This window comes from Melozone crissalis, unplaced genomic scaffold (assembly GCF_028551555.1).
Source record: "Melozone crissalis strain CALT ecotype California unplaced genomic scaffold, PUWL_Pcris_2 ptg000049l_1, whole genome shotgun sequence".
NCBI classification, from domain to species: Eukaryota; Metazoa; Chordata; class Aves; order Passeriformes; family Passerellidae; genus Melozone; species Melozone crissalis.
In genome coordinates, this window is record NW_026535827.1 from 424,370 (window position 1) to 712,727 (window position 288,358).

The 288,358-nt window shown below is 44.8% G+C and overlaps 1 protein-coding gene across 1 annotated transcript; it reads right to left on the reverse strand.

Annotated features, from left to right (window-relative positions):
* Positions 1–63,803: 63,803 nt before the first annotated feature.
* LOC128943617 (microtubule-associated protein 1B-like) lies at positions 63,804–224,530 on the reverse strand. The gene is made up of 7 exons (XM_054286512.1): positions 224,350–224,530; positions 207,199–207,300; positions 87,525–87,607; positions 81,237–81,377; positions 70,885–77,074; positions 65,042–65,280; positions 63,804–63,968 (listed from the first exon to the last, which is right to left on the reverse strand). The coding sequence occupies exons 1-7, from the start codon at positions 224,528–224,530 to the stop codon at positions 63,813–63,815; spliced, it is 7,092 nt and encodes a 2,363-aa protein (XP_054142487.1). The 3' UTR covers positions 63,804–63,812.
* Positions 224,531–288,358: the final 63,828 nt, after the last annotated feature.

Genomic DNA, 288,358 nt, shown 5'->3' on the forward strand with positions numbered 1-288,358 from the left:
ATTGGCAAGAGTTTATCCTGTGTTTGGGTTGCAATCAAAATGTCATCCATGTACTGGATGCCCTTGGAAACTGCTCTCTCACTGATGAGAGTGCTTGTGCAATGTACGACTGACAAATTGTTGGACCGTTTCACATTCCTTGTGGAAGAACACGCCATTGATAACCTTGCACTGGTGCAGTGTTATTAATGGAAGGCACTGTAAAAGCAAACTTTGGGGTATCATCTGGGTGCAGTAGAATAATGAAAAAACAATCTTTCAGGCCCCCAATCAGGATTTCCCAGGAGGCAGGTATCATTGTAGGAGAAGGCATACCAGCTTGCAAAGCCCCCATGCCCTCCAGTACCAAATTGATTCTTCTCAGGTCATAGAGCAATCTCCATTTACCCAATTTCTTTTTTTACCACAAATAAAAGAATGTTCTAAGGGCTCAGAGATGGTTCTATGTGTCCTTTTGCTAGTTGTTCTTGTACAAGTGTTTTTAGGGCATTTAATTTTTCTTCCTTGACGGGCCACTGTGGTATCCACACAGGCTGAGTTGTAAGCCATTTTAGAGTTGGTGTGGGAAACCTTATGCCCTTCAACACAGTGGGTCCTGTTAAATATCAGTCCCCACCCAGATTCTCCATGCAGACAGAACATCCTTCCCCCACAGGTTCAAAATGGTACAGTAGTGATGTATGGCCGGACTGTAGCTGTTTGGCCCTCAGTATTCTTTATCAACACAGGATTGCTGCTCAAGCAGCTCTGTGTGATCCCTCCAAGGCCAGCAATAGCAGATCCCATAGGTGTAGTGGGCCAAGATGGAAGCCACATGTTGGCAGAGATGATGGTGATGTCTGCCCCTGTGTCAATCATCCCACTGACCTTTATCTGTGAGGGCTTTGCTTTAGGCATCGTGACAGTACAGACCATGTTGGGTCTTTGATCACCCCCGACCTGAGTCCAGTTCACCTGGCTGTCCTGTTGATCTGAAGCCTTGGTCTCCTTACTTCCTAGAGTCTGTTTTGGGGACATAAGACTTAAAAAGTACAAGTTGAGCAATTCTGGTTTTTTTGGGAATGGTTACAGGTAGAGTAGGGGTAGAGACCATTGCATGTATTTGTCCAGTAAAACTTGTGTCAATAAAACCAGGGTACACAATTATGCCTTGCATTGTGGTACTGGACTTTCCAATTAACAATGCACTCAATCCTTCCCCAATAGACCCCCAAGCCTTGAGAGGGACCTTATGTACCTTTGAGGTGCACATAGTTACTGTGACAGAAGTGGACACATCCATTCCAGCTGCTCCTTGAGTCCCTCTTGTGAGCTGATCACATAGGCTTGTGCCAGAGGGTGGGAAGTTACTTGTGTCGTCGCTTGATTCCCATCCATGCTCAGTATCCTTTTTCCCTGGTTCTTAAGAGATTGACCATTAGCATGAAATCTTGCATACCTTAGCCACATGTCTGGTCCTTCCACATTGGCTGCAGCTGCTATATGCTCCATTCTATCCTTGAAACGTCCCCTGTGGAAAGGGCTTCTGGGGACAGTTCGCCTTCAAGTGACCTACTTGACCACACTGGAAGCACTGAGGTGCTACCCTTGCAGCTGTTGTTATAGAATCTGCTAACATAGTCATGTTATGAAAATTAGATCCAACCTTAGCACAAGCATTTATCAAGTCATTTAGTGATGGATTCTCATTAGGTAGCAGTTCTATCACCCTCCAGCAATCCTCGTTGGTGTTGTCATTTGCCAGCTGTAAAATCAGATAATTTCTGCATTAACAATTTGTTTATCCATAGCATCTTGTAGTCTCTCTATGAATTGTAAGTATGGTTCTTTGAGTACTTGTCTTATCTTTGAATATGTTTAGGTTGGGTTTGTCATGTTAGTTACTTTAAACAGTGCTTGCAGACCCAATTCCTTTACTTGTGCCAGTATTAATGGGTGTAGCCTGGCCTGGAGCCTTGTGTCTTCCGCTGGTGTGAGACCTAGAAGTTGAGACACCCCTGCCCCATAACGCGGGTCCTCTCTTGGGAGCTTTAGATTTTTTAACCCCTGTTCTTCAGCACTGCTTTTCCATGCTGATTTTAAAACCATATATTGGATGGTTGAAAACATCAGTTTTGCTAGTTGCTTTATATCAAAGGGAGTTACCTCCTCGGTGGTTAAGAATCATAGCATATTAGCAACTTCAGTAGAACCCAAACCATGCTTGGCCACAAGCTGGCGTAGTTCAGATAAAGCTGGCCATTGAAAAGGGGTATATTTGTCAGAACTAGTCCCATTGCCCCTTACTACAGTATAAGCTCCCGGTGTCTCTTCCTCAGGCTCCCAGCCCCCCAACATAGGAACTTGAATGAGTTCTGCTCCCTCATAATCTCCACTTGTGATAGCAGCAAGCTTTACCTTTTCCCAGACACTTGAAGGATCTGGCAGGGCTGTCAGCAACAAGACGACTGTGGTATTGTCGCTGTGTTCTGCAGGGGGATGATGATCCCTTCTGTCCCTTGCCAGCGTGTAAGGCTGTAATTCTGGTAGAGGTGGGGCTGAGGGGACGGCTGCTTCAGTTCCAGGTTTCACATCTGCAGGAGCTCCTGGTGGTGACATTCCCAGATCCACCCATAGGGGCAGGGTCGGGGGTGTGGTCACAGTTGCTGGAGGCACGGCCAGGTTCCACGGAGGTGGGGCTGGGGGTGGGGCCAGGCCCCATGAGGTAGGCTAGATCAGGGGTGCGATTGGGCTGGCCAAGGAGGGTGAGGGGGCAGCCCCTTCGACCATGTGGCATGGAATGGATGTGGGGTTTTCCCTGGTTCCAGGAAGGGTCAGAGTGGCCACCACGGAGTCTGGTCTCTCATAGCAGGGCAACATGGTGAGCCCACCCAGATGGGCAATATACTGGCCCGAGGTGGCCGCATAGTGATTACAGTGATTACAGCAGCCTGGGGAGGTCACAGGGCATCTCGGAGCTGCCGGGGATGTGCAGCCGGCCAGGGTTATGTGTCCATGTGGCAGGATTGCGCAATCAGTCACGCCGCCTCCCTGGACAATGCCAGCGTCCACAGCATGGGGAGCCCTTGGAATACCTCTGTTCATCGGGATTTCCCCACTCCCTCAGGTTGTCCCACTCCCCAGGATTGCTCTGCAACTGTCAGCCACGATGCCACTGCAGCAGGGCATGTTCTCGCAGCGTCTGGGGTCTGCCGGCTCCCATGCAGGGGTGCATGAAGAAATGGTTGTGCTACTGCCCTTCACCCTTTGCCTCTCATATTCCAACTGTTTTAGCAAGTCTGTAAGGACTATGGCTTTATGACACCGATGGCTGTGTCCTTGCCATCGGAGGCTGCAGCAAGTATATATTGTCCAACTTCCTCCCAAAAGGTTACATTTAAAGCAGTCTCTTCAGATATATCCAGCTCACGGCTTTCACACCACATGAGCAGGGCTTGCAGAGCCCTTTCATCATAATCAATCCCTCTTTTTTAAAGATAAGATCTGTGCCTTTGAGACGGAGTTTTCTGGTGCTGAGAGCCAGGCTCCCATGGTCTCCTAGGCGATTTCAGTCCACAAAAACAAGCTTTTAAAACCTCGCAGCACTTTTTGCTGTCTGCTGAGAGGGTTTTTTGCCACTGTCTACCCGTGAGTCACGGTTTTTCACCGTGCTGGCTCTGTTGCCGTTCCCAGCTCCCAGGCTGTATGTATTCCATTTCTAAACACAGATCCCAGCTCCCACGCTGTATTTTTCTGGTTCCAAACACTGATCCAGCTCTGATGCCCTTGTATTCCAGTTCCAAACACCAATTTCCAGCTCTACGCTGATTGCTCCAGTTCTACACCGATTTCCAGTTCTGACGCCATGTGTCTCCTTTGCTCTGTGCTGCTGAGTTCTGATCACTTCGGGGTTCACCACATGTTGGATCGCATGAGGAGGAGAGTGGGCAAGGAGACCAAGACCACTCACCCCTGATGTTCATGTGGCACAGAGAGCGTTTATTTTCCAGGCTACCCCTTATATAGAGCATTTGAAAGACCCGGCCTGGATATTCTCATTGGTGTGAACTCCACGCCCCCTCAGGATCTCAACAGCAAAATGCTTGCAGCTCCATGAGAGATCTAATTGGGAGAAGTCCCTGTAAGTCAACCCCGGGGCTTGGAGATACGGTGACATGGGAAAATATTGACTGGGGACCACATAATATCCTTGGAGAAAATGGGATAAATAAAACCATCCTTCTGTTCCAAAAGGGAAACCACAGCATTGTTTGGCATGATGGTGGAATGGTCAGACCATTGATTCAATATTATCTAGGTAGTAATCAATCACGTGTTCACAAGCATCTGTAAAAAATGCTGTTACCTGCCTTCATGAATACCATATGCCAGGTGAACTTGAACAAGAATGCTACGCTTGCAAATTTGACAGTACTAAATAATCACTAATGACTTGTACTTCACACCCATATGTTTTTGCTTTAGCTAATGATTTTTCCATTAATTATAGGAACGGCTTGTATTTTCTGTCTGCTAATTCTTTTGTTTTCAAATCATGTGTAACCGATGAAGATATGAATAGCTTTTCTGTTCTTCTTCCATTTAAGAGAAGATCAGAAATTTGTATACCTGTAAATCTGACTCAGACTTATCCTTCCCAAGTCCCTTGGACCCTGAAACAAGAACCAACCCAAAACTGAGGCTGCCAAGATACCGGGGAAATGGACGGACAACCAGAGAGCTTTGCACAAGGATTGATAAGGACTAATTTTAATGCGAAGCGGGGCTAGTAAAGGAATATGCATGGACCTATTGTGAAACTTGAGGCATATGCAGCAGGTTAGGGGATAAAGGGGGGTCTGGACTCTCAGGCGGTGTGCATGTTCTTTGAGAAGCAATCCTGTATGCACCCAGCGCTGAATAAAGATACATACCCACTTAACGACTTTTATGAGTTGTGGAGGTTTTTTTTACGCAAACCATTTTTCTGGAGAGCCAGGCAGGAGATCGTCTCTGTCTCCCACAGAGGCAGAGCGGGGAGGTGGACTTCCTTGGCCCACTCCAGGGAAATTTTCTTGGAGGGGCTCCGAGTCCCGGCTCACCCCCCCTTCAGAGACAGACAACAGCCTGCTGGTATGTGGTGATAAACGGTATGTATCAAGCTTAAAATGGGCCTTGGCCAAAAGGGCTGCTGGTAAGCCACTCAGAGACATCTGGCGCACAGTTCCATCCCTATGTGAGTAAAAGTTTGGGGCTTGCAAGCAGCCACTGGCCAAGCGTGGCCAGTGGGAGGGGGAAGGGTCTGCTTGCCAATAGAATGGCTAATGAAGGGATTCATTGCTCGATTGTGCGACCACTAGCAACTCTGGGGGTGGGTTGAGTGAATTTGGACCTTAGTGTTGCTATTCTACTTATTGCTATTGTGTGCTTGTGGTGTCCAGACATTGTGGTTTTTTTGATTGTGTGAGTGAGTGGCTTTGTGGGCTCGGTTATATGAAAGAGGGGATGAGTGAGTGAGTGTACTCATGGTGCGGGAGGAGGTTCTACCCACCACTGAGGCAGCTGAGTGAGGCCCAGGGCGGCAGATGGGGTGTGCCAGCTGGGAGGCTGTGGGGGCTGATAGTGTTCTGCAGGGAGGCAGCTGAGGAGAAGCAGAGTGAGACAAGTGTGGGTGAGGGCACGTATTGTGTTTAAATGTATTTGTGTAGATCGTGCATGTTTTAATGGTGGCTAGACAAACTGAAGGGATTCCACTGCCTCAGTGGTTCAGGCTTGACCCCTGGGAGTTTTTGAATCCAGTAAATCCCTGGATAGAGGGGATGTACAGGTTTATTTAGAGAGGATTTACCAGACTTCAGTTGGTAATCTAGTTTCTTTGGATTGGGAACAACCCACTGTAGAGAATTTATAAATTCACGAAGGAGTAAACACAATAGCCTGCCTCTGCAGGCAATTCTTAGGAGCCTTGGGCACATCAAGAGGCTGGCACCCTGCATGGGTACTACTGCAGTGCGGAGTTTGTGAGAGGAGTTTGTATTGCTGTTCCAGTAGGTGGCGGGGCACATTTCCAGAGTGTGGACTGAGGTTTCCTGACTGAGCTGATTTTGAACCTCAGATTTTAAAGCTTGTGTGTGGAAAATCACATCTGGTACCCATAACCTGGGATTGCATATTGGAGGAAGATTGGGGAAGGACTCTGAGGCATTGTGAAGACAGGTTTGGGTGGAAGCGAGATAGGAGAAGGAGAAGGAGATAATGGGAACTAACCAGAGCAAAGAAGTTCCCCGAACTAGACCTTTGGGGTGTATCTTAACCCACTGGAAAGTAGTTGCCAGTAGGGGTGGATCGGAGAAAAAGAAAGGTTTCATCCAATACTGCATGCGGTGGTGGCCATTATACAGGCTGGAAGATGGAGTAAAGTGGCCACCTGCCAGAACTTTAGATTATACCACCTCGTTGCAGTTAATGCTGTTTTTAAGACGGAAAGGGAAGTGGGATGAGGTCTCTTACACCGATTTGTTTTTCACCTTACTAAATCATCTGGAATAGCAGAGGAATTGTGGGCCCAGAGATCCCTCAGATTCACTGGTGTTAGTCCTTGAGAAGGAAAACAAAGCAAAGAAAGGTCAAATTAAGCAACATTGTTCAGCATGAAGTATAGGACAGCAATGCACATAATCAGAAAAGGTTTACCATGATGAGACTCAAGAACAAGAAACAATAGATTTGCTGAAAGCTCCTCCCAGGAGACGGGAGAATGAGGATGAGGTGGACTTTCCTAAAAAAGAGGAGGACAGGCTCAGAAGGCACATCTACTCAAACCTACTCACCTCCTGGCAGTCTGGTTTCATCCAGAACCAGGAGGCAAGCAGTGTTACAGGCCCCTCTGTGAGAGGCAGTGGGACTGGAAGGAGGGAGACTAATGATTAAAGTACTATTCTCCACCCTTGATCTAGAGGCATGAAAAAGGATTGCTAAAAATTATCACAGTGATCCGATACTTACTGTGAAGTGTTTACGATATGTTATCAAACAACACAACCCAGATTGGGGGGACATCCAGTTACTACTGGATGCTTTCAGTGAAACAGAAAAGCAGCTGATCTTGAAAACAGCAGGGACATTGGCAGAAAATCACTGTAAAAGCCGGAGATTGGGTGTAAGATAATTTTTCTCTCTCCAAAACCCAAAATAGGATTCAAATACATCAGCAGAATTAAAGAAATGAGCAGATTATCATGAGTGGATAGCAACGGGAGTGGAGAGAGCTATCCCAAAGACGATAAATTGCTCTGCCCTATATTCTATTAAGCAGGGGCCTTCTGAGACTCTGTCCGAGTTTCTAGAGTGTCTGAGGGATTCTATGTGTCACCATACATCATTAGACTCGGGGTCTGAGATAAGAATGAATCAGCTAGCAAATTCATTTTTGAGACAGTTTATTGGAGATATTAGGCATAAATTTCAGAAAATTTGAGGGCCAGAAGGGAGAAATCTTGAGGCCTTGCTAGAAGAGGCATGGAGAGTATTTAGTAACCGGAAGGAGGGATGCAAAGGGGGAATGAAAAAGCTAGTGGCAGTGGTACAGGATGAAAAGCAAGAGAAACACGAGCAGGGACCACCCAGACAAGGTCCACCTCAGTTGGACAGAGTCCAGTGTGCAATTTTCAGGAGGACTGGTCACTGGAAAAAGCAATGCTCAGAGTGGAGATGAGGTGACCATCAGGAGAAAGGGGTGGTGGTTGCTCATGTGCAGGATGACTGAGGAGGACCAGAGGACTCCACCTCAGCGGATCCACTGGTGATAACAATGAGGCTGGGGGAAGAGGGAAGAAGGTGAAATTTTTGGCTGACACAGGAGCAACATATTGAGTTTTAAATAAAGCTTTAGTGCCTGTGGGGAATGATTATGTTGTGGTCCAGGGGGCAACAGGCCAATCTGAAAAGGCATATTTTTGCAAACCTCTAAAATATAGACTGGGGAAACAGTGGGGCATCCACAAGTTTTTATACCTGCCCAATTCGCCAAAGGCGCTTTTAGGGAGAGACTTATTGAAACAATTACAAGCAACCATCACATTCAAGAACGGGGAGGTTACTCTGGAGGTAAATGATCAAAAGTACATAGAGGTGTTAAGTTTAATACTGACAACTATTGAACCTGAAGAGGAAATTATTGAAGAGATATTGAGCCAAGTGTCTCCTGGAGTAAGGGCCTGTAATGTACCAGGGAGGGCAAAAAATGCCCCTCCCATAGTGGTCAAACTTAAAGAAGGGAAACCACCTGTTAGGATCAAACAGTACCCCCTGAAAAAGGAAGACAGGGAAGGCATCAGCCCAATAATTGCAAACTTTTTACAGTTAGGATTGATAAAGGAATGCCAATCTAATTTCAATACTCCCATTTTACCTGTTCGAATGTCTGATGGGTCATATGGAATAGTACAGGATTTAAGGGCTGTCAACAAGATAACAGAGGATTTATATCCTGTGGTGACAAATCCATATACTTTGATAACCTGCTTAACACCTGAGCTAACCTGGTTTACTGTTTTAGATCTGAAAGATGCCTTCTTTTGCCTCCCCATCCACAAAGCCAGCCAGAAAATCTTTGCATTCGAAATGGGAAAGCCCTAAAAGTGGGCGTAAAACTCAGCTCACATGGACTGTATTGCCCCAATGTTTTAAAAACTCTCCCATTCTGTTTCAAGAACAACTTGCAAAAGACCTTGAGTCCTGGGAAGCTTCACTGGAAGAAGGAAGGCTATTGCAGTATGTGGATGATCTTTTAATAGCCACTCAGACAAGGGAGGAGCGTGTGGCTTGGATGGTGAGCCTTTTAAATTTCCTAGGACTCCAAGGATACAGAGTATCAAAGAAAAAGGCACAGATAGTGAATGAGAAGGTAATCTACCTGGGACATGAGGTTTTTGCTGGACAACGGACTTTCAGGCAAGCTTGCAAGGAAGCAATATGCCAAACCCAGAAACCTCAGACAATAAAGGAACTCGAAGTCTTTCTAGGAATGACAGGGTGGTGCCAGCTATGGATTTATAACTATGAGCTGCTTGTAAAACCCCTGTATGCACTTATTGCTAATGGAAATTGATATCTCCAGTGGACAAAGGAAGCCATGCGGGCCTTTCATTAGTTAAAGAGTACCTTCATGTCAGCTCCGTCTTTGGGACTTCCAGACGTGAATAAACCATTCTTTCTATTTTCTCATGAGAAACAGGGGATTGCCTTGGGAATACTTGCCCAAGATTTGAGTCCATATCAGAGGGCAGTTGCTTACTTTTCCAAGCAACTAGATGCAACAGCCAAAGGATGGACGGGTTGCTTCAGAGCTGTGGCAGCAGCTGTGCTAAATATCCAAGAAGCACGCAAATTTACCCTGGCACAGAAAATTACTGTGCTAGTGTCCTATACAGTGTCCACAGTACTGGAAGTAAAGGGCGGCCACTGGCTTTCACCACAAAGATTTTTGAAATACCAGCCCATCATGGTAGAAACAAGATGATGTCGAGATAGTGGTAGCTAATATTATCAATCCAGCTTCTTTTCGCAGTGGAAACTAGGGAGAAGCAGTACACCATGGCTGCCTGGAGACTATTGAAGCGACTTACTCCGGCCTCCCAGACTTAAAGGACACTCCTTTGGACAATGCAGAGACCTGGTTTACTGATGGCAGAAGCTACATCAGTGGAAAACTACATGCTGGGTATGCGGTCACTACCTGCAGAGAGGTAATAGAATCTGGACCCTTGCCAACAGGGACCTCTGCACAGAAGGCCGAGATAATTGCCCTGACTTGTGCCTTAGAAATGGCAGAAGGGAAGAAAATAAACATATCCAAAGACTTGAGATATGCATTTGGGGTTGTGCACGCACATGGAGCCATTTGGAGAGGGGGAGGACTGCTGACCTCACAAGGGGAAAACATTAAACATGCACAGGAGATAATCCAACTATTGGAAGCAGTTCAGCTGCCTGAGAAGGTAGCAATTATGGACATTAGGGCTGCTGCCTGAATTGGAGGAAGGAAATGAGCTGGCAGACAGAGAGGCAAAAGAAGCAGCAAAAGGTGAGATTCCCACTGAGGTAGCCCAAATTCCAGATGGACAAATTTCCCTTGAAGGTAAGCCAGAATATAATAAGAAAACAGAAAGTTAATCCAAGATCAGGAAGGTATATATGACAAAGAGGGGGGGCTACAATTAACAAGAAGCTAGATATTCCTTCTCATTTGTTGTGGCCATTGGTGAGGAAGGAACACCAGAAAAACACTGGGGAGTTGATGCTCTGAACACCTATTTAACCGAAAGAATTGTTGCCAGGAATTTATATGCCACCATCACCCAGGTGACCCGGCAGTGTGACTTTTGCCTCAAGACCAACCCTAAGAATATCCCCAAACAAAAACTGGGCCAAATTGGGAGGGGCCATGGACCTGGGCAGCAGTGGCAAATTGGTTTTACAGAACTCCCAAGAAAAGGGGGCTATCGCTATTTATTGGTATTGACAGATACATTTTCAGGGTGGCCAGAAGCCTTTCCCACTAGGACTGCCAAAGCTTGGGAACTAACCAGAGTATTTTTAAAAGAAATAATACCAAGCTTTGGAGTTCCAGCTGCAATATCTTCAGGCAGAGGATCACATTTAATTTCAAAAATAGTGCAGCAGATTAGCAGCCACCTAGGCATAGATTGGGAACTTCATATCCCATACCACCCTCAATTGAGTAGCCAGGTGGAGAAAATGAATCATTTGATTAAGCAGCAAATTGTAAGGCTGGGGCAGGAAGCAAATTTACCCTGGCCTCATGCTCTTCCACTGGCATTGTTGCAGATTCCAACTAAACTTGGAGCCAAAGAGAGGTTGAGTCCCTTTGAAATGCTTTATGGGAGGCCATATGGAGTGCAAAAGGGAATGTCAATGTCTACCCACATTGGAGAGGTGACATTGGCCACATACATGGCCAATACAGCTCAGGGAAATTGAAAAACATGTGGCTGGAACTCAGAGCATGGGGCTAGATGGATCAGTACATAACATACAGCCTGGAGATTATGTATATGTTAAGTCTATTACAGAAAAGACTTTGGAACCACAGTGGGAAGGGCCATTCCAGGTGCTTCTTACTACTTTCACTGTGATTAAGATCAAGGAACAGGATGCCTGGATCCACCACTCTCGAGTGAAGAAAGCCCCAGAAACAGAAGCCCCTTGGAGAGTGATACCAGGAGACAATGAAATGAAACTAAAACTTACTCAAGCAAATTGAGTATATTGCGGCCAGGAATAGTTTATAATTTTATTTCCAGGAGTTTCTACTTTGTTTCTACTTTGACACCAATCAAGTATCACCTTAGCTAGTCACATTATAAAAAGACCTGCTACCTTCATTAAATGCTTTTGCCTTCTGATCCACCTGAAGACTGGAGTCTTCTTTCTGTCCCTGACTCAACAGCGTCAGGACTACTCATAAGAAACCAAATCAAATTAGTGTTTCAGTCTTTCCTACATAGAAGCACTGGGAGGTTTGTGATAGCCCAAGTGAATCAGGCTGTTGTATAATTTCACATTAGTACAGCCGGTAGAGGTGACTTGTCTTTGGGCTCATGGTACTATCAGGTTCTCATTTAAATTTAAAATAGATGCTTCACCTCTTACAACAACAAAGCCTCAGACAACTCACGCCAGTACTCAAGCAGCCCAAACCCAAACTAAACTTGAACCTAAAGTCTATGAAGTAGGCCTATACACAGTAAGGAATACGGGCCATCAACAACTGTTGTTTAATCCAGAGTAGTCTCTCAAATGTGTTGAATTGCTAATGCAAATCAACATATCAGAAATCCAACCAGCCTGCTCTTCTTTCCTAAGGACATCATTCGAGGGCTGGACAATGTAGTTACAAAGACAAGTACGCCTCAGTGGCAGAATGAGAGGAGATTTAGCTGGGATATTAGGGACAGGATTGGGAGTTTTAAATGGAATTGATTCAGAAATATTAATGAACAAGCTGGCCACTGCAACAAGTGATTTATCAAAACTAAAACGGCTCCTACAGTCATCTTTATTGGCATTAGGAAGTAGTCAGTGGCAGGTTTCAAAAGTGTTACCAAAATGGGAAAAGGCCAGGGACCAAGACCACAAGTCAATAGTAGAGGCACTTCGTATGGTTCAAGATAATGTGTCTTTAGCTTTCAGTTGTATATAAGAACAGTTATAGATGCAGGCAACAGCATCCTTGATCATACGGGAAGGGGATGAAGGTGAATTTCTGGTTAAAATTTAAAGGTTGTTTGGGACAATGCAATTGATTCTGAAAGAAAATTTCAGTCTTGGTGGACTATGGTAAATTTTACCTATGATCCAGTTTCTAATGTGGCCACTGCCTTTGTGTCTACTATACGTAATGCTGCTGTTTATGTTATCCACCCCATCATTGCACTAGGACCAAACTACGAGAGGACAGTGGTCTACCCCTCAGATCATAGAGCATGGGTACGAATGGTGAATGAGAAGTGGCTAACCTTAAACTTAGAATCTTGTGTTACCTGAGAACAGCTAGGGTTTGTGGGAACTCAGCACATCACTCCTGATGTCCAGAGTTGCCGAGACAACCCTTGGGGGACTCAGAAGTCCTGGAACATTGCCAGAAGTGCTTGGTGGCTAGACTTTGATCCTGCACGGGACGCAACACCTGTATGAGGATGGGAGGATCACACGGGGATAAGTGGTGAAGGGATAGATTAATTATAGAGTGAAAACACAAGTTTTAGAATCTCGGTACAGGGGGGTTCTAGGGGACAAGATGGAGGAATTAGGGCGTGTCCTGTCCTTCTTCTTCTTGTCATCCATGTTCGATGGTGATGGTGGCACTTTGAGATTGGTTCTTACTGAATGTGCACTTGTCAATAAGGGTGAAAGGTATTGGGAGGAAAAGGTAAATATCTTACACGTAGTTTTTGGTATAAAAATAAGTGGCCGCCCCGAGGGAGGTCAGTGTGCTCATGGCTGGCTTGCTGTGCGGACCTCTGTCGGGCCGGGAGAAAATATTGTAGATAAGAATTAATAAACAACACTGAAGAACTGAGAAACCTGAAGACTCCTTTCGTCCTTTGGAGCGCGAGCTGCCTCAAGGCCATCCAGAGCCTTACCAGGCCATTTCAACAGCCGAGACGGGACAGGGTTCATTTGTGAAAGTAATACTATTGATTCTCAAGATGTGTATCTTGATACTGAGCAAGGTATTTGCCACTTTGAGATTCATCCAGTCACTAATCAGAAAATTGTGCTTGTGTATACTGGCCAAGGTTGTGTATGCTTAAGAACTGCTTGTGCTTTTGTAAAAATAGATTACGAAGATGTAGCTTTGCCTAGTAGAAATCATTCTAATTTTTGTATTTGTAATTTTGTTAAGATCATATGGTGACATTTTTCGTATCTGGCACTGTGGAAGGGGCTAGCAGCAGGCCTGTTAGCTAAAGAAGTAAGAAGAAGCTGATAAGGAGCTCTCTTCAAGGCTGTAACCAAGGAGACCGAGAGAAGAAAGATAAGAACACCTTGCAGCTGGATGAAGTATTTTTAGAAAGTTAGCTGAAGTCACTACAACTTTTTACCAATAGCATTATGTTGACTTATTGTGGCCAATAGCTAAGGTAGAAGAAGCATAAACAATTGGAAAGTGTATAAAAGTTAGCCATGTTCAAGAATAGACAGTTGCCAACTGAGACTGCTTGTGGTCTCTGCTTTGTGTCGTGACCGCCTCGACAGCGACATGACGCCAGTGACATCTGACCAGCGGATCAAAACCGCACAATTTATGACAGGTTATCACCTACTCCTATATGAATGGACCTTACTTTGGTAAGACAATTAATTAAACACCAAGACCTAATTGAAATTTTGAAGAAAATCCAGGAAAATGGAAAGAAAACTCTAATTATTGTCCATCATGATACAGAGGAGATAAGCAGAGTTCTGCAAAGAATAAAACAAGATGCAGATCATCAGTGGTGGGATCTAATCTTTGGATGGTCGCCAACTGCAACTGGGATTTTTAATATGTTGTGTCACCCCATTGTAGTTTTACTGATATTAGTTAGGATAAGTTTAGAGTTATCTTTTCTAATACTTATTTGGAATTGGAGAATACTACAGCGAGTGGCAGTGCTAACCTCCTTGTCAAATGTACATGGTAAAGAATTGAGGGATACATATTATCATAGATATTTGCATTAGTAAAAGAATTTGCTCATTTTCTAGAAAAGGGGAGAATTAGACATGGGGTTAGAAATGAACTTGGGGTAGAAATCAATTTCACATTGATGAAGTGTGTGGTTTTAACTTGTTTAGTCTGTTAACTTGCTGTGCTCGCAAGTGCCCGTAGACAAGAGAATGCAAAACTGCCCGAAACAAGGTGAAAGAAATGTGTGCTTCCAAACTGGGGGGAGATAAGAGGGGCCCCTTGGACCTTGAAACGAGAAGCAAAACAAAACTGAGGCTGCCAAGATACTGGGGAAACAGCCGGACGAAAACATTTCTCTCAGTGGAAATTATATCCTCAGTAGTCTTGCACTTACCCAAGAAGCTCTCTACCACATCTTCTCTTGCTGACCCCTTGCTATAATGTGATATGTATCCACACTCACTGAAACAAATTGTGCCCCTTTTGACCTAACAGAAGGGGAATCAGAGCTAGTTTGTGGATTCAATGTAGAGTACACAGCAGGACCCTTTGCCTTCTTTTTCCTAGCCGAATATGCCAACATTATACCTATAAACATACTAACCACTATTCTATTCTTTAACCCAGGCCTCTTTAATCTCCCTCAAGAACTATTCCCTGTAGTACTAGCCACAAAAGTCTTACTTCTATCATCAGGATTCTTATGAATCTGTGCCTCCTACCCATGATTCCGTTATGCCAAACTAATGCATCTACTATGAAAAAACTTCCTCCCACTTACACTAGCCCTCTGCCTGTGACACACCAGAATACCAATTTGCTACACATGCCTACTCCCCTATCTAAGACCCCAAGGAAATGTGCCTGAACACTAAGGGTCACTATGATAAAGTGAACATGCAGTTATACCAGCCCTCTCATTTCCTAACTGTTGAGAAGGATGAAAGTTTGACAAGAAAGTCTCACAGATATATATGCCTAGCAGAAAGATTTTTGAATGTAAAGTCTGATGAAGAAATAGAGATGGAAGCAAGTTTTGATATAGAAGAAAAGAATTGCTGAGCCAGTCTTACTGGATAACCAAGAAGGCAAAGGGTATGTTAGTTAGAAGGGGTTTTTATGACTTGGAGCAAAGGATAAACCCACCTCAAACAAGAAGATGTTTTTACCAAGCAGGAAGAGAGCACAGGCAAACAAGCCTGCCGATGTTGCAAGTAGAAAAAAGGTCTCAGAATTTTCCACTGCAAGAAAACTGAAAAACAACTTCTAGTTTAAACTGTAATGTACTAACTTTTAGTGATTGGAGAACAGTAACATGAATATGGTAATTTTAGTAGTTATGATAGGCTATAGGTAAAAGTTAAGGTATAGATTGGTTCTACTGTATTAAGATGCTCAGCAAAGTATATAATGCATTGTAACCAAAATCAAAGGGTCTCCAGGCCTGCCTGCAGCTGGAGCTGACAGCTGTAAGCACAGGCTCTGTTGCCCACGACCCTGGACTGCTGTAATGTCTTGGATGTAATAAACTGCATTTTGAAGAGCCGCCTGGAGTCCTGCATCTCTCATTTAGGCTCTTACACCTAACACTTAGAAAAGCAGGAATTGAACTTCCACTAGAGGGATCAAAACCCTCCATACTTCCCTTATATTATTTTCTAGTAGGGTCAATTAAACAAGCTACCGGGTCCGTACCCTGAAAATGATGGTTCAACTCCTTCCCCTGCTAATGAACCCCCAGGCAAAACTAGTCTTTACTACCAGTCTCCTCTTAAGAACCACCATTACAACAGAGAGGGGACCAGAGAGCTCTCTGTGCAAAGACTGATAAGGACTACTTGTAATGTGAAGTGAGGCTAGTAAATGAATATGCATGGACCTATTTCAAAACTTAATGCATATGCAGCAGGTTAGGGGACAAAGGGGGAGTGCACATGTTCTTTGAGGAGTGATCCTGCATGCTTGGTGCTGAATAAAGACACATACCTACTTAAAACTTTTCCGAGTTGTAGAGTTTTTTTTCCTGAAAATCAGAATGAAAGGGAACAAAATTGGGAAACATTTAAAAACCACCTCCAAGGAGCCTTTGATAAAACCCTAAGACAAGATATCCACACACTTCACACTCAATTAAAAGATCAACTCAGAGATGTGCAAACTCTGGAGCAACAAAAGGTGCTGACAGACTTTAAAAATTATCTTGACTAAATAAAAAAAACTGGTTTTCACAAATAAATTTATGAGTCTGGGTTTTAACTGGATTAGGCTGTTTGGTAGTGATATCTTTTTTAATTTTCTGTCTTGTCCTTTTCAACATAATCAGAGTTGTTAAAGGCACACAAAACCAAGCTGCGGTTGCACTTGCTTTGTCCATGACCCCAAAACACAGAAAAGGGAGAAATGTTTGGGTAACAGGTGGTGGTGTAAGGAAAGAGTTAAACAAAGACCAGCATTGGCAGCAGCAGCGTCCCTCTGGGCAGCATGTATCTGAGACAGAACTGGACAAATGAGTTTCTAGTTCAACATAGAACAGTACACTCTTCATGCTCTATTGGCCATGGCTTTGGAGAAAATAGAAGATGTCAAGAGGACAGATATATTGTAGAACTGTGATTAGGCCTGTAAGCTGTAACAAAAAAAAAAAAAAGTCCTTTAGGTTTAGAGATCTATATACATAGCGCTTCCGAATGAATCCCACATTTCTGCTGGTGTTTCTCATTCCTTCATGCATCACATTTAGGTGCATCAGCATCCATCCCTGCTGCATTCCCTGTCACCACAGAATTCAATCAGATGCAGCCAGTGACTTCCTACAGTTCATGGTAGGTCAAGTCCCTTACAAATAGGGAGACACTAGAAGCAGCCTTGCTGTATTGCAGCTTGTTATGGCAGTGACAGTGTTGTCTTATTGTGCTTTACCAGAGGGTCTGATAACTGTTTCCATTTTTAACATGCATCTGTCTAGTCTTATAGCTATAAAACTCATGTCACAAACTCACTGTAAAAAGAAAGGAGGAGGGCATTGGCTATCACAATGTTTGCCTTTTGCAGCAACCAATACACTTTCTGAAGCCCTACTTCCTGGGAAGTGGCTGGACATTGCCTGGTGATAAGCAGTAGAGAATAAATCCTTTATTTTCCATTGTTTCCCTCACATTTCATCTGCAGGATGGCATGTATTTTAAGAAGAGGAGTCAAAGGCAGAACCAAGCAAAAGAATTCCTGGAACGTGTAAACTCACAGGAATGTTTGAATATGTATAATCCTCATGAATATGCATTTAACCAATGTAATGAAAAAGCATATAAGAAAATTGTTCTAAGCTAACTGGCATGCCCCTGGCATTTTGCCAAGCACCTAGTGCTGTGTACTGTGCCTTTTATCCCTTATTAAACTTTTAAAACTTTTAAAGACTGAGCCTTGTTTCTCACATGGACCAATTCCCATATACATCAATGTTGAATAAAGTGATGCTGACTTTCTAACCTAACAAACTAGTCAATCCACCAAAAACACTGCAGTGGGTTGACACTGGTGTGGTAGACAGGGAAAGGCGCTGCGGAAGATCTCGCGATGTCACGGAAAGCCAGGACCCTCTGATCCCCTCAGATAAGACCATCTGCTTCCCATAGATAAGAAACTAACATAGGAATGTAGCCTCCCTTAACCAAATTCCAGTAACTTTCCATCCCCTACCCAGTAACAGTCCACCTCTTACTAACCATAGATGGTAAAGACAGACCCATGCTGACGTAGAGACCCCTTAGACTATAAAAACCCAAGAGACGAGATAATAAACGCCTTTTGACCGTCCATCACATTGATGTCTGCGTGTGTCATTGGCCCGAGTGGCCCTGGTGAGTGGGCCACCGTGCTGTTCGTCTGAACCAGGTCGCCTGCCTTGCTTCAGAAGGCAACAAACTGGTGCCGAACCCGGGACTGCTGCAGCCCCCGGGGTTCGGGAACTCTCCTGGCCAGATATCAGCAGCTGCTGGCAGCAGGTCTGACCACAGCAGGAGGGACGCCTCCGGACCAGCGTGGACCATGGAAGCCATTGCGAAGGTTGTAACAGAGATGCATGCACAATGGGGTATAGAATGTAAACTTAGGGATTTATCTCTCGCATTGCCGAGACTGATTAAGCTTGGGGCTATTGAAAGCCCCGTGGACGTCCTACATTCGGACGTGTGGGATAATTGTACAAAAGCCCTGGCGGAGGACACCATGTCCTCGGGCTCAGGGAAAGCCCTAAAATCGTGGGGCAGGGTTGTCCAGGCTCTGCAAAAGGCTCGACAAGAGCAAGAAACCTGGATAGCCACGCGAACTTGTTTATTAGCCGTGCCGCAGTTGGGGGTGGGCGCGGCGACACAAACGGCGGAGGGGCCTGACCCGGGCGGGCGCGCGGAGGCGTGAACGCCAAACCCCCCTCAGCGAGCGGATTCACCATCGGAGGGGGGGGAACACCCGGGGACGTTCTGGCAGGGGCTCGCAGAGGAGGCGCGGAACGCGGCCGAATCGGCGGACCCCGTAGGGACCGATAAAAACGCCCCCCCACCATATGCGTTTGAAAATGGCGCCGAACCGCGTGGTCCGGGCGCAAAGGAGGAGGCGGGGGGCGGAAGCGCGGTCAGCCCACTCAACAACGCATGCGCGGGCGAGCGGGGAGACGGGGCGGCCCCCGCGGAGGCGCGTAAGATCAACCAGAGCCCTCAGTTCAAATTAGGTCCTTATAGGGCAAGGACCTCCCCCAGCAGGAGGCGGGGAGACCCCAGGGAGAGGGAACGGCCCGACCCCCGCAGGAGGGGGCGGGGTCAGAGTCCGGGGAAAAGGCAGAGCAGCCCAGAAGCGTCTCCTTATTCAACTTCCGGCTCGGACTCGGGCTCGAGCTCCGAGCCCGAGATAGGATCGGAGGATTCCGATCTGGATTACGGCTTTAACAGAGAGAGAGAAGCGGCATGTAAGGTCACTAGCCACAGTGCTCCCGCTTGGGTGAAGGGGTTACCAGAGAAAAACCAAACCCCGCTCACAAACTGGCGGAAAATAAAAATGGCTTGCGCGGAATGGGCTCCGTCTGCCACTTTAGTGTTCCCGGTCCGTGTGGGGGGGGCAGGCGGAAACCAAAGGACTTATTCACCAGTCAATCCGAAAGATGTGCAGGCAATTGTTAAAGCGATTGCGGATAAGGGAATTAATTCTGCCATGGTTTGCACACTTATTGACGGCCTTTTTGGTGGGGACGACATGCTTCCCTTCGATATTAAGCAGACGTGTAGAATGATATTCGATGGTGCAGGGATGATCGTTTTCAAACAAGAATGGGAGGATAATTGCATGAAACAGCTAGCCTTGGTAACAGGGGCAGACCATCCACTGCACGGCTCCAGCATACAGAGGCTTATGGGCACAGACCCCACTATGATCACCCCCCAGCAACAGGCTGAGGGCCTGCGAGCCCATGAGGTCATGACAACGACCCGAGCTGCCCGAGAAGCCATCCGTGACGCTTCTAAAGTGGTAGCCAAACCCTCTCCATGGTCTTCCATAAAACAGGGTGAGAGTGAGAGCTTCACTCAATTCGTGGATAAGCTCCAGGCTGCATTAGACTCCTCCACGTTACCTTCAGAGGCAAAGGGTCCCGTGCTGGCAGAGTGCTTACGCCAGCAATGCAATTCAGCCACTAAGGACATTTTAAGATCACTGCCACAGGGGTCTAATATAGCTGCCATGATCAGAGACGTTGCAAAGGAGGAACATCTAGCTCCCATCCAAGCAGCAGTTCAAACTGCAATAACCAGCGTGATGGCATGCCTTAAGTGTGGCCAGGCAGGCCACTTGGCAGCAAACTGCCCCCAGCCAAGGCGCCTATCAGCAGCTGCTCCACCACGCCAAGCGGGAGGCAGGGGACCGTGCTGGGGGTGTGCAAGGAAGGGGCACTTAGATAAGGAATGCAGATCCAGGCCCCAGGGAAACGGGAGAGGGAGGGGGTGGCCGGGCCGTGTTCAGCCCCCTCCCACCTGGAATGTGCAGCGGCCCAGCTACAGCAACCCCCAGTGGGGCAGGGGACTCTCATACCCTATGCCCCCACAGGGACCAGTCACCTTTGCATCCCCCCCAGCAATACAATGGCAGAGTTGCGCAGCACCCTCAATACCTTCGCACCCCCCACCACCACAACCCGCGCCGGAGTCACAGGACCAGCAGGGGACACCCCAGAGCGGGATCCCTGGGTGGCCTTGGTCATGAAAATAGGGAAGGAACCCTTGATGGTGTGGGGGACATGCCGCCTTTACGGCAGCCAAGATCCTCACGTCATAGGGCTTCAGTTTTGGGCGGACACGGGATCAGACTGCACGATTATTCCCCAAACGCATTGGCCCGGACATTGGCAGTTCAAAGAAGTCCCCCCAGTGAACGGAGTGGGGGGGCAGTCCCGGGCATGGAAAAGCACCCAGCTGGTGGCTATAACACTTCACACGAAAAAGGAACCAGAACAGACAGTAGCAATCTACCCCTACATTTTGCAGAATTCTCCACCCCTGTTAGGAAGGGATGTTCTCTCCTTGCTAGGATTCCGGATCACAAATTTATCCTGAGGGCCACTGCCGTACACCCTCTGCTGCCAATCAAATTGACTTGGAAATCATCAGACCCTGTATGGGTTGAGCAGTGGCCCCTGACAGAGCCTCGAATGGCAGCCTTGCTGGAACTGGTCGATCGAGAACTGCAAAAGGGTCACATAGAACCCTCCACCAGCCCTTGGAACACCCCGGTATTCGTGGTCCCCAAAAGGTCCGGACAAGGCTATCGTCTCGTCCACGACCTGAGAGAAGTGAACAAGACGATCAGACCAATGGGTCCAGTCCAGACACTGCTTCCCGCGAACTCAGCCATCCCCACAGGGCAGCCGTGTGCAGTACTGGACATCAAGGACTGCTTCTTTTCAATACCCCTGCACCCTGAGGACAGAGAACGATTCGCCTTTTCCGTGGCATTTCGGAACGGCGAGCGGCCCAACCTTCGCTTCCAATGGAGAGTACTTCCACAAGGCCTGGTCGACAGTCCCACCATATGCCAAATCACCGTGGACAAAGCACTGACGCCAGTCCGACACTCCTACCCCACCGCAACCATCATCCAGTACATGGATGACATCCTGGTCGCAGCACCATCGACAAGCCAAGTGGATCACCTGATAACCACAGTCACGGAAACCCTTCAAGCCAACGGCTTCGAGATCGCGAGCGCAAAGATCAAGAGAGGACCCTGCGTGACCTTCCTGGGAGTAGGCATCACGAGCTCCTACGTGACACCCCCCGAGATGAAGATCAACCGAGACATCGAGACGCTCCACGACGTGCAACGCCTGGTAGGATCGCTGCAGTGGCTTCGCAACATCGTCCTGATTCCTCCCGAGGTCATGGACCCTCTGTACGACCTCCTGAAAGGAAAGCACCCCTGGGAACCCAAGGAGCTGACACCGCAAGCAACGAGCTCCCTCGACTTCATAGAAAACCAGATGGCCACTGGCACGCTTGCCAGGTGGAACCCAGCCATGCCACTGGACCTGTACGTCCACTTTACACCGAAGGGGGGAGTGGGAGCACTGGCCCAAGGACTTGCAGAAAAGGCCCGACCAATCCAATGGGTGGTCCTCGGAAGACCCGCTCGTGCATTTTCCCCAGGAATCGAGTGCATCGCCAACCTCATCATGAAAGGCAGGAGACTCGCCTTGAAACACCTAGGGACAGAGCCGACAAGCATCCACCTTCCGTTTCGCAAGCAACCAACCACAGAGTCAGCCGCAATATCGGAGTACCTGGCCCTTGCTCTTTCCGCCTTCGGAGGAGAAATCTCCTACTCCTCCAAGCCACCCTGGACCAAGCTGCTGACCGTAGTCGACATGGACATGCCACCGAAGGTCAAGGACAGACCGCAGCCAGGACCAACGGTCTTCACAGACGCTTCCTCCACGACTTCAACCGCAGCAGCAGTGTGGCAGGCAGGAGAGCAATGGCACTGCGTCAAAGCGAGGGACCCCACACTGTCAGTGCAACAACTGGAAGCAGCAGCAGTGGTTTTGGCGTGCGGACTCTTCCAAGAAGAACACCTCAACATCGTAACGGACTCCATATTCGTGGCAAGGCTCAGCCTAGCCATGGCAGGACCAGGAGTGTCAACATCAGCAGCAGCCCTAATGCTGGAAGAAGCACTCTCCTCGCGACAGGGCACCGTATCAGTCATCCACATCAACAGCCATGACCCAGTCAAAGGTTACTTTCAGATCGGCAATGACAAAGCGGACGCCGCAGCGAAAGGCGTTTGGGCCTTGCAAAGAGCCCGTCAACTGCACGAGTCGCTCCACATCGGAGTCAAAGCACTGGCGAAGAGATGCGGAATCTCGACGGCGGACACCAAACATGTGGTAGCCACTTGCCCTCATTGCCAGAAGTCACCCCTTTGGTCCTACGGAGTCAACCCGAGAGGTCTCAAGCCCTCAGAAATCTGGCAGTCGGACTTCACCTGGTGCGAAATACTGAGGCCCCGAGCATGGCTTGCAGTGACAGTAGACACTTATAGCGGAGCGATCGTAGCTACACAGCACCCCAAAACCAACTCCAAAGCCACAATTCAGCACTGGCTGACAGCCATGGGTTGGCTAGGTATCCCCAAGCAGATCAAAACGGACAACGGCTCCAACTTCAAATCCAAACAAGTACAGGAATTCGCCTCGAAATGGGGTATCACGCTAGTGCACGGCATCCCACATAACAGTACCGGACAGGCCATAGTAGAGAGAGCAAACCAGACCCTGAAAACCAAGATAGAAGTGTTGGCAAAAGCAGAAGGCTTTGCCAATGCCATTCCCCCAGGAGATCAGGCACGTATGCTGGCAACCGCCTTGCTGGCACTGAATCAATTCCCGAGGGGAGATGAAACAAACAGTCCCGTTCAAAAACACTGGGTCACTCGAACGCTAGAAGAGGGCCCGCAGGTGGTAATCAGAAATGAGCTAGGCGAGTGGGAACGGGGTTGGAGGCTGATGCTCACAGGGCGAGGGTACGCAGCGGTCAAAAAGGACGGCAAAATCAGGTGGTGTCCACTTAAGTTGATTAAACCGGACCTTCAGGGCGAGCAGAATGAGACTGACGAGAATTGCGAGTATTTGTTTACAGGACCTGCTCGTGGGACGCCCTCGTGATGCGTACTTCCCAGTTCCGGACGAAAGCGACAGACCACCAAGCCGCCAAGCAGCACCCGAGAGACCCGCACGGGTGAGACCCAAGCACCAAGGGTGTTTCTGTGTGATTTTGCTGTTGGGGCTTGTTGCCAGGGGGCAAGCCGGGGGGCTTGTTGCCAGGGGGCAAGCCAGCCCAGACCACTACCCCCATCAGCCCTTCAGGTGGGTCATGTGACACCTTAGTAGGGGCAAAGCGCTCAGACAAATCACCACACCGAACACCCCATCCTTCGTGCTCCGCATCACCGACCTGTTTCCAGGACAGCCAAAGGTACACCCCTATTCCCCACACGTCAAACACTCGTACCTATCCTACTGATGCCCAGCTTCAAACCCTGGGAAAAGCTACTGCAATCACCCAGGGTGGGGATACTGTGGGCACTGGGGCTGCGAAACCATAGTTACAGATGCCAGGCCATCGGGGCCTGGGTGGGATCCACAAGAGCCAGACAAATTCTTACAATTCACCTGGGCACCCATCGGTTGCAAAATACCCCTCTTCTTTCACGGGAACTTCCATCGAAACCAACATAAAGTCCCTAGATTTCGGGCATGCACTGAGTACAACATGACGGTCTTGCAGCCAGATCACCCTAGCTGGGCCACAGGCAGAACGTGGACAGTAGTCCTTCAAGGGTCAAAAGAGAGGGCGAACGTGCAAATTATCAGGCTTCAACCGTCAGCACCCCGAGCAGTCGGACCCAACAAAGCGATTAAAAGCATGCCGAAAGGGAGAAACGTAACCTACCCCAAAACCTTACCCACAGGGGTCAGCAAAGTCCCGACCGGTCAAGCGGAGACCTTTCAGATGAGCCGCTTAACCGAGTCAGACTCAGACCCAATCCTTCGCATGTTAAAAGCTACCTTTGTATCCCTGAACGAATCCAACCCTAACCTAACCGAATCCTGCTGGCTTTGTTACGATGTCAAACCTCCCTTTTTCGAAGGAGTCGCCTTAAACACTCCCTTCAGTTATTCCTCAGCCGACGCCCCTCACCAGTGCAGATGGGACACCCCTCGCAAAGGAATCACCCTGAGTCAAGTCACAGGCTGAGGCAGATGCTTTGGCAATGCGACCCTAGCTAGGCGGAAAGGCAACGTCTGCACCAAAATCGTCAAGCCTAACAGGAAAAACAATAAATGGGCAGTCCCAGCCGCATCTGGGATGTGGGTTTGCCAGCGATCCGGAGTGAGTCCTTGTGCGTTCCTTCCCAAATTCAATGACTCTAACGACTTCTGTGTCCAAGTTCTGATTGTTCCTAGGATCCTGTACCACTCAGACGAAGAAATGTACCATCTTCTTGAGGGACCCAGCCGGATCCACAAAAGAGAAATATAGACAGGTTTCTAACAGTCACCTTCGGACCATGCCTGCTGAACAAGCTGGTCTCGTTCGTTCAGACCCGCCTGGAACGGACCAACATCCTGTTCTTAGGCCGACGACAATTGTTGTGAATTCAACCGGAGAATTCAACCAGAGAATTCAACCAGGGAACACCGTCAGTAACAAGATCCTCCGAACTTGTCTGACAAAAGCTTGCTCAGGACTCCCAAGACCCTTTTCCCTTGTCAAGTTACAACCTTATACCTCATTTAAGTACCTATGAGCATGACTACCTCATTCATTTGTGAAAAGGGGGGGGGAGATGTGGTAGACAGGGAAAGGCGCTGCGGAAGATCTCGCGATGTCACGGAAAGCCAGGACCCTCTGATCCCCTCAGATAAGACCATCTGCTTCCCATAGATAAGAAACTAACATAGGAATGTAGCCTCCCTTAACCAAATTCCAGTAACTTTCCATCCTCTACCCAGTAACAGTCCACCTCTTACTAACCATAGATGGTAAAGACAGACCCATGCTGACGTAGAGACCCCTTAGACTATAAAAACCCAAGAGACGAGATAATAAACGCCTTTTGACCATCCATCACATTGATGTCTGCGTGTGTCATTGGCCCGAGTGGCCCTGGTGAGTGGGCCACCGTGCTGTTCGTCTGAACCAGGTCGCCTGCCTTGCTTCAGAAGGCAACACACTGGCTGAATGCTAGGTACCCAGCAAAGCCTCTCTATCACTCCTCTCTTCAGCTGGACAGGGGAGAGAAAATATAACAAAGTATTCATGAGTTAAGGACCAGGAGAGATCACTCACCAAATAGCGTCACAGGCAAAACAGGCTCAACTGAGGAGAGCTTTGCTCAAGCATGGCTTATAGAAAGAGGCCATGAACATATACAGCTGGTTAAAAAATAAAAGGCAGTTGTAAGCAGCAAGTTCTCAGGCTTTTCCCTTAACAACAGTAAACACCTTGTCCTTGAGGAGACGGTGAGAAAGGCATGATGAAAAACATGGAGGCCTTGAATGATAAATCACAAGTCAATAACAGGATGAGAAAAACAAGTATTAGTCTCAACAAGAAAACCACAGGTTTCGGCAGCAAAGTAGGGGTTGGTGTGTAATCTGTGGCCAATGATGAACTCGGGTTTTGTAATATGCATGAGCTTGATTAACACCATTATAAAAGTGTGTAAGCGGGATCAATAAATCGGAGTTCGATGCTCATCAATCGGATGGTCGTCTCCCTTCACTTCGTCACTCAACTTAGAGATATGCATTGAATTTATTACTGAAAAAATCAGAGCAGGATAATGAGAAGTAAAATAAACCCTTACAAACACCCTCCCCCCACCCCTCCCTCCTTCTCAGCTCTACTTCCTTCCCCAGTGGCATGAGGAGACAGGGAATGGGGGTTATGATCCATTCATCACCTGTGGTTTTTCCTGCTGCTCAGGGAAAGGAGTCCTTTCCTTGTTCCAGCGTAGAGTCCCTCCCACAGGAGACAGTTCTACATCAACTTCTCTAATGTGAGTCCATCCCACAGGCAGCAGTCCTCCCCAAACTGCTTCAACGTGGGTCACTCTTCCACAGGGTGCAGTCCTTCAAGGACAGGCTGCTCCAGCGTGGGCTCCTCTCTCTACGGACCTCCCACGGGATCACAATCTCCTCCAGGCATCTACCTACTCCAGCTTGTGTCTCCTACACAGGCTGCAGGTAGATCTCTGCATCCCTGTGGACCTCCATCAGTTGCAGGGGAACAGCTGCCTCACTATGATCTTCACCACGAGCTGCAGAGTTAGCTCAACTCCAGCGCCTGGAGCACCTCCTCCCCTTCCTTCTCCACTGACCTTTGTGTCTGCATAGTTGTTCCTCTTACATGTTCTCACCTCACTCTTCTCTGGCCCACAATTACAACTGAGCAACTTTTTCTCCTTCTGAAATCTGTTATCACAGAAGCGTTACCACCATTTCTAATTGTCCAGTCTTGACCATTGGCACATCCATCTTTAGAGCTGTCAGGGATTGGCTCTGCTGGATATGGAGGAAGCTTCTTGCAGCTTCTCACAGAAGCCACCTCTGTAGCCCCCTCCACAATTAAAACTTGGCCATGCAAACCCAATACAGCTTATTTCCCGGTTTTCAGTGACGCCTGTTGCACTGCATGGGGTTGCTGCAACCCAAATGCAGGACCTGGCACTTGGCCTTATTGAATTTCATGCAGTTGTCCTCAGCCCATTGATTGAGTCTGTCAAGGTCTCTCTGTAGGGCTTTCTTACCCTCAAGCAGATCAACACTCCCACCAAACTTATTGTCTGTAAGAATATGTGTCTGGGCGGGCTGTTCAGGTCCAATCCGGCTAGCTATGGACCCCAGCCCACACGATCTTACATGGACAAAAGGCAAAAGACCAGAAGTGCTCTTCTCCACGTGGGAATGAATGTCAAATGTCATCTGTTTATTCCCAGGAGAACCACCAGATGGAAAGACCCACGTGGAAAAAAGAGGACGGCCAGCTGCCTCTAGGGGGTTTTTATACCCAGGGGAATGAGAGGCGGAGGAAGAGGACCACAGTCAATGGGATACAAGTGAGGAGGGGCAAGGGGAGGGGTAACTGTTGCCTTCTGGAGCAAGGCAGGCGACCTGGTTCAGAGGAACAGCACGGCGGCCCAAACTCTCCAGGGCTGCTCGGGCCAATGACACACGCAGACATCAATATGATGGACGGTCAAAAGGCCTTTATTATCTCATCTCTTGGGTTTTTATAGTCTAAGGGGGCTCTACGTCAGCGTGGGTCTGTCTTTACCATCTATGTTTAGTAAGGGGTGGACTGTTACTGGGTAGGGGATGGAAAGTTACTGGTGTTCGGTTGAGGGGGGCTACATTCCTAAGTTAGTTTCTTATCTACGGGAAGCAGATGGTCTTATCTAAGGGGAACAGAGGGTCCTGGCTTTCCGTGACATTGCGAGATCTTCCGCAGCGCCTTTCCCTATCTACCACAGGTAACCCAGGAAGAGACCACCAACGCTGACACTTGGGGGGGGGGAAAGGAGAAGACCATGTGGTCATAGGATACAAATAATGTGAACAGTGCAAATTACCAAACACCCAGTGCAAACAACTAAATAATTAGTGCAATACAACAATTTTCTGCAATTTTACTGAGGGTGTACTTGATCCCCACATCCAGATCATCAATGAAGATGTTAAACAGGACCAGCCCCAATACAGAGCCATGGGGAACACAGCTAGTTACTGGCTGCCAAATGGATTTAGTCTAGGAGGATGCTGTGGGAAACGGTGTCAAATGCTTTACTGAAGTGTAGATAGACCACATCTACAGCCTTTTCCTCATCAACTAAGCAGGTCACTGCTGTAGAAGATCAGGTTGGTCAAGCAGGTCCTGCCTTTCCTAAACCCATATTGGATGGGCCTGATCCCCTGCATGTGCTGCATAATGGCGCTCAGGATGATCTCTTCCAAAACTTTGCCCAGAATCGAAGAAAGGCCGACAAACCTGTAGTTCCCCAGATCATCCTTCTGACCCTTCTTGTAGATGGGCATTACATTTGCTAATTTCCAGTCAGCTGGAACTCCTTCAGTAAACCAGGACTGATGGTATTTGATTGAGAGTGGTTTGGAAAGTTCTTTCACCAGTTCGCTCATGTGAGACACTGGAAGGATTGCTGATTTGAAACATTTTGGGTGTATGTGGGGAAAGGGGCAGGTTGAACCCTACCCTGGTGAGGCAATGCCCTGCTTCGCACACCCCACCCACCTGGGGCCTGTATCCCAGCCTCTCAGTGGCCACCAATCAGTGGCACACCAGAGGCAAAACTCCACACTCCACCCCTGGACCCCCAATCTAGCCCCAGAGTGGTCAGATGAATGGAAGTCCCATCTGGGGAGCAAGGGCCCAAGAATGCCAAAGGGTACATAAGCCAGAAAACGAGGCAAGCACATATTGATCCTACATTTCCTTGGATTTTATATCAGCTGAGTCATCACTGGAACCCAAGAATGCTAGCTATATTTGTTCTTTTCGATATTGCTTCTGTCTTTCTCTTTCTTGCCCCTCTAATTACCTCTTCTTGGAGTTTTGAGTAACTTAAAATTAGATGGGATTGGAGTTTGCTAAATTGGATGGGCAAAGTTAATGCTTTGTGAAATGTCTTATGGTGATTGACTGCTGCTCGAAACCTTTACCAAAATTTTCTGATTTTCTGAAGTTTGCCAGTAAAGTTTTTTGTTGTTTTGACCTCCTGAGAATATCTTGTTGGTATTTGATGTTGTAGTGTGTTCTGTTAGCTTGTTTAATCCCTCCCCCATTTTCTGTATTGCTCCCCCATTTTCTGTAATGGTTCTGCCCTCCCAGTTTTTCCCGCCTTAGCTTTGTCAGTTATTATGTTCCTATGGCAACTCCCGCCATGGTATTGTCTGCCATTTGGTTACCTTGGTTACTCCCGCCACAGTTTATGTCAATCCTCTCTGTTATATGATTTCCCCTCCCCTCTGTTTCCTTATATGTGAATTTGTTTTCCTCCCTGGGCCAAGTCAATCACTCCCCACTCCTCCTAGTTTGCCAGAATCTTCTGTGCTTAGGGAGACTTGATTGGCTGTGGCTCCAGGGCCCCTCCTTTACATTGTTTCTATTGGGTGTTTCCTCATGTCAGTTATCCTAAGTTCACTCCCCTACCTTCCCCTATTGGTCCTTTGTAAACCCCTCCCTGAGATCCCTCCTCCCCTTTATAACCCTGTTGCACCTTTTGTTCTGGGTCACACGCTGGTAGACACGTTAGATTCAACACCTGGGTGTCTGTCACTCCCGGGTTCTACAATAAATCTGACAAGTCTCCAGTGAGTGTCCGGACTCTTTACTCTCGTTGGCCAGCAGCAAATCCGTCCGCTGTGAGCACAGCCTGAAGCCTTCTGACGCCGAGGGGTGCTCACACATTTGCAGCTGGGTGTTTGGCCGCCCTCCCGCTAGCCAGACACCTGACTTTAAGGCCACACCTCGCTGCAGTATTTCTCCCATGCGTCTAACTCAGAGTACATAAAAACCATAAGCCCTTTTAAGAGGTTTCTCGAGCGCATTCTTGGGGCCTTACACCTTGTTACTCTGGGGTCGATCCTATCAGGGCTCATAGACTTACGCATGTCTAATTAGCCTACCAGGTCACTAACCATCTCCTCCTGCATTATAGGGGCTTCACTCAGCTTCCCAGCACAAATGTCCAGCTCTGGGGGCTGGATATCCTAAGTACAACTGGTCTTGATATTAAAGACCGAGGCACAGAAGTCATTAAGTATCTCTGCCTTTTCCTCATCCTCTGACACTACACAACCCTCTGCGTTCAACAAATGATGGAGACGCTCCTTTATCCTCCTTTTGCTGCCAATGGAATTATAAAAACATTTTTGTTGTCTTTAATTTCAATGGCCAAATCAAGTTCTAGTTGGGCTTTGGCCTTTCTAATCTTCTTCCCTATATAGCCTCATGACATCCTTGTAGTCCTCCCAAGTTACCTGATATGACAGCATGGAACGGATTGTGTGCCTCATAGGAGAAGGAGGGGGTTGGTTACAAAGAGCCAGTCCCTGGTGTGAGCACAAGCAGGTGGCTATTGGTCAGTGAGCTAGGTTGTGACCAATCAGAGTCGATTGTGGAGTCTTTTGAATAGCCTCTAAAAAGAGCTGGGTACATGGATAAAGTCTCTCTGCTGCATGAAACCTTGATGTCGTGTCATCTCTCCGTCCCCACGCACCACGACAGATGGTGACCCCATGTGAAGAAAATAACTAAGCCGTGAGAAAATGAACAACATGAAACAGCAGAGAGCCACAGCCCACAGCTGTGAAAAAATACAGCCAGAGCTACAAACATAGCCAGAGCTGGAAATGTAAACAGAGCTCTGAGAAAAGGACAGCCAAACAGCTGTGTGAAACAAAGGCAGAAAAGCCGGTAAAGCTATGTTTTAAATGATCAGCCAGAAATCAAAATTAATAAATACGAAAGAATTTATTTTCACGACCAAAATACGGTCCTCAAAAACCCACAGCCAAAGAGACAGCGTTGAGCCCGGGATCGGCGCTGGGTGAACGTAGATCCGACCTCTATTGCACCGGATATCCCTCTGTTCACGAATGCTGTTTCCAGCTAGGCTCTTTTATACAGTGTTTTATGCCTGAGGCAGAGGTGCCCCGATTTCTTTTGTAACCCCTCATATGTATGAAAGTTTCTTTCACAGTGCAGGGTTGGACAATTGCTGTTTCCTGAGTAGTAGCGAGCGCTGATCATGTCAGGGGAAGTCACATATTCAGATGTATCTTTCTTGGCGACTTCGATTATCTTGGTTGATGGTATCTATCAAGCGATGATCACCCTTGGGTGTCTCCTGATGGTCCTGGATGAAGGCCATAATCCCACTGGCCACATCTATTCATGGGCTAATGGGGCATTGTTCTCCTGCTGCCTTCAGGAATTTCGAAATTCCAAAGTAGTTATCTGTCCTTGGGCCGCTTGTGGTCAGAGACTCCTTGGATTTTACAATTTTATAATATACATTTTCTCTTTCAGCATGAATTACTTTATAAGATATATTACAATCCATCCCCTTCTATATAAACACAGTAACTCATGCTCCCACTACAACCCTGATATCTATTATCTATAGTTTATCTATATCTACCCTTCACCTTTAAGGATCTCCTACAAGGAAAGAGGGACTTATTCAAACTCTTTCCATGCCCTGCTCTCCTTGTGGCACTCCCTGGTATAAACTGTAACCGTTCCCGTCACTTCTTATTTGGTTTTCAAATTTTGCCAAGACTTCTGCTGCTTTGCTCTCGTGTCCACCTTCCCCCAGGCTCATGATTTTGGATATTTTGTTTCCGGAAGCCAGCTCCGGGTCCACGGGTACAACCGTTATTTGCATACCCTGTACCATGGAGTGTATCAGCCTAATAAGGCAAGGTATTAGGCATGGCAGGAATTTGACCCCGGCTACTGAACACATTACAAAAATATCACTTTTTTCCACCAGGCTCCATCGAATAGTCTGTCCCACCAAGTCGCCTGTAAGATGGAATTCCATTTCTGGACTGGGACATGAGCCACCTTTTTGATTTCTGCTGCCAATCCCCTGATGGTTTTTCCGTAATCATCAATCTCAATGCAGCATTCTGACTCAGCACACTCCCCCTTCTTCGGCCAACAAATAGTCTAATGCTATTCGATTCTGATACACAAAAGCCCGCACTTGAGTGTGCTGCCAGCTTAACAAGTCAAGGGCCTCCGAGGTGTGATTCAAGACTATTTCTACCACTGCCTGTACCCTAATCAATCGGTTCAGTAGATAAATCGGGGTTCTATATCCCCAGCTTCTGTCTTGAGCCCAAGTGGCCGGCCCATAATAGTCAATTATTCTTTCTGCCGGCCATTCTGCCTCTCCCCATGTCTGCCTGCCGCCTATGACAGGGAGTATCTTTTTCAGACTCCTCTTTTCCTTGTTCAGGGTCTCATACAAAGGAGCCCCTAACAGGTTACTTTTTGTTCGGGGGAGAGTGAAGAATACAGGTCGGATCATGCCTAGAGTGCATGACCCTTTCCACTTTGGGGGTAATTCGCTGTATGCTTTCTTCCCACAAATCCAGTAAATTCCATCTGGGGCTTTCCACCTTATATTTGTTTTTCCCGGTTCTCTCCAGTATTCTCTCAATTCCCCCAAGGATTGGTAGGGGTTAACTTTGGAGCCCTTGACCCAACGAAGTCCAATTTGGTCATTCCATTCACTATTTGTTTCATTTTTCTGACTCCAATATCCCGTAGTAGGCTCTGGTTGCCAGACCTTGCTCCTACTACTTGGATTTACTGCCAATGTGGATATACACAGGGTATATCCCACCACCTCAGTATATTCCCTTCCCTCTCTGCTGATGCAAATGGTTCCAATCACTCGCTGATCCAACACCCACCCCTCAGGTCTCTGTGCCAATTTGGAGACCCGTGTGTGGTCCCATTTCAGAAGTTGCTCCGGAGTTAAACTCTCACCTTTCCAAGGCCATTTCTTGGTGGATTTCAGCCCCCCACAAATCCAACAATTTGACAATCCCAGCTCTGTCGCGATCTCCTGGACAAGATCAATGAATAAGTTCCAATTAGGGGCAGGTAGCCCCCAGTCGGCATATTGTTTCTCCAGTTGTTCATATTGTTCGCTCAACGTTCTTAGACGTTTTTGCTCCACCCTCTTTTTCCTCAATTCTGACTCCTGTCTTTTCAATTCCTGAGTTATCTGTTTCATTTTTCCATTAGGATCTACCCCTTCCTTATTCTTTGAAAAAACAGAAAGTCTTATCATACTGCAAACAAGCCCTGTCATCATTTGCCTGGACGAGGTCCAAAATGATAGGTTCCTTGTTCAGGGTGAGCTTATTCTCATATTTCAAATTTCTCCCGACCCAGTATGTTTTTCCATTCATTATACACATTCCCAACTTAGAGTTATCATAACACAATTGGCTAACCTGATAGTACACTACTAAAACCGATTCAGTCTTTCCCCTGACCCACACAGTCCGATTACATTGGTTACAAATGGGGATTGACATTTGTCCCGCATCCCTTTTCTGTGTTTTGTGGTTGAACTCGTCTGACCGCCCATCCTTAACTCTCGGTTTTTGGATCGAAACACAACATTTCTTTGCCCAATCTGCATAATTTCAATCGAGTGTCATTTATCGTGCAATACCTGCCTTGCTCCAGGCTGCCATCCTCCATGGCTTGGTATGCTGAGACTCCCTCTCCTCCTTGTCCCTCCAGGACAACCTGAGTGCACCTGCTGCACTCATCCATGGGGCTCCGTTTCCCTGTGTGAGGTGGGACCTCAGTGTGCAGACTAGATGTCCCACACACGACTAGGCTCAGACCCATCAGGATTCCCCATAGGCGTACTTCTCTGCCTTTGCCTGCACCCCCTGGGGTGCCACCAGCGGCGAGGAAGACCATCTTCTTGGCAGCAGGAGTATTCTTCTGGGAATACATTCTTGGACCAAGCCGCATACCTCCTCTTAAAGGCGCCCCACCTGGATATCTTGATCGCATCTGAGCTGCAAGGTACTCTGATCGACTTTCCACACTCAACATCTAAGACCTCTGCCTTAGAATTTAGTTTTCCCCTTACACGGTTGTGGAATATATGAAACCACTCTTGAGAATCCTGTTCGATGATTCCTAAATTTGTGGCAAGAGTTAAGATTTGGTCAGTCAGCTCGAGTTCTTCCTCTAAACACTGAGTACACAACCCCTTTGGCCGCTGTCCCCTTCTACAATGTATAACAAAAACTTCCAGACAGTACCTGCACTTGAAGTGCATGAACGGATAGCATACACAACTCGACAATATACAACCTATCTGCTCTCCGTCGATCATTTACTTGGACGGCGTAGCTTTATCTTTAAATCTCTAGGGGAAGAGGTGATCCTCCACTCGGGAGCCTCTTCTTGATGCTCGACCTTTTTCATCCGCGATGCGTGTGTCCAGCCTTTCTCCGCCATCCGAATGGCTGTGTCTGTTGTCAGAAGAACAAGAAAAGGACCTTCCCAGTGAGGGGAGAGGGGAACATCATTCCACACTTTCACAAGTACTTTGTCTCCCGGTCGAATTTTGTGGATAGCTAACCCCAGAGGAGCGCTCTGAGATGCTATCCCATGTTTCCTTAATTCCTGTAAATTCTTGTTTACCGCAATCAAGTAAGGTTGACTCTGACTATCCTCCAACCTGGGGTATCCCATTGGCATTCCATATTTATATGGCATTCCATATAACATTTCAAACGGTGAGAGCCCCATCTCGGAGTGAGGCATAGTCCTGATATTAAGCAAGGCAAGGGGGAGGCACTTCAACCAGGACATCTGGGTTTCCAATATTAATTTTGACAATTGTGCCTTCAAAGTCTGATTCATTCTTTTGACCTGTCCTGAACTCTAGGGATGCCACAGAGTGTGGTATTCCCACCGGATGCCTAGAGACTCTGCCAACTGCTTAATAATCTTTGAGGTAAAATGAGTTCCCTGGTCTGAATCTATGTAATTCACCACCCCATATCGGGGCGCAATTTCCTCCAAAAGTTTTTTGGACACTGTTTGAGCTGTCGCTCTTAAGCTTCCACCCAATGGGTCAATTTGTCTACTATCACCAGCAGGAATTTGTACCTTCCCACCTTGGGCAGCCTGGTAAAATCAACTTGAACCCTTTCGAAAGGTTGGTACGCGATGGGGCGACTCCCCAGGACTGCCTGTCATGCCTTAGATCTGTTAACTTTCTGGCAGATCAGGCATCCTTGTACCTCCTGCTTGGCCAATTCATAAATCCCTCTGCACTCAAAGAATTTTAGAAATTGTTCTGCCAGGGCCTGAGGCCCCCCAATGCGTTTGTTGGTGCAGTCTCCTCAAAATTCTCCTAGTATAACCTTTTGATACCGACTCTCTCCTGTCCGGTAATTTCCACTTACCTCCCTCCAATTTTCCCCCAATTTTCTCGTACCCTTCAATTTCTTTTTGGGAGGGCTGTGGAGGATATTCTGGAGCCTCGGTTCCTTCAACCTCTGAGGTACTTACCGTCATCAATGCCGCATTCTTGGTTTCTTTGTCTGCCAGGTTGTTTCCCCGGATTTGAAACTGCATTCCCACCTGATGCCCCTTTACATGTACTACTGACATTTCCTCTGGCTCCCTTATCGCTTCCAAAATTTGCTTGATCAGTTCTCCATGCATCAGTCCCCGTCCTCGAGTGTTGATCAGCCCTCTCTCTTCCCAAATCTTCCCAAATGTGTGGACCACCCCAAAAGCATATTTAGAGTCTGTAAAAATTGTCTCCTTCTTCCCTTTCAGCCTTTCCAAAGCTCTCAAGACTGCGTACAGTTCGCATGCCCGAGCTGACCATCCCGCGTTCAGTGGACCTGCTTCTATCACTTCTCCTGTCCTCCCATCCACAACTGCGTATCCTGATTTCCTTTTCCCTTCAATCACTCTACTTGATCCATCCACAAACCATTTTTCTCCCTCTTCCAATTCCTTCTCCTCTAAATCTGGTCTTATCTTGGTCTGCAGCTCCACCACTTCCATGCAGTTATGTATGAACTTCTCTGAGACCTCCTCGATTGAAAATTGGGCTGGATTTTTTGCTGTTGTTGTTCGCAGTTCCAAATCAGGTGAGTGGATCAAAATGGCTTCATATTTCCGCAACCTAGCGTCTGTGACCCATTTATCTGCCTTTTGCTGTAGTACACTCCGCACATTATGTGGTGTAAATACTACCAACGGGGCCCCGAAAGTTACTTTCTTGGCTTCTTCCACCAAGAATGACACTGCTACGATCGCTTGCAAGCATGTGGGCCAGCCCCTGCTTACAGGCTCCAGAAGCCTAGACAAGTAACCTACCAGTTTCCTGGCCCCCACCCAATCCTGCGTTAGCACGCCGTGGGCGGTGTGACTGCTGACATCCACAAACAACTGGAATGGCCTTTTCACATCAAGGAGGCTCAGCACTGGAGCTGCCACGAGTGCTTCCTTTACTTCCTTAAATTCACCCTCGTCTTTCTCCGTCCAATTTTTCTTGTCAGTTGTGAGTTTCTCATATAAAAATTTCACCTTCTCACTATATCCTTCAATCCGTTGCCAGCAATATCCCAAAAGCCCCAATAACTGTCTCACCTCCCTTTTTGTCCGTGGAGGAGGCAGGGCAATAATCCCAGCCACCCTCTCAGGGTCTAATTTCTTCTTTCCCTTGGTTAACCAATGTCCCAAATACCTGACCTCGGGCTCTGTGATCTGAAGCTTTGACTCAGACACTTTCAATCCTTTGTCCCCCAAAAAATTCAAGAGCGCTATAGTGCTCATCCTTACATCCTCCTCCCTTGGATCAGCAATCAACAAATCATCCACATATTGTAACAATTTTGTTCCTTCCACCGGTACAAAGTGACTCAGCACTTGCTCAAGTGCTTGACCAAATAGGTTTGGGGAATCCACGAACCCCTGAGGCAAGGATGTCCACCTGAATTGTTGCTTTCTGTTGGTTTCTGAGTCTTCCCATTGAAATGCGAAATAATCTCTGCTGTCCTTCGCTAAAGGGCAAGTCCAGAAAGCGTCTTTCAAATTGATCACACTGTACCACGTGTCCTCGGGAGAGACATTATTTAACAAAGTGTAAAGATTTGAAACCGTGTGGAACAGTGTCTCAGTCCTTTGATTCACAGCCCTCAAGTCTTGTACCAACCTATAATTCCCATCTGTTTTTTGCACTGCCAAAATTGGGGTATTATGTCTGGACATGCACGGCTCCAACATTCCTTTCTTCACTAATTCCTCTATCACTGGTTTCAGCCCCCTCCTCCCTTCCATGGGAATGGGGTATTGTTTTACCCTAATAGGGTCTTCAGGTCTGTCAATTTCAATGTGAATTGGCTCTATGTCCAATCTCCCAGCCTCCCCTTGGGTGTACCACACCTTAGGGTCTATTTTCTCCTCATCCTTGGCAGTGATTTGATACAACTTCACCATGAGCTGAGAATTCTGCACCACTAGGCTAATTTCTAGTGTCACCATCAAATCCCTTCCCAGCAGATTGTATTCTGCTTCCTCGACCAACAACATATTTCCAATACAATGCTTGTTTTCTGATTCTATTTCAACACCTTTTATGATTGGGACCCTAAAAGTTTCCCCCTTTGCCCCGATTACCATCATAGTATCATCCCTTATAGAACATCCTCATGGTAATCGCTGCACTGTGGTTCGTTCAGTTCCAGAGTCTACTAAAAATAATACTTCCTGCTTATGGGGTCCTAGTCTCAATTTTATCAAGGGCTCCTTAGATGTCCTGGACCCCAAACTGAAAAGCCCCTGACACCTCTAATCTTCCTGAAACATTTTCTTGTCTTTGTCTTTCTTCGGGCAATTCCTCCAAATGTGTCCCTTTTGCTTGCAGTAATAGCACTCAATGTCCTTTTTCTGATTGTTTGAGCCCTTACCTTGGGATGGGTTCTGTTTCTTCGGCAGCGCTGGCTTTGATGAGTCTCGGACTTGCTCCTGCTTCTGTGCTTCCCTTACTGCAGCTACTAATACTTTTGCCTGGATTTTCTGCCTTTCCTCATCTCTCCTCATGTAGACCTTCTGAGCGTCCCAAAGCAAATCCTGTAGCTCTCTGTCTTGCCATCCCTCTATCTTTTCCAATTTCTTTCTTATGTCTTCCCATGATTTCGCCACGAACTGGGTTTTCAACAGGACCGCCCCAATTGGGGACTCAGGGTTCGTCCTGGAATACCTTCTGAGGCTCTTCCTCAGCCTTTCCAACAACTCTAATAATGATAGCAATAGGATTAAAAAAGGACAATATTTCCAGCGCTGGGGTGCTCCTGGCAAACAGCCAAAGAACACATGGGGGGGGGGGTATACAGACAATGTTATCTTTATACTGTTACATCCCTGAGATACATGCATATTCATGTGTTTCATGCATTTTTCAAACATTCTTGTGACCTTTCTGATGTTTTGGGAACTCCTTTGTCTGACTTCTGCACACTCCAGCTTATCTGCAGGACATCCTGGGTGTCAGGTTATATTATATATTTATATTACATATTTTATTTCTTCTTGTGTCACCATCCTGCTGTTTCACATCCTCTGATAAGATTTTAGTATGTCCTCCTTAATTTTAACATGGTATTTTCTAATTGTCCTCCTGTGGATGTGACAGCCTGGTCAGAGAGCGAGAAAACCAGATAAGGTTTCTCACGGCTGACTTGTGAGACTTTTAGGAAGTTGTAGAGAAACAATGATAGCTTGTTATTATGAACAACTTCCAGGTGGTGTTTTCCTACTCTCTGTTTTCCTGTTTTTCTCAGAGATTGTTTGTAAGGAAGGTGGTTTTGTTAATTAGCCGATCAGGTGAAATGTATCGGAACAGTCTATAAAAAGAGAGTTTTTCAGTATTAAAGCGGCTGCTGTGCAAATCAGCCTTCTTGTGAGTTTGTGCTGTTTCTTACTCAATAGCGACATCCTCCGGTGCTCTGGTTTGTGTCACGGTTATCACTTGGACAGGTTGGACAGTGGATGGCCTTACACTGTTTTTAGTTACACAAAAGCCTTTTTCACGTCTTATGTTTTGCTAAGGTCTATAACACAGTACATTCATCACACTATTATTTCCATAAGTGATACATAGATATTATATTAATTACACTACTATTTCTATGAGCAATACAGTGCATACTTAAGCTGATAGATTATATTATACTAACATGCAGCTAAAAAGAGTTATAAGTGATAGTATTTCTAAATACTTATAATCACTAACAAAATGCATAGGCTAATACATAAATGCGAAAGCCAATAATATCTGGTCATTTTTCACAATATCAACTCCTGTTTAAATTAATAGCAAGTTTACCAACTCACCACAACCAAACATAATAACACAGGTATATTTCCACAAATGGCAGTATGCAGTGGACAACAACCCTCTGCACCAGCTAGAAACCTTTGGAATAACAACTCACCTGTGATTTCACCTAGACCTCAAAAATCAGACAATTTAAAAACAATGAATACTACTCCTAACAGCTTTTAATGTTACCTCTGATAGTTTTTAAGTTAATTTGCTTGTAATGTTCAAGTTATTAGTTGTACGTTTCAAGTAATTAACCTGCAGTGTGCACCTGGTAACATTGTACTTTAATAGCTCCTAGACATGATAGTAAACTGATAGAACACACCAATAGCTAGAAAGATTGGGTTTTAAAAGTTTTATATTTTAAAACAGAAAGATGGACTTATCACGGCATGGAATGGATTGTGTGCCTCCTAGGAGAAGGAGGAGGTTGGTTACAAAGAGCCAGTCCCTGGTGTGAGCACAAGCAGGTGGCTGTTGGTCAGTGAGCTAGGTTGTGACTGATTAGAGTCAAATGCAGAGTCTTTTGAATAGCCTCTAAAAAGAGCTGGGTACATGGATAAAGTCTCTCTGCTGCATGAAACCATGATGTCGTGTTGCACACACCGCGACAACCTGACCCTCCTTCCAGAGATGATAGATTCTTGTTTTTTCCCTAAGTTCCAGCGTAAGTTCTGTTTAACCAGTCCACTCCTTTCCCCCGACAACTTGTCTTTCTACACATGATGGCAGCTTGCTTCTGAATATTTAACAATTCCTTTTTAAAGCACATCCAGAGTTCCTCGACTCCTTTGCCCTTCATGACTGACTCCCAAGGGGCCCTGTCAATCAATGTCCTAAACATGTCAAAGTCTGCCCACTGAAAGTCCAAGGTGGAAGGTCTGCTGGCGCTCTTCCTTACTTCACCCAGTATTGAAAATGCTAACACTTTGTGGTCACCATGCCCAAGATGGCCACCAACTAGTCCTTCTCTGTTTACAAACAACAGGTCTAGCAGAGGACCTCCTCTGGTAGGTTCATTTGCCGGTTATACTAGGAAGTTTTCTTCCACACACTCCAGGAACCTCCTAGACTGCTTCCTCTCTGATGTGTTGAATTTCCAGCAGACATTTGGCAAGTTGAAGTTGCCCACTAGTACAAGGGCCAGCGACATTGAGATTTCTGTCAGCTGCTTGTAGAATGCCTCATCAGCCTGTTTGTCCTGGTTGGGTGGTCTATAAAGGACTCCCACCATATCTGCCCTGCTGACCTTCCCCCAATCTTTACCCATAGGCATGCAACCTTGCCATCTTCATCATCATCATCAATTTCAATATAATCAAAACACTCCCTAACGTACAGTGCTACCCTACCACCTCTCAGCTGTCTCATCTAAAGAGCTTAATACCCTTCCATTGCAGCACTCCAGTCATGAGAGTCATTCCACCACATTTCCATGATAGCAACTGCATCATAACTTTCCTGCTGAACAATGGCTTCCAACTCCTCTTGCTTGCTGCTCATACTGTGTGCATTGGTGTAGATGCACTTCAGCTAGGCTAATGGCTTTGTCCCCATCATAGGCCTGCCACTCTATGGCTCATCTCTAGTGAGCCTGGTCTTGCTCCCTTCCCCCTTAGAACCTAGTTTAAAGACCTCTCAATCAACCTTCCTAATTCTTGGGTCATAATGCCTGTTTCCCCTCTTAGTCCAGTGTACCCCATCCAACATGAGCAGGCCTCACGGCTTACTGTGTAAGCCACCCCATTGTTGAAAAACCCAAAATTCCACCTACGGCACTAGCCTCTTAGCCATGTAATAATCAGCTGAGTTTTCCTATTCCTTTCAGTATTTTCCCCTAATACTGAAGGAATCAAGGAGAAAACTAGCTGCACACCGACTCCTTTAGCCAAGTGCCCCAGTTCCTTGAAGTCCCTTTTCATTACCCTGGGAATTCTTCCTTCAGTCTCATCCCTACCCACCTGGAATACTAATAGAGGGTAGTAGTCTATCATGGTTTGAAAGAAAGGTGTCCACCAAGGAAGGCAGAAACCTCCCTTGGAATGGAGAATATGACCCCTTTCCCTCTGAATTATTATAATTTTGGAAATAAGGGTCTTTCAGGCAAAGATATGAGGAAAGGAATACCAGTTACTTAACAAGGCAATAAACAACAACAAACAAAGAACAGAAAACCCAATAAACAATCTCATCCTACTCTTCAAGCAATTTCCCCTTTTGTGTAGTTGCGGTCGCAGCAGGCAGGGGCACTGTCAGGCTTCCAGCTGGGCAGGGCAGGTGTGATGACTTTCCCTCGGCTATAGGGGGTGCTGTCTCGTGAGTCTGGCCATCTTTCTCCATGTGGACAATGACGGATGCAGCCGGCAGGAAGGGATGGAGGAGGGCTTCCTTTACCAACCGCCAGGGGCAGGTGATCCCGGTGCCCCCTCTGGATAGCTGAAATAAACAGGGCCAGGAGACTTCTTCTCCTTTTTGATGCCTTTATTAAAAGTGATCAGCTCAGGATTGGGCAGCTCGGCGGGGCTGCAGTCCCCCGTCGTCTCTCCCAGGGCAACTCAGAGGAGGAGGATATGCGCAGCTTTGTCCACTAGGGGCAGAGCTGGGGATCAGGTCCTCATGGGAGCCTTTAGGGCGTGGTGATCCCTTCCGTTGTTATTTTTGCTGGCTGTCTTAGCAGGCCCTCATCTCCGGGGACGACTCCTATGGTCAGGGCGAGAGGGACTCCGAAGGTGTTCCGCATCTCTGCAGGCTCAGCACTCGGCTCCTCACGTCCAGACATCACTCCAGTCTCTCAACTCTTATTTGGCTCGTTGTTTTTGGGGTTTTCTCAGTACATTCGGAGCGGGGGACCCACACAGCATGCTGGTCCTGGAGTCACTTTGCATAACCCCCCCCCCTCCAGGTCTCTTCTCCTCACTGTTTGGGAAGGTCTCCACCCGTTACTGTCTCGGAGAAGGGCCATTACCTCGCCCTAGCCAGGGCTTTTACTAATACAAAAACAACCATTAATAACAACGACCCGTAATTACCATAATACAGGCAGCAGCCCAGCAGTAGTGGTAACTTTTTTTCTCACAGAAAAAAATCAACTGAATTTTTGTTCATTACAGTAGCAAAAGGAGCTGTAGCAGGAAACTTTGGAGCAAAAGTCCCGGAGTGGGAGATGAGATGTATAAGAAACCCTGCAGCTGGAACCACGGGGCACGCAGGCAGGAGCCACGGGGTGTCTCAGCAAGGCAGGAGGTGCAGAGCTACAATCTAGAGAAACAAAAGGAACGGCGGGGGAAGGGAAGGGGCAGGCCAGCTCCTCCGCAGCAGCTGCGGCGCACAGATGGGGATACGTACCCTCTGGGAGGAGGGAAGGGCCCCGGTATTTTCCCCTGAGGCACCCGAACAGATGGCAAGGGTCCTTTTTTTACTGAGGTAGGATGTTTATAAGGTCCCAGTTCAGTGGTGGCTCTCACAAGCAGAGGCTCACCCCATGGCAGAAGAAGCAGGACTGGGCTGGGCTTCGGCAGTGAATTCCCTCCCCCAAGAAGCAGCTCCAACTGTCCTCCTCCTCCGAAGCTGAGAGAGACAGCTAACAGATGCCCTAGCCCCTTCTTTTACCAGCCCAAATCTCTGGTATCTCTGCCCCTCCGAAAAATACCTCAGATAAGAGAAGTGCAGCCAGATGCCTTCCTCCCCTGAGCTTGACCACTTCTTTTGTCTCTCTTAAATACCCGGCCGTTATTGCTTCCTATCAAACAAAATTAAAGATTCTAACCTCCAACATATTCAGAGGGCTGATACCAATCAGGCAGCTTCCTGACTACATCCCTTACCCGGGTGTCCTGGGGTGACTTTATGATGCTGAATTGTATCCCAATTCATCTGTTTAGCCCAGAAATAGGTTTTGCACCTTTAAGACTGGTTCTGAGAGTGAAGGTGGGGAGGGAAGAAGCGCAGAATTTGTTATTAGAAACTGCACTCGCTCCCCCACATCCTTCTCCTGGACTGTGTTGCCTGCAGCATGGACAGACAGCGAGAGAAAGCTCTCCTTTGCTTTTTAGTTAGTTTTTAGCTAGCTGAGGCAGAGAAGTTCCCTGGACTGTGGTTATTCTTTTTCATGGAACTATTTCAACCTGCTCTGGACTGAAAATCCAGAAGAGCACTGGGAGCTCACACCTGTGGCTCACCGGGGCCTGGCCTGGGCCGTGGCATTTTCCAGCACCAGAGGGACTGATAAGACTGATAACAGACTGAGTGAGCTGAGCTACAGCCCTCAAAGGGGACTTTCTGAGTTTGTCATCTCTTTGGAGTGGCAAGAGGTTTTATTGTTTAATATTGCTCATTTTTTTGGATGGTGAATGCTTTGCCCGTTAAATAAACATTTTTTTTCCACTTTTCTCCAAGGAAATCTTTTCCCAAACCAGGTGGGGGAGGGGCCGCTAGAATCTGCTTTCTAGAGGAACCCCAATTCAGAGCTTTCCTCCATAATTTGCCCTAAACCAGGACAGTATGTTATCACAGACGTGTTACTAGCATCACTGATTGGCCCAGCCTTGGCCTGCAGCACATCTGTCTTGGAGCCATCTGGTGTTATGAACAAAAATTCTGCTAATGTTTTTTGTGAGAAAAGGTTACAAAAAACAGCCAGATCACAGTTGCTGCTGAAGTTCTGTTTGTTTTGTTATTGTAATCACGGGTCCTTGTGGCTAATTGCTCCTTTTGTATTAACAGAGCCTTGCCCGAGGCTAAGTTGTACTTTTCCCCAAAATAGTGAAGAGACCTGGGGGGGGGGGGGGGGGGGGGCGGGGCTATGCAAAGTGACTCCAGGACCAGCATGCTGTGGGGGACTACTGCTCCAAACGTACTGAGAAGACCCTAAAACAACTAACTAACTAAGAGTTGAGAGATTGGAGTGATGTCCAGACGTCAGGAACAGAGTGCAGAGCCTGCAGAGATGCTGAACACCTTCGTAGTCCCTCTCACCCTGAGCACGGGAGTCGTCCCGACGCTGGGAGCGGACGGGGGAAGGAACGGGAAAAGTAACATCCGAAGGGGTCACCACGCCCTTAAGGCTCCCACGAGGACCGGACCCCCAGCTCTACCCCTAGTGGACAAAGCTGTTCATATCCTCCTCCTCCTTGTCGTTGCCCTGGGAGAGACGACGGGAGACTGCAGACCCGTCCGAGCTGCCCAATCCTGTGCTGATCACTTGTAATAAAGGCATTAAAAGGAGAAAAAGTCTCCTGCCCTGTTTAGTTCAGCTGACATTGGCTCTGTTAGGCATGGGAGAAGCTTCTTGCAGCTTCTTGCAGAAGTCACCCCTGTAGCTTGCTGATTCCTCTTGATTTTTCCCTTTTTTCTTTTATATATTCTCTGTATTATTTACACATACATTTGTAGACCTGTAGCTTATTATTGCATTTGTAGCTAGTTTTACCAGCAATTTTCCATGCCCTTTCCCTAGGCAGAAAGACAAAACATATTACAAAGCTCCTATCCCATCTTGGTTCTCCTTGGCTACCAAGGTTGAAAACAGCTTTTCAAGACACATTTTCATAAACAAAGTACTGATAGTACCAAGGGGGGAGGGGGGCTCCAGAAAAGGGTTGAACCAGAAGGGGGAATTGCCTCAACACCTGTGCTTCTCATTGGGAATTCTTGTCAAATATGCTAATTTGCTAAACTTATAAAAACTGTATTCACCCTGTGTGGGTGGGCTTCTGTGGACATTTTTCCATAACTGCCCCTGGAGGCCCCCAATAAAGATCTACCTTTATATTACCTCCTACAGTAATATTATCTCGAAAGTGTGCGTTGTTTCATTTCTAGGTTGAAAAAGGTATCACTCCCTGTTACCAAAACCTTGCCATGCAAACACAACACAGCTATAACTCTATGAACAAGCTGGATCTATGAGGTATCACTATGGCTATTATTCAAGAGATCCATGGACTCCTCTTTCAATCTCATCCTAGGAACCAGGAAAAGATCCAATTTCCTCCCAAACATAAAATATTAGAAACCAATATTAAACAGCCTTTAGGTGTTTGATGCCACAAATTCAATCCCTCATTTTAAGTAGACCAAAGAGGGTAATTTCCCCATGCAATCTGAAATGCTACACAAGGAAATAGAATTTATTAATTAACAACACTAGCAGAAATAAAATTTCTCCTCTTCAGCAGCTGTGTTGAGGAAAGAAACTTTTATTTGACCTCTGGAAGCAGCAAGAAAAGTCATAGAATCATAAAATCATTAAGGTTGGAAAAGAAAGACCTCTAAGATCATCAAGTCCCACCATTAACCCAGCACTGCCAAGTTCGCCACTAAACCATGTCTTTAAGAACCACATCTATATGTTCTTTGAACATTTCCAGGGACAATGGCTTCACCATTTCCCTGGGCAGCTTGTTTCAATGTTTTAAAACTCTTTCTGTGAAGAAACCTTTCCTAATATCCAATCTAAACCTCCCCTGGTGCAACTTGAGGCCATTTCTTCTTGTCCTATAACTCACTACAGCCTCCTTTCAGGTAGTTTTAAAGAGCAAGAAAGTCTCTCCTTAGCTTCCTTTTCTCCAGGAAAAACAACCTGCCTTTCCTAAACCCATGTTGACTGGGCCTAATCCCCAGGTTGTCCTGTACATGCTGTGTGATGGCACTCAAGATGATCTCTTTCATAACCTTCCCTGGCATCAAGGTCACGCTGACAGGCCTTGACAGGCCTGTAGTTCCCTGGATCTTCCTTCTGGCAATTGGAGATGGGTGTCACATTTCCTCATCTCCAGTCAACTGTGACCTCCCTGGTTATCCAGGACTGCTGATAAATGAAAGTGGCTTGATGAGTGCTTCCTCCAGCGCCTTCAGTACCCTTGAGTGAGCCCCATCAGATTCCACAGACTTGTGTGCATCCAAATGGTACAGCAGATCGCTTACCATTTCCCCTTGGGTTATAGGGGCTTCATTCTGCTCCCCATCTCTGTCTTCCAGCTCAGGGGGCTGGGTACCCTGAGAACAACTGACCTTACTATTAATGACTGAGGTAACAAACAGATTAAGTACCTCAGCCTTTTCTTCATTGTTGAAGACTGTCCTGGTTTAGGGCAAATTTGGGAGAAAACCTCCAAAAGGGGGTCTTTTCAGAAAGCAAACCTACACGGCTCCTCTCCCCAACCTGTTCAGGAAGGATTCTTTGGAGAGAAGTGGAAAGAACCTGTTTATTTAAGAGGCAAAACACCCCCCAGCACACAAAATGAACAATACCAGACGACAACACTCTTTTATCGCTCTGAAAAAGATGACAGATTCAGAAAGTCTCTCTTGGGAGTGGTCGCTCTCTTATCAGTCCCTCTGGCACTGGGGATAGCTGCTGCAGGTCACAAGGTGTAAACTTTTGGTGTTTCTCAGGTCCCAGTTCGGAGCAGGCTCGAGTGGTTCCAAAAAAGGGAAAGGAAAAACAGTCCAGGGAAAAATTCAGACTTCTTAGCTAAACTAACTAATGAGCAGAAGCAAAAAGCAGGAGCAAAGCAGAAGCAAGAGCAAAGCAAAAAGCCAAGCAAAAAGCAAAAGCTGCACTATGTACTGCTCTGTCTCTGTGCCCCGCCAACCACGGGGGAGCAGGCTGATAACAAAACCAAAACAAAACATTCACTCTTCAAAGCCAGTCTTGAAGGCACAGTGTTGCCCAATTGATAAATGACACAAAACTCGGATAAGTTTTGTGGGTGCTTTATTACGGGCCCGGGGAGCTGGGGGGACTCACGTCCCAAAAACCCAAGCCCCCGATTTCACATATGGGTGCTTCCCTCTTATACATGCGATTCATAACAAAGTCTCCAAGAAACAGTTCCCTTGTGATACATTCCTTAGTTCACAGGCAAGATCATAAATCTTCTGCTTATCTTATTCTAAGAGCATTGTATGCTGCCTCCAGACAGGTTAGCATTCTTACTTTCCTGCACTAGTTTAATTATTTACTAAATTCCTAAGACTACCTGCTAGGTTACACACAAACCCAACACACACACTATCAACGGCTACAAAACTGCAAAACTGCTTTTAACAAACCAATTCACACACAACTCATAACTAAACTATAATTACATATTTTGCTAAATTTCATTTCTTTTCCAACATTTCCCCCCTTTTGAGCATCCTTCAGTCCTGCTGCAAGGATGCTCAATCAACAGTATTGACAGTAACATCTTCATAACAAGGTGGGGAGTGTTCTTCATTCTGCCGCCCGCGGGTCATCGCCTTCAGTAACCGGAGAGATCGCTTCTTTTCCTTTTCGATCACTCCTAAGAGGCATCTATATACAATCCATATAGTCACTAAAAATACTAAAAACATTAGTGCATACTGTATAGCAGATGTAATCCAGCCAGACAGGTGAAGCCCCAAAGAATCAAATACTGCTCCTATCCAGTTATGCTGTGCTTCCTTTTCAATTTCCTTGGTTTTTGTTTCCACTTCTGCCAGTTGAGAAATATCTTTCTCAACTTCAAGTGTAACATTTGGAATGTGTACACAGCAATGATCTATTCTCCTACTCAGGTAACCACAAACAATATGTTCTTTTAACAGTAGCAAATCCAATGCCATTCTGTTTTGTAGGGTCATTCTTGATGTAGCTTGCAAGTGCAAATTTAGATCTTTAAATCCCTTCTTAGTAGCTGCTGCCAACCTTTCTGTCTGTCCTAAAAAATTGTTGAGCATCTCCCTATTTCGATATGTCGCTACCGGAGGGAATAATGATTCTAATATCCATCCAAAGTGTACTCCTGAGCCAGGTTCATGCCACTGCTCCTCTAGGGATTCTTCCCTCTTTCTGAGTCCTTTCCTTTGGATCAATCTATTCTGTTTCCAGTATGGACACAATGTGGGAACCCCTAGGGTGATTTGTGTTACTGATCCATCTAGAGGTAAATGTGTGGTCCACTGTCCGTGTCCCAACACCCAGACTAGATTTCCAGGGCTATGCACAGTAGTATATCTGCAATCTATAGGTCCCTCCATGGACTCTCTGCTAACCGTGTGATCATACCCCCTACACTCACATCCCCACTTAAATGCCATTTTCACCGGTACCAATCCAATTCGGTCTTCCGGTGTATCACATGTAAAAACCTCAGTACAATTCCAATCCTCTTTCTGCGGTCTGAACTCTCGGGAAGATGTAGACGTGATGAGGGCCCTATAATGTGATTGATTCTTTACTCCTGACCATTGGATGCACCATTGTACTTCCCCAAGGTAATTATAGTGTTCCAAAACACTAGGTCCCCATAATGTCTTCCAACTATTCCAGGTGTCAAAATTCTGTGTGACATTCTGACAACTCATCTCATTTCGGTGGGATTTCGTTCTTATTCGTACTGTATTGCATGGCTCATCTATTGGGGTTGCAATTAAACACCTCCTGGTATTTTGAATCCAACCATAATGATTGGGTTTCTTTTCACATTCCTCTCTAGTCATAGCCCGAATGGTCATACACAAATCCCTCCATACATCCACTGGTTTGGGAACTGACTGGCAGGACCATGAAACATTCTTAAATGTTTCAGGCATTTTGGTTACCGGTATTATTCCCCAGGGAATTGGTTCACCTGCAGCCTGTGGTAATGGTAGGCAAGCTGTTATTTTAGTCACGTTCTGCATGATCCCAAAATCTCTAATTAATCCTACCACTAAGTTTTCCTGCTCAGTATTCCGTTCTATTGTATCATTAGCCTCCCGTCTACTCCTTCTACCGTGACTCTGTAAGGATAACATCATTCTGTCATGCCTCCACCATGCATTTCCTATTCTAGGATTAGTGACATTCGACCACCCACAACCTTTGCCTTCCTTCTCCCACCAACTGGTCCCATCCTCTATTCTGTCCCAGGTCAGTTCCCTATTTTGCCTCCACCTTTTGACCCGTAGGTTCCTTTGATATCTTGATCTTACTAGGAAGGAACAATTTATTCTAAGGGGTGGCCAATCCCACATGTCCGCTGCCATTGATACTGGATCAACCTTTATGTTTTCAGCACAATCCCCTGTCCCGGGCAAAACCCTCATACTCACTCTTTTGTAATCAAAACTATCCCGTATCTTGACCAAACATGTATATTCTCCCGTATCGTTTGTGGTTACCTTAGTAAGATTCAGTACCGTGTTTCCTTGTTGTTTATCCTGATCCCAACCGACTCCGATCTTGCCTCGGCTTCTTTCAGCCCCCCCGTTGCCATATTGCAATAACTTCACCAGCCTCAACTCTCTGGCTGTCAAATATAACAAAAGTTAATTGAACATCCATCCCTTCCATGACTGTAACCTTTGTTTCTTCAACCTGTACTAGAGTAGACCCTTGAATGGGTAATAGTCTCATGATCACTAGCAGTAATATAATTAAGAAGGCGGCTTTGCGCGGAAGATCATCCGGGTTGGAGACACTATCTGGGTTTCCCATTGGAACGGTGCCTTCTTTACCCTGGTGTAATGGATCCAAGCATCCATCCCCTGGACCTTCACCGCCGTGTAGGTCGTCATCATCACCTGGTGGGGTCCGCTCCATGACTCTCGTAGCGGATCCGTGATCCACTTCTTGACGTACACCTGGTCCCCAGGCTGGATGTCGTGGACCGAATTCTCCAACGTAAGTGGTCTATTCCACTGTAAGGTATTTCGGTACCAATGCCATTTGAGTCCATATTTCCCGTGCCACTTGCCGTGCTGTAACATCAGCAAATCGATTTCCTCTGTAAACGTCTCCTTCCGCAGTCTGATGTCCTCTAACATGCATTACTGCAACTGCTTTGGGACTATGTACTGCATCCAGTAGCTGTAGCACTTCTTCCCGGTGCTTGATGTTGGTTCCCTGTGAATTGAAAAGCCCCCTTTCCTTCCATAACGCCCCATGTACATGAACCACACCAAAGGCATATTTAGAATCTGTCCAGATATTAACCCTTTTGTCCTTGCTCAAATACAGGGCTCTGGTGAATCCAATCACCTCTGCCTTCTGGGCCGAAGTTCCAGGTAACAAAGCCTTTGCCTCTATTACCTGATCCAATGTTACCACTGCATACCCGGCATAGCGAGTCCCATTCTCGACAAAACTGGATCCATCAGTGTATAGTTCCCATTCAGGGTCTTCCAATGGTTCATCCTTTAGGTCGGGTCTGCTGGCATATACTTGTTCAATTACCTCTACACAATCGTGCACCAGTCCCCCAGCCTCCTGGTCACTGCGTAAAAACTCTGCTGGATTAACATGATTAGTAGTCTTTATTTCAATATCATCCTGTTCTCTCAGGATAGCCTGGTATTGCAACATTCGACTGGATGATAGCCAGTGACCCCCCTTTTGCTCCAAAACGGCCATGACCATATGGGGAACAAACACTTTCATTTTTGCCCCCAAAGTCAATTTCCGGGCTTCTTGAATAAGAATTATTGTTGCTGCCACGGCTCGTAAACACGAGGGCCACCCGGAACTTACCGAATCCAGTTGTTTAGAGAAGTATCCCACTGGCCTCTTCCAGGATCCCACCTTTTGGGTGAGGACCCCCAATGCCAGTTTTTGCCTCTCATTCACGTACAACTGGAATTCCTTGGTCAGGTCCGGGAGTCCTAGGGCTGGGGCCTCCTTTAGTGCCTGCTTCAATTCCTGGAAGGCCTTCTTTTGCTGTGTCGTCCACTCCAGCCGATGCTGCTTCAAGGCCTCATACAGTGGCTTGGCTAGGAGACCAAAATTCATGATCCACAGTCGACACCATCCCACCATTCCTAGAAAAGATCTCAATTCCTGATGGTTACGAGGCAAAGGAATAGCACATATTGCCTCTATTTGGTTTACTCCCAAACGTCTCTGCCCTTGCGTGATCTCACAACCGAGATAAATAACGCTATTTTTGACCAATTGAGCTTTTTCCTTAGAAACCCGATACCCTGTTTGGCCCAGCATGTTGAGTAATTTAATTGTTAATTCCACGCACATTTCCCTTTCCTTAGTAGCCAGAAAAATGTCGTCCACGTACTGCAGGACTACATACAAGGATGGGGATATTGTTACCTGGGTTATCTTCCATTCCTCCAGCTCCTTGGCCAGTTGGTTTCCAAAAATAGTAGGGGAGCATTTAAATCCTTGTGGGAGTCTCGTCCACGTAAGCTGCTTCTTTCTCCCAAAATCAGGACTCTCCCACTCGAAGGCAAAATATTTCCTACTCTCTACTGCCAGTGGGATGCAGAAGAAGGCATCTTTAAGGTCAATCACTGGGAACCATTTAAATTCCTCCGATACAGATGTTAACAAGGTGTAAGGATTAGCAACAACTGGATGTATGTCTTTCACTATTTCATTAATAGCCCTTAAGCCCTGTACCAAACGGTACTTACCATTAGGTTTCTTTACTGGAAAAATTGGAGTATTATACTCCGATTCACATTCCTGTAATATTCCTTGAGCCAAAAATTGTTTAATTAACGGGGCTACTCCCCTCCTTGCCTCAAGCTTCAAGGGGTATTGCTTTACCCTCACTGGTCGGGCCCCTTCCTTTAGTTCCACCTTTACTGGCTGTGCAGCTTTAGATTTTCCGGGGACCCCTGACTCCCATACCCAGGGTACTACAGCCTGCTCAATTTCTTCTGGAATAGGAGAGGCATCCACTTCCTTGATCACAAAAATGCCTGCTATTTGTTCCTCAGGTATTTCCAATTTCACCCTTCCCCCCTCAAATATTATTTTCACATTAAGTCGGGACAACAGGTCTCTGCCAAGAAGGGGTGTGGGGCAATTTGGCATATACAAAAATTGGTGATCTAATTCCTTCCCCCCAAACCTAAGATTTAAAGGTTGTAAAAATGGTTGTTCCTCTAGCTTCCCTGTTGCCCCCACCACCTGTACTGTTGTGTCACTCAAAGGTCCCAATCGTCTATTAAGTACAGAATAGGTTGCTCCAGTGTCTACCATAAATTCTTGATCCTTTCCATCTATTTCCAGAACTACCCTAAGATCCTTTTCTAGTCAGCTTTGATTCTGATAGTTTCCCAAAACTAGTGCTTGAGCGACTTCTGCTGGTCCTCCCGTGAATCCTCCCACAGGAGCATTCCCCATTGGGCCTGCCCTTAATCCTATGTTTCCCATGCCCATACCTCCTCTAACCGGGCATTCATTTTTCCAGTGTCCCAATTGTCGGCAAAACGCACACTGGTTTGGATCCAACCTCCCCATGTTAGGTGCAAGCCCAAATCCTCCCCGACCTCTTGCCAGCCCCCTCTGTCCGTGATTATCTCCTCCCCGACCTCGACCCCTAATGGGTCTTCCTCCTGCCCCTGTCTGTTGCATTACAGCCAGAATACTAGCTTGTTGTCTTTTTGCAGTTTCTTTTTCCCTGTTGTTATATACCTTCCACGCTACCTCCAACATTTTATCCAAACTTCGAGTGTCCTCTCCTTCCAACTTTTGTAACTTTTTCCTAATATCCTCTTGTGATTGCCCCATAAACAACAATGCCAATTGAAGTTTTCCTGATTGATCCTCTACATCTAAATTAGTAAACTTCCGAGCCATGTCTTTTAATCGTTCTAAAAAGGCAGACGGTGACTCATTCTTGTCCTGCTTGACCGAATACAGCTTAGACCAGTTCATAGTCTTAGGTATTCCTGTCCTAATTCCTTCCACCAACAATTCCTGATATCGTTTTACAGCCCTTATTCCTCCTGTAGAGTTTGGGTCCCACCTTGGTTCCTCACTAGGTACCAATTCATCAACTGTTTCATTTAGTTGTCTCAACCGAATCTCCTCACGAGCCTTTTCTCTAGTGGCTTTAATAACCATTTCCTTTTCCGTAGAATCCATTATAGTATCTAATAATACCTGTAAGTCATTCCAGTCCGGATTCTGAGTCTTTATTACCATTTTAACCACCCTTGCCACCCTTTCAGGATCCTCCCGATAACTCCCCGCTGATTGCTTCCATATTACCAAATCCCCGGGGGAGAAAGGCACCTTTATAAGTATCCTTTCTCCCTGTGGTCCCACAGCTTCCCTTAATGGCGCAATTAACTGTGGCCCCTTCTGCCCCTTCCTCCCCTTGCGAGTCCGCCCTGCTAACGGAGTTCTTTTAACACTCTCATTCTTTTCACCATCATCACCATCACTATCACTCTCACTAGATCCCGTTTTTATAGCTATATCCGCAGGGGGAGCAGGGGGCACATTAGGAGCAACCGAAGCACTCGGGCGTGCTATACAATAAGACAAATCTTCCTCAACTGAAGGATACAAATTACGCTCCTTTCTTTCTTTACATCCCACACACTCCATTTCATCATTCACTTCTAAAACCAAAATACCACACTCCTTTTGCCATTCATCTTTCCGGTACAAAACGAAAAACAAATCCAAATATGGTATTTCATCCCATTTCTCATTTCTCCTTAAAAATTGCATCAAAGATTCCATTATCCCCAATTCCAGTGTACCATTCACCGGCCATCCCGCTTCCCCAATCTCATATTCAGGCCACCAATGATTACAATAATCTATCATTTTACTTTTATCCAATTCTTGATAATACCCCTCACTTTTCCACCGTTTCAATATACAACCTAATGGCGTATTTCCAGGTATTTTACCATTGGCTTGCACTAAGGTTTTAAAAGTTTTAAAAGACATCATATTACAGTCTTTAATTCCACCTTTAGTTCCAGTAAACCAATACACCTTAAACCAATATACCTTCTTGCCGTCCTTCCCCAAAAAAAACCCAGGAGGCGAGTTCCGGTCCTGCGTCCTTAGACGTCTTATGGCCGGAGCCTAGGCTTTTTACCAACCACCAAATCCAAATCCAATTATCACCTTTTTCCAATATAAAGCACCTTCGGGCTTACCTTAATGCAGTTTGTCCGACAGGCGCGGGGGTCGGGCACGACCGATGACTCCCCGAGAAATGCTCGGTGCCGGCTTGGAGTGGATGGGGATGCGAACCGTCCCAGCTGCCCCCAGAGTCCTGCCGTGGTCGCCAGAAAAACTGTTGCCCGATTGATAAATGACATAAAACTCAGATAAGTTTTGTGGGTGCTTTATTACGGGCCCGGGGAGCTGGGGGGACTCACGTCCCAAAAACCCAAGCCCCCGATGTCACATATGGGTGCTTCCCTCTTATACATGCGATTCACAACAAAGTCTCCAAGAAACAGTTCCCTTGTGATACATTCCTTAGTTCACAGGCAAGATCATAAATCTTCTGCTTATCTTATTCTAAGAGCATTGTATGCTGCCTCCAGACAGGTTAGCATTCTTACTTTCCTGCACTAGTTTAATTATTTACTAAATTCCTAAGACTACCTGCTAGGTTACACACAAACCCAACACACACACTATCAACGGCTACAAAACTGCAAAACTGCTTTTAATAAACCAATTCACACACAACTCATAACTAAACTATAATTACACATTTTGCTAAATTTCATTTCTTTTCCAACAACAGGACATAATATCCAGCATAAAGAGAACACACAAATGAGGATACAAGCATCATAACGTCACCCTAGGACAAGGACAAAGACATTTTTGACACTAAACTCTCATCTCTATTAGATAGATTTATTGGCACAGATCAATCCTGAAATCTGGTAGCTCAAGCTGGGTGCCTCAAAAGAGGGACCCAGAATAAAGAAACCCCTAAGCATTTATACCCTTACAGTCTATGCACCTGTTCTTTTCACATTCTTTATGCACCTAGCACACGCCTCTTAGTCCAATGGTGATTTTTGGTCTGGGGTCTTCTAACACCTTATTGAATCCTTTCTCTGTTTCCTCTGTGTCCGTGCAAGCAGGCTGTTAACAGTTCTTATCACATTACAGCTTCTGGTGATGACCGTAACCTCTATCTTCTGGTTTGTACTTCTTGTCTATTAGCTCAGTTGGCAGAGCATGGGAAAATAAGAAGTCTTTGATTTTGAGTGAGCACTATTTAGAAACAATTACAACATCAGTGTGTTATCAACATTATTCTCATTCTAAATCCAAACCACAGCACAGTAGAGCTACTAGGAAAATTACTTAGAAAATTAACTCTATTCCAGCTGAAAGCCTATCTAGGTGAAAGTTCACAGCTTGGGGCCCAAGGCTTCAGCAAATCCAGAGACTCATGCCAAGCAAGTAAAGCTAAGCAAACAGCATACTAAATCACACAGTATTATAACTTCATGTGACTTATTTAAATTTTACCTGTTAAGCCAAACAACTAATATCTCACAATATTCATCCTTTGTCACTATGCTTCCTCATGCCTACAATAAATCATGGCGATTCTCCTTAGCCCTCCATTTGTTGTGAATGTATTTATATGAACTTTTTAAATTGTCTTTTACAGCAGTAGATAATTAAGTTCTAGCTGAGCTTTGACCTTTCTAATTTTTTCCTTGCATAACCTCATGACATCCTTGAAAGTCCTCCCGAGTTGCCTTCCCCTTCTTCCAAAGGTCATAATCTCTCTTTTTCTTGCATTCCATCCAAAGCTGTCTGTTCAGCCAGGCCGGTCTTCTTTACCATCAGCTCGTATTTCACCACTTGGGGATTCCTGCACCTTTAAGATTTCCTTCTTGCAGACTGTCCAGCATACCTGGACTCCTTTGTCCTTCAGAACAGTCTCCCAAGGGACTCTGTTGACCAGGCCCCTAAACAAGCCAAAGTCTGCCCTTCAGAAGTCCAAAGTAGCAATTCTACTAACCATCCTCTAATTCTTTGACAATTTAAAACTTATAATTTCATAATTGCTGTGCCAAAGACAGCTTCTGACAACCATATCACCCATAAGTCCTTCTCTGTTCACAAACAGCAGGTCCAGGGAGGCACCTTCCCTAGCTGGCTCACTCCCCAGCTGTGTCAGGAATCTCCTAGGCAGTTTTCTTTCTGCTGCATTGTGTTTCCAGCAGTCTTCTGGTAAGTTGAAGTCCCCCAGGAGAACAAGGGCCAGTGATCACGAGACTACCCCCAGCTGCTTATAGAATATTTCATCTGAGTCTTCATCCTGCTTGGGTGGATGCAGTGATTGAAAGAAACAGACCATGCAGTGCAAGCAAAGCAAAGCAAATTTTATTACACTGATTAGCAGAATTTATAATTCTCTAACTTTCGCACAAAATTTTTCACTCAGATCCCTTTGCCCCTGTTCCCTTAGTAATACAATCTTTTTGGTTATCAAGTCCCTGTTGCATTTTCTTGCACCAATGATGTCCTTGTCAACATCCCCTCTCATCAAAGCAGTCAGACGTGGTGTCTTCACTTCTTGTTCTTGCCTTGAGTTTGTCTCTCCCATGGCTTCCACTATACTAGGGCCAGGAGGTCTGCGGTGTTACCCAGCTCAGCTTCTGTAGTGGTCTGATCTTCCACGTCCCCCTTTCTGCTTTTTTAGCCTTCGCCCTGATTCTTACCCATAAACACTTTACATCGCCATCAGTAAGCTCTAGACAATCAAAACACTCCCTAACATACAGGCTACCTCACTGCCTCTCCTTCCTTGCTTGTCCCTTCTGAAGAGTTTATAGCCATCTATTGCTACACTCCAGTTGTGTGAGTCATCCCAACATGTCTCCATGATTGTAACTTTATCATAGTTTTCCAGAAGCACAACAGCTTCCAGCTTTTCCTGTTTGTTCCCCATTGCTGAATGCACTGGTGCATTGCCATATGGATCTCCATCCCCTACTTCCACTGAACTGGCAGACCAAAGGACCTCACTGGCACAATGTCCCTCAAACATTGGTGTGCTGTCCCCAGTGTTATTTTTAGAAAGCCTGGTTTTATCCCTGTCCCTTGTTTTGCGGAGAAAAGAAGAAACCCCAAAACTTTGTAAAAGTTGTAAAGCTTGGTATGATTATTACAGCACTGGATGCATGGGGAGATTGCTCTCCTCAAAAAAGACATGTGCACCTCTGAGAACTTCAGATCTCCTTTTATCTCCCCTTCCAAATGCATATGCATACAGTTTCACAATAGGTTCATACATATTCATTCCGCGTGACATTTATCACCAGTTCCTCTTTATCAAAAGAATTCCTAGGTCAGGGCAGATGACCTTGTGGCTATTTCTGGTTTTTTTCTCTGTCTCCTCACTATTTCTGTCCTGCAGTTTTTCCCTTCCGCTTTGGCCTTACAGACTTTTTGCCTGTCCTGGTTAAGGGCAAATTTGTTAAAGAATCTGCAAAGGAGGGCCCCTCCAGAAAGCAAAACCCACACGGCCCCTCCCCCCAACTGGTTCGGGAAGATTCCTTGGAGACAGGTGGAAAGAACCTGTTTATTTGACAGACACAGCACCCCCCAGCACACAAAATGAACAATACCAGATGACACCGCTCTGAGAAAGATGACAAAATCAGAAAGTCTCTTTCGGGGATGGTTGCTCTGTTCTCAGTCCCTCTGGCGCTGGGGCAGCTGCTGCAGCCAAACGGTGCAAACCCTCGGTGTTCCCAGGTCCCAGTCCAGAGCAGGTTCGAGATGGTCACAGAAACAGGAGAGGAGAAACAGTCCAGGAAGGAATTTGGACTGTTTAGCTAAACTAGCTAATAAGCAGAGGCCAAAGCAGAGCAGAAGCAAGAGCAGAAAAGAGAGCAAGCAAAGCAGCAAGCTGAAAGCAAGAAGCGAAAACAGCCCTATGTACTGCCCGTCTCTGTGTCCCTGATAAGAGAAACCCAAACAAAACTTCCACTCTTCAGAGCCGGTCTTAAAGGCACAGAACATATGAATGGGGATACAAGCATCATAACGTCACCCCAGGACGTTACCTCTCCTAGACACTTCACCTAATTCAAAATGGATTTTTACTCTCTCACCCTCTTCAAATCTAGTTTGAAGCTTTTTCAGTGACCCTTACCAACTCCTGTACAAAGATACTTTTCTCCTTTTGAGATAGGTGTATCCAGCAGACTCAGTGTTGTGCAGACTGACCATGATGAAAAAACCCAAAATTCTGGCAGTGACACCAGGCTTGGAGCCAGCTATTGATCTTCTGGCCCTTCCTGTTTCTTACCTCATCATTCCTTGAAATTGGAAGGATAGAGGAGAACATTTCTTGTGCTCCTGATCCCTTAACCAGTAGTCCCAAGGCCTGAGGTCTCTCTTGGTTGCCCTTAGACTTCTTGTTGCAACTTCATCGCTGCCTACCTGAAAAGTCAATAATGGAAAATAATATAACGGCTGAACCAGGGTAGGAAGATTTCTCTTCACATAGAATCATAGGCTGGTTTGGGTTGGAAGAAACCCTAAAGATCACTTAGTGACAATCCCCTGGGACTGGGACACCTTCCACTAAACCAGGTTGCTCAAAGCCCCATTCAGCCTACCTTTGAACACTTCCAGGGATGTGGTGATGTTTAGAGAAGAGATAGCCTTCTGCCAGCTGGATATCACTGCTCCCTGATCAATCCAGCAGAACTAGAGCATCCTTCCTGACAGCCATGCTCTCTAGGGGCTTCTTTCATATAGGGGGCAGGGTGGGGGAGTGGGACTATGGTTGTTCCGGGCTGTGCCCAGGTCCCATCAGCTGCTATCTCAGCCTCCTGGTGGGTGTCTCGGCTCCCCCAAGTTTCCCTGATTCAGGAAATTCCCCTGTGGACTGCATTAGAGCAGTCTGTTGTGGATCATGCCAGCACGGGAGCTGCTTGCCTCAGCGATGTGGTTTTATATGGTATCATCTCTGATAGAGCCCCTTGAATGTGCACTGTGTGAATCGACACATACAGGTAACTAAGGCAACCACCAAACCACAGCTGAAATGCAAAGAGTAGATTTATTTCATTACCTTGCTAACAATGCCTGGCAGCAGACACATGGGGACACAGGCTCAGTTCATCCTAGTGAAGGGCAGGCAGGGGCAGGGGGGCCTGCTGCCTGCCTCAATATATCAAAAGGCTTTGCCCACCCACAGATTATTACAAGGCTGCGCTTTTATGATATCTCTGTCTCTCCCAGCAGGAGGCTCAAAGCATGTCTGTGAGAGTGTGTTGACTTTCCACAGGAATTCTATTCTCAAAACAGGCAAAGGATGAACAACACTAGGCATAATAAATTGAGTTTGGCAATGTTAAAATGGTAATGTTTTTCATCACAAGAGATAAAACTAATTTTTATAATTTATTTTTCAGTTTCCAAATAAAGATTAGTGCTTATCTAGCATTTAAATAGTCATTGAACTCTTGAGAAAAAGCCCAAATAGTAGGTAATCATGACTGAAGGAAAGGGAAAACTTATAAGTACTTACATACACAACAATCAGAAAGGTCAATACTGCTTTACTACTTTTGTATTTTATTGTGGAACTGTATTTTTTCTTTTACATCAAATATGCTCAATGGAAGAGGGGACATTGCACACAAATATAATAAAAGCATTGCGTATTACTTTCACTGAAAGCTAATTTTCTACATTAGATATTACTGGATAGAAGTGATGCAGAATTATAAGACATAATATCATACATAGCTGCAGACTGACACAAACACCATTCAGAACAAGAGAGGAGGTATGTGAGGTGCTTCTCAGCCAGCAAGAAGACTATTTCTTTCCATGGTTTGGAAGATGATGACTGCATGCAAATGCGTGAAAGCATATTTCAGATTTCCTCTTTTACAGTTGTGATTTCAGCCCAGTCCTGCAGAGTTAGCTCTGCCATCTGGACCTCCTAGATAGTCTAGAGCAGATCTGGGTTTTTTCTCATTTTTTTTTGTTTCAGAATTTTTATGCCATTGTTTTATCTAGTTACTTTTTTTTAGATTTTTTTTGTAAATTCACAACAGACTTTTTTTTATTTGAAATGAACTTACTATTTCTCTCAAAACATCATAGCAAGAACCTTTTGCAACAGATGAACAAAGAGAAGTATATGACAGAAATATCCTATATGCACAGTAAGTGTTCTTTGGAGATGATTTTCTTGTGGTAGGATGGATTGAAAATTCAAATTAAAAAATTGATTCAATCTTAGTAAATGAGTACCAGAACTCTCCTAAAATGCATAAGCTATTGTAGACAATTAAAAAAACCAATTCATATATATAGTTAGCTCCCCTCACCAGAGCATGCAAGATCATAAGAAAAAATCAAAAATTAATTTTATGAAAGATGGCATGAAAATTAGACATCAACGAAGACAGGCCCACCACAGGACTTTGAAAAGGCATGAAAGAGAGGCCCTGTCTAAGTTCAGGAGTGGGGTGTAACCTCTAAAATAATTCTTCATTGAATTTTATGAAGCAGTATAGTAATAGCACGAAGATCATGACTGGGGATTCTGTTATGAGTAATACCATCATTTAAAAGGTGTGTCCTATTGAATCTTTATAATTAATCAATAAGAAACCATGCTTGTAGAAATCTATGCTGATCAACAGTACTCATCATTAATGTACATGCAACATTTTTCTGTTTCTAAACTAATTGTGTAGTCATTAGTACAGTTAAATTAATTCCACAGGCAGGAAAGACATAAAGGCAAGAGCAGCTCATGGAAGAGTTCATTGCTGTGTTACACCCAGGCATGATTAACATTTAAAAGGGAATGGATGGAACAGGCATTACAATACCTCAGAATAGTAAGACAGGGTTTTTATTATTATTGTAAAAGCAAAACATAAATAAATATTTTAAGAACAGCTGTAACTGCCTAATTATTATTTTTAAAGTGAAATAAATGCTTGACCCATCACAAACTTGCTTGGAGAGATTTAAGGCTTGATTCTTATTTTATTTACAGTAGGACCTAATGACTGTAACTTCCCTGATTGTAGTGAAATTGCTCTTGATTCACAAGAATAAGTGGCATAAGTGAGATTAGATTCAGGACTATTGCTGTACTTATATTTTCTACCAAAACAGAGGTACAAACCATTTCAGATATTATCAGAAAAACAGTTCCCACCCACTTAAAAAGTTTGAAATCTGACCTGTATAAGAATGTAGACAAAGCAGAATTGTTAAAATTGTACAATTATGTGGATGCGACAGTTTAGAGAGAGAAACAGATAGCTTTCCCAGGCAGCATCCTGGGGAAAGCTGTGAGAACACCCAGAAAAAAAACTTAAAACAATTTTTATCTTAGTCTCTGCACCTGGTGTTTGTGAACATGTGGAATACTTGTACGTGATGTTTATGGAAAGAAGATGTTGTTCCTAATTAACCAATGGTGTGAGGAGTGTTGTTAAGAACCAATCAGGTTCTGGGTGAACAATCCTGCCTACAAAATATGTGAAGTTCCTAATAAAGCTCACTTTATGCCTCCTGAGCATGGAGTCAATGTTGCTTTCCTTCAGCCGTTCCTAACTCAATGGCAACACAATTATTCTTCCAAACATCTTGCCTATAACTTGGAAGACTATGTATTACAAAAGCCATTTTAAGTGAATGACCCCAGCAAACATGCTTGTTTTCACAACACATTTTCATCTGCTTTTTCTGCCATAGTCATTCTGAGTGAAGTTCTTCATAACTTAAAAGGTATAGCAATAAATAAAACAACATTGTTAGAGATACCTAAAATAAAGAAGCCATTAAAAATAAATCAAAAACCTCAACAATGGACAAACAGTAATTCACAGCTTTAAATAGGCCTCAGGAACCCACATATAAAGGGCCCTAAAGCAATACTAAAAAAACCCTCATAAAAATTAGGAGTGTAAACACATACCTATTAAACAAAAATATCCTAACAATGTAAAATTAAAACAAATTTTAAGTAAAGAAAATAAAATGAGGTCATAGTTCACTACATTGTGAAGCTTAATACCAGCCATAATGGTGAATCATACAGATCAGCACACATTTTCATTTTGGAGGCCTTTACACCTTCTATAAATTCAGATTTGCAAACATTCTACAGTGTAACAAGACTTTTTAATTGGGATAACTTCTGAGACTAAAAAGTTCAAACTGTCTTAAATTACGTAACTGTTCTACATGCTGTTCTGCTGCAAGCAGTCTAAAGAAGGAAGGGAAGGGAGAAAGGAAGAGACAGAAGGAGGAAAGGGACTTAGCTTACCATTTATTCTATCTTTTTTCAAGATCTTGAGGGCATTGAACATATAGATTACACTCTTGTAAATATTAGGCAATCAGCATTTCAAATCCCATTTTCTGTCATCATCAATAGGTTAATTTTTCCACTAGGGACCTCTTTCCCCCCTGCTTCCAAAAAGGCAGTTGACTATTTTCAACAAATCTTACCTCAATATCCATTCTCACTAGAACTTTAAATAACATTAATTTATCTTGCAAGACTGCTAAAAAAATTGCCTTGGCCTGAAAAAAATTTTCTTTGAATTTTCCTTTAAATGAAAACTTTTGTTAAAAACCTATTAAAAGTTCATGCAGCACTTCAAAAAAGTTTTCTGTATGTTTGTACCCATATATACTTTTAAATTAAACAAATAAGGCAAGACAGAGGAAGATTGAATACTGTACAGACTCACAGATAATCTTCATAATCCTGAATATTTTACCAAGTTTTGCAACTCTGATAGTGAAGACCACTTCAATCTTGCTTCCACAGTACAAAAGAACCTTTCAAAAAAAAATGCTCATCTTGCCTTGTTGAGCTGTCCTGGTGCATCAATGACTTGTTCACAGAACTAACATATGAACTTCATAGCACCAAGCTGTTTGATCAGTCAGATAGGTTTCTAGTATATACTTCATGCACACTCACACTTCTTTACTGGTTCAACTATGATCCTACACATGTGTTTTACAAATTTGCTGTGTCAACATTAAAAAATAAGTGCATCAAGTTTCTTTGTACATTCAAGTCACTTTCTAAGACAAATTGTCTACTGTATGTACTCCCAACTGCTTTGGTATTTTGTTTTAGTTAATTGACAGTGGACATGGGTGTTTAGGCATGTGTACTAGCCAGTTCTGACTGGAGTGAGTGGATTTTTGCTGGGAGCATGCCTTAGATCAGCAATTTTGTATGTTGAAGTAAATGTTTTAGAATTCACAATGAGGTTCAGACTACATGCATATTTGGCCTATGATTGTTATGGAATGTCAGTATGCAGGGTTCAAATTAAAGTGGAAAGCTGCTAATGAGCATTTAGGTTATACGTCACTTCCTAGCCACATTCTGCTTATTTTGCAGCTAACTTAATTCTGTAAAGTAAGGACCTCCTTTGCAATAGCTCAGATTTATACACATTTCAAACCTCCTTTTCATGTGAGTGCATAAACTACATTAAGCGATACAGCTGTTGCCATGAGATTACTGGAGATTAATTATTTATTACTTTCTCCTCCTACCCGTTTCTCTCTTTTTCTCTCTTTTTAATTCTTTAGAGGGCAAATGCCTGTACCTGGCATAAGTCACTTGGAGTTGCTAGTACATGGTTTTCAAACATTCAGTGAAGATGAAACTGGATCTGTATTTTCACAGTAAGTTTGACCCTATTATGGGAATGCTGTTATTTCCCTTAGCAATCAGCAAAGACTAAAAAATCTTTGTGACTTGCATCACTGTGATAGGATATAGCATTTTGCAGGTATACAGTTCAGCAGCTGAAATAGATGGGTTAAATTTTTAGAAAAGGTTTTTCAAACTGAAGAATTTCTGGACAAAAATTATTCTTGCAGTGCATGGTTTGGTTCTTACAGTTCAATCTTGCATGCGGGAAAAGATTCATCTTGCATAACAACAGTGCTGCTGCTTTCCAAAACCATAATGTTGAGGTCCTGCTGTTTCTCATGGGTGTCTTGGTACCATTCTCTCATCACTTCCGAGTCATGGGTTGGGATTAAGGTCACCTGCAACACAAAAGAGAATTCCTGAGGAATGGACAACAGAAGCAACTGATAAGAAAAATGTCTTTTTAAGAAGTTCTAGCCAACAATTATGATTCCCTTTTGGAAAATAAATAAATATGTAGATAACATAAAATGACTGAGAAGAAGCAGTTTATCAAAACAAAACCTTGGTTCTCTAAGGTACTTGTCACAGACATCTTTTGTGAAAAATCCTTTCTTTAGGATTTTTCCCTCTTCTGGAAGGCTGAGGCCCCAGAAAGAGACTGTAAACAATGGTTGTCTGCTGCTGTGGAATGCAACAGGTGCACCTGTGATTGGCCCATGTTCCATGTTTACAATTAAGGGCCAATCAAAGACAAGCTCTCTCTGGGACAGAATCAGAGAGAGCTCCGTTGTTGATTCATTCCTATTCTATTCTTAGCTTAGCAGCTTCTGAACTTTTCTCTCTATTCCTTTTAGTATAGTCTTAATGTAACTCATATCATAAAATAATAAATCCAGCCTTCTGATCATGGAGTCAAGATTCTCATCTCTCTCTGCACCCCTGAAAGACTCATGCAAACCCGGTAACAGGTACTGAAGTGCAACTTTCCAGAGAAGCAGCAGTCTATAGTCTGCAGTCTGCACTGATAGCTCTTCAGATTATGGCCAAATATTTTGTTTACTTATTTTTCATGTTGGAAAGGCACATGAAGTTTACATGTGTACATGTTGATGGCATAAACCATGAAACATTCACTTTTCTTTCCTACTTAAAACCTTCAAGGTTTCAAACTTGGATCATATATGGTATAGCAACAAGATCAAAAAGACAAATGGCCCTTTAAACCAGTTCCCAACTGTTTTATTCTCCAGAGACACGTCAGAAGGGTCAGAAATGGAGAAGCATTTGAGCATGGTGCACCTCTGTTCCTCACTTGGGTGTCCTCTCACATCACTTGTGAAACAAGGCGTCCAAGCTGGGAACTCCTGTCTCCAGCAGCTGCTGCCCACTCCAGAGGCACTCTGGCTTCCTGGAGTTGCTTTCCAGAGAAAATTACATTTCCAAGTAGAAATACTAGTGAAGAGCCTACCTGCATATTACTGTCCCACTGGGCCTTGCCCTCCAGCAGGGAGTCCAGAACAGCCCTGCTTGGCTCCTCAGCTGCAGAATCATTCCCGCTCACCACATAGTAGGAGGACCGCACCCTCTTGAAAAACTCAACATCAACATTCTTTCTATTGCTATGGTTGGGAATGTACACCAGATCCAAATACATTGGAGGTCCTGGAGGCACTGCTGTAGATTTTGATGACTTACTATTCCCAGCTCCTTTGGAAATCAAACAACAAAAGAACATATCACAGGCTTGTTAAAACATGCATTTGTTAATTACCACTATAACTGCTGAGATTATATTCTTAAAATTGCTTGTCTTAGTTAAACATTACATAGCTACAATTGTACTTCTATGTCCCCTGAAACACTTCTGCCATTATCCTCCTACATCTAACACGCTCCAACTTTGTTGTATGCCAATTGCAATTGGACTGGGAGGAAAAAAAATTGAATAAAAAAACCTAACTATATAATACAATAAAACCTCACTACCATATAATCAACATTTGACCAAACCTTTCCCAGTAATATCCTATTATCCAACAATTACTATGCAGGGCTGTGATTACTGAATTACCATTCAATAAATGGCAGTTTTATTTTCTGATTTAAGAAGTACAACTTATTGAAAGTTTCAGGTATGCATGATTATAAAAGCTAGGGTCACACAGGGAGCAATGCAGAAGTGGTCCTGAGATTTGGGGTACCAGCATATACCAAGACATAGTAGCTGTTGATATGTTCAAACTGTCTTACAGGTGCATCAGGGAGATACTACATGTGAGGAGAAAGAGGGGCCAAGTGGAATGTGGAAGAAAAGAGAAACTTCTTAAAGCAATTACTGCAGGAAGCTGAGAACAAATGTTTGTTTGCCTGGTGGTTCCTTATTTGCATATACAAAATAGCCACTTATCACAAAAAGTAGAGGGAAGCATGTTTTTCTGCTATACATAGCATAGTATCTGTTCTAAGAAGTCAAAAATAGCTGCTTTTGCTGCACACCGGATCATGGTGTGAAATGACAATCAGGATTCAACCAGTAATTTCATCTAGATGATCACCATTTATGTTTTATTGATCTCTTCATGATGTTACAGAGGATAAAGTTTGGTGTGCTGGTTTTGCATTAATTGATTTGTGGTGAAGAGGGAAAAAAGTCAGCCATAGAAGTGATTTTTTTGTGAGGAGCTGTGTGGTGGTTTGAGAGGAAGTAGGTTTTCTGGGATGCTGTGGTCAAATCAATGGGTGCACAGATTTTAATATTGGCACCTGATTTGGCCACTGGGATTTGGATACGCCTCTGAGAACACAGGGGTTAAAAAGCAGAGCACTCGCGAGGGAAGTCCTCTTGGGGTTTCTGGCGAGGGAAGCAGGTCAGACCTCCCCTGCCCAGCTGTCTGCTGCTGGGTGGGGGAGGGGAAAAGCCATGCGGCCTGGGAGAGGTAGGCCTGTGGCCCCGAGGGTGGAAGGGTGGAAGAGAGAGAGATCGGGAGCCATCGGGCAGCCCCCCCCCCCTTCCTCCCTGGGAGACAGAGAGAGAAGGCAGCCTGTGCTTGTGACTGTGTTACCTTGAAACTTGATAAACGTGCTAGTAGCACGGCTGAGAAGGAGAAGAAGGGGGGGGTGCAGCAAGAAGGTGTCTGGCTGTTTGTGGGAGCTTTTAACCCCTTTTTGGACAATGAAAACTTTACAGAACATTAACCTTTCCTAGGAGATAGAGTGGAAGATGAAGAAGGAAATGGGCAAGTGTGCTGAAGGTCTGAGCCAGTGAGAGATGTTGGAAGAATAGAGAAGAATTTTAGTGGGAAGAGATGATGGAGTGGCTTTTGCTGGACTCTTTTTGTATAGCCATGGACAGAACCATGTTTCCTTGTGATACAGAGACTGCATCTAGGGGTGGCAATGCCTCAGAACCAGGAGGGTTCAGTGTTGGTACCCCTCGGCCCCAGGGGGTGGAAAATTTGGGGGGGACAGCAGGTGTCCCAAAGTTGAGACTGCACTCTTTTTAGAATGGGACAAAGCATCCTTAAAAGATGACCCTAGGAGCAGCTCTGGTCCGTGTTCAGTGGTGAGAGCACTGGACATGAAAGGAAGAGGTCACTATGGCACAAGAAAGACTCCTCTCCTCTTGATGAATTGAGAATTGATTATCTACAGGATGGTGATGGACCGAGAGTCGGTGATTTGGGAGATGTATTGTATTGGGAATTTGGTGGGGGGAGGAGGAAATGTATTTGTAAGGTTTTCATTTTCCCTGTGTGTGTGTTTCTTTTTACTTATAGTTGTAGTGTAGTTAATAAAGTTTTCTTTATTTCTAAGTGGAGGCCTGCTTTGCTTATTCCTAGTCACATCTCACAGCAGAAACCAGGGAGAGTGTATTTTCATGGGGGCACTGGCATTGCGCCAGCATCAAACCATGACAAGCTGCTATCAGCTTCCTCTGTGCCTGGCAAAACCAATCGCTGGCTAGCTCTGAGAATTAGCACAGTGCTAAGCCAATTAGAAAAAAGCTGATAATGCCTGCATGATAACATATTTAAGAATGAAAACTTGCTGGAAGCTGTCTTGCTCCCTGCTCTCAAAAGAGGGGTGGGGGGGCAGGCTGAGGCCCCTTCCTAGAGGGGGCCGCTGGACATCATCCCAGTGTGGTTGTTGGGCCATGTTGCTGGGGGCCATCCCGGTGCTGCGAGCAACCATGCAGCTGGGGCGGTGCCGCACAGCTGTGGTTGCCTCAGCATGGCTCACAGTGGACTTTATTTACTTAGCTGATTTTAACCAGTCATGCTGAGGACAGAAAGACAAAAGCGGTTGCAGCAGTTTTTCTTTTTTTTGCGTCCCTCATGAAGAAAAGGTGCCGAGTGGAGCCAGCAGCTGGCACGGCTTGCACAGTGCCAGCAGAGACCACATGACCAATAGAGAGAGAAGCACGGCTAGCAATTCCCCAATTGCAGAGCCTGGACAAGGTTAGCCTTTCAGCACTGCAGAACTCTACAAAAATGGCTTCAATTGATAGAACTTGAGAACAAATGAACCTACTAACACTCATACTCTCCCGAGACTGAGAAAAGGAAAAAGTGAAGACACATGAAGAGAACAATATGGCGACACTAAGGTCAGTGCAAAAGAGGGGGGGAGGAGGAAGTGCTCTGAGCATTGGAGCTGAGATTCTTCTGTAAGCTGTGGTGAGGATTACAATACAACAAACTGTTTATCTGTAATTCATGAAGTGCATGGGGAGGATGCATCATTCACCTGCAGCCCATGAGAAAAAGGCACTGGTGCTGGAGCATGTGGATACTGAAAAGCTGTGATCAGGTGAGAGGCTTGAACAGAGAGAAAGAAAACCCTTGCTCTCAGAAATAGAAGAAGACCCTTGTTTTTATACTAGAACAACTCATCCTTAAAAACTGCACCTCATAAGCTAAACAGCCCACGAAAAGCAGTTATGGGAAGACTGCAAGCTGTGGGAGGGACTTCACATTGCAAGCAGGTTCTGGGCGGACTCTTAGCCTTGAAAATTAAAACCACGTTGGAAAAGTTCACAGAGAATTGTTTCCTGTAGGAAAGACCCCATGGCATAACAAAAGACACTCCTCTCCCTAAGTAAACCGACGAAAAATTTTTAGAAGTGACAAACTAACTGAAAACTCCATGTTTTGTCTCCCTGCACTGTGGGTGAGAAAGAAAGAAGGGCTAGGGGGAGGAAAAAGATGTTCTAAGAGTTTATTTTTAATTTTCATTATTCTCTTTTAATTCTCTTAATAAAATTTTCTTTATACCTTTTAAAGTTTTAAGCTTGTTTTGCCCTTAAAGTGTTTTTCTCCTAATCCTTATCTCACCCCATGAATTTTCTTTTCCCCTCCTCTGCTTAACTATAGCAGAAGAAAATGAATAAATAATTTTTTTAGGTGCACTGACATTTAGCCAGCATCAACCCATCGCATTTGGTAAACTAAATTATCTGAACAATGTACTCTATTTAGGATTAATTGTTGAAAATACACGAAAATCCAATACAATTGTCTAGAAGGACATTCATCACAGGGTAATATGTCAAATAAGCATGATAACATGATAAAATTTTCTGAATTAGAGAGGTTTTAACTATTGGGTATATTAAAAAAAACTATTATCATCTTTTATCATAAAAATTCTGTGATACATCTTTCTGAATTGTATATGCTAACATTGCATAATTTATTAGACATTACACTTAAATGTCATTATCAAATAGACCCTTGTATTCAGTGCTAGAATATACCTTAGAAGCATGTCTCAAGGAAGAAGAATCTAATATAAAACTGAAGTGCTGGAGAAATGTACAGCATGAGGAACTGCACTGCTGCTTTGAAAAGCATCTACTAGGAGCGACATGCAAATAATTGTGTAAGAAAGGAATAGTGGACCACTTAAAATGATGAAGCTACAGAGACCTGAATGCTGGTTTGCTTGTACTGAATCCTATACTTGCTCCTTGTAAAAAGTTTTAAATAAAACATCAGTCCTGAAATCAGAAAAATCCAAGTATCCCCAAAACACTCTAAGATGTGCCAGAAACAAAAAACTAGCATGTCTCCTTTGGTAATCTAATTCATATTTTATTACTACTTGGAATACACAACAGTAATTCAAAATTGCATTAGTTTTCTGGATATTTAGTCATCATTGATGGCGTAAAACTTTAACTGTGTATTGGTTCTGGCTGAGCTGTAATTAATTTTTCCATAGCAGCCCACACAGTGTTGTGCTTTGCATTTGCAGCTAGAAAGATGTTGACAACATACCAGTGTTTTGGCTACTGCTGAGCAGCACTGGCACAAGGTCAGCGCTAACATTCCATCCCCCCCATCAAGGAGCTGGAAGTGGGCAAGATCCTGGGAGGGGACACAACTAGGATAGCTGACTCAAACTGACCAAAGGGATATTCCATACCATCTGACAACAGCTCAGATAAAAAAGCTAAGGGAGAGAGGAGGAACAGGGGGCCATTGGTTATTCTACAATATTTGCCTTCCAGAGCAACTGCTGCATGAGCTGAAGCCCTGCTTCCTGGAAAGTGACTGAACATCATTTGCTGATGGGAAGTAGAAAATAAACTCTTTTTTTCTCTTTGCTTGTGTGTGTGTAAGCTTTCGCTTTCACTTTAGTAAACTGCCTTATCTAAACATACGAGTAGTTTTCCATCTGTTTTTCTCTCCCCTGTCCAGCTGGGAAGAGGAGTGGCAGAGCAGCTTGGTGGGCACCTGGTGTCCAGTCAAGGTCAACTGATCACAACTGGATTATGTGATGTACATGCTCAGCTCATTAAAAATGCTCTTACTGCTATTATAATTTTTTTAAATTACTATTTTTAAAATTATTCAAGCAAAGTAATAAAAGCATCCAATGTCTGATTGTACCTATGCCTCTCACAATATTGAATTGCATTACTTTATGTTAAGAATATTATGCCTATCTGATTCTTACTACAAATAAAGTAATTTAGTTCACTACTGATTTCATTTCACCTACAGAAGTGGTACTTTTAATTCTAATAGTTGGTTAACAATTTAGACAGTATTAAGTTTTTTATATTTGATGTACCCTCTCTAATTCTTTTCATCTTAGCAAACTGACACATCAGATTTATCAGACTGCAAAATTTATTTTAGTGAATTTCATTCATTTAAATGTAGCTATAATATGCCAAATTTATATTTAAAACATGAACTTTCCTTGGGGGTTTGCTACCAACCACATTATCAGCTGATGTAAAGGCAACCTAACTTCACTGCAACAACAAAGAAAATCTTAACATTAGGGAACTCCTGTCTTTACCTGTGGTTGCAGTCATTGCTGACTTGTATGTTGTTGTAGTTACTGCATTCTTGGTGTCCTTATCTTTCTCTTCCACTTGAGACTTTACTTCTGGGTTAGAGATATTTTTGAATGCTTTCTCCACAGACTCCTTTTTTTGAAAAACTACTCTGGAATTTTTGTCCAAAGATTCCTTTACAGCTGGTTTTGGCAAAGCCACTTGTTTTGATTTACCACCACTTCTTTTAAAAGCAGAAGACAACTTGGTCTTAGTACCCTGCTTTTTTGTCTTTGTCTTTTCTTTGAGGTCCTTATTCAAAGGTTTACCCAAATTCTGATCAGTGGGCAAAATCTCTGGATCAACCATGGAGATGTCAGGGTGCCTAGGGGAAGGACTGTGATCCTGCATTGGGGCAGGTGGTGGGTCAATTTGTTTGTATGTAATTGTCTTGTCTGTCAGAATGGTTTCTGACTCATCTTCAGAATCAATGTTAGCATCTGCAGTGATGGAAGGGCATTCCTCAGTCTCAGGGGGAACATCTGAGTCAGTCTGATATGGGGCAGACTCACTCATGGATGTGAGAGGGGTTTCATCACACTGCCACCCTTGCTGCTTTCCCCCAGAAGGTGGCTGAGCTCTCATAGATTGAGTTAATGGTTTCTTTTTATATTGAGACTGTTCCTCACTTGCAAACCACTCAAGGGGATTTGGGTTGATAAACGACGGTGAAAGTTCAGTTTTAGGATGTTTATATTCACAGGAGGACACAAGGCATAAGTCAACATCTTGACAGGATTCTGCTAAAGATTTTTCTGGAGTAAAATGTGCACTTGCTTCATAGGAATAGCTAGTAGCTTTGGATGACCTGGTGGTTTTCCCAGTTGTCTCAAATGAGAAATCTGTGGCTTCAGGTGAGTTGGAGGCTTTCCCTGTTGTCTCATAGGAGTAATCCATAGCATCAGGTGATCTGGTAGCTTTCCCAATTATCTCATAGGAATAATCTGTGACTCCTGGTGACCACACGATTTTCTCTGTCATCTCATAGGAATAATCTGTGAACTGAGGTGATCTAGATGTTGAAAGTGCCTCATAGGAGTAGCTAATATCCTCTGGTAACCCAACAGTTTTCTCTGAGACCTTGTAAGAATAACTAGGTTCTTCTGGTGACCTGCTGCTTTTCTCTAAATCTTTTTTTTCTGGGCTGATTAAAGGTTCTGGACTGTGTTTCGTTAGGGGTTCTTGGTAACTAAATGCTTTGACAGAGGACACTTGCAAAGATAATGAAGATGTGTGAGTAGCTGACACAGCTTCTGTGATTGCAGGAGGTGAATCTGGAAAACTAGGAGAGTACCGAGAAGATTCCCTTGGAGTTAATGGAGACAGGTCAGACTTTGGTGAAAGCTTTTCTCCTAGGCTCTGCATCTTTTGTGAAGTGAAAGAAGAATGTAGTGACATATGTCTGGGTGGAACAACACCTGAAAAGGTTTCTTCTGGCAGTGGTGAAGTTAACTGGGAATGTGTATGAGCTGATGAAGTTGAGGATGAAGCTTCAATTTGAGAAACTGAAATAATTTCTGAAATATCCTTCTCCTGAGAGTAAGATGATTGCTCCACAGGAGAAGTCTTCCATGCAAAAATAGGCTCCTGTATATCTGAAGGGCTATAATCTACTTCTGTCAGTCCATTTTCAGACATATGGCATATACTAGTGCCTACAGTAGGATAGTCTGGAGATTGCCTACTAAAGTCCATTGTTAAAGACTGCTCAGAGGACTCATGACCAAATTCTACTGACATAGTTGACTGCTCAGGAGATCTGTGACTGTGCACTGGGCTTCTTGATTTTGTAGTTTTAGGTGAGAAATCTGGTGGAGAAATTGACATGGGTCTTGGGCATTCTTCTTTAGATGGAGACATGTCTGTTTCCTGAAACAGTGTTGGTGTTTGTACAACTGACACTGAAAGGGAATCATCAACTTCAGTGGAGTGGGGGGATCCAACCTCAGCATGCAAAGAAGGAGATACATCATCAGTAGTTGGTTCTGGAAATGAACTAGTAGCAACAGATGCTGTAGAGACAGAAGCTACTCCTCCTATATGAGAATAGGTATCTTCTGCTACAACTTCATCAACTGGAGTTGCAGATGTGTCAGAAACAGTGCCTTCTGAAATTGACATTTTGGTGTCTTCCTTTAAGGAACCAAACTGACCGATATCTATTTGAGTTGGTGAGAGATCACCTGCTAACTTCCGCTGATCCAAGACCAGTGAATACTGAGAGCTGCTGGGTATTGTATCATCCAATTTCCTTTCTAGGCTGAAACTTTCCTTAATTACCATAAACTCCATATTTTTTTCACCTTGTTTTTCTTGGAAAAGGCTCACAGAGCTGGCTTCAGAAGCTGGGTTCATCTGAACAGGTGATTTTTTTTTTTCAGGTTTCCCCTCAGAAGGATTTCCATAATCTTTGGTGGGAGACTTTACATAAACACTCAAAAATGCATCATAAGTGGCCTCGGAACCTATCAGTGGTGGACTCCGTAGACACGAGAGAACCTTTTCAATAGGAGATTCTGAATCTGGCACAGGCTTATCCATAGGGCTAATTCTGGGTTTGGCAGACTCATCTTTGTCTTCACTGAGTTCAAAGATAACAGGAACTTCTGTTGACTTTTCACTGGTTTCAGAGGGAAGCTGACTGGATTTTTCATCAGTGGGAGATTGATAATAAGGCGTGTGGCCAGCGCTACCAGCAGCAGACTGTGAGGGAGATGCTACTCCTAATGTTTTATCTTCAGGGCTTGCACAGTGCTCTTTGGCAACTTCTTGATGTACATCAGACAATGTAGCCATGGGGACAGGCTCAGCCAAGACTTTGATCTCATTGGGAGCAAGTGAAAAGTTCACACTGTGTTCACTCAGTAGTGTTTTGGCAACAGGTGATAAAGGGGATAAACTCATAGCTGGGCTCTTGGCTGGACTGTGTTTTCCACCATCTTCTGGATAGGGTTCTTTGATTTCTAATTTGTCAGTGCCTTGTATTTCATTTCCTTTTTCACAATATACATCTTGAAATGCAGATTTACAGAATTTGTCTTCCTCTAATGAAGGTGGTGAGATGGTAGAAGCTGAGGCATTATAATCTTTACCTTCTGTGGCCTCTGTTTTGGATCCCTCTGATAATCCATTAAAAGCATCTGGAAGTGGAGAAAGTTTAGGTCTAGCAAATTCTTGAGAGTACAATGAAGTCTCATACTTGGTAATGTACCTATACTCTTGAGAAGGTGACTCACTTTCCTCGTTGATAGTTTCATCACTCATGACATCCTGGGGCATAGACATTTCATCCATTGGAGTTGGTTCACTGGCTATTTTGATGGTAGACTGTGTATAACCTGAAGTAGCAGTGAATTCCTCAGGTGGATTTTCTCTGTCTTCTTCATCAGAAACAGCAGCTTCATTTTCTGAGCCACCAGGTAATGTTTCTTCATGGACAGAAGAAGCCAGTTCAACTGCTGGAGACTGAGGCTCTGAGTGTTTTGTTGGTATAAGTAAGCCATATTTATCTTCAACTTCACCAGCTTCTGCAGCTTTGTCTACTACAGCCATCATACAATCTTCTTCAGCTTCTATTTTTCTAGTCTCCTCTTCATCTTTAATGTCTTTTGCTTTGTCTTCCTTGTCTTCTTCAGTCTCTTCAGTTTCTGCCTTTTCCACTGCTTCTTCCCCATCTTCCTCAGCCTGTTCATCTGATGCCTCATCATCTGCCTTTTCAACATATTTTTCAGCTTTAATATCAGCCATTATTTCTTCTGAACTCTCTTGCATTTTTCTTGCTTTCTTCATATATGGCTTTGTAGTGACCAGTTGTGTCTTTACCTCCTCATCTTCACCTCGCTCTTCAGCTTCCTCTGTCTCTGCCTTTTCCTCATAATTTCCTCCTTCATATGATTCTTCCAAGACAGTTCCCTCATCTTCAAACTTTGCATGGTCATCAACCCTGTGCTTTTCTACTGGTTCCAATTCCTCGGGTGTTTGTTCACACTCACCCTCTGCCTCTGTGGTAGTTATGCCTTCATCAGAGGACTCAGCAGGTCCTTCATGATCTAATTTTTCTTTTTGGACTTCAAAGGTCTCTTTTTGTTCTATGCCAGTGAGTCTTAGTTCATCCTCTATAAGTGCAACTTGAAGTTTCGTTTCTTTTATTGTTTCATCTTCTTCAGCTTTTAATTCCTCAAAATCCTTTGTTAAATCCTCTGGTGAAGACATAAGGGATCTCTCAACTTGAAGTTCTTTTCCACTAGCTGCAATTTCTGCAGCTGCTACAGTTGTGGTAGTGGCTCCAACTGTTGCAAGGGCAGTTTGAACTCCACTGACTTTAATCTCTTTCTTGACAGTCTTAATTTTGACTTTTTCCTTTGGCTTTTCAGCAGATATGGCTTCTTTTTTAGTAGGTTCCTCCTTCTTTTGTGGTTTAGTCTTTGCTGCTGGCTTTTTTACTTCAGTTGAAGCAGCAGATGTCTTTGTTTCTTTAGGAACCTTCTTGAGGTCTTTTCTGATTCCTTTTTTTTCCTTCTTAATTTCCTTCTCTTCTTTTTTACCTTCTTTTTTAACTTCCTTTGGTGGAGCTTCTTTCTTGACTTCCTTCTTAGTTTCCTTCTCTTCCTTTTTCACCTCTTTTTTAACTTCTTGCTTGATCTCTTCTTTTATGTGTTTTTCTTCTTTTTTGATGGATGTTTTCTCCTCCTTTTTAGAAACCTTTTCCTTTGGTTTTTCTTTTTTCTTTTCTTCAGGTTTTGCTTTGACTTCCTTTTTCACTGGCTTGTTCTTTGCCACTTTTGCTTTTATATCTGTAGCTTGTTTTTCAGGAGTTTCAGATTTTTGCTCTTCTTTACTTTTAACATCTTTTTCTGCCACTATGGGTTTGGTCTCCCCTTTTGCTGGTTTCTCTTTTTCAACTGAAACTTTTTCTTTGCTTTCCAATTTCTGAAGCTTTTCCGGTGCTGGACTAGGTTTTGCAGGCTCCAGTGTTTCTTCTTTAGATTCCTTTCTGACAGGCTTGCTTGGTGTCTTCTCAGCAGACTTCAGACTCTCCTTGCTGTCTGTTCGCTGTTTCAACTTTGCTTGTTTCACAGCTGGACTAGCAATGTTTCCAGTTAGGTCTTTTTGTGTAACCACTGGTTGTTTAAGAAAGTCTAAGTGTTTGAGCTTTTCTAGCCCTTCTAGAATATTATATTGTGTGCTGTTTCCAGGAAACAGAACTCGAATTATTTTTTCTATGGGATTAGCTGGATGCCACACAATGAGGGATGAGACAGAGGTGAAACAGGATAATGGAATGTCTAGTTCTTGGCCATTTGGTAGCAGGAATTCAGCTTTATCTTTGCTAGTACCACTCCACTGCTGCATAAAATATTGCATCTCTTTGCTGTTTTTGATAGGATTAAGCACATACATCTCAAGTTTGCCAACTCCCATTTTCTGAAATAAAATTACAGGGTCAGTGGTATTTCCTCTGTTTCTGAAAAGAGGTTCTGGTTTCATAGACAATTTATTTAAATACTGGAGAGTAAACCAAGCTTCTTCTACACTCCTATTTACTCTAAAGTTAGGATCCAGGTTCTTCAGGTTGTCAGGTACATTAAAGAATACAACACCTAAATCAGGTGAGATCAGATTTTTCATCCAATCACTGTTGGTAGTAGACCCTTGGGACTGTTCCTCTTCTAATTCAGCTATCTTTCGCTGAAGCATGCTATTGATTCCTGGCAGGTTATCATCTCCAATGTGAGTGAGTAGAATGGAATCTAACCTGTCCAAGTGCCGGATAAGTTTCCAAAAGCAAGATTTTCTTTCAGATCCTCCATTGATAAGCATGTTGAATCCGTTCACTGCAAACAAGGCAGAGTCACCTCTTCCACCTGGGAAAATATAACAGCAGGGTTTGGAGAGTTTCAAGAAGCCTCCTGAAGTTGGAGGTTCCAAAATGTCAAAGGGTGATGGCACTTCTACTGATTCTGACAGATACTCAGTGAATTCAGAGAGTCCTTCCATTTTGGGCAATATGGAAGCTGAGTTGAGCTTAATGTTAATAAAGTCTTGAAGATTGTGTCTGTCAAGGTTAGAATTTTTCCATTCTCCTTCCTCAGGGCAGAAAAGAGTTAAGCTGGCTTTGTTGGCAGGGTGTGTGGTGCTCAATAATTCACCAATCTAAGGTTGTAAAACAAAACCACAAGATGCATGTAAATTCCTTTTTTAATTACAATTAATATCAGAACATAATAGTTCCTGAACAGATAAAACCTTTTTCATTTTCTTCTGCACTGTTGAGTACCTATCCTAGAAGTTAAAGGAACCAGCTATCACAATTAGTTTTCTACTGTATTTTTTAAAATACAAAGGATCAACTTATGAGGAAATGTCCCTTCCTCGCTATCTAAAGGGGGAAAGTACCCCAATGTTCTCCCCTGCCTCCTCTACCCTTTATAGGAGAACAGTACAAGTTTTAATTTAGGGGGATGAGGACTATGAAGCTAATGTTGCCAGAGCTGCCACTATCTCTGCCATTGGCTCACAAGTCTCCCTGCTGCCCCTGTCCATTCAGAAGAGCCAGAAAAATATCTAAGGGAAACAGCACATCCTCTTAACAGGCAGAAAGAATAACTGCAGCCCAGAGGAGACTAGCATCCTCCTGGAGCAGCTGCCTTTTGCATCCCCTCCTTACACAGCATGTATTTCACAACATCACAGTTCTTTCTGCAGATTGGCTCCTGACTCCCAGACTGCAGGGCAGTTTTCCAGAACACTAAGAAATTATTTATTCCATCAAAAATGCAAAAAGTTGCAAGTTTTGTATTTGTGAGATTGTGAGGCAAATATATTTATATATGTTCTATTTTTCTGGTTTTGGCTGGGATAGAGTTAATTTTTTTCATATTAGCCAATATAGAGCTGTGTTTTGGATTTGTGCTAAAAAAAAGTGTTGATAACACAGGGATGTTTTAGCTGTTGCTGAGCCGGGCTTATATAGAATCAAGGCCTTTTCTGCTTCTCATATCACACCATCAATGAGTAGTCTGTGGGTGCACAAGAAGTTGGGAGGAGACACAGCTGGGGCAGCTGACTCCAAGTGACCAAAGGGACATTCCATATCATATGTCATGCTCAGCATATAAAGCTAGGGAAGGAAAGAGAAATGGGAGGATGTTTGGAGTGATGGCATTTGTCTTTCCAAGTCACCATTACTCATGATAGATCCCTGCTTTCTTGGAAATGGCTGAACACCTGCCTGCCCATGGGAAGCAGTGAACTAATTCTTTATTTTGCTTTGCCTATTAAATTGTCTTCATCTCAACCCACGAGTTCTCGCATTTTCCCCCTCTGTCTCACCAATCCTACTGTGAGGGAAATGAGCAAGCCGCTATGTGGGGCTTAGTTGCCAGCTGGGGTTAAGCTATGACAAATATATATCAAAATGCATATATAATATTATGCAATATATATTTATAATGCTTTATATATATAGTTTTATAAATAAAAAAATATAAATTCAATGATAAAGAAAGAGCCAGAAAAAAAGTGTTATGGTTAAAAACAATCTTGTCATTATTTTTATTTTCAACTCATGGATCACAAAAGTGAAATTCTAGAATAACTCCATTAATTTTGACAGTGTTTGAAAATATGTTTTCTAGCTTAGGCCAGGACAGGGCTAATTTTTTACAGTAGTCAGGAGAGGGAAAGGCCAGATCCCAGTGTTATTCAATACCACCTCATGTCATTGCTAGGGATAGGGGAAAGGGACTGTCTCTGGCTTCAGAGGAGGAGGGTGACCTTTTCTCAGTCAGGAGAAAAATGTGGTCAGGAAGAGTCAGTTAGTATTTGTCAAAGTTTTCTATGTAAATAGTTTCTTTGTCTTACAGCTTTTATTATTAATATTCTTGCTGTTACTATTAGTTTTCTTATCTTATTGCTGTTTCCAGTATATTGTTCTTTTCTCAACCCATGATCTTTGCCTTTTGTGCTTTCAGTGGGGGTGGAGGGGGAGAGGGTGGCATCTGGTTTGGGAGAGTCTTGGTGGGGGCACTAAATTGGGGAGTACCATTCCTAAACCACAACATGCTAGTACTAACATGATTTACTGAAATAAAGGCATAGAAAACAAAACGTTCTATGCCATAGTATGAAGAGCTATTGCTCTATTCCAGTCTGAACTAAAAACCAATATTTGGTGTTTCCATATTAGTACACAAACATGAAAAGGTATGATATACTTTTTATGTTCTTCCAGTTCCACAGACACATTTGACTTTTTTTTTAACAGGAAAATAGGTAAAATATAGCTCATTTCTGTTTTATTTGCACTTAACAAATAGACCACTAAATTATATAAACTATAGAATTAATTCAGCCATAAAATTCAATGCAAAATATAGCCACATGGTATCATGCAAAATACCCCAACCTTCTTTGCAGACACTCAATTACTAGTTCAAGCTATAGGAGTAGCTTTCATAAAGATAATATCAATTAGAATGCAGCTGAATAATTTGAAAGTCTTGGACTACAAACTGAATCAGAAGAAATGGATATATAAAAAAAGATGCTTGATTACAGCAGATCTCTGTGGCCCTCTGTGTGTCTTGCTTCCTTTCTTTGTGTTACATAATTTATTTTCAGCACTTACCAATAATAAAATGCAACAAAGATAATGGCTGTAATTGAAAGAAAAATTATCATACCGATAACTAAATAAAGCAGAAAATACATGTTTTCTATCTTTGTTGCATTGAAACCATTTGATTTGAGTATAAATCTCACTCCTATGTCACACATGGCTCTTCTGTGAAAAAGCAAAGCAGAAAAAAAACGAAGTGAAACTTGTCTCAACCAGCATGCCCAGATCCCTTTCTGCAGGGCTGCTCTCCAGCCACTCATCTCACAATCTATACTCATGTCTGGCATTACTCCATCCCAGGTGCAAAATCCAGCAATTGGACTTGTTAAATTTCATTGCCCAATGTTCTGATCTATGTAGATTCCTCTGCAAGGCCTCTTGTTCCTCAAGAGAGTCAACAGCACCTCCCAGTTTGGTATCATCAGCAAATTTGCTAATGGTGCATTTAACTCCTCCATTGAGATAATTGATAAATATATTGAACAGAATTGGCCCTAGAACTGAGCCCTAAGGAACACCATTAGAGACTGGTCACGAGTCAGATATAGCCCCATTCACTAATATCCTTTGAGCCATGCCCTTCAGCCAGTTCTTCACCCAGTTCACCATAAGCCCACTCATCCCATAGCTGGGCAACTTTTCCAGAAGGATGCTGTAAGGGACAGCATCAAAAGTCTTACTAAAATCCAGGAAAACTGCATCCATCACCTTCCCATCATCCACTAGGTGGGTGACCTTATTGTAGAAGGTCTACAACCTCTCTGGGCAACGTGTTTCAGTGTTTCAACATCCTCATTGTAAAAAAATTTATTTCTTATATCTAATCTAAATCAACCCTCTTTTAGTTTAAAAACATTACTTCTTGTCCTATTTCAACAGGCCCTGCTAAAAAGTCTGTTCCCAAATGGATAGAACAAGGTCACATTCGAACTCATGCAAACGTTTGCCAGTGCTGAACTTTCAAAATCCACTCCACTGAAATGCTCCTATTTAATTTTGGGAACTAAATACCTAGGGACAAAGCCATACAGATTATTTAAATATATACTTTACACAGCAGCCAAATTAAGTGTGACAGCTTGTTTATTACAGGTTCCTGCCCTACAGGGACATTTAGACAATACATTAAGAAAAACAGCAAAATAACAAGTCATGAAAGAAACAGCATTAAATATTGGTATATTTCATTATTATTTTTTTCTTCTGTAAATCCCACAAGATTTAGATTTCACTATCAAAATGTTAAGCACTACAGTAAAGAAGTCAAACAGGTAGGCGGTGCAAAAAAACTAGAGCCATTCCAACAGATAGTCTGTCTTATTTCATGTTATTTATTACTAACTTTCATCAGGCAAGGACCTGCTGTCAAATTCAACTGCTTTGTATGTGCACCTTAGATAAACAAGCTCTATATTTTAAACACAACACTGTCTCCTTCCATTGTCAAAATGTTCCTTGGTTTTCTCTTTCTTGAAATTACAATTTAATTCCCCCAATTAAAATGCAATTCCTTTATAAAGCAATTTATGTCAAAACTGAAGTAAATTGAATGTCTTTAAAGAAAGCCCATAATGAAGAGTAAAAAGTATCAGCATTATTTAGTTAATGCTAATTCTAACAAGAGGCCAAATTTTATTCTCTTAAAAACCTGTGCCATCACATGACAATATATGGAAAACACTTTTCTGAACACACCTCTTGATCTGTGAAGATCTCAATAAAATTATTGAAGGAGAAGGTCCCTGACTGAAGAATGAGTTCTCCTGTGTTTTCAAAGCACTGTCCAGTTAGTACAAGGAGCTTGTGTCTTGCAGCATCTGTGATCATTAAGTACACCTAAAGAGGAGAGAAACACATCAGTAATGGGAGTTATCATGTGTTTGTACATTCCTCTGAGAACATAAGGTTTACCTCATTTAATTTAAAGCATATTTTGCACCAAAGCCTCCATGAGACTGTCAAAACATTTTCAAGTTATGAAGTTTTTTTTATTGTCTGGAGCTTGATGATGGCACAAATAGAGTTGAGTGTTTATGGGTAAGAACCAGGAGAAAGGCAATCAAGGCAGATATCCTGGTGGGGGTCTGTTATAGACCACCCAACTGGGATGAAGAGGTAGATGAAATATTCTATAAGCAACTGGGAGAAGTCTCCCAAATGCTAGCCTTCATTCTCCTGGGGGACTTCAATTTACCAGATATCCGCTGGAAATACAATGCAGCAGAGACAAAACAGCCTAGGAGATTCTTGGAGTGTGTGGAAGAAAACTTGCTGACACAGCTGGTGAGGGAGCCAACTAGGGAAATCACCTCCCTGGACTTGCTGTTTGTGAACAGAGAAGGACTGGTGGGTGATGTGATGGTTGGAGGCTGTCTTGGGTATAGTGATCATTGAGTTTTCAATTCTTAGAGAAATAAGGAGGGGTGTCAGCAGAACTGCCACCTGGGACTTCTGGAGGGCAGACTTTGGCCTGTTAAGGAGACTGGTTGAGAGAGTTCCTTGGGAGGCAGTCCTGAAGAGCAAAAGAGACCAAGAAGGCTGGAAGTCTCTCTCACCTTTTTGCTGCCATTATTATTATTATATTATATTTTATTTGTTTCAATTATTAAATTGTTTTTATCTGAACCCATTATTATTTTTCTTTTCCTGATTGTCCTCCCCATACCACCAGGGTGGGGGGAGACTTATGAGTGGCTGCATGGTACTTAGTGACCAGTTGGGGTAAAACCATGGCAAGCAAAAAAGAGAAAGGAAATAAAAGTAAAGACACAAGGGAAAATAGAGTAAGGAGCAGAAGAAAACAAAACTTGAATGAAAAAGTATCTATTCCTTCCATAACTCTTGTTGAATTTTAATAACACTGTATCAGGACACCCTTGGGCGACTGTATCCCACATGCTAATATGTCAGACTGTTTTTGGAAGGCCAAATTTCTTTTCCTAATGTACAGCATTGCTTGTCATTCTGTTACAAAAATGTCACTAAAAAGCAACAGCCTTAAATCACACAAAGAAGTTGCATATTTACTGTCATTCTGTTAAATTCCCTACAAAGTTAAAGGATGTTTCTGTTTCACCATAATTATAATCAAGCACTCAGATACAGTCACATGTACTATTTACATCTCATGATACCACTAACTATGGACACAATAACTTTTTTAAGTGTACCATCCCAAGACGTTTTTCAAAACAGTAATAAATTATGTAAATGCCTGATGGCTCAAAGGAACATGCAATGGAGAAATAAACTTCTGCATTTTGAAACAACTGTTAAATATTTTAAACTAGAGCTTTGTTATTTTATTTTACCCTCACTATAGCTATTAATAATCCCTATTTCCCTCCAGAGGGAGATTTACTTGCATGCTAAGAAAAATCTATATATTCAGTATACTTCTGTACTGTTCAGTAAACTTTTTGCAAATGTGATGGGTTGACCTTTAGTGGCCTCACCAAGCCTTTTTATGACATATTGTATGTGGTGTCCTATGACTTCATACTCTTGTAAAAAGTCACTCTCCAGTTTTCTTGTAGGTTCCCTTTAGATACCAAAAGGCTACTATAAGGAGCCTTCTCTTCTCCATGCTGAGCAGTCCCAATTATCTCAGCCCATCTTCATTGGTGAGGTGCTCCAGTCCTCTCATCTTCATGGTCCTCCTCTGGACTCTCTCCAACAGGCGGATGCCCTTACTGTGCTGAGGACTCCAGAGCTGAATGCAGTACTCTAGGTTAGGTAGGGTCTCTCGAGAACAGAGCAGAAGGGGAGAATCACCTCCTTGAATCTGCTGGTAATGCTTTTTTTCATGCAGCCCAGGATATAGGTGGCTTTCTGAGCTGCAAGTGCACATTCTCAGGTCACATCAAGCTTCTTGTCAATCAACAACCCCAAGTCCACATCAGCTCAGCCTATATTATGCTTGGGATTGCCCTGACCCGGGTCCAGGACCTTGCTCTTGGTGTCATTGAACTTCATAAGGTTTGCACGTACCCACCTCTCAGGCCTGTCAAGGTCCCTTTGGGTGGCATTCCATCCTACTGGCATTTCTGGATGGCCCTTCTCTGGACTCACTCCAGCAGGTCTACATCTATTTTATGTTGGGAGCTCCAGAACTGGATGCAGTACTCCAGGTGGGATCTCACGAGAGTGGAGCAGAGGGACAGGATCACCTCCTTTGACCTTCTGGTCATGCTTCTTTTCATACAGCCCAGAACATGGTTGGCTTTCTGGGCTGCAAGTGCACATTGCCTGTTCATTTCCAGCCTCTCATCTACCAGCATCCCCAAATCCTTCTTGGCGGGGCTGCTCTCAATCCATTCATCCCTTAGCTTGTATTGATACCAGGGGTTGCCCCTACCCAGGTACAGCACCTTGCACTTGGCCTTATTAAACCGCATAAGATTCCCATGGGCCCACATCTCAATCCTACCCAGGTCCCTCTGAATGGCATCCTGTCCTTCAGGTTTGGCAACCACATGACTCAGCTTGGTGTCATCTGCAAACTTGCTGAGGGGACACTTAATCCCACTGTCTATGTCATTGATGAAGATATTAAATAGCACTGGTCCCAATACAGATCCCTGAGGAACACCACTTGTCACCAGTATCCATCGGGACATTAAGCTGTTGACCACTACCCTCTGGATGTGACCATTCAACCAACTCCTCATCCACTGAACAGCCCACCCATCAAATCCATATCTCCAATTCAGAGAGAAAGATGTTGTGAGGGATTGTATCAAAAGCTTTACAGAAGTCCAGATGGATGGCGTCTGTAGCCCTTTCTGTTGTCCACTGATGTAGTCACTCCATTATAGAAGGCCACAAGATTGGTCAGGCAGGACTTGCTCTTGGTGAAGCTGTGCTGGCTGTCTCAAATCACGTCCCTGTCCTCCATGTGTCTTAGCATAGCTTCTAGGAGGATCTGTTCCATAATCTTCTCAGGCACAAAGACGAGGTTTGTAGTCCCTGGGGTCTTCCTTTCTAGTCTTTTTAAGATGGGTGCAATTTTTCTGTTATCTTGTTCACCTGACTGCCATGACTTTTCAAATATCATGGAGAGTGGTCTGGTCACTACATCAGTCAATTCCCTCAGGACTCTGGAATGCATCTCATCAGATCCCATAGACTCATATGTGTTCAAGTTCCTTAGGCTATCACAGACCTGATGTTCTCTTACAGTGGGAGGGACTTTGCTCCTTCAGTCCCCATATTGTAGTCCATCCACTTGAGACGTGTAGGAATAAAGACTGCAGTTTGGGGCAGCTGACCTGAACTGGCCAAATGAATATTTCATACCACAGAACGTCATGCTCAGTATATAAACTGGGGGGAGTTGGCCAGGAGGGGACTAACTGGGCATTGGTCAGAAGATTATGAGCTACTGTATTGTGCATAACTTCTTTCTCTTGGGTTTTATTATTCTCTCTCTATCCTTTTCATTACTCTTATTATTGTTACTATTATTTTATTATTTTATTGTATTTTATTATGTTTTGATTATTAAACTGTCCTTATAGACTTACTTTTTTTTTTTTTTTGATTCTCTTTTTCCTCCCCAGTGTGGAGTGAGTGAGTGGCTGCATGTGTCAAGACTTAAAGAATGCAGTGAAATGTCTCAAAACACTGTCAAAGAAGGAAATTCTCAAAAGGTAAGCCACCAAAACAGGCACATCTGGCAAACAGGAAGGTGTTAATTTCAGGCCTAAATGGAGGAGAATGTTTGGGATTAGGACATTAAACAAAATTGTAGTGTAGAAATTTGTGATAAGCGCAGATGTCAAGAAAAGGAAGATGCCAGGCCTGGCGAGGCAGATGTGGGTAACCTATTTAGACAAAAATTCCTACCATGGCAAACTGTGAGAAAGGAAGTCCTTGTACTCATGCCAGCCCAGGTTGTGGGAACACCATCTATGCTCTGTGGATTCCTGGGACTTGGACGGTATAAGTGGTACGTCCAGAAGAAAACCAGTGGACCCCCACCACTGAGAAGACCAGAAGAAGAAAAGCCAGCAGGATGATGCAGGGACCCACATGGTGGTGGCTATCTCTCTACTTAATCTGTCTCTTTCTCTCTTCCTTCCCCTGTCCCCCCCCCTCATTTATTGTTAAATAAAATCCATACTATTTACTTTGGCATATGGTCACATTTGTACCTTAATTTGGGTGGAGGCATCTTTTAATAATTGGATCCTAACAACCTGGTACTTAATTGCTGCTGGGGTCAAACCATGAAAGTTTCTTCCTGTTTGTGTTTGATATCACTTCATGTTGGTAAATAAGTAGAATTTTTGACAAAGTACTGCAAGCAGAGTGTGTTGGTTTTGCATGGCCTGGTTCTTGGTATTGGGGGGCAGCCACAGAGGTGGCTTCTGTGAGAAGATACTAGAAGCTTCCACCAAGTCTGGCAGAGCCAATCCCTGATGTCTCTGAGGGTGGACATGCCACTGGCCAAGGATGGGCCAATTAGCGATAGTGGTAACGCCTCTGTGATAACATATTTAAGAAGAAAGAAAAACAAAAAAATTGGGCAGTTTTAATTCCAGCCAGAGAAGAGCAGAGTGAGAACACATGAGAAGAACAACTATGTAGACACCAAGGTCAGTGAAAATGGAAGAGGAGGAGGTGCTCCAGGCACTGGAGCCGGGATTCCTCTGCAGCCTGTGGTGAAGACCATGGTGAAGCAGACTGTCCTCCTGCAGTCCATGAAGGAGGTGCCCATGCTGGAGCAGCTGGATGCCTGGAGGATACTGTAATCCTGTGGGAGATCCATGGAGAGAGGGGCCCTGCACTTAGGCTGGAATAGCCTGTCCTTGAAGGACTGCACCCCGTGGAAGAGTGACCCATGCTACAGAAGCTTTCTGAGGACTGTTGCTCATTAGATGAAACCACATCAGAGAAGTTTTCAGAGAACTGTCTCCCATGGTAGGGACCCCATGGTGAAGCAGAGGAACGACTTGTCTCCCTGAGCAGCAAGAGAAACTACCGGTAATAAATTACCAAAACTCCCACTCCGTGTGTCCCTGCACTGTCAGTGGGAAGGAGGGACAAGCTGGGGAGGGGGGGGGGGGGTGTAAAGGTGTTTTTAAGGGTTTATTTTACTTCTCATTATCCTGCTCTGACTTTTTTAGTAATAAATTCACTTTAAATCTCTCAGTTGAGCCTGTTTTGCCCTTGGAGTGTTTTCTCCCCATCCCTATCGCAACTCATGAAGCCTTTGTTAAATTTTCTCTCCTCTGTCCAGCTGTAGCAGAGGAGGGTGAGTGAATGGATTTTGTGGGTGTCTGGCATCTGGCAACTCTCAAATCACCACACAGAGTAATTTCATTCCACAAAAGAAATTGTACTATGTCAGTGCTTCTCAGCACTGGCTAGCAATGTAATTATCACTAATTTTTACAACCTTCAATATCACTAGCTAAATTTGTCAATTTTTTCTTTGAACTACATCCTCAGTTATTTGGCTCTACTCTGCAAGTTCATGAGGAATTGACAGAACTCTTCTGGTGCACTCTTCAGAGTCCATTGATCATGCCATACAGTTTTTGAAGGACAGATCACATAGATCAATCTAGCATCACCACCACGTAGATGGTCATTCTTCTTGAGGACCTAAATTTATCACAAGGAACTAGATTTCATTTCAGGCACTTTTTCATATGCAAAAAAGGCAGCCAAAGCTACCAAACAATGGAGGAACAGAAGAAAACCAGCTGTAGCTTCACCACAGCTGTCTTCACTTCATCTAGAAAAGAATTTGGTGTGTTATGAGGAAATGAGTGCTGGCTAAGTGGTATGTTTCTGTCCTATGCCTTTGAAGCTTTATCAGAAGTCCAGGAAAACAGGAAAAAATCAAGGGCTTTTTTGATGTTTTTGATTATATTTGCTCCTACCTTGTCCTCTTGTCTGCAGTTAGGAGCTTCTCTCAACCTGTCCACTTAACAAAGCTTTTATGACACATCCAGTGAAATATTTCTGACTTACCTCAGTGCTAACTGCTTCATCTGAGGGATTGATTAGGACTACAGTTTCTAAGACATCACTTCTGTGGTGAAGAATCTTCTGACCTGCAAGCACGGAGAGGAAAAAGAAGACATTAAATTCAACCAGCGTGGCTTAAACCAGTGCTTTCCCAGAGCTACTTATATGTTCCATTGTGGCACAGCCCTAAGGTTACCCAGGACAGTGCACACCGGCCACAGCAACTACTGTGTGCTGGCTCATGTCTTCAAGAATACCCATGGCATGTGGTCTTATGGGCCAGAAACACCACTCTCAAAAATTCATAGAATTATAGAATGGTTTAGGTTGGAAGGGACCTTAAAGATGATCTCATTCCAACTCCCCGACATCGACAGGGACACCTTCCACTAGACCAGTTGGCTCAGGGCCCCATCCAACCTGACCTTGAACAATTCCAGGAATGGGGCATCCACAGCTTCTCTGGGCAACCTGTTCCGGTGCCTCACCACCCTCACAGTAATGAAAGTCTTCCTAATATCTAATCTAATCCTATTCTCTTTCAGTTTGAAACCACTCCCACCTCATCCTATCACTATTGATGCCATGATGATTTTTTGCCTTTTCTTTTAATATACCTTTTATGTATTCTCAGTATTCTTAGCATACGTACTTGTAATTTGTGAGGTGAGGGTCTGTAGTGATGTAGAGTCCCCAGGCAGGTGCAAAGGAGAGCTGCTTTGTTTCAAAAACCCGGCCTTTTAAAGCAATTAGCTGGTTATCAGCTACACAGTTTTAAATCATAACAAATATAATTCTACCAACCACCATACAACACGATGTGAACACACAATGGTTACATAACTTGTTTTTCTACCTCTAATTCAGCTGAGTCACTTTCCCGTAGTCCTTTTCTGCTTAGCTGAAGTAGCAGGCCTGATCCATGATTTTACAAGGCCTCTCCTTTCTAAGGTTTTACCTATATGCAACAGCTATTCTTTAGCTTGATATCTCAGCCTCAGCTTAGTCCTGGTATTCTACTAGGCAAGAAGACCAAACATCCTAAAGGCCTCAAAGTTGGAGGCTGGAACGCCTTACACTGTCTTGAGAAATCAAGACTCTCTCTGGAACATATTTTGTAAACTAGGTTCAAGCCCCATCTGGAGGAAATACTTTAGAATACGAAGATGTCATTCATTTAAACTTCGCATTTGGGAATCTTTGTCAGATATGCTAATTTGCAAGGTCTATAAAACTGTATAGGTGTGTCTTGGTTTAAAAAGATGGATGTCTGCTAAGGAAGGCAGAAGCCTCCCCTGAAATGGAAAATGTAAACTCCCTCCCTCCAAATTAATATAATTTTGAAATTAAAAGGCTCTCACGCAAAGATATGGGAACAGGAATAACAGTTCTTTACTAGAAAAACTAAAAAATACAAATGTAATAGTATAAACATCAACAAAAAAAACCACTGACAGAGTAAGAATCCGACCTGACATCCTTTGGGTCAGGATGTTCGTAGCAGTCCAATTGGATGGTGGCTGCAGTCCTCCTGCAGTGACAGGTGTCGTTCTGTTGGAGCAGTGATCCTGTAGAAGGGTGGAGTTTTCCTCTGAAGGTTCGGTTGTGGTGTAGATGGGCCTGGTCTTCCTCTGGGAATCCAGTGGAGAAGACAGCTACCCCTCTGGGAATCCAGTGGGACAAAGGCCGCCCTGGTGTCCCAAAATCTCAGATTATATCCACGATGGAATGCTTGGCTCTTTCCCCTGGACAGAGCATCTCACAATGGGATGATGTAATTTTATCAGTCATGCAGTGACACTCAATGACTCATTAACAGAAGATATCTCCCCAGAGGGAGAATTGGTTTGTGGAAGAGCTAAAGAAAACCGCCCAATTAACAGAAGATAACTGCTCCACCTCTAACAGATAGCAAATAGAATACACACATTATCTTGCAATCTAAGGCAATGTGGCATACCAGATGTGCGCATTTCGGTGTATTCCACTTTGACGAATTGTTGCACCATAAGGATCCTTATTAAATATCAAGGTAAAAACCCTTTTATCCCTTAACCGTATCTGGCTCATAATTCTAGGATCAGAGAAAAAGGCAACACTACATGCCCTTGTAAAAAGTCCTTCTCCACTCCTCTAGTAGGCTCCCTTCAGGTACTGAAAGGCCACATGAAGGTTACCCCAGAACCTTCTCTTCTCCGGACTGAACAGTACCAAGTCTCTCAGCCTTTCATCAAAGGAGAGGTGCTTCATCCTTCTAATCATCTTTGTGGCCCTCCACTGGACTTGCTCCAACAGGTCAATGTCCTTACTGTGCTGGGGACCCCACAGCTGGATGCAGTACTCCAGGTGGGGTGTCTCAAGAGCAGAGTAGAACGGCAAAATCACCTCCTTTAACCTGCTGATCACATTTCTTTTGATGCACCCCAGAACATAGTTGGCTTTCTGGGCTGCAAGCACACACTGATGGGTCATGTCAAGCTTCTCATCCACCAACATCCCCAGAAGTCCTTGTCCTCAGAGCTGCTCTCAATCCATTCTCTGCCCAGACTGTATTTCTGCTTGAAATTGACCTGACATAGGTGCAGGACCTTGCTCTTGGCCTTGTTGAATTTCATGAGGTTTGCAGATGCCCATGTCTCAAGCCTGTTAAGGTCCCTCTGGATGGCACCCCTTCCCTCTAGCATGTTCACTGCACCACAGAAATTGGTGCCATCAGCAAACTTGCTGAGGGTGCATTCATTTCCACTGTTCATGTTACTGACAAAGATGTTAAATAGCACCAGTTCCCATACCAACCCCTGAGGAATGCCACTTGTCATTGATTTGCACTTGGATATCAAACCGTTGGCTACAACTCTTTGAGACTGACCATCCTATCAATTCCTTATCCACGACAAGTGTTCTGTCTGTCAAATGCATGTCTCTCCAGTTTAGAGACAAGGATGTCATGAGTGACATTGTCAAATGCTTTGCACAATTTCAGAGGCAAGTATAGAGGTCTTGACCATGTAAATGGGCCTATTTAGAGCTTTCTATGTGACTGCCTCCCTCTTCTACTCCTTGGCATATTTAACTTATTATCTTACAGGGTGGGATGCTGTTAGTTGATTTTTGTAAGAGTAACTCAAGCTTACTGCTCAGGCTGATACTCAGATGCTCAGCTGGAATGAAGGAAAGTCTCCCTCAGAAAGAATTTTATCAAACAGAAATGAAATATAGTGTGGGAGTAGAAAGCAGCAACAGCCTTTTACAAGCTGGCAAGAGACCGAGACTTATTAAACTACAGATGAAGTGGGAGAATCTGAGACATGCACAGAAGGTCTGGGGTTGTTTTAAAGTAACTCTACCAAGTTTTTGCAGTTTATCTCTACACATTAGAAAAAATATATTTTTGTGACACGTCAAAGGAAGAAAGGAAGACATTTCCAGGTTGCACAGAAGTGATTGACTAGCTAGATTGTATCTACCTCTAGTTTCTGTAAGTATGTTAAAATCCTATCTAAAGACTTCTGGGAAAAAAATATTTATCTGTTTGTAGGTATTTCCTCATCCTTGATTTTATTAGGTAAAGCTTCAAATTAAAATCAGATATGAATAAGGAGACTTGGCTGCTGCTTGATTCAGAATCAGTCCAATACAAAGAAGAAGTAAATACCATGTCACAGTTTCTTAAAGGGTGATTTCCATGTGCATCATCCTAGTTCCCACAGCCATGAAATCCTATTGCTCACCTACTCAGCCAAATATTGATGACATTTATGGTAGAATTATTGAGATCAGGATGGTGTCTGTAACATTTTTTAGAGAAGTGACTGAAAAGCTTCCTTACTTAAACATTTGATCTTTTCAGGCTGATCATGGGGCCCACTTTTTATGGTGATTATGTTGCAGACAATTTTGTGCAATACCAAAATGTAAATGAATAGCAAGGGAAAGAAAGCAAGTCCTACTTCAAGTCTTGTTTAACCAAGGATCACTACTGACAAGCGTCTTACTGGCTATGCTGTTGCAACAGCAGCCCATGGGGATGTATGCTGTAGGCAACAAGCTACTCAACAGAGGGCTTCCCATCAGTCCTTCCTGCCATTCCAGATGGACACCAGTGCTAACTTGCTCCCCGTCAATGCCATTCCCACACAAATTAAATTCAGAATAACCTATATGCAGCAGCAAATGATGTGGTGTGATGTAATGATTCTGGCAGAAAGGGCAAAGGGACAATATGTTCTCTCTGAAGACTGAAAGGGAAATTAAAGCAACCTGCACGGTTTTCTAATGGAAGACTAGCATTTACCCTATGAACACAGCTGAGCTCTGGTGATAAATTTTCCACGTAAACACGCAGTTTACACATTTCAGAAATCCTATCTGCTTCTGAGATCTCAATCCTTATTTGCCAATGGGTCAGTCTAGGTGACTTGTCTAGGTCTCTACCAGACTGCCTTTCTTCTTCTAGGCTGCATCTCAGGATGTGAGAGGGAAAAATACATGTCCCTTTAAGGCAGATTAGATCATAATTGTCTATTGTGAAGCACTTTTTTGGTGGTGTTTGTTTTAGATCAGACCATTGTCTGAGGTAACCTGCTGAGGCAAATGAGAACTCAGATAAACAGCAGAGGGCTCCATACATTTTTTAGTTCAATTCTTGTGTTGCAACATGATGCCATATTGAAGCCATAAAAATAAATAACAGAATCACAGATGCTTACAAATTACTGGTTGCCTACAATCCCACTCAGACCACAAAAGGATAGCATGCATGAGTTCAATTCATTATTTATTACATTGTAAACTTTTGACTGTTCTCATATGTGTTGTCATTGATGTGTCAATACTGGGCTCTGATGGTGGGTCTGACCTGAATGAGATCAACAAATTGAAAGCAGTAGTCCTGTGGAAGTTCTGATCCTCCTCTGGATATGTCCAGCGGTGGTGGTGGTGTGTTCCAAGTCCCCAGACCTCGAGATTATATATGCTCAGATTCAGGCAGGCAGGCTCAGTACCTCCTCCAGGGCAGGGAGTTTCACAATGGAAGGATGTAATACTGTCATAGGATATTTTTTGAGTCTTTGGTGGTCATTGCAGCTGCCTATTATATGCTGGTGCTGTTGAGCCATTGTGGCCCATCAGCAGAGTTGACCCCCTCAGGATGGGTGTGACTGTTGGTGCTTCCCCAGAGTGAGTTATCATATATATCATATAGCTGAGTCATTTGCGAAGACAAAGAGACACTACCCTGACTTACAGGGTTTGCCTCTTCTTATTTAACACTCAGCTTGTAGCCTGAGGGGTCTGGTGGGCACTGGGCAGCTACTACGAAATGACCCATCATTAACAGTTTATCACAAATGATGTAGAGGGGAGTAGAATACACAGTTTGGTTACACCCATATTGGCACTCTTCTCTTGTAACCATGACACATGCTTACCATGCAGAAATCCCTGACACTTCCCAACTGCTCCATTCCCCATGCTGCAAGACCCAAGGAGGGATCCCTTCATCCATACCTGGAAAATGACGTGAGATGGTATAGAATAACACGAGTCCCAGCCATGCCCCTTCTGGCAACTGCAAAAATTAACCTTCTTCTGGCCTGAACCAGGACAACCTTTCAGCAAATTTCTTGATTTGATGTGCTTTGAAGTGATTTGGCCATGTGACACAGATTTCCAATTCATTACACTTGTTAATAGGCTCACACCAGGGAGTAAAAATTTCTAGAAAGCAAATCCAGATAATTTATTTTCCACCAAGTCACTCTGTGCATTTTCTCTTGATTCCGCAGACATCAGCAAGGTGGGAAGAGAAAAGCAAATGGAGAGTTTGTTCAAGGAAATGATATTTAGTACCATGTAGCTGTCACATTCACTGTGTCCTCTTGCAGGCCATGAAAAAAAGATACAAAGCAAGCAAGCAAGTGTTGGGATACTCAGGGCCCTGGAGGCACTGCCTGGGGTTGCTGGGGATACCTTTTTATGGACAGACTTCCCCACTCTGACACAGGTTTGTCGCTTTGTCTGCAAATTAGTTCTCATGAGCAGTCTGTTCTTTCAGACCTTTCTGAAAGTGGGTCCAAGGCTTTGGGGGTCTTGGGTGATCTCTATCCACTTACCAGATCACCCTTAGGTCAACAGTTCCTACCCACTTCTGTGCTGATGCTGTCTTTTGTTTATTGTGTCTCCAGGAAATGGAAGAAGGATGTTTGTGCTAGAAAAGTGCTGCCCCTTCCCTACATGGACCCTTCTCCAGTAACATCTTGTTCTTGCCTTTTAACCAACAGTCCTTGGTGGGCTCCAGAGCCATCTTACTCTTGGTGTTTGAGATTTACCCAGCAGCCCCTTCTCTTATGGGCTTCTCCACACACCAACCAGAACTTGCTCCTAAGTGATCTTGGTGTCATTTAATAAACAGATCTTTGAAAAGGTTACTAATTTAGAAAGTAAACCCTGACACCTTTGTCTTCAGCAAAGATCTGAGGGAAAGGACAGTGCTGGTGTAAAGCAGTGTAGGGCTTAACATTGGATAACTTCACAAGTTCCTCTGCATCATCTCTGACACCCTGGGATCTGTTGAAAAGTATTTCTCGCTAAAAATGTAGCACAACATTAGTCTATATGACATCCTGCCCTCAAATGCATAACTGCAGATATTAATAATAAAAATGCCCCCGCTCCAACATTAAATAAAAGCTTATACCTATTAACTAAAAGCTTACATGGATCATGTCACTCAATTTTTTATCTGACAAAGGTTTGGAGGAGATTGTGCTTGCTTTGCAAAGGGAACCCCTGGGGACTCATTCCAGACCAGATTGATGGGGTTGCACTTCGTGTGTGTCAGGGCTTTGGTTGCCTGAGGGCACAATGAGTCATTGAGCTGGGGTGAAGATGATGGGTGAGGCTGGCTGTGATGAAGGAAAGGAAAGGAAAGGAAAGGAAAGGAAAGGAAAGGAAAGGAAAGGAAAGGAAAGGAAAGGAAAGGAAAGGAAAGGAGGGGGAGGGAGGGAGGGAGGGAGGGAGGGAGGGAGGAAGGAAGGAAGGGAGGAAGGAAGGAAGGGAGGAAGGGAGGAAGGGAGGAAGGGAGGAAGGAAGGAAGGAAGGAAGGAAGGAAGGAAGGAAGGAAGGAAGGAAGGGGAAATGTAGAAATACAGCTAGAAAGCCAAGGTGGGAGCACTCTTCAACTCATAACAGAGGTAGATATATTAGCATTAGGATGCCGCAAGTCTTGGCAACAGAAAGCAGAACCCTGAAGAAGGAATGCAGAATTTAACTGTGTGCTTGGTACAATGTGCTTGCAGAAATTGTGAAAGACCATCCATACCTGGGCTACTTTGTATGAGGCTTTGAATTAAGCAATGTTATCTAGTTACATAAATGTTATAGTTGTGCTATTTTTAGCTACGGCTGAAAAGGTATATAAACTCAGCTTTGTGTATCAATAAACAGCTTCATGTGTGCAAACCATGGAGACCCTGTCTCTTTATCAATAGCTGTGTCTTGGTTTGAAAAGTAAGGTGTCAGCTAAGGAAGGCAGGAGCCTTCCTTGAAATGGGAAATGTAAACTCCCTCCCTCCAAATTATTATAATTTTGAAATAAAGAGGCTCTCAGGGAAAGATATGGGAATAGGGAAAACAGTTCTTTACTAGGAAAATTAAAAATACAAATGCAATTGTACAAACAGCAACGACAAAAAAACCCACTGACAGAGTCAGAATACGACCTGGCGCCTTGTGGGTCAGGGTATGGTAGCGGTCCAATTGAATGGTGGCTGCAGTCCTCCTGGAGTGACAGGTGTTGTTCTGTTGAAACAGTGGTCCTGTAGAAGGATGTTGTCTTCCTCTTGGAATCCAGTGGGCAAAGGCTCCTGTGGTGTTCCAATTCTCAGATTATATCCAGGTAGGAATGCTTGGCTCCTCCCCCTGGGTGGAGCATCTCACAATGGGATAATGTAATTTTTATCAGTCATGCAGTGACACTCACTGGCCCATTAACAGAAGATATCTCCCCGGAGGGAGTATTGGCTGTGGAAGAGTTAAAGAAAGCTGCCCAATTAACAGAAGATAACCACCCCACCTCTAGGAAATGGCAAATAGAATACACACACCCATTTCCAACCTAAGACATGATTCACTCCTTATTCTATTGCCATATGCATCATACCCAAATCAATAAACTCTACACAATGAAATTTATACACAGTTCTCACTTAAAACTAGGATTTCCTTTGGTACACAACGGGCTTCTCCACCTTTCTGCATTACCCACCAAGTGTAACCAGGTCCTTGAGCAAAAACAATCCCATGGATGGGTTTGTCTTTGTCTGAGGTGGGACTAATCCAAACAATCTTTCCTAAAACACCTTTCATGTGTACCACAGGGATTTTATCTCCATTCACTATGTGCAAGGGTTCAGACTGGGAAGGACGAGCTCGATTGATGGACCCTCGGGTGTTGACCATCCAGGTGGCTTTTGCTAAGTAATTTCCCAATTTCTAAAAGTTCCCCCACCAAGTGCCTTCAGGGTAGTCTTAAGTAGCCCGGCAGCTGGTGCATGATAAGGTGTGGAGAGTTTTGTCAAAGAGTGGCTTGAGGAGAGAGGACACAGCCAAATTAATTTGGTAAAGATGTCCTAACTAGGGCAGAGGCCTTTTTGCAGGCAGGGTGTCTGTTGAGAAAGTAGCAGGCTAAAGAATGGAAAAGTACAAGACCGTGGTTAATTCCAAATCTTGCACCTGCAAAGATAACGTGTCCTTGGGCCTAGCGGAGTATGATAAAGAAATGGACAGCAAGGTGTGAGAAGTAGAGAACGTAGGCCCAAAGGAATGTGGATGAGTTAATGGTATAGTTTAACCAATAGATTGCTTGGCTTACAGAATATTCATGAGCTTATTATTTGCTGTATAAGTGTTTGATGCTTTCTTTAATAAACTGGACCTGTGATGAACCATCTGGTGTCCTGGTCTCCTTCCTACGACACATGGTGACCCCGAATGCTGACCCCTCGTCTCAACTAAAAGAAAAAGGGGGAGAGAACGTCCCACGGTCGAGGAAGTTGGAGCAGCTGGGTCCTGTTCGCAGCTGGGACGGTGCCGGAATTTTGAAGCACCCTTGGGGTTCACATCGGTGACTCAAGCCATTTACGTGCTGCGGGAGCCTGGAAAGCTGCAAGAGCACTCACGAAAAAAGACGGTATGGATAGGCAAGCAGCATACAAACTCTTCGCCGCGTGTTTAGAAAGGCGTGGGGTAAAGGGGATAGATATAAAAAAGGAACTCCCAGGGTTTCTAGCCTACGGTTATGCTAAGGGGGTTTTCCTTAATCCACATACAGTTCATGAACTCGCTGAATGGAGAAAGTTTAGGGATATATTGTGGGAGGCGGTGCTAGAAGATGATAAAACAGCAAAGAAATTGGGCAAGCTATGGCGCGTGGTACACAACGCACTACTTCAACATGTCTCTGAGCGTAAGGTGGCAGAAAGGGCGACAGAAGCTCATAAGAAAAATATAGGGTATGGTCGTGAGGATGATCCTCTCGCGCCTTCGGTAAACAAGGTGTTAATACCGATGGGTTCACAACAGTGTGGTATGGAGGATCCTGTTACAGGCGCCGGGGGGCCGTCTGCACCTCCTCTGTCGGAGGAGGAGGAGTTGGAGGATAGAGGAGAGCGCAGACAAAGCCCGCCGCCCCCCCGCAGAGAGAGCGAGCTAAACCCGCTGCCCCCCCGCAGGGAACGCGGGCTAAGCCTGCCGCCCCCCCGCAGAGAGCGCGAGCCGAGCCTGCCACCTCCCCCACCCGAATGGCCTGTGCAGAGGCGGCAACAGCGCAAAACTCTCCCAGAGTCAGATCCAATCCCAGGGGCACTCAGTGACCCATGGTGGGAGATGGCTAAACAAAGGAGAGAGGCTTGGGCTGCTCTGGCAAAAGAGGCAATGCAAATGAGGGATAATGAGGCAATGGAGGCCGCTTCTGCTCTTGCCTGTCCGGTTACATACACGCCACAGTATGATGATCAGGGGAACCACACACAGAATCTGGCGGAGTACACTCCTTTAGACTGGAAGTTGTTATCCCAGTTGCGGTCCACGGTTAGTCAGTTCGGGGTGAAAAGTGAACCTATTAGGCAGATGCTAGATTACCTCTTTAATGCGCAAATTTTGTGCCCGAATGATTTGAGGGGAATAGTGCGGCTAATATTTACTCAGCATCAACATTTGTTGTTTAATGCGCATTGGCAAGCTTTGGTTAATGAGTCGGTTGCGACGCAGTGAGCTCAGGGGGACCTGTTGCATGGAGTGACAATGGATGAGCTCATGGGCTTAGGGGCATACTTGCGCACGGAGGCACAGTTGATATCAGGGGCAGATAAGCTTAGAGAAGCCATGCGGTTGGTACGTGCGGCCATAGAAAGGGTTAAAGAGCCAGGAGGGCTGCCGGCGTACATGGGCATAAAACAAGGTAGGGAGGAATAATTTGGGAGTTTTATTGACAAAGCAGCTGTGGCTATAGACCGGGCTGGCGTTGCAGAATATATGAAGGGGGCGCTATTGAAGCAGTGTGCCTTCCAGAATAGCAATCCGGCCACGCAAAGGGTGCTAGCCACTGTGGGAGCAAATTGGACCATTGAGGAAGCGCTAGAGCGAATGGCATTACAGCCAGCAGCCTCACAAGCATTCTTGGTAGATGCAATAAAGGAATTAGGAGTAGGGCTGCAAAAACAAGCAGAATCCACTCAAAATCAGGTGTTAGCCGCTCTTGCTCCTCTCCGAAACGGCTCAATGGCAGTCACGCAGGGAGGCTCGAGAACATACCCCAAATGTTACCGATGCGGCAATGGGGGACACATGCGCCGAGAATGCAGAGCGACTGGCTTGTGGTGCCAAAGCTGCCAATCCAGCTCCCACAACACTACGGCTTGCTGGCGCCAATCGGGAAACTGTCGGCGGAGCGCGATCGCTGGCTGCGCCCAGACACAAGTTGCCGCCGTGACATCAGCGCCACCTCCTGTCTGCAACCAGCAACAGCAGGGAGCCTCGGCTTGGACATATCAGCAGCAGTAGATGTCACATTAATGACAAACCGGCCTGAAAGGATACCAACTGGAGTAAACGGTCCTCTCTTGCTACAAGGGCAAGAATGTGGAGCTTTATTGCTGGGACGCTCCTCAACATCCATGCTGGGACTAATTATATTACCTGGGGTCATAGATGCGGACTATACCGGAGAAATACAAATCATGGCTTACACCCCTTATCCCCCGATAAAGATAACCAAAGGACAACGCATCGCACAATTGGTACCACTACCACAGATGACATCGGGTATTCCATCGTTTACTGGACAGAAGCAGGATGGAAAGGGTTTTGGCTCTACCGGTGTTACACTCCTGACTGTAGATCTTCAAGAAAGGCCAAAACAAAGAGTTGAAATTACCCATGGACATCAGAGCATAACCCTTTATGGATTATTGGATACGGGAGCAGACACCAGCATTATATCGCCAGAAGCATGGCCACAGCATTGGCCCCTGCTCCCATCAACAAACATGCTCACGGGAGTAGGAGGACTTACTTTGGCAAGCAAAACACCACCTCTGTCGGTGCGCATTGATGGGCAACAAGTGTCTGTTGTGTTTTCAGTCGTTCAGTTGCCCCCTACAGTCTCTTGCCTGATAGGCAGGGATGTTTTAACACAGCTGGGGGTGGTGTTGACCAATCACCACCCTTTGGGGTAATTGCCATTGCTTGGACTTTCCCCATTCCACTCACCTGGAAAACAGATACACCGGTGATGGTTAAGCAATGGCCCATGAAAGGGGAGAGTCTTATGCATGCCCATGAATTGGTGAAGGAACAATACGAGCAAGGACATTTATGACTCTCAACGAGTCCGTGGAACATGCCCATCTTTGTGATCAAGAAGAAGTCAGGGAAATACCGCCTGGTACACGATCTACGAGCTGTGAATGACCAGATGGAACCGATGGGGACCTTGCAACCTGGTCTTCCGAATCCAGCCCTGATCCCTCAAGATTGGTCACTTTTAATCATCCATTTAAAGGATTGTTTTTTCACTATTGGACTACATCCCGATGACATGAAGAGGTTTGCCTTTACCCTACCAGCAATAAACCGTGGGGAACCAGACAAAAGATTTGAGTGGACGACACTTCCACAGGGGATGCGGAACTCCCCCACATTGTGTCAGCTTTATGTTGACGCTGCATTACAGCCATTACGTCAGCAGTGGCCAGCTACCATAATATATCATTACATGGATGATATTTTGTTTGCGCAGCAACAGCCATTTTCCCCTTTACAGGTTGACAGCATCAGAGACACTCTTGCAGCATCTTCACTTGTTATTGCCACAGAGAAAATTCAGACCATGAAACCATGGAAGTATTTGGGATGGACTCTAATGGACCAAACAGTGGTACCCCAAAAATTAGAACTGCACTTGGACATTAAGACTTTACATGATGCTCAAAAGTTGTTAGGAGACTTACAGTGGCTAAAACCCATTGTGGGAGTACCAAATCACTTGTTGGAGACCCTACGACCCTTGTTAAAGGGCACTGACCCCACTACCCCCGTATGCCTCACGAAGGAACAGCATACCGCCCTACAGCAAATCAGTAATTGTGTACAACAAGGATATGTGTCCCGTCGACAGCTAGATTGCCCTATTGACCTCACCATTTGGAATAGTCCTTGTCACCTGCTTGGCGCTCTCTCCCAATATGAGAACAAAACGGGGGAGATACGGGTATTGGAATGGCTGTCACCACCATTACAACATAAAAGAACAATGTTTTCAAAAATTGAACAATTGGCTGCATTGATTAAAAAAGGCCGTCTCAGAATTACTGAAGTGGACGTTCGAGAACCTGCCACCATTAGGCTACCCATGGAAAAAGAGACGCTGGACTGGTACCTGGTTAATTCAGTGGACTTACAGGAAGCATTATTGACATCATCTGCAAAGGTGGAGACAAGCAAGTTAGTGCCCAGGGTCCTGCAATGGATGACAGAATGGGACTGGATCACTCGGCCGCTGAGAAGAGAGCGACCCATAGAAGGAGTCACCACAGCCTTCACAGACGCAGGGAAGAAATCGAGGCGTGCTGCTGTCACTTGGCAAGAAAAAGGACAATGGAAGCATCAACTTCTTACAGCAGACCCTGCAGACAGCCTACAAACCTTAGAATTGTTAGCAGTAGTATGGGCAATGTCCAACCTGCATGAGCCCTTGAATGTGGTCACAGACTCTATGTATGTCGCTGGAGTAGCCAGATGTATAGAAGGAGCAGCAATTAAGGAAGTGAATAACAAACGGCTGTATGAGTTACTGGTTCAATTAAGGAAAGCTCTCCGGGATAGAAGTGCGGTGTACTCTGTAATCCATATCAGGAGCCATAAGTGGTCCGAGGGCCTAGGAGAAGGGAATGAGCGTGTAGATAAATTGGTTACCTTACCCATTGATAACTCTTGTCCTGTTGATAAGCATACCTTGGCAAGAGAAGCCCATAGTAGATATCATCAAAATGCAAAAGGGTTGGCGAGGAACTTTGATTTGGGCTTATCAGAAGCCAAGGCCATTGTCAGGGCTTGTCCAATATGCAGCTATCATAATGGGGGAATAGGTCTGGGCTGCGGAGTTAATCCTCGAGGTTTAGAAATGAATGAGAAACGGCAAATGGATGTCACGCATGTAGCTAGGTTTGGTAGGCTCAAATATGTGCATGTTACTATAGATACATATAGCCACTACATATGGGCTACAGCTCAGGGAGGAGAGAAAGCGATACATGTGATCAGGCACTTATTGAGCTGCTTTGCTGTCATGGGGGTCCCAAAAGGTATCAAAACGGATAATGGTCCGGCTTACACAAGTGCTAGGGTCCAAAAGTTTTTGGACCAATGGTCTGTCAAGCATGTGACAGGTATTCCACATTCCCCCACAGGACAGGCGATAGTAGAAAGAGCAAATGGTACCCTCAAACAATATATTAACAAACACCAGGATTTAAAGGACCCACAAGCATGCCTGACAGAGGTTTTGTATGTGATCAATCATTTATGTGTTTTTGGGGAGGACGATGTTCCCCCTGCAGTTAAACATCACCCGAGATCAAGTCAGGAAACTATTAAGGAAACGGAGGTCTGGGTGAAGTATAAGAACCCAAGCACAGGGATATGGGAAAAACCCACAAAAGTGTTATATTGGGGCCGGGGATATCTTTGTGTTTCCTCACCAACAGGGTCTTTGTGGGTGCCTGCCAAGTGGACTAAACCTGTCTTTAATGCAGCATCTGGTGAACAACCTTACGGAGGGGGACAAGGAGCGCCTGAAGAAGAAGCTGCCGCTGATCTTACAACCCTTATTGCTGCAACTGAGGGGACACTCGAAAGCAGTGGACAGAGCAGTGACACGCCGCTACCGGACGGCCAGAGAGCTGATTGACATGGTTGAAGCACTATCAACCTTCTACATAAAAGGACCAGCGAGGGAACGCTGCCTTGAGTGTCGCAGCCCCTGTTGTGCTGCGTGGGTAGCTTTATATTGTGGGGGTTGTCGTAAAACCTTTTGGTTAGAACAGTCCGGGATCTGGGGTTTATGGTGTAATACCTGCAAGCATGACTATACATGGGGGGAAGACTGGCAAAGGGAAATAAGGAGACAGATGGGGCTAGATACGGCTCTAGCTTTAAATCTTTACGAGTCTCCTGAGCAGAAAATCTTGGCCTACTACCGGTGGGAGGTACAGTGTATTGTGAAAAGAGTTAAGGCTCAAAGTAAGTCATACATAGCTTCTGCTAGGTGTAGAAAATTGGTGCCTTTAACACAGCATTCTGTAATAGGACCCATTAAAGGAGATCCCGATGAGGCATTGGACTCCTGCATTGAGAGTCTTCAGGGATTTAGATTACAAGAGTTAGGATCGGTGAGGTTAAAGACAGATAAGAAAAAGAGAGCGAGAAAGAAACCAGAAAAATGAGGCTTATTTTTGTTATACTGCTCAGTGCTGTGGCGGATGGGGCAGTAGAAGTAACACGCTTTAATCAGCCAAGAGATAACATATGGATAACGCTTGCTAATCAAACTAACCAATCTTCGCTTTGTCTTAGCCTTGGGGGGGTTACTAATCCATTTCGAACATGCTTGGTGGGTCTTCCAGTGTGGTCTCCTCTGGAATTTTGCAGTCTGATCAATAATCAAACTCTATGCATGCGCAATATGACAAACATTAAACCATCCACGCCAGGTTACACCGCAGGTCAAAGTGATGGTTACCGCCAATGCTTAATAATCTTATCACTTAATACTACCCTGCGTTCTCCTCCAGAGGAGCTAGATCTCTTTGGAAGTGCAAACACCAGTATAACTAACACCTCAAATGGTGGATGGTTCAGTTTTGAGCCCTTAGATCCACAGAATTTATATCAGCCTAGAGACGTATGGGCTACCCTGGATTCATCCCTCAGTTTGGATACAGTATCCAAACAGGTTTATAGCCAATGTAAAGGCACTAACATTAGGGCACCGAGGAAATTACCCGCAGGGATATTTCTAATCTGTGGAGACAGAGCTTGGAATGGTATACCAGTCAGGCCACAGGGTGGACCTTGCTATTTGGGGAAATTGTCATTGTTTCACCCCAGTGTGTCTTCATTAATGCAACTCAGTCAAAATTCAAGCAGGAGGAGACGCAGCCTGCATAACTTAGACTGCAGTCGGATAGGAGGCCCACGGTTTTGGAGTGAGTTTAAACAAGTGGTAGTCTCAACTATCTTGCCAGGAGGAGCTGCAAATAAAGCTATGAACTTAGCAAAGCAGTTGGGATGCTGGGTCAAGGATGAGCTAGACAAGACATCACAAATTTTAGATATGCTAACCCAGATGTGCAAAGTGTTAATCATGCTGTTTTGCAAAATAGAGCTGCTATAGATTTTTTGCTTTTAGCACAAGGTCATGGATGTGAAGAGTTTGAGGGAATGTGTTGCATGAATTTGTCTGATCACTCTGTGTCTATTCATGCGAAGATAAAAGAATTACAGCAGGGACTTTACAATCTCAAAAAAGAAGAGGGTTTAGGAATTGACGAATGGCTTAAAAGCTTAGGACTTGGACCGTGGCTGAGAAACCTTGTGATATATGCTATAGGGTTACTGGGTGTGATTTTGCTGCTTTTGCTTATTTTGCCTTGTATTTTTAATTGTATTCAAAATATGGTTAGTCGAATGATAGAAAGAACCTGGCAGACTAGCCTCCTTGCCCAAGAACAAAACGGGGGAAGTGTGGAGAGTTTTGTCAAAGAGTGGCTTGAGGAGAGAGGACACAGCCAAATTAATTTGGTAAAGATGTCCTAACTAGGGCAGAGGCCTTTTTGCAGGCAGGGTGTCTGTTGAGAAAGTAGCAGGCTAAAGAATGGAAAAGTACAAGACTGTGGTTAATTCCAAATCTTGCACCTGCAAAGATAACGTGTCCTTGGGCCTAGCGGAGTATGATAAAGAAATGGACAGCAAGGTGTGAGAAGTAGAGAACGTAGGCCCAAAGGAATGTGGATGAGTTAATGGTATAGTTTAACCAATAGATTGCTTGGCTTACAGAATATTCATGAGCTTATTATTTGCTGTATAAGTGTTTGATGCTTTCTTTAATAAACTGGACCTGTGATGAACCATCTGGTGTCCTGGTCTCCTTCCTACGACAATAAGGGATATGATAAATTCATTCAATACCATGTTCCGTGGCCTAGGTGTTAATAAGATCGTTTTTGAAATGGCTCCCATTGTCCAACTCAATTCTCACAGGGATGCCATGTCTCCACTGGACTTGCTTTTTCAGGCACAAGATGGTGTTCTGGGCAGCAGCGTGGGACACAGGGTAGGTCTCTAATGATCCAGTGGTGGCTTCCAACATGGTCAGCACATAGCACTTGCCTTGGTGTGTCTGGGGCAGTGCGATGTAGTCAATCTGCCAGGCTTCCCCATACTTCTATTTGGACCATTGCCCATCATACCACTGGGGCTTCACTCACGTGGCCTGCTTGATCTCGGCACATCTCACAATCATGGATAACCTGTGAAATACTGTCCATGGTTGAATCCACCCCTTGGTCTCATGCCCACTTATAGGTAGCATCTCTGCCCTGATGACCTGTGGCATTATGAGCCCATTGAGCTAGGAACAACTCACCCTTATGTTCCAAATCTAAGTCTATCATTGAAACCTCTGCTGGCTGATCTAGCTGCTCATTGTTTTGGTGGTCCTCATTAGCTCAACTCTTGGGGACATGGGCATCTACATGACAGACTTTCACAGGTAGCTTCTCTACCCCAGTGGCAATATCTTTCCACTCATCAGCAGCTCAGATTGGCTTTCCTCTATGCTCTCGAGGCCTTTCTGGATCACTGCAACCCCGAGATTGTTAAAAGTCTCTTTTACCAGCCCAGACGCTTGAAGAATGAGTCGGAGATCTTCAGTTCTTGGTCTCAAGGCTGTTTATTGCATCTTATCTATAAAAAATTTTCTCCTGCTCTGCCGAGGTCCATCCAGCAGGACAGTTCCAGGCACACTGCCTGCCCCCGGGGTGATGTTATGTCTTTATACTAAAAACTACATATACAATGTTTACAATTACTTTCCAATACCTATCACCTATGTTAGACAGTGAGCTTCTACTCTAGACAAATCTGTAAGTGCCAGCATCACAGCAGAAGACAGAGGCCAAGAAGAAGAAGGAGAAAGGCTGGACACACCCAGTTTCCTCCATCTTGCCTCCTGAACCCCCATACCAAAAACCCTAAAATCTACTTTTCTACCCTGTGATAACTTCACTAATATTCTACTTAAACTGTTTTGGCTTGCTGATCTTCATACAAGGTTGGTAATTTGCTCCACGGGTCATAATCAAAACCACAGGTGTTTTGGGCTCCGTGCCAGGGCTTTTGAGCCCCCTGGCAGGGGTCCTGGCCATCCTGGACAGCCAGAGGGATGTTCTGGGTTCCCACACTACCCTGCCAGTTGGCCTTTTTCCACCTTTCCAGCCAGCCACACAGACTATTGGCTACCATCCACGAATCAGTATAAAGGTATAGCTTTGGCCACTTCTCTCTTTCAGCAATATCCAGGGCCAGTTGAACGGCCTTGAGTTCAGCAAGTTGACTTGATCCACCTCCTCCTTCGGTAGCTTGTGCAACCTGTTGTGTGGGGCTCCATACGGCTGCTTTTCCCTTTCAGTTAATCCCTTTGATGTGACAGGAACCATCAGTGAAGAGTGTAGCATGTTTCCTCTGCTGGTAGTCGGTTATATGGTGGAGCTTCTTCAGCCCTTGTCACTTGTTCACGCTCCTCTTCATCACTTAGATCAAATTTTTCACCTTCCAGCCAGTTTGTAGTTATGTCCAAAATCCCTGGGCGATTCGGGTTTCCAATACGGGTGCGCTGTGTGATGAGGGCAATCCATTTGCTCCATGTGGTGTCGGTGGCATGGTGAGTAGAGGGAACCTTTCCTTTAAGAATCCACCCCCAGCACCGGTAGTCGGGGTGCCAGAAGGAGTTGTGCTTCCATGCCAATGACCTCCAAGGCGTCTTGAACTCCTTTATAGGCGGCCAAGATTTGTGTTGTAGCAACAGGCCCCTGGCTGGGTAATAATTAGCATAGACTCCATGATTCACAGAAGGCTGATCAATCTCTTTATTAAGAAACCCATTGGTCTTTTATACTGTTACTATACAGCTAGACTTGACTGGTCCTTCCACCAAAACCCATCACCACTGGCTAATTTAAAAACAACCCTTTGGTAAACAAATCTCTATGACACAGTCTACATTTTCACAACAACAGGTACAGCATGTTAAGATAAGAATTGTTTCTCATTCTTTTCTCTGACCTTTCCACATCCTTTCCCAGGATGATGCCTGGGAAAGCTGTGTTTCTCTCAGTGGCCAGAGAGCTGCTGCCACAGATTTCCTTCTCTGTGGGAGTGTAGTCGGCTTTGGACCCTCTGTAACTTCAGCTCCAGAATCCCAGTGGTCAGCCTTGAGTCTCCCCAAGCACCTTCTGCCAAAGGCTCCAGGACAAGCCATTGTTCTCGGCTGCAGAATCGAGCACATTCTTCACTTCTGGTCCCATCCTGACTGGGCCAAGTGCTACGGCATGAGTGATTTCCTGCTTGATCTGGGCAAAAGCTTGTTGCTGCACAGGGCCTCAGTGGAAATCATTCTTTTTGCAGGTGACCAGGTAGAGAGGGCTCACAATCTGGCTGTACTCAAGAATGTGCATTCTCCAAAAACCTATGGCGCCTAGGAAAGATTGTGTTTCCTTCTTGCTGGTCAGTGGAGACATTGCTGTGATCTTGTTGATGACCTCAGTGAGAATCTTGCCACTGTACTCCCAGGAACTGGATCTCTTGGGTACGTCCCATGACTTTGCTCTTCTTCTTGATGGCAAAGCTGGCTTCTAGCAGAATCAGGATGATCGTCTCTCCTTTTTCAAATACTTCCATTGCCGTGTTCCCCCACACAATGATGTCACCAATATACTGCAGGTGTTCTGGAGCTTCACCCTTTTCCAGTGCAGTCTGGATCAGTCCATGGCAGATGGTGGGGCTGTGCTTCCACCTCTGGGGCAGTCGGTTCCAGGTGTACTGCACGCCCCTCCAGGTGAAAGCAAACTGAGGCTTGCATTCTGTTGCCAGAGGAATGGAGAAAAATGTGTTAGCAATGTAAACAGTGGCGTACCACTTTGCTGCCTTGAACTCCAGCTTGTAGTGGAGTTCCAGCATATCCAGCAGCCCTCAGCAATGGAGTCACTTCATTCAAGCCACAATAATCCACAGTCAATCTCCATTCTCTGTCAGACTTGCACACAGGCCAAATGGGACTGTTGAAGGGTGAATGGGTTTTGCTGACCACCCCTTGGCTCTCCAGCTCACAGATCATCTTGCGGATGGGGATTCCAACATCTCGATTTGTCTGATACTGCCAGCGGTGCACTGTCAAGGTGGTAATTGGTACTTGTTGCTCTTCCACCCTAAGGAGTCCTACTGCAGATGGGTTTTTTGATAGTCCAGACAAGGTGTTCAACTGCTTCATGTTCTCTGCCTCTACCATAGCTGTTCCAAAAGCCCACCTGAGTCCCTTTGGGTCTTTGTAATAGCCATTCTGGAGGAAGTCTATGCCCAAAATGCATGGGGCCTCGCCTCTGCGCTGGTCCCAATAGGATGTTTCTGCCACTCCTTCCCAGTCAGGCTCACCTCAGCTTCCAACAGGGTCAATTGCTGCGATCCCCCCATCACCCTAGCAATGGAAACAGGTTCTGCCCCCACATGTCCCGATGGCATTAGGGTACACTGTGCACCAGTATCTACTAAGGCATCATATTTTTGTGGCTCTGATGTGCCAGGCCATTGGTTTCACACCATCCAAAGATCCAGTTTTCCCATGCCTCTTCCTGGCTAGAGGCAGGGCCCCTCTAACCCTGGTTATTATTTCTTTCCTGGGCATACATACTAGATGTTCCTTCAAGGGGATCTGACACATCATACGTGGAAGCTCAGTCATGGGAGATTGAGGCTACCTTCGCTTTAGTGGAACTTCCTCAATTAGTGTTTCCCTCCTTGAGATGACGCACCCATGCTGCCATGAAAGAAGTAGGTCTCCCATCCCACCTTCCCCATGGTCACACATGAAGAACCATAGGTCATCTTGTGAGGTGTACCCTCTCTCTCTAGCTGGGGGACGTTGGGCTCTGACTTTGGGGCCTGTGACTTAAAAGTGCTGCATCGATCTTCCTTACCTCGTCCCTCATCTCCCTCATCTCCTCTTTGAACTCCTCTTTGAGTTCTTTTACCATGGCAGAGACATGAGCCTGCATCAGGCCATTGATCATACTCTCGTAATTCCTAAGCTTGTTGGCAACAGAACCCAGTCTCTCGGTTGATGTCGGCATTAATCGTTGCAATGAAGGTGATGTATTGAGATGGCCCTAGATTTGCCAGACTTCACAAAATTTTCCCTGTGCACCTGACCTTGTCGGGGTCATTATCATGCCATCCATGCCTCTCAAAGAGTACCTCTAATACTGCCACTTCTCTCAGTTGCTGGATCCCTTCCTCAAGTGTCTTCCAGCGCATTTTATGATGGTGGTCCTGCATTCTCTCTCTGTGGACAAACCTCTCTCTTACACTCATTAAAAGCTGCTCCCAGGGGGAAAGGGATCCTGGCTCCCTGACAAATACCTGATCCACACCTGTGTCCTGGGTCAAGGGTCCCAAATTCCTTGCCTCACCACCATCCAGTTGCATGCCTGTACCCATAAGGTCCCAGACCCGGAGTAACCAGGTTGTATAAGCCTCACGTCCCCATCATACAATGTCTTTGTGCAGATTACAGACACTTTCATATGTCAGGGACTGTGTGATGATCTCAACCGTTGGCTCCCCTGCAGGTTGTGAGGGCCCTCCTTTCTTATCTTTATTATCTGGGTGCTCTGATTTCATCTTAGACCTCCTTTTTCCACAGGGGGGACTGCTGCTGGCTGTGACTGCCTTTGCAGTTCAGCTAGAACCTGGATGGTTGTAACATCTGTGGGTTCTACTGTTGCACTATTAGACTCTCCCTCTTTGAGGCAGTGGGAGGGTTTCTCACCAGCTGGGGAAATGTGCTCCTTCAGCATCTGGCTCATTTCGCAAGTCTCTTTCTACTGAACCCCCACCCAATCTGGGTAGTCCATTTCTGATGTGGGCTGTGGGGCAGGGTCAGGCTCTGGGGCAGCAGCATCACTAGTTTCTGGGGTTGTCTCAGGTTCTGGGGCAGCATCCCTGTTCTCTGGGGTAGGTATCAGGGTGGTTATCCAAGTCAATCTTCCCTAATCTCTGAATGCTAAATAGAACGGGCATATCAGCAACACCAGCCACTATATGATATCATTAGCACTTAAAGAAGATTTTAACCCTTCGAAAACTGGTGGGGCAGACCCAATGAGCTGGTTGAAGGGTTGGGAGAAAATTTCCCCCAGTGTCCTTTCCTCACAGTAAGTACCATTATTAAAGTAACCCCAAAAACATACAGTTAGTGTGTGATAGCTCTGAATCCATGTGCCTGCCTTCCAGAGGAAGGTAAAGATCCATGAATTCCTCACCTTATTAACCCATAAAGCAAACTGGATAACATCTACAGTAGTCTTAGTTATAGGACCCATGTTTAGATAAGGGCCTGCAAATGGGAGAAATATAGCCATGACCACGTGCCATTCAAACCAAGGTAAGCTAGACCACATGGTGACACCTAGCGAGGTTTCTATGTCCAGTACACAAAAAATTAGGGATTTTAACAACTGTGTTTCCTTTTTTTCCACCCTTTTTTCTCTCAATGCCCTCGGGCCTCACATTGGGCGCCAAAATCTGTCTTGGTTTAAAAAGAAAGGTATCCACTAAGGAAAGCAGGAGCCTTTCTTGAAATGGAAAATGTAAACCCCCTCCCTCCAAATTATTATGATTTTGAAATTAAAAGGCTGACAGGAAGAGATATGGGAATAGGAATAACAGTTCTTTACTAGAAAAACTAAAAAATACAAATGCAATTGTACAAACAACAACAAAAAACCCCCTGGTTACAGAGTCAGAATATGACCTGACACCCTGTGGGTCAGGATGTTCGTAGCAGTCCAATTGGATGGTGGCTGCAGTCCTCCTGCAGTGACAGGTGTGGTTCTGTTGGAGCAGTAATCCTGTAGAAGGGTGGAGTTTTCCTCTGAAGGTTCGGTTGTGGTGTAGATGGGCCTGGTCTTCCTCTGGGAATCCAGTGGAGAAGACAGCTACCCCTCTGGGAATCCAGTGGGACAAAGGCCGCCCTGGTGTCCCAAAATCTCAGATTATATCCACGATGGAATGCTTGGCTCTTTCCCCTGGACAGAACATCTCACAATGGGATGATGTAATTTTATCAGTCATGCAGTGACACTCAATGACTCATTAACAGAAGATATCTCCCCAGAGGGAGAATTGGTTTGGTTTGTGGAAGAGCTAAAGAAAACTGCCCAATTAACAGAAGATAACTGCTCCACCTCTAACAGATAGCAAATAGAATACACACCATTTCCAACCTAAGACATGCCATCAAATGGTGCCCCATGTGAGGAAGCGATGATCACCTAGCTGAGCAACTGACAACAAGCCCTACAGAACGAAGTGCTGATGTCAGGAAGCAGGAAAGCCAGCTGGCAATGACCCCCTCCGGGATAAAGGAGGTTAGCTGCTGCAGGGGACAATCAGTCAGGGGATGTCTGCCCAGGAAAGAGACCTTTTTGAACTTATATTTTATCTGTTGTGACAGCATGGCAAAACTTTGCCCTCACATGACTTAAAAGTCCTATTTTGATGGGCAGCAGCTGAGATACCAGGAGTCACTTGAGTGCATGGTCTTTACGACAGATTTGTGGGACAAAGCAGGAATTAGGCTATGGGATTCTGCAACTAAGGGAAATAAAGTGGCTGCAGAAATGCTACCCTCCTGGTGGGTTTTTGAGGTCTTAAAGGCTCAAGAAAAATGCCCTCCCCCTACTGCAGAGGCTCAATGCTCTTTAAAATCTGAAGAGACTGCTGCTAAATTTAAACAGATTGCCGTTTGCCCCCCCTTTATGGCAGTCTCAGAATTCCTTACATTCAAAAGAGACTGCATGTCTCCTGCTACAGCAAACATGGCCCAAAACACCTGTACCCCCTCTTATGTGTGAAAGGGAGAAGGGCCGCGTGTGATCTGTAGGGGCTTTTGCTGCTGGCTACTGCCCATAGAACAGTGAGGAAAATGAAGAGGAGGATCCCTTTGATCCCGGACTCATCGATCTTGACAAAGAGCCTAATTTATATCCCCCCTACCCTCATGACAACTGGGTACATTTAAAAAAAGCAAGCATTAAGGGAGGAAGAATTTGACATTGCTGAAAGAATTGTGGCACTGGTCATACATGTGGGACCCTGAAAGCGAACTGCCACTGGGAACAGATGTTTTTCTCAGAAATTAAAGAGCTCCAACAGGCAGCTACAGAGCACAGTATCAGTGTACCACATTTTGCTAGCATGCTAGATTCTGTGTTTGCTGGACACATAATGACCCCCCACAATGTAAAACTCCAGCTCGGTTATTGCTATCCCCCACTCAGTATTCCTTATGGGAAAAGGAGTGGGAGAGGGGTCTGCAAGACCTTCTTATAACTTATGTAGGTCATGCTAATCAAACCCTGGTGGGCCTCACAATCAGTCAGCTTATGGGAACAGGACCGTACACAGATCCTGCCACCCAGGCACGAGACTGCCTGATGGAAGCCCTTGATGGAGTACTGGATGCAGCTCATCAAGCCTTTCTTAAGGTCCCTGATGCAAAAACTTCAGGAAGCGTTCACAACCATTGCCCAGGGGCCTCAAGAGCCCTACGTGCAGCCAATTGACCACCTTAAGCAAGCACTTGAATGCCAAATTGATAATTCAGATGTCCATGAAGTTTTTCTTTCAAAACTTGCTGTTGAAAATGCAAACACAGACTGTAGAAAACTCCTTGCGTCTTTGCCTAACCAAGACCCAACTCTTATTGAAATGCTTGAAGCATGCAATTGTATTAGGGCAATAGAACATCAATATATGAAGCCATGGCTGCAGCTTTTGTAGCCATCAAAGGTCCCTCTGGAACTCCGAGAGTCTGTTTTGGCTGTGGCAAATCTGGCCACCTAAAAAAGTAATGCTTTGCTCAGAAAGAAGCCAAGTCTAAAACCCCTAAAATATGTCCACAGTGTCATAAAGGTTGCCATTTCACTAACGAGTGTTGCTCCAAGTATGATTCTGAAGGTCGCCCGATCCAGGGAAACTGGAACTGCAGCATTGGCCATCGCCACACTCTGACACAAATACCTCAGCCACCAATGCAGATGATGCCTCCGCAGATGCTGCCTCTGCAAGCACAGCCACCAAGGATACCCAGCGAAGGGTTGCCTCAAGTCTTCACCCAGCAACGGCAGGCAGTGCCGGACTGTCACAGACATCTTTTCATAAAAATCCTTTCTTTAGGATTTTTCTCCCTTCTGAGAAGCTGTGGCCTCAGCAACAAAATGTAAATAATGGTTATCTGCTGCTGTGGAATGCAACAGGTGGATCCATGATTGGTCTCGGGTGGATGTTTGGATTTACTGACCACTCACGGCAGAGCTGGGTCTCGCTCTCTGCTGAGACACAGACCTTTGTTATTGATTTCTTTTCTATTCTTAGCTTAGCTAGCCTTCTGAGAACTTTCCTTCTATTCTTTTAGTATAGTCATAATGTAATATATATCACAAAATAATAAATCAAGCCTTCTGAACATGAGGTCAACATTCTCGCCTCTCTCTCACCCTGAAGACCCTTGTGACCACTGTGACACCGGACTGGACCTGGCAACATCAATCACAGTAATGTTGCTCAATTCTTCTGTTCATTTACTCCCTACAGGAATTTTTGACCCACCAGGGCCCCAGAAAAGTGCTTTGCTAGTGGGGAGATCCTCAACTACCCTTTTAGGACTTCTTGTCCTCCCAGGAGTTATTGACTCAGACTCTGATGGGGAAATTAAAATCATGGCTTGGACCCCCTTTCCACCCTGCACTGTCCATCAAGGAACCTGTATAGCATAACTGATTCCTTTTTCACACAATTTGTCATCCTCTGTAAAAGAATGAAAAACAAGGGTGGGAGAATTTGCCTCTAAAGGGACCCCACAAATACTATGGCACAGACAATTTCTGATGAACGTCCCACTTGCAAATGCACCTTTATTATGTTTAAATCCACATGTTTTGTGGGGTCAGTGGTCGGAGACAGGGATGACACACACACACGCCTCAAAGCTCCATGTGACAAACCACATTTTAATGTTGAGAGCTTTCTTATACAGGGAGTTCAAAACTCCTGGGTGTCAACTGCTGATTGGTCTGATCCCCACACAGCCCAACTCCTGACCAGTGAGATGTCTACAGCCCAGGACGGAATGTGATTGGGTGAAGTCCCTTTGTAAATTGGAATCTAACCTATCCCTGCCTCATCTGAGGACCTGTTTTACCTCTAGGCTGGAAAAGGTTGAAGGTCTGATTCATTTGGCAACTACAAGCTAGCTGCAAACCGTGACATACCCTGTCATTACACGGGGAACAGATAACACTCACTGGTATTTTAGATACCAGAGCTGATGTCACTGTTATCTCTCAAGCCAAGTGGCCCACTACTTGGCCCCTCACTGAGGTACTCCAAGCCTTCACTGGGACTGGGGGAAGTAGTTGCAGGTATCAAAGTCACCATTTAATCCAGGTGATGGGACCTGAAGGTCACATAGCCTCTGTAAAGCCGTTTGTTCTGCCTTTGCCCCTGGTTTTCTGGGGACAAGATGTACTTTCTTAATAAGGGCTCAAAATTCAGTCTGATTTTTAATAGGGGCCATTGTGGCACACAACACCCTGAAATTAACCTGGAAAACTGATACACTTCTCTGGGTGGACCAATGGCCCCTCCCACTACCTAAATTGCATGCACTCACTGATCTTATCCAAGGACAACTTCAGAAGGGGCATATAGTCCCCTCTACCAGTCCCGGGAATTTACCTGTGCTTGTAATTAAAAAACAAACTGGCAAGTGGCGCTTGCTCCAAGACCTCCGCAAAATCAATGTTGCTATGGAGGACATGGGAGCACTCCAGCCTGGTATCCTATGTCCCACCATGATCCCTCAAGATTGGCACTTGACCGTCACTAACTTTAAAGACTTTTTTTTTTTTTTTACACTCTTGCATCCTGATGATGCTCCTAAATTTGCCTTTTCTGTCCCAAGCACTAACATGCAAGCACCCCTGTAAAGGTATCACTGGGTGATCCTTCCCCAGGGCATGTAAAATAGCCCTTCTATTTGCCAGTGGTTTGTTGTGAGGGTCCTCAGCCCCATTTGACAAAAGGTGACTGCTGCTTTACTGTATATTTACAGGGATGACATTCTTATTGTGGCAGAAAAACGGGAAGTCATGGAAGAAGCCTTAGCCCTTGTCATTGCTGCTGTAACCCAAGCAGGGCTTTGTGTTGCTTCTGAAAAAATCCAACGTCAACCCCCTTGGAAATACCTCAGCTGGCACATTACGATTCAGAGTATTTCTCCTTAGCCTTTACCGATTCCAACAAACATTTGCACTTTGCATGATGCACAAAAGCTTTTGGGTTCAATTAATTGGGTTCATTCCTTATTAGGAATTTCAAATGCAGACCTGAGCCCTTAATTTGATCTGTTGAAAAGTGAACCAGATCTCCTGTCACCTCGGCAGCTCACATCGGTAACCTGCTAAGCACTGCAACTGGTAGCTGATGCTATTTCAAATCGGCAAGTGGCCCAATGGGCCCCTGAGTTGCCTTTTTCTTAAATAATTCTAAATCCGGATAGGCAACCCCATGCTTTAATATTTCAGTGGGATCCTAAAGCATCTAACCCCTTGCTGATCATAGAGTAGATTTTCCTGCTGTTATAGATGAATAATGCGATAGCTGGCTTTCACAATTAAGAGATAAATATTATGCATATGTTACTTTTTGTAGGTATATAGTAATGTTATTGTAATATGTCCTCCCATAGTCTTCTTTCCCCTCTCCCTTGTAATAGCCTTGGTAGTCAAGGTATTTGGGGAGGGCCAGCTTATTACTAGGAAGCACAACATGACAACACCTGACCTCCAATCAAGATGTTAAAAAGTGATCTCCACCAATGAACAGCAGAGAAGAAGTTGACTGGCAAAACTTTGGGAGGGACTAAGGGTATAAAAGGCAGAGCATTCATTTTGTAAACGAGCATGTGGCTGCTAGTTGTGGAGACTCCCAGTGCTGTAATTTTTCCTTATTGAGTCCTTTGTTGTATTTTTTGTTAAGGTTTCATAAACCTTTGAAATTTTAAAAGTGAACATCGTTTCTCACAAATGGGGGCTTGCCTGGGATAAAAACTTTGTCTTCGTGGCCCTGGGAGATTTAGAGAAGGAGGTGCGCCCCGCCAAGTTTGGCAGCTCAGTCAACTTCTCTTTGGGTCACCGGGGATTAGCAGGTAAACACCCCAAAGACAGCAAAAGACTGCATAATGAAAAAGAAAAGGGGGAAGGTGAGTACCATCCTGATGACTGTTTTGGCCAGATTGTCCACAATCTGAGTGTACAAACGTCAGCTCCAGGCAAGTAGTACATGGAATCCGTTCTGGGAGTCCGTTGGAGCTTAAGGACAATTGGGCGGTTGGACATATAAGGCAGGATGCACAGAGGAGGAAAGCCAAGACCCCGTGGTCGGTGGGACATGTGTAGAGGAGGGGCAGAGAAGCTGCAGGCTGGACGTGTAGAAGAGAAAAGCAGGAACCCTGTGGCCAGGGGGGCTCATGTGGTAGACAGATATTAGATTTAAGAAAATCCAAGGAGATGGCAGAGCCGTGGCTGGCAGAATGCAAGTAAGAAAAAGCCACGGGCAGGGTGTCCACCAAACTGCTGCTTGGAGGGTGCCACATGTTCAGGGTTTTCCCGGTTGTGTAAGATTGGTGCTGGCAGTGGGAAAGGCCCTCAGAGAGAACCACATGCGTGGGGTTTTCCAAGTGGAGATCACGAGCAGAGAGGTTGTGCGTGAGTTTCCCGAGAGGGAGCTGCAGCTGGAGGCTGGTCTGTGTAAGTGACAGCCAGCAGAGACCTGGTGTGGTTGCTCCCAGTGCTTGCCTCCCCAGCAGAGGTGGTGGTGATGCCAGGTGCGGTTTGTGCATGGTGCCGCTGAGAGTCAGGGGTGGGCTTGGTTGTGAAACTGCAGGGATCGCTATCTCGGAAGCAACGGCGTGGCCGCTAGGGATAAGAGCTGGCTTAGTTGTACCAGGGTCTCAGAAACCATAAAAGTCACTAGCCCGGTGGCGGCATGAGAAACAGTCTACATAAAAATCCGCTGAGGGTCAAAGCCTCCTAGTTGTGCAGGGATTTCTCCGTGACCCACCAGCATAAAGCCAAGTGGGCACAAAAAGCACCAAGGCACCGAAGCCAAGTGCTGCTGTCTCCAGCGCCACCAGCTCGGCAGGGAGGGAGCAGCAGCTTGCAGGCACAGGGCACTGTTGCACATGACGCGACCGGTGATCAGTGCCTCTTAGCGGAGCCTTGGCACTCTGGGGTCATCTGTACAGGGCTGCCTGCAGGGACTTGGGGTTGCTGGGAGCAGTGGTGCCTGGCAGGGCTGACCTGGTAGTGCTGGTCTGCAGAGACTTCTCTGTGGTGTCCGCCGGCATGGAGCTGCTCAAGCGTGGGGGACCACATGGGCGATTAAGTGATTGCTTGCACTGGTGGGCTGGGAAGGAGGGCCAGAGTGCTGAGGTGCAGAGGCTTCCCCACTTTCCCGTCGGCATAAAGTCACGCGAGCTCAAAACCAAGTGAGTGGCTCAGTGGCTGCTTGCGCTGGTGTCCTAGGGTGACGCTATGATGCTTGTATCCCCATTCATGTGTTCTGTTTATGCTGGATATTATGTTCTGTGCCTTTAAGACTGGCTCTGAAGAGTGAAAGTTTTGTTTGAGTTTTCTTATCAGCCTGGCGGGACACAGAGACAGGGCAGTACATAGTGCTGCTTTTGCTTTTTTGCTTTTGCTTTTTGCTTTTCTCTCTCGCTCTTGCTTCTGCTTTGCTTCTGCTTGCTCTTGCTTCCGCTCATTATCTAGTTTAGCTAAACAGTCCAAATTTCTTCCTGGACTGTTTCTCCTTTCCTTTTTTGAACCTACTTGAGCCTGCTCCGGACTGGGACCTGGGAACACCGAGAGTTTGCAACTTGTGGCCTGCAGCGGCTGATAACAGAGCGACCACCCCCAAGAGAGAGACTTTCTGAATTTGTCATCTTTTTTTGAGTGGTGTCATTCAGTATTGTTCATTCTGTGTGCTGGGGGGTGCTGTGCCTGTTAAATAAACAGGTTCTTTGCACTTCTCTCGGAGGAATTCTTCCCGAACCGGTTGGGGGGAGGGGCCGTGTGTGTTTGCTTACTGGAGGGGCCCCCCTTTGGAGATTCTCTACCAAATTTGCCCGAAACCAGGACAGCTGGTGTGCCAAGAGTGCCGGGGCACCAAGCCAAAGCAAGAGAGGAGTGGCAGAACTGACCCAGTGGTACAGGGATCCCCAAACCATAAGCAAGTGTTTATTTATGCTTAATTCTGAATTCTTAGATTCTCTGTAAAGGGACAGAAAGCTGGCAAAGCTTTGCTAAGCTTCTACTCTTCCTTCCTCTCACTAAAAAAAACTGAGTCTTACTGTACATTGTAATGCTGTTGCCCTCGGGCAGTTTAGTTTGTGTACATCATCTTGAAAATGTAACTGAGAAAATACCTAAACTACAGTGTTAATTCTTTTTAACAATGAGGCAAAGTGAAAATTTTCCAGGATAGAAATCCATTTTAATTTAGGTGAAATGTACATTTTTGAGTTGAGTCTGTGGTTAGAAACCATAGTTATTTAGCCAGACTGCAAGGCCTAAGCTCAGTGAAGTTATTCAGTGAAGGACAGAGATAAAGGGGAGGAGACAGAAGATGATAGAGAGAGACAGGGACTGCTGTAAGGGCAAGTCAACCTGACCTCGGAATTCTTTCTAATAAAAAGGAACTAGCGGTAAATGCCACACGAAATCCATAAAAATGAATATGTATGAACCTATTGTGAAACTGTGTGCATATGTATTTGAGAGAGAGATAAAAAGAGACCTGAAGTTCTCAGAGGTACGCATGCCTTATTGAGGAGAGCAATCTCCGCATGCGTCCAGCGCTGTAATAAACATACCAAGCTTTACAACTTTGTAAAAGTTGTGGGGTTCTCTTCTTTTTTCCGCAAAACAACACTTTACCTGAAATTGTTGTTTTCCAGTTAATTTTGATGTTTAAGCCATTCGTTGTAGCTGCTCTCCATATAAAGAAACCTTTAGACATGTTTACTCTTACTGCCAGTAGAAGAGATTTTCAGTAATTTCTGCAGTTTGTAGTGGTGGTCTTAGTATTTGTGTGCTTCAGTAGTGTTCATCCAGCCACACTTCATGTAGAAATGGAATTCCCAAAAGACAAATGTTTCAGGTTTGAACTCAAGTGTTTCTATATTTTATGTTTTTTTGTGTGACAGAGAAAATTTGGGGTTAAAAGATGAAAATCTGCCTCTGTTGAAAACAAAGAGAAATTTTACTTTTATGGAACCCTAATTTTACCTCAGATGTCTATAAAATTCCATGTAGTCTTTTATAATTCCGTAATTTTTTTTGCTTCTTGAATGTGAATGCAATTTTCAACATCAAGTGGGCTTTGTTAGAAATGGTATTGAGCACCCACAAGAAAAGTTCCTCATTTTAGTAGATGGAAAGCAGTGGCTGAGACCATAGTGAAGTTTTTAGCATTTGCTTCTATCAGGTGGGATCTGAAGGCCCTAAAGTGGCCTTATCTCTTCAGAGATTTCATGCCCTATGGAAGCAAAGGCTGAATGTACTTGATCCTCTCCTGTCTAATGGGGAGGAACAGCAAATCACAAAGTTAGAATCAACTTCTCTATTCCTGATTTCTCATGCCAACAGAACACTTGGCTCTCTCAAGGTCCAGAAGTTAATTTTCATTTTTGATAGATGGCCTGAAGGCACCCAAGTGGTGCAGGTTAGTACTGCTTCAGAAATCTTTTTTACTTAGAAATATATGAGACAGGAGGTTAGAAATTTAACTCGGGGTAGAAACCAATTTTGGATTTAGCTGAAGTCTATCTGTTTAGTCAGTTAACTTGTGTGCTCACAAAAAGGCCTGCAGAGAGAACAAAGGAGATTCAAGGCTACTTAGAAAAGAATGCAAGCAACCAAGCCAAAGAGAGATAAGAAGGGGTCCCATGGACCTTGAGGCTGAAGCAGATGGAAAAACTGAATCTGAGTTGTGCGCCTGAAGAACTGCGCAGGCTCATAAAAATTAATAAGACCATTTAATACATATGCATATGTCTTTCATGCATATGCAACAAGTTAAGTAATATTGTGGACGCGGGAATTTTAGGGAGTGCGCATGTCCTTTAGGGAGAGCTATTCCCACATGCGCCCAACACTAGAATAAATCATACTGGCTTTACAACTTTTAAAAGTTGTGGAGTTTTTTTCTACAAATCATTTGTGACAAGCCAGGCAGGAGACTCTCTGTCCCCGCAGGAGCAGGGGGAGATGGACCTCCTAGGCACGTCCTGGGATCTTCCCTGGAGGAGCTCCGTGCCTCAGCTTGCACCCTGCAGAGACAGACAACAACCTTCTGGTGTGCAGATCAAACAGCATGTATCTTTAGAAGGGCCCTGGGGGGGAAGGAATAGGACTGCTGACTCAGAGACATCTGAGTGCATGGCCTCATCCCTGTGTGAGTAAAAGTTTGAGATTTTGCTGGCAGCCATTGGCCAAGTGCAGCTGGTGGCGGAGGGGGTACCCTGGTTGATAGGGTGATCGGGAAGGGGTTCACTGTCGATTGTACGATCACTAGCGGCTCTAGGGGTGGGCCGAGTGAATCTGGACCTTATTGCTACTATTCCACTTACTGCTATTGTGTGCTTGTGGTGTCCAGACATTGTTAGTATGTTTGTGATTGTGTGAGTGAGTAGCTTAGTGGGCTTGGTTGCATGAAAGGAGGAGTGAGTGAGTGAGTATACCCATGGCAGGTCGGGGGGAGGTTCTACCCGCATCTGAGGCGGCCAAGTGGGCCCCGGGGAGGTGGATGGGAGGCATCAGCTGGGGCAGCTGTGGGCGCAGACTGCGCTCTGCAGGGAGGTGGCTGGGGAGAAGTGGGGAAGTGTAAGTGAGGACACGTATTGCGTTTAGATGTGGTAATTTGTACTTTCAATCGTGGTTAGAGGAACTGAGAGAGTTCCTCTGCCTCAGTAGTTTGAGCTTGATCCCTGTGAGTTTGTAAATCCTGTGAATCATTGGATAGATAGGGGAGATGAATGAGTTTATTTAGAGGAGCTTTATCAGACTTCGGCTAGTAATATAGTACATCCAGACTAAGAACAACCCGCTGTAGAGGATTTAGAAATCCCCGAAGACATAAACACAATAGCTTGCCTCTGCGAGCAATTCTCGAGAGCCTTTAGCACATTGAGAGGCTGTCACTCTGCCTGGGTACTATTGCAGTGCAGAGTTTGCAGAAGGCGTTGGTATTGTTGTTCTAGTAGGTGGCAGGGCATATGCCCTGAGTGTGGACAGAAGTTTCCTAATCAAGCCGATTTTGAACCTCAGATTTTAAAGCTTGTGTGTAGAAAATCACATCTAGTACCCGTAACCTGGGGTTGCATGTGAGAGAAAGATTGGGAAAAGACTGTGAGGCTTTGTGAAGAGAACTTTAGGTGGAAGCGAGATAAGACAAAGAGAAGGAGATAATGGGAAATAACCAGAGCAAAGAAGTTCCCCGAGCTAGCCCCTTGGGGTGTATTTTGGCCCACTAGAAACAAGTTGCCAGCAGGGGGGGCTCTGAGAATAAAAAAAACTTAATCCAATATTCCACATGGTGGTGGCCATTATACAGGTTAGAGAATGGAATAAAGTGGCCACCTGCCAGAACTTTAGATTATAACACCTCATTGCAGTTAATGCTGTTTTTAAAGCGAGACGGGGAAGTGGGATGAGGTCTCATATGCTGATATATTTTTCACCTTACGAAATCACCTGGAATAGCAGAGGGACTGTGGGCTCAGGGCTCCCTCTAACCCACTGGTGTTAGCTCTTGAAAACAAAGCAAAGAGAGGGCGAATTAAGCAATGTTGTTCAACATACAGTATAAGACAGTGATGTACAAAATCAGACAAAGTTTATCATACTGTGGCTCAAGAACAAGATACATTAGATTTGTTGAAAGTTCCTCCTAGAGGATGGGAGGATGAGGATGAAGATGAAGATGAGGAGGACTTTCCTAAAAGAGAGGGGGACACAGGCTCAGAAAGCACATACTCTTGAACCCAGCCCCCTCCTAGCAGTCCAATTTTGTCCAGAACCAAGAGACAAGCAGTGTTGCAGGCTCCTCTGTGAGAGGCAGTGGGACTTAAAAGAAGAAAATTAATGATTAAAGTACCATTTTCCACTCTTGATTTAAAAACATGGAAAAAGATTACTGAAAATTATCACATTGATCCAATGCTTACTACCAAACATATACAATATGCTATCAAACAACACAGCCCAGATTGGGGGACATCCAGTTACTACTAAATGCTTTCACCAAAACAGAAAAGCAGTTAATCTTAAAGACCACAGGGACTCTGTCAGAAAATCACTGCAAGAGTCAACAGCTAAATGTAAAAGAATTTTTCCCCCTCCAAGACCCAAAATGGAATCCAAATAGATCAGCAGAATTAAAGAAACTAACAGATTATTAAGAGTAGATAACAACAGGAGTAGAAAGAGCTATTCCGAAGACCATAAATTAGTCTGCCCTTTATTCTGTTTAGCAGAGGCCTTCTGAGACTCCGTCTGAGTTTCTAGACTGTTTAAGGGCTACCATACGTCACCAATAATCATTAGACCCAGGGTCTGAGATAGGGATAAATCAGTTAGTTAATTAATTTTTTGGACAGTCTGCTAGAGATATTAAGTGTAAACTTCAGAAAATCCAAGGGCCGGAAGGGAGAAACCTTGAAGTCTTACTAGAGGAAGCATAGAGAGTATTTAGTAACTGGGAAGAAAGATATAAACAAGGAATGAAAAAACTAGTAACAGTGGTACAACAGGGAAAACAAGAGAAATGCAAACAGGGCCCACCCAGACAAGGTCCACCTCAGGCAGAGACCAGTGTGCAATTTGGAAAAGAACTGGTCACTAGAAAAACCCATGCCCAGAGCCGAGACAAGGTGACCAGTAAGTAATTGCACATATGAAAGACGACTAAAGAAGACCAGGAGATTCCACCCCAGCAGATCCACTAGTTATAACAATGAAACTGGGGAAAGACGGGAAGAAAATAAATTTTTTAGTTAATACAGGAGTCACATATTTAGTTTTAAACCAAGCTTTAGTACCTGTGAAGAATGATTATGTTGTAGTATGCGAGGCAACTAGACAGTCTGAGAAAGGATCTTTTTGCAAACCTTTAAAGTATAAGCTCAGAAAACGATAAGGTATTCACAAATTTCTATATATAGCAAATTTTCCAAAGGCACTTTTAAGGAGAGACCTATTAGAACAGTTACAAGCAACCATTACATTTAAAAATAGAGATGTTACTCTAGAAGTAAATAATCAAAAGAATGTAGAAGTGTTAAGTTTAATATTAATAAGCATTAAACCTAAAGAAGAAATTAGTGAAGAGGTATTAAGTGAAGTGTCTCCCAAAGTATAGGCCTCTGATGTACCAAGAAAGGCAAAAAATACCCCTCCATAGTAATCAAACTTAAAGAAAAAACACAATCAGTATTTTTTACATTAGAATGTTTTTTCATGGATATAGTGTACTGAATAAAAGTTTGCGACTAAGGCTATTCAGTATTGTTCTGGATAGAGGTATTCTTTAATCTTAAGACTTTAATTGTAATTACACACAGAATATTCTGTAAATGGAATTACTACCTACTTCTGGTTGCAATATACTTATTTTGTCTAAGTTTTAGTTTCAGTTTATTGTTTCTCGGTGTTATTTTTAAGAGGCTTCTGGGGCCTTTTTCACTTGAGAGTGGTGGATCTAGGTATTCTGTTCTTTGATTTTAATTGTGGTGAAAGTGGTGAGAAGCATTTGGAATGGCTCTTCTTACTGTGGTTTTAAAGTCTTTTCTGTAAGAGACAACATACACAATTTCTAGGCTGTATGTTATGCATTGGTCTATTTAACTTTCTGTTCTGAGTTTTAGTTACATGTTTTTTAATTTCTGAGTTGTTTACTTAAAGCTACTATGTATGTGGCTAATGTCACCTCTCCGATGTGGGTGGATATTTCTTTTTGTATTTTATATAGTTTTTTATAAAGTATTTTAAGGGGGTTCAATTCTTTTTGGTTCTAAGTTTAGTTTGAATTTGTAATAATGTTAGTGGAAGAGCTTGGGGTTAGGGTAAATTAACTTCTTGATCTAGTCTTACAATTCTTACAATTTGTTGTTTAATTAAATGGTTCATTTTTTTTTCTTGGTTACTCGATTGGGGTGGTATAGAGTATGAAGTTCTTAATTTATGCTTAGATGGTTGCTAATTTGTTGTACTGTTTTGGAAATGAAATGTGATTTTTTTATCTGAGGATATTGTGGTTGGGACTCTGAAGTCTGGTATTATTTCTTGTAATAATACCCTGGTCACATCTTGAGTCTTGACAGTCTTGGTGGGGAATGTTTCTGGCTACTTTGAAAATGTATCTGTTAATACTAATAAATACTGATGCCCTCCTTTTCTTGGGAGTTCTGAAAAGTTAATTTGTTGCTGTTGTCTAGGTCTATGACTCTTCTTAATTTGACTAAGTTTTGGTTTGGGGGTATTCTTGGGGTTAGTTTGGTGGTAAAGATTATACTGTTGGGTTAATTGGGTAATAGTGGCATATAAATTTCTGGTAATGATTAGTTTAATTAAATAGGTGTTTAGAGAGTCAATTTTTCAGTGTGTTTTCTGGTGTTCTTTTATTAGTGACTACAACAAATGGGAAGAGATTACTAGCTTCTCTTTAATAGTAGCTTACTCTTTTTGGTTATATGTCTTTTTTTTGATCTTCGATAAGTTTCTTTCTTATTATATTTTGGCTTACTTTTAAGGGAAATCTGGCTATCTGGAATTAGACCTTCTTTAATGGCAATCTCACTTTTTGCTGCTTCTTTTGCCTTTCTATCTACTAGCTCTTTTTTATTTTTTAATTCTGAGCTCACTCTCTGGTGTGCCTTAATATGTATAATTGTTACTTTTTCAGGCAGTTGAACTGCTTTTAAGTTGGATTATTTCTTGCGCATGTTTGATGTTTTTTTCTTGTGAGGTCAACAGTCCCCTCTCCCTCCAGATGGCTCTGTGTGTGTACAACTCTAAATGTATACCTTGAGTTTGTATAGATGTTTATTCTCTTTTTTTTGCTATTTTCAAAGCACTGGTCAGAGCAATTATCTTGGCCTTCTGTGCAGAGGTACTTTTTGGTAAGGGTCTAGATTCTATTACTTTTCTGTCGGTAGCGGCCATATATTTAGTGTGTTGTTCTCTATTGATAGTGTAGCTACTCTCATTAGTGAGCTAGGTCTCTGTATTGTCTAAACGAGTGTCTTTTAAGTCTGGGTGGCTGGAGTAAGTCGCTTTAATAGTCTCTAGGTAGTCATGGTGTACTGCTTCTCTTTGGTTTTTACTGAGAAAAGAAGCTGGTTTGACAATATTAGTTACTATTATCTCTATATCATCTTGTTCTACTGTGATGGCCTGGTATTTTAACAACTTCTGCGGTGAAACTCAGTGCCCGCCCTTTACTTCCAGTACTGCAGACACTGTGTGGGATACTAGTACAGTTATTTTCTGTCTCAGAGTAAATTTGCGTGCTTTTTGGATATTCAGCACAACTGCTGCTACGGCTCTGAGCAAACCTGGTTATCCTTTGGCCATTGTATCTAGTTGCTTAGAAAAGTAAGCAACTGCCCTCTGATATGGACTCAAGTCTTGGGCTAATATTCCTAAGGCAATTCCCTGCTTTTCATGGGAAAACAGAAAGAATGGTTTACTTACATCTGGAAGTCCTAAATCTAGAAGTGACATGAGGGTGCTTTTTAACTGGTGAAAGGCTCATGTGTCTTCTTTTGTTTACTGAACATCTCTATTTCCATTTGTAATAAGAGTATATAGGGGTCTTACGAGTAGCTAGTAGTTATAGACCCACAGTTGGCACCTCTCTGCTATGCCCAAGAAGTTGTGGAGTTCTTTTATTGTATGGGGTTTCAGTGTTTGGTATATTGCTTTCTTGCGAGCCTGCCCTAAAGTGTCTTGCCTAGCACTAACTTTGTACTCGAGGTAGATTACCTTTTGTTTCACTACTTGTGCTTTTTTCTTCAATACTCTATACTCTTGGAGTCCTAGGAAGTTTAAAAGGCTTACTGTCTCGGCTATACACGCCTCTCTACTCTGAGTGGCTACTAGAAGATCATTTACATATTGTAATAGCTTTCCTTCTTCTGGTAGAGTTTCTCAGGACTCTGTCTTTTTTAAGTTGTTTTCTAAACAGAGTGGGAGAGTTTTTAAAGTTTTGGGGTAACGCTGTCTATGTGAGCTGGGGTTTGTGCCTACTTTTAGGGCTTTCTCATTTGAATGCAAAAAATTTCTGGTTGGCTTCATGGATAGGGAGGCAAAAGAAGGCATCTTTCAGATCTAAAACAGTAAACCAGATTAGCTCAGGTGTTCAGCAAGTTAGTAAAGTATATGGATTTGCTACTACAAGATATAAATCTTCTGTTAGCTTATTGACAGCCCTCAAATCTTGCACTAGAATGCATTCTAATGTAAATGTAAAACATTTAAACCTATCAACTGTAGTAATACATAGAAGTCAAGTATATAAGAAGCAAAAGTAAGAAAAACGGGGACTGTAGCCACTTCAAGAGATCAAAAAATCATTCTAATTTTTATATTTATAATTTTGTTAAAATTATCAAGTGCAATTTTTTGTATTTAGCACCAGTAACATCCCACCAACTAATCAGAAACAATTACACAATATATCACAAGCTATCACCTACTCTTATTAGAATAAATCTTACATTAGTAAAACAACTAATTAGGCACCAAAACCTAATTAAATTTTTTTAAAAGATCCAAAAAACAAAGAAAAAACTCTAATCGTAATACAATACATAATACAATACGTAGTCCATCATAATACAAAAGAAATAAACAGAATTCTGCAAAAAACAAAACAAGATTCAAATCATCCCAAGTAAGATGTAATCTTTAAATAGTCACCAACTACAACTAAGATTTTCAATAAGTTGTACCAATACATTACAGTTTTATTAATATTAATTAAAGTAAGTTTAAAGTTATCTTTTATAATGCTAATTTAGAATTAGAAAATACTACAGTAACAGTGTTGACCTCCTTATCAAATATACCTAGCAAAACATTAAAAGGCATCTATTATCATAAAAATTTATACTAAGTAAAAAAATTTACTCATTGTCTAAAAAAAGAGAGAAAAAGACAAGAAGTTAGAAATTTAACTCAGAGTGGAAAGCAATTTCAGGTTTAACTAAAATCTACTTGTTTAGTCAGTTAACTTGTGTACTCACAAAAAAAAGCCTACAAAAGGAACAAAAGAAATTCAAAACTACTTAAAAAAATTACAAACATCCAACCGAAAGAAAAATAAAAAGAAACCCCACCAACCTTAAGACTAAAGCAGACAGAAAAACTATATCTAAGTTACATAACTTAAGAACTACACAAGCTCATAAAATTAATAAAACAGTTTAATACATATGCATATGTCTTTTATACATATACAAGTTAAAAAATAAAGTAGAGTTAAGAATTTTCGGAGGTATGCATGTCCTTTAAAGAGAGCTATTCCCACATGCGCCCAACACTAGAATAAATCATACCAGCTTTACAGCTTTTACAAGTTGTAGAGGTTTTTCCGCAAATCAATATCCTTCTACCTAACAGTTTAATTTTAAAGTAGACACATGTAGTGAGGCCAGGGAGCTAACTCAGAAATTTTGGTAAGATCCCTAAAAATGACTGCAGTTATTTTTATAAAAAAGTTTCTAACAGAGGTTTCCTGACTCCAAGTGAGCCATGTAATAGTTTGGCAGTATCAGAAACAGCACATCCAATCTTGGCCAGGAGTTCCCAGCTCCTCTCATGGGCACTGGCAGTGGCTCCTGTCAGCATGTTTACCCAGCAGAAAACCAAGGTGACCACGAGATGTGACGTTATCTGCCTAAAAAGTGAATTTGCCTTTATTTTTCCAATTTAAACTCCTGCTAACCAGGTATAGCTGCCTTCCTGCCTGTGGCTGCCCTCTGACAGCTGAGTCTCACGAGCTTTGTTGCACTGCAAGGATTCAAATGCTCATAGAATATCTAGCACTGCTGCAGAAAACTATATACCTTGTAAGAGTGCACATTAAGTCAGCACTGACAGCTGTACATCAGGAAGTGATTTTCTGTCTCACTGAACCAAAACTTCTTTGGAAAACAGGAGACCTTACACTGATAAGAATTATTTATAAGAAATTACAGTTGTTTTCCACTCAATTTTCCATGCATAACATAGATATTTTTCTGTCTTTCAGTAAAAAATTTGTTTCAAAGTCACTGTCACCCCTGCAGAGAGGCCTGGAGCTTTACTTACCTTATCCCCAGGGGACTGTGAGCTACCCTCCACAGTAATAAAGGCCACAAGTATCCCATCTCAGTGAAAAAGTGAAAGATGCCCCTTGACAAAACACGAGCTTCTAAGGCAGTGGGGTAAGGCTGTTGTTAGTTCCTACCCCAACATCCCATGATAATGTAAGGGGTGAAAAATGCCACGTGTGCTATGCACTAGCAGTGATCCTCAATAAATCCTTCTAATCCTCTCCTTTGTTCTAGTCAAGCTCCTGAGAAAACAGGACAGCAAAAAGTGCTCAGTTTTGCCCTTGTACAGTGAAAGGCAAGAAGCAAGAATCCAGCGTAGTCTCTCTTTGACCTTTCCTTTAAGACAGGCCTGTCTGTTCCCACCCCAAAGGCACAGAGGGTGTTCCTTAAATTGTGACAGAATGTCTCCATCCCTACCGTGTCATGATCCCACGAGGAAGGACCCACAGGGGCGTTGGGGCCAGGAGAGTTCTAAAAGAGTGCTGTGCACATGTGTGCCAGTGTGCACGGCTCTGTGTGCACATGTGCTTTCTAGTGTGCCCAGATGTGAGTGTGCACTCTTTGCACAGTGTACATGTGTGCTGGTGTACACAGTGCTGTCCACATAGATGTGCTGACATGTACACATGATGTGTACACTGCTGTTTACAAGTGTGAGCATGGCTCTGTGTGAGACATGCATGTGTTAATGTCTGTGTAGCACATGTGTGCTGGTGTGTTAAGTCAGGTGCACACAAGTGTGTACTGCTAGCAAGTACTGTTGAGCACAGGAGCTCTGTGCAAGTGAGCAAGTACCTGTGTGTATGTGCACTAGCTCTGCACATGTCTCTGTGTGCACACACAGGCTAGGCATTCCCAGGGACATGGCTCTGGATACATGGCTCTGTGCATCCGGCTGCTGTCCCACCTAGAAAAACAGACGTGTGTATATATTATATGTGTGTGTGTCACTACCCAGCTCTGCTGGCTAGAGTGGCCCCTGGCTCTCTGTGTACACTCTATTCTTGTAGGGAGAAGAATTTGCCTCTACGTATAAGTTTGCCAAAAGATTTATGTAAAGTTGTGTACAGTGATTTCCATCAAATTTAATAGTGTTTTAGTTTCCATTAAATCCCTATAAACAAGAGTAACCCACATTCCCTAAAAACTGCTTCCATCAAAACAGGATGCTAGGCCAAGTGCTAAACCTCTCTGTGATTGTAATGCTTCCTAGGCCGTGCAGTTCTCTTGTGTCAGCAGTAGTAAGTTACAACTTTAAAACTCAATTACCCTTTCAAATAATGAAACATATGAGGCAGTACTCTGTGCATTGTCTTCAGTTTAACCCTTCAGTGGGAAGGTCCCTTTCAGGTACTGCTAATCACTGAATCGGCTGTGTGAATCATAGAGCAAGAGTGGACTCATATCAACAGAATTAAAGGCCCAGTAAAAGAACCCAAAGAATAGACTATAACATCCAGAGCAGGTGAGAGATAACCAAAGAAGCTCGAAGATGTCCAAAAAGTAGAGTCCAGCTTTTACCAGCCAGCTTGAGGATTGTTTTAACTAACACTTTAGGTGGAGAGTTTGAACTGTTATCATTTATTGATGTAATTGTCCTGTTTTAATAGATGAGAGTTACAAGCATCTGTTGAGGGGAAGTACACAGAAAACTGTAAGAGGTATTGGAGAGGTTTCCTTAAGAACCAACAAATAAAGTAAAACAAGAAATAGAGGGCAAAACCAGGTTGGCCCCTGTGTTCGCCACCGAGATTATAGCCCTGCTGCGGGCAGCAATCCCATAGGCAGAAGGCATGGTAAGGCGGGGGCAAGGGAGCCATACCAGACCTCTATCCTTCCTCAGTTGTCTTTTAATACAACAGGGACTAGAGGGCAAGACCGGGTTGGCCTCTGAACTTGCCACTAAGATATACCTGCTATGAGTAGCAACCCCATAGGAACAGTAGATAAGGATAAAAAAAAATAAATAAGCTGTACCAGACCTCTGTGATTCCATTTTGTCCATTCCAAATAAGTGTGTCTAAAGAAAACCTGAGATTTTTTCCTTCTGTTCCCACTGTCCTCACTCCCACCAACTAATGCTAATATGACTCAGTAACATAATTTTTTTTAGAAGTAAGAGTAAATTATCAAAATCAAAAATAAGAGTTAATTGTTCGAGCCAAATGACTTCTGAAAAAGGAAAAGGGTGGTTTGTTATAGATGAATAATGTGATAGTTGGCTCTCACAATTAAGAGATAAATATTATGTATATGTTAAGTTTTGTAGATATATAGTAATGTTATTGTAATATGTCCTCTCATAGTCTTCTTTGCCCTCTCCCTTGTAATAGCCTTGGTAGTCAAGGTATTTGGGGAGGGTCAGCTTATTACTAGGAGGCACAACATGACAACACCTGACCTCCAATCAAGATGTTAAAAAGTGATCTCCACCAATGAACAGCAGAGAAGAAGTTGACTGGCAAAACTTTGGGAGGGACTAAGGGTATAAAAGGCAGAGCATCCATTTTGTAAATGAGCACGTGGCTGCTAGTTGTGGAGACTCCCAGTGCTGTAATTTTTCCTTTTTGAGTCCTTTGTTGTATTTTTTGGTAAAGTTTAATAAACCTTTGAAATTTTAAAAGTGAGCATCATTTCTCACACTGCCAGACCAAATGTCTAAAACTGTAAGCACACAACATGAGATTTTTACTTTGCTTATTGTAAAAGCTAGACAGAGACCAAACTTGCAGGTGTGTATTTTTGTTTGATCTGTTTGCCTATTACTACTGTCTATTTACAGTGGCTGTTGCAGCCATCTGAAGTTTTTCAAATGGCCCTCACTGACTTTTCTGGACAGCTTTCTACACATCCCCCAAAGTACAAGCTTGTGGCAACCAGCTTTAATCTCCTAACGCGACTCAAGAGAAGCAAGGTCCCATTACAAGCTTTAACTGTTTTTACAGATGGATCTGGCTGCACCCACAAGTCGGTACTGCTTTGGTGGAACACTGATCTCAACCAATGGGATTTGGATGTCACTACTGTTTCTGTTTCTCCCCAGATTGCTGAATTGTCAGCTGTTGTGCAGGCCTTTCAGCACTTTGTTACCCCTTTTAACTTAATAACAGATTCTGCTTATGTTGCAGGAATTGTGGAGAGAGCTGAAGCTGCTGTACTAAAGGATGTGCCCAACAAGGAATTGTTTCAGTGTTTACAGCAACTTGTTTTCCTTTTAAATACTAGGCAGCACCTCTGCTTTGTCATGCATGTCAGGTCTCACACAACATTACCCAGTTTCATTGCAGAAGGGAACCGACAAGCAGATTTACTTGCCTTACCTGTTTAACTGCCAGACTGCTTTGCCCAGGCAAAACTCAGTCTCTCATTGCTTCACCAGAATGCTGCTGCACTTGCCCGTGCCTTTGACTTGACCGCACACCAAGCTGCTAGTATTGTGGCTGTGTGCCCAGACTGTCAAAGACACTCCTTCCCCTCTGTTGCAGGAGGTGTTAACCCTAGAGAACTCCAGAGCCTTTAAATTTGGCAAACAGATATTATTAATTTTCCCAAATTTGGCAGAGTTAAGTACATTCACTCCTCTATTGACACCTTTTCAGGTGCTTTCTTTGCATCCTGTCATACAGGAGAATCAGCAAAAGACATTTGCTGTCATTTCAGGAGTGCCTTTGCAGTCCTGGGAATCCCCTCACAAATCAAAACTGATAATGGCCCAGTGTATATTTCCCAGAGTGTTGCAAACTTCCTTGCCCTCTGGGGGCTGACACACAAAATGGGGATTCCTCATTCCTCAACAGACCAAGCTGTAATTGAGAGAGCCCATGCTTCACTGAAGTGTCTTTTGTTACAACAGAAAGGGGAAATAAGGAATGCTACCCCAGCAGAGTGATTACAGAAGGCATTGTATGTTTTTAACTTTTCTAATTGTTCCCTCATGGATCCTAACCCTCCAATTTTAAGTCATTTCGGCAATAACCCTCAGTTAGAAGTTAAACAGAAAGCCCCAGTCCTTATTAAGGACCCAGAAACAGGTAAAATTATGGGACCTTATCCCCTTGTCACATGGGGAAGAGGTTTTGCTTGTGTCTCCACAGAAAACAGCCCAAGCTGGATCCCGGCCCAGAACATGAGACCCCAGGTCAAATTGACTCTGCATGGTGGTGCAACAAGTATTGTAAAAAGAATAATAGGCCAGCTGGATGGTATTTTGCTAACAACAGAGGGTTAGGAGTAAATAAAGTTTCTAACTTTTTTATTCTTTCCCTACAGCCTCAAGAATTGAACTTTTTTGGATCTACAGAGTCTTTTGCATGTTTACTTTAAAATTATACTAGTGGACCCTTTGCTGAGAAAAGATTTGGTCTTGATGTTTCAGGTATGGGAATTTACGCCAGTGCTTCTGCCTGGTGTAATCATACCCTGCCTCAACCAATTTTACCTGGAAGTGCTTCTATTGGATTAATAGAGAACATATTTTTGATATGTGGAAATAGAGCCTGAAAAGGAATACCAGGAAGGGCTGTAGGAGGCCCTTGCACTTTTGGGTGACTAACCATGTTTCACTCCTTTTGAGAAAACTTACCGTCTTTACCTAGATTGGTGTGAGCAAAGCATAGCATGCAGACATATAGCCCAGATTTTGATGATAATGTTGAATCCTGGAACATTGGAGCCCAAGTGTTTGCCTCTATTATTCCATCTATGAGCACAGCACACACATTAAAAACTTTAAATAGCCTCAACTGCTGGCTTGCAAAAAAAACTAATGCTACTAGCTCTACTGTAACTGGCTGATTAACAGATATTGATAGCGTGAGGCATGCTACACTGCAAAATAGAGCTGTGATAGATTTTTGCTTTTGGCACATGGACACGGGAGGATTTTGAAGGCTTATGCTGCATGAACGTTTCTGACAACTCTTTGTCTATTCATGCTAACATACAGGCCCTTTGAGATAGAGTAACCAAATTAAAAGTAGTAGATGATAGCAACTGGCTTGGACACATACTTGGGGGATGGGGCCTTACTGGCTGGTTTAAACATTTAGCTAAAACAGGAATTTATATTTCAGCCATATTATTGCTTATGATGATTTGTTCGCCATGTGTTTTGCAATCTGTTCAGACACTGATCGATAAATCCACAAAGAACATTTTACAGGTGGGAAAGAAAGGGGGACATGTAGAAATACAGCTAGAAAGCTGAGCTGGGAGTACTGTTCAACTCATGACCGAAGTAGATATGTTAGCATTAGGCCACAAGCATTGGCAATAGAAAGAAGAACCCTGAAGAAGGAATGCAGAAGTTAATGGTGTGCTCGGTACAATGTGTGGTATTCACATGCCCTCTGAACAGAGAGAAGCTGTGACACAAGCAGAGAAGGAAAACACAATTCTTATCTCACTTGCTGTGCCTGTGTTGTGCTAAAGTAGGATGCAATATGGAGATTGTTTACCCAAAGTGAGGATGTTTTGTTCCCTTGGCCTATCAGGGTCAAGAAGTGTGTGTGTGTCGGACTGTCACGGGACAGTCACGAGAGAGTCAGAGATGAGTGCAGTTCTGTGCAGTTGTGAGCAAGTGAGTGCATGGCAGATTCAGTTTAGACGAAATGTATATAGTATAGTATAATAAAGTAATTCATTAGCCTTCTGATGATGGAGTCAGATGCATCATTCTCTCTCCCCTTTGTCTGAGTCGCCTTTGATTTACAATAAGTAGTGACCCCAGCATATGACTATGGCCTGGACTGGAGAACCAAGACCCTGAATTTGGGCAGAGTTTGCAGCACAGCTGAGCACGGAAAGAATGTCGAAAAAATCCCAGAAGCATGTCCAGAGATCTTTGTGGAACGGATGGGAAGCCCCTAGAACCCCACGGGACCCCAAGCCTGGACGCTGCCACCTGCTTTCCCCAGAGAGGAAGGTATTAACCCTTTCCTGTGTCTCCCTAGGAGAAGACCTGGTCTTTCTGGCCGTGTTTGGCCCCCAAGCCTTGAGGCAGAGGCTGGGGAAGCTCTTCTGGTAGGCACTGCCCGATTGGGTGGGCTTTGACTTTGGGAAGAGATGTCTGTAGACATCAGCACTCAGTTTTCATGGGGAGAGAAATTCACTTTGGAATTCTGGGAGGTCCCGCTTTGTGACCATGGAGTTCTCGTGCCCCAGCAAGAACTTTACTAGTTTTTTGACTGGGCCAAACGCCATGGACTCCCCATGGGCATGAATTCCTCCTGGGACCCCCGAGTGTGGAATGCCCTGGGTGCTTATTTTCTCAGGCATTTCGAATGGACTGGGAGGGTCCATCGGCAGATGCCGACCTGGGAGTTGCTTTTCGGATTTGTGAGAGGGGACCCCCTTCGTTTCAAGAGCGTTTCTGACTTCATGAGGGCCTCCGGCAGGGACATGGGGGGACATGTCCCCCCTCGCGGAGGGCCACCTGCCCCCCCCGCCGCGGCCGGCGGGAGAAGAGACTCTTCAAGGACAGTCCCCGCCACTGGTTTGCCTCCCTGCGCAGAGTGGGGAGAGGAGGCTTTGCCCAAGGTGCCGGCGGAGAGTTTTTTTTCTGACTCCCTGGAGGATGCGCAGGACCCGCCTCTTCGGCCCCTCCTGGAGCTGAGAGACCTGCCCGCTGCTCCGGCTGTGGTGGTGCCGCCTCTGGCACCGCCCCTCGCTGCCTGCCAGCCTGAGGACGCCCCGCCGGCGCCGCCAGCGACCGCCCCTCCAGCACAGCCCGTGATGACTCCGACCGCGGCGGCCCCGCCCTCGCCCGCTGCCGCGGCGGGAAATGTTGAAGCTGGGACAGCAGAGCCCCCCCCCGGCCTCCCGCCGACCCGGCTCCAATTCAAGAAGATGCTGAGGACGGCGACCAGCCGGCAGAACCACCTCGCGCGCTGCCCGTGGCCCCGCCTCTGGCGGCGACTGCCGCGGCACCCGTGATCAGCCCACCAGCCCCCTCCCGCAGCGGCAGAGCCCGCGCCGGAGCCGCCCTGCCCGGAGCCGAGAGAGACAGCGGCAGCGCTTCTTTGCGCACTCCCACCGCTCCCGCTGCCGATTCTGCCGCCTTCTCCGCCTCTGGCGGCGGCTGTCGCGGCGCCTGCGACCAGCCTGGACCCCACCCCGATTTTTTCGGGCTGTCCCAAAGCTGCCCCTACGGGGGAAACTGGGACAACAGCAGGGAGTGTCAGCCTGTCTCCCTGGGGAGGCGTGGCTCGACAGCTGATTGCAGGTGCCTCCTGGCTGACAACTCTGAAACTCAGTGTTCAGGGGCAAGGGATTTTTCGCGGGCCAGCTCTGGTTTGGTCGGGGGGTTCTCTCTGGGATCTGGGACGCGTGGCTCCCCCCGCGCGCATCAGCGACGTTGGTAGGGGGGGTGGGGGTGTGGTTGGTTTCCGGAGGTGCTACCTCTGGTCCCGAGCCCCAAGGGGATGGGGATGGTGCCGCTGATCAGAGGGCTGGGCAACACTCATTTGCATCACGGGGGAGAACGGCGCAGCAGAGAGCGGATGGCACTTGCTTGTCCTGGGCCAGTGGGAACCCCAAATCCATCATGGGGATTCACATTCCCGAAAAAATTTCTCCTTCCCAGCCGCCGACACAGGCCGCTGGGTCTGGGGGGAGGGGGAGGAAGCATTTGGCCGCTCCTGTTGCCGAGACACTGGCAGCCTGGTGGGGCCGGGTTGAGACCAAGGACCCCGCCCCACGGGCCGGGTCTGGGACGCTTGGCCCATCCCCCTGGCCCAGGGCCCCCTCCCCACCCACGGCCAGGTTTGGGGGCTTTGGTCCCCCCATCTGGGCCTGGCCCACCGCTTCGTGGGTTGGGTCTGGTTTCCTTGGCCCGACCACCAAGGCCAAGGACTCCGCCCCGCCCAGCAGCGCAGGGTCCAAGAAGCCTCTGCTGCTGGTGGTCTTTTTGAAAAAAAGAAAAAGGGGGGAAAGAGCTACTGGCTCAGCAGATTTCGAAATAGTTATTAATGATTTTCTTTAGCAGTTCTCTGTTTCAGGATTCTGCAGGTCTGTTTCAGAACCAGGAAGATCACCAGGGATCTCAAAGAGCAACATCTCCAGAATGGACCTTCTGAAACTCAGCTGTTTGGACTTGAATCAATGAACATACTTTGCATGTTGGTTTGGGTTTCTGATATTGTAAACCCTGTGTTAGTGATATAATAGAAGTAGATATTCTACAGGTAAAGAATCTCCTTGATCATTCTACATCAGCATTTGATTGAGATTTTGATTGGCCACGGATGAACCTCTCAAGATGTGTTTGTTCTCTCTTCTGCAAGGGCCCAGCAGAAGAATTGCAAACGCAGCTCCTTTTCTTTTTATTATAGTAAACAGGGGGAAATGTGGTATTCACATGCCCTCTGAACAGAGAGAGGCTGTGACACAAGCAGAGGAGAAGGAAAACACAATTCTTATCTCGCTTGCTGTGCCTGTGTTGTGCTAAAGTAGGATGCAATATGGAGATTGTTTACCCAAAGTGAGAATGTTTTGTTCCCTTGGCCTATCAGGGTCAAGAAGCGTGTGTGTGTCAGATTGTCACGGGACAGTCACAAGAGAATCAGAGATGAGTGCAGTTCTGTGCAGTTGTGAGCAAGAGTGAGTGCATGGCAGATTCAGTTTAGATGAAATATATATAGTATAGTATAATAATTTATTAGCTTTCTGATGATGGAGTCAGATGCATCATTCTCTCTCCCCTTTGTCGGAGCCACCTTCGATTTACAATAACGATGTGCTTGGTAAGCAGAAATTATGTAAGATCATACACACCTGTCGTAGTCTGTACAAGGCTTTGAATTAAGCAATGTTACCTAGTTACATAAATGTTATAGTTGTGCTATTTTTAGTTACAGCTGAAAAGGTGTATAAACTCAGCTTTGTGTATCAATAAACAGCTTCATGTGTGCAAACCATGGAGACCCTGTCTCTTTATCAATTGCTGTCAGTGGGACAGTGACCCCTTGTAAGCCAAGTGGAAGGGACTGTTCCAAGTTTTGCTGACCACCCTCACTGCAGTCAAGGTTGCTGGCAAGGGACTGGAGTTCCACTACTACAGAGTGAAGAAAGCTTCTGTTCCTGGAACCATTAAGAAAATGGAGATCGATACAAATCAGGAAGATGTGGTTTAAACTGTTTTTTACATGTCTGCTGTCTGCCCAACTGGTAACCGTGATTCAGGGTTCGCCCCATGATTTGCATAGGACTGTAGTCCAAAAGGTGTCCAAAGTTCTTAATAGGAACAATTGCTGGATCTGTATCCAGCTACCACCTCTGGATGGGGGTGGTCACTGGCCATTGATTGGCATTTTAATGGAAGAGAACCATACCGAAAGGTGGGAGCCAATTAATAGTACCCTTCTGGCCCCTACACCCCTGAGCAGCCTGATAGAACATGGCAACTATATGTGACGATAAGGCCTGGAAAGTCCTGCCCGTGAATAAAGAGCAGGCTTGTGCCCTTGGAGCTGTGGTCCCAAATATAACAGTATTTGATCATCTTGAAAAACCAAATGGGAGGAAGAAAAGGTCTCTTAATCCCCTCACTGAGCATCCCACATTTTTCCATAGTATAGTCAGAGCTTTCCTTCCCTCTTACGGAGTGGTTGAACTGGAGAGAGCAATTGTAAACATCTCAGCCGTCGTTGAATGTATTGAGCAGCATACTGCAGATGCAATTTCAGCCTTACAGGAGTAAGTTGGCAGTCTGTCCCATGCAGTTATGCAGAACAGGATAGCTCTCAATTTCATACTTGCCACACAGGGAGGTGTATGTGCTATTGTCAATACAACTTGTTGTTCTTATGTGGACCAAAGTGAGAGAGTTAAGAAGGATGTGGATGAAATTTGGAAGGGGACTCAAATTTTACATGAAGTGGCTTCCAGAAATGACACCTTGAAATTTGACTATATCTTCCACACCCTCACCTCATGGTTACCAAACTGTATCTGGATAAAAGAAACATTTATAATAGCTGTAATTATAGTTAATCATCTGTGTAATAGCCTGTGGATCGGCTGGTTGTGTAAACTGGTACTGCAGGTAATGTAGAGACTAAACAAAGTAGAGTCTTGTTAGTCTCTAAAAGGGGGGATGTTACAGGGCTTGCAAGGGTTTCAGGGTGAAGAGAGAGGCGAGAATCTTGACCTCATGTTCAGAAGGCTGATTTATTATTTTATGCTATACATTACATTAAGACTATACTAAAAGGAATAGAGAGAAACGTCTCAGAAGCTTGCTAGCTAAGAATAGCCATAGAATGAATAAACAAAGGAGCTCTCTCTGATTCTGTCTCAGCTCAGTCTTTGATTGGCCCTTAATTGTACACAACCAACATGGGCCAATCACAGGTGCACCTGTTGCATTCCACAGCAGCAGATAACCATTGTTTACATTCTTTTTCTGGGGCCTCAGCTTCCCAGAAGGAAAAATCCTAAAGAGAGGATTTTTCACAAAAGATGTCTGTGACGGGGGAAATTATGCCAAGATGATTTTTTGCCTTTTCTTTTATATACCTTTTATCTATCCTCAGTATTCTTAGCATGCATCCTTGTAATTCCTTAAGTCTGATAACTTAGCACAGCCCTAGTATTTTGTTAGGCCAGGAGACCAAACATCCTAAAGGCCTCGTAGTAGGAGGCTGGAAAACCCTACACTATCTTGGAAAACCAAGGTCCTCTCTAGAATATATCCTGTAAACGAGAGATTTGGCCCATCCAGGGGGGAATTCCTCGAATGGGGGAATATTACACCATTCATCCAGGCCTCCCATGGGGGCATCTTTGTTAGATATGCTAATTTTTAAGGTCTATAAATTGTATATGCGATCTATCAAGTAGGTGCATTGTGACACATTCCACCTTGGCGAAGTGGTGCACCAATAACGATCCTTATTAAAATACCAACCTAAAACCCCCTTATTCCTTAACTGTGTCTGGCTCTCAATTTTTTAATACCAGGAAAAGGCATCAGAACCAAAGTAACAGAATAAATCAGCATGTAAGCTTTCCCCTACATAAGGTAACAATAAAATCAGACAGCTATCTAAACAATAAAAAATGAATATGATTAAGCAAAAATCTGGCATGCCTGTGAAAAGATACAGAATTTTCTACTTCACAGGAAGCAGGAACGTGCATAGTGTGAGGTGAAATGGAACATAACCCACCCAATTTGTACTGCAGCATTTGAATTTGTTTACAGTCAGAGAATTGCAGGATAGTTGAGGTTGGCAGGGTAGGCTAGAGCAGATTGTTCAGGACCATATCCAGGGTTTTTTTTCAATATCTTTGAGGATGGATACTCCACAACCTCTCTGGAAACCCTGTTTTAGTGCTTGGCCACCCTCACAGTAAAAATGTGTTTCCTTAAGTCTAAGTTGCATATCTCATACTTCAGTTTGTTCCTTCTCATCCTGTCAGTGAGCACCACTGAGAAGAGTCTGTCTCTGACTTCTTTACTCCCGCCAATCAGGTATTTATGCACTGCAATGGGGAATACTCCAGTATAGGAATCATGATTACATATGGTAGCCTTCCATGGTATCTCATACCAGATGGAGTTGCCTGAACAATGGTGTGAGCAGTGTTCTGGTTCAATTTTCAATTTTTTCCCTCTTCCTTTCATAGCATCCAAATTTTGTATCTCTCTTATCAAGGGCGTGGAATCAAGTCACTCCCTCCCCACCCTGCTGCTCCTCCCTCTCCCCATCCCAGATTAACCTTGATGAAATGGTATTGCCCTGAGCCTCCAATAAACTCTGGTAAGCATGAATTTCATGTTTTACGAGGATGTAACCTTAACTCTCAGTTGTATGGACCACACATAAATGCCATTGTCAACTTTTCACTGTGGCTGTTGATTATGGAAGGGAAAAGGGAAGGGGGGGGGTTATGTTTTGAAAATCATGTTCCAAACATACCTATCCCGGAATCTCAAAGCCTTCCAACTCCAAAATTTCAGGTTCAGTAAAGATGCTGTTGTTTTTCTGACTGGTGCCAAGGCTGTTAGAACTTGTATGAGTTGTCAATAGCTAGCAGGAGAGCATAAGCACCAGAGCTCAGAAGCCAAGTAAATAATCCTGTTCCACTGACCTCATTGCTCTTTTTTTGTGTCTCAGCCCTTTGCCACTCTGAGGACTGTGGCCATTTCAGGGAAGCTGCCATGGGATTTCTGTGGGATCTCAGCCTCTCAGAACTGGGGTGAATGGTGAAGGGATATGTTAATTGGAGTGTGAGATAAAGGGTTTAAGATTTCTGTACAGGGGGGTCTAGAGAAGTAAGATGGAGGAATTGGGGCGTGCCCTTCTCCTTCTTCTTCTTCTTCTTGGCCTCCATCTTCTGTGGTGATGTTGGCACTTTGGGATTGGACCTTACTAAAAGTGTACTGGTTAATAAGGGTGAAAGGTATTGGAGAAAAATGATAAATATTGTATACGTAACTCCGAGTATAAAGATAGGTGACCGCCCCAGGGACTCTCAGTGTGTGCCCACGGCTGACTGCTGAGCAGAACTCTGTCAGGCCCAGAGAAAATCTTTTAGATAAGCATTTAATAAACACCGAGACCAAGAAAAGATCTGAAGTCCCTTCTCGTCCTTTGGAGCGCGGGCGGCCCAAGGCCACCTCGGGCCTTCCCAGACCATCTAAACAGCCGAAAATCCGGCAAGTGGCGTCTGCTGCGTGGGCTATCTCCCACCAAACCTTTCGGGGGGGGAAAAGCCCTGAAGAGCTGAAGAGCCAAGAGGACAGCACTGATAACTCCTGAGGAGAGAAGCCTGAAGAAAGAAAGAAGAAAAAGAAAAAACAGCCAGGAGAATCTGCAAAAATCAGCAGTCACTGAGAATTCCATCTCTCAGCTTCTGCCGAAGACAGTTCGTAGCAGAGCGGCCTGGACTGGGACCAGAAAGGCGCCTCTGGATCCATCTCTCGTGACCTGCTGGACGGAGAGCGAGAGCTTTCAGACCACTCTGACGACAGATTCGGTCAGAAGGCCAAAATAAAAATATGGGGGCCACACTCTCCCAGGAACAACGGGAAATCTTGTCCGCCTTACAAGGCGTGGCTGAATTATATACAGAAGGGATCCCAAAGAAAGAATTAAAACAGTTATTATTATGGGCATGACTCAACTACCCACTGGCAGAGACATGCCTGTTGTTCGAAGTGGGGTTTTGGCAAGAAATTAATAGGCATCTGTATGTCTTAGCAACGAAAAAGATGAGACAGCGTTAAAGCTACTCTCACCAGTAAGAATTATGTTACAAGGTATCTCAGTGCAGTCTAAAAGACTGGAAAAGCAGTGAAAAACTGCGGCACCCTCAGAGGAGGGGGCGGAGCAAAGCTCCGGGAAAAAATTAGCTCTGGCTTTAAAAAGCCAGGGGGAAAGGGCTCTCGAGGAAAGAGAGCAGGAAATAATATTAAACCTCCCGGTCAAAAGATGCAAGAAACCCCAAAAGCGTCCTGAAACCCCAGAGAGTGTAGAGGAGTCAGGAGCGGAAGGGGGGAGCAGGAGGAAGACAAGGGATCGGGGGGGGCGCTTACTCGCGGCGGGCAAGGCGGCGACGCGGCGGCAGCGGCAAACGCGGGCAGCGCGGGTGAAGATGAGGAGACGCGCGCGGAGGGCGAGACTCGCAAAAACCGGGGTGCGGAGTCACATACCAGCGCGGGGGCGGCAAACGCGGGCGGCGAACTGGGGGAAACCGTGCAGCCCCAGAGGGCCACCGCGGCGAGACGCAGGAGGCGCGCGGTTGTGACGTCAGACCCGGTGCAGAGGTCGGCTCGGATCGCGGGTCGGGACTGAATGCCGGCGGGAGGCGGGCTGGAGACACCGGAGGGAGGAGTGAACACACCATCAGAGGAGGAGGAGGCAGAGACAGGGACAGACCGAGGGGAGGAGGCCTCGGGGGTGGAACGAGGGGGAGAGGATGACGTCAGCTCGGGAGACACAGGGAGCGGCTCGGAGAGCACGCATGCGCAGAGAGTGGGGCGCGGGCGGAGGCGAGCCCGATCCCCTGTGACGTCCCGGGCGAGGAGGGGCCCCACACCTTCTCCAGACTCGGTGCCCCTGGCTGAAACCCTCGGAGTCCCAGTCCCTTCCCTTCACGGGAGACGCTTTGGTGTTCAAGCCCCATTTTTACCTGAATTAAAAGCCAAGCAAACACGGTCTCAAATGAGATCGCCGGCACGCCGGGCCGGAAGAGGAAATGGGGCAGTCGAGCTCACTCCGTCATCCGAGCCAGGGAGGCCGGTGACAGCGCCACCTAGTGGCAGGAGGGCAGAAGTGCACGACATGCCGGATCAGTTCGGCGGAGCCACAGCGCCATCTCGTGGCGAGACTGCAACAATGCAGCAATTTTTTCCAACAATATATAAAAAGAAAAGCACTTCAAAGAAGACAATGTTAACACAACAAAGGGATTATTCATCCACTTCGGAATTTCATGAAGATGATGAAAGCTCAGATGAAGAACAGCTACAAGGGGAAGATGTCATAAGGATCACAGCATCGGAAGGTGTCCCAACGTGGATGCTATCAGCAGCAGAAGCAGCAAAAAGCTTCTTGCATTCATTCGATACAGTAAAAAAGAAATATCAACAGGATCCTTGAGTTTCCTTTTCGGATTTAGGAGCAAGGCCAAAAACCTCAAGGCGAAAAATGAGACACGGTGAATCACCGATGACGTCCACAACACCATTATTCATGCAAATCCCAATGGAGTCTGAAGAAGAAGAATTTCAAGAGCCGGTGAAGACGATGGATTGGAAGCGAATCAGAAAAGCGTTGGCAAAGGAAAAGCATTTATTCCCGGGATCAGGAGATTTGACAATGCCAGTGACATATGATGCCCAGGGACAGAATCCAAGGTGGGAAAGGATGGGTCATGAGACACTCAAAGACTTAGGGAAGGCGGCTCAAACTTTTGGGCTGAACTCACAATACTTCAAACAGCTACTAAGAGGGACATTCACTATGTACGATCTCACACCATATGATATTCGAAGTATTGTGGCAATGATCCTCACTGACACACAGAATCTTATCTGGGAAAAAAGGTGGAGAAAATATCTTGCTGAGTTGCGGAACAGATATCAAGGTGGGCCAAATGCGAACTTCACAGAAGGGCAATCAGCAGGGGATCCTCCAGATGACAATCCAGGGGAACAAGCAGCGCGGCTTCCACGAAGAGTGTTAAACGACATCAAAGAAGCAGCGCGATTGGCAATCATACAAATTACACCGACAGGAGCTCCGGATGTTCCATTCTCTTGCATCAGGCAAGGTCCCACAGAGCCATTCATGTCATTCATCGACCGACTCACGCAAGCCGTGGATCGACAGGTGACGACAGAAGAAGTGAAGAGGCCTCTCCTTGGAGAGTTTAGCTTTCGGCAATGCCAACCCGGATTGTCAACGGGTGATTAGCACCATGCCAGGACGGCCATCCTTGGCAGAGATGGTGGAGGCATGCAGCAAGGTGGGAACACCTCAGCACGTCGCAGCGATTGTGAAGAATGAATTAAAAGAGGAATGGGAAGAACAGCTAAAGGGACACTCAGAAGGGCAATCAGAGAACAAGACATTGGAGAAGATGTTTGAGAAATTACTCCATCAACAGGACGAAAACGTCAACAAAGTTCTTGCAACAATGCAGAAAGAGAACAAACCCCAAGGAGGACAGTGCTACAGATGCGGGGAGTCTGGGCACATGAAAAGGAATTGCCCACGAACACACATACCAACGCCAGCCCAGAAAGCAGAAAGGCCAATTTGTGCACGGTGCGGAAGAGGAAGACACTCTGTAAAAGAATGTCATTCCCGGACAGATGTGGAAGGAAATCCGTTACCGCATCCGGGAAACGGGAAATTCAGCGCGGGAAATCGCCAGCGCGCCCAGACACAAGTACTGGCGGTGTCACAAGAACAGACAGGGCAGTCATCAGTGAGCGACAAGCAGATACCCTCAGCAAAACCCTCAGTCGATTCCACAGTGACCCAGACCTCCTCCCACCAGGGGCACAGTGTGCATTGGCAGCTTCAAAACTAGTATGCTTTCTAGATGAAAGTCATGCGGAGATACCAACAGGTATCCGCGGGGATTCATACAAGAAACAAGATTTCTTGATAATTGGACAAGACAAGTGCAGTATTCTTGGACTCATTGTTTATCCAACAGTTGTCTCAGCAGACAAAAATACAGAGTTAACAGTTTTGGCAAGAGCGCTTCGTCCACCATTGACTGTACCGGAAAATACTGTGGTTGCGAGAGCCTTCGCATTGCCGCCACACGCAGTTGGAGAGGTCATGTCAATCTTCGACGAAGAAGGTCTCACTATGAAAGAGCATGTTGAAGTACATACAACATGGGTGAAGCACATAGGTCGAGACCGACCCACGCTCACGTGCCAATTGACATGTGGGGACAGGACAATATCGATCAGAGGTATGCTCGACACAGGGGCGGATGTAACGGTAATATCGTACATCTTTTGGCCACGCAATTGGAGCTTGGTCGCGCCATTGGGCTCTCTCTCAGGCATCGGGGGAGCATCTCTGTGTCTGCAAAGTGAGAATTCCGTCGTTGTCACGGGACCAGGAGATAAGACGGCGATCATTCGTCCTTTTGTCGTCCAAAAGCCGATCACAGTCTGGGGTCGGGACCTTTTGGCACAATGGGGCGCGAAGATCGAAATGGATTTTTAATAGGGGTCACTGGAGCACTCGCCACACTGAAGCTGACATGGAAAATAGATGATCCAGTTTGGGTGGATCAGTGGCCCCTTGAGCGGAAAAAATTGAGTGCTTTGAAAGACCTGGTCCAAGAACAATTGCAGAAGGGACACATCAAGCCAACAGACAGCCCTTGGAATTCTCCGGTGTTTGTCATCAAGAAAAAGCTATCGGGCAAATGGAGGTTGTTACACGATCTCAGGAAGATCAACGAAGTCATAGAAGACATGGGGCCACTTCAGTTGGGACTTCCATCTGTCTCAATGATTCCCAGAGATTGGCAGCTTGTGGTCATTGACCTCAAGGATTGTTTTTTCAGTATCCCACTCCATCCAGATGATGCTCCGAGATTTGCCTTTTCAGTTCTGAGTATCAACAGGGAAACGCCTCTGCAGCGGTACCATTGGGTCGTTCTTCCACAAGGCCTAAAGAATTCTCCGACGATCTGTCAATGGTACGTGGCACGAGCTTTGGCACCAGCACGGAAGAAATTTCCGAAGGCGAAGATCATTCATTAAATGGATGATCTGCTCATTGCAGCATCAACACGACAGGAGCTGCAAGAAGCTCGCGACTGTGTGATCGCAGAGGTGCAAAAGGCAGGTCTGGAAATCAGCATTTCGAAGATTCAAGAGGTTGCACCTTGGAAATATCTAGGGTGGAAAATTTCAGAGAAAACAATAAAGCCTCAAAAAGTGGAGATCAGCACAAAGGCCAACAATTTGCATGATTTGCAACAGCTTTTGGGAGAAATCAACTGGATGAGACCAGTTTTGGGAATCACAAACAGCGACATTCCAGCGCTGCTTGATCTCTTGAGAGGAGACACAGACATTCGTTCTCCCAGGACACTCATGCCAGAAGCGAGAAAAGAGTTGGAGAAAATCTCGAACGCGATACAGAAAAGGCAGGCACATCGATTTGTTCCAACGTTGCCTTTTCAGTTGGCAGTGCTGGGGAAGAAAACACGGTTCCATGGTTTGATCTTCCAATGGGATGAATCACAAAAGGACTCTTTGATAATCATAGAGTGGATTTTCCTACCACACAGGCCCGCAAAAACGATTCTCACAGATTTGGAGATGGCAGCACAAATCATCATAAAGGCGAGAACAAGGCTGCTGACAATGGCAGGAAGAGAATTCTCAGTCATCAGATTACCTCTGAAACGAGACTATTTCGATTGGGCAATGCAACAATCGAAAGACCTGTTAATCACGTTGTTAGCGTTCCCAGGAACTTGCACAGTCCACTTTCCACAACACAGAATACTGCAATCGCAAATATGCTATAGAGCAAAACCACGAATAAGTGAAGAACCTTTGGACGGGATCACAGTGTTCACGGATGGCTCAGGGAAGACACACAAGTCAGTGATCACGTGGAGAGACTCAACGACAGGGGATTGGGAATCAGACGTGAGGATGGTTCAGGGCTCTCCACAAATTGTGGAGTTGGCAGCCGTTGTCCGGGCATTTCAGTTGTTCAAACAGCCTCTCAATCTGGTGACAGATTCCGCATATGTTGCGGGTGTGGTCAAGAGATTGGAGGGTTCGCTCTTGAAGGAAGTCAGTAATGAGGTTTTATACTCATATCTGACAAGCTTGAAAACACTGCTAGAGAGCAGGGAAAGAGAGTATTTTATCACACACATTAGAGCGCACACAACACTTCCGGGGTTTTTAGCGGAAGGGAATGCTTGGGCGGACAGGTTGACAATGCCCATTTTGCAAACACTGCCGGACATTTTTGAGCAGGCAAGGTTGAGTCATGCGTTCTTTCATCAGAATGCGCAAGCGCTACTGGAGTCCTTTCGTCTCACAAAGAGTCAGGCGAGGGAGATCATTAGTGCTTGTCCAGACTGTCAGCTTGTGCAGCCACCTTCTTCTACCGGGGCCATCAATCCGCGGGGGCTGCAAAGTCTTCAGTTGTGGCAAGCTGATGTCACGAAATATCCATCTTTTGGGAGGCTCAAAAATGTTCATGTTTCTGTAGATACATTCTCAGGTGCAGTCTTTGCTTCAGCACATGCTGGGGAAACAGCAGACCATGCTTGCCGACATTTTCTGCAGGCATTTGCAGCATTAGGTGTGCCTCAGGAGATAAAAACAGACAATGGTCCAACATACACAGGCAGGGTGCTTGACAGATTCCTGAAAAGATGGGGTGTCAGACACACGTTTGGTATTCCACATTCACCCACAGGTCAGGCGATCATTGAGAGAACACATCACACCCTGAAATCCCTTCTGGACAGACAGAGAAGGGGTGACCCAGAGGCAACACCTCACATGAAATTAAATAAGGCACTGTACGTGCTGAATTTCCTAAATAGCTCATCCTCAGAACCTAATCCACCGATCATGAGACATTTTCTAAACAACACACAGGCAAAGCTAAAGGAAAATCCTTTAGTTTTGATCAGAAGCCCAGAGACAGGACAAATAGAGGGTCCTTTCAAACTAATCACTTGGGGCTAGGGTTTCGCTTGTATTTCCACAGATTGAGGTCTGAAGTGGGTGTCGGCGCGGCACGTGAAGCCATTCCGAACGCGAGAACACGAGAACGCTGATCCAAGAAACAAAGAGACGAGTACTCAGACAGAAGTCGAGACTCAGACTGCAAAGAACGACCCGGAAGAGAAATAAAAAGAAACTAAGGACTTTGGGGGTTTTCACATAAAAACGAAAGAGATCTTCTTGGTGCAAACAGAAGGGGGAGATGTGGGATCTCAGCCTCTCAGAACTGGGGTGAATGGTGAAGGGATAAGTTAATTGGAGTGTGAGATAAAGGGTTTAAGATTTCTGTACAGGGGGGTCTAGAGAAGTAAGATGGAGGAATTGGGGCATGCCCTTCTCCTTCTTCTTCTTCTTCTTGGCCTCCATCTTCTGTGGTGATGTTGGCACTTTGGGATTGGACCTTACTAAAAGTGTACTGGTTAATAAGGGTGAAAGGTATTGGAGAAAAATGATAAATATTGTATACGTAACTCCGAGTATAAAGATAGGTGACCGCCCCAGGGGCTCTCAGTGTGTGCCCATGGCTGACTGCTGAGCAGAACTCTGTCAGGCCCAGAGAAAATCTTTTAGATAAGCATTTAATAAACACCGAGACCGAGAAAAGATCTGAAGTCCCTTCTCGTCCTTTGGAGCGCGGGCGGCCCAAGGCCACCTCGGGCCTTCCCAGACCATCTAAACAGCCAAAAATCCGACAGATTTCCATTCTGCCGCACCCAGAGAAGCAAAGATATCCAGCAAAGGCCCCCAATGAAAGCAACTGCACATGTACTTGTCACTGCATACTTCCAGAGCATTACCAGTGAGGTGGGGGACAGCAGGCAGATTGGCTTTACCTGTGGTTCCCCTCCACAGATTACTCAATCCAATCTAGGCTTCCACCTAAACTCTCGGGAAAATGCCTAGTCTCCTAAAAGGCGCTTTCAGGTAGGGCTTGCTTAGCTCCCAGTCTGGGTGTGAAGAGACTTTTGTTATGGGTATATATGCAGCAACAGCATGCATTGACAAGCAGCCTCAGACCTGTCCCATCCTCCTCCTGGCAAGCATACTAAACCCTTCCCCTTGTCAGGGGCACTGGTTCAGAGCTCACCCTGCTCTGCTCTGAACAAAAGATGCATGCTGAATATGCATTTCTTAAACTGAGAGCATCCTTTAAGTTGTTAGGAAACAATGCAGACATCGTAAGAACATGAGTGGTTAGGTTTTAGTGGGCTGTTGAAATAAAAGCAAAATGGATTTTTGTCTCTGTTTTGTAATGTGCAATGTCCTGGCGCTGCTGTTGGGTTCCCACTGACAAACTTTGCTGAGTTCTGGAATTCACCCAGTCTCCTTTTGGCTTCTGAAACACTTTGTGCAAGCACCTAGGATCCATTAAGGAGGACTGTGAGTTGCATGAGCAGTAAAGGTATGAAGAAAAGGATAGAAATGCTTTTTAAACACTGAAAAGTCGATACTGAAATGCATTAGAGAAACATCAAAATGTCCATTCCTGACAGGCCTTTGTTTTTATTTTGGGGAGGGCTTGAAATGTGCTTGGCCTTCCTAAGGAAAGTTGAGGTCCTGCAGAATAAACTAATCTCAGGCAGTTTATTGTTTTCCATCACTGCTTTCCTGATACCGCTGCAGTGGATTGCAAAGCATTTCACAGATGCCAAACCCCTGTGATTTAACCATTTTGCCTGACAGTCTGCAAGCAAATGGGTTAATTTTCAACGGGTTAATTTTCAATAAAGGTCATAAGTTAAAGACAAGCAAGAGAGCTATAAAATAAAAATGTATGCTATCTGAAACACTGTGAAAGAAACAATATAGAGCAGATATTGGCAATGCAATGTAAATGTTGGATGCAAGCCCAGTAACAAAGCTAGAAAAGCAGCATTTTGGCTAGCACAGCTCTGGAAATGGGCTTTCAGGCCACTCTGTGCAAAGCCAACTTGCTTTCCTTATTCAGCTTTCCCAGGAGTAGCCCACAGATGACAGCTGAAAGACCCTGGTGGACATCCTGGTTAACAGCCCACATTTTGATTGGGGATGCTCATTTGCAAAGTTTAGAGTTTATTTAATGTTAGTTCTAGAAGTTCTTTTCTGCTTATTAAGAGTTAGGCACTATGATATTAGTATTTGGACTGTTTCAAAAGTTCAGTGTAGAATTATTAACTGTCCTTGGTTTGTAGAAAAATATTGGTGCATTTTAAGTTTTATCTCTCAGAATCAATGGTATTTATGTCTGCTGTGTTTCACTTGGAATTAGTGACACTGTGCTTTCTGAAATCGCTTCAGTCCCTGGGTGCTTAAGTGATTTCCCAATTTCAGTAATATCACTTACTGTTCATATTTTGGATGAAAACAGAGCCTCCTTCCTGGAAGGGAAATTCAAATTGTAACTGCTTGGCAGTGGTAGTTTGTGACCAAGAAATGATCTGGCAGGAACAGAGGGCAAGAAGGCCCAGCTGCATAAGGGGCTAAACTGGCTGGAAACAGGGATGCCAGAGACAGGAAGAGTCCCTGAAAGGGAATGGAGTTTTCCTTGGTGATGAGATAAGGAGGAGTCAAAGCATTGCTTGTGGTAGTCCTGGAATGGGAGCACTCAGGGGCCCAAACTCAGGTGCTGTTGAGAAGGATGAAAGTTTGACAAGAAAGTTTAACAGATATCTATGCTTGGCAGGAAGATCTTTGAATGTAGAATCTGAGAATGAAATAGAGATGGAAGCAAGTTTTGATATAGAAGAATAATAGATGTGTAAATTGAGGTTTACTGAGCCAGTCTTGCTGGACAACTAAGAAGGCAAATGTTATGTCGAGTTGGAAAGAGGTTTTATGACTTAGAGCAGAGGATAAGTTGACCACAAACAAAAGGATGTTTTTACCAAGCACAAAGATACCACAGGCAAACAAGACTTGTCGATGTGGCCAGTAGTAAAAAGGTCTAAGAATTTTCCACTGCAAGAAATCTGAAAAACAACTTTAAGCCTAAACTGTAATATACTAACTCATGTGATTGGATAGTATTAACCATAATATGGTAATGATAGTAGTTATGATAGGCTGTAGGTAAAAGGCTCTGTCACCCATGACCCTGGACTGCTGTAACATCTTGGATACAATAAACTGCATTTTGAAGAGCCGCCTGAAGTCCCGCATCTCTTGTTATGGCTCTTACAAGGTGCCACCTTTAGGCAGCAGAGTTGGGCCACAGGATGCACCCACTAGTTGGACTGAAGTGCCCCATGCCACTGCTCATAGGACTGGTACTGAAACAAGGTGATATAAGTGGTGCATTTGACACTGTCCTGCATGACATCCTTGTCTCTAAACCGGAGAGACATGCATTTGACCGATGGATCACTTGGCAGATAAGGAATTGGCTGAATGGTCACACTCAAACAGTTGCAGTCAATGGCTCAACATCCAAGTGGAGACCAGTGACAAGTGGCGTCATTCTGGGGTCAGTATTGGGACTGATGCTGCTTAACATCTTTGTTGGCGACAGTGTGATCAAGTGCACCCTCAGCAAGTTTGCAGATGACATCAAGGTGTAAGGTGCAGTCGACATACTGGGGGGAAGGGATGCCATCCAGAAGGACCTCAACAGGCTTGAGAAGTGTGCCTGTGCAAACCTCATGAGGTTCAATAAGGCCAAGTGTAAGGTCCCGTACCTGAGTCAGGGCAATCCCAAGCACAAATACAGCCTGGGTGGAGAATGGATTGAGGAGAAGGACTTGAGGGTATTGATGGACGTGAAGCCCAACGTGAGTTGGCAGTGTCTGCTCGGAATCCAGAAAGCCAACTGTATCCTGGACTGAATCAAAAGAAAGGGAGAACAGATAAAATAAGGAGCAGGACCTAGAGAAAGAAACAGAGGGTAGGAAGGCAACTGAGTTATTGCTGTCTTTAAAAATCAACAGCTGCAAAAACAATTACAGGAAGAAAAGTAAAAAACACAAAAGTCATGAGAGCAGGTCAAAAATATGCTTTTACAGATTACTCATTCCCCTAAAATCCTACAGATTAGGAAAGTAGTGGTGTCCCCTGAAGACTGGGATGGAGATATCTGTGGTGATTCTGATGACAGCAAACCAGAACTGGCACTCAACCTGGGATTCTACACATCCTGAATTGAACTTGGCTTAAAATTGAGTGGAGGGAACCTCCCCAAATGACTACCAGAGACCCCCAAAGAGGCCTATGCAGGTACAGTGACACGTATTACATAAGATTGCACAAGCTAAACAATTATGCACTAGTAAGTGGTGACTATTTATTATATAGGTGGGTTTATGTAGATTTTAATGCATTAATTCTCTCACTGTTTGCTGAAATTCTGGAAAACTTCCACTTTGCACCCTGTGCAGAATAAACAATGTCTCCTTTCTAAACCTGACTCTTTGTCCGTGTTAAGAGAGTTCCAAAAATTCAGTAACAATGGGAAACCTTGAATTGGGAAGTAAAGAAATCCCCAGTTTGGTGAAGCAAAGATTGGCAATCATTGCTATATAAAGCCAGGAAAATACCTTTCAAGATGGAATGGGCAAAAGCTCATGCAAAGGATAATCAACCAGCTACAAAGTAGAATCAAAAGGCAGATGAGCTAACTAAAAGTAGGAAAATCATCTTAAATCCTGAGTGGTATTGATTGGGAGAATGGTTACATCAAAACCTAGGCCACACACATAAAGAAGCACTTTATTTTTCTCCACAAAATAAAGAAATAGAAAAAAATATAGAAATATAAAAAGAAATATAAACAGAAAGAACTTGTGAAACTTTTCTTACGAAATGTCCCCAGCATAGACTGAAATTAAGAGCAGATCACCCTGCTAAAGCACCACCTCTACATACCAACAAAGAGGAAATGTTATGGTCTACATGGCAAATTGATTATAAATTGATTATTAAATCCTCTGTGGGATATCAATATGTTATGAACAAAAATTCTGCCAATTTTTTTTGTGAGAAAAAGGTTACCACATTTGCTGCTGGGGTGTTGCTTGTGTTATGGTAATTACGGGTCCTTGTTGTTAATAGTTGTTTTTGTATCAGTAAAAGCCCTAGCTGGTGCCGAGTTAATGGCCCTTCTCTGAGACAGTGAAGGGTGGGGACCTCCCCAAACAGTGAGGAGAAGAGACTGGGGGGGGGGATATGCAAAATAACTCCAGGACCAGCATGCCATGAGAAGCTATTGCTTCTAGCTTGCTAAAGAAGACCCCAAAACAACGAGCCAACTAAGAGTTGAGAGATTGGAGTGATGTCTGGACGTGAGGAACGGAGTGCTGAGCCTGCAGAGATGCGGAACACCTTCGGAGTCCCTCTCACACTGAGCACGGGAGTCGTCCCGACGCCGGGAGCGGGTCAAGAGAGGCGGCAGGAGTAACATCCGAAGGGGTCACCACACCCTAAAGGCTCCCACGGGGACCGGACCCCCAGCTCTGCCCCTAGTGGACAAAGCTGAGCATGTCCTCCTCCTCCTCGTCGCCCTGGGAGACACGACGGGAGACTGCAGACCCATCCAAGCTGCCCAGTCCTGAACTGATCACTTTTAATAAAGGCATTAAAAGGAGAAAAAGTCTCTTGCCCTGTTTATTTCAAATACATCCTCAGAGGAGTGGAAGTAGTGTCTGGCTTGCTTATGGTGACTAAGTGTCAGAAAGAAAATCAGTGAAATATAGTGCAAGGGCTATCGTTTTCGTTTGCAAATTAATTATTCCTGATGTTATCCAAAGTGATAATGGCTCACATTTTTTGTGTAAGGAAGTGCAAGACTGGGGAAAACAAGAGGAAATTAAATGGGTATTCTATACTCCATACTACCCTCAATCAAATGGGATGGTAGAAAGCGCTAATGGCTTATTGAAAAGGAAACTCAAACCACACAAAGGTCAATGAGATATGAGACTTCCCAGAGTGCTCCATCAAATAAATAATCAATACAGGCCTATTGGAAGCCCTGTAAGCAAAGTATTTTCTGTAAAAATGAGCTTAGCACTCCACTTACTGGGAAAAGATAATATACAACAACATTACAGACAGGACAGGCTGTGATGGTCAATCTACTATGCATCAGTACTGTACCTATGACTTGAACTAAACTTTGTGGACCACTTGCCAGGGAAGCTACCAACAGCACTGATGCAAAACACAAAATGACTGCATGGTGGATTTTTCCTTTTTTTTTTTTAATGGGCTAATTTGTTTGGACTCTCCCTACCAAAACAAGTTTATTCTGCTCTCATGAGACCCCACCTGGAGTACTGGGTCCAGCTCTGGTGTCCTCAGTACAGGAAAGTTGTTACTTGAGTTGAAGTTGTTACTGAACAAGTTTTATTTGTTTAAGAAGAAGTCTATGCAGCAGTCGGGGAAGATGTTGGAAAATTCTTTTAACTTTAGACAAGTGTATGATCCCTATATTCATGGTTAATGCTTAGTTTTGTACCGTCCAGTGCTTAGTACAAATGCCAGAGATTATTACAGCCTTATGTTAACTCCCTATATCTATGACTAAAAACTCTTGTGCCAGCTAATGCTTCCTTGTTTACTTCTATTAATGATTAATATGTACTAGCTGATATCTTAACTTTGAGGATGGGATTGTGTGTCAGAGCAAAGAATGAGAAGAGAAGTACATTATGACCTGACCACATATTTGAGATAGTCTCAAGGAGAAAAGATTCATCAGATCTGAAATCATATCCAAATAAGTCCACACAAATAATTAGCATACATGCATGTATTCAGGAAATGTGATGAATATGTATTAGTTTCAGGAATATAAGCTGGTCTGTTAGGTTATTCGGCATGTATGCTTTAAGGATCCCCACGCATCCAGCTCTGCTAATTAATGTTGGCTTTCTAACCTAGCAAATTGGTTGGAGAGTTTATTTCATGGTTTTCAGTCCAGAGGAGGGCCATAAACATGATTAGAGGGATGGAACCTCTCTCCTATAAGGAAAGGCTGAGAGAATTGTGTTTGTTCAGCTTCCAGAAGAGAAGGCTCTGAGGAGATCTTATTGCATCCTTTCAGTATCTGAAGGGGGCTGTTGGGGGTCAGGATTTTTCCTTTTGTTTCTTTCCCTCATGGAACTTTGTCCCATATGTTACTAGGAAAAAATAACTACGAATACTTAAGAAAACAAAGATGTAGCTGAGTGTCACAACATTCCACTCCCCTGGCTGGGGACGGTTAACAAAGCAGAAAAGGTGAGTGGGCTACCCTGGAAGTTTTGGGGCTGGGTTTTTGGTCAGTCCAGTTTCTGGGTTCTGAAGGTGAAGGAGCTGTTTGCCTGCTTCCCTGTTGCCTGGCTGCTTGGAGCTCAGAACCAACGCATGTGGTGCCGAAACATTGGGATTGGCTCACACCAGACCCTCTGCCCACAACGTGTCGCCATGGCCACTTCTCTGTGTTGGACTCCGAGATCCCAGTCTGCTGCGGTTTTCCTGCACTGAAAATCTGCTTAATTCTTTTTTTTGTTTCCCAGCTGTTTGGGGTGGGGTCCGGAGAAGGGGTCCGGAGCAGACGTGTGGGGTGTCCCCATACAGGCCACCTTTGCACAGTAGTTCGGCAACCATGACCAGCTGCCACCTGTGACTTCCCATCTCGGCCAAGCTGCCATTAACCGCGTGGTCTCTGAGCTCGCACTGGAGCACCCCCTGCAGCTGCAGGGGCATCATCGCACCTGCCCTTCCCAGCAGAAGCCCAGCAGCGCCTGTGCCAGCTGTGACCATAACGACACCAAAGGGGAAATTACTTAAAGAGCAAGAAAGACTATTTATTGGGTGAAATAAACACAGGCAGGAGATCTTTCTCCTTTTTAATGCCTTTATTAAAAGTGATCAGCTCGGTTGGGGAGAACCAATGGGTCTGCACTCACGCTGCCACTGCTCCCAGGAATGGCACGGAGGAGGAGGAAGAGTGCAGCTTTGTCCACTGGTCTGTATGCAGAGCTGGGGGTTTCATCCTCACAAGAGCATCAGTGTTATGAGCAAAATTCGGTTAATATTTTTTTTGAGAAAAAAGTTACAAAAAAAGGCAGCCAGATCACTGTAGCTGCCGAAGCTCTTCGTGTTTTGTTATTGTAATCACGGGTCGTTGTTGTTAATGGTTGTTTTTGTATTAGTAAAAGCCCTGGCTGGGGCGAGTTAATGGCCCTCCTCAGACACAGTGAAGGGTGGGGACCTTCCCAAACTGTGAGGAGAAGGGACCTGGAGGGGGGGGGTTATGCAAAGTGACTCCAAGGACCAGAATGCTTTGTGAGACCCCCGACTCCAAACCCACGGAAAGACCCCAAAAACAACGAGCCACCTAAGAGTTGAGAGACTGGAGTGATGTCTGGACGTGAGGAGCCGAATGCTGAGCCTGCAGAGACGCGGAACACCTTCAGAGCCTCTCGCCCTGACCATGAGAGACGACCCCGGCGGTGAGACCAGGCCGACTGAGTGGGAGGAGTACCATCTGACAGGGACAACACGCCCTAAAGGCTCCCACAAGGACTGGATTCCCCCAGCTCTGCCCCTTGTGGACAGAGCTGCGCATATCCTCCTCCACTGAGTCGCCTTGGGAGAGACGACGGATGCTGCAGACCCGTCGAGCTACCCAATCCTGAGCTGATCACTTTTAATAAAGGCATTAAAAAGGAGAAGAAGTCTCCTGGCCCTGTTTATTTCAGCTGGGGGCTCTCGTCCGGGATAGCCACGCCGCAAGAAGATTCAGGACTGGCCATCTTGGATCTTCAGAGGACAGCTGGCTACCAGGACCAGAGAGATCGGCTCAGGACAGCGACGCAGAGGAGCACCGGAGCACCGGACTGGTGAGAAACCCGGTGGCGGGAGTGGGAGATGTGCGCATGTGTGTGTGAGTGAGAAGAGGGCCGGCAGCCGGACCTTCGAAGAGAGAGGGACCCCTCAGTACCGCGTTTCCTGACTCCTGCGAAGGGGCAGGCCGGAAACAGGGGAAAGCGAGTGGAATTAGCGTGAGTGAAGTCGTCTCCCAAGGGGGAATAAAGGGCCCCCCCACTCCGGGCGTGTGGAGTGAATTACTGTGTATGAGTGGCACGCACCCAAAGTAAGTCCTGACAAAGGGAGGTCAGGCACTTTTGTAAGTCTCGAGAAGGATTCAAGTAAGATTTGTCAGTCCTGAGAAGGATTCGGGTGTTTCACAAGCCCTGCAGGCAAAGTAAGTCCTGACAAAGGGAGTCAGGAACAAACCCCAGCGAAGGAGGCTGTGGTTTGCTTTTAAGTCCTGATACGGTGAAGCCTAAAAATTGGCGAGTTAGGCAAACTAAAAATCAGGCAGTTGTTTTTCCTGACTGAGGGAGTCAGGCACGACCTGGATTCTTGGCCGAGGCTTCGTGTGTTCAAGTCCCGATACATGTAAGACCTGATGCTGGGGAAGTTGGGCAATCAAGAGATTGGGCAGTTGTTCCAGTATAAAGTCCTGAGCATCAGGCAGAAATTTAAAGGTCAGTGGAGGAGGCTGAAGCTCCTCAAACAAGGGTTTTTTTGAAATTACCGGTCAGTTGAGGCACCTTTGAGACTTTTTTTTATTGAGACCTGTAAAATGGGAGGTTGTAATAGTAAAAAGACCGGCAAGAGACTGAGGGATATACCTCCCAGTAGTCCCTTAGGAGAACTGTTAGTGAAATGGGATTCTATAGAGGCCACGGAGGGATTAGATAAAGTGAAAATGATCCATTATTGTATGGAAGTCTGGCCAGAATTAGAGCTGCAAGGAGGATGGCCTTGGTGTGGGACAAAGGATAAGTGGGTGTGCCAACTATTAAATAATTATCTGACAGCTCGAAGAGATACAGATCCTGAGCAATTATTGTATGTGGCCTGCTGGGTAAAGAGTGCTGTTGAGGATGAAGTGGTGCGAATTTGTAAGGTACAGAGGAAGAAATAAGGGAATGAAAGAGGGGATGATAGAACTAGTAAAAGATGGGACCCCCTGGATTATTTGCCTCCTTCTGCCCCTCCACCTTATAATCCTCTTCTTCAAGTACCTCAAATGGCAGGTCCGGTTCTTCCCCCGGCTGCCATCTCATAACCACCTGCTCAAATTCCTCCTTCTCCCTCTTCAGCTTCCACTATGATAAACCCAGTATCTCCTCCAGCATCACCACAAGCGCCTACTCCACCTGCTGCATTATCCACCCCTTCTCCAGCTCCGCTTAATATACACTCAGGCTCTTCTCCCCTTCCTATTGCTGTCCCTTTACCTCCTCCTAGTTGGGGCACAAATGCCTCCTCGCCCGATAAACAGCTATCAGCAAATACACCTGCTGATGGGCAGGAAGTTCACGGTAACCCAGAGATCCCTCAAAGTAGTTTGGCATCTGAAGATGGGCCATACTGTAGCACCAGATCCAAGACCTCCAAGGCAGAGAGACTGTTTCCCCTCAGAGAGGTTCCTATGGTAGGAATAGCGGGAGGTGTTGGCTTTGTGAATGCTCCCCTAACTGCTTCTGAGGTGAGAGGATTCAAGAAAGAGTTGGGGCATTTAGTGGAGGACCCAGTCGGCATAGCCAACCAAGTGGATCAATTTCTAGGTCCAAATATCTACACTTGGGGGGAGATGAATTCCATCCTGAGTATATTATTTTCCCCAGAAGAGGTCCGGATGATAAGGGTGGCTGGCATAAGAATATGGGAGAAAGATAACAGTCCAGGATCCCAGGTGCCAACAGGTGAACAGAAATTGCCACTGACGGAGCCCAGCTGGAACCCTAACCAGGAGGAGGGGAGGAAGGCCATGAGGGAATATAGGTCTTTGATAATACGGGGGATCAAAGAGTCAGTTCCCAAAGGAACTAACACCCAATTGGCATTTGAGGGTGCACAAGAGAAGGATGAAGCTCCTGCTGCCTAGCTTAATCGCCTAAGGCGGAACTTCCAGTTGCACTCTAGAATAGACCCAGACACCCCAGAAGGTCAAATGCTACTAAAAGTCCAATTTGTTACCAAATCTTGGCCTGATATAAGGAGAAAACTGGAAAAGATGGAAGATTGGCAAAAGAAGGACATAAATGAGTTATTAAAAGAGGCATTGAAGGTGTATTTAAGGAGGGAGGAAGAAAAAGCAAAGGCCAAGGCTAAGATCATGGTTGCTGTAGCTAGAGAAAGTGCAGGGTGGGCGGGTCCACCACCAGGAGGAGGCAAGGATAGGCCGGTACTGTCAGGTACAAGAGGGATGGAGAGACCTCAAGGCCCTTTGAGAGAACGACATTGCTATTACTGTGGAGAGCCAGGACACGTCAGGAGGTTTTGTAGAAAGCTCAGTCTCGATGCGGCAATAGCCAGGGAACAAGATAATTTAGGGAAGATCCTTAAAGGTGACGATTAGAGGGTCAGGGGCTTTACACTATAGGGGACCCGATGCGACATCTAGAAGAGCCCTTGGTAAACTTTGAGGTGGGCCCCCTAAATGAAGAATTTGAATTTTTGAATAGATACAGGAGCAGATAAGTCCTGTCTCAACAAATTATAGTATAGTATAGTGAAAAAACATCTGAAGTTAGAAAAAAACAGCTAGGTAGAAAGGATATCCAATAGCACCAAAACTGTCCAGTAATACTTAACTTGTAATAAGTGATGTGAAAGTAAAAGGTACCTTATTGTTGTCTTGTGTGTGAGAGTGAGTCACAAGCAAAGTCAGCCTCAACTTCCCGGGCAGGTGGGAAGGGGGCAGTGGAAGTGTGTTTATGTGTGACCTGCAAACCAGGCTTGTGTCCCCCGGGCGGGTGGGGGCTGTGGCCAAAGTGTGTGTGACCTGCAAACCAGACTAGTGCTCCTCAGGTGTGTGAGGGAGCCGTAGCTGTACACGCAGACAGCCTCACAGGTGAATGTGCACCAGAGGCAACCAGAGTCAGGGCCCTTCCAAGAGGCCCAGGGATACTGAGACCTGTGGGCCAACCCCAAGGTGAGAGGGGGGCTACAGGGACCCGTGATTTTCTCGCAATAAGGATCCAGTTTGTGTCTTGAGGGTGTGAAGGAATGTGTGAGAGTGAATATAGACAAATTAGAATAGACGTAATGTAGATTGTGCATTATAAGTTTTACCACATTTCCTTAGAGGGAAGTGTATTGTGTAGAAGAATGGTGTAAGAAAAAAAACCCCAAAAATTTAAGTGTAACGGGTTGAAAGAAATATTTAGGCTCTAAGTGAAAGTAAGAAACAGAAGCAAGAGATAAATAGATAAGATCTTGAAAAATAGAACAGAAAACCAGTGAATTAAATACACAGAAAAATAGGGGAATAAAAATACTTTGGGAGTTAAGTTAGCTGAGAAATACAACTCCTTGCAAAATACAGAGTATGTAAAAGTTGAAGAGAGAAACATTCAAGCTATGGAAAAAGAGAAATTAACCAATAATGAAGAAAACAGAGAAACTGAGTTTTGATAAAATAATTAAATAGCAGACCATTAATACCTGTGTTTGAAAGCCCATTTCAGGTACTCTTCATTACTAATTCGACTGTGCAGACCAAAAGAAAAAGGTTGGACTCACATCACTCTCACCCCCTGGCATTGGACCAGGATTCAACATCAGGTTTTTTTCCCTCTGGCATTCTGGCATTGGACCGGACTGCACCCCATTCTCCTCCTGGCATTGGACCAGGATTCAACATCAGATTTTTTTTCCTCTGGCATTGGACCGGACTCCACCCCTTTCTCCTTCTGGCATTGGGCCAGACTCCCAGTTTTTCCCTCTGGCATTGGACCAGAGTCCACACCACTCTCGCCCCCCGGCGCTGGACAAGGTTCATCTGCTTCACAAGCTAAATCACCTGAGTATACTGTGGTAAAAGGACCAAAGGATTTAAAGTTGACTCTCAGAAGGAAGAGTCAAAAAGACTGAACTGTGTGGGAAAAAAATTGGTATCAAGAGTTCTAATATTGCTTAAAATGTTTCAAAACTGTTATGTGTAAACTATGTTGGGAAAAAGTTTAAGACTGTAAATAAGAAATTCTGGTTAAGCTCCTTAATTTAATTCTAAATACTCCAGGTTAATCCTCTACAGAGCACTCCCCTGGGAGGGGAAACCAAAATTGGTAGGGAACAGACCAAGAGGGGTTTAACCAGAGAAGCGGGTAGAAGGGACTCTAAAGAGCTTGGAAGCTTTTCCTCAGTAAAATTCCCCAAGAGGCAAGGCCGGGTGGGCAGACTGTGCAAGATGACCCATACTGGACTCTTGGGAAGGGTAGTACTGATGGCTCTGATTGCTGGTGGTGCTCAGGGGAGCCCAGCTGAGCGGTGCAGTGAATGCTACCAATCCCTCTATGAGGAGGAAGTGAGCTCCTTGTCGAGAGTCCACATCAGTTCTAACCCTGATTGTGTTAACCCCTCCCAATTGGTCCTTTATCAGAAAAATAAGAGAGTGTATTGGAGAGCATACAATACTGCCACTTTTAGGCAGCCACTCCTAGGAGAGTGCCCTATAGGGGAAGCCTGGTTGTGCTTTGAATGTGATGCTGCTGAAACGAGCTCAGCAGAACTAGTAAAAAGCAAAGAAATGGTGAAAACGGTAAGAAAAATTGTTTGTTACAAGTATTTATATGAGTGTACTGGAAAGGAGATAAACCCCTTTTGGAACACATTTCAGGGGAGCCATAAACCCCTAGGTTTGATCTCGTCTGGCAGCTGCATTGCTAGAGTGATAAAACCAATTTTCTTATTACCCAAAGAAACTGGATCAAGTTTGGGAGTTCCTATATATAATGATTTGAGAGAAAATAAACAGAACCGGGAAAGTCAAATAGAAATTGAGAAAATCCAAAATTGTAAAAGCCAAATTCGAATCCCAATCTCTATGTTAAATAAAGTAATCCGCCTCCAGGCAGTATTAAGAATAAAGAATTCAATTATTAGGAACATTTCAAATGAAATAAAAAGATTAGCATGTGTAAATAATCAAGAACAAACTCCTACACTTGATCCCAGTGGGTGGGAGAACCTGGAGATTTTCAAAAAGGGTGTATGGGAAAAGGTAGTTTTTCTCGGTGTGTGTATACTTGGAGGATTGTTTTTTTACTATGCTTATTTATCTGTTTTAGTAGAATAGTACTTGCCGTGCAGACCAACCTGAAGAAACCAAGGAAAGTAACAAGGTTAAGTAACCATGATTACCAAACTGCACAAGAGATTTATAGTAGATTCAAAGCAAAAAAATTGTGAGTTGATGCGAGCTGAGAATTTAAGCTCGATCAAAGAAAAAGAGGGGGGACTGTTATGAACAAAATTCGGTTAATATTTTTTTTGAGAAAAAAGTTACAAAAAAAGGCAGCCAGATCACTGTAGCTGCCGAAGCTCTTCGTGTTTTGTTATTGTAATCACGGGTCGTTGTCGTTAATGGTTGTTTTTGTATTAGTAAAAGCCCTGGCTGGGGCGAGTTAATGGCCCTCCTCAGACACAGTGAAGGGTGGGGACCTTCCCAAACTGTGAGGAGAAGGGACCTGGAGGGGGGGGGTTATGCAAAGTGACTCCAAGGACCAGAATGCTTTGTGAGACCCCCGACTCCAAACCCACGGAAAGACCCCAAAAACAACGAGCCACCTAAGAGTTGAGAGACTGGAGTGATGTCTGGACGTGAGGAGCCGAATGCTGAGCCTGCAGAGACGCGGAACACCTTCAGAGCCTCTCGCCCTGACCATGAGAGACGACCCCGGCGGTGAGACCAGGCCGACTGAGTGGGAGGAGTACCATCTGACAGGGACAACACGCCCTAAAGGCTCCCACAAGGACTGGATTCCCCCAGCTCTGCCCCTTGTGGACAGAGCTGCGCATATCCTCCTCCTCTGAGTCGCCTTGGGAGAGATGACGGATGCTGCAGACCCGTCGAGCTACCCAATCCTGAGCTGATCACTTTTAATAAAGGCATTAAAAAGGAGAAGAAGTCTCCTGGCCCTGTTTATTTCAATCAGGAGATTCCCTACTTTTCAGCTGAACATTCGAGCTCCTCTGTCTAGCTGACATCTTTAGGTTAGGGTGAGGGGTAAAAAGGGTCTTAGCGGATACTAGATTCCATTCCTCACGTCTAGACATCAATTTGATTCATCAATTTTGTGTTGGCTCGTTGTTTTTGGGGGTTATTGGCTAGGTTTGATGAGGGGTTTCTCCCGTTGCATGCTGGATCCGATGTCATTTGCATGCCGACTCGACGTCCCCTCCTCTTCACCGTCTCGGTGCCATCTTCCAGGAAGCAGCAGGGTGACGCCCGGCTAAGGGAGCCGGCCAGCAGCTGCCCCTGCGGGACACGGCGACCCGGGCCGGTCTTTGCGGGCCCCCCTCCCCAGCACGGCCAGGACTCATGCCGAGGCGGGGGGGCGCCCCACCGTTCCCGGGGCGGGTCCCGCTCTCGGGACACCCCTGGGCTATCCCCTGCAGGGCTCCCTCGGCATGCGCAGGTCCCACGCCAAGGGAGAGATGCCCCACGGCTCCCGGGGCACCCTCGGGCTACTCCTGGCACGGGCAGGCCCATGCTGAAAGGTGGGGGTGGGGCCCCGCTGCTCCCGGGCAGGCAGGCAGCGGCAGGCTGGCTGGGGCAGTACAGGTAATCAAAAGGAAACTGTTAACAGGAGATTACAACATGAAAATATTAACAATAAATAGTTAGAACTCCAACTTGGCAGCAATTTGTTTAACTTGTGAACTTTGCAACTTTTAAAAATATGGACAATTTTTACTCATAACATTGTGTTTTCTGTTTGTTTGTCATTGCCGCCATCGTTGTAGTTTGCTTTGTTATACACATACGTACTAATAAAGAACTGTTATTCCTTTTCCCACATCTTTGCCTGAAAACCCCTGTCTTAGGTTGCAATGTAAGATGTAACCAAAAGTATATATTCTATTACCATCTGTTAAAACCAGGTGGAGCAGTCATCTTTATATCTTCCATGACCCATCCTCCCTCCAGGGGGATATCCTCTGTTAATTTGCCATTGAGTCTCATTGCATGATTTATAAAATTATATCATCCCATTGTAAGATACCCCACCCAGGGAGAGGAACCAAGAATTCCTACCTGGATATATTCTGAGAATTGGAACACCACAGTCAGCCTTTTCCCCACTGGATTCCCAGAGGAAGACCAGACCCATCTACACCACCACTGGACCTTCAGAGGAAAACTACACCCTTCTACAGTATCACTGCTTCAACAGAACCACATCTGTTGCTCTAAGAGGACTGCAGCCACCATTTAATTGGCCTGCTACCAACACCCTGACCGACAGGGTGTTGGGTTGTATTCTGACTCTGTCAGTGCTTTTGTACTATTGCATTTATTTTAATTTCCCATTAAATTGTATTTCTCACTTGGGATCTCCCACCAGTTTGCTTTCAAACTAGTACAACCCCTAATTTCAAAGTTGTAATAATTCAGAGGGAAGGGGGTCATATTCTCAATTCCAAGAGAAGTTCCCACCTCCCTTGGCAGACACCTGTCTTTGAATCTAAGACAGATGTTGGCACCCAATGTGAGGCCTGAGGCCATTTAGAGGAAAGGGTGAAAAAGGAATAACAGTTCCTAGGTGTGGTGGTTGGACCGGAAATGGGATTTCTGGGATGCTGTGGTCACTACCATCCAGCCAATGGATGCTCAGATTGTAGGACCGTCTCTGAGAAAAAACACAGGGGCTAAAACCCAGAGCTGCCCACCCCCTAACTCTCTTGGGACTTCCGTGGGAGAGGCTTTGGATCTCTCCCCCTGTCCCAGCTGCCGGCTGGGCGGGGGGAGGGGAAAAGCCATGCAGCCATGAGGTAGGCCCAGCCCAAGGATGGAAGGGTGGAAGAGACCAAGAGGCATCGGGCAGCCCCCCCCCCCAGGGAAGAGAGAGAGAGAGAGAGAGAGCGCCAGCGTCTGAATTCGATAGCGGCGCTGGCCCAGGAGGAGAATGGGGGGGAGTGCGAGGGCAGCGTGGGAGTTCCGGAGCTCTGGGACCAGCAGAGACTGAAATTTTTAACCCTTTTCTTGCATGATTGAGACCTTGCAAATGCTGATCCTCCTAGAGCTGAATGAGAAGAGAGATAAGAGATAAGAGATAAGAGATAAGAAGAGAAAAGCCACGAGAGAAGTGGAGAAAACTCTCGAGTGTGGGGAGAGATGACGGAGTAGCCTTCTGGCTGGACATTTCTTGTGTAGCCATAGACTAAACCAGTTTTTTTTTTCCTGTGACACAGAGACTGCATTTAGGGGGGAGGCAGTGCCTCAGAACCAGGAGGGTTCAGTGTGGGTACCCCTCAGTCCCAGGGGCTGAAAATTTAGGGGGGACAGATGTCCCAAAGAAGAGACTGTGCCTTTTTTGGAGTGAGACAAGGCATCCTTGAAGGACAACCCTAGAAGCAGCTCTGGTCCATGCACAGTGGTGAGAGCACTGGGCATGGAAAGAAAGTGTCACGATGGCAAAAGACTTTCCGGGCGCTGCTGAGTGACATGGAAACACACGAGGTTTCAACGTGTTTCCAGGAGAAGCCTATGGTGCAGGAAGGACTCCTCTCCTCTTCATGAACTGAAGATTGAGTATTCTAAAGGGTGGTGCCGGACTGAGAGTTGGTAATTCGGGGGAATGTATTGCATTGAGAAATTTGATGGGGGGGGGAGGAGAAAAATGCTTTTGTGAAGTTTTCATTTTTCCCTTATGTTTTTTTTTTTCTCTTCTTTTTTTGTAGTTTAGTTAATAAAGTTTTCTTTATTTCTAAGCAGGAGCCTGCTTTGCTTATTCCTAGTCACATCTCACAGCAAACACCAGAGAGAAAGTATTCTCATGAAAGCACTGGCATTGTGCCGGAGTCTAACCATGACAGAAACCTGACCCAGGAGTTCCTTCTGAAGAATTAGTGGCAAGTGTCACGTGAAATCAGTGCAATGAATATGTATGAACCTATTGTGAAATTGCATGTATATGTATTTGAGAGGGAGATAAAAAGAAATCTGGAGTTCCCAGAGGCATGCATGTCATTTTAAGAGAAGGATTCCCACATGCGTCCAGCGCTGTAATAAACATATCAGCTTTATAACTTTCACAAAAGTTGTGGAGTTTTGTTTATCTCCACAAAACACAACAGTCCCATTTGGCCTGTATGCAAGTCTGATGGAGAATGGAAATTGGCTGTGGACTAACATGGCTTGAATGAAGTGACTCCATCACTGAGCGCTGCTGTGCCAGATATGCTGGAGCTCCAGTAGGAGCTGGAGTCCAAGGCAGAAAAGTGGTATGCCACTATTGACATTGCTAATGCATTTTTTCCATTTGTCTGGCAGCAGAGTGCAGGTTTCTGGTTGCTTTCACCTGGAAGGGCGTGCAGTACACTTGAAATCAACTGACCCAGGGGTGGAAGCACAGTCCCACCATCTGCCATGGACTGATCTAGACTGCACTGGAAAAGAGTGAGGCTCCAGAACACCTGCAGTACAATAATCACATCATTGTGCAAGTGAACATGGCAACAGAAGGGTTTGAGAAAGGAGAAAAAAATCATCTAGATTCCCCTAGAAGCTGGCTTCACCATCAAAATAAAGTCAATGGATCTGCCTGAGAGATCCAGTTCTTGGGAGTGAAGAGGCAAGATGGACGCTATCAGATTCCTACCAAGGTCATCAATAAGATCACTGCAATGTCTCCACCAAACAGCAAAGAGGAAATGCAAGCTTTCCTAGGCGCTGTAGGTTTTTGGAAAATGCGCATCGCCAAGTACAGCCAGATTGTGAGCTCTCTCTACCTGGTTACTTGCAAAAAGAATGATTTCCGCTGGGGCCTGAACAACGACAACCCTTTGCCCACATCAAGCAGGAGATTGCTCATGCAGTAGCCCTTGGCCCAGTCAGGACAGGACCAGAGGTGAAGAACATGTTCAACTCTGCAACCAAGAGCAATCCTCTGTCCTGGAGTCTTTGACAGAAGGTGCCTGGGGAGACTTGAGGCCAACCACTGGGATTCTGGAGCTGAAGTTACAGAGGGTCCAAAGCCAACTACACTCCAACAGAGAAAGAAATCTTGGCCACCTATGAAGGAGTTCAAGTCGCCTCGGAGGTGATTGGCACGGAAGCCCAACTACTCCTGGCTGTGGTGGTGCATTCCCCCTAAACTCCTTTCCAGGCTGCAGTGTGATCTGAGAAAATGCTTGTTAGGCCTCATCCTTCAAAACACCACCTGGACTCAGCTCTTTCTGAACTTTTCAAAAAACACTGTCCGCTCTCAGGAACTCCTAATGAGTTTCTGTTTTTCTCATGACCAGCCTTGGAAAATATTTCTCTGGCCTGAATGGCATATCATTCCTATTCTCACACTTTCAAAGAAAGTGCTAACCCAAACTATGGCCAGGATGAAACATTGTTATGACTAAAGCCCATTCTCTTGCGACCCTGTAAACAGCAGTCCAAAATGGGGCCCATTGAGTTCTCCTGGACCTCAGCGGGCCTGCGACCAGCAATCTCCCTCTGAGTAGGATGCGTCTCAGAGCCAGCAAAACCTCAGGTTTGCTATACCTGGAGGATCACGGAACCGCAATGTGTCCTAGGCTGATGTCCTCACTCCTCGAGGCCCGATCCTTCGCCCGTCAGGAGATGCAAAAGCATCTGAAGTGAGAATTTTCATGGACCTCTGAGGGAAGTTTTTCCACAGGTACCTTATCTTGCACTGACTGCCTGCATGCATACCCTTTGTGCATATGCCATAGTAAATCTGGAAGTTAGGTTAAGTTATAATTTAGGATAAATGCTGTTAAGTGTTATTTCTCTGTTAGATTGTGTCTTGGTTTGAAAAGACAGGTGTCTGCTAAGGAAGGCAGGAGCCTTCCTTGAAATGGAAAATGTAAACCCCTTCCCTCTGAATTATTATATTTTTTAAATTAAGGGGCTCTCAGGCAAAGATGTGGGAATAGGAATAACAGATCTTTACTAGGAAAATTAAAAATACAAATTCAACAGTGCAAAAAAAGAAAACAAACCACTAATAGGGTCAGAATATGACCAGACACCCTCTGGGTCAGGGTGTTGATAGCAGTCCAATTAAATGGTGGCTGCAGTCCTCCTGGAGTGACAGATGTGGTTCTGTTGAAGCAGTGATACTGTAGAAGGGTGTAGGCTTCCTCTGAAGATCCAGTGGTAGTGTAGATGAGCCTGGTCTTCCTCTGGGAATCCAGTCAGGAAGACAGCTGCTCCTCTGGGAATCCAGTGGGAAAAGGCTGCTGTGGTCTTCCAAGTCTCAGATTATATCCAGGTAGGAATGCTTGGCTCCTCCCCCCTGGGTGGAGCATCTCACAATGGGATGATATATTGCAGTGATTTGATGAGGGTTCCTCAGGGTGAGAGAGATGGACGAGAATCTTGCTTCATGATCAGAAGGCTGGATTTATTAATATATGATATATAATACATTATGACTATACTAAAAGGAATAGAGAGAGAAGTTGCAGAAGCTTGCTAAGCTAAGAATAGAATAGGAATCTCCAAACAAGGTTCTGTGTCCAGGCAGAAAGCCGGACAATCTCTCCTGTGAGTGGTCAGTAAATCCAAACACTCACAGAAGACCAATCACAGATGCACCTGTTACATTCCACAACAGCAGATAATAATTGTTTACATTTTTCTTCTGGGGCCTCAGCTTCCCAGAAAGGACAAATCCTAAAAGAAAGGATTTTATGAAAAAATGTCTATGACAATGATATAATTTTATAAGTCATGTAGTGAGACTCAATGGCCCATGAACAGAAGATATTTCCCAGAAGGAGGATTGGTTTGTGGAAGAGATAAAGAAAACTGCCCAATTAACAGAAGATAAGTGCCTCACCTCTAACAGATGGCAAATAGAATACACACCCCAGCTAAATCTTTCAACCTAAGACAGATTGCTAAGGTTAAGCTATTAATAAGGTGTCAGATAAAGTACTGTTAAGTTTAACTGTTCTTAAGCTTTAGGTCGCATTCCTTTTCATCCTTGTTTACACTGTCTTTACACACACAGCCCCTTAAGTAGTTTCAATTCATTTCTGCTTTAATTGCCTGAATTTTATTTGGTTTTGTTGTTGCTTTCTTTCCCTGTTGTGTCTTAGTTGCCCTTTGTAACTAGAGTGAATCTTGCCAACGAATCTGTAGTGCTTTGTAGTTTTATATTAAATCTGACTTTTGCTCATACCCTTGCTGGTGATTTTTTGAGCGATCTCAACACACTCGTTCTGGACACTGGCACCCTGACTATCGGTGCTGCAGTGGATGTTTAAAGCAAAGTTACGTGACCCACCACGTCACTGAAGCCACATGGAGTAAATGGATTGCCCTCATCACACAGTGTGCCTGGATTGGAAACCTGAATCGCCCTGGAATCTTGAAAATAATTACGAATTGGCCTGAAGGTGAGAACTTTGGTGTGATGAATGAAGAAGAGTAGGAACAGGTGACACGTGCTGAGGAAGCTCCAGTCTACAACCAACTGCCAAGAGAAAACATGCTATGCTCTTTTCACTGACAGTTCCTGTTGTGTTTTAAGGATGAACAGAAAATGGAAAGCAGCTGTATGGAGCCCCACGTGACAAGTTGCAGAAGCTACTAAAGGAGAAACAGGATTGAGCCAACTTGCTGAACTCAAAGCTGTCCAGTTGGCCCTGGATATTGCTGCAAGAGAGAAGTGGCCAAAGCTCTGCCTTTACGCTGATTTGTGGATGGTAGCCAATGCACTGAGGGGTGGCTGGAAAAATGGAAAAAGGCCAATCGGCACCATAGGGGAAAGCCAAACTGGGCTGCTAAAGAATGGCAAGATATTGCCACTTGGGTAGAGAAGCTACCTGTGAAAGTTCGTCATGTGGATGCCCACGTGCCCAAGAGTCGGGCTAACAAGGAGCACTGCAACAACCAACAGGCAGATTAGGCTGCAAAAATAGAGTTGTCAGATAGATTTGGATTGGCAACACAAGGGAGAGTTGTTCCTAGCTCGATGAGCTGATGATGCCTCAGGCTGTCAGGGCAGAGATGCCACCTGTAAGTGGGCATGAGACCAAGGGGTGGATTCAACCATGAACAGTATCTCCTAGGTTATCTATGATTGTGAGACATGCACTGCGATCAAGCAGGCCAGGCGGGTGAAGCCCCAGTGGTATGCTGGGCAGCAGTTCAAATATAAATATGGGAAGGCCTGGCAGATTGATGAGATCACACTGCCTCAAACCTGCCAAGGCAAGCACTATGTGCTCACAATGGTAGTGATGCCTAAGCAATGGAAACGTACCCCATGCCTCATGCTACTGTCCAGAACACCATCCTGGGCGTTGAGAAGCAAGTCCTTTGGAGGCATGGTACCCCCAAGAAAATTGAGTCAGACAACAGGACTCATTTCAAGTATAGCCTTATAAACACCTGGGCTAGAGAACATGGTATTGAGTGGATGTATCACATTCCTTACCATGCACCAGCTGCCAGAAAAGTTGAGCCAGCAATGGACTCTTAAAAACAACGTTGAAGGCAATGGGTGGTGGGACCTTCCAAGCAGCAGGATTGGCATTTAGCAAAGGCTACATGGTTAGTTAACACCAGAGGTTCCACCAACCAAGCTGGCTCTGCTCAATCCAAACCCATGTACAACTGATGGAGATAAGGTTCTGGTGGTGCATATGAGAGGTATGTTAGGAAAGACTGGATTATTTCTTCCTCAAGCAAAGAAAAATGCATCCATGGGCTGTTTCTGAACTCTGCCACTTCTTTAAGTGATCTGAGTAATTCACAATCCACATTTGGTGGATAAGGCTCAAATCCCATAAGCCTTGTCTTGCACTATTTGCCAGCACTATAAATTCAGTGAGAGCATGGCTAGCAAAGGATATAAATCCAGACTGGCACAGATGGAATTACAAATTTCAAAGAGATGAGTGAGGCTTTATAACCCTACTCCAAAAAATGTTATCCTGTAATTATAAGAAGGGAAAAAAGAAGAGTTTTTAGGAAGCAGGGTGTCTTGGGTTACAATGGAAGATGCAACCAAAAGTATGTATTCTATTGTCGTCTACATAAGCTGTTAATATAGATAAGCAGTGTTCTTTATCTTCTCCATGACTCAGCCCTGATAACACCCTCTGGGGAAACAGCTGCCACCCTAAGGGGGCCATATCGGCTAATGAGCCATCAAGGTCTCCCAGCATGACTCATAGAATTACATCATGCCATTGTGAAATTCCTCGCCTAAGGGGGAGGAACCGAACATTTTTGCCTGTATATAATCTGGGCTTAGAACACCAGGAGAGCAGTACCACTGGATTCCCAGAGGACAGGAGTTAAATAACCACCACTGGACCTCCACAGAAAGACTAGATCTTTCTACAGGATCACCACTTCAACAAAACCACATCCATCACTCCAGCAAGACTGTAGCCATCATTTAATTGGACTGCTACCACCACCCTGGTGAACAGGGTGTCAGGTTGTATTATGACTCTGTCAGTTTAAGCCAGTGTTTCTGTACTATTGCCTTTATTTTAATTTTCCCAATTAATTGTAGCTCTGACTTGGAATATCCCACTGGTTTGCTTTCAAACTAGTACACAGGGCAATTTCATGTGTGGGCAGAGAGGGGAGAGTTATGGCTGTTTACCAGAGGGCCATGCAATGTCTATAGTCATGAGAACTGTCTTCTTCAATAGCATGGCTGTAGTCAGAATAGCTTTGAGAAGCCAACATCCATCACAAAGTGTCTGACATGGGCTTTCACTAAAAATTCATTTAACTCAAGACACCATCATCCTCAGGAATAACCCTTCCAACCTTGAAATGAAAGGTTTGACAGAAAGCTAGAAGACTGCAGCACTTACCAACATGGAAATCTCCATATCCATCTTTATATATTTTTCCCTATTGTTTTGCTCTTAAAGCCTTTTTATATAAATTGCAGTCTTTTCCTTTATTTTCAAGACAATAGGTAGCACTTATTAATGCTCCATATAAACAAAACTTAGGATCTTCTTCCAAAATATTCAGTTTAGAGTGGCTTCCTGAAATGCATACTTTAATCTTGTTTAATATTCCCACATATTGGTTTTGTAGATTAGAATTCTATAGACACTGTGATCTCTGAACAAGTACTTTCACAATGAATTTTATCTTTAGACCACATCTGAAAGAACTTAAATCCCCTAAAATAGACATAATTTAATAATTTTTAGGGTTGTACAGAAACAAAACCCTGAATCTTTAGAAATCAGAGTGCTTTAGCTGCACAACCCTTTTGGTTCTGCTAGGCACACAACTATGTTGTGTGTTAGAAAATACCGAATGCTTGAAAAACTATGCATAATGGATTTTTTTTTTTAATGGAAGGACTCCTTAAGTCACTTTTAACTACTTTCCATGTGTCCTGGCTTAAAAGACAGGTGTCTGCCAAGGAGGTTAGGAACCTTCCTAGAATGGAAAAGATGATCCCTTCCCTCCAAATTATTATAGATTTGAAATTCCAGGGCTTTCTGGCAAAGATATGGGGAAAAGAATAACAGTTCTTTACTAGAATATATATATATATATATATATATATATATATATATATATATACAAACAACAACAACAGCAACAACAAAAACCAAGAAAACCCAATAACAGCCTTTTCCCTACACATCAAGCTGTTTTCCCCTTTGGCATAGTTGCAACCTCAACTGGCTGGGGACACTGCATGGCTTCAGGGTGCGCTGTTGGCTCCTGGTGAGGCAGAGAGGCTGCAGTGACTCACCCATGGTTCCAGGGGGCTCAAGCAGCTTCAGAGGGCAGACAAAGTAAGATCTGAGCCTCCCTAAAGGGTAGTGGTAGCCTCGGGGAGAGAGAGAAGCTGAAGTGAGGTGGTGTTTTGGTTTTCCCCAGGCTCTAACGTCCTGTGTGGTGTCCCAGCAACGGCAGCAGCAGCTGAGGCTCTAGTAAGCAGCTGGGAGGTGCTCCCTCCAGAGAGAGGGAGGAGGTGAGGGCCCAGTTTTCCTCTGAGGCACCCACACAGAAGGTGAGGGACTCTCCCAGTGAGGGGCAGATGTTGAAAAGTCTCAGTCCAATGGCTGCTCTTGCGAGCAGTGGCTTACTAATGGTAAGGAGAAACAGCAAGGAAGGTTCAGCAACAGCAGCAAGTCCTCTGGGCAGGAGTTCAGCTCCAAAACCCAAAACCATCTGCCCTCTAAGCCAGGCAAAGACTGAAGCACCCCAAGATAAGAAACTGCCAAATCCACACTGCTTCACCCCCTCTTCCAGAACCATTCCAACAGTATGCCAAGGCACTGGCTACATCTTTTGTCCTTTAAAACCATTTGCCATCTCTATGAAAACAAATAGGAAGAAAATTCCCTACAGAAAAAAGAAAACCTAACCTAACCCAACACCATGGCTGAAATTCCATGCACCACTCACCTGGCTATTAAGATATGTATAATATTTAAGAAATAATAATTTTATCACTGCAGACCTTGAAGCAAATGGCAACAGAAAACAGCATCCACTGGACTTAGTGAGAAATTTGTCTGGGACTATCAATAAAATGCAAATCAATTTAATATTTTCCTGTCTCAGTTTTTGTATTTCATAAACTTGAGACAGATAGTCAAATGTTAAATTCTCTTTTGTCTTGAGTCACACTTCTCCATTACAAGTAATAACCTTAAAAAGCTGTTAACAGCAACTAAATAATTAATGGCACATATACTGTGGTGAAGTACAAAGGCCTGAACAACAGGCCCTGAGCCAAAGTTGACCTCTAGATGAACCTTCCAACCAAATATTGTACATATATTCATTCATTAACAAAGTACTGTCATTTGTGTTCATTTTTTTGCAAAACATGTATTTACCTTTCCATATCTAGAAACTGGATAAGGCCACACCTGACCTTATTGGGGTGATGCCAAATAGATTTTTGCCTTTTTGATTTTATATAGTCTTTATATTCCTTCATATATATATTCATAGCTCTGTGGACTATTGCATAGTTATATGGTTCCTAGCTAATTCCAGTACTTTTCCTATTCTATCAGGCAGAGAAACAAAATACATTCCCCAGCGACTCCAAGCTCCAGGGGTCCAAGGCTCCTATCCTATCTTGCTGCTTCCTCTGGGAGCCAAGGACGAAATACTGTCCCCAGACACTTTCTCATAAACAAAGTACAGCTAGTACCAAGGGGGGAGGGGCTCAAGAAAAGGGTTGAACTAGAAGGGGGAATTACCTCATCACCTGTGCTTCTAATTGGGAATTCTTGTCAATTATTCTATTTGCTAAACTTATAAAGCTGTATTCATCTTATGTTACATGGGCATTTTTCTTTATCTGCCCCTAGAGGCCTCCAATAAAGACCAATTTTTATATTACCTCCTATACTAATTTTGTCTCAAAAGTGTGTTGATTTATTTCTAGATCTTTAAGGCATCAGGGGGGTATAGGATCAAAGACAACTCCCTTGGTTCCTCCTTGAGCCCTGGCCAGGCTTTAGGAAAAAGCCAACAGAATAATTAATTTTGAAATTGTCAGCTTGTTGTTTAACAGTGTAAGAGCTGGGCTACTGTCACAGCAAAGTTGGAAAGCCTCATGGCCTGCAAGGTAGATGCACCGCAGTTACCTGGCATGGTTCTCCATTCCTTCACTGTGACAGCTTCCTCCCACAGCTGATGTGTTGACTTGGATGATGGTAAAGTATTAGAGTAACTTGTTATGTATCTTTCCTAATCACTATAGGCATTTTTTCGTAGTAATGATTATGTGCATTGCTTAGCTTATAATTTTCTGAGTCTTTGCAGTTTTTCATTATAGTAAATTACACTATTCCTTTAATTGGTGTCTCTCTCTGTGTCTCTGACCCTACCCGCTGGCAAAACATATAGTCCGCACTATATGTTTAGGCTGTAATCCTTCCATTGTCTCATGCTAATCTCTCCTGCCCTTAAATGCATAGAAAATGGCAAGGACAACTCTACAATGTGCTGCAGAACTGATCTGTGGATCTGCTATGCTGGACCTTGAGCTCACCATCATGGAGCGGCTGGTTGGGTAATAGGAGACTCAAGGGAAGCATTGGCTGCAGTGATCATAAAATAGTGGTGTTTGAGATCCTTAGGGAAATGAGGGAAAACAGCAAGATCACTACCCTGGACTTCAGGAGAGCAGACTTTGGCCTCTTTAGGGATGTGCTTGGTAGAATCCAATGAGAGAAAGCCCTGGAGGGAAGAGGGGCCTAAGAAAACTGGTTAATATTTAAGGATCACCTCCTCCAAGCTCAGAAGTGAAGCAGCCTGATGAAGAGGAAGTCGGGGGAAAAAAGCCAGGAGGCCTGCGTGGATGAACAAGGAGCTCCTAGACAAACTCAAACACAAAAAAGAAGACTACAGACAGTGGAAGCAGGGACAGGTAGTCTGGGAGGAATACAGAGACTGTCCAAGCAGCCAGGGATCAGGTTAGGAAAGCTAAAGCCCTGAGAGAATTAAATCTGGCCAGGGATGTCAAGGGCAACAACAAAAAAAGTGCTTCTATAGAAGTCAGAGATAAAAGGAAGACTAAGAAAAATGTGGGCCCAGAATTTTTCTTTTTCACTGCAGCACTCTCTGCAGATCCTTCTTTGCATATCACAACTCCCACCTTCATATGGAAAATGGAGCAGCATCAGGGAAAAGTATATAAACTCAAAATGTGCAGCAAAGGAATAAATACTGAAATTAATATTTCAAAAAAATGTAAGAAGTCTGCCTTTCCTGTTCTCGGACATCTCTACATGAATACATTTTTAGACTTTTAGACTCTTCCTGAGGGAAAAGTCTCTAAATTTTGATAATTTCAGATATTCTCTGTTAATGTTTCAAAATTGCCACAATCTTCTTACTAATGGGCTCTCATCAATACGACAGCTGAACCTGCCAATTAAAATCCTCTGGGTAAAATGTCTGGTCTTGCGGTCATTACTACAAATGCAATTTAGTTTTAAGTTCATCTACCATCTCTGTTCAGTCAGACAAGACAATACAACCTATAGGGATTTCACACACAAGGAATCCATTCCTCCCCTCAAGCAGATTTTCTTTGACATGTATTTAATATAAGATTACGGTTTCTCAGTTTATATGTAATTTCTATCTTTCCTCCTAGTTCAATTCAGAGAATTTAATTGTCTCGGTAGCCCATGAATAATGAATGATGGATCTGTTCACAAGCACTAAGGGTTGTTGCAGCAAGCCTTGCACTCCAGATTAGACACTGAACTTTGTAGTATATGACATTATTTATGGTTGAATCTTCCTACAGTCTGGCAACCAGTAAATTTTTCAGTGATTGAAACTGTAGTATCAAAAAGAAATGTATGAACAACAAAGAGTGGTTGTTCATATCCACAGATACACTACTAGAAAAAAATACCTGCTATCGGAAGTCAAAGGGCTTGGAAACCAGAAATCAATGAACCAGCACATGTGAAGGCAAAAGCTGTCCATCTATATGATAAAAGTGGGCAGACTCCAGAAACCAGTCAAGAGTCTAGCTTGGATTTACTTTTTTTTTCCTGACCCTGTACACTGTCCTTGCACCAACTTCAGTATGGGAGAAAAAGAAGTGAAAAACAGATCTAGTTCTAAAACACCTACTTGCATCTTCAAGTGTTTGAGTTATCATTTCTCATATCCTCTCTTACTTCACCCTAGGAAGAAGCAGATGCCTCCCAAAAGAGTTCAGACAGACTCTGAGCTGAAGAGCAGAGGACTACTCTTGCTGCCCCATAAAGGGAGGATACTTCTGCCTGCATGGCTACAGCAAGCTTTTATAGGAGGGCACAGAATTTGCACCTGGTGAAATAGTTTAATCCTATACTTATAAGAGCTGCTGTGGAGAACTGTGTCATCTCTAATTAGAAAAATGTTCACTAAATTACCAGGAAAACCACTGCAGTGCTCAGTACACATCCAAATTAATAACACTCAAAGTCTGTCTGCATGCTCATGAACTCCACCAGATCATAATCCATACAGATAGAATTTAAATTCTTTTCCACAACTTCATCCTAAAGTCTTCTAATTAACCCTTTGACATGAGATAAGCAGTCGTGCAGAGGCAGGGATAGCATAGCAGATGTATCAAAGGGAAAAGACTATTCCTTGCCACTTGTCTTCCCCCAGGATTTGAAGGTTGTGTCAGTCACTAAGTCAGTCTCTGAGGGATAATAAAAATGTAATTTATTTCATCTCTCCATGGCATTTTAACTTCTACCCTGTAAGCATTTCTGGATTTAGGACTGGCAAAAAGATTTTAGTAATCATAAAGCACACATTTCCACAGATATGCAGCAGCACTTAAAAGCATTTCTGTCCCACTTGACATGAAGCTTTTTATAGAGATGGCAGACAATATTTCACCGGCTTGTGCTGTGCACAAATGCTGAGCTTCCTAGAGGGGTTAAGGTCTAATGGAAGTCAGCTGATTTATAGCCAAATCCAGCACTAAACTAGCAAGGAAACCATCTGAGAGAATTGCTCAGATTTATTTCATGTGGTGCCACAGCGACTGAGCAGTGCTGCATTTAATTTTATGTGGAACCCTGTTACAAACTAAAACCAGTTCCCTCAAACTACCTATAGATGGGATCTCGAAAACTGCAGTTCTTCAACAGCACTCCAATGTTTGTCTAATATATAATGATGTATATCAAAAACTTTTGCCCATACAGATGTACATAGGTGTCCTGGGTTGACTATATGATGCTTTTATCCCCAATTGTCTCATTCTGTTTATGTTGAATAATAAGTTTTGCACCTTTAAGAGTGTTCCAGAGAGTGAAAGGAGAGAGAGAAGTGCGCAGTTTGTTTTCAGACACTGTACTCCACTCCTCCACATTCCTCCTCCTGAACTGTGTTGTCTGCAGATGCACAGACAGCGAGACAGAGATCTTTTTTGCCTTTTTAATTAGTGTTAGCTAGCTGAAGCAAAGAAGTTCCCTGGACTTTTAGATTTTTTTTTCTTTAGACCTCTTGAAACCTGCTCTAGACTGAACACCCAGAGGAGCATCAGCAGCTGCACCTGTAGCCCAGTGGGCCGGGCCTGGCCTACGATATTTCCAGCACCAGAAAGACACACCAGAGACTGAGTGAGCTGAACTGCAACCCAGAGAGAGACTTTTTCAGTTTGTCATCTCTTTTAGAGTAGCAAAGGATTTTATTGTTTGATATTGTTTTGGTTTTATTGTTTAATAAACAGTTTTTTTCCACCTTTCTCCACAGAAGTATTTTTTTCCCCTCCCAGACCAGTTAGAGAGAGAGGCTGATTTAGATCTGTTTTTCCACCAGAGCTCCTGTGGAGAATTCTCCCCCAAATTTGCTCTAAACCTAGACAATAGGTATTCAGTTTCATAAAATAGTCCTCACTTATTTTTTTACCTTTTTTTAAACACAACTCAGAAATCTGAAGAAGTTCCACAAATGGTAAATGACTAATAACAGCTTTTCAACTTTTCTGTTATTTTCAAATCATGGAATCATGGAATGGCTTGGGTTATAAGGGACCTTTAAAGGTCATCTAGTTCCAACCCCCTGCCATGGGCAGGGACACCTTCCACTAGAACAGGTAGCTCAAAGCCCTATCCAACATGACCTGAACACTTCCAGGGATGGGGTACCCAAAATTTCTCTGGGCAACCTGTTCCATTTCCCTGCAACCCTCCCAGTAAAGAATTTCTTTCTAACATCTAACATAATAATCTAATCAAGTCGGTTGATCCCTGTAGTGATTACTTTGTAACATCTGGCTGGTGGTTTATTTGAAGAGGATTGGTGGCCTCGTTCTAAATTCTAATGAAAACCGCACCACATAAATGACTGACATTAGCTTCTCTATTGGCACACTTGGCAGAGTAGTCCTTGATGGGAAGCTGAAGCAAGAAAAAAAAAAGTTGTTAGGCCACTGCAACTGAATAATTCAGATCAAGTCTTGCCCACAACATTCGAGTTTGACAGTCACAGATCATCTTTATGCAATTGAGGGGCAAAGTTAAGAACTAAACTTCAGGTATCTTGATTTAGGATCTGTCATGTGTTCTACAGTCACTTAGAAAGCCATGAATTTTTTTTCCATCCTCTAAGAAAGGCAACAGGCCACACTGGGATTTAACTTGTTTGAACCAGTGTTTTTAGGTAGACAACACTGAAATGCTTTGTCAAACTATATGCTACTGTAGTCCTATATTCCCAACAGACAGTCATACCACAGACTGAGACAGGAGAAAAGTTGAGATATACTAAACTTGACAAGTTAGTCAGTCTGCTTGCTTAGGTGTCAGGGTGTCAGGTCTTTTATTTCATGCTGTGCTTTAAAGTCATCAAGGGAGAAAAGGCACTACTATATGCCTTGGTGTGGCTATATTGCAACTTCAAAACAGGGAAAACATGTCTGTTAGAGGCATTCTGACAAGACAGAGAATACATTATCTGTGAGAGGAATAGCGAATTTGTCTTTACAAAAAAGCTGTGGGTCTGCTGGTAGGTAAAACTAGCACTGGGAGATAAAAGAAACAATGGGAAGGATTCCACTGATTGATGAATAGAAAAAGATATTTGCCTTTACAAATAAACTTTACGTTTGATAATAAATGAAATTAGACATTGAAAGATGAAAGAAACAATGGGGAACAAACCCCCCTAAATTCCACAAGAATTAAAAACTAAAAGGGAAAGTTATACATTAGAGGGAAATCTTCGGTATCAGGCGTATTGGGAAGTCTGTACCTATAGGTGGCCATTGAATCTTAGTATGCATTGTATAGGTGGCCTTTGAGCCATAGTAAAATATATGTATTGTATAAGTGGCCTATGAGTCTCGGTAAAATATATGTATTGTATAAGTGGCCTTGCCCTGATGCTAGTTGTTCTAAATGGGCTGCAGCTGTGATGTCCTTAATTGGGCGGCAGCTGTGGCTAATGAAGATATCTGGGATAAAAGGGGGTGGGTTGGCCAGTCAGGCAGAGTTTTGGAGGAGCCCTGATGAAGAAGCAGGAACAGCACTGCTGTGAAGAGATGCTTGTGAGAAAACTACCCAGAAGGTATGGGACTCTCGAAATATGATAACAACAAGTGGTGACCCCGACAGGATGGCAGAGAGAAGACGGCCAAGAGCTGTGGCAGCCTGAGAGCTGTGGAAGATTAGACAGCCATGAGCTGTGGAGAAACATGGCCTTTGAGTTGAGGAGCTGTGACAGCCAGGAGCTGTGAGAAATATGGCCTTTGAGTCAAGGAGCTGTGGAGGTACATGGCCTTTGAGTCATGGTGAGTTATATGTATTGTAATTGTATAATTGTTAAAAGAAAAGGGGGAAATATAGGTGGCCATTGAATCTTAGTATGTATTTTATAGGTGGCCTTTGAGCCATAGTAAAATATATGTATTGTATAAGTGGCCTTGCCCTGATCCTAATTGTTCTAAATGGGCTGCAGCTGTGATGTCCTTAATTGGGTGGCAGCTGTGGCTAGTGAAGATAACTAGGATAAAAGGGGGTGGGTTGGCTAGTTAGGGAGAGCCTTGGAGGAGCCTGGACAGAGAAGCAGGAGCAACACTGCTGTGAAGAGATGCTTGTGAGAAAACCACCTAGAAGGTATGGGACTCTAGAAGTACGATAACAACATGTACCTCTCAAGTACCTCAGCCAATAGGGAAAGAGAGAAGGGAAATGTGGCCAGGAAATTAGGATAAAAAGGAGGCTGCGTCCTCCAAAAATTTGAGACACCCCAGGGGAATGCCCCATGGCCTCTTCCTTTATTCGAATAAAGTAAAAGGACTCCTCTCTCTCCTTTTTGGACATAAACCTCTGATGTTTGTGGATTAATTTTCCTAACATATGTAAGGCTGATTTAACAAGTATTTCTTCAGATAGATCTACAGCATGCATTCATCTATGCACAAATATAGCCATATGTATAATGTTCTTGCTTTTTTCCCCACTGGCACTGCGTAATTAATTATATAATCATAGAATGGCTTGGGTTGGAAGGGACCTCATCTAGTCAAACCCCACTGCAATGAGCAGAGACACCTTCCACTAGGAGAAGTGTTCCAGCCCTCTGATCCTCATTGTGGCCCTCCACTGGACTCACTCCAACAGACCCACATCCTTCTTAGGTTGAGGGTCCCAGAGCTGGATGCAGTATTCCAGGTGGGATCTCACAAGAGTGGAGTAGAGGGGAAGTCACCTCCCTCAACCTGCTGGTCATGCTTCTTTTGATGCAACCCTGGATAGTTGGCCTTCTGGGCTGCAAGCACACAAACAGTATGGCCAGCAGGGCTAGGGAACTGACTGTCCCTCTGTACTTGGCACAGAGTAGTGTCCAGTTCTAGGCCTCTAACTTCAGGAAAGACATTGAGGTACTGGAGTGTGTACAGACAAGGGCAACTAAGCTGGTGAAGGGTCTAGGGGGTAAGACCTATGAGAAGTGGCTGAGGGGACTGGGGTTGTTTAGTCTTGTCCTGGTTTGAAAGGAAGTGAGTTTTTTGGGATGCTGTGGTCAAACCAATAGGTGCTCAGATTTGAATATTGGCACCTGGTGTGGTCACTGAGGACATGGATATGCCTCTGAGAACACAGGGGGTTAAAAGCAGAGGACTCCCAGGGGAAAGCTCTCTTGGGTTCCAGTCCGTGAAGGAGGTCAGACCTCCCCTGCCCAGCTGCGGGCTGGGTGGGGGAGGGGAAGCCATGCGGCCCAATGAGGAAGGCCGGGGCCTTGGACAGAGAAGGGAGGTGAAGGCCCCAGCAGGATGGAAGGGTGGAGGAGCACTAAGAGGCGTTGGGCAGCCACCCCCCCCCCGCCCCCACCCAGGAGAGAGAGAGAGACGGTTCCTGTGCCACCTGTTATGAACAAAAATTCAGTTAATATTTTTTTTGTGAGAAAAAGTTACAAAAAGGCAGCCAGATCACTGGCCCTGCCCAAGTTCTGCGTGTTTTGTTATTGTAGTGTTTTGTTATTGTAATCACGGGTCGTTGTGGCTAATTGCTCCTTTTGTATCAGCAGAGCCTTGACCGAGGCTAAGTTGTACCTTTCTCAGAGTAGTGAAGACACCTGAGAAGGTGGGGGGGTTATGCAAAGTGACTCCAAGACCAAAATGCTTTGTGGGACCCCCGATTCCAAACCCACGGAGAAATCCCAAAAAGAATGAGCCAAATAAGAGTTGAGAGACTGGAGTGATGTCTGGACGTGAGGAGCCGAGTGCTGAGCTGGCAGAGATGCGGAACACCTTCGAAGCCTCTCGCCCTGACCATGGGAGTAGCCCCCGGAGATGAGGGCCTGCTAAGACAGCCGGCAAGAGTAGGAACATCTAGCGGGGAATACCACGCCCTAAAGGCTCCCACGAGGACTGGATCACCCAGCTCTGCCCCTAGTGGACAGAGCTGTGCATATCCTCCTCCTCTGAGTTGCCCTGGGAGACGACAGGATGCTGCAGACCCATCGAGCTGCCCAATCCTGGGCTGAGCACTTTTAATAAAGGCATTAAAAAGGAGAAGAAGTCTCCTGGCCCTGTTTATTTCACCACCTTGAAATTTGATAGCACGGCTGGCCAAGAAGGAGAAGGGGGGGGGGGGTGCTGCAAGAAGGTCCCCGGCAGGGCAGCATGGGAGTTCTGGACAGGCAGAGCCTGAGATTTTTAACCCTTTTCTTGGATGATGAAAACCTTGCAAATGCTGATCCTCCTGGAACCGAATGAGAAGAGAGATAGAGATAAGAGGAAATGGGCCACGAGAGAAGTTGAGAAGAATCTTAGGTGGGAGGGATGATGGAGTGGCCTTTGGCTGGACTTGTATAGCCATGGACAGAACCATTTTTCCTGTGACACAGAGACTGCATTTAGGGGGAGGCAATGGCTTGGAGCCAAGAGAGTGCAGTGATGTTATGTGAAGGAGTGCCTGAATAGAGACAATGGGTGAGGAGGGTGGTGGTGCCCTTGATCTTCAGGGAAGAAGATCTCTGTTCTCGAGACCCCTCGGTCCCAGGGGGTGAAATTTGGGGGGGGGACAGGTGTCCCGAAAGTGAGAGACCGTGCTCTTTTTGGAACTGGGCAAAGCACCCTTAAAAAGAAAACCCTAGAAGCAGCTCTGGTCCATGTGCAGTGGTGAGAGCACTGGACATGGAAGGAAGATGTCATGATGGCAAATGTTCTCTGGGTGGTGTCACATGTGCCATGGAAACACAAGAGGTTTCAACTGTGTTTCCAGGGAAAGCCTATGGCACAAGAGGGACTCCTCTCTTCTTGATGAACTGAGAATTGATTATCTGAAGGGCTGAAGGGTGGTGATGGACTGAGAGTTGGTGATCTGAGGGATGGTAACTGAATTGAGAGTCCAAGGTTTTGCCTTGCTGTGATGTATTGGGAATTTGGTGAGGGGAGGAGGAATGTTTGGAAGGTTTTCAACCTGAGTTCTGTGTGTTTCTTTTATATATTGTAGGTTAATAAAGTTTTTTTATTTTTTCCTTTTATTCCTAAGCTGGAGCCTGCTTTGCTCTCTTCCTGGTCATATCTCACAGTAGACACCAGGGTGAATGTATTTTCATGGGGGCACTGGCATTGTGCCAGCATCAAACCATGACAAGTCTGGAGAAGAGGAGGCTCAGGGGAGACCTTATTGCTCTCCACAACTACCTGAAAGGAGGTTGTGGCAAGGTGGGGATCAGCCTCTTCTCACAGGCAACTAATAACAGGAGAAGAGGACATAGCCTCAGGTTGTGCCAGGGGGGGTTCAGGTTTGACATCAGGAAGAATTTATTCACTGAAAGGGTAGTTAAGCATTGGATCAGACTGCCCAAGAAGGTGGTGGAGTCACCATCCCTGGAAGTGTTCAAGAAATGGCTGGACATGGCACTTAGTACTGTGATAGATGATATGTATAAATTCAATGCTGAGGTTACAGTAATCTTGCCTGATGAAAAATCTGGCATACCAAAGAAGGGTTCTGGGAAATTCCCTCTCATGAGATTACAGCAATATACACCAAAATCCTAGCCTGAATATTAATCTCCAGAAACGTTGATTCCAGAGGATTATTCATCTGACCAAACCCTAGCAATATGCAATTGATATGCTTCATTGATAAGATAAATATGTGTCTCCTAGAATGTATATTGTTGGAGATTTTCCTCTAACAAAGTGAATTATTTACCACTTTTGGGAAACTCTCAGCAAGAGCAGCAGTAAGAAAAGAAAAACTACATGAATATGCTAAAAGGATAAGATCAACATAAGAAAGCAAAAAACCCTCTCTGGCAACCCTCGGAGCTTGGAAATGTATAAAAAAGACTTTGTGAGAGCTGTCTCTCTCCGTGTTGCACAGAGAGGAGCCAGAGTGCCCCACCTGTCTCACCTGACGCTGTTAGCCTGGTTCAGCACCGATCTGATCTTTGCTTGTGGCCTTTTAACAACTGTGTTTTAATTATGGAATAAATTCTCCTTATTAATCAAATTGGCTAATTCATTAATAACAGCACCATGATATAGCTGGCATGGTGGTGTTCAGTCAAAGGTTGGACTCTATGTTGGAGGTCTTTTCCAGCCTGTACTGGTTTAGGGCAAATTTGTTAAAGAATCTGCAAAGGAGGGCCCCTCCAGAAAGCAAAACCCACACGGCCCCTCCCCCCAACCGGTTCGGGAAAAAATTCCTTGGAGAGAGGTGGAAAGAACCTGTTTATTTCAGGCACAGCACCCCCCAGCACACAAAATTAACAATACCCGATGACACCGCTCTGAGAAAGACGAAAAATCAGAAAGTCTCTTTCGGGGGTGGTTGCTCTGTTCTCAGTCCCTCTAGTGCTGGGGCAGCTGCTGCAGCCGAACGATGTTCCCGGGTCCCAGTCCGGAGCAGGTTCGAGATGGTCACAGAAACAGGAGAGGAGAAACAGTCCAGGAAGGAATGTGGACTGTTTAACTAGAACTAGCTAATAAGCAGAGGCCAAAGCAGAGCAGAAGCAAGAGCAGAAAAGGGAGCAAGCAAAGCAGCAAGCTGAAAGCAAGAAGTGAAAAACAGCCCTATGTACTGCTAGTCTCTGTGTCCCTGATAGGAGAAACCAAAACAAAACTTCCACTCTTCAGAGCCGGTCTTAAAGGCACAGAACAGATGAATGGGGATGCAAGCATCATAACGTCACCCCAGGACATTCCACCCCTTATCCCCATATCATTCTTACCCCACAATCAGATCTCCCTGAGGTACACATCGTGTTGTTCCATCTCTTTGCATTATCCACCACGTGCAACCTGGTCCCTGAGCAAAGACAACCCCACAAATGGGTTTGTCTGTACTTGAGGCAGAATTGATCCACACAGTCTTTCCTAACAAACCTCTGATATGTACCACTGGGACTTTGTCTCCTTCTATTACATTCAGGGACTCAGACTGGGCAGGACCTGCTCGGTTGGTGGAACCTCGGGTGTTAACTAACCAGGTGGCTTTTGCCAGATGCTGCTCCCAATTCTTGAAAGATCCCCCACCCAAAGCTTTCAACTGGGTTTTTAGTAGTCCATTGTACCTCTCCACTTTTCCTGCAGCTGGTGCATGGTAGGGGATATGGTAATATGGTACACCCACTAAATGCCATGTTCCCTAGCCCAGGTGTTGATAAGACTGTTCTTGAAATGAGTCCCGTTGTCTGACTCGATCCTCTCAGGGGTGCCCTGTCTCCACAGAACTTGCTTTTACAGGCCCAGGATGGTGTTCCGGGCTGTAGCATGAGACACAGGGTAGGTTTCCAACCATCCAGTGGTGGCTTCCACCATGGTCAGCACGTAGCGCTTGCCCTGGCGTGTCTGGGGCAGTGTGATGTAGTCAATCTGCCAGGCCTCCCCATACTTGTACTTGGACCACCGCCCACCGTACCAGAGGGGCTTCACTCGCTTGGCCTGCTTGATGGCAGCACATGTCTCACAGTCATGGATAACCTGAGAAATACTGTCCATGGTTAGATCCACCCCTCGGTCTTGTGCCCATTTATAGGTGGCATCTCTGCCCTGGTGGCCTGAGGCATCATGGGCCCATCGAGCTAGGAATAACTCTCCCTTATGTTCCAAACCTAGGTCTATTTTGGACACCCCTATCTTTGCAGCTTGGTCTACCTGCTCATTGTTCTGGTGCTCCTCATTGGCCCTACTCTTGGGTACATGGGCATCTACATGGCGGACTTTCACAGGTAGCCTCCCTACCCTGGTAGCAATGTCTTTCCACTCATCAGCAGCCCAAATTGGTTTCCCTCTACGTTGCCAGTTAGCCTTTTTCCACCTCTCCAGCCATCCCCACAGAGCATTGGCTACCATCCATGAATCAGTGTAGAGGTAGAGCTTTGGCCACTTCTCTCTCTCAGCAATGTCTAGGGCCAGTTGAACAGCTTTGAGTTCTGCAAGTTGGCTTGATCCACCTTCTCCTTCGGTAGCTTGTGCAACCTGTCATGTGGGGCTCCATACAGCTGCTTTCCACATCCGGTTCATCCTTACGATGCGACAGGAACCATCAGTGAAAAGAGCGTAGCGTGTTTCCTCTGGGGGCAGTTGGTTATAGGGAGGAGCCTCTTCAGCACGTGTCACTGGTTCTTGTTCCTCTTCATCTGTGACACCAAAATTCTCACCTTCGGGCCAATTTGTAATGACCTCCAAAATCCCAGGGCGATTCAGTTTACCTATACGGGCGCGCTGAGTGATGAGAGCAATCCACTTGCTCCATGTAGCACTGGTGGCATGGTGAGTGGAAGGAACCTTGCCTTTGAACATCCACCCCAGCACTGGTAGTCGGGGTGCCAGGAGGAGTTGTGCTTCAGTGCCTATTACCTCCAAAGCAGCCTGGACTCCTTCATAGGCAGCCAGGATTTCTTTCTCTGTTGGAGTATAGTTGGCTTCAGACCCTCTGTAGCTTCGACTCCAAAATCCCAGTGGTCGACCCCGAGTCTCCTCAGGCACCTTCTGCCAAAGGCTCCAGGACAAGCCATGGTTCCCGGCTGCAGAGTAGAGCATGTTCTTTACCTCTGGTCCTGTCCTGACTGGGCCAAGGGCTACTGCATGGGCAATCTCCTGCTTGATCTGGACAAAGGCCTGTTGCTGCTCAGGGCCCCACTGGAAATTGTTCTTCTTGCGGGTGACCAGGTAAAGAGGGCTCACGATTTGACTGTACTCAGGAATATGCATCCTCCAAAAACCTATTGCACCCAAGAAAGTTTGTGTCTCTTTCTTATTGGTGGGTGGAGACATTGCTGTGATCTTGTTGATGACACATGTAGGAATCTGACACCGTCCATCTTGCCACTTCACTCCCAGGAATTGAATCTCACGAGCTGGTCCCTTTACTTTGCTCTTTTTAATGGCGAAACCAGCTCCCAGGAGGATCTGGATGATTTCCTTCCCTTTCTCGAACACTTCCGCAGCTGTGTTCCCCCACACAATGATGTCATCAATATACTGCAGATGTTCTGGAGCCTCACCCCTTTCTAGTGCAGTCTGGATCAGTCCATGGCAGATGGTGGGGCTGTGCTTCCACCCCTGGGGCAGTCGGTTCCAGGTGTACTGCACTCCCCTCCATGTGAAGGCAAACTGAGGCCTGCATTCTGCTGCCAGAGGAATGGAGAAAAAGGCATTGGCAATGTCTATAGTGGCATACCACTTTGCTGCCTTGGACTCAAGTTCATACTGGAGCTCTAATATGTCTGGCACGGCAGCACTCAGTGGTGGAGTCACTTCATTCAATGCACGGTAGTCCACAGTCAATCTCCATTCTCCTTCAGATTTTCGCACAGGCCAAATGGGGCTGTTGAAGGGTGAGTGGGTCTTGCTGACAACCCCTTGGCTCTCCAGCTCTCGGATCATCTTATGGATGGGGATCACAGCATCTCGAGTGGTCCTATACTGTCGTCGATGCACTATGGAAGTGGCAATTGGCACTCGTTGCTCTTCTCCCGTCAGGCATCCTACTGCAGATGGATTCTCAGACAACCCAGGCAAGGTGTTCAATTGCTGGATGCCCTCTGTCTCTACAGCAGTTATTCCAAATGCCCATCTGAGTCCTTTTGGGTCTTTGAAGTACCCACTTCGAAGGTAGTCTATGCCCAAAATACATGGGGCCTCTGGGCCAATCACAATAGGATGCTTCTTCCACTCATTTCCCGTTAGGCTCACATCAGCCTCCACCAAAGTGAAATCCTGGGATCCCCCTGTCACACCAGCAATAGAAACAGACTCTGTCCCTACATGTCTTGATGGGATCAATGTGCATTGCGCACCAGTATCGACCAAAGCTTTGTACTCTTGTGGTTCTGATGTGCCAGGCCAACGAATCCACACAGACCAAAAAACACGATTTTCCCTGGCCTCTACCTGGCTAGAGGCAGGGCCCCTCTAAGCCTGGTTATCCTTCTTTCCCTGGGTGTATGTTTTGGATGTTCCTTCAAGGGGATCAGACATGTCATCATCATCATACCTGGCCGTTCGGCTACGGGCAACTGGAGCTGCTTTCCTCCTGGTGACTTCCTTCAGTTCACGCACCCGTCGTGCTAGAACAGCAGTAGGTTTCCCATCCCACCTTCTCATGTTTTCCCCACAATCACGCAGGTAAAACCACAGCTCAGCACATGGGGTGTACCTTCTCTCACCATCTGGGAAACGTCTGCCTTGGACACCAGAACCTCGGATCTATACTGCTGAAATTTGGAGAAGGTCTTCTTTAATCTCCTCTCTAAGCTTCTTATGGTTCTCCTCTATCTTATCCTCTAAGTTCTGCAGACGTGTTTCTACCGCTGCGATTCTGGCATGTGTCGGGCCATGTACAGCATCTGCATATGCTCGGAGCTTCCTTGCCATGTCAAGCACAGTCTCATCCCTCTCATCCCTCTTCATGATGGCTAAGGCAGAAGCATATTCATGTGGCCCAAGTCGTATGAGTTTTCGCCACATCACAGACATGCATGGTACTAAGTCTGGGTTCCTAGTTGTTACATCATCTGAGAAGATAATCTCTGCCACAGCCATTTCTCTCAGGCGTTGGATCCCTTGCTCTATTGTCTTCCACTGAGTTTGCTGCGTATAGAGATCGTCTGCACACAGGTATCTTTCTGCTACACTTCTTAGGACCCATTCCCAGAGGCTGTGAGAGTTAGCCCCCCTCATCATTCCTTGGTCGATGACAGGATCCTGTGACAGGGATCCCAAATGCCTGGCTTCAGTGCCATCCAGAATTGTAGCCTTGCCTGCAGCATCCCAGAGACGGACAAGCCAACTAATTATGGATTCATCAGACCTTCGAGTGTAATCCTTCCGTAGGCCACGAAGGTCCTTCAGGGAAAAGGACTCAATACTCGCATCTGATCTTGCACCTGCTGCTTTGACTCCTGATTTTATGTCAGGAGGCACTGAGGTTCCTTCTCCTTCATCATCATCATCATCATCATCGTCCACTGGTCGATTGGTCTTGTCCGTGCATTTCCCACTTCTAGTGCTGGTAGCAACAGCCATGGGTTTAGATGCTGGCTTTGAGCCTGGAGTGTTGGCTGCAGCCTGAGTCACCGGGACAGTTGCTGATTTATCTCCCTGCCCCCCTGCCTCTGTCTGCTGCCCGACAGTATCTAGCAGTGTGCGATAAGCATACGCCAGGGCCCAGCTCACTGCAATGACCTTCCTCTCCTTAGGCTCATCCTGGTACTTCTCTTTCAGATATTTCCCCACCTCAGCTGGGTTCTGAATTTGTTCATGGGGAAAATCCCAGACTATAGGGTCAGAGAATTCCTCCAGGATTTGGCCCATATCCTCCCATTTCCCACACCACTTAGGATTTTCCACACCGGGGTCAACTCCTGGGTCAGGTGTCTCATCAGCCCATCTAGAAATCTCAGCCCTCATTCTAGAGAAGCAGCAGGCTGTATAGAGGAAGGTTACCAGATTGAATACCAGGAAGATGGTTTCTTTAACATTGAGGGGAAACTGAACATCCTTCACTAGTGATGCAACTGATTCATAGGAGAAGGAGGAAAGCAGAGGCTGAAAAACCTCATTCCCTCCTTTTCCTCCTGCAACAAACTGGATGCATAACCATAGCCATGAACCATTCATACCTGGAGCAGATCCTACCATGTTTATAAACTTCTTGCACATTATTGCCACCAAGCCCAGCAGGATAGCTGTTCTGGTCACTGCCCCTCTGATGTAAAAACTACGTATTAGGGGCAATACTAAAGCTATTTCTGGATAAGAAAATAAACCTAGGGACCAGAGAGGTATTAAAATCTCAAAAAACCCTAGGGACCAGAAATGCATGCAAACCTTCACCCCAATAGACATTATGAATTCAAAAAGCATGACTATTAGCTGATTTAAACGAACACAGAGTAATAGCAACCAAAATGCAGTCAAAACAGGGTTTTTCCACTCTCTCTCTCGCCCCATGTTTGGGCACAAATATTTTGTCCTGGTTTAGGGCAAATTTGTTAAAGAATCTGCAAAGGAGGGCCCCTCCAGAAAGCAAAACCCACACGGCCCCTCCCCCCAACCGGTTCGGGAAAAAATTCCTTGGAGAGAGGTGGAAAGAACCTGTTTATTTCAGGCACAGCACCCCCCAGCACACAAAATTAACAATACCCGATGACACCGCTCTGAGAAAGACGAAAAAATCAGAAAGTCTCTTTCGGGGGTGGTTGCTCTGTTCTCAGTCCCTCTAGTGCTGGGGCAGCTGCTGCAGCCGAACGATGTTCCCGGGTCCCAGTCCGGAGCAGGTTCGAGATGGTCACAGAAACAGGAGAGGAGAAACAGTCCAGGAAGGAATGTGGACTGTTTAACTAGAACTAGCTAATAAGCAGAGGCCAAAGCAGAGCAGAAGCAAGAGCAGAAAAGGGAGCAAGCAAAGCAGCAAGCTGAAAGCAAGAAGTGAAAAACAGCCCTATGTACTGCTAGTCTCTGTGTCCCTGATAAGAGAAACCCAAACAAAACTTCCACTCTTCAGAGCCGGTCTTAAAGGCACAGAACAGATGAATGGGGATGCAAGCATCATAACGTCACCCCAGGACACAGCCTTAATGATTCTATGGTTTCTGGGTCATGCCAAGCTTCTCATCCACTGGTACCCCCCAAGTCCTTCTCCTCAAGGCTGCTCTCAATCCATTCTCCCTCCAAATTAAATTTGTGCTTGTGATTGCCCTGACCGAGATGCAAGACCCTGCACTTCTTATTGAACCTCATGAGGTTCCCATGGACCCACTCCTCAAACTTTTCCAGATCCTTCTGGATGGCATCCAATCTTTCAGGCATGTCAATCACACTACACAGCTTGGTGTCATCAACATAATGTTAAGTATTTTCATAAATGATCACTATCTGTGGTCTTCAAACTGAGAGCTTTCACCCTGGCTGAGCTACATTTTGCTTCTATGATAGATCTTATGTTTGCTGAGCTCGTTTCACATTGAGGTATTTGTTCTTTAAAGTCAACAGATCTGAATTGTTTGAAATTTAAACTCCAAGCAAGATCAGAGCAAAACAGAAACATATATATGATATTAAGTATCATGGCCTAAAAACAGTAGAGAAGCATTCATACTGATTTTAATATGTACTAATTTACTGCACAGGAATGAATATAGGCATTGACAATGCCATCTACTGGCAAAAAAAAAAAAAAAAAAAAAGGCACAAATAAGCCTAATTCCATGGCAGGCTATTTCCAAAAACAGGGAAAGGGTAATAAAATTGTGGGTTGTTGTGGGTTTTTAATTTGTTGGATTTTGGTGTTTTTTTTTTTTTTTTTTAGGTTACTCATTTCACTCTTTCTTTTTAAAATAAGCAGTTCTAACTACAATATATGATGTTGAATTTTATGTAGAAACTTTGCTGGGAATTAGTTCTGAAAATTATTAAAATTTTTGCAAATTAAGTTTGTACCAGAAAAGGTTAAGAGTTGAAAATAGTAGCTATTTAAAAGACAGCAGAGATGATAAGAAAATATTAATAGACCTGCAAGACTGAGATTCCTTTTACTTTCCTATGATGTCTCTTATTTCACAGAACCTTGAAAAATACCTCCTTAAACTTCTTTAAATATTTGGTGAGGATATTCAATGTCTAAGCCTTTCACACTGTCCTGGTTACAGAAGTTGGGTGCCAGTTTAGCACTATGTGAATGTAACCAAACTGTGTATTCTTACACCCCTCTACATAATTTCTGATAAACTGTTAATGATGGATCATTTGCACTAGCTACCCAGTGCACACCCAACACCTCAAGCTACAAATGGGGTGTTAAAGGAGAGAAGAAAAAAAGGCAAACCCTTGGAGGCAGGCTAGTGTTTCTTTTTCTTCACACAAATGATTTAGCTGTGATAACTCCCCTTCCCTCCGGGAAAGCACCAGCACAGTCAAACCCATCCTGAGGGGTCATCTCTGCTAATGGGCCATAATGGACTCAATGGCACTAGCAGAATAGGCAGCTACAGAGACTTAGACCATCAAAAGTCCCAACATAACCCATGACTCACAGTACTACATAATTCCATTGGGAACCCGAACCCCCTCCACCCCAATTCTCGGGCCCTGGGGGAGGTACTGAGAATTCCCACTGGAACCTATAAAATTTTTAGACTTGAGGGCTTTGACCACCACCACTTGACAGATCTAGAGGAGGATCAGAATTTCAACAGGACTGTGACCACCACTCTGACCAACAGGGTGCCAGGTTGTACTCTGACTTCGTGAGTTAAAAACAGTTTTCCCTGGTTCATCACTGTATTTGTTGTAATCTCTTTAATAAATTGTAAATCTGGCCTGTAATCTCTCTAGAGGTAGTTGAGTGGGGTTCATTTATCCCACTAGTTTACTTTTAAACCACCACACACACTAAGAATCTTGAAAAAGCATCAAAATCAGCAATGAAACTTATTGTGCTGTCAGCTATATCAACCCTGATTCCATACTTTACCCAGCCAATTCACGATTTTATGACAAATAGTCACCTTGATGGAGAATATGTCCTATTAACTCTGTTTACATGTTGGAGAATTTTGCTCAGACATGGCTTGAAGGAAAAAAGGCCACGAACATATACAGCTGGTTAAAAAGTAAAAGGCAGCTGTAAGCAGCAGGTTCTCAGGCTTTTTCCTTAACAACAGTAAACACCATGTCCTTGAGTAGTGATGAGAAGGCATGGTGGAAAACATGGAGGCCTTGAATGATAAATAACAAGTCAATAACAGGATGAGAAAAACAAGTGTTAGTCTCAACAAGAAAACCACAGGTATCGGCAACAAAGAGGGGTTGGTGTGTAATCTATAACCAATGATGAGCTCGGGTTTTGTAATATGTATAAGCTTAATTAACACCACTATAAAAGTGTGTAAGTGGGATCAATAAATCGGAGTTCGATGCTGATCAATTAGGATGTGGTCGACTCCCTTCGCTTCCTCATTTACGAAGCAACAGCTCTTGTCATAGCACTATGGCAAGGCAGACTTTTTAGATTTTTTTTGTAATTACTGATGAGATTTTTTTACTGCATCCAGTCCATACTTAGTCAACAATCAGGTTACTTAGACTATCTAATGAAAACCAGTTGGTCATATATTGTACCAATATTCTCTGAGAGTGTCCTATCTTTGCAAGTAATATATATGAAGTAATATTTGTTGGGGAGTACAATAATAATATTTGGTGGGTTTCAGAAAGAACTTTGGTCTAAATCTTAAGCAATCACTGATGGAGAGACAGCAATTTGCTCAAAGAGAAGACAAAAAAAAAAAAAAAGAAAGAAAAGGTGGAAGTGTCAGAAGTAGCCTCCAATGTATTTAATAGCAGAGGGAAGCCAGGAGGAGTAGTAGACTGCAAAGCATCACTTGTCAGCAAAGATATCCCTGACCACAGCTTTTTCTAAACTCATTTCTTAAAATTCCTTGGTTGTTAGCTGCAGCATGGTTTCATGAAAGGGAGGAAGCCTGGAAGTGCCAGTACTGACAAGGTACCATTCACATTATACCACTCATTCACCTTAACTTACTGCAACATATAGGAAGACTACAGGAAGAACAGCAACAGGGAAAGGAAGAAGTGTCATCTAGGATGAACACAAGCTTCTTTAAGTCATGAAAACATCTGCTAATATCAGAATTCAGCATTTCACATACTTTAGGAAAGTAGAAGGAAATAGAATACAATTTCTAAAATAAGCTTGTTATAGATGAGTAATGTAATAATTGGCTCTCACAATTAAGATATAGGTATTATGTAGATGTTAAAATGTATAGTAATGTTATGGTAATATGTCCTTCCATAGTCCTCTTTGCCCTCCCCCTTGTAATAGCCTTAGTAGTCAGGACATTCAGAGAAGGCCAGATTGCTACCAGGAAGTGCAGCGTAACAACACCTAACCTCCAATCAAGAAAGTAATCTCCACCAATAGATGGCAGAGAAGCTAAGGGTATAAAAGGCAGAGCATCCATTTTGTAGATGAGCACATGGCTGATAGTCACGGGGGCTCCCAGCGCTGTCATTTTTCCTTATTTAGTCCTTTTGTTGTTTTTTTTTTTTGTTAAGGTTTAATAAACCTTTAAAATTTTATAAGTGAGTAGTCGTTTCTCATAAGATGAAGAAATAACAAATCAGGAAAATGGGAAAAATGTGTTTCAGATGTCAGTGTCACAGAATAAAGTCTATGTTGCATGCTTTCTTCTTGCAAAAACTGCCCTTGAAAGACACACCAAAGCTGTCTCTGAAACATGGCAGTAGACTCTTGCTATCACAGTGCTGTGGCAAACTTAAATACTGATGTGATGAGGAATGTAAGATAATCCCTCCTGATGGTCTTCTGAGAGACTCAATCACCCATATGATCATTCTGCTCCTAAGGACTGAAGTCTGAAGCTTCACTGTCTTGGGCAAGTGTACCAGCTTATCTGGTGCTTGTAGGATAGATATACATAGGGCTGCCTTGCATCTTTCTTTCTTTCTTTCTTTCTTTCTTTCTTTCTTTCTTTCTTTCTTTCTTTCTTTCTTTCTTTCTTTCTCTTTCTTTCTTTCTTTCTTTCTCTCTCTCTCTCTCTCCCTCCCCCCTTCCCTTCCCTTCCCTTCCCTTCCCTTCCCTTCCCTTCCCTTCCCTTCCCTTCAAGTGGGCCCTTCTTTTAAAGTCACCCGTGGGTTTTTTGTGACTACAAGTCAAGACAACAAGGGGAAAAGTTACCATACCAGGACTAAACATTGCCCTGGTCTGAATACACCACACAAACTACCATGTCTCTGGAAAGCAGCAGACTGTTAAAATCTTACTAGACACTCTGAGTACTTAGGAAGGCCTGAAAAGTACAGGAGGACACAGGTAATTTCATAGATGCCCAGCTGTGTCCGACATCATCAGGGGAAAAGAATCAAGTTTGGAATGGACTGAAAGTTAGAACAACAACTCTGCAAATTTATAGTATGCTGTGCAAAACTGAAAAAAGTGGAGACCCGTAAAACAAAGTAAATCTCTATGTTTCTTCCAAATTGTCCTGGTTTAGGGCAAATTTGGGAGAAAATCTCCAAAAGGGCTCCCCCAGAAAGCAAGCCCACACAGCCCTTCTCCCCCAACCGGTTTGGGAAGAATTTCCTCAGAGAGAAGTGAAAGAAAACCTGTTTATTTAACAGGCAAAGCACTCCCCAGCACACAAAATGAACAATACCAGATGACAAAACTCATTCGTTGCTCTGAAGAGATGACAAATTCAGAAAATCTCTCCTGGGAGTGGTTGCTGTTATCTGTCCCTCTGGTGCTGGGAAAGGCTGCTGCCCAGAGTAGGCCCTGGCAGGCTGCAAAGTGAGAGTTCTCAATGTTCCCCCAGGTCCCAGTCCAGAGCAGGTTTGAATGGTTCCAAGAAAAGGGAAAGAAAAACAGTCCAGGGAAAACTCAGACTGCCTCAGCTAGCTAAACTAACTAAAAAGCAAAAGGAGCGCTGTGTTCTGCCATGTCCATGCCCAGACAAGAACAGTGGAGTTCTGTGTTCCAGCAGACTGTGGGGAAGAGTGCAGCTGATAACGAAACTCCGTGCTTCTTCTTCTTCTCTCCACTTTCACTGTCAGAGCCAGTCTTGAAGGCACAGAATATGACATCCAGCATAAACAGAACACACCATTGGGGATACAAGCATCGTAATGTCACCCTAGGACATATTCTCTGCAAGAAACTGATTCCTTGGTCTGGAATTTTCTTTTAATTTAAATTAATTTAATTAAAGCGGGCCACAAAACAATCCAGAGTTAAAATCTACATTATTTTTTCGTAAGTACAGCTCAAAAGCATGATTGTATTATATTGTTCAATGCAATGGAGAGTTAGTCTACACGTTTAAGGAAATTGAAATGCTTGGCATGTCCTTTTTCCTGTGATTATTGTCCTTGTGCCTGGCCTTGGAGGCTGCTTAGTGCAGGCTCTGACCTTGTGCTTTGCCCTCTTCTCTAAGCCGGTGTGCTGGATTTAGCTGGAGTAAGGTGAATTTTCTTCACAGTGGCTGGTATGGGGCTGTGTTTTGGATTTGTGCCGAAAACAGGGTTAATTATATAGAGATGTTTTTATTATTGCTCAGCAGGGCCTGCACAGAGCCAAGGCCTTTTCTGCTTTTGATACTGCCATGATGGCAAGGAGGCTGAGGGTGCAGGGGAAGTTGGGAGGTGTGTTGGTTTGCACGGCCTGCTTTTGTGGTAGTGGTTGCGGGGGGATGACGACACAGGGGTAGCTTTTGTGAGAAGCGGCTAAAAGCTCCCACCATGTCTGACAGAGCCAATCTCTGATGGCTCTGATGATGGACATGCTACTGGCCCAATTAGAGCAGTTGGTAACGCTTCTGTGATGACATATTTAAGAAGAAAATCAAAACAGAGTATATACAGTTTTTTCCAGGGGTGGCAAAGCACTGTGGCTGCCACTATCTCGGCATGGCCTGCAGTGAGCCTTGCCTGCCTGGCCACTCCTAGACAGCCGCGCTGCAGGTAGAAGGGCAGGGGCAGCTCCTCCTCGGGCCCTGCATTAAGAGAGGCATTAAATTAGCACCAGCACTGCAGCAGCAAAAGCATGGCAAGGGATTCCCTGATGCAGAACCTAGATGAAATTGACCTCTTGGTGCTGCAGGATGCTATAGGAATCTGAATTGGTGGAACTTGTTGGCAATGGAGCCTACAAGCAACAATTTTTCTTCTAGTCAAAGAAGAGGAAGTGAAGACATGTGAGGGAAAACAACATGGCAGCACCAAGGTCAGTGGGAAAAAAGAGAGGAGGTAGGTTCTCCAACCATCAGAGCCAAGATTCCTTTGAAAGCCATAGTGAGGACTATGGTGAAACAAACTGTCCCCCTGTCCAGGGGGGATGCAGAGGTCCATTCACAGCCCGTAGGAAAAGTGTTCACGCTGGAGTGAGTGGATGCCAGAGAAAGCTGTGATCCAGTGGGAGACCCGAATAGAGAGAGAGGGTCCCTGCTTCCAGAGATAAAGAGAGCCCTTGCTTCCAAACTAGAGCAGCCTATCCTTAAAAGACTGCACCCCATGGACGAGTGACCCATGCCACAACACTTCAACACTTTTGAAAAGACTGTTTGCCCGTGGGAGGGACCACACAGCATAGCAAAGACTTCTCTCCCTGAGCGAACAGAAAAAGATCTCGAGTGACGAACTGACCAAAACTCCCATGCCCTGTCTCCCTGTGCTGTTGGTGGGAAGGAGGGGGGGGAAAACTGTTATAAATGAGTAATTAAATGGTTGGCTCTCACAATTAAGGGGTGAACATTATATGTATGTTAAGAGAAGTTTTGTAGATGTATACCTATGTTACTGTAATTTGTCTTCCTCCTTGCATTGTTATCACGGGATGGCCTTGGTACTCGGGGCATTTGGGGAGGGTTGGCTGGTTACTATAGTAATACCTGACCTCCAATCAGGATGTAAGAAAGTGATCTCCGCCACTAGACGGCAAGGAAGGAGTTGACTGACAAAACTTTGGGAGGGGCTAAGGGTATAAAAGGTGGAGCATCCATTTTGTAGATGAGCACGTGGCTGACAGTCACGGGAGCTCCCAGCACCGTAATTTTTCCTTAGTCCTTTTGTTGTGTTTTTTGTTAAGGTTTAATAAACCTTTAAAATTTTAAAAGTGAGTTGTCATTTCTCACAGAAATGGTGTTTTAAAAGCTTCTTTTACTTCTCATTATTCTCCTCTGACTCTGTTAACAATAAATTTACTTTATACCTTTAAATTTGAACCTTTTTTGCCCTTAGAGTGTTTTCCTCCCAATCGTTAACTCATGAGCCCTTCGTTAATTTTTTTTCCCTTTCCTCTGCTCAGCTATAGCAGGAGAGCTGTCCTAGGGTGATGTTACGATGCTTGTATCCCTATTTGTGTGTTCTGTTTATGCTGGATATTATGTTCTGTGCCTTCAAGACTGGCTCTGAAGAGCGAATGTTTTGTTTTGGTTTTTGTTATCAACCTTCTCCCCCATGGCTGGCGGGACACAGAGACGGGGCAGTACATAGTGCGGCTTTTGCTTTTTGCTTGGCTTTTCACTTTGCTCTTGCTCTTGCTTCTGCTTTGCTCCTGCTTTGCTCTTGCTTTTTGCCTCTGCTCATTAGTTAGTTTAGCTAAGCAGTCCGAATTTTTCCCTGGACTGTTTTTCCTTTCCCTTTTTTGGAACTACTCTAACCTGCTCTGGACTGGGACTTGGGAAACACCAAAAGTTTGCACCTTGTGGCCTGCAGCAGCTACCTCCAGCGCCAGAGGGACTGATAACAGAGCGACCACCCCCAAGAGAGACTTTCGGAATTTGTCATGTTTTTCAGAGCGGTGAAAGAGTGTTGCCATCCGGTATTGTTCATTTTGTGTGCTGGGGGGTGTTTTGCCTGTTAAATAAACAGGTTCTTTCCACTTTTCTCCGAGGAATCTTTCCTGAACCCATTGGGGGGAGAGGCTGTGTGGGTTTACTTTCTGGAGGGGCCCCCTTTTGGAGGTTTTCTCCCAAATTTGCCCCAAACCAGGACAAGAGCGTAAGCAAATGACTTTTGTGGGTGCCTGGCATTTGCCAGTGTCAAACCATGACAGGAGGAGATGCAGCTGAGACATCTGAGCCCAATTGACCAAAAGAATGTTCCAGACCATATAACATCATGCTCAGTATATAAAATGGGGGGAAGAAGGAGGAAGGGAGGACAGATGCTTTGAGTGATGGCAGTTGTTTTCCCAAGTCACTCTTATGCATGATGGGGCCCTGCTCTCCTGGAGATGGCTGAACACCTGCCTGCCCATGGGAAGCAGTGAATTAACTCCTTGTTTTGTTTTCCTTGCATACACAGCTTTTGCTTTCCCTATTAAACTGTCTTTATTTCAACCCATTAGTTTTCCAGCTTTTATTCTTCCAATTCTCTCCCTGATTTCAGTGGTGGGTGGAGCAAGCAAGTTGTTGTGTGGTACTTGGTGGCTGGCTGGGGTTAAACCATGACAGAGACTTAGAAAACCTTATTTGTGACTCAAGACATGGGAGCTGAAGGTGGGATCAGTCTTTTCACCAGAAGAGCTACAGAACTGACATAAAATTGGAAGAGCTTCCAAAGGCTGCCTAGCTTGGCAAAGGGTAGTTGACTTCCATGTGAAAGTCTCCATAGCTCATTAGAGTCATTCACAGATTACACAGCCTAATATTAAAGTACTACAAACTTGGTTACCTCCTTGGAAGGGTTTGTTGGTTTATTTGTTTGTTAAATAAAAGCCTAAGCATTCCACAGTTCTGATAGGCAGAATCTCACACAAACAGCTATGAAGGAGATGGGGACATAGGGGACACAGGAGAGTCACTAATTTCAGCATTATAGAAGAGCCCTTAAGTACCAAAGTACATAAAGTTGCAACATCAAATACTGAAATTCTACATTCATTCTGAATACACTGTTTAATTATTATTTTTATAATTTTAACTTGATTTTGTCTTATATCAGCAACTGGTTTTGAATCATAAACAGACTAATTCCAACCAGTAGAACATCCAAGAACCAGAAAAACAATGTCCTTACATTTATGAGTCTATTCTGCACACATGGATCCCACACAGACAGCATGGAAACCCAAGTTAACAGGAGCACTGGCTTTTCTTATCTCTAGGAACAGATTGCAACCAGCAACTACAAATCAAAAGTACCTATCATGTCTTTTTGGTGGAACCATCTGGGCATTTGATGCAAAAGCATGGGTCTCTGTTATAGAACTATCTAGCTTTCTATTTGTGACTATTACTGACTAAAGTACATATTGTCCTGTTTTCAGCTAGGGTAGAGTTCATGTCTTCTCAGCAGCCATTACAGTGCTGTGTTTTGGATTCAGAATGAGAAGGGTGTTGATAAAACACTGATGTTTTTGTTTCTGCTAAGTCATGTTGTCCTAGTTTGAAAGACAAGTGTCTGCCAAGGAAGGCAGGAACCTCCCTTGGAATGGAAAGTATGACCCCCTCTTCCTTTCAAATTATTATAACTTTGAAATTAAGGGGCTTTCAGGCAAAGATACAGGAAAAGGAATGACATTGGTGCACTAGTGTATATATATATATATATATATATATATATATATATATGTATAACATGGCAAACCAAAACAACTATGGCAGCAACAACAAACAAAAACAGAGACCCAACACCGGCCTTCTCTCAGCTGTCAAGCACTTTCCCCTTTGGTGTAGTTACAGTGACAGCTGGCAGGGGCGCTGTTGTCTCCTGGCCGAGCAGGGCAGGTGCGATGATTTCCCTTCGTCTGCAGGAGGCGCTGTGACACAAGCTCAGCCACCTCTCTCCAGGCAGTAATGGTGGGTGTGCCAGCAGGAGAGAGAGAGAAGGGGTTTTCCTTTGCAAACTCACAGGAAGCAGCTAGTCTCAATGCCACTCAGGAAACTGAATGGACTGCAGCAGAAACCCTCAGAAGAAGTAAGCTGGAACAGCAGAGGTGTGGATGCCATGGGACAGAGAGAGAGAAACGGCAAGAGTTTCTCGCAGCGGCTTGTGAGAAGGTTTAGGGAGCTGGAAAGATGTGATAACTTGTTGACTATAAACAATTTGCAGGTGGTGTTTTTCTACTTTATTTTTCTGTTCCTCTCAAGGACAGTGCATGAGAAAGATGCTTCTGTTAGTTAGCCAATAGAATAGAATCTATCGTATCACTCTATAAAAACCGCACGGTTCTTCTGAATAAAGCCTTCTTTGCCTTTTCTACGATCCTTCCTCTCACCTGTTCCTGCCCCGACCCCGGCGCACGAGTGACACAGAGGTGGGCACACCTGGGGGTGACAAAATGTAGCAGAAACTCTGGGGCAGTAACCAAAGCCGTGGGATGTCTGGGTGTCAGGTTACAGTATAGAAAGAAGCCCTGAAGCAGTGGCAATAACAAGAGGACTGAGTGGGGAATCACTCTCATGGATAGCTCACTTGTGATGGCTGGTTCTAGGGTCCAGTTGCACAGAGGGTGCAGCCCTGGCGGGGGGGCGGTGGGCTCCCAGCACAGCACGCAGCTTTGGGATCCCAAGCAAGCCAGTAAGCTCCAGTCACAGTGCCAAAGGAAAAGAAAAAAAACAGGCAAAACACACAAGACAACAATATCTCTAGTCAGACGCCACGCCGCATGGCCACAGAGACGATCGCTCCACTGGAAGGAAGCAGCTGCCCCTCACCCCCAATTTGCAGGAAATCCTGGGCTGGGTCTCACCTATCACGATACTCTCAGAGCCATCGGCAGAGGGGAAGCAGTGACCACCTTGGACACAAAACAAAAGACTGGATATGGGATTTAAAAAACCATCCCAAAGACACATGTTTATCCTAAGTCAAGGACTTTTTTTTTCCTTGTCTCATGCTCTTCCAGTCAGGAGGTTTGCAGAAGAAACTGGGAGGGAGCATAGCTGGGACAATTGATCCAAACTGGCCAAAGAAATATTTCACATCATAGAACGTCATGCACAGTGTATAAACTGGGGGGGGTTACCCAGAAGGGCATCCAATCTGGGTTCAGGAGGGGAGGTCAGGCATTGGTAAGTGGGTGGTGAGCAACTGCATTGTGCATCACTTGTTTGTTGTTTTGTTTTTTTTAATTATCATTATTATTTTCCATTATTATTATATTTCACTTTATTTGCAATTATTAAACTGTTCTTATCCCAACCTACAAATGTTACTTCAATTCTTCTCCCTATTCCACTGGGGTGGAGGGGAAGAGAGGAGGGGTTGAACAAGCAGGTGCATGATGTTTTATTTCCATCTGGGCTTAAAACCAGACAGTCCTTTTGGCACCCAATGTGAGGCTTGAAGGGTTGAGATAAGGACAGATCCACCCAGAGTGTGTTAAAACACCTGCTCATGCAGACTATGAGGTACTAAGGGATACTCCCAGCAGTCTATAGACAGGAGCATCTGGATCTGCAGCCAGCACTAATGCATGTCTTGCAATGCTTTCTGCATTTGTCTCTTCAAGGTAGGTGATGGCTGGAGCTCCTCATGATACTGTGAGACTGACTGCAGTAGATACAGTGGCACCTCTCATGCTACATTTGGTAACAAGGAGAAACATGTGCTCCCCATAACAAGCCTCCTTTTCTCCAGGCTAAACAACCCCAGTTCCCTCAGCCATTCCTCACAAGACGTGTTCCAGACTCTTCTACCAGCGTTACTGCCCTTCTTTGGACAGGCTCCAGCACCTTAATGTCTTTCTTGTTATAAGGGATCAATTAATTTTAAAATAAGTGCCTCAACATTGTTGGGATTTTATTTTGGATTGTTGGTTATAAATCTGTTCTTTTTAACGTTAATGGAAAGTACTAGAAAAGCTTCACGTGTCTTGGCAGTACCAGCATGGGACAGTATGTGCACAAAAACGGCTCTGTCTCTGGGGGAAATTTCTCCTGACAGCCTATCAGGGTGAAGAGAGCCTCTATCACTAGGGAGACTCTCCAGGTGACCTTCCTTGGATAATAGGACCATGGGAGGGGTTACACAGTATATAAGTGACTGCCTCCAAACACCGAGCCTTGCCTCGCTCCTGGCCCCAGCCCTTGCTCTCTCTTGCCTGCAGCCGCCGCTGTCCCTATCCTGCTGCAGTCTGCAACCGCTGTCCCAATTCCCCACTGTCCCTGCTGCAGCTTGACGCCCTGCCTCCTTCCCTGCTGCTGCCGAGTCTCCTGCCCAAGCATCGTGTCGCTTACTGAGCGTCCCGCTGTTTGTTGCATGCAGTTCAGGCTGTTAGAATCGTGCTGCGAGTGCTGCGTCAACTTGGCTTGCAGCACACACACGTCACCTGCCAACCAAGCATCAACAGTGTGCCACGAACACCATAGCAATGCCGTAGCAGTAACACTGTCTCTCACTCTTTTCTCTGACTTTTCTATCCCCCTGTTAGGGCCATTTATTTTCTTTTATCATTAAACAGTTCACAGGTGTAATATTGGCCTCATTTGCATCTAATTTAGCCCTAGGAATCCAGAATTCCCCTGGTCTCACTCTGGGATGGGACACCTGTAGTGAGGGGTTGTAAGGACTTAAAGAGCACAGTTGCCACCTGTCTCAAACACTGTCAAAGCCACAGAAGGAATTTGCCACAAGAGAAGCCACTGCAGTTGAAACTTGAAATAAGCACAGAAGGGAGGAATTTGTGACAGGAAGGCATTAATTCCAGGCCTGGCAGAGGCAAGATCTGGTTAGCACATCCTGGTTAATTCATCCCGATGAAAATTCCCACTGTGGTGAACTGTGTGAAAGGAAGCAACTGCTTATACGCATATCACCAGTCAAATAAAGATCACCCCAAGCTATGGGACATAAGGCATCTGCAGTCACCAACAACTACCAAAGCCCCCTGAAATCTTGGAGGAAGTATGCACAGGACACACCCATCCTTGCTTAGCATGCAAATTCACATGTAAATTAGGAATATGCCTCTGTGGATACCCAGAACATGGACTGGATAAAGGTGGTACCACCATAAGAATGACCTGGGGACCCCCACCACCGAGAAGCCCAGGATGAAGAAGGACCAACAGGACACCACTGGATCCATGGGTGGTGACTATCTTCTGCTTGATATCTTTCTCTCTCTCTCTCTCTCCTCTTTTTTATTTCTTTCCATCTCTTTACCTCACATTTATTTTTAAATAAAATCCGTGTTGTTGACTTTGGCATATGGTCTCATTTGCACCTTAATTACAACAGATTTTAATCTATATAAGGACTTGAATACAAACCAATTATAGAGTCATGTATCCCAGGTGGAAGCTGATGGACAAAATGGCAGGTGTGGAAATCTTGCAGAAAGGCCCTCAATGGCTTCATTCACACACAGAATTCTTTTACTTCATCTTTTGTGAAGCAGGATATTCAGCTTTATGCAGCTGAAACTTTTTTTTAATTAAGGCTGGTAGCAACAGCTGCAATTTCAACAGATGTCTTTCCAATATTCTCCACTTGCTCTCACTACCAGATACACAATTCCTTTTCCAGCATGTATATGTTACAACTCATTGTTTGAATTTTTTGTCCTTGTGAAGTTAACATAAGATGGAAGCTATCATCAGTATTTGACAGAGAAAACAGAGGCAAGCACTGGAGTGCCTATTTTAAGTCATGTTGCCTGTTGTCTTGGCCATCAGTTAATAAACTCCGTTATTCATTTTTCATCAGCACCTGACAACATCTCTGCAAGATTTGGTATTATAAAGGAGTCTGCTAAGATCTGCTTTACAAAGTATCAGAAAATATCTGCTGGCATTTCCATTCTCAATCCTATTTTTCAGGGAATCATAAATCGTCCATAAATTGCCCAGCAGCAGAATACACGATACACAAATACCACTGTGACAATCCATTTCCTTGATAAAAGCACAAAAAGAGTGTTTGAATCTGGTCATGGTGCCTGCAATGTCAATATGTACATTGTTTTTCACTACACATGGCAAAGGATTAGACCTCAAATTCCTCAAGTGAAAACACACAAATGCTTTGACAGACATTCTCTTGCATGTATCTTCTTGGACAGTGTGTTCCATATTTTCTCAAGCTGCTTTGAGAATCATACAAGCATGTACTGAATTGGGCCTGCAATTACCATAATAAACATTATAATAAAAAAAGTTGCATCCATTAGTCAGACCTCACTATACTAAGAGCTGTGCAGACATACTAAATGACTCTCGAGAGTATACTGTCCCTATGTTTGAGTTGCACAGAGTTCACTCTCAGAAGACTGAAAAAAAGGCTGTTTAATTAAATCCCACAGACTATCCCATCATCTTGGATGAATACTTTGCTTGGGCAAGAGGTCACCTAGTTCTTCAAATTCCAGAGAATTTCTGAGTTTAAGAGAATACATATTTACAATCTTTTTCATTATAAATGTTGCCAGTTTCCCTGATTAAACACACAAAATTCAACATTTGTTGAACAGAAATGAAAAATTCTAAAATTTTATTGATGAATGGCAAGGAAAAAACCCTCCTTCCTATCAAACAGTAGAGAAGACATGAAGGAGCCTCATAAAGATTCTACATCAGACAACCACAGAGAGAATAGAGAAACTAAAATATTGTCCTCTGATCTGTGCAGTGGAATTCTGAAGGTGTCAATGGGCTTCTCCACAAAATCTGAGAAATTAAATTGGTCAAGAAGACTAGATTTATTCCTGGATGTTCCCTCTTTCCCAGTTTCAGGCTCTCTTAAAGCTCTTTCAACACAGATTTTGGCAGCTTATTGTTTAAAGATTGAACAGTGCTGAAAAATAATGTTTTACTCTCTATAGATATGGAAAAAATTGCTATAATCTATGCTGCAAGAGGAAGAATTAGTAACAGATGACATTTGGTACATTATTCAAGACCATCAGGTCAATGATGTCATGCTAGCAAGACATCAAGACCTCTTTGTCAACAGTGTACAGCAACTGACCTTAGGAATGTGATGCAGTAGTATGATACAACATTTCATACCCCTTTTTACCTGTCTTGGTTTTGGCTGGGATAGAGTTCTTTTTCTTTTTTTTTTTTTTTTTTCTTAGTAGCTGCTACAATGCTGTGTTTGGGATTTGGTATGAGAATAATGCTGATAACACACTAATCTTTTGGTTGTTGCTAAGTAGTGCTTACCTGAAGTCAAGGAATTTTCAGTCTCACACTCTGTCAGTGAAGAGCTACACAAAAAAGCTGGGAGGGAGCATAGCCAGGACAGCTGACCTGAACTGGCCAGAGAAATATTTCACATCAGAATGTCATGCTCAGTATATAAACTGTGGGAGTTACCCAGAATGGGTGTCAATAACAGTTCAGGGATAGGTTTGGCATCAGTCAGCAGGTGGCGAGCAATTGTATTGTGGATCACTTGTTTTTCTTGGGTTTTATCTGTCGCGCTCTCCTTTTTATTACCATTGTTATTGTTATTGCTATTGTTATTGTTATTGTTATTGTTATTGTTGTTATTATTATACTTGTTTCAATTATTAAACTGTTCTTATGGCAACCTACAGGTTTTTTATTTTTTGTTCCTGATTCTCCTCATCATCCCACCAGGATGGGGGTAAGTCAGAAAGTGGCTGTGTAGTACTTAATTGCTCCTTGGGGTTAAACCATGACATCACCATACTTAAAAGATATTCCCAAAGTCAGAATTTATAACATTCATCAATGCTAGGTTGTGTCGGATTTTGGGCTGTTTAGATGGTCTGGAAAAGCCCGAAGATGGCCTTGGGTCGCCCGCGCTCCAAAGGACGAGAAGGGACTTCTGATATTTTCTCGGTCTCGGTGTTTATTAAATGCTTATCTAAAAGATTTTCTCTTGGCCTGACAGAGTTCTGCTCAGCAGTCAGCCATGGGCACACACTGAGAGCCCCTGGGGCGGTCACCTATCTTTATACTTGGAGTTACGTATACAATATTTATCATTTTTCTCCAATACCCTCTACTCTTATTAACCAGTGTTCCCCTAGTAAGGTCCAATCCCGGAGTGCCAACATCACCACAGAAGATGGAGGCCTAGAGGAAGAAGAAGAAGGAGAAGGGCACGCCCCAATTCCTCCATCTTACTTCTCTAGACCCCCCTGTACAGAAATCTTAAACCCTGTATCTCACACTCCAATTAACTTATCCCTTCACCATTCACCCCGGTGAAATCCTCCTATCCTCATACTGATGTCATCTCCCATGTGGGATTAAAGTCCAGCCACCAGACATTTCTGGCAACATTCCAGGACTCCCGAGCCCCCCAGGGGTGGTCTTGTTCACTCTGTCCCCCAGCCCTGAGAGGCTGAGATCCCACAGGTTGTACTAGTCAATGTGCACATGGCTACAATAATTACACCAATAAAAGCAACCTATAATTATTGGAGAAGGATATATATTTTAAAACAAAACCCAAAATTAATCTCTCATATACTCTCTAACCATTTGCGTTAAAGTAATGACATGTTAAAAAACTTGCCAAATATACAGTTTCCATGCACTGAGAATAAAATGAAATTTTACACTTCATACACTTCATAAAATTGTTGGGTTTTTAAATTTATTTTAATAATCTTCTTAAGGAAGGACAGTCTTGAAGAAAATGCAGCAGAAGATGTAGCCTTTAAAATTCTAGTTTCTTAATACAAGCCAAAGAAAGTTCCTGTGAGTCAAGTTAGACCCTCTACTCCTCAGCTTTTTCATACCAAGAAAAAGAGTCTGTCCTTTAGGAAGAAACATGGGGTTTGAGCCATGCTCGTACAACAACCATGATGCCATTTCTGACTCTATCAAACTGTAAAGCTAACCTTTCAGGTTATTTTCTGTATGTGCTCTACCTACCACAGTGAGGAACAGCTTCAGTCTCCAGGACTACTAGATTGATGCTACGCAAACAAACTGTTCAGTCAAAAAGTGAGTTTCACTTAACTTTAAAAGTGGCCTAAAACTAACATCTACTGCTAAAATAATTGTGGTGAGATACATGAAGCTAACCTAAAAGGCTGATTATTTGAATCTTTCAGATTTCCTGTTGTCAGAAAGCTAAAATGAACTATAATTTTCAGGCTTTATTTTAAACAAAGAAAAAAGTATTCATTGTAGAGAATCACAAATGAAAGAGGACCACCCAATACCTGAGTGTATTTGTTAATTCTGCTCATTAAAAAAACATATAAAACTTTGACCAACATTTCCAAAATCTCACCTCGAATTTCAGGAGAGAATCGAGCTGAATGGCGGGATACAAAAAGTCTTAATTCTTGATCCAAGTTGCATTCAATCAAGCTTGTATCCCATGATCGGATTCCTAAAATTTAAAATGCAAGACATTGATATATGAGCACTGTTTTAATTGATTATTTCTCCATTTAAGCTAATGACATTCGCATATTTCTAAATTCCAAAACCAACCTCTACTGAAGCATGATTTCAAAAAGATTTCAGCTGAGGGTTAGAAGCAATTAATTTTGATCAGAATGTAAGGTAAATACGTAGATGATAGGTTAATGATTATTAGATGCTTAAGCTAGAGCTGATTGTTATATTGTTTGCCATTATGAGCTTGTTTGTAGAAGGAAGTGGAGTAAGTGACCCGTTATAAGAACATATTGAAACCAATAGAACAATGGTTAGCACCTGGGCTTTACATCAATCAATCACAAAGCAGGGGGCCTTAGATTGTGCCAGAGGGTCATGGAGACCTGATGAAGACATTCCTGACTTCATCTGTTAAGACCACTGACCCAATTCAAGACCACCGACCCAATTCAAGAGAAGAATTGCACACGCATGAAGAGCTAATAACCTCATTTTAATACAGAGCAAGGATGGGAGGTGCTGGGGTTATGCATATGTATTGTATGTAAGGTCTCAGGAAATTATTAAATAGAGGACAAAGAACCTTGTGCAGCGTGGTCATGCCTTTTGGGGACGACTCCCATGCCGCCTGCCAGTGTTAATAAACATACCACTTTTTAAATTTGACTAGTTAGAGAGCCTTTGTCTGTGATCTTTGGTTTTAATGACTCACTACTCCTTTCAAGCCATGCAGCTATCCTTTGCAAAGTGCTGAGCACTCACAAAAAGCACTCTGGATGGGGATCAGTCACAAGCAAGAGGAAATCTGCCTTTCCAAAAGGTAACAATCATTCAAGGCCCCTGATTTATGACTGCTGGTTCCAACATCCTAATAGCCACATTATGAGATGTCCTGGAATTTACTTTAAAATAGCAATACACTCTTTTATAAAACTGAAAAGACTGAATAACTCAGGAGATACATTAGCCCTATTGCAAGACAATTTTATGAGAAAAAAATAAAGACAACATGTAGCATGTTGCAATTTAATATTTAAATACAAAATATTAAATTGCTGACTTCTTCATTCAAATGCTTTGAAGCATTCCCTTATTTAAATTAAAATGTAAGTGATCTTTTGTTAATGTAATACCAAAATCCTAGTTTTAGACTTTAAAATGCTATGCTTGATCTTTTTTCTTTAAAAAAATAAATCTCATCTTTAGTCACTACCACTTTTCCCCTGACTACTTAGAAAGTGAGACATTTGGCACATATATCATCATAAAATGTATTTTTCTGAAATGTATTTTTAAGGATTTAAATTTGGCCAGAAAAATCACTGTAGCTAAAACGAAAATTTATTGTTTCCTACCATAACATTATGATGACTAAATTTAAAAAAAAAACCAAAACACCAAAACCAAACCAAAACCTACAACAAACTAACAGAACATGTTTTATGATTTTTCTTTATAAAAATAAAGTCTCTCAGACTTCAGGAGAGCAGACTTTAGTCTCTTCAGGGATCTGCTTGGTAGAGTACCATGGGATAAGGCCCTGGAGGGAAAAGGGGCCCAAGAAAGCTGGTTGATATTCAAGGATCACCTCTTCTGAGCTCATAAGCAATGCATTCCAGAGAAGAGGAAGTCAAACAAAAATGACAGGAGCCTTGTGTGGATGAACAAGGAGTTCCTGGAAAAACTTGAACACAAAAAAGAAGACAACAGAGGGTGGAAGCAGGGACAACTAGCCTGGGAGGAATACAGAGATTGAGCAGACAGGGATCAGGTTAGGAAAGCTAAAGCCCTGAGAGAGTTAAACCTGGCCAGGGATGTCAAGGGCAACAAGGAAAGCTTCTATAGGTACATTGATGATAAAAGGAAGACTAGGGAAAGGGTGGACCCTCTCCATAAGGAAACAGGAGATATGGTAGCCCAACATATGGAGAAGGCTGAGGTATTGAATGACGGTTTTCCTCAGTCTTCACTGACAAGTGCTTCAGCCACACTGCCTGAGTCACAGAAGGCAAAGGCAGGGACTGGGAGAATGAAGAACCAACCACTGTAGGAGATGATCAAGTTCAGGAGCATCTAAAGAACCTGAAGATGCACAAGTCCATGGAACCTGATGATGAGATGCATCCATGGGTCCTGAGGGAACTTGCAGATGAAGTTGCTAAGCCACAACCCATCATATTTGAGAAGTCCGGTGAAGTTCTCACTGACTGAATAAAGGGAAAACATAATCCCCAATTTTAAAAAGGGAAATAAGGAAGACCTGAGGAACTACAGGCCAGTCAGTCTCTTCTCAGTGCCCAGCAGGATCATGAAGAAGATCCTCCTGGAAACTATGCTTAGGCACATGGAAAATAAGATGATTTGTGACAGCCAAAATGTCTTCACTAAGGGCAAATACTGCCTGACAAATTTGGTGGCCTTCTGTAATGGGGTTACAGTGTTGATGGATAAGGGAAGAACAACTGACTTTACCTGGACTTGTGCAAAGCATTTGACACTATCTGACGCAACATCCTTGTCTCTAAACTGCAGAGACGTGAATTTGACAGGTGGACCACTTGGTGAATAAGGAATTTGTCACATTCACATTTTCTGAAAAATCCCTTTGCCCAGGATTTTTCTCCTGAGAAGCCGAGAAGCCTCCAAGAAAAATTAAAACAACAATTATCTCATTTGCTTCTCCTCTGTTTTGCTCATGTGGAATGTGTTTGGAGATTGTTTATCCAACAGGTGATTGTTTCATTGGTTTCTGGTGTGGGTTGTTTTCACTCTTTGGCCAATTAGTGCCAAGCTGTGTTGGGACTCTGGAGAGAGTCACGAGTTTTCATTATTATCTTTTTAGCCTTCTGTAAGTATCCTTTCTGTATTCTTTAGTATAGTTTAGTATAGTATTCTTTAATATAATATAGTATCATAAAATAATAAATTAGCATTCTGAGAACATGGAGTCAGATTCATCATTCCTTCCTGCCATGGAGGTCCCACAAATACAATAGGAATTGGCTGAATTGTTGCACTCAAAGAGTTGGGGTCAATGGCTCAATGTCCAGTGGAGACCAGTGACAAATGGCATTCCCCAGGAGTTGGTATTGGGACCGGAGCTGTTTAACATCTTTGTCAGCGACATGGACAGTGGGACAGAATGCACCCTCAGCAAGTTTGTCAATGAAATGAAGCTGTGTGGTACAGTTGACACACTGGAGAAATGGGATGCCATCCAGAGGGACCTTAACAGGGTTGAAATGTGGGCCTGTGCAAAGCTCATGAAATTCAAGAAGGCAAAGTGCAAGGTCCTGCATGTGGGTCAGGGCAATTCCAAGCAGAAATACAGGCTGGGCAGATAATGGGTTGAGAGCAGCCCTGAGGAGAAAGACTTGGGGATGTTGGTTAATGAGAAGCTCAGGACTTAGCAGGGCTGATTGACAGAGCTTTAAACTAGATTGGAAGGGGGGAAAGGGACAAAACCAGACCTGCCAGTGATAAGCAATGGGACATGCCAAAATTGGAGGGACTGAGTACTAGTGAGATCCTTCATTCTGCTCCATGAGTTGTTGGCTATGCTGAACTGCACTTGAGATGTTTCTACACCACCATGAACAGCATGAGGAACAAGCAAGAGGAGCTTGAAGCCTTGGTCCAGTCCTAGAGATATGACACCATTGGCATAAGTGAAATCTGGTGGGATGGGTCTTGTGACTGGTGTGCCATGCTGGATGGTTACAGTATCTTCAGGAGGGATAGGCAGAGCAGGCAAGGTGGGGGAGGGGCATAGTATGTAATGGATGGGCTGGAATGTATGGACGTTGGGAGGAATGGGTTAAAAGCAGAAAACTGGTAAGGCAGATTGTAAATAGGTCAAGTGACCTTGCAGCTGGGAATTTCTCTAGATAAGCCTGTATGAAAAGCAGGCCAGTGATCCTCTGTCATAGACCAAGTTTAATGGTGCCTGTGTCTCCACTTGAGTGCTTCTGCCTGGGTTTTGCTTTGGGGATTACCCAGTTAGTGAGATAACAGAGATAAATTGATTCTTTTTATTCTAGCCATGAGTTTGTGGTTGTTCTGGCTGCCTGCCTGTGTCAACTCACACAAAAGAGCTTGCAGTTGGCAATGGCTTGGTTGAGAACCTCTGGGTAAGGATTAAGGGACAAACAAATATAGTGGATGTCATCGTGGGAGTCTACTATAGGCCACCCAGCCAGGACCACAAAACCAATTAATTAGTCTAGTCATTAGTGGGGTTTTGCAGGACTCTTTCTTAGGCCACTGCTCTTAATTGTCTTAATAAATACTAAGTTTGCCAATGACACTGAATTGGGAGGAGCTGCTGACTCCCTTGAAGGCAGAGGACCTGCAGAGGAACTGTAACAAATTAGAGGGCTGGGCAATCCCCAATGTTTAACAAAGATGAGTGCCAGATTCTGCACCTGGGATGGGACAACCCTGGATATCTGTACAGACTGTGGAACGAGAGGCTAGAGAGCAGCCCTGCAGAAAGGGATCTGGGGGTCCTGGTTGATGGCAAGTTGAATATGATTCAACAGTGTGCCCTGACAGCAAGGAGGGCCAACCATATTCTGGGATGCATCAAGCACAGTATTGCCAGACGGTCAAGGGAGGTGATGGTCCCACTCTACTCTGCTTTGGTGTGGCCTTACCTTGAATATTGTGTGCAGCTCTGGTGACTGCAATGTAAGAAAGATATTAAACTATTAGCATCCAAACCAGGGCAATTAAAATGGTGAAGGGCCTTGAGGGGGAAGCTGTATGAGGAATGGCTCAGGTAACTTGGTCTGTTCAGCCTGGAGGAGACTGAGGGGAGTCATTGCAGTCTACAACTTCCTCGTGAAGGGAAGAGAAGGGGCAGACACTGATCACTTCTCTGTGGTGACCAGTGACAGGACCTGAGGGAATGGCCTGAAGTTGTGTCAGGGGAGGTTTAGGTTGGATATTAGAAAAAGGTTCTTCACCCAGAGGGTGGTTGGAAACTGGAACAGGCACCCCAGGGGAGTGGTCACAGCACCAAGCATGACAGAGTTTAGACAACACTCTTGGGCACATGATATGATTCTTGGGGATGGTGCTGCGTAGGGCTAGGAGTTGGACTTGATCGTTGTAGGTCACTTCCAATTCAGCTCATTGTGTGCTTCTGTGATTCTTGTCATCCATGTGCTTAGAGATGGCCTCCAAAATGAGGTGCTTCAACACCTTTCCAGGAAATAATGTGAGGCTGACTAGCCGGTAGTTCTGTAGGTACTCTTTCTTGCCGCTTTTGAAGATGGGGGTGACATTTGCTTTCTTTCAGTCCTGAGGCACCTCTCCTGATCGTCATGACCTTTCAAATATGATCGTGAATGTCCTAGCTATGGCATTCACCAGCTCTCTCAGCACTTGTAGATGCATCCTGTCAGGACCCATGGAGTTCTGGATGACAAGCTTGCATAGGTGTTCTCTAATCTAATCCCCCTTGACCCAAGAGTCTTTCTTCCAAGAGTCACAGAATCACAGAATGGTTTGGATTGGAAGGGACCTTAAAGATCATCTAGTTCCAAGCCCTCTGCAATGGGCAGGGACACCTTCCACTAGACCAGGTTGATCAGAGCTCCATCTAGCCTGGCCTCCAGAGATGTGGCATTCACAACTTCTTGGGCAGCCTGTTCCGGTGCCTCACCACCCTCACAGTAAAGAATTTCTTCCTAATATCTAATCTAAACCTACCTTCTTTCAGTGTGAAGCCATTCCCCCTTGTCCTGTCACTCCATGCTCTTGTATATAGTCTCTCTCCATCTTTCTTGTAGGCTCCCTTCAGGTACTGTAAGGCCACAATTAGGTCACCCTGAAGCCTCCTCTTTTCCAGGCTGAACAGTCCTAATTCTCAGCCTTTCCCTGTAGGAAAGGTGCTCCATACCTCTTATCATCTTGGTGTCCGTCCTCTGGACTCACTCCAACAGGTCGATGTCCTTGCTGTACTGGGCCCCCCAGAGCTGGATGCAGCATTCCAGGTGGTGTCTCATGAGAGCAGAAGGGCAGAATCAAGTCCCTTAACCTGCTGGCCATACTGCTTTGGATGCAGCCCAGGATAAAATTTGCTTTCTGGGCTGTGAGCACACACTGCTGGCTTATGTCCAGCCTCTTATCTACCAGCACCTCCCAAGTCCTTCTCAGCAGAACTGCTCTTAATCTGTTCATCCCCCAGCCTGTATTAATAGCAAGGGCTGCCCTGACCTGGGTACAACACCTTGCACTTGGTCTTGTTAAACCTCATGAGATTCCCATGGGCCTGCTTCTCATGCTTGTCCAAGTCCCTCTGGATGACATCTTGTCCTTCAGGTGTCAACTGCACCACTCAGCTTGGTGTCATCAGCAAATTTGCTGAGGGTATACTTGATGCTTTTGTCTATGTTATTAATTAAGATATTAAATAACACTGGTCCCAATACAGAACCCCAAAGCACAGCACTCTGAGTCATTGACCACTACCCTCTAGATTCCTTTACCCTGGTCTCCTGGGTAAGAGATCCCTGATATGATTCTAAGCTTGACATGATCAAATAATGTGCGCTTGCAGCCCAGAAAACCAACCACATGATGGGCTACATCAAAAGAAGGATGATCAAAAGGTCAAGCAAGGTGATTCTCCCCTTCTTCTCAGCTTTTTGAGACCTCCACCTGGTGTAGTGTCCTGTTCTAGGGCCCTCAGCATAAGAAGGTCATGTTGGACTGGGTCCAGAGGAGGGCCACGAAGATGATGAGAGGGCTGGAGCACCTCTCCTATGAGGAAAGACTGAGAGTTAGAGTTGTTCAGCCTGGAAAAGAGAAGGTTCTGAGAAGACCTGGCTATAAGAGAGGCCAGTTTGGATGGAGCTCTGAGCAACCTGGTCTAGTAGAAGGTGTCCCTGTCCATGGCAGGGGGGTTGGAACTAGATGATCTTTAAGGTCCCTTCCAACCCAAACCATTCTATGATTCTGTGATTTTTTCCTATTGTTTCCTTGCTTTCTTTTGAAAATAACGAGCAAACAGTTTCACTACTGGTAAATCCAAGCACTGCAGTGATTTTGAACACCAACATTATAGCGATTTCTTCTTTTTCCCCTAAAGTAGTGTCATTAGACATACACAAATGAGCTGGCAAATGGATAAGGGATTGCATGTGAGGAATTGTCTAGTGACCTCTCCCCACATTCCTGAGCATGTGTTTTCATGAAATTTTTTAGTTAAATCACTTTGAGTTTTGGTACCTTTGGGGTACAGAAATGCTTTAAGAGCTGTGTGGTCAACCCCTTACCATGAGACTACTAATATTTCTTCTCATAACCCTTGTCAGGATTTCAGGATGCAAACTTTATTGTCAACACTGCCTCTCATGCAATATATTCTCTTTCAAGGCAGCAGAAACATCAAGTCTTGCACTGTCAGAAACTCTGTTGCAAGAGCTGAAGGTAGAGAAGGAGAAAGAGGGGGAAGAGCAGAGAAACCAGCTCTGTGTAGGTAAACCTTTGCATTTCAAGAGCCTGAAGCCTCTTCTGGTGTAATTCATCCAGGGCTTTTCCTTGTCAGCATCCCAGTCAAGGAAGGACCATGCTTCTTACTGTGATATGCTACCAGCTATTAAGCAGCTGCCATTTGAAACGAAATAACTTTGGAAATAAAGTATCACCTGTGTGTTTCATAACCACTCAAGAGAAAAATAACTGAACTATAACTGGCCACCTCCACTTCCTGAATTTATGCATCATTGTTCACAAGCACAAGCAGTGAGAGTCTTCTGTAAGTCTCCTTATCTTCATTTCTCAAAAATCTCTTGGCCATATGGTACATTTTTGGAGTGTAGTCTTGTCAGACAAATACAGCCCAGCAGGCTTTAACTTTTTCCAGGTCTTGGAAATTTCTGAGAGCAAGACAGTAATGATGATATAATACCACACACGTAAAGCACATATGAAAACTATGACTAGTAAACTGACACTGATCACAAAGCTGAAGTACATTGAAGTTTGTGTGAATCGACACAGGCAGGTGGCCAGAAGAACAACCACAAAACCATGGCTGAAATGCAAAGAGTAAATTTATTTAATTAACTGGCTAACTGGAGGATCCTGAAGCAACATCCAGGTAGAGACACACAAGTGGGAATGCAGACCCCATTAGGCTCAGTCCATTTTGACAGGTGGAAGGCCTGCTGCTTGCACCAATTTATCAAGGGCCCGTGCATGTGCTTTTTATGATCTCTGAGCATTGATCCCTCTCCTAAAACAGGAAGCTCAAGAATGTCCATGAGAGTGCCTCCAAATCTCTCCAGACACCTATGTTATTACTACAGAGAGGATAAACAGCAGTAGGCATAATATTTGGGGTTTGCAACACTTATTCTCCAGGCCTTGATGTTCCCAGCTGCAAGGTGACTTAAGAGAATCTACCATCTCCTCATCATTCTTCTACTTTTAACCCTTTCCTCCCAACAAGGTTCTGAACTTAAAGAAACTACAAGATAGCTCACTGGCCTTTGGCAGCAGGCTTGTGTGGAGAGGCTACAAAGCTTTCTAGAGATCAATTAAGCAATGTGGACTATGATTCAACAATGCTGTGTATTGGGTTATTGGGAGACTGAATGTTATGATTTATGGCTTAAGCATCTTCATGAAGGACCTTTGCCTATTATAAAAAAACTGTACAAAAGCTGCAGAGAAGACTACCATACCCTGAATAGGCCTTCTGACTGAGGCCCTGGACTGCTCCCTGATGGAGATAATATAAAGTAAAGTCAGGTATGGGGTGTCCTGGTTTAGGGCAAATTTATTAAAGAATCTGCAAAGGAGGGCCCCTCCAGAAAGCAAACCCACATGGCCCCTCCCCCCAACTGGTTCGGGAAGAATTCCTCGGAGACAGGTGGAAAGAACCTGTTTATTTGACAGACACAGCACCCCCCAGCACACAAAATGAACAATACCAGATGACACTGCTCTGAGAAAGATGACAAAATCAGAAAGTCTCTTTCGGGGGTGGTTGCTCAGTTCTCAGTCCCTCTAGCGCTGGGGCAGCTGCTGCAGCCAAACGGTGCGAACCCTCTCAGGTCCCAGTCCGGAGCAGGTTTGAGATGGTCGAAGAAAAGGAGAAGAGAAACAGTCCAGGGAAGAATTTGGACTGTTTAGCTAGAGCTAGCTAATAAGCAGAGGCCAAAGCAGAGCAGAAGCGAGAGCAGAAAAGGGAGCAAGCAAAGCAGCAAGCCGAAAGCAAGAAGCGAAAACAGCCCTATGTACTGCCCGTCTCTGTGTCCCTGATAAGAGAAACCCAAACAAAACTTTCACTCTTCAGAGCCGGTCTTAAAGGCACAGAACATATGAATGGGGATACAAGCATCATTGTCACCCCAGGATAGGGGAGAGAAGAAATACATTCACAGAGGGATCAAGCTTAACACCTTTGGGGTGGAGACCATAGCCCCAGGGCTATCAGCTGCAAGGCTCGAACAGACCCTCACACCAAAGGGGAGGGGGGAAGAGAGACTTTGGGTTTCTGGTGAAAAAGCCTCTGGTCAGAGGCAGGGAATGCCCATCCTCCACTGTGCAGAGGAGCCCAGCTGCAGGGGCCCCTTCACCCTGGGAAAAGCTTATCCACAGCAGAGGGCTGTCATGCCCCATGAAAGCCCCCCCCCAAAGGGGTCCCCAGACCCTGCACCAGAGCACTGCAACATGATGCAACAGATTCACAGTGTTGCAGGGGGACAGTGTCAAACTGGCCCCCTGCAAGGGAGGGACCTGGGCATTCCCACCTGGCCCAAACATTTATTAATCCACTGGATTTTATACTTTTCGGCGTGGCATGGTGTGGCACAGCACGGCGGCAGGGGACCCTCACCACCAAGAAGACCAGATGGAGGGAAGCCATGAGACGTCATTGGGACCCCTTGGATGGGTGATGTTTCTACCTAACCCCATCACCCTCTCCCTGTCCCCCTAGCCTCCACACACACTTCTTTTTCTTTCTTTCTCTTTCTTTCTTTCTTTCTTTCTTTCTTTCTTTCTTTCTTTCTTTCATCTTTCTTTCTCTTTGCCTCTTTTACTATTAAATAACATATATCCATTTTTTAGCACCAACATCTAACCTCATTTGGTTTTAATAATGTTTTTTGTGTATATTTCAAACCTTTCTGGGTCCGATCTGTTTTATTCCCAGAGGCTTAGTTTCCTTTGGTCTTCTGTGTTAAACTAGTTCGTAACATGGGTTTGCATGTCAAGGTCTTGGTAGTGGGGGAGCTACAGGATGGCTTCTCCAAGAAACTGTCAGAAGCCTTTCCTATGTCCAGTGAAGCAAACACCAGTTGGCTCCAAGATGAACCAAGTCCAACCCAATCAGTGACAGTAATAATACCTCTGTGATAGCATATATAAGAAGGGGGGAAAAAGTTACTGAGCAGAAGCAAATTGCAGCTGTAAAGGAGTGAAAATATGTGAGAGAAACAATTATGCAGGCACCAAGGTTAGTGAAGGAGGTGCTCTAGCCACCAGAGCAGAGATTCCCCTGCAGCTTATGGTGTAGATCATGGTGAAGCAGCTGTCCCCCTGCAGCCCATGGAGGTTAAGAGTGGAGCAGATATCCACATGCAGCCTTTGGACAACCCCACACCAGAGCAGGTGGATGTGCCCTGAAGGAGGCTGTGACTCCATGGGAAGACAGTGCTGGAGCAGGCTCCTGGTAGAACCTGTGCACCCATGGAGAGAGATGCCCATGCTGGAGCAAGTGAAGGAGTCCTCCCCCTGAGGAGGGAGTGGCAGAAACAACCATTCTCCATGCCCTTGTGCCACTTGTGAGAAGGAGGTAGAAAATCGGGCATAAAGTTAAAACCCAGGAAGAAGGGAGGGGTGGGGGTGTGGAGGCCCTGGAGGGGCTTCTCCTAAGTTACACCCCATTGGCTCCTTCCCCTGTTCCTATGCCTGAACATAGGTGTTCCTGAGTCACTCCCTCCCTTTTCCCTGATTGGGCCTTACCTTTGTACTGCCTGGAGACCAAAGTCAGCCCCAGGGGCCCCTGGAGGGAGAGAGCTGGACCCTCTGGGTGTGTGGGTGTCTGGGACCTGAAGATCTCACCACCGTGCGGCTGAATTAAACATCCGTGAATATTATGCAAAGGCCCTTTTTGCTTCTTTACCTTGGACTTTACTAGCAGCCGTTCAGGCTGCAAAATGAGGGGAAGGTGGTTTTTTAAGAATTGGGTTTACTTCTCATTATCCTACTCTGATTTGATTTGTAATAAATTCAATTTATTTCCCCAAGTCAGGTCTGTTTTGCCTGTGACAGTGAGTGATCTCTCCCTGTCCTTATCTCAACCCACAAGTCTTTCATTATATTTTTACTTCCCTGTCTGTGGTATTCACATTCTCTGAACAGAGAGAGACATAATTCTCTCTCCCAGGATTTTTTCTGCAGAAGGCAGTGAGAAAGCTCAGATAAGAAGAGAAAACAATTCTTATCTCTACTTGCTGCTCCTGTTGTTCATCACATGTGGAATGTGTTATGGAGAGTGTTTACTGAGAATGATTTGTTAATTGGACATCGGTGATGGTTGTTTGGATTGATTGGCCAATTAGGTCAAAGCTCTGTCGTGACTTGGAGAGAGTCACGGGTTTTTCATTAGTATCTCTTTAGTATAGATATAATAGAGTATTAATGTAATATAGTATAGCTTAATAAAGCAATTGCTCAGCCTTCTAGAATAATTGGAGTCACTGCATGTTATTTCCCGGATGGGGGTCGCTCATCTACAATACCAGTCCTCTTGAGGAGAGGAGTGATAGAATGGCTTAGATGGACACTTGGCATCCAGATAAGGTCAAACCACTTAATGCTACTGATTATAGGATCTGTCTACCATCCATCCCTAGCTGCTTTTGTTATTAATCCTAATTTACAGTAGGGATAAGATTCTGATTAGACATGGACTAATGAGTCAGGTAATTTCCAAAATGTCCAAAAAGAAAAAGCCTAGCTATACCATGCACCCAATAGTGCTAGAAGCTGAAGGTGAGATTTGAATAGATGTCATAGGTTGACAAGGAAGTGAGTTTTCTCAGGAAGTTATAGCCAAACCAATCAGTGGTCAGATTTGGATATTGACACCTGGTGTAACCACTGAAGACATGGACACACCTCTAAGAACACAGGGGGTTAAAAGCAGACAACTCCCAGAGGAACTCTCTTTTGTTCCGGTCAGTGAAGAGTTCAGACCTCCCCCGCCCAGCCTGTGGCTGGGCGGGGGAGGGGAAGCCATGCAGCCTAGGCTGAGGTAGGCCAGGAGCCCTGGACAGAGAAGGGGGGTGAAGGGAATGGAACCGGGCCAGTGTCTGCAGGATGGAGGGCTGGAGAAACACTGAGATGTCCCGGGCAGGACCCCCCCCCCCCCCCCCCCCCCAGAGAGAGAGAGCCTATGCCACCTTGAAATTTGATATCATGTGCTGGCAGCACTAAAGCAGAGGGGAAAGAGAAGGAGGGGGGAAGGTACCCAGCTGTGGGAGTCCTGGACAAGCTGCTGTGAGATTTCAGCCATCCTGAGGGCAGCAGAGCCCGAGACTTTTACCCTTTCTTGGACAAAGAAAACTTTGCGAAACACTAATCCTCCTTGATCTGAAAAAGAGAGGCAGCCTGGGACCTGAGATGTCAGAAGAAGATGGGAAAGAATCCTAGGTGGGAAGAGATGATGGACTGGCCTTTGGCTGGACTTTTTCTTGTATAGCCATAGACTGAACCAATTTTCCTGTAACACAGTGTGAGAGTCTGTCCGAAATAGCCCTCATCTGCCTCACAGTCATCATTGGGGAGACCACTGAAAAAACAAAACCCCTAATGTGTGCTGATCCTGTAGGGGGAGAGTCATGTGCCTGAGACCTGAGAGCATTGCTAAGCTATTGTTTTTACAGGTATTGTTTGCTGTATGCTACACTGAGCCCAATGAGAAGAAGAAGGGGCACCATGCCCTTTTTGCAACAATAGCCTTGGAAGCTGTCCCACCTCTTGGCCTGGCTGGACTTCTCTTGAGTTTCAGGTGGCCTCCCACAGAAGACCCTCACCTGTTTTACAACCACTGTGACAGACTGAGATGTAAGAAGCCTCTCCATCAAGAACTGAGACATGAAACCCCTATGTGAAAAGGCCCCTCTCCTCCTTCCAAGGACTGGGACTGAAACCCCCAACCCAGGGGAGGTGTGTGGGGGAGGCAAGCTGACCAAAGTGAGATGTTTGCCTGCAGGATGTGACCACTGGACCACAAAAACAATGGCTCTCGTTTACTGCTGAGAACATAGACTACATGTTACATCTATTCCTTATTGTACCTGTTTCCCCCTCTCCTCCCTCACAATTTTCAATAGAATTATCATAATAAAAACCTCTGAGTTAGCTAGAGATTTTGAGATCTCCCTGATGTAACAGGCAGATCCTCGACTGGACTGGACCAAAGGACTTCATCTTTATGTTTGGTAGCTATATCCCCCTCTCTCTCTCTCTTTTCTCTTTCTTTCTCTTTTTCTCTCCCTTAATCCCTCTATCGCATTTTGCTGTGGTCATTCAATAAAGGTATATTTGTTTTGATTATTACTGCAAATCCCCTGTGCCGTGTCAGTTTTTTGCACCCTGAGATCAATCCACGAACCATCACAAAACCCATTCGTGAGGATGGATCGTGACACACAGAGACTGCATTTAGGGGGATGCAATGGCTTGAGCCAAGAAAGTGACCTGCTGTAGTGATTGCTAGTGCAGGAGTGAGAGGGACCTGCTGCAGTGACTGCCAGTGCAGGAGTGAACAGAGAAAGATGAGGAAGGTATGGTGGTGCCCTCTGTCTTCAGGGAAGAAGATCTCTATTCTCAAGACCCTTGGCCCCAGGGGAGGTGAAAATGGGGGGGGGGGGGGGGGGGGGGCTGTTGTCCCAAAAAGAGCAATTGGTTTTTTTTGGTACTTGGCAAAGCATCCTTAAAAGGAATCCTATAAGCAGTTTTGGTCCATGGACAGTGGTGAGAGCACTGTGCATGGAAGGAGGATGTCACGATGGCAGATTTTCTCTGGGTAGTGCCATGGAAACATAAAAGGTTTCAACTGTGTTTCCACTATGGTACAAGAAAGATTCCTCTCTCCCTTGATGAACTGAGAATTGATTATCTGAGAAGTGGCAACTTGACTGACAATCCAAAATTTTGTCTCACTGTGCTTTGGTGGAAATTGGGTGGGGGGAGGAGGAATGTTTTGGAAGGTTTTCATTTTGAATTCTGTGTTACTTTTATTATAGTATAGAGTAATAAAGTTTTTTAAATTTATTTCTGAGCTTGAGCCTGCTCTGCTCTGTTTCTGGTTGTATCTCACAGCAGCCATTTGAGAAAAATATGTTTTCATGGGTGCACTGGCACTGTGCCAGCACCAACTCATGACAATAGAATATCCCAAATCTGCAGCTGTATGATTCAGCATTCTGGATGCAAAAAATCTGGACATACATTATAATGTAGTATGTATTATATACCAAATCAGGTTTGGGTAGAACAGAGGCAATTCTGGAACTAAAATACAAGATCAATCCAATGATGTATATCATTAAAAGCATGGAAGTAACTAGTGGAAGTATGACTGAACTGGAGCTATTTCTGCAGGCTTAGGAGTGCAATGCCTCTAGACACAGGACTTAGCAGACAGGGAACACCCAATGACATCTGCCAAACGAGTGGAAAAATCTTGAAGCTTTGTCTTTGCTCCCTCTGTTTTTGGTGGACAATGGGTTGGAAGATTGCCCCCTTAACAAAGTGACATCCTAAGTGTAATTACTGGAAATTCAGCTCACCATACTATTCCCTCTTCATGACATGTTGAGAAATTACTGTGCATTCCACCAGGTTGCATGGTATCACACCACTGATGTGTTATCAGCAGATGTTTTCTTTGACATGTACTGTAGTTCAGTGCATGAATACACACTTTTCAGTGATGGTACTTAGGAGACGCACCAGAGAAGACAGTGAGGCAGAGTTATCAAGAACCCTAAGGCTATATTGAGAATAAAGGTTGAAAGAAGCAATTTTTTCCAGACTACAGCATATTTTTCCATAAGAAAGAGATTATCCAAGATCATATTTGCCTCACATAGAGCTTCAGACTCCTAGTATACTCATCCAGAACAATGCACCTCAAAATTTGATCAAGGTTTTTTCCTAGCAGGCAAAATTTCAATCAGACTGACACCAGGAACCGTGAGGTGACTTCTAACCTAAAATGATTAATAAAAAGGCAAAAGCATTCCTTCTGAAGATCTAAAACTGCAAGTGGCAAGAGGTAGACAGAGGCAACAGAGCTATGTGGCAGCAACTGTACAATAGAAGAGACTAATAGAAGAGTGTAATGAAGAAACTGAAGAGCATTTTTTCAGAGAAGAATGGCATCAACTGTTTTGAGGGCATAAGTATTAAAATGTATAGAGCAAGTGGACAAAAATGTAAATAAATGTAGTCGATATACTTCTGGCACAACCAAAACTTAAGATAGCATTAGACAAGTGCAGTGCTGAAGAGGCTCTGAATGACAAAGCATCTGACTCAGTAGTTGTCTCTAGGAGACAATGGTAGCAATAAACATGCACAGGTCACAGTGAAGCTGGTTAGCAGTGATGAGAGAGCCTTTTACCACAAACAGTTATGAAAAAAGAATCGAGAGAAATTGCCAACTAAAGTAACAATAGTTGAGAAAACAATAGAGACAAATCAAGTCCTAGCTGGACTGCTGAACCACACCTATAAGACAAGGCTGCTACCAATTCCCCTTTCCAAGGTCTCTCCTAACAATGACAGGATTCTGATATTTCTGTTTTCACCAGCCCAGAACAAAAATATGTTACAAAATCATTTATCAATTGAATTTAACAAACTACAGAGCCCAGCAATAATTTTCTTTGTGCTTCATGCCACTATTACAGCAACAGGGCTCTGTTCCCCTCTCCATGCACACTACAATTTATTGTATCAGAAACCACATCGAGAAGTTATAATATTGTTATTTCACTAGCGATACCTTTCTGTATTGCTGTCTTCAGGACAAATAAACAGTGAATCATAGCATCCTGTAGCTGGACAATAATGAGGCTGATCACTCAGGTATTAGCCTTATTACCCGTATATTTTTGGGTTTTGAAATATCTATGTGCATATAGAGCCTAGGTCCTGAAAAATTCTCCAGCCAGGAGAAAAGTCTCGTAGCCGAAAGTTAGACACAATAGGCACAGCCGCATTCCTGCTCAGGGATCTTTGTCACTGAGAAGGAAAACGCTCTGGATCCCGCTGATTTGGTTTCGCGGTGGGGAACAAGGGTTTGCTGAGGAACCGAGGGAAACGCCAAACGGCCGCCCCGCAGCCCAACCGCCCCAGTTCCAGCCCCGGTTTTTTTTGGAGGCGCGGACGCCCTTTGTCAGCTCCGGGCTGCCATAGGGACCGCAGTGCGGACTGCGCCGGGCCCACCCGCCACTGTGTCCCGGCAGAAGGTCTCGGCGGCGCTAGATCGCTGCCGCAGCCACTCCACTCCAACAGTGGTGAGGAGGAGGCTTGCCACCTTTGACCGCTGCTCGCTAGACGCTCCTGGGGATGAACAGTGGGGCGCAGTATACGTCGAGCCGACTGCGGATCTTTGTGCGGGCGGTAGCAGGGAGCGGCCGCCGCCGCCTGCAGACGCCGCACGGGGACCGGCCCTCAGTCGCTGACCGCTGCGGGCGGCTTCCCGGCGCTCGCACCCGACGGAGGGGTTCCGAGTCCGGTAGGACGGGAGGGGCGTGCGCGCAGATGGGTCCCTCGTGCAATAAAAAGAAGAAACCAGAGACCTAGACTTCGCAGCTTATGTGTCTGTGCTCTGCATGTGTCGCTCCGATCATTAGCAAGAGCGTCCAGGCACCCCCACCCCGCCAGCCGAACCCGGTCAGCGCCCCTGCTGGCCCCGCGCGGAAGGGGAAGAAAGCGACTGCCTGCCCTCTGAGGGGAAGGCGTTTGCGGGGTGGGGGCTCCGGCGCTTCCTGCGTCTCACCTCGCTCGATGTTGGCGATAGCCCGCCGCAGATGCTCTTCGGTCACCAGCTCGCCAATAACCACCAGCAGGTAAAATTTTCTGTCCAGGAAGCGGTGCGAAAGACTGGGCGAGAGGGAGGTGGGGTTGGGGATGCTACAGGAGGCTTCTGAATCCATTTCTACCACCACCACGGTGGCCATCGCCGGCGCCTCACTCCTCCGCTCCGCGGCTCCGGAGTGCTCGGAGTGCTGGGGGGAGAAAGGTCGCTCCGCGGCTGCTCCGCAGAAGGTAGAGAGTGAGGGTGGATGGGGAGGCGGCGGCGCTTTTATATGGAGACGGTACAGGGCAGGGACGTGGCGAGGAGGAGGAGAAGGAGCAGGAAAAGGGGCGGGGGGGCGGGGAGGGAGCTGGCGCATCCCCGCACAGCCACTTTTCCAGCATGCACAGCTGATGTCATCTGCGGCAAATGCTCCCGGCGGCGGCCCCCGGAAGCAGGAAGAACGCAGGGGGGAGAACAATTTCCCGAGGTGCCGCCGCAAGGGTGGTCTTGAGGTACACCCCGACCTTCCACGTGAGCCCTCCGCTTGTGTTCTCCTGGCCGGCGAAGGTCTGTCGTCCCTCACATATACAACCTTCTCCTTTGCCCTCCTGCTGTCTTACCCTGTCTTACCAGACCCTTATTGTTGTCTTGGCCATCTCCCACTCCCCGAGGCTCTGCCAGGATCTCAGCCTTGAAGCATCATGGCCGTGCCGAGGCTCCAGCTGCAACCCTGATGCTGGATGAAAAAAGCTCCATTGTGCAAGGCCAAGAGTTCAGTCTCCTGAATCGTTCTTGTGGCAGTGCAGCAAAATTTTAGTCGTATTTCCCTCCCTCCCTACTGGCAATCTAAATATTTTTGTTAACTTTTTTGTTTTGTTTTAAAGCAGTTCACTTAATAAGATACTAAAAACATAGGTTTTCTGCACATTCAGGTATAGATATAGATATAAATGCTTATGCCAGAAAAGCAGTGTTTCTGGACAAGATGCTTATACCCATACTCTGAAGGCTCCAGAACTTCAAAGGGCTTTGTGTAACTAATTTTGACTGGGCTCAAGCAATTCCAGGGAGAACTGGTATCAGAAAACATCTACAATTACCAAAACAAAAGCTTGGTTCCTCTTGATTACCATGTAAAAGTTAGACATCTGCTCCCCAATACACAGAAACTCACTGAAGAGAAATTCAATCACCTCCTAAAAGTTTTTTATCCCCTTCTATAATGGGATAGAGCAGTCTGAGATAAATCAGCCTTTCTAAGATGTTCCTCTCACTTTACTGACAGATGCCAGGCACTGATTTACACTAGGCGTCTTGTTTATATTGATGCCTAAATATTTTTAGCTTTTTCTTATATTTGTAGCTTTGTAGGTTTTTAATATATAGCTGTATAGTTTCTAGCACTTTCTTACACTTTGGAACAGTAGTTACCCTTTCTCACATGTCACACTTGAAATTCTATTTACTCTTATTTTCAAGAAAAGAATTTCTAACAAGGACATCCTGTTTTGCATCAGCATTTGAGAGACATAGCAAGATATAGGGCTAAGAACCCCTTGGAGCGACTCCAATGGGGCAGATCCAAGGGTGGGTTACCAGGACAACTGGTCTCCTATTGAATATACTTGCTAGATAGACTAATTGGTTAAACTTATAAAAATTGTGAAAATCCAATGCTGCGGGTAAGCATAGCTATAATTTGTGCACCTGGAAGCTTTCATTAAAGAACTGCTCTTTATGTTACCACTTTTAATATTTTTTGAAAGTTTGTCTTCTGATTTGACTTCTCAGGAAGTTTTTAAGAGGGTTGCTAGGGCATGTAGGAAAAAAATTAGAGAGACCAAAGCTCAGTTCAAACTTAATTTGGCAACTTTTGTAAAGGATAATAAAAAATGTTTTTACAAATATATCAATGGTAAAAGGAAGGGTAAGACCAAACTTTGTTCTCTATTGGATGCAGGAGGGAACTTAGTAACTGCAGATGAGAAGGTGGAAGTGCTTAACGCCTTCTTTGCCTCAGTCTTTAGTTAGAAGACGGGTTGTCCTCAGGACAGCTCTCCTCCTGGGTTGGTAGATGGTGTCAGGGAGCAGAATGGTCCCCCTGTTATCCAGGAAGAGGCAGTCAGAGAACTTCTGAGCCACTTGGATGTTTATAAATCTATGGGCCCAGATGGGATCCATCCCAGGGTGATGAGGGAGCTGGCAGATGAGCTTGCGAAGCCACTCTCCATCATTTACCAAGTCCTGGCTCACTGGTGAGGTTCCAGATGACTGGAAGCTGGCCAGTGTGACGCCCATTCACAAAAAGTTTGGGAAGGAGGATCCTGGTAATTATAGGCCAGTTAGCCTGACCTCAGTACCCAGTAATGGAACAGTTTCTATTGAGTGTCACCATGCAGCACTTACAGGATTGTCAGGGTATCAGACCCAGCCAGCATGGGTTTAGGAGGGGTAGGTCATGTTTGACCAACCTGGTCTCCTTTTATGACCAGGTGACCTGCCTGGTGGATGCAGGAAAGGCTGTTGATGTTGTCTATTTGGATTTCAGCAAGGCATTTGACACTGTCTCCCACAGTAAACTCCTGGAAAAGCTGGCAGCCCATGGCTTGGACAGGTGCACTCTTTGCTGGGTTAAGAACTGGCTGGATGGCTGGGCCCACAGAGTGGTGGTGAATGGTGTGGCATCCAGCTGGCAACCAGTCACCAGTGGTGTCCCTCAGGGGTCTGTGCTGGGGCCAGTTCTGTTTAATAATTTTATTGACAACATGAATGAGGGTATTGAGTCGCCCATTATTAAATTTGCGGATGACACTAAGCTGGGTTCGTGTGTTGATCTGTTGGAAGGTAGGAGGGCTCTGCAAAGAGACCTGGAACAGTTGGATAGATGGGCAGAGTCCAGTAAGATGATGTTTAATAAGTCCAAGTGCCGAGTCATGCATTTTGGCCACAATAACCCCCTGCAATGTTATAGGCTGGGGACGGTGTGGCTGGACAGTGCCCAGGCAGAAAGGGACCTGGGGGTACTGGTCGACAGTCAGCTGAACATGAGCCAGCAGTGTGCCCTGGTGGCCAAGAAGGCCAACAGCATCCTGGCCTGTATCAGGAACAGTGTGGCCAGCAGGAGCAGGGAGGTCATTCTTCCCCTGTACTTGGCACTGGTGAGGCCGCACCTTGAGTACTGTGTCCAGTTCTGGGCCCCTCAGTTTAGGAAGGACGTTGAGACCCTTGGGTGTGTCCAGAGGAGGGCAATGGGGCTGGTGAGGGGCTTGGAACACAGGCCCTATGAGGAATGACTGAGGGAGCTGGGGTTGTTTAGCCTGGAGAAAAGAAGACTCAAAGGTGACCTTATCACTCTCTACAACTTCCTGAAAGGTGGCTGTAGTCAGGTGGGGGTTGGTCTCTTTCTCCAGGCAGCAACTGACAGAATGAGAGGACACAGTCTTAAGCTGCACCAAGGGAAATATAGGTTGGATATTAGGAAAAAGTTTTTTACAGAAAGGTTGATAAAGTACTGGAATGGTCTGCCTGGGGAGGTGGTAGAGTCACCATCCCTGGATGTGTTTAAAAAAAGACTGGATGTGGCACTCAGTGCCATGGTCTAGTAGAGGTGTTAGGGCATGGGTTGGACTCGATGATCTTGAAGGTCTCTTCCAACCTAGTGATTCTGTATGATTCCAGGCAACAGTATGGCTAAAGTTATGTGGGAGAAATCTCACTGCAACCTGGGAAAGGATATAAATTTTTACAGCCTGTTTTTTTTAAGATAACCTCTGGTCCCTGACTGAGAAGACACTTCCTCTGTGTACAGCTCCTTCCAGTACTGACTGCTCAAATTCTTTGCCTGTTCCTCAGAAACAGAGTACTTGCCTGGATGAACCAATTCATCAGTCCTGTTTCTTAGAATATATACTTAGTTTCAGGGCACACTGGACTAATTCGAAATAACATGTCTTATTTGCCTAGAGGAATTTGCAAAGATTGAAATGTTGTTGTAGGTTCTGGTTAATATTAATGTTGTATCTGCCTATAGCACCTAGTATTTTTTATATGAATAGTTCCTCTGCATAAATATAGCATTGAGAGCCTTGATTAATATGATGTGATGTGTTTGGATGTTGCATCCAATGTAGACTATTTTTCTGAGCTACCATTATGTGATGGTGTTCACAGGGGTCCCAGGAAGAGGGAAGAGGTGAGGATCTGACTCCATGTTTCAGAAGGCTTGATTTATTATTTTATGATATATATATTATATTAAAACTATACTAAAAGAATAGAAGAAAGGATTTCATCAGAAAGCTAGCAAAGAATAGAAAAGGAATGATAATAAAATGTTGTGACTGACTGAGACAGTCCAGACAGCTGGACTGTGATTGGCCATTAATTAGAAACAACCACATGAGACCAATCACAGATCCACATGTTGCATTCCACAGCAGCAGATAATTATTGGTTTTATTGTTTACATTTTGTTCCTGAGGCCTCTCAGCTTCTCAGGAGAAAAAATCCTAAGGAAAGGATTTTTCAGAAAATATCATGGCTACACCATCACATTGAAGGTTCTAGACTGTGGACAAGCATTTTTGCAGCCATCAGGTATCTGTGATGATACGGTCATAAAGAGCAGTGATATTCATTCTTCACTAGAGCTTACACTGATAATAGAACAAATGCAATGGCATAGATGCAGAAGAACTAGTAGCAATTCCAAAAGTATTAACAGCAAGGTATTAATGATAACAGTGTTGCTCTATGGGTATTCCATTTGTCTGAGCCCAGCTATGATTTGGTGTTTCTTTCATGAGCCTGGCAGTTTCCATGAGGTGGTATAGATGTCTACCTAGAAATAAGGTCTACTCCTCTGTGGCCATGTCCTATATGATCCCCGCCCTAACGGCCTGTATTCTAGTTATAGTGACATCAAATTGGTAGTATAGAAACTTTGTAACACAGTTTTTAGTATTAGAAAACAGGTATACTTTTTTGCAGCATGCTGGTCACTTAGAGGATCCTTCCTCTAATCAAGTGCCCTGGGCTTTGGTTAAGCAGAGTTTTTATCATACACACTGATTACATATTCATTAGCTATCCCTGCTTACTTGAGGCATATGTGTCAGAATTCAGGACATCCCTCTGGCTGTCCTGGACTGCCAAGACCCTTACCAGGGGGCTCAGAGACCCTGGCACAGAGTCCAAGATGCCTGTAGTTTTGATTATGACCCATAGAGCAAGTTGCCAACCTTATATGAAGATCTGCAAATCACAACAGTTTAAGTAGAATTTATCACAGGGTGAAAAATAGATTTTTGGGGTTTTCTAGAATGGGGGTTCAGGGAGAAAGATGGAGGAATCTGGGCGTGTCCAGCCTTTCTCCTTCTTCTTCTTGGCCTCCATCTTTTGGTGTGATGTTGGCACTTAAAAATTTGTTTAGAGTAGAAGCTCACTGTATAACATAGGTGATAGGTATTGGAAAGTAATTGTAAATATTGTACACGTAGTTTTTAGTATAAAAAGATAACACCGCCCTGGGGGCAGGCAGAGTGCCTCTGACTGTCTTGCTGAGTGTACCTCAGCTGGACAGGAGAAAAAATTTTATAGATAAGATACAAAAAACAACCTTGAATCTGAGAACTGAAGAGCTCTGACTCCTTCTTCGACTGCCGGGCTGGGAAAAGAGACTTTCTAACGTATCTCGGGGTCACTCTGACCAGCTAGAGATCTCGAGACATTGGCGTCCCTTGGGTGGGCACTTAGAGGGCACCCAGGTGGGCACTTGGAAAACAGCCACGCCACCAGACATCAGATGCTGAAACCCAGCCCGAGAAGAGGCACACTCAGAGAAGAGGCACGTCACCAGAGAAAAAGTCCAGAGAGAACAACTTGACCTCTGCCAAGACGACTTGTTTCAAACTCAACCTGGAAAGGAGGACAACAAGGAGCCAGCCTGGAAATCCTCACCTGTGACCTGCTGGACAGTGACGAGGGCAACCTCTGGACCGACCTTGTAGACGATTGTTGCAGTGTGTTGTAATGTCCTGTTTTAGACTTCCAGGTCACCTCCCAGGTGTGCCTATACCTCTCTCCCTTCCCCCTCGCCCCCTTGCTGCGTGAGTCCTGTCAATCAGGCTTAACATTCCAGGAAGGTCGCCGTGTGGTTGGTCAAGTTCAAAAGATGCCCCTATGCCCAGAGGTCATTGGCCTGTCTGGGTGTCATCCTCCCCTGAGACCCTGCCCCTCCCACCTGGTTGGTGGCTCACCTGCCCCTTCCCTCCCCCTCCCCCGGGAGCTTAAAAAGGTAATCAGACCATGTGCTCGCGATTCTGTTGGAGCTGTTGCCAAGATTCAGACCTCTGTGACCATGGAATAAAGCTCTGGATATAACCCTCCAGCAGAATCTGTCTCCTTCTTCCTCACCATTAGCCTGAAGCCTTCCCTCCTGAGGTAAACGGAGTTCCTACCAAGCCTGGACTTGTTCAGCTGCCCAGCTGCAACCACCAGCAAGCTAAAGGTGTCTCTGGGGTGATACACCACAGTTGCCGCCTTTGGCCTAGCAGCAAGGGTCAGACTGGCCCAGGCACAATCTACCTGGTAATATTGGGATTCTTATTCCAATATTTGGCGTCCCTGGGTGGGCAAAGCGACTCTGCAGCCCCAGACAGACTCTCAGTACCTCGGGCAGGCTTTCGGCTACCGTGCACCCAGCTGAAGGAGCCTTGGTTGCAACGCTCTCAGCTAGAGACTTTGGGAACATTCCCAGAAGAAGTTTTGTGGACTGTTCGGTGCCTCTGGAAAGCCCAGCTCCATTTTGGTGAGCAGATTTTCCAGAGGAAGAACAGGGTAGCCTCTTCTGCCCATAGAGGGGTCCTGTTCCGGTGAGGAGACCTGCCTGCCTGAACCCTAGCCAGCTACGGCTTCCATTTCGGGTGAGTATCTCTGCTCTCGGTGGAGCAGAAGCTCAAAAAACAGACTCTGCCGCGAGTTCTGTTCCTTTTTTGCCTTTGCATTTCAGTTGCGCAGCCCCACAGAGGGAATCCATTGCGTTCTAGGCTTTAGCTTTCTGCCGCGTGTGTTGCCATCGGGGGAGGGGGACTCTGCCCTCTCTCTCTGCGGGGGGAGGGGAGCTCTCTACCACGTGGCCGGGGGGATCTCTCTCTGTGCGGGGTGGGGGGTGTTCTCTACACGCGGCGCAGGGTGGCCCCAGTATTGGCTTGCCACGTGGCATGGGGGGAGGCTGCTCTCTCTCAGCTCTGCGTGGGAGGCTTTGTCTGCCGCGGCTCGGCAGGGCGTGTCCCAGCTCCCTGCAGCTGCTGCCCGGGAATTTTAAAAGCAGTATATACAGCTGCATTGTAAAGCTTTTGTCTGCTCGATATTGCTTTCCTATCTGTGGTTTTTTTTAGAAATTGGTAGCTGATTTTGGCTTTGTTCTCGGTCAGGCGGGATTTAGTACTTTGCCTTTTACATCTAACATGGGTTCGAATCTCAGCATTGTACAAAAAGGAGTGTATTATCATATTGTTAGCATTTTAGTCAGTGGTAATATTATGTTCTCAAAAGGAAAATTGAAACAGTTTATAAGATGGCTTTTTCTGCACTTCCCACAAATGTCCCCTGAAGAAATCCACAATATTCAATTCTGGGATAAAGGTGGGAATGAATTGTTAACCTTAGGACAATCTGGCAATGCACCCTCAGCTAAATTTGTGTTCTGGAGTTTACAAATTCGAACAGCCTTGCTCAAACAAAAGGAATTGGAGAAAAAGCCAAATGCCAAGCCATGTGCCTCTGCTCTCCCTGTTTCTCCCTCTCCTAGCTCTAAAACCCCTAAACCTCTTACCCCAAATCTTGGTATTTTAAAGAGAGCACACTCATTGGGAAGTTGACTCCCAGAGTTTGTTAAAATGCCTGAGTTGTCCTGTCCACAAGGCCCTGGCCAGGCTGCGTGGAACCTTTCCCAATCCCCTGTGTCCCCTCCTCTGAAACCCAGAGCACGTGTCAGCTTTCCAGAGAGCAGTGATGCCCAAAATGGCCCCCAGTCCCTAGGGGGTCCACAAGATGGTGGATGCCATGTGGCATCTTCTCAAACCTGGTCTTCTTCTTCCCAAAATCCTCTTAAGCATTCCAAAATTCCATCCCCCTCTCCTCTTGTTCCTCGTGACACCTTCCCCCTCCCCCTCCCTTTCCTGCAGTACCCTCAGCTCCGCCCCTCTACTCCTCCCAGAGGGCGTCTGCTGACGTGATGTCACCAGGTGTCCCCGCCCCCTGCCAGCCCCTTGACCCCGCCCCCTGTTCCCACGGTGTCCCCGCCCCCTGCCAGTCCCCTGTCCCCGCCCCCTGTGCCCATTGCATCCCCACCCTCTCCCCAGGTTCCCACGGTGGGGACACACCCACTGCCTGTCCCCAAACCTGTATCTGTTATCCCAATGCTTCTGATCCAAGGGATACAAAGCAGGGAACAGCAGACCCAATGCATAGTCCCATGTTGTCACTGGCTCCTGTTACCTTTCAGCCTGCAGCACAGGGAGGGGCAGCCCCAACTGCTAATTGGAGTTCTTTTGGACGACAATTGATTAAAGAGATCTGTAAATCTCATAAAGAATATGGTCCACACAGTCCATATTTCCGTGGCCTTTTAAATTCTGAATTGAGTAGGACTGTGGTGATCCCACATGATTTAAAACAGCTTTTTTCCTGTCTCATGACCTCCATGGAATTCAAATTATGGGAATTAGCATGGAAACAACTGCTAAAAGATGCTCTCCCAGGCTTGCATGCTGATCCAAACACAGCAAAGGACAACAGTGGTAACCCTATCACCATTGAGCACCTCTGTGGTGAGGGCCAATGGTCTTCACCCTCAATCCAAACTACTGCAATTCCTGCAGAAACACTCAAGAAAGTAAAAGAAGCAGCTGAAAAAGCATTCTTTTCCCTCCAACCTGAGGGGCCTTTTGAGCCCTACAGTAAAATTAAACAGCTACCATCAGAGCCTTTTTTGCAATTTGTAGAAAGGTTAACTAGAGCCATTGAAATACAAGTTAAAAAAGAGAATGCTAGAGAAGTGGTTTTAGAGGAAATGGCATTTACAAATGCAAATGAACAGTGTCAAGCGGCAATCCTGAGCCTTCCTATAGAACCACCCCCTACACTAAAAGATATGCTTCTAGTCTGTAACAGGAAAGTGCCTCTGATGAGTGTGGCTGAAGACTCCAGACCAAGGCTGCTGCCAAGACCACCTCAGCGTGTCGCCGTTGCCAGCCCTGCGCCTTTCCCCTCAGCACAGCAGTACCCTGGGCAGAAGTGGAGACCAGCAATAGTTGAGCCCACAAAACCATGCCTGCTTTGTAATAACCTTGGGCACTGGAGTAATCAGTGTCCCCTGAAAAGGCAATTTGATGAATTCAGACATGGCAGGGAAGGAGAACTACAAGCCCTCCCTGGGGGTCAACAACAACAAAAAAACCGAAAAGCGAGCGCCTGCCTGCCAGGCGTGCAGACACAAAAAGAGCAGACCAAGGGAATAAGGGTAGCAAAACAAATCAAGCGCGCAATAATATTAATATTTGTGTAACTGAAGCAGGTACTTCAAAGACCAGGTCTGCTGGTCCACTGTTGAAAGTGAAACAAAATAACCTTTGTTATGATTTAGGTGATCCTGTGTTAACCACGTCTTCTGTCAATGAGCCTTACAGGTTGCAGCTGACAGAGTCACTCCACCTGAAGGACACTGACTGGCATTTTGTCTCTGTCAATCCTGAACAGAAGGGTACTTGGAACCGAATTCGTTGTAAGTACATCGTCATTGGGGACACCAAACACACACCACAAGAGATCGAAATTGCTCCAGGAATGACAACATCAGATCCTGAGCAATTCATTCTCGGGCTGCACTGTTTCCACTCACCCCTGTTTCTTCCCAAGGGACAAATTGTTGCACAAGCTATCCCTGTGCCATCTTTACCTGAAAGTACTGAAAAACAAGGGCCCACAGTTGCCCGGGTCCAAGTTATTGGGAAAGACAAACCCAAATTATGTTTTAATGTCAGTGGGGGTGGGGAGTCAAAACACATTGAGATGCTTGTAGACACAGGTGCAGACTGCACAGTGATTGCAGTACAAGACTGGCCAGCACATTGGCCTTTGCAAAATGTTGCCGGTTACCTTCGAGGTGTAGGAGGTCTGCAATTGGCAAGACAATCCAAAAGCATTATTCAAATCGAGGGACCAAACGGACAATTGGCAAATATCCATCCATTTGTGTTAGATTATTCGGAACCTTTGTTAGGGAGAGATTTAATGGCCCAGTGGGGTGTCACAATTGATATTCCAGACTCTCCACAGCATTTTTGTACAGCAGTCATTGAACAACAGCGCCCCACCCAAAAACTGAAGTGGAAAACAGACAAACCAGTTGATGTGAAACAGTGGCCACTCAGGAAACAAAAAATAAAGGTGCTTGAGGAACTAGTGGAAGAGCAACTAAAAAAGGGCCACATTGTGGAGACCATGTCCCCATGGAACTCTCCAGTGTTTGTCATCCAAAAAGCTGACAAAAAGAGATGGCGACTTCTTCATGACCTCTGACAATTTAATAATGTAATTGAAGATATGGGTTCTCCCCAACCTGGTATGCCATCCCCAACAATGCTTCCCCAAGATTGGAACTTAGCTATTATTGATATTAAAGATTGTTTTTTCCAAATCCCCTTGCACCCTGATGATGCACCGTGTTTTGCATTCTCAGTCCCTTCCATCAACATGGAAGCCCCTATGAAAAGGTACCATTGGACCGTTCTTCCTCAGGGATTGAAGGTATCTCCAGCTATCTGCCAGTGGTATGTCTCTTCCCTGCTTTCCCCAGTGCGTGCAGCCGCAGAGAAGGCCGTCATCTATCATTATATGGATGATATCCTCGTGTGTGCCCCCAATGATGATTTACTCACACATGCGCTTGACCTAACAATCGATGCATTGATTGTTGCAGGGTTCGAGCTCCCGGAAAAGAAAATTCAAAAGATGCCACCTTGGAAGTATTTGGGCTTAGAAATTGGAAATAGGACCATTGTTCCTCAAAAACTAGAAATCAATCCAAGGATCAAGACCCTTGCGGATGTCCACAAGTTGTGTGGGTCTTTAAATTGGGTAAGACCATGGCTCTGTCTGACTAACGAAGACCTTGCCCCTCTTTTCAATTTATTGAAAGGGGGAGAGGACCCAGGTGCTCCTAGGTCTATTACCCCAGAGACACGGAAAGCTCTAGAAAAGGTTCAGATTGCAATGTCCACAAGACAGGCCAACCGATGCCAGCCTGACCTGCCATTCAAATTTATCATCCTAGGTAAGTTGCCACACCTCCATGGAATTATTTTCCAGTGAGAGGAAAAACAAACTCCTAAGGCTAAGGACACACCAAAAAAGGTCCAGGACCAGAGGGACTCTCTCTTGATCATAGAATGGGTTTTCCTCAGTCACAAAAGGTCCAAGAGATTGACAAAGCCTCAGGAGCTGGTAGCAGAACTGATCCGGAAAGCAAGGACCCGGATCAGGGAGTTAGCAGGATGTGATTTTAAGTGCATTCACATTCCAGTTGAGTTAAAATCGGGTCAAAATACTATGAAAATACTGGAACAATTGTTTCAAGAAAATGAAGTGTTGCAGTTTGCTCTGGATTCCTACTCAGGACAAATTTTGGTAGCGCGGCCCGTTCACAAATTGTTCGAACAAGATGTTCAATTTACTTTAAAATTGAGAAGTGCTCTAAGTAGGAGACCTTTAAAAAAGGCTCTGACTGTCTTTACAGATGTGTCCGGGAGGTCCCACAAGTCCGTTATGACTTGGAAGGATCCTCAAACCCAGCAGTGGGAGACGGACATTGCTGAGGTGAAAGGTTCACTTCAGGTTGCTGAATTGGCTGCGGTTGTTAGGGCTTTTGAAAGGTTCTCAGAACCATTTAATCTGATTACAGACTCTGCATATGTGGCAGGAGTAGTATCCAGGGCAGATCAAGCAATACTGCAAGAAGTGTCTAACATCGCACTTTTCGAATTGCTCTCAAAACTGGTAAAGTTAGTCACTCACCGAGAGCAACCATTTTATGTGATGCATGTCAGGTCACACACTGACTTGCCAGGGTTTATCGCTGAAGGCAACAGAAGGGCAGATGCTCTTGCTGCACCTGCAGTGATGGCCACTCTCCCAAATGTTTTTGAACAGCCAAAAATCAGCCACCAGCTTTTCCACCAAAATGCACCTGGCCTGGTTCGTCACTTTAACATCACTCGAGAACAGGCCAAAGCGATTGTGGCCACGTGCCCAAATTGCCAACAACATGCACTCCCTACAGTGAGTACGGGAGCAAACCCAAGGGGACTGAACAGTTGTGAACTGGGGCAAACAGATGTAACACATATACAGTCTTTTGGACAGCAGAAATATGTTCACGTTAGTGTAGATACCTTTTCTGGAGCGGTCTATGCTTCTGCCCACACAGGAGAATCATCTATCGATGCTATTAATCACCTCTTACAGGCTTTTTCTTTCATGGGCATCCCCAAGGAGCTGAAAACTGATAATGGGCCTGTTTATAAACCCAAGGAATTCGGGAGCTTCCCGCAGCAATGGGGAGTAGAGCACAAAACTGGCATCCCCTACTCCCCTACAGGTCAAGCCATTGTAGAAAGAACTCACCGTGATATTAAAAGAGTCCTGGACCAGCAACAACAGGTTCTGAAGGTAGAACCTCCCCACATCCAGTTATCCAGGGCACTATTCACAATCAATTTTCTGAATTGTTCTTTTGACAGCCTGAACCCACCCATCCTACGCCACTTTGGGGGGAGCAGTCACAGGTTGATGAAAGAAAAACCTCCGGTTTTAGTAAAGGACCCTGAGACTTGGAAAATGGTGGGACCTTACAAATTGGTTACTTGGGGACGTGGATACGCCTGTGTGTCCACCCCCTCTGGTTTAAGGTGGGTTCCTTCCAAATGGGTAAAGCCCTATGTTCCCAAGGTCTCAGAGAAATCTACAGAAGCGCCCCAAGTTGCTCATGCTGCCTGGAGAAGGAAACGCCGTACGCGTTCTCTGGAGGAAATTCCATTTAAGCCTCCTATCTGGAATAGTTTGTAATATAGGTTTGTCTTAAGTTTCCTTTTACCGGTTTAGATCCTGCTGTTCGTGTGCAGTCTCGAGACGCCATGAGACCGAGCCTGCTTCTCGTCCTACTTGTGATCATTTCTCCAGCGATCTCCTGGTTAGTCCCTCAGCCCAAAGCAAATGTATGGACCACTCTGGCCAGAGCCCTTGGACAAGATCACATTTGCCTCTCCACCGCGACAGCCTCTGACCCCCTGTCAACTTGCCTGGTGGGAGTTCCCTTTAAATCCTCAGAGTTCCCAAATGAAATGTGGAGTGCTTTAAATGAAGTTAACTTACTCGCACCTTCCCCTGGCCGTTACCCTGCTGACAATCCTTTACTGTTTTGGCAGGAGTGGGCGAGAAAGTTACCAGTGTCAAAAGGAGTTCCATCTCTTAGGCTCCATGAATGCAACCTTTTGCATTCACTTTAAATTCAATTCCCGCTTACCATATCATGAAGCTAAACCAAACACCTATCCTGACCCTAGCAACCCACACTACACAGACAAGAACTGGTGTGAAAATTCAGTCTTAGTCATGCACTCATCTGGTGGTGATTACAAGCCTCGTGAACTCCCAAAAGGTGTGTTTTTAATATGTGGAGACAGAGCATGGGCAGGTCTCCCTCCTCGTCTGCTCGGAGGTCCATGTACCTTTGTCAAGCTGAACCTGTTAACACCAAATTGAACAAACCTAATACATTGGCAAACTAAAAACAACACACATACATTGGCTATCAAAAAAAGAGACCTAAGGCAATTAGACCCTGACTGTAATTCAGAAATTGTTCACTGGTCCAGACTTAAGGCCACTGCAATTACAGTCCTTCTGTCGTGGGTCTCGGCAGCAAAAACCATGGGAGAATTAGGCTGATTGGAATGTTGGGTTGCAAAACAGGCAAACCTTACTTCTACTGCCCTGAGTGACCTCTTATCAGATGAGGAAATTACCAGGCAAGCCACCATTCAAAATAGGGCAGCCATAGACTATCTGCTCCTTCTGCACAACCATCGCTGTGAAGAATTTGAAGGACTCTGCTGTCTCGACTTGTCATCAAAGGCAGAGAACGCCCATGCCACGATTGACAAGATGAAAACCATGGTGAGTGACATCAAGAGAGAAACTGACAACTGGCTGAGTGGACTGTTCAATGGCTGGGGACTCTCGGGCTGGTTGGGATCTATTCTGAAAACTGTGTTTTTAGTGCTGTTTATTTTAGTTATAGTTATTGTAGTTGTTAGCATTGTTTTTGGACTAATCAAACGCATGGTTCTCAAGTTAATTTCAAGCTCATCCCCCCTCCTGAGGTCTACCATTTGGAAGCCCTCAGTGCTCCAATGGATGACCTGGAAGCCTCAGTGGAAAACACTGACCCTCCTGTAGAGGAAGAACCGATTTACCAACCATGGTTTGGCAAGCATTCTGCACCACAAACCCAGTCCTCTTCTTTTTAAACAAAACTAGGGGGAGATGTTGCAGTGTGTTGTAATGTCCTGTTTTAGACTTCCAGGTCACCTCCCAGGTGTGCCTATACCTCTCTCCCTTCCCCCTCGCCCCCTTGCTGCGTGAGTCCTGTCAATCAGGCTTAACATTCCAGGAAGGTCGCCGTGTGGTTGGTCAAGTTCAAAAGATGCCCCTATGCCCAGAGGTCATTGGCCTGTCTGGGTGTCATCCTCCCCTGAGACCCTGCCCCTCCCACCTGGTTGGTGGCTCACCTGCCCCTTCCCTCCCCCTCCCCCGGGAGCTTAAAAAGGTAATCAGACCATGTGCTCGCGATTCTGTTGGAGCTGTTGCCAAGATTCAGACCTCTGTGACCATGGAATAAAGCTCTGGATATAACCCTCCAGCAGAATCCATCTCCTTCTTTCTCACCATTAGCCTGAAGCCTTCCCTCCTGAGGTAAACGGAGTTCCTACCAAGCCTGGACTTGTTCAGCTGCCCAGCTGCAACCACCAGCAAGCTAAAGGTGTCTCTGGGGTGATACACCACAGTTGCCGCCTTTGGCCTAACAGCAAGGGTCAGACTGGCCCAGGCACAATCTACCTGGTAATATTGGGATTCTTATTCCAATAGACGATTCAGCTTTTGGTAAGAAAGGTCAAAACTGAGAACATGGGGGGTACATGGGTACATGCTCCCAGGAACAGCTCAGCCTCTTGTCAGCCCTACAGGGCATGGCACCCACACACTCTATGGAAATTTCCAAAAGAGAGCTCAAAGATCTCTTGTTGTGGGTGCGGTGTAATTATCCACACACAGAAACGCGTCTGTTGTTTGAGCTAGGCTTTTGGCAAGAGATCAACAGACACCTTTATCACTTGGCCACGAGAAGAGATAAAGCAGCTCTAAAGTTGTTGCCGTCTGCAAGGGTAATGTTGGAGGCAACCACAAGAAACAGCAGGAGGGCTGCCAGCCATCAGCAAACAGCCCACACTCCCACAGGGGTTGGATGGAGGGAATTGCCCTGCCAGCAGCAGGCTGCACTTGTCCCTACCAGCCCAGGGGAAGCAGAAATTGCTCCCACTGAAGGGGAGCAGGAGGGAATGCCATCACCTCCAAGGTCCCAATGGTCCCCCAGAATGCCCAGAAACCCCAGAAGCCTCAGGGTCCTCGGACAAGGACTGGGACACATCCCTACCAGTCCTGGTGTTTTGCGGAGATAAACAAAACTCCACAACTTTGTGAAAGTTGTAAAGCCGGTATGTTTATTACAGCGCTGGACACATGTGGAGATTACTCTCCTTAAAAGACATGCGTACTTCTGGGAACTTCAGGTCCCTTTTTATCCCACTCTCAAATACATATGCATACAATTTCACTATAGGTTCATATGTATTCATTTTTATGAATTTCACATGACATTTGCCGCTAGCTCTTCTTTATCAGAAAGAATTCCTAGGTCAGGTTGACCTGCTCTCACAGCAGTCTTTCTGTCTCTCTCTGTCTCCCCGCCCTTATCTCTGTCGTTCACTGAAGCAGTTTCTCTGAGCCTAGGCATTTTACGAGAACAGACAGTCAGACTAAATAGCTATGTTTTCAAACTACAGACTTAACGCAAAGATGTACATTTCACCTAAATCAAAATGGATTTCTACTCTGGAGAATTTCTACTCTGTCTCACCGGGAAAGCTGAAATTAGCCATTTTCCCCACTGAGGAGGAGGATTGGGATTCTGCCTATTTCGAGGCTCTGTATCCCAAATTGAGAAAGCCAAAGCACAGCCTCACTGCGGGAACGGCAGCGAAACCAGTAGGGGCGGTTGCAGACAAGATCGCGGGACCTGAGGGGGAGGGGAAACTGCCCTTTGGCAACGAGCACAGACGCGCGGCGGCAGCACCAGGCAGCCAGAGGCAGCCTGGGGTGGCAGAGGGGACAGCCGGGGGCGCCGTGGGGGCAGCGGAAGGCACAGAAGCTGCGGCGGCAAGCGCATGCGTGGTACTGGTGGCAGCAACGGTTTCAGACGGGGCGGTGTGAAAGACGCATGCGAAGGGGAAAACCCGCGCGACTGTGATGGCAGGCGATCAACAGCCACCCGGGGAAATCTCATGGGTCACGGCGGCTGCATCAGGCGGGACTAAGCCAGCCGGGACAGCTGCAGAGTCCACAGGGGCTACTGCGGAGAAATGCGGCAAGCACCCGATGATGACGCGAAACCCAGAAGTCGGAGCGGGGAGGGTTTTTTCCCATTTTGCAGACACATCACAAGCACTAGCCAAGCGGGGACCGCGTGCGTCGGTTGTGGGTGTTGACATGGGGTCAGAAGATGAGGGTCCTGATGGGGTTTAGGGCAGGGCGGAAACATCAGAGCTGGAATGGGATCTGAGCAGTGAGGATGTCAATCTGGGAGATGAAGGGGGCATTCCTGAGATCGCACCTGCGCTGAAGCGAGCTCAGAGGAGGCACGGTCGGGGCGGGGGCATCCTTACTCCTGTGATGACACAGGCAGAGACGGGGCGTGGTCAGGCTGCAGAGGTTTCCCGAGGTACCGCCCCTTCTCCGGTCCCATGGCACTGGCATGCAACCAACCCCAGCAGCCAGCCCAAAACCAAGCTCAGCAAACCACACTGTTTCAGCCTTAATCAAAATCTCAGATGGGAGAGTTGTCACAAATAAAGCAGATATTGTATGAGGCAATCAACGACCCATCAGAGACACAGATAAGAGAGTATAGTGAGAACATGCAAGTGTTACAGCCGGTCACCATGCCAGATCAAACCGGGCATGCGACACTGCCACCTTGTGGTGGGACCATCACATTGCAAGAACTTTTTCCAGACCCAGGTGGTTGGACCCCAGTGCCACCTAGTGGCAGGACTGTAACATTGCAAAATGTTTTTCCAGTTTCATATAAAAAGAAGGCTAGGTCAAAGAAGACAGCTCCAACACAGCGAGTGGAGCCTCCATCAACTCCAGAACATCATGGGGTTCATGACACTCCTACTGAAGTGCAGCAACAGGATGATACAGTACAAATTACTGCTTCAGAGGTTATTCCAGCCTGGATGCTCTCAACATCAGTACCTACTGGCTCATCTGGTCAGGGGCCGACAGTTACAATACCAAGGAGTGCAGCCAAAGTTCTTTTACAGTATTTGGATACAGCTTTGGAAACCACAGCACAGGAATTTCAAATCCCTGTTCGTAATCTAGGGTCAAGGGCCAAGGCTACAGCCCAGCAGGGAATGCGGATTCCGACTACGCTGGTGAGTTCCACGATGGGAGAGGCTGCAGCATGGCAGCAACTCCCACAGATTACTCCACTTTACATGCAAGTACCAATGGAAACACAGGTACCCAAAGCACAAACAATTCCAGCTATAGATTAGGCAAATATTAAAAAAGAATTAGCAAAAGAAAAAGACCTATTACGGCGCTCAGGAGACATTGCGATGCCCGAGAATTACGATGCACAGGGCCAGAACCCAAGATGGGAGAGGTTAGATCACAAAGTGGTCAAAGATCTTGCCAAGGCCATCAGAGACAATGGACTGGGTTCTTCACATTTTAAGCAGCTTTTGAGGGGCACTTTCAAAATATATTATTTAACACCTTATGATCTTAGATGTCTTGTGTCAATGATTCTTACAGACACACAGGTCCCCATGTGGGACATGAGATGGAGAAGAGCTCTTGGTGACCTGAGAGCCAGATACCAGGGCGGACCAAATGCAAACCTCACCTTGGCACGACTGGCAGGTGATCCTCTAGAGGACAAACCAGTGCAGCAAGTGGCGAGACTTCCACGAGAGGTGCTGAACGACATTCAGGAAGCAGCACAGAGGGCAATCCTACAAATTGCACCAGCAGGAGTCCAAGACACCATCTACACTGATGTCAAGCAAGATCCTTCTGAACCTTTCTCTTCATTCACATATCGTCTCATGCAAGCAGTGGATTGACATGTGATTGATTAGGGAGCGAAACCATACATCATCAAGAGCCTTGCTTTTGCCAATGCCAACCAGGACTGCAGGTGAGTCATCAGTGTGATGCCAAATCAACCCTCTCTGGCAGAGATGGTGGAGGAGTGCAGCAAGGTGGGGACACCTCAGCATGTTGCATCCATCGTGGAGGAACGGTTAGAAGGACGACTGGAAGGACGGTTGGAAGAAAGGATAGAGAAAATGTTCCAAGCGCAAAATGAAAAGTTCGAAAAGGTTTTAGCAAACTTTGAAAAGAACAGTAATTCTCCTGGAGGACAATGCTACAAATGTGGGGTCATCAGCTGATTCTCCAATGGTTCTGAGTTTTAGGGATTGTTGGTATCGAGTTTGTAACCTTTGTTATTTTTGGTTTTTTATAAGCAATACTAATAAATAACGATTGTTGTTAATGCTGTATGAATACTTTAAAAAAGGTTGTCTTAACCCTTTCCAACACTTCCTGTTGATAAGTTGATTATATAATGAGAATTCTCAGAATTTGTGATAAGAATTATCATCAAGATATTGTTGTAGCATTTGTACCCAGCTTTTGTGTATTTTACTATCTCTGTGTCATCATCTACAAGACACATGTCTCTTCAAAATCTTGTCTTTTTATTTCTTAACTACTCATATGTTTTTGGATTTCTTTTAAATCCAGATTGCCAGTTTCATGGTTTTCTTCAGTTATTATTACAGAAGTACTCCAGCAGAGAGTTCAAAAAGTTTGCTGTGTTTGAAGAATCTCTATCCTGAAAGAAGTTTTGGAGGGATTCAATTATTTGATGATTTGATTGGCTTTTAACCCTAAGGTTTCTTATTCATAACTGTTATTTTTAAGAATCTTGTTTCAAAATGTGTAAATGATATCCATCAATTAGAGTTCGGGCTCTGGCCAAGCTCTAGCTCTACTTGAATGGAGTGATTGACAATCAGCCCAGATGTTTTCTGCATCAAAGAGTATTCAAGTCCTTTTGACTTGGCGATTTGACCATATATGACAGCTGAGCCTGTTTTCAGAGAGAGTTTGGAGAAACATGAATCCGGACATGAATTCTCCAATTTTCTGTTGTTTTAAGGTTTATCAGCTGTCGCAGACTCTGGTATGACAGTTCAGTGTTGTAGTGCTTGGTAATTGTATGATTTCAGATGTGGTTTTGATTATGTGTATTATGTAATTGATTCCTAATTGCTGTTATCTTACATTTCTCTATGCAATCTTACATAGAGACTGAAACACAACTGATCAATGTTTTATTTTCACAGCAGGACCCATTCTTCACCTCTGGGATTTTGAGAAAATCCTTCAGTCCCTGCGGGGACGTGGATTTGTATGTGTTTTATCAGGTGCAAAAGTCCAGGTGGATTTCAGTGAAGAATGTGAAACTCCATCAAGTATAAGAGAATGCTGACAAGAAACACTGGCCAGAAAATGCTGACCATTCTACAAGCAGAAAAGAAGACGCACAGACATGGACTGCGCAGAGATTCCAACACTTGTGCTTCGCCCACAGAAGATTGTGAACTTTGGGTTTCTTCATGGGTGTGGGAATCAGTGATGTTGTAGAACTTTTGTTAGATGATAGCTTGTTATATTTTAATAGGGCTTGTAGTTCTTCTGCTCATTTTGCTATGCATTTTTCAGTGCATGCGGTGGGCTGTCCCAGACATATTTTGTGAAAAATCCTTTCTTTAGGATTTTTCCCTCTTCTGGGAAGCTGAAGCCCCAGAGAAAGAATGTGAACAATGGTTGTCTGCTGCTGTGGAATGCAACAGGTGCACTTGTGATTGGCCCATGTTGCATGTGTACAATTAAGGGCCAAGCAGAGACCGATCTCTCTCTGGGACAGAATCAGAGAGAGCTTCTTTATTATTCATTCCTTTTCTATTATTAGCTTAGCAAGCTTCTGAGACTTTCGCTCTTTATTCCTATTAGCATAGTAATAATGTAATATATATCATAAAATAATAAATCAAGCCTTCTGAACATGAGGTCAAGATTCTCGCCTCTCTCTTCACCCTGAAAGACCCTTGCAAGCCCTGTAACAGCGGGCCATGAACAAAGCTGCAAAAGAGGTGTTTCTGCTGCAAACAGAAGAGGGAGGTGTCAGAATTCAGGACATCCCTCTGGCTGTCCTGGACTGCCAAGACCCCTACCAGGGGGCTCAGAGACCCTGGCACAGAGTCCAAGACGCCTGTAGTTTTGATTATGACCCATAGAGCAAGTTGCCAACCTTATATGAAGATCTGCAAATCACAACAGTTTAAGTAGAATTTATCACAGGGTGAAAAATAGATTTTTGGGGTTTTCTAGAATGGGGGTTCAGGGAGAAAGATGGAGGAATCTGGGCGTGTCCAGCCTTTCTCCTTCTTCTTCTTGGCCTCCATCTTTTGGTGTGATGTTGGCACTTAAAAATTTGTTTAGAGTAGAAGCTCACTGTATAACATAGGTGATAGGTATTGGAAAGTAATTGTAAATATTGTACACGTAGTTTTTAGTATAAAAAGATAACACCGCCCTGGGGGCAGGCAGAGTGCCTCTGACTGTCTTGCTGAGTGTACCTCAGCTGGACAGGAGAAAAAATTTTATAGATAAGATACAATAAACAACCTTGAATCTGAGAACTGAAGAACTCTGACTCCTTCTTCGACTGCTGGGCTGGGAAAAGAGACTTTCTAACGTATCTCGGGGTCACTCTGACCAGCTATAGATCCTGAGATATATGTAATACCTTATTTTACATAGTCGCACCCCTCATCAAAAGTCCTTATATGGTTCTTTGGGGTCTGTCTTCAACATCCAGTGGACTTTTTAGGTGGCTGTTTCTCAACTCCTGCTCTTGAGTAAGCGCAACATCCTTGTTTTGCACAACTTCTACTTTGTTAGCCTTGCAAAGCTGAGTTGGCATCCTGCTTGCGTTTTACATTACTTTTTTGCCCAAGTTACATCCTTAATCTACTTCTTAAAGGCTGTGCTATTCTGTTCTACTGTCCTTATCAGTAGACCCTTAAGACTTGCCATGAGGTGCCCACTGAAGGAAGCCAGCTTCTGGTTTTTCCCACTGCAATACATAGCTTTGGGATATGCCTTTATTTCAATCACCAACAAGAGCATCTAGCCTCTGGAGTGTGGAAGGGGCTTTCCAAGGGGACTTGCTAACTGGTTGCAGAATAGACTGGTAGTGGTTCCTGGACATAAAGGTAAAACAGTTGCTTGCCTTACAAGCAGAGCAGGTTAAATGCATTACTCTGAGAAATGCATGCCAGTATACAAAATAATTATTTGTGCTTTTTTAGCACTTGCTTATTTTAAGAAAAAATTAATACATACATAACTGAAAATTTTCTTGTGGATTTGAAAATTAAAAATTGAAATGAATGTATTGTGTACAAAGAAGAAAACACTTACATACAAGTTGGTAATACAGATACACTTGAAATACTCTGCTGAGATAGTCCTCTATTTTATATTGCTCTGTAAAAGAGTATGGAGCTAAAATCTATTTGCCATACTTCCCCTGGAAAAGTTCCTCTGTATTGAAGTGAAGGGAGAACGACCATCCTGGTAATGCATCGAACTCCAATTTTATTGATCAATCAATCACCTTAAATAACAATGGTAACGAACTTCATGCATATTCTGTAATCCAATTTCATGATAGGCTAACAGAGAAAATTCTAACCACTCCTCTTGTTTTAGAATACCTACAATTGTTTATTAAAAACAGAACCAGCGTTCCCAAAACTTCTACATCTGTTCCCAGGGTGCCAGGTTTTCCCAGAGACGGTGTTCTGCTTGTTATGGGAAGACTGTCTGAGAACTTTATTGTTTATAAAGAGAGTCTAATTGTTTATAGAAATCAGAAGGCTGAGAACTGCTTTACTTTTTCCTTATACTTTTCTCTCAATTGTATGTCTCATGGCCTTTTCTTTAAGTCATTCTCCGACATTTCCCCCGTCTTTTCCTTTGAGAGAAAAGAGGTTAGTTTGCAGGTTTTCCCTATTATCCTACCGACCATTTTTTGGATACAACAAGGTAAGATAATGGTGAAGTTTTTCCTCACAGAAACTCTTGTGGAGGAGACATTACCAAATGTCAAGAGAAATGCAGACCCCGCTCTGCCAGGGCTCAGCTGCACCAAAAGCCTGAGGACAAACAGGACACTCAGTGTCAGAAATGTGATCCGGTGGAGAAGGATCAGAACCAGTGCTCAGAGGTGGAATAATAATAACTTGCTTAAATAACAAGGTCCACCCTGCGGTTGGGCTGGTATTCCATTCCAGGCTCTATCTCCGCAAATTAGAAATATCCCCGTGAGTAATTTCTTAGGTGTCATAATAGTAGAGCCTTTACACTGGTTATGAAGCTGTTTGGAAACTATTGCCAGGTTTTAAAGATGAATCTAGAGTAGCCCATGTCTGTTTGTGCTGACTCACCCTTTGAAATTTAGAGTAATCAAAGCTGAACCATCCACCGTTGGAAGATGCAATTATCTAATGCTTGATTGGGATCTCCTCTTATAGGACCTACAACAGAATGTTGTGTTAAAGGCACCAGTTTTCTACACCTTATCGAGGCTATATATGATGCACTTTGAGCTTTAACCCTTTTCAAAATACACTGTACCTCCCACCGATAATAAGCCAAGATTTACTGCTCATGAGATTCATAAAGGTCTAAAGCTGAGGCAGTGTTTAGCCCTGTCTCATTCCGTAGTGCCCGTTCCCAATTATGATCCCAGATATGCCTATAATTACAGGTGTGGCACCATAAATGAAAAAGTGACAACTGATCTACCCAAAAGATATAACCACAACCCCCACAATACAGTGCAACCCAAGCAGCACAGTTTGGGCTGTGACATTCAAGGCAGTTCTCTTTTGCCGGTCCTCTTATATGGAAAGATGATAATGATTCAATAATGTCGATCAGTTCCCTGGTCGTCTGGCAACGGCGTGTCACGGCTTTATCAGGCATTGCACGACAGGTGGTAATTGGACTAAGAAAAGAAAGCTGTTAGCTGTTTTCATTCATGTGAACCTTGAGAGGAGGTGAAAAAGCCTGAAAATGATCCTTTCTGTCCTTACATGGGTTTCTCAGAAATGTTCAAAGTCAGTTTTCAGTCTGTAATCCTTTAGTCATTTGGCTCAAAGGGCATCAGCTGGGCGATTCTCAGTCCTTTGTTAATTTGGAGTGGTGAAAAGATAGTATGCATTTAAGGCACTTAAAATATTTAACTTAGCAGACTTATTTGCAAAACATGTAAAATCACTTAAATCTAATTCAAACTTAACAGAATCTAACTTAAACTTAATAACAGATAAAACCTACCATAGAAATAATATATATCATTTACTATCACTCACCCACAGGCCTGATTCAAAAACACTCAACCAAAACAACCTTTCTCACATTTTTGCTGCAGCATTTATACCAAAAGCACACTCACAACATCTCACTCATACAATCAATCCAACACATCTTAACATTTTTAAGTTTTTCAAAACACAGCTTTAGAGTCTAATGTTCCACCGGCCCAGCCATCCGGGCTTCTGATGTTCAAAGTCTCTGGTAATACAGGTGTTTCCAAGACAGCATAACCAATGCTGAGCCAAATCGGCTGAAATTTGACTCTCGCATTCATTTACGCTGATTTCTGTTTCACAGTCTGTGCTGGGGAGAACAAAAGATCTCTCTAACTTAGGTGAAAAACATCCTGACAGCAACAGTCCCTGGTGTCGCCCGTTTAGTTTCACCGGTCTTTTAATTGCAATAGGAATCTTTTCTTTTGTTGACAAAAGTCACGATTATTACGGCTGTTAGATCTTAAACTGTACCTTTTGCCGGCTACGGGGCGGAGGGAGAAATGCTCCCGCTTGAAAAAGCGCTCTGAAGTCGGAATCCGCTAAGGAGTGTGTAACAACTCACTTGCCGAATCAACTAGCCCTGAAAATGGATGGCGCTGGACGCTCATCAGAGCCCAGAAAAGGTGTTGGTTGATCTAAACAGCAGGAAGAAAACTATCAATGCACAGCATGATTGCTCCTCCATCACCTGCTCTCTGATGTCCAGTCACTGTTCCCAAGCAGCAACTGGCCGCCCGTGGACATCTGGCCCCCAGTTCACACATGAGGGCGACGCGGCTCCGGTTGCTCCCCCCGCGGCGCTCTTTGATCACTTCCGGCGCGGCTCTAGGGGTGGCGCGTCTTGGTTTCTGCAGCGGCGGCTCCGCTCTCGGGGCCGCGCGGCTGCTCCCGCGGTGGCGGCTTTGATCTTCCCGCCGCTGCCTCCTGTTGGCCATGGCACTGCGCCCGTGCCGAGTTCGGAGTAGCACAGCACTGCAATTCCACCATAAATCACCGAATTCACACATTTCCGTTAATCCATAAACCATATGGAAAATCCTTTTACCGTAACTATAAGTCCAAAGTCCTGTTAAATCCTTCTGCTAATTCATCTCTGCTCTGCGCTGCAGGTCACTCCCTTCGCGGCGGTTCTGCTTCGCCCGCGGTGGCTCCCTGTGGTGTCGGGTTGAAGGCTCCCTGTTGTGGAGGATTAGAGACTCCCTGCTGCGGAGGGTTAGAGGCAGGAAAGGGTACCGATGCTGCAGCGATGACTTCTGTTGGTGCCTGGCATTCCTGGCGCAAGTGGCCCATGCCTCCGCATCAGTAGCATTTCGTGCGGCCCTCTTTATTTGATGCTGCAAACGCAGCTGACGCTTGGAGAGGTGCAAGAGCGGCTAACACCTGACTCTGAGAGGACCTTGCCTGTTCTCGAAAACCTATTCCTATCTGTTTGAGTGCATCTACCACAAAAGCCTGCTGCCCGTTAGGAATAAGAGCCATCCTCTCTAATGCTTCCTCTACAGTCCAATCTGCACCTAAGGCATTAAGTATGTTTCTAGTAGCAGAATTACAATTTTGAAGAACACACTGCCTGAGTAGGACCCTGCGCACATACTTCGGCACGCCAGCTTTTTCAATAGCAGCAGCAGCTTTATCAATAAAAGCGCCAAATGCTTCCTCTCTGCCTTGCTTAATTCCTATAGACACTGGTATCCCTCCTGGTTCCTTTACCATGTCTATTGCGAGTCTGACTAACCTCATTGCCTCCCGGCACTTTTCTTGACCTATTAAAGCTTGTGCTTCAGTACGAAGAAAAGGTCCCAGCCCCATAAGCTCATCAACAGTGACGCCATGCAAGGGGTCACCCGGCTGTCTTTGAACTGCCACACACTCACTGACAAGTACCCGCCAATGATCATTAAACAGCAATTGTTGATGTTGGGTAAAAATTAATTTAACTATGCCAAGACAATCATTAACGAGGAGGATACTGGTGTTAAAAATATAATCGAGCATTTGCTTAGCTGGTTCGCTTTTAAATCCAAACTGACTAACAGCAGCTCGCAATTGAGATAACAGCTTCCAGTCAAGAGCACTAATTGTGGCTTGAATTCCCCCCCCCAGCCTGGGGGTTAAATACAACTGGACAAGCCAGCTCCCGAGCCGAACTTATCAGCTCCTGATCTCCCTTTTCAATTGTATCTTTGGCCAGGGCAGCCCACGCATCTCGTCTTCCCCTCGCAATCGCCGCCGCTAAGTCGTTTTCCGCCCCAGGGATCGACTGATTGCTTGTCAGAAACAGAGTATGCATATTTGGCCCCAGCTGCTGAGATACAGCAGACACGGGAGAGTCAAAAGTGCTCTGTGTAGCCTGCGGCAAAGCGGACAACAAGGCACCCTGCGGAGCTTGGCTCGTTAAGGCAGCCTGCGGAGCTTGGCTCGTTATGGGGGGCTGCGAGGCGGGTAGTGAGGCGATCTGCGCCTGGCTCGTAGTGTGGGTCGTAGGCTGGCTCGTAGCCGGGCTTGTAGCCTGGCTCGCAAGCTGGCTCGTAGCCTGGCTTGTAGCCTGGCTCGTAGGCTGGCCTGTCGAGGGAGGTGGTGAAGCAGGTAATAAAACCGTCCGCATCGCGGGGCCAAGAGGAGTTCCCGCATTCTTATCAAATTCCCTATCTTGATCGCATTCTTTGTTACGATCGTGAGTGGCAGTAGCCTGGTGAGCAGCCCTTTTTTCAGCTTGAAATTGCAGCAGTTCGGTGTTAATGACCCGCCATAATTTATCCCACTTCTTAGCAGTTTTATCATCATCTAACGTAGCCTGCCACAATAAATCACCAAATTTACGCCACTCCAACAATTCGTGAACTGTGTGAGGATTTACAAAGATTCCCCTTTCTAGACCATAAGCTAAAGGGCCCGGTAATTCTTTCTGTAAGTCTATTCCCTTAATTTGCCTTTTTTGCAAAAAGGTAATAAAAAGTTCATATGCAGCTTGCCTTTCCATACCTATGTAAATGCGCGCGCTTTGCAGCTCCTCAAGGTCGCGGCCACATGTATCGGACGAGCCCGTCTATACAGTCGCTCGCAGCACGGCACGGACCGGCGGGTTGCCCTCCGCTTTTTCTTCCGCGCTTCTTTTGCCGTTCCGGCTGCAGTTTCAATCTTCGGAACCCAAACCTGGCTTCACTTCCCCGTGGTGTTCGCTTCCCCGTGGTGTTCGCTATCACGGTCGGAGGTCACCATATATTGAAGTGAAGGGAGAACGACCATCCTGGTAATGCATCGAACTCCAATTTTATTGATCAATCAATCACCTTAAATAACAATGGTAACAAACTTCATGCATATTCTGTAATCCAATTTCATGATAGGCTAACAGAGAAAATTCTAACCACTCCTCTTGTTTTAGAATACCTACAATTGTTTATTAAAAACAGAACCAGCGTTCCCAAAACTTCTACATCTGTTCCCAGGGTGCCAGGTTTTCCCAGAGACGGTGTTCTGCTTGTTATGGGAAGACTGTCTGAGAACTTTATTGTTTATAAAGAGAGTCTAATTGTTTATAGAAATCAGAAGGCTGAGAACTGCTTTACTTTTCCCTTATACTTTTCTCTCAATTGTATGTCTCATGGCCTTTTCTTTAAGTCATTCTCCGACACCTCTGCCAGTCACTCCTTGTTCTAGTCTAACTGTTGTATTTGGATTGTTCTTTAAGTAAATGTCACATTGTGATGTTACTTCTTTAATGACTTCTAACAGACGTGGGCGTGAGATATTGGTAGAGGGGGGTCTACTCCCTAATGAGTTTTATCATGTTCAGATTTCACATAGTGTTTCAAAGCTCTTTCAGGTATTACTCTTTGACCTGTTTCTAACTGTCCCCATCCATTCTCTTGAAGTTTCCTTTTATTATCTTGCATCCATTTGTAATCTGATGGCTGATAATTTACTGGTTGCCCAGTATCTACTTTAGTGAGTATCAACGCAGCCACTACTGGCTCGTTTCTTTCAGCGGCCAGCCTAGTTTCATAATCTACCAATCTGTTACCTTCTTCAGGGAGAGTGTAACCTTTAGAGTGTCCCTGGCAATGCATAATTGCCACCTGTGATGGGAGTTCTACTGCTTAAAGGAGTCTGAGGACATCGGTTGCATATTTGACAACTTTCTTCTGAGCTGTTAAGAGTCCTCTTTCTCTCCAAATCATGCCATGAGCATGGACAATCCCATAAACATATTTGGACGTTGGAGATGAAGGGAGAACGACCATCCTATAATGCATCGAACTCCAACTTTATTGATCAATCAATCACCTTAAATAACAATGGTAACAAACTTCATGCATATTCTGTAATCCAATTTCATGATAGGCTAACAGAGAAACTCTAACCACTCCTCTTGTTTTAGAATACCTACAATTGTTTATTAAAAACAGAACCAGTGTTCCCAAAACTTCTTCATCAGTTCTCAGGGTGCCAGCTTTTCCCAGAGACGGTGTTCTGCTTGTTATGGGAAGACAGCCTGAGAACTTTATTGTTTATAAAGAGAGTCTAATTGTTTATAGAAATCAGAAGGCTGAGAACTGTGTTAGGACTGCTTTACTTTTACTTTTCTCTCAATTGTATGTCTCATGGCCTTTTTCTTTAAGCCATTCTTGAACTAAACTCTCCAACATTTCCCCCGTTTTTTTTCTTTGAGAGAAAAGAGGTTAGCTTGCCAGGTTTTCTCTATCATCCTACTAACCATCTTTTGGATACAACTGCAGAAGCAAGGTAAGATACTTAAAAGCAATAAAAGTACACCTAATATCCCTATAGCATATATTACAAGGTTTCTTAACCATGGACTCAATCCTAAGTTTTTAAGCCATTCATCAATTCCTAATCCTTCTTCTTCCTTAAGGCTGTTAAGCCCTAGTCGTAGCTCTTTTAGCTTAGCATGAATAGATACAGAATGATCAGATAAGTTCATGCAACACATCCCTTCAAACTCTTCCCACCCATGGCCTTGTGCTAGCAGTAAAAAATCTATAGCAGCTCTATTTTGTAAAATAGCGTAATTAACACTTTGTACATCTGCAGTTAACATATCTAATATCTGTGATGTCTTATTCAATTCACCCTTAGCCCAACACCCTATTTGTTTTGCTAAAGTCATTGCTTTGCTTGCAGCACCCCATGGTAGGAGAGCTGAAACCATCACTTGTTTAAATTTACTCCAAAACAACGGATGTCCTATTTGACTACAGTCTAAGTTATGTAAGCTGCGCCTTTCCCTGCTAGTCTTATGACTTAGTTGCATCAGCACAGATATGTTAGGGTGGAATAATGATAACTTGCCTAAATAACAAGGTCCACCCTGAGGTTGGGCTGGTATTTCATTCCAGGCTCTGTCTCCACAGATTAGAAATATTCCTGTGGGTAATTTCTTAGGTGTCATAATAGTAGAGCCTTTACACTGGTTATAAAGTTGTTTGGACACTATTTCCGGGTTAAGAGATGAATCCAGAGAAGCCCATGTCTGTTTATGCTGACTCATCCTTTGAAAATTAGAGTAATCAAAACTGTAACTCCTCCAAGGCTGAGACAAAGCGATGACTGATTAATCTGTCTAGCAAGTGTTATCCATACATTATCTCTAGGTTGACTAAAATGTGCTACCTTTAATTCTTCAGCTACTACTATACTAAGCAATATAATAAAAGTAAACCTCATTTTTCTGTTTTTATATTGACCTTCCTTTTTTCTTATCAGTTTTTAACCTTACTGTTCCCGACACCTGAAGACCACACCTTTGTAACCTTCTAATGCAGTTATCTAATGCTTGATTGGGATCTCCTCTTATAGGACCTACAACAGAATGTTGTGTTAAAGGCACCAGTTTTCTACACCTTATTGAGGCTATATATGATGCACTTTGAGCTTTAACCCTTTTCAAAATACACTGTACCTCCCACCGATAATAAGCCAAGATTTTCTGCTCATGAGATTCATAAAGGTCTAAAGCTGAGGCAGTGTTTAGATCCTGCTGAAAAATGAAGGCTCATGCTCTACTGACTCTGCTTAAACTTTATGCTCTAAGAATTACTTTGCTTGTTTTCTCTTTCATCAATAATTCTGAACTGAAAGCAGGACTAGAGTTAGACCATACTAATAAGGTGCAACTTATCTTGAATTGTTAAGTCTAAGGATTTCTTTACAAAGTAAAGAATGCACAGATGTAATTCTAGGGCATACAAGAATCTTGTGAAAAAAAAAAAAAGTAGTATTTCAGAAAGTATGTAATAATAAGACTTCCATTAGGACTTCCCAAAAGGCAGGCAAGTAAAGCTGACAAACAGAGATCACTAGATAATTAACTTGCACACTTCTGTAAAAGCATGATCTGAGAAACTAAAGCTATTTCCCAGTAAGGAGTAGGACTTACTGTAGTATCTTTTTTGCAAATAAATAGGACCCCAGCAAACAAAAGATGCTTAGGGTTTTTTTCCATTTTTATCTTTTTACTGGTGTGTTCTGTGACACAGACAATAAATACCATTGTAAGACCTATTTTTATCTAATAGAAACACTTGGAGCAAAACTTTAACAAATCTTCCTAACAAATGAGTATGGCTTCCAGCTTTCAGCTCCCAGTAGGAAATAATATTTGATTCATATTCAGAGAATTAATAGCCTTTACAATTGGAGACAGGATGTCACTTGAAGACTCATAACTTTTTTTTAAAAAGTGTTCCGGAAGATACAGACTTAGAAAGCAGCAATAAATTAATGCTCCAAGAATCTCAGAATATATGAAAGCAATTTACAGGATTAGCTGCTTTGAGGAAATTATATCTAAAATAAATATACTAAACGGAATTATTAAAATAAAGTTAATTTCAGTTACTCATTCATCCTCTGGGAAGTCTAGCAAGACTAATTATAGCAGACTTATTTGCAAAACATGTAAAATCACTTAAATCTAATAAAACTTAACAGAATCTAACTTAACTTACTTAATAAGACTTAAACTTAACAGGAGATAAACTTAACAGGACTTAACTGGCTTCAAATCCTACACAACTTAAATCTATATATAATTCAAACTCAACAGACCTCGAACTTAACCGAGAATAAACTTAACGATCTTAACCTTAATAGTATTTAACATTTAATGGCATTTGATAGATGATTTAACTTAAACTACTTAATAAGAGATAAAACTTACTATAGAAATAAAATATAACATTTACTATAACTTACTTACAGGCCTGATTCTAAAATATTAAGCTAAAATAACTTTCTTCACGTGTCTGCTATAGCATTTTTATACTTAAATACACTTAAACATAAGTTTATTCAAGGTATACCTGTGAAAAAATTCTTTTGAATTCAGTGCTTGCTTTTACATCTATCACATCTTAAAAAAGCTTAAAAAATACAAAAAACACAGTCATTACATCTTACTTCTACAATCACTTTAACACATCTTTAACAATTTTAAATTTTTCAAAATGCAATCTTAGAGTTTGATGTTCCACCGATTAGAGTCTATGCTTCTGATATTTGCAGTCTCTATTAATACAGGTGATTTTAAAACAGCATAACCAATGCTGAGCCAAATCGACCAAAATTTGACTCCCGCATTCATTTACGCTGATTTCTGTTTCACAGTTTCTGCCAGGAAGAACAAAAGTTCTTTTAACTTCGCTTGTTTACCATCACTAGTTTCTCAATTTCAGCAGGGAATCTTTTCCTTTTGTTGACAAAAGATCACATCTATTAGACTGTTAGGTCAAAAACCGAGGCTCTTTCCCAGCTGCGGGGCGGAGAGACAAGCTGAGGCGCTGGAAAAGCACTCCGGTCGCCGCTTATGCCGGAGCGGACGGGCCCTCCCCCGCTCTGCGCTGGGCTTTTTGTTTCACAGCTTGCGCGGTTTCCCAATTGCAGTAGGAATCTTTTGTTAACAAGAGTCACATTTATTACGGCTGTTAAGTTTTAAACTGTAGCTTTTGCCGGCTGCGGGGGGAGGGAGAAACACTCCCGCTGCAAAAACCGCTCTGGTCCCGCGGCGCGTATGTCGGAGCGGGCGAAAACTCCCCCCCCGCACTGGGCTCTTTGTTTACTCACTGTTTGCCGGCTGACTCCTGCAGGCACCGCTGCACGCATGGCTCCCCCCGCGGTGGCGCGGCTTCTTCGGTCCCGCGCCGGGGCGGCGCGGCTCGGTTCCTGCGGCTCAGCTCCCGCGGCGGTGGCGCGCCCGTGCTGAGTTCGGAGTAACACAGCACCGCAAGCGCCATGAGCTGCAGCTGCTGTTTTGCACTCAGAGACGTAGTGAAAAAGTGCACCGTACATCACCCGCCATGGCTTGCTTAGCTTCTTGACAGTTTTATCACCTTCTAAAGCAGCCTCCCACAATAAATCACTGAATTCACGCCATCCCGTTAAGCCGTAAACCTTACGGAAAATCTCTTTACCGTAGTCGTAAGTCCAAAGTCCTGTTAAATCCTTTTGCCAATTCATTCCCTTAATTTGCCTTTTTTGCAAGAAAGTAATAAAAAGTTCTATGCGGCTTGCCTTTCCATACCTATGTAAATGTGCGCACTTTGCAGCTCCTAAGATGGCGGCCACACGTACCAGCCAAGACTCGTCTATACGGTCGCTTGGGGCACGGCACGTCTCGGCGGTTTTCCATCGCTTTGTTTATTCGTGCTTTTTGCTGTTCCGCGGCTGCTTCTCGGAACCTGGACAAGTCCTCACCTCCCCGTGGTGTTCGCAATCCCCGAAAGCGTTCGCTATCACGTCCAGGGGTCAACCATTTGTTGGAGATGAAGGGAGAATGACCATCCTATAATGCATCGAACTCCAACTTTATTGATCAATCAATCACCTTAAATAACAATGGTAACAAACTTCATGCATATTCTGTAATCCAATTTCATGATAGGCTAACAGAGAAACTCTAACCACTCCTCTTGATTTAGAATACCTACAATTGTTTATTAAAAACAGAACCAGTGTTCCCAAAACTTCTTCATCAGTTCTCAGGGTGCCGGCTTTTCCCAGAGACGGTGTTCTGCTTGTTATGGGAAGACAGCCTGAGAACTTTATTGTTTATAAAGAGAGTCTAATTGTTTCTAGAAATCAGAAGGCTGAGAACTGTGTTAGGACTGCTTTACTTTTCCTTTTACTTTTCTCTCAATTGTATGTCTCATGGCCTTTTTCTTTAAGCCATTCTTGAACTAAACTCTCCAACATTTGGAGTCTGTCCAAATATTGATGGTTTTTCCCTTGGCTGGCTCCATGTATGGGTTTCAAAAGACAGGTGTTTGCTAAGGAAGGCAGGAGCCTCCCCAGAAATAGAAAATGTAAACCCCCCCCCTCCTTTTTCCAAATTGCTATAAATTTTAAATTAAAGGACTCTCAGGGAAAAAATATGGGAGCAGGGAATAACAGTTCTTTAATAGGGAAGAAAATAAAAAGATGAAATAAACAATGCAGTAAACTAAAACAACACTGACAGAGTCAGAACACAACCTGACACCCTGTTGGTCAGGGTGTTGGTAGCAGTCCAATTGGAGATGTGGCTGCAGTCCTCCTGGAGTGTCAGGTGTGGTTCTGTTGGAGCAGTAATCCTGTAGAAAGATGTAGTCTTCCTCTGACAATCCAAGGGAAGAAAGCTGCTGTTCCTCATGGAAATCCTGTGGAAAAGGCCATGCTGGTGTTCCAGAATCTCCACATTACATCTGGGTAGAGTGCTTGGCTCTCCCCTCTGGGCGGAGCATCTCACACTGGGATGCTATAGTTCTTATCAGTCATGCAGTGACATTCAGTAGCCTGTTATCAGCAGATGTCTCCCCAGTTGTGGAAGAGATAAGGAAAACTACCCACTTAACAGAAGACAACTGCCATAGAGATGGTAAATAGAATACAATTTGCTTGACAATGCCGGACATTATCCACCCCTTATTCTATTTCCATCAGCATCACAATGAAACCTTACAGAGAGTTCTCACTTAAGACTAGGTTTCCCTGTGGTACACAACGGCTTTCTCCATCTTTCTGCATTACCCACCAAGTGTAACCAGGTCCTTGAGCAAAAACAATCCCACAAATGGGTTTGTCTTTGCCTGAGGTGGGAAAAATACCTTTCATGTGTACAACAGGCACTTTATCTCCATCCACTATGTGCAAGGGTTCAGACTGGGCAGGACCAGCTCGATTAATGGACTCTCGAGTGTTGACCATCCAGGTGGCCTTTGCTAAGTTCATTTCCCAATTTCTAAGAGTTCCCCTGCCAAGTGCCTTCAGGGTAGTCTTAAGCAGTCCGTTGCACCGTTCAACTTTCCCGGCAGCTGGTACATGATAAGGGATATGATATATGCATTCAATACCATGTTCCCTGGCCCATGTGTTGATAAGGCTGTTCTTGAAATGGGTCCGTTGTCCAACTCAATTCTCTCAGGGGTGCCATGTCTCTACAGGATTTGCTTTTCTAGGCCCAGGATGGTGTTACGGGCAGTAGCATGAGGCACAGGGTAGGTCTCTAATGATCCAGTGGTGGCTTCCACAATGGTCAGCACGTAGCGCTTGCCTTGGCGTGTCTGGGGCAGTATGATGTAGTCAGTCTGCCCGGCCTCCCCATACTTGTGCTTGGACCACTGCCCACCATACCATAGGGGCTTCACCCTCTTGGCCTGCTTGATGGCAGCGCACATCTCACAGTCATGGATAACCTGAGAACTACTGTCCATGGTTAAAACCACCCCTCGGTCTCATGCCCACTTATGGGTGACATCCCTGCCCTGATGACCTGAGGCATCATGGGCCCAATGAGCTAGGAACAACTTCCCCTTATGTTGCCAATCTAAGTCTATCTTTGACACCTCTATTTTTGCTGCCTGTTCTACCTGCTCGTTGTTTTGGTGTACCTCATTAGCCCAACTCTTGGGGACATGGGCATCCACATGATGGACTTTCACAGGTAGCTTCTCCAACTGAGAGGCAATGCCTTTCCACTCATCAGCAGCCCAGACTGGCTTTCGTCTAAGCTGCCAGTTGTCCTTTTTCCATCTTTCCAGCCAGCCCCACAGAGCATTGGCTACCATCCACGAATCAGTATAACGATAGAGCTTTGGCCACTTCTCTCTCTCAGCAATGTCCAGGGCTGTTGTATTGTGTTCTTATATGTTTTAGTTGCATTATGTTGTACTTTGCTTTATCCCAGTTTCCCTCCTGTTATAATGGTTCTGCCCCTGCTGCCTCCTCCCTTCTTGTTAATGTCAATCTCCCTACCTCCTCCCCCTGTTCCCCAAAAGTGGCTGAATCCTTCCCTTAACCCCTCCCCGGTGTCCTGTCCTTCACTCAACGGCCCATCTCCTCCCTCTAGAAACTTCTACCAAGGGTGTCGAGTGATAGGTTCAGGCACCGTGGCCCCTCCCTTGGGTGCCCCTTATTGGTCCCCCTACCTGCCTGTTTCCCTGGTCCCCATGCCCTCCTGTATCTCCATTGGCAGGCAGGCAAACCCCTCCCTGGTTTACTCCCCCCTTTTTAACACCCTGCAGACCCCCAAATCGGGGTCTTCAGTTGGATGGATTCCCTGGGTTTGGGACCTCATTTGAGCTCTGGAATAAACCTGGACTTTGCCCCCAACTGGAGTCCACTCTCCTTCTACCTATGTCGTGCTGCTGCCTTGTCCAAAAGGTGAAAGCCTTAGCTGCTCTCCTGACCTCCCTAGGAATGGGAGAGTGTCCCTCGCTGCTTGCTGTGCCACAGCAAGCCGGGGTGGCTCCGAGCACACACTCGGAGAGGCACTGCGACAGTTTGTCACTCACGTGGGGGCTGTGCCACCGGACCCCACGGGCAGGACCTTGGACACTTTCCTGGACTTTGTACCTTGGAGTGCACTCAAAGGTTTCTTGGCTGGCAAGCTACCCCCAGTGGGACCAGACCCCATTTCAGTGGGTGGCGCTCCTGGGGGACAAGGACAGTAGCTCCTGAAGCCCCACAGGAGTCGTTCTCCAGTAGGACCCATCGCCTCCAGATTTTTCTTTTCCGCTCACCGGACAGATAAGGAATCCTCTTTTCTCCCTTTCTATGGAGTGAGGTCCTTTCCTCCTTACTCTCCCTGCCATCTGTATAGGTCTCCTTTGTCTAAGGGACCCTGTCCTTGTGCTCCTTTTGGTTTGGAGCCAGGACCCCTCTCTTTTTGCTGCGCAGCTTTTTCTCTTTCTCGTGGGGAGCCGGCAGTGCTGTTCTGCTTCATTTTGTGGTTTTTCCAGGGTGGTGGGGTGATTTGAGCTGCTCAATTTGTTATTTCAACCATGGGTGCTAGGCTGTCATCAGCTCAAAAAGGAGTTTCAAACCAAGTTGCTGGAATCCTTTCGGGGTGGGGGGGGGGGGTTGTTATTCAAAAAGGGAATTAAAGCAGCTTGTCCAATGGTTGCTTTCTCACTTTCCCGAGGTGTCCCCTGAACAAATTTATGACATTCACTTTTGGGACTTAGTTGGTAATAAATTAACAGAATTAGGCATGTCAGGGGACTCCTCCTTGTCTAAAATTACCTTCTGGAGTCTCCAAATCAGAACAGTCTTAAAATCCAAATTTGGGGTGAGAAAACAACCATCCTCTGACAGCATGTTCCCCAGTTCTCCCAACTCTCCCTGTCCTAGCTCTCTTCCCTCACCTGCTCCCCCTCAAACTGGGATCTTGAGAGGAGCAGCCCGCTCCTCCTCAGCGCGGGGTTTCCACCATCTCCCTGGCTCCCCTCAAGTCTCCCATTCCCCCTGCTTTGGAGTCTGGGCCTGACTTCTCGGGATCCTTCCCTTTCTCTCTTTTACCCAGTTAGCAAAACCCTGTCCCAAAAACCCTCTGTCCGGTTTAATCTCCCTGACCCCGTCTCTCCTCAAAATGGCTCCTGTGGAGCTCAAAATGGTGGCAGCCACATGGCTTTTCCTGCCTTTTCCCCTTCTTTTTCCCGTAATCCCTTTCGCCGGTCTGCCAACCCCTTTGTATCCCAAGACTCCTCTCATGAACCCTCCCCTTCTTATGTTCCTCCCCCTCCCTCTGCTCCTCCCATGCCCTCTCAAGACCCACCTTCTGACCACGCCTCCAAATCAGAGACCTGTATGTCAAGTGTCCCCAGTTTCCCAGCCACTCCCAGTTCCCCCCCCCCTTCCGGTTCCCACACTTCAGCATCTGGGGGAAAGGAGCCCGAGAATCAGGGCCAGGGGCTTGTTCCCATGCTGTCAGGTGCCCCAGTTACATATAATCCAGACAGGGAAGGGAGAGTACAGGCCAAATGGACCCCATTCCCCTACCACACTATTAAAGAACTGTGTAACGCCCAGAAGGAGTTTTCCCGGGAAAGCGAATATTTCCAGGGGCTCCTGAAGGCAACCCTGTCAGCATCAGATGTCACTCCAGCTGATTTTTTAAAACAGTTATTTTCCTGCCTGCTCATCCCCACCTAATTTTTAATGTGGGAAGCAGCATGGAAGAGAGAGGTAAGGGAAATTCTCCCATCAATATGGGATAACCCTTGCATGGCTTCAGACATCAATGCTGACCCCATTTCTATAGACCATCTTTGTGGGCAGGCGGAATGGGACGATGGTGCCAAAGAGGCACAGGGGATTCCCAGGGATGTGCTGAGGGAAAGCACCAAAGCAGCAGAAAAAGCCTTTCTTGTCTTGCGACCCGAGGCACCCACTTGCAGTTATACAAAAATTATGCTGTCACTAGCCAAATCTTTTCTTATGTTTGTTGAGAGACTCCGCAGGGCAATTGAGCAGCAGGTACAGAGTGAGGACACCTGGCAGAACATCCTTAAAGAAGTGGCTTTGGCCAATGCAAACTCAAAGTACAAGGCCGCCATCCAGAGTCTGCCTTTTGACCCTCCTCCAACTCTGTCTCACATGTTAGAAGTCTGCACTCGAAAAGTCACCACCGTCCCGGAGGAACATGATAATAAGATTCAGCATCTTTGCTGCAAACTCTGCTGTCACTTCGGCCTCAACACCAACTGCACATCCCTCTTGTTTCCCAAAATCCCCTAGAAAATCTTTTGACCCGGACAAGCCATGCCATTTATGTGGACTCAAAGGACACTGGATGCCGGACTGACCACTGAAACAACAATTTTTAGATTTTAAAAAGGGGAAAATGGCTCCTGTGGAGGTGCAACAAAAAAACTAATTGAAGAGTGCAGTCCCTCCCTGCGCCATGACATAAATGAGGTGGGCTCGTTAACATATCAGGGGAGGAGCAAAGGAGAACATGTTAGAAAGCAGAGCCTACCTGTGACCACAACTCAACCGGACATTCCCAGACCCATTTTAACCACTTTTTCCAATGTTGAACCTTTCAGGTTGCAGCTGACAGAGCTGGTCCACCTGCAAGACTCAAATTTCCAGTCTGTGTCAGTGTGCCCTGAGATTCAAGGTACTTGGAACCAGATCTGATGTATGCTGTCATCGGAGACACCAAATACACACCACATGAGATCAACATTGTTCCGGGTCTCTTGACATCAGACCCGGGACAATTGTCCCTTGGACTGTATTGTGTCCGCCTCCCCACCTATCTGCCAAAGAGCCAAATCATAGCACAGGCCAAACCAGTGCCTGAGCTGACCTGGGACCCAGAGCGAGGCCATCTGCTCCATCAAAATACCCATCCTATCATCTCGTGGGCTCAGGTACTGGGAAAAGAAAAAACACGTGTTACATGTGGGATGCAGAGAGGTGGACAGCAAAAATATCTAGATGGACTCTTAGACATGGGAGCAGATGTGACGATCATTCCCTCTCGGGAATGGCCGTCACACTGGGAGCAGCAAAAGGTGGCTGGACATATTTAGGGTATAGTAGGCATTCAATTGGCAAAACAGTCAAAGAGTGTCGTTCAAATTGAGGGGCCGGATGGAAAATTAGCATCAATACATCCATTTTTTTTTAGATTATGCGGAACTCCTGTGGGGGAGAGACCTCATGAGCCAGTAGGGGGCCAGAATTGACCTTCCTAAGATGCTCCCCCCCCACAGGTTTTTTTGGCGGCGGCCACTGAAGAGTGCTCTACCCAGAAACTGAATTGGAAGACCGAAAAGCCAGTATGGGTAGAACAGCGGCCGCTCAATAAACAAAAATTAAAGGGGCTTGAGGAGCTCGTGAAGGAGCAGCTAGAAAAAGGTAACATCATGGAGACCATGAGTCAGTGGAACTCCCCTGTCTTTGCAATAAAAAAGCCGAACAAAGACAAATGGTGGCTCCTCCATGACCTCCGCCAAATAAACAATGTTATTGAAGATATGGGCTCTCTCCAGCCTGGGATGCCGTCCCTCATGATGCTCCCCCAAAATTGGAATTTGGCTATTCTTGACATCAAAGATTGTTTCTTCCAAATTGCCCTACACCCTGACAATGCTCCATGGTTCACCTTCTTGGTTCCTACCATCAACCGAGAAGCCCCAAAGAAGAGGTACCACTGGAAAGTTCTTCCACAAGGAATGTAAAATAGTCCAGTGATATGCCAGTGGTACGTCTCCTCTTTGCTGTCTCTTGTCCGCGCAGCCGCAAGGGATGCAATTATCTTACATTATATGGATGACATCTTGGTGTGTGCTCCGAATAACAACCTACTTACCCATGCACTTGACCTCACAATCAATGCATTGGTTTTTGCAGGGTTCAAGCTTCAGGAGGAAAAAATCCAACAGATGCCATCCTGGAAGTACCTAGGTCTTGAAATTGGAAAGCGGACCATTGTTCCACAAAAATTGGACATCAAAAATAACAACAATACCTTGGCGGACCTCCACCAACTGTGTGGGTCTTTGAACTGGGTAAGACCTTGGCTGGGCATTCCCACCGATGACCTAGTCCACCTTTTCAATTTATTGAAAGGGGGAGAGGAGCTCTCTTCTCCCAGGACACTTACCCAGGAGGTGGGGACTGCACTGGAGAAAGTCCAGGAGACCATCTCTGCCAGGCAGGCCCATCGGTATCAGCTGGGCTTGCCCTTTAAATTCATCGTTCTAGGGAAACTGCCACACATCCATGGAGTGATTTTTCAATGGGACGTAACATCCAAACAGAAGGACCAGGGCCAGAGGGACCCTCTCTTAATTATAGAGTGGGTCTTCCTCAGCTATCATAGGTCCAAGAGAATGACACAGCACAAGAGCTGGTGGCAGAACTGATCCTCAAAGCAAGATCGCGGATCAGGGAATTAGCAGGTTGTGACCTTGACTGCATCCATTTGCCTCTTCAATTAAGCTCGGGCCAACTAAAAAAGGCCATATTGGAGCAATTGCTTCAGGAGAATGAAGCCCTACAGTTTGCATTGGATAGCTACACCAGTCAAATTTCATTTCATTGGCTGCCCCACAAGTTTTTCGATTCAGATGTGCAATTTTCTCTATCATTGAAAAGCATCCAAAGTAGGACACCTCTAAAGGCTTTGACAGTTTTTACCGATGCTTCTGGATGCGACAGGAACCGTCAGTGAAAAGAGTGTAGCGTGTTTCCTCTGGTGGTAGATGGTTGTGTGGTGGAGCTCCTTCAGCACGTGTCACTTGCTTTTGTTCCTCTTCATCAGTGAGACCAAAGTTTTCACCTTCCGGCCAGTTTGTAATTATCTCCAAAATCCCAGGGCGATTCAGATTTCCAATACAGGTGCGCTGTGTGATAAGAGCAATCCACTTGCTCCATGTAGCGTCAGTGGCGTGGTGGGTAGAGGGAACCTTTGCTTTAAACATGCACCCCAGCACCGGTAGTCGGGGTGCCAGAAGGAGTTGTGCTTCTGTGCTGATCACCACTGAGGCAGCTTGAACTCCTTCACAGGCGGCAAAAATTTCCTTCTTTGTGAGAGTGTAGTTGGCTTCGGACCCTCTGTAACTTTGACTCCAAACTCCCAGTGGTCAGCCTCGAGTCTCCCCAGGCACCTTCTGCCAAAGGCTCCAGGACACGCCATTGTTCCCGGCTGTAGAGTAGAGCATGTTCTTCACCTCTGGTCCTGTCCTGACTGGGCCAAGGGCTACTGCATGAGCGATCTCCTGCTTAATCTGGGAAAAATCTTGTTGCTGCTCAGGGCCCCAGTAGAACTCGTTCTTCTTGTGGGTGACCAGGTAAAGAGGGCTCACAATCTGACTGCACTCAGGAATGTGCATTCTCCAAAAACCTATGGCGCCTAGGAAAGCCTATGTTTCCTTCTTGCTAATTGGTGGACACATCGCAGTGATCTTGTTGATGACCTCAGTTGGAATCTGACGCCGTCCTTCTTGCCACTTTACTCCCAGGAACTGGATCTCTCGAGCAGGTCCTTTGACTTTACTCTTCTTCATCGCAAAGCCAGATTCCAGCAGAATCTGGATGATCGTCTCTCCTTTCTCAAATACTTCCATTGCCGTGTGAAGCAAAGTGAAAATTTTCCAGGATAGAAATCCATTTTAATTTAGGTGAAATGTACATTTTTGAGTTGAGTCAGTGGTTAGAAATCATAGTTATTCAGCCAGACTGGAAGGCCTAAGCTCAGTGAAGTTACTTCAGCGAAGGACAGAGATAAAGGGGGGGAGACAGAAGATGGTAGAGAGAGACAGGGACTGCTGTAAGGGTAAGTCGACCTGACCTCGGAATTCTTTCTGATAAAAAGGAACTAGTGGTAAAAGTCACACGAAACCCATAAAAATGAATATGTATGAACTTATTGTGAAACTGTATGCATATGTATTTGACGGAGAGATAAAAAGAGACTTGAAGTTCTCAGAGGTACGCATGCCTTATTGAGGAGAGCAATCTCCGCATGCATCCAGCGCTGTAATAAACATACCAAGCTTTACAACTTTTACAAAGTTGTGAGGTTTCTTCTTTTCTCCGCAAAACACGTGTTCCCCCACACGATGACATCGATGTACTGCAGGTGTTCTGGAGCTTCACCCTTTTCCAGTGCAGCCTGGATCAGTCCATGGCAGATGGGGGGGCTGTGCTTCCACCTCTGGGGCAGTCAGTTCCAGGTGTACTGCACGCCCCTCCAGGTGAAAGTAAACTGAGGCCTGCATTCTGTTACCATAGGAATGGAGAAAAATGCGTTAGCAATGTCAACAGTGGCGTACCACTTTGCTGCCTTGGACTCCAGCTCGTAGTGGAGTTCCAGCATGTCCAGCCCAGCAGCGCTCAGCGGTGGAATCACTTCATTCAAGCCACAATAATCCACAGTCAATCTCCATTCTCTGTCAGACTTGCGCACAGGCCAGATGGGACTGTTGAAGGGTGAGTGGGTTTTGCTGACCACCCCTTGGCTCTCCAGCTCATGGATCATTTTGTGGATGGGGATCACGGCATCTTGATTTGTCTGATACTGCTGGCGGTGCACTGTCGAGATGGCAATTGGCACTCGTTGCTCTGCCACCTTCAGGAGACCTACTGCAGATGGGTTTTCTGACAGTCTAGGCAAGGTGTTCAACTGCTTAATGTCCTCTGCCTCTACAGTAGCTATTCTAAATGCCCATCTGAGTCCCTTTGGGTCTTTGTAATAGCCATTCCGGAGGAAGTCTATGACTAGAATACATGGGGCCTCTGGGCCGGTCACAATAGGATGTTTTTTCCACTCTTCCCCAGTCAGGCTCACCTCAACTTCCAACAGGGTTAATTGCTGTGATCCCCCCCCCATCACCCCAGCAATGGAAATATGTTCTGCCCCCACATGTCCCGATGGTATTAGGGTACACTGCACGCCAGTATCAACTAAGGAATCGTATTTTTGTGGTTCTGATGTGCCAGACCATTGGATCCACACAGTCCAGAAGATCTGGTTTTCCCATGCCTTTCCCTGGCTAGAGGCAGGGCCCCTCTAGCCCTGGTTAATATTTCTTTCCTGGGCATACATGTTAGAGGTACCTTCAAGAGGATCTGACACATCATACTCGGCAGCTCAGTCATGGGAGGTTGAGGCTACCTTCACTTTACCAGAGTTCCCTCGGTTAGCGTTTCCCTCTGAGACAGAGTAAAGATCCATTCTGAATTAGGTGAAGTGTCTGGAGGAGGTGAGGGGTCTGTGAGGCCAGAGCTGAAGGAAAAGCCAGATGCCAGAGACAGCAAGGAGACAGAGAAAGAAAAACAGAAATGACCACAAGGTCAATCTTCCCCGACCTAGAAATTCCTTTGATAAAGAAGAACTGGTGCTAAATGTCACACGGAATGAATATGTATGAACTTATTGTGAAACTGTATGCATATGCATTTGGAAGGGGGATAAAAGAAGACCCGAGGTCTTCAGAGGTATGCATGCCTTTTTGGGGGCTTGCGTCCGACGCGCGTCATAATAAAAGCATACCGGGCTTTACAACTTTTACAAAGTTGTGAGGTTTCTTCTTTTCTCCGCAAAACATTATGGCGAGCCAGCCAAGAGATCTCTGTCCCCGCAGGGGAAGGGGGGATAGACGGACCTCCAAGGCGCGCCCTAGGATTTTTTTCCTGGTTGGGCTCCGCTCGTCTCAACTTGCCACCTGCGAGGACAGACAAGGACCTGCTGGCCTGCGGAGGAAGATACGGTATGTACTGAGGGGCCCCTGGGGGAGGGAAAAGAGAGCAAGGGAGTAAACCACCCAGAGACATCTGGGTTCAGCTGATAGAGCAGCTGTATTAGAGACGGGGTTCATTGTTCTGATAGAGCAGACCGCAAGCGGTTCTGGGGGTGAGCCGGGTGAACCCGTGTATGTGTGTGTTGGGGGTTCATTGTTCTGATGGAGCAGAACCGCTGAGCCCGTGTGTGTTTTGGTTGTGTGTGTGTGCGATGTCCGGACACTGTGTTGCTGTATGATTAATGTGTGCATTGTGTGGTCAGTGCACTGTGTTTCTAATCGTGCAAGTGTATAAGTGTATGGTGTATAAAAGAGAATAAATATACAGTGCCCTACAGGGCGAGGGGGTGAGTACTACCCGTGTTTGAAGCAGCCGAGTGAGGCCTGAGGCGCCGGCTGCAGCAGGCTGTGGGGGCAGGGAGGGAAGTGCCCCGCAGAGAAGCGAGTGGAGGAATGTCAGTGATGGTATTTATCGTGTTTAAATGTAGTGATTTGTGTAGATTTGGCACATTTTAACCGTGAGTATGAGCTCAAAGAGTTCCTTTGCCTTGGGTGTTTGGATTTGATCTCTAAACTGTGTGCTGTTATTTTGATTGTGTCCAGGAAAAATTGATGTGAGTAAATGCCGAATTATGGTATGCTGTGTTGTGTTGAGAAAAGTGAGCACTTTGAGAGATATGCCCTTTCCCAGTGATTTTGTGTGGTGATTTTCTTCCGCTGCATTGTGGTAACTTGATTCTGAGATTGTATAGTAGTGTTTGTGGAGATTTTAAGTTTTTGTTTGCAACAAGAGTAGCATTTTACACAGGAGAACTATAATACGGTGATTTATGCTTAACTACAATAAAGCGAATCAAAGGAATTCCAAGAATTCTCCCCCTCACATCAATTCAAGCCTTGGCTCTAGTGAATTTAGGATAAAATGGGGGGGGGGGGTGGCGGGTGCATGTGTCTGTGGGCATATCAGAGTTTTGGCTGTGACGAGCACAGCCTTTTTGCAAAGCAGTAAAACAAGTGTAAGTAGACACAGTGCTTAATTAGACTGTGCAAGAAGAGAACTAGAAAAGACTGATATTTTGTTTGATCAGAACATAGTGTCTATGTCCCGTTTTTTATTAGCATGCTGTGTGAGGTAACAGTGGCTGTCCCCTGGGCACAGGGACAGCTCTGGCTGCCCCATCTCCCCAGAGAACACGAGAATGGCCTGTGGGCAAAAGCTGGATGTGCAGGTATCATTGCAGTGCAGTGTTTATGAGAAACACTAGTATTGCTGTTTTGCTGTTCTAATAAGTGTCAGGGCACATGCCCCAAGTGCAAATTAGAGGTTTCTGATCAAGCGGATTCAGAACCTAAGGTCTTAGAGCTTGTGTGTGGGAATCACATCTGATACCTGCCACCTGTAGCTGTGTGTGTATAGGAGGAAAACTGAGAAGCTACTGTGAAGGTGTCTGTAAAAAGGTTTGAGTGGAAGCGAGATAGGGCAAGGAGAAAGAGGTAATGAGGACTGACCAGAGCAAAGAGGTTCCTAAATTAGCCCCTTTTGGGAGGGGCTCACTGGGAGAAGGCTGCCAGTAGGAGCAGCTCAGAAAATAAAAAGATTTATAATACCTCATTGCAGTTAGTACTTTTTTAAAATAGGAAGATAAATGGGATGGGGTTTTTGTATGCTGAAATGTCTTTTTGTTCTAAGAAATCACCCAGAATGGCAAAGAGACTGTAAGATCAGACCGCCCTCTGGTCTTGGCCCTTGAAAAAGGAAAACAAGGCAAAGAGAAAGCAAATCAAACATGTTGTTCAGCATGAAGCATAAGATAGCAACGTTTGAAATCAGGCAAAGATTATCATGCTGAAATGCAAAGCAATCACAGTTCGCAAAATGAGTACATATGATTTGCTAAAGGCTCCTCCCAAGGTAAGGGAGGAAGGGTAAAGATGACCTCCCCAAAAGGGTAGAATTTTTGTCGACACAAGGGTCATATATTCAGTTTTAAATAAAGTTTTAGTACCTGTAGAGAATGTTTATGTTGTAGTGTGAAGAATGAACAACTGGCCAGTCTGAGAAGGCATACTTTTGCAAACCTTTAAAGTAACGTGTACTATGTGTACCTAAAATCTTTTGTACAATTCTCTCAATTTGCTAAACATTCTCAAATGAGAAAGGCTACTCTGGAGGCAAATGATATAAAGAGGTTAGGCTTAACATTAACAGACACTGAAATTAAGAAAGACATTAGTAAGGAGATATTAGAATAAGTAAATAAGTGTTTTCAAGGGTATGGGCCTCTGCTGTACCAGGGAGAGTGAAAGATACTCCCCCATGAGCGTCAATCTTAAGGAAAGAACACAACCAATGAGAACTGAGTAGTAACCTCAAAAGGAAGATAAGGAAGGAATCAGCCCAATAACTGATAGTACTGGATTTAGGGCTGTCAATAAGATAACACAGAATTTATACCCTGTGGTAGCAAATCCATATACTTTACTAACTTGTGTAACACCTGAGCTAACCTGGTTCACTGTTTTAGGCCTAAGAGATGCCTTCTTTTGCCTCCCTATCCACGAAGCCAGCCAGAAAATTTTTGCATTCAAACTCAAGCTCACATAGTCCATGTGCTTGGAGGCTTCAAAATTCCCCGCTCCGATTGGAGAACAGCTTGCAAAAACCCAGAGTCCCGGGAAGCTCCACAAGAAGAAAGGAGGCTGTTGCAGTACGTGGATGATCTTCTACTAGCCACTCGGACGAGGGAAGCAAGAGAAGCCTGAACGGTAAGCCTTTGGAATTTCCCAGAACTCCAAGGATGCAGTCTCAAAGAAAAAGGCACAGGTATTGAAACAGAAGGTAATCTACCTGGGGTAAGAAGTGAGTGCTGAGCAGCAGACTTTAAGGCAGGGAAGCCATATGCCAGAACTTGAAACCCCAGACAACGAAGGAACTCTGAACCTTCTTAGGCATGGTAGGATAGTGCCAGCTGTTTATAATTATGGACTGTTCGCCAGACCCCTCTATGCTCTTATTGCCAATGGAAACTGAGATCTCCAGTGGACAAAAGACGCCACACGGGCCTTTCGCCACTAGAGAGAGTGCCCTCATGTCGGCTCCAGCTGTGAAACTTCCAGATGTAAGTAAACCATTCTTTCTATTTTTCCATGCAAGGAATTGCCCTGGGAATATTGGCTCAGGACTTGGGCCCATACTGAAGGGCAGTTGCTTACTTCTCTAAGCAACTAGATGCAACAGCCAAAGGATGGCCAGGTTGCCTCAGAGCTGTAGCAGCAGTTGTGCTGAATATTCAAGAGGCATGCAAGTTTACCCTGGGACAAAAATGACTGTGCTAGTGTCCCACACAGTGTCCGCAGTACTGGAAGTAAAGGGTGGCCACTGGCTCTCACCGCAGAGGTTTCTGAAATACCAGGCCATCATGGTAGAGCAAGATGATGTAGAGATAGTGGTGTCTAATATTGTCAACCCAGCTTCCTTTCTCAGCGGAAATCAAGGAGAAGCAGTACACCACGATTGCCTAGAGACCATTGAAGCTACCTACTCCAGCCGCCCAGACTTAAAGTACACTCCTCTGGACGATTCAGAGACCTGGTTCACTGACAGAAGTAGCTACATTGTCACTGGAAAGCGACATTGCAAAGTACACAGTGACTACCTGCAGAGAGGTAATAGAGTCTGGACCCTTACCAACAGGTACTGTTGTATTGCACTAGATATTTAGTTGGTTGCACTGGGTGTTGGGAAAAAATGTTATTGGGTCACGTGGATGGTATATTCCCCCTCACATGGTTCCTCCCTCACACCCCTGGTCTCTGTATCCCTGGTGGTCTGTCCCACGGGTGGTCCCTCCCTTCGCCCCTCCCCGGTATTATCCCATTGACCGTGGTCCTCTTTCCCCGCCCCCACCACCTGGGGCATAAAACCTCACCGCAGGTGAGGCACGCCCTCTGGAAAGGGCAAAAGGGAGGAGAATAACCATCTACACAGAATCGAGGTATGCATTTGGAGTCATACATGCACATGGAGCCATCTGGAAGTAGAGGGGACTGCTGACCTCACAGGGAAAGAAGAAACAATCCAGCTGTTGGAAGCAGCTCAGCTACCTGGAAAAGCATATTAAGGCACACCAGAGAGTGAGCTTAAATTGGAGGGAAGAAATGAGCTGGCGGATGGAGAGGCAAAGAAAGCAGCAAAGGGTGAGGCACATATTTTCCTCAAAGGTAAGCCATAATACAATAATACTAATCAAAAGAGACGTACAACTGCAAGGGGTGGGCTACAATTGACACAGAGCTAGCGATCCCTTCCCATTTTCGTGGTAACTAGTAAAGGAAGGGCACTAGAAAACACACTAGGGCCTAACTACTTAAAAGCCTTTTATAGAGCGTGGCTCCTTTCTCGTAATGACCAAGGCTGCGAGTGATACAGAGTGCATTGAAATGAAGTGTTGACTTTGAAGCAGTAATTTCCACAGGCTTTCTAGAACACACATCTGATTGAAAGAATCGTTGTCAGGAATTTATATGCCACTATTACTCAGGTAAACCGACAGTGTGATCCTTGCCTCCAGACTAACCCCAGAAATACCCCCCGGCCGAAACTCGGTCAGACTGGGAGAGGCCATGGGCCTGGACAGCAGTGGCAAATTAACTTTTCAGAACTCCCAAGGAAAGGGGGATATCAGTATTTACTGATATTGATAGATACATTTTCAGGGTGGCCAGAAACATTCCCCACCAGAACTGTCAAAGCTCAAGAGGTGACCAGATTATTTTTACAAGAAATAATACCACGCTTCAGAGTTCCAGCCACGATGTCCTCAGATAAAGAATCACATTTCATTTCCAAAATAGTGCAACAAATTAGTAGCCATCTGGGCATAGATTAGGAACCTCACACCCCATAGCGCCCCAATTTGCTGATTAAGCAGCAGATTGTAAGACTCAGGCAAGAAGTTAATCTACCCTAGCCCAAGCTCTTCCACTAGCACTATTGCAAATTCAAACTAAACCTTGAGCTAAAGGAATGCTGAATCCTTTTGGAATGCCTTATAGAAGACCATATAGAATACAAGGGGAATGTCCAGAATGTCCATCTACATGGTGGCATTAAGCAAACAGCTCAGAGTAATTGAGAAACATGTGGCTGGAACTCGGAGCAGGGAGTTAGATAGCCTGGGGATGATGTATATGTTAAGTCTCTTACAGAGAAGACTTCGGAACCACAGTGGGAGAGACCACTGCAAGTACTTCTCACCACCTTCACTGCAATCAAAATCAAGGAGCAGAATGCCTGGATCCATCACTCTCGGGTGAAGAAGGCCCAGAAGCCCCTTCAGGAGTGACACCAGGAGACAATGAACTGAGACTAAAACTTACTCGGGCAAAATGAGTATATTGCGGTCGGGAGTAGTTCACACTTTAGTTTACAGAATTGCTTTGTATGTAATTATAACTGAAGTTTTAGAACTAGAGAGTACCTCTATCCAAAGCAATGCTGAATGGCCTTGGTCCCAGGCATTTAATCAGTATACTGGATCCATGGGAAAACCTTCTGAGATAAAAGATTTAAACATATCTACAGTAGTAATCCACGAGAATCAGGTATGTGAGGAGCAAGAATAGCAGGAACAGGAACTGTGAACACTTCAAGGAATCCAAGGAGAAGAAATCATAGTAAAGTGCTGGGTCATCAATAGGATGGCTCATGGGAGACCAGATGTAATTAGTGTCTGAACCTCCCCTGGTGTATATGAACACCAGGAAGTCTGTGATAACCTAAGTGAATCAGACTGTTGGTGTAATTTCACCTTGATACAGCCTGTAGAAGTGACCTGCCTTTGAGCTCGAATTGCTATCAGACTTTCATTTGAATTCAAAGTGGACACTGCACTTTTTACCACAGCAGGGCCTTATACACCCCATACTAGTTCAGACTCTACCCAAACTCCAAACTTGAACCTAATGTAGTAAAGAATGTGACTGAACAACAGCTATTATTCAATCCAGAATGGTCTCTCAAATGTGTGGAGTTGATAATGCAAATTAACATCTCAAAAATCCAACCAGCCTGCTCCTCCTTCCTAAAAACTTCCTTTGGGGGCTGGACAACATGGTTACAAAAACAGGCATATCTCAGGAGCAGAACAAGAAAGGAAGGAGCCAGCTCTCCTGGTGCCTAAAACCAGGGACACCAAGAAATCAGTTTCCTTAGGTCATTTTCCAAGCTGGTTGGCTGAACACTCAGGCAATGGCTGGTAAAGGGTGCTGAACTGCAGGTGGGAAATTAACCCAAGCAAGGAAGGTGATTTTCTTTATTTATAGCTATCCCTCTTCCTACTGAGATTTGGATCAGTGATTGTCCCAGTCTGAGGCGGTTGGATTCTGCTTAAAAGAGGTAGAGAGAGAGACCCCCCCCTCAGAGCTCAGCAGCAGGCTGTAGGATTTTGAGCATCACTTTTGTGCTGAGTGTTTCAAGTAGCAGAAACCTGATCCCAGTTTCTTCTGAGGCACTGCAATGAATTTAGGCTCTTCTCTCAGACTTCCCCTTCATTATTTACTTGAGGCTTGGACCTGAAGCTAGGGGCAAGGTGGGTGAGGTTTTGTAGACCAGGAGAGACATTCCTGCTTGCCACACATCTGGGAAATCAGGTGCTTTGGAGGGGGAAGGAGATTCCCTGAGGTCTCTACATTTCAGAACAAACATCTGCCTCAAATATGACCCAAACCTCTGTCAGATACACTTGTGAAGTGTGTCTGAATTTGCAGTGTGAGCCCAGCACATCCCTCTGGCAGGGAGGGATGGTCATGGACAGAAAGCAGTTCCTGTTCCCCATAACAAACATCTAACTGGCATATTAGGGACAAGATTAGGAGTTTTAAATGGAATTGATTCAGAAATACTGATGAATAAACTGGCCACTGCAGCAGGTAGCCTAACAAAATTGAAGCAGCCTTTACAGTCCTCTCTATTGGCATTAGGAACTAGCCAGTGGCAGATTTCAAAAGTACTGCCAAAGTAAGGAAGTATGAAAAGGCTGGGGACCAAGACCACAAGTTAATAGTAGAAGCGCTTAGTACAGTTCAAGATAATGTGTCTTAGCTTTCAGTTGTATACAAGCACAGTTATAGATGCAAGCAACAGGAGCTCTGATCATATGGGAAAGGGGTGAAGGTAATTTTCCAGCTGAAATTCAAGAAATTGTGTGGGATAATGCAATTGATTTTGAAAGGAAGTTTCAATCCTGGCGGACTATGGTGAATTTCACCTATGATCCTGTTTCTAATGTGGCAACTGCCTTTGTGCTTACCATACATAATGCCACTGTTTACGTTATCCATCCCATCATTGCCCTAGGACTAAACCATGAAAAAACAATACTCTATCCTTCAGAACATAGAGTGTGGGCACGAAAGATGAATGGAAAGTGGCAGACAGTAAACTTGGAATCCTGCATTACTAGAGAACAGATGAGATTCATTTGTGAAAGCAATACTATCAATGCCCAAGATGTGTGTCTAGACACTGAACAGAGTATTTGTCACTTTGAAATTCATCCAGTCTCTGACCAGAAAACGGTGCTTGTATATACTGGAAAAGGGTGTATGCTTGAGAACTGCTTGTGCTGCTGTACAAATTGATAGCAATGATGTTATTCTGTCTAGTAGAAACCATTCTAATCTCTGTATTTGTAATTTTGTTAAGATTATTGGGTGTGATTTTTTGTATTTGGTACCAGTAACATCCCACCAGCTGATTTAAGCCAATTACACAATGTATCACAGACTACCACCTACCCCTAGTGGGATGAACCTTACATTGGTAAAACAATTAATTAAGCACCAAGACCTATTGGAAGGCTTGAAAGGAATCCAAGGAAGCGGAAAGAAAACCTGGATTACTGTCCAACATGATACAAAGGAGATAACCAGAGTTCTACAAAGAATAAAACAAAATACGGATCATCACTTGTGGGATGTGATCTTTGGGTGGTCACCAACTGCAAATGGAATCTTTAATAAGTTGTGCCACCCCATTGTAGTTTTACTAATATCAGTTGGGATAAGCTTAGGATTGTCTATTATATTGTTAATTTGGAACTGGAGAATGCTACAACGAATAGCTGTACTAACCTCTTTGTCAAACGTACATGGTGAAGCACTAAAAGACACTTATTGTCGTGAAGGTTTTCATTAAGTAAAAGAATTTACTTATTTCCTAGGAAAGGGGGGAATGAGACAGAGTAAAGATCCTTTCTGAATTAGGTGAATGTGGGATCTCAGCCTCTCAGGACTGGGGTGCAGGGTGACCAAGACCACCCCTGGGGGGCTCGGGAGTCCTGGAATGTTGCCAGAAATGTCTGGTGGCTGGACTTCGATCCCACATGGGAGACGACATCAGTATGAGGATAGGAGGATTTCACCGGGGTGAATGGTGAAGGGATAAGTTAATTGGAGTGTGAGATACAGGGTTTAAGATTTCTGTATAGGGGGGTCTAAAGTAGTAAGATGGAGGAATTGGGGCGTGCCCTTCTTCTTCTTCTTCTACTTCTTGGCCTCCATCTTCTGTGGTGATGTTGGCACTTTGGGATTGGTCCTTACCAAAAGTGCACTGGTTAATAAGGGTAGAGGGTATTGGAGAAAAATGATAAATATTGTATACGTAACTCCGAGTATAAAGATAAGTGACCGCCCCGGGGGCTCTCAGTGTGTGCCCATGGCTGACTGCTGAGCAGAACTCTGTCAGGCCAAGAGAAAATCTTTTAGATAAGCAATTAATAAACATCGAGACCGAGAAAAGATCTGAAGTCCCTTCTCGTCCTTTGGAGCGCGGGCTGCCCAAGGCCACCTCGGGCCTTTCCAGACCATCTAAACAGCCGAAAAACCGACAGGTGAAGTGTCTGGAAGAGGTGAGGGGTCTGTGAGGCCAGAGCTGAAAGAAAAGTCAGATGCCGGAGACAAGAAGGAGACAGAGAAAGAAAAACAGAAATGACCACAAGGTCAATCTGCCCCAGACATAGAAATTCCTTTGATAAAGAAGAACTGGTGCTAAATGTCACACGGAATGAATATGTATGAACTTATTGTGAAACTGTATGCATATTCATTTGGAAGGGGGATAAAAGAAGACCCGAGATCTTCAGAGGTACGCATGCCTTTTTGGGGGCTTGCGTCCGGCGCGCGTCGTAATAAAAGCATACCGGGCTTTACAACTTTTACAAAGTTGTGAGGTTTCTTCTTTTCTCCGCAAAACACCTCCTTGAGCTGACACACCTGCGCTGCCAGGACAGAAGTAGGTTTCCCATCCCACCTTCCCATGTCTTCCCCATGGTCACACAGAAAGAACTATAGGTCAGTCCATTTGGTGTACCCTCTCTCTCTAGCTGGGGAACACTGGGCGCTGACTTTGGGGCCTGTGACTCGCAATGGTGCAATATGGGAACTGTTCCTCCTCACCTCCTCCCTCATCTCCTCTGAGTTCTTGGACCACAGCAGAGACATGAGCCTGCATCAGGCCATTGATCATACTCTCATAATTTCTAAGCTTGTTGGCAACAGAGCCCACTGTCTCTCGGTTGGTATCGGCATTAATCATTGCCATGAAGGTGGTGTATTGAGATGGCCCTAGATTTGCCAGACTCCACAACATTTGCCCTGTGCACCTGACCTGGTCAGGGTCATTATCATGCTGTCCATCCCTCTCAAAGAGTACCTCCAATACTGCCACTTCTCTCAGCTGTTGGATCCCTTCCTCAAGAGTCTTCCAGCGCATTCTTTGGTGGTGCTCTGGCAGTCTCTCCCTGTGGACAAATCTCTCTCTGACACTTATTAAAAGCCGCTCTCAGAGGAAAAGGGACCCTGGCTCTCTTACAAAAATCTGATTCATACCTGAGTCCTGGGTTAAGGGTCCCAGATTCCTTGCCTCACCACCATCCAGCTGGACGCCTGTATCCATAAGGTCCAAGACCCGAAGTAGTCAGGTTGTATAAGCCTCGTGTCCCCATCATACAATGTCTTTGTGCAGATTACAGAGACTTTCGCACGTCAGGGACTCAGTGATGATTGCAACCTCTGCCTCCCCTGTGGGTTGTGAGGGCCCTCCATTCTTATCCTTGTCTGGGTGCTCTGATTTCATCTTGTTTCCACAGGGGAGAATGCTGCTGGCTGTGACTGCCTTTGCAGTTCAGCTAGAACCTGGACAGTTGTAACATCTGTGGGTTCCACTGCTGCACTATTGGACTCTCCCTCTTCAAGGCAGGGGGAGGGCTTCTCACCAGCTAGGGAAGTGTATTCCTTCAGCATATGGCCCACCTCATGCATCTCTTTCACCACACCTCCCACCCAATCTGGGTAGTTCATATCTGTGGTGGGCTGTGGGGTAGGGTCAGGCTCTGGGGCAGCAGTATCCCTAGGCTCTGGGGCCGTGTCAGGTTCTGGGGTAGGTGTCAGGGTGGTTATCCAGGTTAATCTTCCCTTCTCTCTAAATGCTAAATAGAACAGGCCTATCAGCAACACCAACAACTGTATGATGTCATTAGCATTTAGAGTGAATCTGAACCCTTCAAAAACTGGTGGGGCAGACGCAAAAAGATGGTTAAAGGGTTTGGAGAAAATTTCCCCCGGTGTCATTTCCTTACAGCAGGTGCCGTTATTAAAGTAATCCCAAAAACATACAGTTAGTGTATGATAGCTGTGAATCCACATGCCTGCTTTCCAGAGGAAGTTAAAAATCCATTAATTCCTCACCTTATTCACCCATAAAACAAACCGGATAACAGCCACAGTGGCTTTGGTTGTAGGACCCATGTTTAGATAAGGTCCTAGAAATGGGAGAAATATAGCCTCGACCACATGCCACCCAAACCAGGGTAAGCTGGACCTGATTCAATATTTGTTCGAGTAAATCCCTGCCTAACGAAGATTTAGGTGAATTTGGTAAATAGAGGAATTGATGTATTCCCATCCTTTTCCCAATTTTGTATTCAAGTGTTTTGAAAAAGAAAGCATTTTCTGGTTGGCCTGTGGCTCCCTTGACTCTAATGTATTTTTCACTTTTAGGCATCAAAGCTTGATTCAAAACTGAAAATGTGGCTCCAGTATCAATTAAAAATTCAACTTCTTTATCATTCCCTAGCTGCATTTTAACCAGTGGGTCTGCTGGGGTCAGATCTGCTGGTCCCTGTCACTTAATTTTACCTAGAGCTGCGGTGACAGCCTCTTGCACTTGATTTGCCAAGTCAGGGCACTGGTGATTCCAGTGTCCTTCTCTTTTATAAAATGCACACTGACTGGTCCCAATCTGGGTTGCGATTGATTTGAGCCCCTTCTGCTACTTCCACTTCTGCTTCTGCCTCTGCTCTGACCTCAACTGTGGGGAGAGATAGGATGAGGTTAAGCTGCAGGCTATGGGACGCCCTTGCAGAAGCACATGGCAGCACAGAGCAGCTGTCTCTGCCTAACCTTGGCAGGAAGAGGTGCCACACAGCAGATCACTATGGGACAGGAGCCTGCTGGAAGCTGATAGACTGGTGAACAGCGCATGATTGCCCCACAAAAAGACATTAAGAAGGCTTGTTGCTGACATGGCAATGTGGGATAGGTTACATAGTGAGAATTGCCATATAAGGAAATACTGTGCCTTGAAAAATTGTATAAAACCAGCTTGTTTCTTTAAATAAGTGATTCAGATTCCCTGCCAGTCTGGGTCAGTGTCTCAGTCATTACACTCGACCACGCCCACCATTCTGGTGCTGATCCAGCACAGCCACTATAGCCGTGGTCAGCTTTTTCTGTTCTTGCTTGTCCCTGTTATTATATACTCTCCAAGCTTCTGCCATTAATGCTTCCAGGTCCCTGCTTGCAGGCTCTCTCATTTTCTGAAGCTTAAATCTGATGTCTGGGCTTGATTGCCCTAACATTAGAGAAACTAACTACGGCTTTCCCAGCTCTGATGAGGGGTCTAGGGTTGTATATTTCTGTAAGGCTGCATGGAGGCTGTCCACAAAAGCAGTAGGAAACTCCTGACATCCTTGTTTAACCTGGAATATCATTGACCAATTCACTGCCTTTGGAATACCATTTTCCAATCCAGTTTTAAATAAATTTCGGTACCTAACCAACAAGGCATAATCTCCTTCATCATTTGGATTCCATCAAGGATTGGAAGTGGGAAACACCCATTCCACCGTACCTGGCAGGTCTCTGAGAGCAATTTGTCCCTCTACATGTGCTCTGGCTGTTTTAATTACCAATTATTTTTCTGTTTCTGTAAGCTCTCACAACATTAAATCAATATCACACCAATCAGAGTCCTGGTTCTTTACAACCAACTCAAACTTTTTTGCAATTTTCCCGGGATCCTTTCTGTAATTTCTAACTTCTTTTCTCCAATAATTCAAATTACTAATGGAAAAGGGAACCTTCACTTGCATTGTTTCTCCCTCGGGACCTATTAGTTCCCTCAGAGGGGCTATCAGAGGGAAAGACTTTTTCACTTGTCATTTGTGCTGTTATTGGAGTCCCTGAACTTGTTCCCTCTTCAGGATCATCCATCTCATCCTCACTACCACTCAGGCTTGATGGGGGGAGCAGTTGGAGGAGAATGTGTAGCTGGCCTTGAATAGTTCAGCTGTAAGTCCTGAACATCTATAACACTGTCTCCGTCATGCTTGTCTGCTAACTTCAAACACCTCTGCCCTATACTGCATGCAGAACAACATCTCTTCATCTTTCCCTTGTTATCCTTTTCTAATGCTAGCATAAAAGAATCCTGTGGAGCCAAGTTAATGCCACATTCCCTCTGCCACTTGGGCTTATTTCTCAGAGTAAAAAAAGATCTGCATACATTGCTCCATTCCATTTGGATTCTCTCTTTAAAAACAACATTAACTTCAACAAAGTATTGGAATTTAAAGTACCATTCACAGGCTATTTTCCCTGCTGTCCAATTGATAAAGGGGCCACCATTGGTTGCAATATTTTAATAAATCCCTTTTCTTTAGTTTACCTCCTGGAATGCCTCCTAACTCCCTCCAATGGGCCAAAACACACCTTAAAGGGCTTTTTTTAACTATTTCTTTACTGCTGGAGCTACCCATTTCAATGTAATCTCATGTCACGGTGCAGGGAAACTCGGGACTCTCAATATGAGAATCAGCAAGCTTTGTTTATTAATTAGAGCACCAGACATTTATTTACAACAAGTAATAAGCTCGTAGATATTCTGTAAGCCAAGCAGTCTATTGGCTATACTGCAATATCAGCTCTTCCTCATTCCTTAAGAGTTACATTTCTTTTTTCTCATGTCTCTTTCTCAATTACAGCATCTTGCTATCACAATACAGCTATGCTTCAAGGACACAGCGTTTTTGCAGCTGCAGGGACTAGATTAGCCAGAGTCCTGTACTTTTCCAATTCTTGGTTAGCTATTCTTCCAACAATCTCAAATGTACATGATTGCACTTTATGGCAAGAATACAAATCCTACTTTTGTCAGTGCTCAGCCCCCGCGCGCAACACCGTGCACACAACAGATATCAGAGGTGTGACAGACTCCAATATTATCTTTTACAATTAAAATACTCAATATGCACCCAATGGTCACACAACCACAGGACACCGAACTAACATGGTATTCCACACATGAAACAAGGAATTGGGGTCTTATAAATGGAAGGAATGAAACAGGGTATTGGAGAAGGATGAGACATGAATTAAAACTGTTAGCAAAGGAAATTGTAAAAACGTTTGGCAAACACCCAAACAGTAACAGCTGTAAAGGCACCAATATAGACAGCGAAAACTTTTGGCAAACATACAGCAGCCAGTAACAGCTTTTAGCACGCATATGGAAAAGAAACTAATTTTGTGCAAAATACATAAAACAACATATACAATAATCAAACTCAAAATTCCAAGACCAAAAACCAATTGTAAAAGTCATCAGATGTCTTTTGGGGACTCTAACCCCTTTGTATCAACTTCAGGAATTCTCCTGTGATACTGCTCCCTGTGAGGGACGTCTCCCCTGTCTTACAGGAGTTTCCTAACTAAGAAAAAACAAGAATATTTAAAATTACAAATACCTTAAATTTTCTGCAGTTGGTCAGTCCTTGTCTGCCCCCAGAGAGCGCTGGTAAAACGTGGAGTCCCTGCTGGAAAATCCCAGGGGGCACCAAGGGAGTCCCCAACTCCAATGGCTATTGCAGCCAGGTAGAGAGGTCCTGCCATGCTAGGTCTCCAAAACTGATGCCCAAAAGATAGGCTGGAAATAAACCCCCATAGACTGGTGTCTATAGAGCAGGTATTTGCTTATTTCAGCACTGGTGGTGAGGGAGATTTCTCCTCCTAACTCACCCATATTTCTCAACTGCTGTGATATATTTAAACAGTAAGTATTGCTTAGTGTTACTATGTCATTATAACATCATCATATAAGCTCCAAAACTAATTTACATAGTATGATCTCATGGTTATCAGATAGTTCTGTTGCACTGCACTTGTGCCTCCCCAATTCAGGGGTCGTCAGTGGTCTTTGATGAAGGCTTCCAAAGCCTTCTTTGCATTTGAAGTTTTCAACTTTGTCTTCAGAACATGTACAGTTACAGCGTTCCTTGGTCTGTTGGATATTAAACGGCCTAAATTCTTTATTTTGTGGCTAATTGGCTTTACATTTGCAAATTTCTCATTAGTACTATACTTATATATGTCTGAAGCTATCTACCTCGAGAGGGTTTTTTCTTCTTTTTTATCTGTTAAGCATTAAGCAACTAGTTAACCATATACCAGACATTACGTTGTGTAGAAAGTTATTTATATTAGGTTATATAGGTATAAAAAGCTATGATCCAGGTTATATTGGGTCCTAGGCTATAATATTAAGATATATTCTATTCCCATCCTCAAGAGCTGCTGAAACCAGGAAACCATTGTTTCTTCCTTATCTCCTGTTAATGGGCCCATCAATGCCTTTCCACATGACTCAGAGATAACTCCCTCAGGGAGTCATTTTTGTTTAATGGACCCACCACATGACTCACAGAATGATAACAGCCCATTGTGAGATCCTCTGCCCAGGGGGAGGAGCTGAGCATCCCCATCTGGATATAATCTGGGATTTGGGACAGAACAGTCAGTCTTTCCATTGGATTCCCAGAAGAATGGCCATCTTTTCCACTGGATCTTCAGAGGAAGACTACACCCTTTCTACAGGATCCCTGCTCCAACAGAACCACATCTGCCACTCCAGGAGGACTGCAGCCACCAATCCAACTGGACTGCTACCAACACCCTGGCCAAAAGGGTGTCAGGTTGTATTCTGACTTTGTCAGTGGTTTTTTTTTTATTATTATTGCATGTATTTGCTTTTTTTTCATTTTCCTAATAAATTGTATTTCTGACTTGGAGTCTCACTGGTTTTGCTCTCAAACCAGAACATATTGATATCAGGTTATATAGATATATCAGGTTATATTTATATCTTAGAACTCAAGCTTTATAAGCAACTTGTAATTTTAATTAAGTTATATAGACATCAGAGACAACAAAAGATGCTTTAACCTCACAGATGTGTCTCTGAGAAAGCTTCAGGTACCCAGATCCATGGTCGGTGTTCACCCTAGAAGTTGCCCAGTTAGGGTCTCATTCCAGTGGTTTTGTTTGCCACAGGATCATAGAATAGTTTGTATTGGGAGGGACATTTAAAGGTCATATAGTATAATGTCCCTGCAATGAGCAGGAGCATCTTCAACTAGATTGCATTACTCAGGTCATCATCCTTCTGTATCTGGAAACCCATACACAATATGAAGAGTATCAACAGATCCACTGCTCGTCGAAATGTGGAGATATGCTGTATAAAGTTGACTCAGTGTCATGTTGTCAGAGACTGTATTAGATCAATATCTCAAGACATTTTGGGATGCTTGGAATGCCTGTGTGCGTGTCTAGTGAGAGGTAGGGAAGGCCAGGCTTTGTGTCGGTAAGGAAGAGCCCTGCTCCGCCCACAGACCCCCCAAGCCCTGGCAGAGTTGTCAATCAATCAATCACACGCCAGGGGTGGTTCTAACCCAGTCCTCGACTGGCTAAGCAGACAGAAGTCCCATCTAGGGGGGAAGGGCCCACAGAGGTCCTGAGGCTCTGTGTGCTTATTTCATGCATCTGATCCTGCCAGCTTTCCTGTAGTTTATGCTGGAATTCTAGGAGTTGGTAGCTATAAGTATGTTTTACTATATATTTTCTGGTTTTCTGTCTGTCTCTCTTTCTTTCTTCTTCCCCTCATTCTATTGTCATGGAACATATTGGGTAACTTAACATCTTATGGGTTTAAAGGTTTCTGGGTTAAATTGTCTAAGTTAATGAAGTTTACACTAAATTAATGCTATTGATGCCTAAAGATGTTTGCTTTTTATATTCTTTTTAATATATACTCTTAGTTTTGTAGACTATTATTATATAGTTATAGCTTCTAGTACTTTTCCTGCCCTCTCTAACAGTTTAGCTAACTTTTACTAATGCATTCATGAAATTTTGTTTAGTCTTATTCTTAAGAAGAGAATTTCTGACAAGGACATTTTGTTTTCCACCAGAGCTTGAGACACAACAAGAAAATAGGGCAAAGAAGCCCCTAGACCAACTCCAAGGCTGACCAAGGGCAGGGGAAGGGGGGGTTACTGGGTATCTTAGGTTGAAAGATTTAGCTGGGGTGTGTATTCTATTTGCCATCTGTCAGAGGTGGTGCAGTTATCTTCTGTTAATTGGGCAGTTTTCTTTATCTCTTCCCCAGTCCAATCCTCCCTCTGGGGAATATGTTCTGTTCATGGGCCTTTAAGTGTCACTGCATGACTGATAAAATTACATGACCCCATTCTGACATGCTCCACCCAGGGGGAGGAGCCAAGCATTCCTACCTGGATAGGAGCCAAGTATTCCTATCTGGATATAATCTGAGATTTATAGCACCAGAGCAGCCTTTTCCCACTGGATTCCCAGAGGAGCAGCTGTCTTCACTGGATTCCCAGAGGAAGACCAGGCCCATCTACACCACCACTGGATTTTCAGAGGAAACCTACACCCTTCTACAGGATTACTGCTTCAACAGAACCACATCTGTCACTCCAGAAGGACTGCAGCCACCATTTAATCGGACTGCTACCAACACCCTGACCAACTCTCTTGGTTTTAAAAGACAGGTGTCTACTAAGGAAGGCAGGAGCCTCTCTTAAAATGAAAAATGTAAACCCCCTCCTTTACAATTGTTATAAATTTTAAATTAAGGGGGGGTCTCAGGCAAAGATGTGGGAGCAGGAATAACAGTTCTTTATTCAGGAAGAAAATAAAAATAAAATTAACAATGCACCAATCCAAAACAACACTGACAGAGTCAGAATACAACCTGACACCCTGTGGATCCGGGTGTTGGTAGCAGTCCAATTGAATGGTGTCTGCAGTCCTCCTGGAGAGACAGGTGTGGTTCTGTTCAAGCAGTGATCCTGTAGAAGGGTGTAGTTTTCCTCTGAAGATCCAGTGGTAGTGTAGATGGGCCTGATCTTCCTCTCGGAATCCAGTGGAAAAGGGCTGCTCCTCTGGGAATCCAGTGGAGAAGACAGATACTCCTCTGGGAATCCAGTGGGAAAAGGCTGTCCTGGTGTCCCAAAATATCAGATTATATCCAGGTGTTAATGTTTGGCTCCTCCCTCTGGGCAGAGCATTTTACAATGGGATGATGTAATTTTTATCAGTCATGCAGTGACACTGTCATGGTTTGACACTGGCACAATGACAGTGCCCCCATGAGAATACCCTCTCCCTGGTGTCTGCTGTGAGATGTGACCAGGAATAAGCAAAGCAGGCTCCTGCTTAGAAATAAAGAAAACTTTATTAACTAAACTACAAGAAAAGAGGAAAAAAACCACAAGGAAAATGAAAACCTTAAAAAAGCATTTTCCTCCTCCCCCCCACCAAATTTCCCAATGCAATACATTCCCCCAAATCCCCAACTCTCAGTCCGGCACCACCCTTTAGAATACTCAATCTTCAGTTCATGAAGAGGAGAGGAGTCCTTCTTGCACCATAGGCTTCCCCTGGAAACACATTGAAACCTCGTGTTCTTCCATGTCACTCAGCACCGCCCGGAAAATCCTTTTGCCATCGTGACATCTTCTTTCCATGCCCAGTGCTCTCACCACTGCACATGGACCAGAGCTGCTTCTAGGATTGTCTTTCAAGGATGCCTTGTCTCACTCCAAAAAAGGCACAGTTGCTCCTTCGGGACATCTGTCCCCCCCCCCATTTTTTCACCCCCTGGGGCCAAGGGGTACCCACACTGAACCCTCCTGGTTCTGAGGCACTGCCTCCCCCTAAATGCAGTCTCTGTGTCACAGGGAAAAAAATGGTTCCGCCTATGGCCACACAAGAAAAGTCCAGCCAAAAGGCCACTCTGTCATCTCTCCCCCCACTCAAGAGTCTTCTGCACTTCCCTCGTGGCCCATTCCCTCTTATCTCATATCTTATCTCTCTTCTCATTCAGCTCCAGGAGGATCAGCATTTGCAAGGTTTCTATCATGCAGGAAAATGGTTAAAAATTTCAGTCTCTGCCTGTCCCAGAGCTCCGGAACTCCCACGCTGCCCTGCCAGGCACCTTCTCGCCGCACCCCCCCCTTCTCCTCCTCGGCCGGCCGCTATCAAATTCAGACACTGGCTGTCCCTCTCTCTCTTCCCTGGGTGGAGGGGGTGGCTGCCCGATGACTCTTGGTGCTCCTCCACCCTTCCATCCTCAAGGGCCTCTTCAACCCCCATCTCTGTCTAGGCCCAGGCCTACTGCATGGCTGCCCCTCCCCCGCCCAGCAGCAGCAGCTGGATGGGGGAGGGAGATACGACCTCTTTCCCTCGAAGTCCCGAGAGAGCTTCCCAGGGCTGTAGCTCTGGTTTTTAACCCCTATGTGTTCTCAGAGGTGTCTGAACCTCACTGGCTACATCAGGTGCCAATATTAAAATCTGAGCACCCATTGGTTTGACTGCAGCATCCCAGAATTCCCATTTCCCGATCAAACCAGCACACACTCAATGGCCCATGAAGAGAACATATTCCCCAGAGGGAGGATTGGTTTGTGGAAGAGATAAAGAAAACTGCCCAATTAACAGAAGATAACTGCCACACCTCTAACAGATGGCAAATAGAATACACACATTACCTTGCAGTCTAGGACACCAACAGTGTCAGGTCGTATTCTGACTCTGTCAGTGGTTTGTTTTCCTTTTTTGTACTATTGCCTTTGTATTTATAATTTTCCTAGTTAAGAACTGTTATTCCTATTCCCATATCTTTGCCTGAGAGCCCCTTAATTTAAATGTTATAATAATTTGGAGGGCGGGGGTTTACATTTTTCATTTCAAGGAAGGCTCCTGCCTTCCTTAGCAGACACCTGTCTTTTCAAACCAAGACACTGGGGTAACTGATTTCCTATTGGATGTACTGGCTAGATATCCTAATTAATTAACCTTATAAAAATTGTAGAAATACATTATCATGTGCGCAGTGCCATATTTGTGGACCTGAAAGCTTTCATTAAAGAGTTGCTTTTATCTTGCCATTTTAACACTGCTGAAAGTTTTTTCCTTATTGAATTCAGTGCTGTATTTAATCCTTTGCAAAAATTCCTTAATTTTCTATTTTGCCAGTAAACTTATGTGTATTTTTGACCTCTTGAGAATATCTTGTTGGTATTTCTCCTTGCGCCAAACTAGAGTAAATGAACCTAGGTTCACCCCCTTATGTTTAAGTGTTCTGGGGTGTTACACGAGATCCTCAATGTTTGAAAGAGAGACCAGTTTTTTAGCTGCAAATAAATTGCATAGATATGCCACTTCCATAGAAAAAATAGAAAAGCACATGTGGATTAAGGAATATGTCCTGCTCTTTTAAAGTGACAATGATTGATACCCACAGCTGTCTGGTTTTTTGTTTGCTTTATTTTGTTTTGCATTTGTTCCTTTAGTATATTTAACACCAAATTCGTATCCCATAAATGGGTAAAGTCAAATGTTACACCTAAAGCTGTATTTTTCTTCCAAATCTGGTATTTTTTTAGAGCAAACAAGCAATTTTAAATAATGCACTTAAAATCCAAAATTAGAACATACTTCCTGGTGATGCATGCCATTTGTTATTCATTAATATTCAGGTTTTGTTTAAGTCCGATCTTCTTCAAGTTTTGAATGAGCTTTCAGTGATGCAGAAACCCTTAGACTGGCCCTTTGTCTAAGGCAAGATGTCACTCCTGGCATAAAAGAAATACATAGCCATTTGCATTACTTCAGATCACTTTAAGAACTTCAATCAAAGTGAAGTGGTTCAGAAGGTTCTTACATAGTCTGTCTTCACTGAGTGAATTATTAATCTGAAGACTGCACAATGCGTCATGAAGTGGGTATATTTTCATAAGGAGAGGCAATAAAACATATTTTAGTGATTAAGCTTTGCCATCTTACACCCGAGATCACAGAATCACAGAATGGCTGAGGTTGGAAGGGACC

Coding starts and splice junctions, on each gene's coding strand:
- LOC128943617 (XM_054286512.1), bottom strand. CDS start 224,530: ATGGCCACCGTGGTGGTGGTAGAAATGGATTCAGAAGCCTCCTGTAGC. Junction 87,608..207,198: donor ATTCTCTCCTGAAATTCGAG/GTGAGATTTTGG, acceptor CCGTGCTTGCAG/GTCAGAAGATTCTTCACCAC. Junction 81,378..87,524: donor ATGAAGCAGTTAGCACTGAG/GTAAGTCAGAAA, acceptor TCTCCTCTTTAG/GTGTACTTAATGATCACAGA.